The sequence below is a fragment of the Hibiscus syriacus genome, unplaced genomic scaffold (assembly GCF_006381635.1).
Source record: "Hibiscus syriacus cultivar Baekdansim isolate YM2019G1 unplaced genomic scaffold, ASM638163v2 tig00112231_pilon, whole genome shotgun sequence".
In the NCBI taxonomy this organism is placed as follows: domain Eukaryota; kingdom Viridiplantae; phylum Streptophyta; class Magnoliopsida; order Malvales; family Malvaceae; genus Hibiscus; species Hibiscus syriacus.
Window position 1 is genome coordinate 2,810,726 of NW_024063276.1, and position 288,358 is coordinate 3,099,083.

Sequence of the window (288,358 nt, forward strand, 5' to 3'; positions counted from 1 at the left end):
TTTCAGTTTGTTAGACATTTTGCCTTTTTTTTTGCATGTTTCGTTTTAATCCCTAGGTCGAAATTTTCATGTTTGTAATTTTGTTCCTTTATTTTATGTGCATTTAATTTAAGTCCTACGTTTGTTTAGGAATTTATTTCAATTTCAATACATGGAATGTGATGGTTTATATTTTAGAACTTAATTTGTACTCAATTTATGATTTTAACTTTAACGTTTTATGCTCATTCCTTTTAAGTCCTTATGTTTGTTTGTAAGGGCATTATTATTTATTTGTGTATTTATCTAGATATAGGTTTTTTTGGAATCATTTTGTATTTTTGCATATTATCCTCACCTGCATAACTTGACCTAATCACCTAATTGGATTAATGGTAATACCCTTTTAATTTAAAATTGTCGGAATGAGTTCTCTTAACTCACTAGAAAGTTGTTTTCGACGATTTTAAATTACAAGTGTATCCCATCAGTGTCACCAAAAATTTTGATTACTCACCTTAAAATTTGGGAACGAAAGAAAAAGAAATATTCGATTATTTAAGTTTTTTGAGAAAAGATCGTTAGAACTCACCTAAAGATCTGGTTTCAATATATTTAAATAATCGAATATTCTTTATCTTTCTAATGGCTTGGTAATTGTAATTTAACCTATTTCGTAGCTTTTGAATATTTTAAAATTCACATTGTTGTCGTTTTAAGGGATCAAAAATTAAATTAAAGTTGAACTCGTAAAATTTATTGCAATGACATTAATTAATCGACTAGGTACCGATTTAGGGTGCTGTGGGGGTGCTATCCTTCCGTACGCGTAACCGACTTTCGAACTCGAATTTTGGTAACGCATACATATATTTGTCGTTTTAATTAAAATTAATTTTTATTTAAAATGGAAAAAAGTTTTAGGTGCCCAATCACACCCTAATCAAATATTGGTGGCGACTCCTCGAATCGCATGTTTTTTTATTAAAGGAATTTCCAATTTTTTGAAACAAGAGGTTTTTTAAAATCGCATTGTTTTTAATTAAAAATCAAGCATAAATAGAATAATTAAAATTGACACGGTTTTCAAAATCTCGCCCCCACCCAGAAAAAATCGTTTTGACACCTTGGCGAATCTGCTTGAATTTTTTTAGAGAGTCAAGCCGATAGTCGATTAATTAATTGTCTTTGCAAATTAAAGTTATAAGTTCGTTCTAATTTGGTTTTTGATCCCTTGTTTATTTTAAATTTCTTGTTTGCATTTTAGTTTGTGAATTGGTTAACTAGTAAATAGTCGTACTAACGTTTCATTTAAATGTTTCAGTTTTCTGACCTTCAGTTTAGTCTGTTGTTTTTCTTGGATCGGGGCAAAGGATTATGAGTTTTCTCCATTTGTCGCTATAACCTGTCGATATTTAGAGCCTTCTAACTGTGTTATGTCCCGTTAAGTAGGGGTGAACACTACGCATACGTGATAAAAATTATTTTTCTCCGCATGAGCTTTAGTAAGTAACCTCTGGGGTACATGCCTTATGTTTACGAGCGAAACATTGAGTTTCCTCGCATAGACATAGGGAAATGTATCATCTCGAATTAAACTTGGCTCGTTTAAGCCTATAATGGGTGAGGGTCGAGGGTCTGGCAAGCCTAAGGGGGCACCAGCAAACGATAATTCGAGGACCTTTTTAGTGATACCAAAACTCTTCCATCTTATGTTGAATCTCTGTCTGCAGACACAAAGGGGAAACTCATTCTAACCTTTTCCTTGAATTTATTTTTGCAATAAGTATGAGAACTAGAAAAGCATGCGGTTAGGTTTTATATTTCCGTACGAAGTATGTGAATTAGATACCATGAGGTTAGGATTTTTTGTGAACAACAAAGAATAAGGGTAGATATCATGTCGGGTAGGATCTACTAAAGCATGATTGGGTAGCTAGCATGCGAGGGTAGGTTTTATTTGATGTTTATAATACTTAATTATCTTGTTGTTTATCTTATGTGTACTAACCCATTTTTGTTCAGTGTCTATCTTATTGTGATTTTATTGCATTTACATCTTCATGTCATTGAGGGGTGTTAATTCGCAAGTAATTGACTAATAAGAAGGCTGGCCATATTGAGGCAAGAAATTCTCATCCATGTAGTCAAAACGGGGAGATTCGAAGATGTTCGAACGACCCATGAAGAAGGACGTTCGATGAATGAAGAATTTGAAGCTGATTGGAGAATTCCTTTAATGGTCCAATGGCCAAGATGTTCACTCAAGAGATGGATACAATCATACCAAGGATGGGAAGACCCTTCATAAAGACATGAAGACCAATTCGCATTGGAGGTAAGAATGGATATTTCAAGATTCAATTTAAGGACATCCGACGTCATCAAAGGGGATAAAATACGCTGACAACTTTGGGGTGCAATATTAGATTCCATGAAGAGTACAACTCAAGAAATGAAGAGAAAAATCACATTTATATTTTGACTACATGGTGTACTTATTGAATTCTTGTCGTCTAAATGAAGGTTGTTCTATAAGTGGTCACTTTCAGAATTAACACTTCGTGCATTTGCATTTGCATTCTTATTTTTGCATTAACTTATTAATTTATTTATTTTGCTATTGTTGCTTTTTGTCATTTTGTTATCCTATTTGTACTAACTTGTTTTTATGTTGTTTTTCTCTTTGTGTGCATTGCATGATCATGACATAATCAAAAGGTGTCGATTTGTGAGTGGTCAGTATAGTAAACGGTTTTCATTATGGACAATGGGTTTCGTGATCAAACAAGCTATAACACAACTGAGAAATGGCATCCTAAGAAAGATTCAAGAATAGTGGAAATATCTACACCCAAAGATCGCATGGTTGAGGAAGAGAAAAAGGAGATAAGAGAGATAAAAGAGCAGATGTTCAGGATGATGGATAAGATATATGCTTTGTCCAAAGGAAGTGGTACTTTTACAACAGGAAAGAAAGAGCTCGATGAAAGTAACCTTGAGGTGGCAAATATGCAATAGACTACTTTAGAGCCTGTTGATTCTAACCAGTATGAGAAGCCATGCACAATCATTGTTCGTATCAACAAGCTGTTTGGAAACGCCAAAGAAATAGTGGAAACTGTAGAAATTCAAAAGGATGAAAAGAAGCCATGCATTCAGAACTCAGTGATATTTGATAGTCTACTCCCAACAGCGTCAAGAGAAATAAACCTGAAGACTCCAGTTCAATCCAATCAGAGAGGTGGCTTTCGTTTTGATTCTATCCCTATATCATATAAGGAGTTATTTGATAAGCTTTCAGAGGCCCGAGGGGCCCCACATTATATGAAGCGTTTGCAGCCTCCGTATCCAAATTGGTATGACGTCAATGTTATTTGTGAATATCATGTTGGGGTTCAAGGACATTCCATTGAGAATTACACCGCCTTTAAACATCGAGTCCAACATCTTTTGGATCATGAAGTTTTAGAGTTCAAAATGAAAGGTTGATCGGGTTTGTTGACTGATTGTTCTGTTAAGGTGGAGCCATGTGGGATGTTTTTCAAAGGATCAGTCAAGCCTTTAAATTTGCTGGTATAAGAAATGTCCCAGAGGAGTGGATAATAGGGATCGCTAAACTGAAGAATGATGTTGAACAGTGGAGAAAGAATTGCAAGGTGCATGAAGGCCGAGCGGAGAAGTTTTATCATGATCAATAGATGACAGAGAAAAGGCGCAATACAACTATCAATGATTTGGGTAGATGTCAAGTTCAAAATCAGACGTTGAACAGGTCCATTGCTAATATGGAAATTTCATATCAACGCCACAAGCGGGAGACTGACGCTGAGCTAGAAGCCACTAGAGCCAAGAACAAGAAGTTGAGGAAGATGGTGGATGATTGTAGTGATCTTATGCAAGAGTTTCATAACCGTAATGACTTTCTTACAAGGAAGATTCAACAATAGTGTCTACAGCTTCGAGAGTTGGCACTCAAGATAGAGAAAAGGGACAATGTCATGAAAAAAGCTATGACCTAAGCAATCAGTGTGGCTCATAAATGGGTTGATTTAGCTGGCTTTACAAGAAAATTGAAGCAAATTGACAATTCAACACCCGAGCATGAGTGGAAGTTAAATTGTCTTTTGGATGAGATAGAAAGGTTAGGGGCGAAAGCTGTCCATTATTTGTAAAAGTTTGTTTAATGTACCGAAACCTTTGTGTTCAATGAAAGTTGTTTTAAGATGGTCACTCTGAATGACACCATTTGTATTTGCATTTAGCATTTGCATTTGCATTGCATGTATTTATTTAAGCATTTTATATGGATTAATTATAAAAACATGGAAATAATGGAGGTTATGTGACAGTAATAACAAGATCATTCATTCATACCGCTCCTCAATGTTATAAACAAACAAATGGAAACAATGGAGCAATCTAATAAGGAATCGCAAGATCAGTTACAAGAGCAGTTGGTCGAGTTACAACAAGGTACGAGGAATCAAGCATCTGGTTCTCTACAAGGTGCATCGAATCAAATGATCCAGGTGTTGCCACCACGAGCTGTTGGTAAAGAGAAAATGGATGATAAAGGAAATCAATGTCATCATACTAATGCATCAAAAGTAATAATCTTCCCCGGAGCATCTAACTCAAACCCAAGGATGAGCCTTATCAATTATGAGCAATTTGAAGATGAATTCAAGTGGTTGAATGAAGCCATTAAAGATATGAAGGTTGTTAATGCCTCTCACAAGGAGTTATAAGCTAGGGAATTCAGTTTGGTCCCTGATTTAGTCATCCCACATGAATTTAGGGTGCCAAATTTTGAAAAATATAATGGCACTAGTTGCCCCCTAATTCATCTGAAAATGTTTTACAGAAAGATGGAAGTGTACTTAAATGATGATAATTTGCTAATTCATTTCTTCCATGATAGTATTGCTGGCCCATATGTGGTATGGTACAATCATTTGAACAGAGAGGATATCAAGACATGGGTTAACCTAGTTGATGCTTTTCTGGGGCAATATCGATATGATAAAGGCTTAGCCCCAAAACATCATGACCTTCAGAGGATAAGGATGAGAGCTACTGAGAGCTTTAAAGAACATGGCCTAAGATGGAGAGAAGTGGTAGCACAAGTTCAACCTCCTTTGCTAGAAGAAGAAATATCATGTATGTTTCACGATTCTCTCCCAGCTCTTTTCTTTGAGTTAACGCTGGGAAATTTGATGAATGGATTTAAGGATCTTATGATGGCTGGAGAGTTAATTGAAGATGCAATCAGCAGAGAAAACTTGAAAGTCACTTCCAGAGGTCCAACTGATCAAAAGGAAAAGGTTGATGAGGTAAATAAATGTCACATCCAGAGCTCCCGCAATCGCAAAAGCAAAGGGGTAGCAAATTACTTGAGTCGTCCAAAGAAATTCCCAAGATCAAAAAATACTTTAAAAGTGTTTCAAACTTCTATCTCGGATCTGTATCCCCATTTGGTTAAAGGTCAATACCTCACACTGAGGCCAGTGAAAGTGCAATCAGACCCTTCTGCTCACAGCTATGATCAAGATAGTGCCTGTGATCTTCACTTAGGGGCATTGGGGCATTCTACGGGGAATTGTAGGCTGCTATTGAAGGAGATAGAGATGCTTGTGGAAAATGGGATGTTGACACAAGAATTGGTGAAACAGTGGATGACGAGCTCGAGTGGAGCGTCAAAGAATATAATGTAGCATCCGTTTTGGTCAGGTGTTGCTACATTAGATGAGTAATGGGGCATCCTAATTAGGAAGAATTCATTTCATGAAATTTTATGACATTTACAACATCTTGTTTGAACATGTTTTTTTTAACTTTCTCATCAGTTTTTGGAATGATATTTAAATGAATTCATGTTACTCTAAAGATTGTGAGCATTGAATCAAATTTACAACTTGAAATTGTTTGAATATCAACTGAATCAAAAACTCTTTAAATGATTAGAGTTATAAATCTTTGATAAAATGACAAGGTTGAAACCCGATAAAGCAAGGACCTTAACCTTACCCCCAGAAAATGCAATCGAACACCATACCTTTCTATTGCAGGGACCAATATAGTCTTCTTCTATCATAAGGGGATGAACAATAGGCTTGGTATTCAGGTATGCACAAGAGCGGACAACATGGGGCATCTCTTGAGTATGATGTTACAAAACTGACTAGACCACACTTTTGTTGATGACGTTCAATGATGATTATGATCTTTACAGATGGAATAATCAATTAGGTGAATCTAGTTTAGGTTAGTTGCTTGGAAATTGAACTCTAACGATGAGATTTTATGACTTTCAACAACACCTAGATTATGACAGGTTTTTCTTGACAAGCTTAAGAAATTGGATATGTACACCCAAATTATAATATTATATGTATACAATAAAGGTAGAGATGTCCCTCTAGAGTAATTGGTTAAACGCCCCGTCTTTATGGATATAATTCAGCTAGCCTGATAAAAGTGATTATAGTATATGTATACAATAAAGTTGAGATATTCTGCTAAGGCAATTGGTTATAGAGGAAACTTGAAAGCCCTGGCTTTATGAATAAATTATATTCAAACCATGACCTTGATCGGGTACTCGATAATTCAGTGTATGCTCCAATGAGATTCTCAAGTCAAAGACTTTGTGATGAGATGAACACTTCAGCTAGTCCGATAAAGGCAAATTACAATAAAGCTGATTCCAGCTAGCCAGAAAATGGCAAATTAAATCATGTTTATCTAAATAATGAGTTGCGGTAAAGATGGACTAAGGGAGTTGAGGAATACCTGTTATAGTCAATTTCACAAGAGCACTCAGGAATTTCGTTTTTAGATCGATATTTTTGCATTGCCTTGGTTAGAGAAGTCTACGAAGCTTGAACAAATGGAAGATTTTAGAGAACTGAAGTAGAAGTGTTCTAGAAAGCCTAGGAATTGATTATGCTAGTTGCGTCATTTTGTCCGCATCCGATTAAAATACCAAGCCAAGAAAGAAGGGCACGTTGCGATGTTCACAATGATCAAGAAAGAAATGACATTTTGGTGGTCAAAACCTTATAAGATAGTAAGCCAACCTGAAGCTAACCCCTCAATTTTGACACTTGTCAAAGAGCTATAACTCTAAAAACATTAAAGAGCTATTGATTCTTTTTATATTCTATGAATTCATGTTTATGATTTGATTCGATTGTGAGCCTGAATTAAGAGACAACGTTTTATAAAATTCTTTCATTCTTTGATCCCTAAAATAAGAAAAAGGGGAAAAACATTTTCAAACAGGATAGTTTCAAATGTGAAAGGTCCTTGAAGCTGGTAAGGCTCATTGTGCCTCTAGTGGAGAAGAAGAGTAAGCAATGGCAGAACATGAAACATTCCACCATTTTGAAGCAGATGGTCTAAGAGATCAGAATGGATGAAGAATAAGAACTTGTAACAGTTCTTTGTGACGTTATCAGTAACCCATCAAGAAAAAGATGATCTCACTATTCAAAAGGGACACATATTACATCTTGTATAAAATGCAAGACATTTTGTTAGAAGAATTGATCACTCCTTAAGTATTTATAACAATGTAAAGAGACACCCTCAAACTACTTGACAATACTACTGTGTAGTGACATCATAATGAGAATATTCAAGTTAGTATATGTTGGACACGAAACCATGGGTACCCACTTTGGGGCATGACTGAACCCACATCATTTTGAGATGACAAGATTCAGACCAAGAGGGAATTGAGAATGAGCCTTACAATGTGAAGTGTTTGGCCATTTTGAAGGCCCTTACCAGTATAAGATAATGTTGGGGCATGATTGAACCCACATCATGTGGAGATGATAAGATTCAAACCAATAGGGCATTGAGAATGAGCCATACAATTTGAGGTGTTGGGGCATTAGTGAAGGCTTGTTTCAGCTAGAGGTATTAATGTGGGGCATCTTTGGAAGCCTATGAAAACCTCTGGAATGATCATTGAATGGAACAAATAGTTACAATGGGATAGAAATATATAAAGAGTTAAAATAGTGAATCAATGACAATATGGTTTACTGTATATGATCATTTTGTCCATCATCAGTTGCATTACTCTAGTGATTTCGTATGCATTAATGTTGGCGAGCCAAAACATTCCACTTTAATTTCTACTAAGTTTTGGTATCCTTGTAATACCATACAAAAACCCTAAAAGCTATGCGAAGAGCTTCTCCAGTTGAAAGATATGGGCAAAGCCACATGAAAAGATGAATGTGTTGTCAAATGTTTTACGAACCAGTGAGTATGGTGGTGAATCAGTATTGCGATCATGTGTTGTTTCTATTACCCAAGGTGAAGGTTATTTTCTACAACCCAAAAAAAGGAGAAGTGATGAAGATTTCTTTCCACGGAAAGGATAATGGGATTTTAAACAGCAAGAAACTAGTGGAACCAACTAAGGTTGAATGATGGGCTGTTGATAAACCTCTCGACATGATATGGTATCGATGAGCCTTGTTTAATATCTGATTAGATGTGGTGACATGAAAAATGGGGATAAATCCTCCTTGTGATATGTTGTAAGAGTCAAATCAGAATAGACACAACACCCCCTTTGATCTTTATGGAGTTTGGCCTAGTCATATACATAGTCTCCAAAAATAAGGTAACACAGTCATATTTCTGACTGTAGCAAGAAGTTGAAAACACTTTCTCTGAAATGAAGAAAGAAAACAAAGACGACAAGAAGACAGAAGAAGATTAGATGGATATTCAAAAATGCAAGTTGGAAATTATGAGTTGCTCCATGGATATATGAGTAGACTTTGGGAAGAAGTGGTCAAGTAGAAGAAGACTGAGTTTGCCACTTTGAAGTCAATTGAAGATTGAGTCGACATTTATGCATTCATGAGAACATCATTTGCATAAAAGAAAATGCATTACACTGATACATTTAATTGCATTCGTGTTTCATGCATGATTTGACAGATCTTCCAGTGAAAAGAGAATATACAGAATATTAAAATCCTGAAGATTGAAAGGAGTATTTTAAACCTTAAACGCAAGAAATCACGTTTAAAGAGGAATACCCTGAAAACTAAGGAGGTATAATCCACATAAGAAGTATTACTTTGAAGTAAGGGCCATCAGAAATAGGAGAAAAAGCAAAGATTCTCGTGTATTAAGAAGTGAATATTTTAAGCCTTCACCGAAGAGCAGTGAAGCAAATTCATCCCAAGCCTTCACCAAAGAATAATGAAGCAAATCCATCTGTAAGTCTTTAGAACAAGATGATAAGTCCGTCGGGCCATCCATAAGACCTTCGGATAGGATGTTTTGACATGAATTTTTAAAAAAAATGAAGTAATGCTTTAAGATAATGAAATCTTTGAAAACTAAGAAGGCGATTTCTAAAATTTTGCATTTGGTAAGTCCTTTGGGCCATCAATAAGACTTTCGATCATGATGCTTAAATCCTTTGGGTCATTTGTAAGCCTTTAGAGCAAGATGATAAGTACTTTGGGCCATCCATAAGACATTCAGGTAGGATGTTTTCACATCAATTTGAGAAAATCAGAAAGTGATGTTTTAAGAAAATGAAATTTTTAAAAATTAAGAAGGCGATTCCCAAACTTTCGTGCTTAGTAAGTCTTTCAGGCCATCAGTAAGTCTTTTGAGCATGCTGATTAAATCCATCGGGTAATTTGTAAGCCTTCACATAAGAGTAGTGAAGCAAACTCATCAGAAAATGTCATCAGTAAGTCTTTCGATCATGATGATTAAATCCTTCGGGTAATTTGTAAGCTTTCACAGAAGAGTAGTGAAGCAAACTCATCACTAAGTGCCATCAGTAAGATTTTCGAGCATAATGATGAAGTCCTTTGGTACATCAGTAAGTCTTTCGAGCATGATGATTAAATCCTTCGGGTAATTTGTAAGCCTTCACATAAGAGTAGTGAAGCAAACTCATCAGTAAGTGCCATCAGTAAGTCTTTCGAGCATGATGATGAAGTCCTTTGGTCCATCAGTAAGACTTTCGAGCATGATGATTAAATCCTTCGAGTAAATTGTAAGCCTTCACGGAAGAGTAATGAAGCAAATCCATTAGTAAGTGCCATCAGTAAGTCTTTCGAGCATGATAATGAAATCCTTTGGGCCATCAGTAAGTCTTTCTAGCATGATGATTAAATCTTTTGGGTAATTTCTAAGTCTTTCGAGCAAAATAATAAATCCTTCGGGTCATTCATAAGACCTTCGGGTAGGATGTTTTCATACCAAGATGATAAGTCATCCAGGAATTTTAAGCCTTATAAGAAGAGTGTTGGAGCAAACCATCGGATCATCAGATGTGGAAGGAAATCAAAGATTCTCGGGTACGAAGAAGCGGAGCAATCGATTAAAAGGGTTTTGTGCACGTGAGATGGAGGCGAAAGTCAACAGAATACTGAAGAAGGGAAAAAGACGCTGCGGTCAGACAAAATTAGGTCATTGTTTGTCTTTTATACATTCTTGTGTTCACAATAATGACCAAAGAGGGGCAACTGTAATACCCTAATTTTGTTCGGGCCTTTTAAATCCATTTGAAGATAATCAAGAATTAATTTGAAGATATTTGTGCTTGATGAGAAATTAATTCGAATGACATGTGGGCATTGATGAATGATGAATGGAATCTTGCATTTGGGTTAATATGAAAATTGAGCAACTTTAGGTGCTTAATTGGATTGTAACCATATATTTTGGAATTCTAGATATAAATCGAAATTGAAGTTCAATCCAAATTTAAGTGTCTAAAGTCCATTTACATCTTTGAAGTCCAATTACAAGCCAAATTAATTGCAAGCTCAAGATTCTGGCCCAACAAATGAAGCCCAACAGTAATTAAATCCAATCCCGACCCAGACTCAATTTTGACAGCTAGCTCCCATGTGAAGCTCCAACACCTGAACACCCCAAGTGAAGGCCTTGTTCTATTCCACGTCACTCAGTCACCAGCTGTACAGACTTCTAGTACCCCACGTCAAGCACGACGACCGAGCAGCTCGGTTCCCCGTCACCCACGCCCTGCTCGTGCATGCCCGATAGCGCTCCAGCATCCAACGCCCATGCTCCATGAGCACACCACTCCAGAGCACCGAGATAGTGCGCAACTCTCCAAAGGCCGAGCTATTGTCACCCACCAAGAAAGACCCACACTTAGTGCCATAGTGGTCCACCATCGAGCTCCCCATGTGAAGCACTACAACACCCACGTGAAGACCACCCATGCTGCCCATGCTTCCTACGTGGATCACTCCAACTTAGTACTCCGACATCACTCACCCCAAAACTCGGCCACCCATGCTATCCATGCCCCTCGTGAAGACCCCATGCCCTGCAAAATACAAAACATTAGTATATTCAACACATTAAGTGGGGAAAGCATATTATGGGGATAATAAAAAAACATTAACAAATTCATCATCAGTTCCCAACGGCACCCACCTGCGCCATTCGACCACTCACCAAAGCCACTACCGTCGTCCATACTCACTGTGCTCGAGCCTATAACCAAGAATTTGTTTTTGTTTTCAAGAGGAGGGGACACGAGTGATAAGGAGGAAGGAAAAACTAGCTAAAAAAGGAAGGATTACATTCGAAAAAAGCTCATCAACATAGGGGGTTCATCAACAACCATTGGAAAAGAGGGTAGGGAACGAGATAACATGAAATGAAGATCAACCATTAGCAAGCAGCAATGAAAAAGAGGGGGTCTCTCAGTTTTTCAACAGTAAAGGGGGGAGAACATTCATCAAGAGAAAAAAGAATAGAGAGGTTGGTAATGGGTCTTCCCTATTTAGATTTTTTGTTTGGAACAAAGTAATCGATGTAAGGGTTCCTACGCATTTTTGAAAAGAAAACAATAAGGAAATATTCATTTTTCATAAGGTATTTTGTTTCGTTTTTTATATTCAAATTGTCTTGCATGTAAATTTATGTGAGTAGAAATAATAGAAATAGAGAGATAAGGAAGCGTTTACCTTAAAAGATGAGTGTTTAAAGACCCTTAGCTTGTGAACTATTGAGAAGCGGTGATCACTGGTTTTGTGGGTTTTCTCGGTGAAAAAGAAAGGAATGTGAGAAGAGAGAGGCGAAGAAGATGAGAACAGCACCCTTGAGAGAGAGGAAACTTGGAATTATGGTTTAGTTTTTGCCCTATATATTACATATATTAGAAGAGTAAAACGGCGTCGTGTAGAACCTGAGTCTGTGATAGGTTTAATTACGTAAAGGCTCCCTTTAATTTTAAATAATTATGGTTTGGTCCTTGATTTGAAGTTCTGTAATATTTTGATATGGTTCTTAAGTTTTATGCGCATTTCATTTCGGTCCCCAGTAAATTTGTTATTTATATTGTTTCAAGTATTTGATCTTCAAAGTTTGCATGTTTATATTTCTATTTATTTATTTTACCCAAATTTAATTTTAGTCCTGAATTAGTAGTGTATTCAGTTTCAGTTTGTTTAGACATTTTGCTTTTTTTTTTTGCATGTTTCATTTTAATCACTAGGTCGAAATTTCATGTTTGTAATTTTGTTCCTTTATTTTATGTGCATTTAATTTAAGTCCTACGTATGTTTAGGAATTTATTTCAATTTCAGTACATGGAATATGATGGTTTATATTTTAGAACTTAATTTGTGCTCAATTTATGATTTTAACTTTAACGTGTTATGCTCATTCCTTTTAAGTCCTTATGTTTGTTTGTCAGGGCATTATTATTTATTTGTTTATTTATCTAGATATAGGTTTTTTTTGGAATCATTTTGTATTTTTGCATATTATCCTCACCTGCATAACTTGACCTAATCACATAATTGGATTAAGGGTAATACCCTTTTAATTTAAAATTGCCGGAATGACTTCTCTTAACTCACTAGAAAACTGTTTTCAACGATTTTAAATTACAAGTGTATCTCATCAGTGTCACCAAAAATTTTGATTACTCACCTTAAAATTTGGGAATGAAAGAAAAGGAAATATTCGATTATTTAAATTTTTTGAGAAAATATTGTTAGAACTCACCTAAAGATCTGGTCTCAATATATTTAAATAATCGAATATTGTTTATCTTTCTAATGGCTTGGTAATTGTAATTTAACCTCTTTCGTAGCTTTTGAATATTTTAAAATTCACATTGTTGTCGTTTTAAGGGATCAAAAATTAAATTAAAGTTAAACTCGTAAAATTCATTGCAAATACATTAATTAATCGACTAGGTACCGATTTAGGGCGCTATGGGGGTGTTAATCCTTCCCCACGCGTAACCGACTCCCGAACTCGAATTTTGGTAACGCATACATCTATTTGGCATTTTAATTAAAATTAATTTTTATTTAAAATGGCAAAACATTTTTAGGTTCCCAATCACACCCTAATCAAATATTGGTGGCGACTCCTCGAACCATATGTTTTTTTATTAAAGGAATTTCCAATTTTTCGAAACGAGAGGTTTTTTAAAATCGTATTGTTTTTAAATAAAAATCAACCATAAATAGAATAATTAAAATTGACGCGATTTTCAAAATCTCGCCCCCACCAAAAAAAATTCGTTTCGACACATCCATTAAAGACATGTATCGTACTAAATGTTAGTATATTTCCTAACATGTATACTTTAATAATACTTAAAAGTACTATTATTTCAATTTCTATAACAATTTCAACCTATTATATAGTTCCAGACTCAATAATATTGGTGCCACTACCATGGTATCGATACTTCTATATTATGGTATCGATACACCCTTCTAGTATCGAAACCATTTCTACATTCTGTAATTCATGGTATCGACACCTTTCTTTTAGTATCAATACTTCTATACTATGGTACTGATACTCCCTTTCAGTCAATACCATTTCAAAATTCTAGAATTCTCTGGTATCGATACCTTTCTCTTGGAATCGATTGCATCAGTATCGATATTGTTCATCAAAATTCTTCAAATTTAAACCTGTAATATCGGTACTGTTCTTCTACTATCGATACCCTTACCCAGATTTACCATTTTTCAGCCCAATTTTTACTAACTTTTCCTTTAAATCTCTTACTTTTACTTCCAACAATACTATTAAACTCTTCTTTACTTAACCCAATTGATATTCCTTCATTTAGCCTCTTATAACTTCTAAAATCTCCAAGGAACATCTCAACCTAAGAATCATCCTCTTTTCCTAACATGTTTTTAATCACATCTCAAGCTTCTAATCTCTTATTTACTTCTTTGACAAGTCAAATATACTCATAAACCTTAATAAAAACCCATATATCAACATTTCATTCAAAAAACCATTTCCTTAAATTTCATATAAAACATCCACTTCTTAGTTTTACTCTTCTTAAACCCTTCCTTAAGCTTACACATCACTTAATGTTACAAGAGCAAACCAAAATCGGAAGGAAAAACTAGTTAAATGAAGTTTACCTTTTGCTATGGAAGAGAGCACAACCCACGGGAGGAAGAAGAAAATGAGTAACTTAACTTAATTTTTTAACTTTCCCCTTTTCTTACATCCCTAATAAAAGAAAAGACTAAATGACCAAAATGCCCTTTCAATAATCCATTTCTTACTAATTGGTCTTACTCAATCATTCCTGATACTTTAACATTTATCAAATTAAATCCTCAAAATTTTAAATTCTTTCAAAATAGTTATTAACCTACCATTTGGGGTATTATAATTTTCCCCATTCAGAAATACCCGTCCTTGAATTTAAAGAAATACCTGAACTGAAGATGTGGAAACTGCAGTCTCATATCTTCCTTTCTTTCCCAAGTAGCCTCTTCAACCTTATGATTCTTCCAGAGCACTTTAACTACATGAATCTTCTTGTTACGTAACTCATTATTTTCTCTAACCCATATACTAATTGGTTCTTCCTCATAAGTTAAATCTGATCGGATCTCTATCTCGTATGGCATGATGATATGAGATGGATCTTATATGTACATTCTAAGCATTGATACATGGAAAACATTGTGGATCTTGTCCATATCCGGAGGCAATGCTAATTGATAAGCTATGGGTCTGACCCTTTTCAAGATCTCATAAGGTCCAATGAATCTCGGACCAAATTTTCCTTTTTTTCCAAATCGCAATACATTCTTCCAATGTGATACGTTGAGAAATACTTTGACTCCCACTTGAAATTCGATTTCTTTTCTTTTCAAATCAGCATAAGATTTCTGTCGATCGGATGCTATCTTTAAATTATCCTGAATAGTTTTTACTTTCTCCTCCATTTCTTTCATCAAATCTGGGAAAATTAGATTTCGATCTTTAAGTTCAAACGAATTTAATGTTGTTCGGCATTTCCTTCCATACATAGATTCATACAGGGCCATCTTAATACTTGATTGGTAACTGTTGTTATAAGCAAATTCAGCTAAAGGAAAATATCTTTCCCATGATCCTATAAATTCCATTACACATGTCCTTAGTATATCCTCTAGTATCTGAATGGTTCGTTCTGACTGCCCATCTATCTGCGGATGAAAAGCTATGTTGAAATTTAATCGAGTACCAATGCCTCATAAAAATACTTCCAGAATCTTGAAGTAAACCTTGGGTATCGATCGGACACTATTGATATAGGCACTCCATGCAATCTAACTATCTCTTTTATGTACAACTCTGCATACTTATCCATTGAGTAATCTACTCGAACTGGAATAAAATGAGATGTCTTGGTCAATCGATCTACAATTACCCACATGGAGTCCTTTTTACCTAGTGAAAAAGGTAGCCATGAAACAATATCCATTGTAACTCGTTACCATTTCCACTCAGGAATGGATATCGATTGAAGAAATCCGGAAGGCACCTGATGTTTATACTTCACTTGCTGACATTTCAAACATTTTGCAACAAACTCCAATATAGCTCTTTTCATACTAGAACACCAATAACGACTCTTTAAATCGTAATACATCTTATTCCTGCCTGGATACATTGTCTAAGGACTATAGTGTACCTCGTAAAGAATATATTTCTTCAATTTCTCATTATCGGGAATACAAAGTCTTCCCTGATAATATAAACATCTATCAGCCCTAATTTCGGAGTCTTTGGTTTCTTCTTTTTCTACTTGTGCCATCCTTGCCAAACAATTCTCATATTGACCTTGCTTCTCTTTGACCCGATCCAAAAGCATCAGCTTTAATTTAAGTTCATCAATCAAGGTATCATCTTCCTTTAAAGACAGATGCGCATCTAAAGCCTATAAAGCTGCAAAAGTCTTTCAACTGAGTGCATCAGCTACCACATTAACTTTTCCTGGATGGTAATCAATGATCAAATCATAATCTTTTAAAAGCTCAATCCATCTTCTCTGACTCAAATTCAGCTCTTTCTGAGTTAGCAAATACTTTAGACTCTTGTGATCAGTGTAAACATGGCAACACTCACCGTACATATAATGACGCCAAAATTTCAAAGCAAACACTACCACTGCCAATTCCAAGTCATGTGTTGGGTAATTTCTCTTGTGATTCTTTAGCTGTCTTGAGGCATAAGCCATAACTTTTCCATCTTGAATTAGCACACACCCCAATCCATTATGGGATGCATCGTTGAAAACTACATAATCTTTACCTGACTCATGTTGTACAAGCACAAAGGCCTCTTTACTATTCTCTTGAGCCTTTCAAAACTTTTTTGACATTTCTAAATCTAAATAAAAGGTACATCCTTTCATAACAACTTAGTTAGCGGAAATGCTAACATTGAAAAGTTCTTCATGAACCATCTATAATAACCAACAAGCCCCAAGAAACTCCAGACTTCAGAAGTATTCTTTGGGGTTTACCAATCCAAAATAGCTCGAATCTTTTTAGGATCTACTCTGACGCCTTCTGTGGAGACTATATGGCCAAGGAAATAAATCTCACATAACCAAAATTCTCACTTAGACAATTTGGCATACAACTTTTTCTCTCGAACTATCTGAAGAACCACCCGAAGATGGTCAACATGTTCCTCTATTGACTTGGAATATACCAAAATATCGTCTATGAATACCACCACAAATTGATCCAAGTAAGGTTGGAATACTCAGTTCATCAAGTCCATAAATGATGCAAGAGCATTAGTCAGTCCAAATGTCATTACCACGAGCTCATAGTATCTGTACCGAGTCTGAAAAGTTGTCATGGAAATATCCACTTTTTCGATCTTTAATTGGTGGTACCCCGACCACAAATCTATATTAGAAAACACCATTACACCTTTCAGTTGATCAAATAAATCATCAATCTTCAGAAGAGGGTACTTGTTCTTTATCGTTACTTTATTCGATTTACGATAATCAATACATAACCGCATAGACCCATCCTTCTTTTTCAGAAATAGAACCGGTGCTCCCTAAGGAGAAACACTGGGTCTGATAAATCCCTTATCAAGTAACTCTTGCAACTGGGCTTTTAATTCTCTTAACTCTGTTGAAGAATTCGATACGGAGCCATAGAAACAGGTTCGGTACCCGGGTCAACCTCAATCCTGAATTCTACTTCACGATATGGAGGTAATCCCCGTAACTCCTCAGGAAAAACATCTAGAAATTCCCTAATCGTGGAAATATCATTTACTCTAAATTTCGATATTCGAGTGTCTATCACATTGGATAGAAAAGCTATACATCCTTTTGATATCATTTTTCTTGCAGTCATGGCTGATATCACATTTGATGGTGATTTTACTTTTTTGTCGATCGCTATGATTTTTGAGCCTTCTGCATCTTTTAGAAACAACTATTTCTTGTGATAATCGACTCATCCATAATGTGAAGACAACTAATCCATGCCCAAAATGATTTCAAATTCATCGAAGGGTAACTCCATCAAGTTTTCCTGGAACATAATCCCTTGGATCTTTATAGGGCATTTTCTACATACCCGAGTTACTTTCTGTTGAGTTAATCGATCGATGGACTCGGCCAAGAGGGGGGTGAATTGGCAATAAATGTTTTGGTGGAAGCTTTTGCAGAAAATTGAAAGTAATTGCACAACAATTTACAGTGGTTAGACTTTATCAACCAAAGTCTACGTCCACTACTTTAGCTATCCACACTAAGGATTTTCCAACAAATTCACTAATTTATTCTTTCTTTTGAGGCCAAAGAGATAACCTTACAATTCCCTCAAGAATATACCCTAATTCTTGACACTCTTTTCTCAAAGAGAAGATTACAAATTTGCAAACTTACAAGAAAAACCTCACAAGGCAAATATGTTTGCACAATTCTAGAACAAAGAAAGAACACTCAAGAATAAATACAATTGAGCACAATTAGTGTTCTTGAAAGCAAAATGAATATTGAATGAAAAATAGACTTAAAATGGTCAAACTTGAGGTTTGATGCTTTCTCTTTGATTCTCTCTTGATTCTAGTTGCTTGATGTTTCTTGTTATTGATCAATGGCTTCTAAGCATGTTTAAATACACCTTGAATTACTTCTGAACGTTGGGAATCATTAATGAATTTATTGGAGCCGTTTAAGTGTGAAAACAATTAATATTTCTGCTTGGAGCATGGGGGGAATTGGTACCCCCTCATGGGGAATCGGTTCCCTAAGTGTAAAATTCAAATATTTCGACAGTTGATCAGGGGGAATCGGTACCCCCTTGGGGGGAAATCGGTTCCCTCCGAGCATACTAGAATTTCTCGGACCCAAACCATTCAGGGGGAATCGATACCCCATTGGGGGGGAATCGGTTCCCTCTGAGCAATCTGGAATTTTTGGTTTTGAAATGGTTCGAAATATTTTGTAAAATCATTTTGAAATTATTTTACGATTAAAACTTAATTTTACACTTGAGTAAGGATTAAAAATGACATTTGAAAGATTTGAAGTAATATTTTGATATTCGAATAATTATATCGAATATACTTAGAAAATCTTTTTGGAAAATCTTAAAATTCATTTAACTTAATTTGTTATATCGAAATATCAAAATGTTTTCAACAATCTCCCCCTTTTTGATATAACAAAACATTTTAGTAATTTTAAGATTTTATTTTGAAATCAAGTTTCAAGTTTGAAATTACTCCCCTTACTCTAACACTACTTCTCTTTAAAAACGCTTTTAACATTTCTCCCCCTTTTTGTTAAATCAAAAAGACTCATAAAAGATTTGAAACAAGGTTTTGAAATCATTTAGCCAATTGATTATATATATATATCTTAAGCTGCTAAGATCACAACCAAGAGAAACGTTAGCCATTAGTTTCATAATCGATATTCATAAACAATGTGACATGGCAAAATTGGTCATATAGTTAACATGATGTAAATGATGCAATAATGAATAAATTTAACCACACCAAATATATAGAAATATAAGTTTAAACCATCCATAAATCCAAACAAATTCAAAGTCAATCAATCCACAAATTCAAACATTCCAAAATATTCAAAATGTTAAAACAATAAGCTTTAAGTTCAAAGTACTAAAGCATAACACAGAATCAAGCATCCGTAGGAGGATCGGGAGGAGGAAAATGAGCTCGCATAGCGGCCATCTCATGTGAGAGTGCATCAATGCGTTCACTCATAGAAGCGTTGTTTGTGCGCATCTCCCAGAGAATTTCCAATTGTTGAGCTCCCATTGTGGATAAATGAGATTCTATGGAAGTGAAGCGAGAATCCATGGAAGCATATCGAAAATCGAATGTCTCCATAAAGGATCGAAAGTATGGAGGCATTTGATCCTCTGGCTGTGCTTGTTCATCTGCTCGTGCTTGCTCCTCGTGCTGTTCTGGTTCATCGTCAGAGTCGTCAACTTCATACGGTTGCTCACCGGTACGAACCCAAAGACCAGTTTCTTCATTGATCTTCCATCCCGATTTAGTTAAAGAGAAGATTTATTTGGTTTTTGAGGGGAAAGGAAGCATCAAGACCAACTCTAAGCCCAGTCTTCTTAAACAGATTACTAAGAATACAACCGTAAACTAAAAAAGAACACAATTTCTTATTGGGAACAAGATTTACGGTTTCGACAAGTTCAGCAAAAATAATCTTGGAAGGTTAATTTTGTGATTATTTTGGACACAATGAAGCCAAAATAGATCTAAGGTACAAAGAGTAGAGTAACGGCCCCCGGATGGTCGAAACCACCAAGAGATCATTAGGTGAAGAAAACAGTCATGAAGGTTTAGAACACTTGCACTATCCTTTCGTTTATACTGAGATCCTACCGTAAGTTTTTCATTGTCTAACCCTTCATTTTCTAATCCTAATGATTTGGCAATTGATTCCGAGTCAATATGAAAGAATCATCCTAGAAGATAGGATCGTATCCCTATGGTTAAGGTTTTCTCTCAGTTTTTAATGCAAACAGCATTAGAGTAGAAGATACGAACAAGTTGATGGTAGACAATGGGTTCAAGCTCAAAGAGTTTGTCAAATTTCCACTCATGAAGAGTAGGAAGATGACGAAAATTAATGTCTAACATGGCTTGAAGAGATGGGATGCGTTCTTCCCGAATTTTGTAGGACTCAAAGTATTGACAAAACCTATAGTAGAGATTTTGTTTACGACTGGGTTCATTAAAACAAGAATTGAGAATGGTCATGTTTGGATCATCGGGATTAGGAATAGGAATTTGTGGGATAGATGGAGGATTTGGAGGTGAGTTTGGAGGTTGGTTAGAATGACTAGAGGAGGCCCTAGAACGTTTATGAGACATGGTTTAAGATAATCAGAATGGAAAGAAAACCTGCATTTTTAAAAACATGTGTATGCAAAATAATCAATCCCAAAACTCAATTGAGTCCTCAATATTTCAAGGTTCTGTAAACCAATCCTAATGGGCAAAGTTTTTGAAAAACTTATTGAAAAATAAGGTTTTGAAAATCAATATATGTATAGTTTTCATAACAACAACGTAATTAAATCAAAACACAATAATTTGAAAAACAATTTTTTTTATTTCAAAAATTTCAAAGAATTTTGGAAAATTCTTGTGTTTTTGATGAAATTAGTTGTAAAATATAGTTTCTAATCACTAAACAATCAATGCTCGATCTAAAGTTCAACCTAGAACTAATTAAAACTAGTTCTAAAATCAAAAATTGATTAAATAAAGGTTTTAGAAAAATACCTTGAAGAATTTCAGATTTGAGTGAGATTAGATGAAGTTTGCACGTTTTTGATGATTCCAACAGGTTTAGGAGATGATATTCGAAGAGAATTCCGATTAAAAATGATGTTTTGATGAAATATGGAGACAAGGTGAGTGTAGAGAGAAGAAACGGTGTGAAGAGAATATTTGAGGGTTTGAGGTTTTAGGTGTTATGCCCGTGTTAAAAACCAGAACCCCAGAGGGGTATCGATTCCCCTACAGGGGGAATCGGTTCCCCTTTAAAGGGGGAATCGGTTCCCCTTCAAGGGGGGTATCGATTCCCTCTGCACTAAAATACTAAAATTTGATTTTTAAATAATCAAAATGCTAAATTAATTTTCTCTAGTGGTATTGGCAACTCATATATTGAAAATTAATCATGTTCAATCAATTAAATTTATCATTAAAAATTATTTAAACATAAAGTTAATTTTCACCAAAAATCATAAACTCCACCTAAATAAAAGCAATATATGTAGAAAAGAAATTACTATTATATGCATTTTTCATTTATTCTTAAAAGTGCTAAAATTATTTTAAACACTAAGTGAAAATAGGTTGGTCAAACCTAATTCTCTCCTAAGTGTCCAAAATCTTTCCTTGTCTAAAGGCTTTGTAAAGATATCCGCTAATTGATGCAAAGTATCAACAAATTCTAGAACTACATCTTCCTTAGTGACATGGTCCCTAATGAAGTGATGTCTTATTTCAATGTGCTTAGTTCTAGAGTGTTGGATGGGATTTTTAGTGAGACAAATAGCACTAGTATTGTCACACTTGATAGGAATAGTACCTACTTCAATTCCATAATCAAAAAGTTGTTGTTTCATCCATAAAACTTGTGCACAACAACTACCGACTGAAATGTATTCCGCTTCAGTGGTAGATAATGCAACACAATTTTGTTTCTTTGAAAACCAAGAAATCAACATATTTCCAAGGAATTGGCAAGTACCGGAGGTGCTTTTCCTATTTAATTTGCATCCTCCATATTCCGCATCAGAAAAGGCATGCAAGCTAAAGCTAGAGTCTCTAGGATACCAAAGTCCTAAACTATGAGTGTCCTTAAGGTATCTAAAGATTCTCTTAACAGCTAGTAAATGTGATTCCTTAGGGAATGATTGAAATCTAGCACATAAGCAAACACTAAACATAATGTCCGGTCTACTTGTAGTTAGATAAAGTAAAGATCCAATCATTGACCTATATAATTTAACATCTACACATTTACCTCCTTCATCTAAGACAAGCTTTGTTGAAAACTCATTAGAGTGTCATGAGGCTTGCCATTTTCCAGTCCAAATTTCTTGAGCATATATTTGACGTACTTAGCTTGATTGATGAAAATGCCATCTTTTCTTTGCTTGATTTGGAGTCCCAAGAAAAATGAGAGCTCCCCCGTCATGCTCATTTCGAATTCGCTTTGCATTAGCTTAGAAAATTTTTGGCAAAGAACATCATTAGTAGGACCAAATATTATATCATCAACATAAATTTGAACTACTAATAAATCTTTACCTTTATTCTTTAAAAACAATGTAGTGTCAACCTTCCCTTTTGAAAAACCTTTTTCAATTAAAAAGTTTGACAATCTTTCATACCAAGCTCTAGGAGCTTGTTTTAAACCATAAAGTTCTTTTGTCAATTTAAGAACATGATCCGAAAATTTTGAATCTTCAAAACCTGAAGGTTGTTCCACGTACACTTCTTCTTTTATAAAACCATTTAAAATGCACTTTTAACATCCATTTGATATAATTTAAATTCATGAAAACATGCAAATGCTAATAACATTCTAATTGCTTCCATCCTAGCTACGGGAGCGTATGTTTCATCATAGTCTATGCCCTCTTCTTGAGTATACCCTTGAGCAACAAGTCTAGCCTTGTTTCTCACTATATTACCACTCTCATCAAGCTTATTCCTAAATACCCATCTAGAACCTACAGTAGATTTATTACTAGGCCTTTCAACTAATGTCCATACTTTACTTCTCTCAAATTGATTTAACTCTTCTTGCATAGCCATAATCCAATGTTCATAATTTAATGTTTCTTTAATATTCTTAGGCTCTATGCATGAGATAAATCCAACACAATTACAAATATTTCTAAGAGAAGATCGAGTTGTTACCCCTTTGGATGGATCACCTATAATCTCACCATCCTTGACATAGTTGTATTCCCTTGGATAAGATACTTCCCTTTCTTCAATGGTTGGATTCTCGAGAGGATCATGAGTTTTCTCATCTTTTGTTTCTTCCTTTGATGATGATTCTCCAACGTCATGTCTAACGTCATTTGCTTGTACAATACCTACATCATCATTAACACAAGAATCCTTCCTCGGAAGGATATTATCATCGAAAACAACATGTATAGACTCTTATACAACTAAAGTTCTTTTATTAAATACTCGATAAGCTTTAGAATTTAAGGAATAACCCAGAAAAATTCCTTCACCACTTTTAGCATCAAATTTGCCAAGGTTTTCTTTACCGTTGTTTAAAACAAAACATTTACATCCAAAAGGATGAAAATAGCTAATGTTAGGCTTTTTTTTTTTGAAAATTTCATATGGAGTTTTTTTAAAATTGGCCTAATCATTACTCGATTTACAACATAACAAGTGGTATTGTGGCTTCTGCCCAAAAATATTTTGGCAAATTATTTTCACAAAGCATGGTTCTAGCCATTTCTTATAAAGTTCGATTTTTCCTCTCAACAACTCCATTTTGTTGAGGGGTTCTAGGTGCTGAAAAATTATGGCTAATACCATTAGAATTACAAAACTCATTAAATCCAAGATTTTCAAATTCAGTGCCATGATCACTTCTAACACTAGTGATAGAGTAACCTTTTTCGTTTTGGATTACTTTTGAAAATGTGATGAAATTTTCTAATGCTTCATCTTTAGTACTTAAGAATAGAACCCAAGTATATCTAGAATAGTCATCTACCAAGACAAATGCATATTGTTTTCCACCCAAGCTAGTAGTCCTAGTTGGCCCAAAAAGATCTATATGGATCAATTGTAATACTCTACTAGTTGACACATCATTAATGGATTTAAAAGAAACTCACTTTTGTTTTCCTTTAGCACAAGCATCACAGATTTTATCATTATCAAAAGGTTCTTTGGGGACCTCTGCGATTGCAGTTTTTAAAATCTTTTCTAACAAAGTTGGATTTTGAATTTTCTCCTTTTTCAAAACGTTTTGTTCCAACTTTATCAAAAGAAGTTTTAAGATCATCAATCTTCTTTTGATGATCATCATGAACTTTTGAAAGTAAGTTATGCAAATCAGTATTTTTTTTCAAAATCAATAATTTTGATTTGTAATTCTTTGATCTTACTTTCAAGCTCATTGTTGGTCTTGGATATAAGAATATTTTCGTTTTTCAATTTTGAAATATCATTTTTGTATTTTGAAAATAGAGTCTTATAATCCGAAGCCAACCCATTATAATCCTCTAATAACTCATCAAAAGATAATTCATCCAAATCGAATGAGTTAGAGGTTACCTTAGAATCTTCCCCGATAGCCATCAAGCACAAGTTTGCAACTTCTTGTTCCTCTTCATCAGAACTTTCTTCATCGCTCCATGTAGCTATATGAGCCTTGTGCTTCTTTTTGAATTGACCCTTTTTCTTCAATTATGGGCAATCATATTTGACATGCCCTGGCTTTTTGTATTCATTACAAATGATCGGGTCTTTCTCCTTCGATTCAGTTTTGAAGCCTTCATGACGTTTGAATTTTCTTCCTCAGTTGGGCATCATCAACTTTCTGAATCGTTTGGCAAATAATGCAATTTCCTCATCATCATCATCGTCATTCGAATCACTCTCATCTTTTGTGGATTTGAGAGCAACTCCAATGTTTTTCTTATTCTCCTTATCCTTTAGTGTCTCGTCAATCTTATCGAGGTCCACTTCATCTTCAAACATCATTTCATGAGTGAGAAGGGAACCGATTAGTTCTTCAAGAGTTAAGGACGTTAGGACCTTAGACTCGATGATTGCCATCTTCTTTGATTGCCACGATTTTGAAAGGGAGTAGACTAACTTCCTCACAAGCTTTTCATTTGAAATGATCTCTCCATATGATTTGAGACCATTGACAATCGTTGAAAATCTAGCAGTCATAACTTTGATATCTTCATTTGGTTTCATCCTGAAATTTTCATAGCTATGCGTTAGAATACTAATTTTAGATTTCTTTACCTCATCGGTACCTTCATGAGTGACTTGAAGTTTGTCCCATATTTCTTTGACGGTTGTAAAAGATGAAACTCTTCCGTATTCATCTGGTCCAAGAGCACAAAATATGATATGGATAGATTTGGAGTTCAGTTGGAACATTCTTGTCTCTCCTTCACTCCACAATATTGGATGAGTGAGAGGCTTGATGTATCCTTCTTCTACGGAATTCCATGTTCCCATGTCACTTGCTTGAATGAAGTACATCATCCTATTTTTCCAATAGGCATAATTAGCCCCATTGAAGAAAAGAGGCTTGTTGACGGGCATCGAATTGAGACCGGAGTCAAAGTTTGAAGTATAGGCTATTGATGACTTTGATTATCGATGTAACTCTTCCTGAATCGACTCAAGAGGCGATTAAACCTTCAAATGAGTTAGGCTCTGATGCCAATTGTTGAGTTAATCAATCGATTGAATCGGCCAAGAGGGGGTGAATTGGCAATAAAACTTTTGGTGGAAGCTTTTGCAGAAAATTGAAAGTAATTGCACAGCGATTTACAGTGGTTCGACTTTATCAACCAAAGTCTACCTCCACTACCTTAGCTATCCACACTAAGGATTTTCCAACAAATTCACTAATTTGTTCTTTCTTTTGAGGCCAAAGAGATAACCTTACAATTCCCTCAAGAATATACCCCAATTCTTGAGAACACTCTTTTCTCAAAGAGAATATTACAAATTTACAAACGTACAAGAAAAACCTCACAAGGCAAATATGTTTGCACAAATCTAGAACAAAGAAAGAACACTCAAGAACAAATAAAATTGAGCACAATAAGTGTTCTTGAAAGTAAAATGAATATTGAATGAAAAATAGACTTGAAATGCTCAAACTTGAGGTTTGATGCTTTCTCTTTGATTCTCTCTTAATTCTAGTTGTTTAATGTTTCTTGTTTTTGATCAATGGCTTCTAAGCTTGTTTAAATACACCTTGAATCACTTCTGAATGTTGGGGATCAATTAATGAAGTTATTGGAGTCGTTTAAGTGTGAAAATAATTAATATTTATGCTTGGAGCGTGGGGGGAATCGGTACCCCCTCATGGGGAATCGGTTTCCTAAGTGTAAAATTCAAATATCTCGACCGTTGATCATGGGGGAATCGGTACCCCCTTGGGGGGAATCGGTTCCCTACAAGCATACTGGAATATCTTAGAGCCAAACCATTCAGGGGGAATCGGTACCCCATTGGGGGGGAATCGGTTCCTTCTGAGCAATCTGGAATTTTTGGCTTTGAAATGGTTCGAAATATTTTGTAAAATCGTTTTGAAATTATTTTAAGATTAAAACTTAATTTTACACTTGAATAAGGATTAAAAATGACATTTGAAAGATTTGAAGTAATATTTTGATATTCGAATAATTATATCGAATATACTTAGAAAATATTTTTGGAAAATCTTAAAATTCATTTAACTTAATTTGTTATATCGAAATATCAAAATGTTTTCAACACTTTCACACTGTGATCCATAGTTTTACCGCTATCATCTCACTAACAATTGGTTCTAAAGGAATTCCTCAGGCTCTAAGCAACTTTTTACTAATGTATGAGTGCATAGAACGAGGGTCAACTAAAACAATTACAGGAACATCAAAAAGATAGAAAGTACCTGTTATGATTTCGGGGTCATTTCGATCCTCATTGGTCTTAATGTTGTAAATTCTAGTGACTCCCGAGTCTCTTATCTCTGCATTGAATCGAATTGTCCCCTAGATCTACCTCTTCCTTTGCTTCTATTAGACACTGCCACCGATCTTTCAGATTACGCCGAATTATCCCCAGATTTCTTAGGACAGTTTTGGTAAAAGTGACCAGTCTCACCACATTGGAAACAAGCTCCACTGAGAAGTCTGCATACTCCATGGTGCAATTTACCACATGATTGATATGGAGTCCTTTCTCCAGATGCTCTACCCAAGCTAGCAACAAAAGATTGGGATTGTCTATTTTTCTGTGAAGCTGTCGCATAACTATCTCTATCAGTATATCTGGAACTCGAGCCCTTGCCTCTCTTAACATGATGGGGAGTTGAAGGTATTCCTACTCTTTTCCCCATCTGTAAACTTTGCTCCGCAGCTAAAGTCTCCTCTTGGGCTCTTTCAATAGCCTTGGCTTGGTTTATGACTTCTTACAAACTTGGCAAGTTCAAGGCCAACATCATATCTTTCAACTTTGGCCTTAAACCCTCTATAAACCAATCACGTTGTGTTTTATCATTTGGATCTACTTCAGTAGCAAAACGGCTCAACTTTTTATACTCAGCCTCAAAATCATGTATGACTCAATCACCTTACTTCAAATTAAGGAACTTTAACAGCATTGCCCGCCTGAACCTCTCACCCACATACTTGTTCTTGAATTCTTCAAGAAGAATTTCCAGGTCACTTGCTTCAGTGGTGTATACATCGTAATATTTGACCACCATACTTCAGTTGATCCTCTAAGTAAAGATACAACTCCACCTAACTTTTCAAAGTCTGAGCAATGAAGACTTTCGAGCATTATTATAACATCAAGACATAAGTCAGCCTCCATAGGACCCTCACCCTCTTCTCCTCAGAACTCTGGAGCTCCCAAGCTCTTCAGCTCTTTTGGGATCAACATCCTCGATGCTGGAGGAGTAGGGGAGGTTGAAATAGATTCAGTATGGTGTAAAGAGCTTGCATAAAAGTTCCAAACTCAGGCACCAGAATCCCCTGATGTGCAGGCGCACTAGCATTTTCAGATGGAATCGGTTGTGCACTATTAGCTTTGTAACTTTCGCTACCAGTTCCTTCTCTCATCTCTTGTTCCCCCACTCTTCGCGAGTTCAAAGATTATGACATCTATTAAGACATACATAATAATAACACTACAATTAGTAAGGAGTGTCATCAATCATTGTAATGACACCATAAATGTAACACCAATCTCCCGTATCCCTTTTCGTACGCGAGATAAAGATCACATCACTTTTAAAATATTTCCTCATTTAAAAACCCTTAAAATTTCGTTTCCAAATTTCTTAAAACATAATATTTGTTTTATGTACATCAAAACATTATTTGAAATCTGTTATGAGGTTCTACTTAAGTACAATTCAGAGCATTTTTTGTACTTTAATTACATGCCAACTAAGTTTTTCAAAATAGCCCAGATTGTCCTATTGTTACTGACGAGTCAACCTTAAGTAATGATAATTGTTGCTACTGTTGCACTTCTTACTCGACTAATCTCTGCCTTCACCTACGCGTAAAATCAACACACGTTAAATATTTACTTAGTGAGACATAATATTGTAAAGAAACATTAATGTATACATAAGTATATCATGATTTCTTAGTTTCGAACTAATTCACAACATCCATAAGGATTAGATAAGTCCTTATTATCTAAACAAAATTTCTTTCATGTTATCATCATAAATATTCTTAGTATGTCCAACAAACCTTTCTTTATGTACATTTTCCCATTATTTTTTAATAAGTATTCATTATTTTCATTTATGGCATCCTTTCATGCCTTTAATTCACAATTGTGCATTTCATTTATGGCATCCTTTCATGCCTTTAATGCATCGTTATGCATTTCCTTTATGGCATCCTTTCATACCTTTAATGCATCGTTATACATTTCATTTATGGCATCCTTCCATGCCTTTAATGCATCGTTATGCATTTCATTTATGGCATCCTTTCATGCCTTTAATGCACCGTTATGCATTTCATTTATGTCATCATTCCATGCCTTTAATGCATCATTATGCATTTCATTTCTGGCATCTTTTCATGCCTTTAATGCACCATTATGCATTTCATTTTTGGCATCCTTTCATGCCTTTAATGCACCGTTATGCATTTCATTTATGTAATGTAAATATATTAAATACCATAAAACATACATTAAATTAAAACATTTTAATTTGAATCATTGCAAGTCTTTTTCATCTCAATAAATACAATAAATGTACTTACCTGATAATTCTCACTAATAAGATGTAATGATGTCGGCTACTCAGTAACTTTACTTTTGCTCTTTTTCTTACTAGATTCAGGAGCTTGGTTATGAAATACACAAACATCCATTAAAGACATGTACCATATCAAATGTTAGTATATCCTCTAACATTTATTCTTTAATAATACTCAAAAGTACTATTATCTTAATTTCTATAACAATTTCAACTTATCTTATAGTTCCAGACTCAATAGTATCAGTACCCCTACCATGGTATCGATACTTCTATACTATGGTATCGATATGCCTTTCTAGTATCGATACCATTTCTACATTCTGTAATTCATGGTATCAATATCTTTCTCTTACTATCGATACTTCTATATTATGGTACCGATACTCCTTTTCAGTATCAATACCATTTCAAAATTCTAGAATTCTCTGGTATCGATACCTTTCTCTTAGAATTGATTGCATCAATATCGATATTGTTCATCAAAATTCATCAAATTTAAACTTGTAGTATCGGTATTGTTCTTTCAGTATCGATACCCTTACCCAGATTTACCATTTTTCATCCCGATTTTTACTAAATTTTCCTTTAAATCTCTTACTTTTACTTCCAACAATACTATTAAACTCTTCTTTACTTAATCCAACTAATATTCCTTCATTTAGCCTCTTATAACTTCTAAAATCTCCAAGAAACATCTCAACCCAAGAATCATATCACTTTTCCTAACATGTTTTTAATCACATCTCAAGCTTCGAATCTCTTATTTACTTCTTTGACAAGTCAAATATACTCATAAACCTCAATAAAAACTCATATATCAACATTTCATTCAAAAACCCATTTCCTTAAATCTCATATAAAACATCCACCTCTTAGTTTTACTCTTCTTAAACCCTTCCTTAAACTTACACATCACTTAATGTTACAAGAGCAAACCAGAATCGGAAGGAAAAACTAGTTAAATGAAGTTTACCTTTTTCTATGGAGGAGAGCACAACCCACGGGAAAAAGAAGAAGAAGAGTAAGTAACTTAACTTAACTTTTTAACTTTCCCATTTTCTTACATCCCTAATTAAAGAAATGACTAAAGGACCAAAATGCCCTTTCAATCATCCATTTTTTACTAATTGGTCTTACTCAATCATTCCTGATACTTTAATATTTATCAAATTAAATCCTCAAAATTTTAAATTCATTCAAAATATCCATTGACCTATCATTTGGGGTATTACAATGTGTATCGCGCATGGTCGATCTAAATTAACAAGTCATTTTATGTTGAATCGTACACTTCAATGTGTTATACATATGATATAAGAGCTACTAACTCGTTTGTTAATCCTTCATCTACCACGCGACGACCTCTGGATGGAAGAAGGGGTGTTTAATTGCCACCAGAAGTAATCAACCGAGCAATGTCTTTGCCGGAAGAAATGGTCGGCCGAGAATATAGCTTGCTTTTAGTTTCTTTCTTTAATTTTTCCCAGGCTTTAGGCATTTCGCCTTCTTCACCATTCTCTGTTCCAATATTTTCCAAACCATTTCTTCCTTCATTGTCACCAGAATCTTCCATTTTCCAAGTTTCAATCCATATTTACCGGCAATTTCCTTTGTCTCGTTTCTCAAAATTCAATAGCCTTTTGAATGCTATACTTCACTTTTATTTTTGTTACGATAATGTCACATTTCGAATTGATAAGATTCAAGCCGGACTCATGATTTTATATTACACGTAAATTTTTGAAATTTTAACAAAATGAAGATTTTATATAATTTTAAGAGCAAAAATATATATTTAATAGTAAATACATAAAAAAACTAGAATATGTGATAATTTTAAATTTTTAAGAGGTGACTACCTTACCTATCCTCCTCGATCCATCACTGTTTAGATAAATTCTTTATTTGTAATCTTAAAATGTCGAATGTAATATATAAGTATAATAATAAAATGTTCAATGTAATGCATGTATAATAATAAAAATGATTTAATTTGTACCAAAAATAAAAAATTATTTAATATATAATTATTTAATTATATATAGATTTTTTAATTTAACCTTATATATTTAAAAATAAATGTACTCATTTATTTTTATATTAGATTAATATATATATATATATATATATATATATATATATATATATATATTCAATATTAATCATAAAATAATATTATATTAGTGATCATAGTAGTAATTTATAAAAATTATATAAATTTTTCTATTTAATTATACAAAATAAAAACCTGTATTATATTACATATTTAAAATTTCATATAAAAGTTTGGATAAATTATACTAGTAACCACCTAATTATAGCCCATTTTCATTTCGACCATCATTTTTTGAAATTTTATCAATTGGTTCACTCAACTATTTAAATGCATTCAACTAAACCACCTACCAACTACCATTAGTATTTGATGGAAGTCAACGTGTCAATTAATAAAATTAGTATAATTACACATTTTATCACTCTTACTATATATTCTACTGAAAATTAAAAGCATTGGAAGAAGGGAACATTTGAATCGTACATGGGTTGTGTGGCCTAGAGAGGAGAGACTCAACCACTATGATAAGGTTAATTATTTACTTTGAAATGTACTACATGTGGTACATAATTTGTATCTTAGTATAGTTTTAAATTATTAATATTATATATATTTTAACTTAAATTCACATCTTAATAAAATTGAATATATATTTTATTCATATCTTAACTAATGGAAAAAAATATTTTAGTTTTTTCTAAACTTAAAAAATATATATTTTATTTTTACCGTAACTAAATTTTTTAAATTTTATTCTTATAATACGATAAAATAAAGATAAAAATATTTTTATAATAAAATAAAAATAAAATATATTTCCTAAATTAAAATAAGAATAAAATATGTATTTGTAAATTAAAATGAAATATATAATTTGAAGTTAACATAAGAATAAATAATATTTAATAATTTAAGGCAAGAATATAATATATTTAATAATTTAATTTAAGAATATAATATATGTAAAAAGTTAAGATAAAAATAAAATATACTTTTAAAAGTTAAAATAATAACAATATATATTTTTTAAGTTAAGGTAGGAATAAAATATATTTTATAAGTTAAGATAAGATTAGAATATATTTTTTTAACTAAGTTAAGAATAAAATATATTTAATAATTTAAGGAAAAATAAATATATTTTTTAATATTAAGATATGATTTTAATTTAAGATATATATAATATTAAGAATTTAAGATTATATTAAGAAACAAGATACATACAATATATTGTCCATTTAAAAAAAAATCAACTTCGCCTTGTGGTTGAGCTCCTATTTTCTCCCCCAAGGGATTCTTTTGTGAGTCATCCTGTAACCGGTGGAAACTAAAATATTAAATTAAAGTAAATTTAATACTCTAATTGAATGGTGTCATGTGTTATAATACTTTGTAGAGTGACACATGGCACCATCCGATTGGAGGATTAAATTTATTTTAATTAATTAAAATTAAGATCAAATTGATAGAATATATAAATAAGAGTGACTAAATATGTAATTATATCAGTTTTATTAACTGTCGCATCAAGTTAAATATTAATGAAAAGTGACTTAATTAAATTTATTTAAATAATTGAGTGATTCAGTTGACAAAACTTTACAAATAATGATAAAAGTAAAAAGTAACTATAGTTAACTGACTGGTATATAGTTTACCCTAAACTTAAGATATATCCCTCCTTTAATTTTCTTCCGTGACGTGGGTGAGAATGTGGAGGATATTTGAATCACGTGTTTCAAGAAGCACACGTCCTTTTCTTATTTAATTTTTTTTTAATTATCATGAAAATAAATTTGCAAATTACTAATATGCCAGTTTTTAGTCTTAATGGATCTTTTAGTTCTTATTCTATCGTTTATTTCACTTTATCCCTAAAATCACATTCGTACATGGTTCAATCCAATTTTTGTAACCAAGGTGCTTAATGAGTTGAGGAGCTCATGAGCAGCTCGAATTGGACTCGGGTTTACTCGACTCGATACTTTAACGAGTTGAACCGAGCAAAGTCTAACTCGATTCAATAAATTCGAATAGTGTCACAACAACATCATGAACTATCAGATCAACATTGTAGATCATCATGTAAGCTTTGTGAATTGTTATGTAAGCGATGTGACGGTTTGATTATGTTGGTGAAATGATTAAATATATTTTTTCTTATTTTAACGACCACATTTAGAGTAATTGTTTTCAAGAGATACACTATTTGTTTTTCAAAAGTTGAGGACCATAAATAATAGTATATATATTAATGACATTTTGTGTGTTTTTGTTTACAACTATATTTTTTGTGTATTTTATAAATTTAATTGATGTATAATATGTATTAACATTATATTCTTATTATAAACTAAAATAATTTTGTATTTTTAACTTATCAAATTTTTTTCTTTGTACTTGCATAACTCACGTGTTAAAAGTCTGTAATTTAATTGTTTAATAACTATTTATTCATTTCTATTTTATAAAATAGATGCTAAATATATTTTCACTATTTTATTTTTGAATTCAAAATTTCATTTATATTAACTAAACATGATTTCTAATTTTTAAAAAACTAAAAAAATAAAAATTATTTTTAAAAATAAAAATAGAAAATAAAAACAAAAATATATAGGCTATTTTCGTTTTCATTCTCTTAGAAAATATAAAACGTTGAAGAAAATGTGTTTGCTTATAAATTTAGAAAATGATATTTGAAAAAAAGAAACAAAAATAAGTGAAAATATAAAAAAACATAAAAAAAAAGTTTTTTCAACATTTTCATTAAAATTGTTTTGAAAATTATTGAAGAATCGGGTAAATAAAATGAAAAGAACACAATAATTTTTAACGAGGTTCAGCAAAGTGCTTACGTCCTCGGTGCCCTGGGCGACGCTAGATTTGTCATTCAATATCTCATAGGTTTTGGTTACATCTCCTTTATAATAAGAAAACCTCGTACATCCTAACAATAATTTAAAAAAAAAATAGGAAACACAAGGTCTAGGTTTTTAGCTTAACTTAAATATGTTCAAATCCTTCTAACAATAATTTGTTGACTTAACGGTATCAAAAATCCTCAAAGTTTTATAAAATATAATGTGGTCCCTAAATTTTTTTTATAATCAATATGGTACTTAAATTGAATTTTTAATTAATTTTACTTTGTATTTTTATATTTAATATATTGAATATATTAATAACTTTTTATGTTTATATTTTAAATTTTAATAATTTCTTAATTTTTTAAAAAATCAAAAACTCCTTAAACTTTTTAAAAAAGTCATTTTGATACTTGCACTTAGCAAAAAAAAATCAATTAAGTCAATCTATCACATCATTGTCTATTGTGTACTATCATAACAACATCGTGGATTGTCAAATCAATATGATATATTACCATAAAAGCTTTGTGAACTACCATGTAAGCGTCATAACATAAATGTTTGATTTCATTGATCAAAAGGTTAGATTATTTTTTCTCATATTAAGGGCCGTATTTAGTGCCAACAACAATTCACTGACTACATTAGGTTTTTAAGTTTTAGGGCCTTAAATATTACTAAACATTTTTTCATTTTAATGACGTTTCTGTGTGTTTTGTTGACAATAATATTTTTTTTTTGTATTTTTTAACTTAACTGATGTACAATATACATTAACATTATATTCTTATTGTAAACTAAAATAATTTTTATTCATAAAATTTCTTATCAATTTTATCATTTTATATGTGTATAACTCACGTGTTCAATTTATGTAATAAAACTTTTTAATAATTATATTTTAATTTAATTATTTAATAACTACTCGTTCATCTCTATTTTAAAAAATTAGATACCAAATATATTTTCATTATTTTTATTTTTGAATTAAACTTTTATTTATATTAACCAAACATGTTTTCTAATTTTTAAGAAATTGTAAATGAAAACTATTTTCTAAAAATAAAAATAAAAAATATTTTCTAAAATCAAGCGGAACTAAATTCAGACAAAACTTCAAAAATAATGATAAAAATAAAAAGTAGCTATAGTTAAGTGACTGGTATATAGTTTACCCTAAAATTTTAAGATTTATCCATCCATTAATTTTCTTCCGTGACGTAGGTAAGAATGTGGAGGAAATTTGAATCACATGTTTCGGGAAACACACGTCTTTCTCTTATTTAATTTTTTTTAGTAGTTATTTTAAAAATATTGTTTCATTAAAAAATTAATAATTTACAAATATATAATAAAAACATGATGAATAACTATTCTATTAATTTATAGTATTAGTAGATTTTACCTATAGTTAAAAAAATAGGATAAAATTTTCAGTGAACTTAACAAGCAATAAGCTGAGCAACGGGTTTAATGAGCAACGAGCTTAACGAGCACGAGTCGAGCAATAAGTGTTTTTAGCGAGCATGAATCGAGCAAAATTTTAACGAGCTTAACGAATAACGAGTCGAGTCGAGCAACAAATGTTTTAATTAGCACGAATCGAGCACTGCTCAACTCGTGATAGATTCTCTCTATAAGCATCCCTATTTGTAACAGTACTAGAAATTTGATATTTAATGGCTATTAGAATATGCCTCATGACACTTCATCAAAATTTAAACAAATTCTAAAAAAATAAAAATAATATTTTAAAAACAATAAAGTTTAGGAAATTATATAATATTTGAATATAAATTCTAAAAAAATTTGAAAGTAAAATAAAAAAACATTATATAATTACTAAAAAATATTTAATTTTAAAATTAATAAATTCAAAAACAAATATATAAATTATAAAGAACTTAATAATTTTAAAAAATATTTTTCCAAAAATAAAAATTTCTAAATAAAATTAGGTGGTCAATGGTTGACAAACATTGGCCAACAGCAAGTCAACATCGGTCAAAATTATATATATATATATATATATTTAAAATATTTAAGATTTTTTTTTTATAAATTTTAAATTTTATTCTAATCTTATTTATATGAGAGAGAAAGAAGGACTATTGGAGAAGGAAGGGGAGTGTTCAAGGGACATACACATGATTTTACGTTAGGGGATGAACTTCTAAACTTTTAGGAAATGACGAACTTATAAAATTCTAGATGATGAAAATAAATTTTTAATAGAAAATAGATAAAAAAAATATAAAATTTATTACAATTTTAAATTTTCAAAGAAGGTATATGCCCATCCCCCTCGATCCACTCTTGAAGTGTTCCTAATGGGTCTATAACTCATGACCTAAAGAAATATGAGGAAATAAAGATAGATATATTGACAATCAAAAAATTAAGAATAATGTTAATATGGCATTTTTAATTATTTTTCAATAATAGTGTGACATTATCTTATGATGATATGTCAACATTGCCGCTAATCTTTTAAAGACGAGTGACCAAAACAGAACCAAAATGTAACATTGAGTATGATTTAAAATAAATAAAAATTGAGTGGTCAAAAGAGAAACTAAATAATTAATGGATGACTGAATAAATAATTTACCCTTTTTTGGGCTCGAGGGCCATGGCCTACTGACCTGTTTAGTTTTGAAAGGTCTGGCCACTTTGAAGTATCGCATCATACCCTCTCTGATGTCCCCCCATGAAAATAATAGTTAAAACGTGAAATAATTACTCAAAAACATAAAAAAAATATTTTCAATATTTTCATTAAAATTATTTTGAAAATTTAAAAAATAAGAAATACATGGTCTAAGTTTTTAACTTAACTTAAATATGTTCAAATTCTTCTAACAAAATTAATTAATTAAGCCACCATACCCTTGCACTTAGCTAAAAAATTAATTAAGTCAGTCTACTACATCATTGCCCATTGTGTACTATCACAATAACATCGTGAACTGTACCATAAAAACTTTGAGAACTATCATGTAAGCGTCATTACGATCAATGTTTAATTTCTTTCTCAAAATGTTAGATTAGTTTTTTCTCAGATTAAGGGTCGCATTTAGTGTCAAAAACAATTCACATACTACATTAGTTTTTTAAGTTTTAGGGCCTTAAATATCACTAAACATTTTGTTCATTTTAATGACGTTTTTGCATGTCTTGCTGGCAATAATATTTTTTGTGTAATTTTTTTAATTTAACTGATGCACAATATGAATTAACATTATATTCTTATTGTAAACTAAAATAATTTTTATTCATAAAATTTCTTATCAATTTTGTTACTTTATATTTGTATAACTCTAATGTTCAATTTATGTAATGAAACTTTCTAATAATTATATTTTAATTTAATTATTTAATAACTACTGTTTCATCTTTATTTTTAAAAATTAGATACCAAATATATTTTCATTATTTTTATTTTTGAATTCAACTTTTTATTTATATTAACCAAACATGTTTTATAATTTTCAAGAAATTGTAAATGAAGCAAAAACATATTATATATATCTTAAGTTAAATTCACATTTTATTAAAATTAAAAATAAATTTTATTCTTAACTTAACTAAAGAAAAAAATATTTTAGTTTTTTATAAACTTAAAAAATATATACTTTATTTTTACCTTAACTAAAATTTTTAAATATATTCTTATAATACGATAAAATAAAGATAAAAAAATATTTTTATAATTAAGATAAAAATAAAATGTATTTCCTAAATTAAAATAAGAATAAAATATGTATTTTTAAATTAAAAGAAAATATATAATTTGAAGTTAAGATAAGAATAAATAATATTTAATAATTTAAGGAAAGAATATAATATATTTAATAATTTAAATTAAGAATGTAATATATGTAAAAAGGTCAGATAAAATAAAATATATTTTTAAAAGTTAAAATAATAATAAAATATTTTTTTTGAGTTAAGGTAGGAATAAAATATATTTTATAAGCTAAGATAAGATTAAAATATATTTTTAACTAAGATAAGAATAAAATATATTTAATAAGTTAAGGAAAAATACACATATTTTTTAGTATTAAGATATGATTTTAAGTTAAGATATATATAACATTAGGAATTTAAGATTATATTAAGAAACAAGATATATATGATATATAGTCCATTTTAAACAAAAAAAATCAACTTGGCCTAGTTGTTGAGCTCCTCTTTTCTCCCCCAAGGGATTCTTGTTTGAGTCATCATGTAACTTGTGGAAACTAAAATATATTAAATTAAAGTAAATTTAATACTCCAATCGAATGGTGGCACGTGTTATAACACTTTGCACAGTGACACATGGCACATCTGATTGGATGATTAAATCTATTCTAATTTATTAAAATTAGAACCAAATTGATATAATTGTAGACACCAATTTTCGTCCATTTTTTTATATATATATTATATAGTTTGAAATCATTTTGAAAATTATATAATATATGGTTTTTATAAAATATTTTGAAAATAAATAATATATAGTTTTTGAATTTTTTCTAAATATATATAATATATAGCTTTTAAAAACATTTTTGAAAAACATATATATTATATAATTTTGAAAATTAGTTTCTAAATATATATTATATAGTTTTGAAAATTAGTTTTGAAAATTATTTTTTTAAAATATATGTTATATAGTTTTGAAAAGTAGTTTTTAAAATATATATATTATATAGTTTGAAATCATTTTGAAAATTATATAATATATGGTTTTTATAAAATATTTTGAAAATATATATAATATATAAGTTTTTAAAACAATTTTTGAAATATATATAATTTTGAAAATTATTTTTAACATATATATATAATTTTAAAAAATATTTTTTTATTATTAATTATTATTATTTATTATTATTTATTTTATTTTATTTATTACTTATTTTTATTTTTTTTCTTTTCTCATTTTGTCCCAGGTCCAGTCCAATAGTCCAGATAACGGGCCTGAACCAGCCCAAACAGATTAGGGTTTCCTGCTTAAGGGAACCACACAATCAGCGCCGCAAAGAGGGAATCAAAGGGTCTGGTGCAAAACGGCCGGCGAAAATCCCGGGACTGACCCATCCCGGGATAGCCGGTATCACAAACGACATGCACGGGGAAACCGGAACGACTCCCTCATTTCAGGGCCAACAACCACCCCACCGGGGCTATAAAAGCCCCCGATGAGACATAAACGAAGAAACCCCCGAGGAACATTGCCAGAACATCGAAAGCCATAGCCATAGTAAACCAAGAACGAACCAAGAGAAACACAATACCCACGACGAACATCACAACACCACAACATCAACACAGCATCAACAGTACCAAAACACACGAAAACAGAACCAAACAGACATCAGTAAGCAAACCACAATAGAAGCAGTAAACAACCAAAAGCCAAGCAAAATAAGGAGCAAGCACCGGGTAGACGAAGGGCCTCGCCGGAAAAGGTAAAAGTTGAATGGGTTTTCCTTAGATCTACGCGATTTGGGTTTGGTTACGGTGATTCGGGGCTCGGATCTGACCTAAGGGTAACAAGGGGAACATTTTGGTGGTTTTGGGTTCTTTCCGGCCGCCGGCAGTGGCGGCCGGAGCGACTGAGCGACGACGGTTGACCATCGGCGGTGGCGGCCGAACCTTGGCCGGGTTAGAGAGAGGCGAGAGAACAGATGGTTCTCTCTTTGGGTAGAGAATGAAGAAAATGAAACGAAATTAAGTTGGGTTGTATATATATATAGCAGGGACCATTATGCAAATAGGAGATTCTTTAATTCTCTCCGCAGTCCCTGGTAGTTTAAATCGCATTTCAATCTGGCCATCACTTGTAATTTCGTCTCTGGATTCTCAATTCATTCAAATTGGTCACCTTTTACACTTTTTATATTTTGTGAATTAACCCCCCTAATTTTGTTTATTTTTTATTGCAGTTCACTTTTAAAATTCATTTCAGTCCATAGGTTTCAAGCTCATTCGATTTGATCCTTTTTTTTGTGTTATTTTTATCTTATTTCGTATTATTTTATTTTTATTCAATTTGATCCTTTTTTATTTTCATTTATCCTTTGTTTTCATTTATTCTACTTTTGCTTTTTTTTTAAACTCATTTTTTTGTTCTCTTTAATCTTTATTTATTTATTCTCTTTCTTTGACTTTTTATTTTTATTTATATATATATATATATATATATATTTGACTTTTTTTGTTTCCATTTGTTTTCTTATTTATTTAACATTTATTTATCATTATTGTTTTTATTTATTTATTTTTTACTAACATTTTTGACTTTGTAGATAAATTTTCAACCGATCAAAGGTAAGCAATTCGAATCGAGTAATTTAAATTTTAATTTAAATTTTTAATTCTTCGCAATCAAGACAAGCGGCAAATTAATTGGTACCGAAAGGGCTGTTCAAGGGTGCTAATCCTTCCTTGATCATAACCGACTCCCGAACCCGACACGTCTCTGGTACAACGCAGATCAGGTAAGAAATAGGGTATCCGATCAACCCATTTGTTTTAAAATAAATGATCGGTGGCGACTCCCAATCCACATTTTTCCTAAGTCGAAGCCCAATTCCGGGGCCCAACCCGAAAGACGGTTCCGACAGCTTGGCGACTCCGCTGGGGACAGGTAAGTGAGTCAGGCCAGAATTAATTTTCGGTTGTCTTTTTATGCGAAAATGGTAAATTTAAATTTTAATTTATTTATTCGATTCGAATTAGTTACCTTTGATTATTTTTTCAAATAAATAGTTGTACTGACATTTTTTTTTCAATGGTTTCAGATTTTTTAAAAGTTTCCATCTCTAGCTCTAAACCCGAGCTCCGAACCTATTTTAAGTGGGGGTGAAAGCGACGCATTCGTGTGAATTTATTCACCGCATATGCCTAGCAAGTAGCCTTCGGGATTCATATACCTTATGTCTTCGTGTGAATTTATTCACCGTGCGGGCATAAGGGAATGTGTCCTCTCGAGTTTAACTTAGTCCATATGAGCTTGTAATAGGCTTAGGACTAAGGGTCTGGTAAGCCCGAGGGGGCACCGGCAAGGAGAACTCGAGTACCGTTTTTTAGAACCTAAACCGAGAGAGTGCAGGGAATTAGAGCCCACCCCAAAACCTCATTCTAAACCTTAGGTTGTTTGATTTCCTACTTTATTTTCTGCTCAAAGCATGAGAACTAGACAAATATGCAGTTAGGATTTGTTTGAAATTAGCATGCGGGATAGAGATCATGTCCGGGTAAGAATTAAAGCATGTGGGGTAGATATCATGTGGGGTAGGATTTTTTTTCATTTTTATTATTGTTTTGATTTACCTCACTAACTCTTTTTATTTTTTGTTTTCTTTTATTATGTTTTCATCATTCGCATCATTTAAAACGAGGTGTTGATCCACCAAAAATGTGTTTGTTAAACATGAATAATCAGCATTAATGGACAAAAGGGGAGATGAAAATGCAGAGGACAGTCTACAAGGCGACTATGTGTCACCTTCAATCCAGAGGACATGGTGCCCGCAATTGAAGAGTATATCATTATTATAAAGGACTCAATGAACCGGGTCTACATCAAGCACAATGAAAGTCCATCTTTGAAGAACTGACTGGCAGAAGTTGTAGGGGCAAGATGAAGACCACTGATCTTAGGAGTCACTTCAAAGACGACAATGGCAAAACGATAGCTGGAGCTGGATACCATTGCTGATGAATTCAAGAAGCAAGCTTTGGATAGTTTCTCTCGCTCCAATGGCATTTTCGTTAAAAACAAGCTCGACATAGAGTGAAAGCTGGAGATGCAGTCCTTCGAGACCCCTTTTGGGGTAAGCAACCCATCACCTGCACAAGTTTAGCCATAGGAGCCGGAATAGTTCTACAAGATATTCAACCAGTGAAAAAGACGAGTCAACTGGTCAGAAGCTGTGCAGGATTTGTGCCATCAAAAAAGTTTTTGTCTCTTCAGACGTAACACTTTTGTCACCAATAAGGGTTATTCAGAATAACAGTCACATTTTTTGAATCAATGCCTCGGAAATTTCATGCATCATATATTTAGACATTTTGCATTTTTTATTTTATTTTCTAACATAAACATATCTCAAAGGGGGAGTAAATACTTGATACACCGCCTCAAGCATTGGACACACCCCATCCGCATAACACTCGCTTGAAGAAGAAGAGGATGGAAGCCAGAATTACACAAATCGAAGAGAATATGTTAAAACTACAGAAAGAGCTAGAGGACAAGATAAACCAGAACAGTCGAAATACTCTAGAAACAATCACAAAGAACCAAGAGTCCTTGGTTGATCAGATCGTTGCCAAGTTAATTGGCCTACAACAGACCAGTGTGCCTGGGGCAGGTTCATCGGAAGGGGTAACTATACAACCTACCCCACAAGTGGTTATCTCACCTGAAATCTTACCAGAACTTCGAGGGGACTCATTTGCTGCAAAAGCAAAGCCCTCGTCCTCTGTATTTAACCCTAAGAACAATCCGGGTTATTACCATGTACCGGATTTGGACGAAGAGGAAAAAGCGAGGAAGATGGAGGAAAAAATCAAACAATTGGAGGACCAAATGAATATAGTCAAAGGAGACCGTGACTACCATGAAATCGATGCAGCGGAACTTAGTCTAGTCCCGGACTTGGTTCTTCCCCCGAAATTTAAGTCCCCGGAGTTCAAGAAGTTTGACGGAAACAGTTGTCCATCCGCTCACATCACCATGTTCTGCCAAAAGATGACAGGATATGGAGGAAACGACCAACTCCTGATCCACTGCTTTCAGGATAGTTTGTCGGGATCAACCATTCGGTGGTACAACCAGCTAAGCCGATCAAATATCAAGACCTGGAAGGACCTGGCCAAGTCATTTCTGGAACAATACAAGCATATCAATGACATAAGGCCAGATCGAGTTATGCTACAAAGCATGGAAAAGAAGCATAACGAGAGTTTCAGGCAGTACGCACAAAAATGGAGGGATTTGGCTGTGCAAGTTCATCCACCGTTAGATGAAAAGGAAACCCGAAAGCTCTTCGTGCAGACCCTGAAGGCTCCATACTTCGGGCACCTGGTTGCGATCACATCAGGAAGCTTTTCAGACTTGGTTATGGCCGGAGAAATGATTGAGTCAGCCATAAAGCAAGGCAAAATTAAGGATGGGGAAGCCAGTAAGAAGCCTCCTATGAGGGAGAGGGATGGAGAGGTTAACAACATCAAACATTTCAGCAAAGGTGTTACAATCTCCAGCCCAAAATCAACTGCAGCTGTACCGTTAGGTACTTCTAAACAAGATTCCAGGAGGGAAAAGGAACATTTCGACCCTATTCCCATGACCTACAAAGAGCTTTATCAGTAACTTCTTGACACCCATGTAGTGTCACCATATCCAGTAGAACCCATGAAGCCCCCATACCCCAAGTGGTATGATGAGAATGCGTATTGTGAATATCACGGCGGAGTCCCAGGGCACACAATTGAGAACTGTTACGCATTCAAGAGGGTCGTACAAAAGATGCGTAACCAGAACTGGATCGACTTCAACAACTTGGGGGCATCCAAGTGAGGGAGATCATTTGAATAAATTTATGTTACTTTAATGATGTTAAGCAACGAATCACATTTGCAAACTTACAATTCTTTGAATATCATCTGAATTAAGAAACTCCGTAAACGATTCAAAGTTACAGACCTTTGACGGAGTAACATGATTTAAAACAAAGGACTTTGACCTCATCCAGAATATACACTCAAACGCCATATCCTGCTCTTGCAATGAACCAATATAACCTTTTTCTTTCACAAGGTGCGGACAACGTGGGGCATCATTTGCATATGACATTACTATGTTTTTTATTTAAGACGTTCAATGACGATGATGATCTTTACAAATGAAAGAGTCGAGTAGGTGAATCCAGTTTAGGTCAGTTGCTTGAAAATTGAACTATAAAGATGAGATTCCTTGACTTTCAAAAACACCTAGACTATGACAGGTTCTTCTTGACAATCTTAAGAGATTAAATCCGTAAAAACTGAGCTATTCCGCTAAGGCAATTGGTCATAGAGGAAACTTGAAAGCCCTGGCCTTATGAGTAGATTACGTTCAAACCATGACATTTCTCGGACACTTGGCAATTCGGTGTTTGCTCCACTGCTCTTGTCAGGATGAAGACTCTGTGAGGAGATGAACCCTTCAGTTAACTTGATAAGAGTGATTATAATATTAAGTTGTCCCTCTAAGGCAATTGGTTAAATGCCCCGGCTTTATGGATTCAGCTAGCCAGATAATGACAAGTTAAATCAAATTTATCTAAACAAGAAATTTTCGGTAAAACGGACTAAGGGAGTTAAGGAACACCTGTTATAGTCAACTACACACGAGCACTCAAGAATTTCATTTTTAGACCGATGTTTTTGCACTGCCTTTGTTAGAGAAGCCTACAAAGCTTGAACAAATAGAAGATTTCAGAGGACTGAAATAAAAGGTCTAGTAAGTGATCATGCTAGTTGTGTCATTTTGTCCGCACCCAATTGAAGTGCCAAAGCATGTTGCGATATTTCAAAAAAAATGACATTTTTTACCAAAACCTTATAAAGGAGGCCAAGCTAAAGCCAACCCATCCATTTGACACTGGTCAAAGAGCTGTAACTCTGAAAACGTTAAAAGAGCTATTGATTCCTTTGATATTCTTTGAACTCACGTTTATAATTTGATTCAATTGCAGCATTTTTATCATTTTCTCTCCTGAAACAAGAAAAATGAGAAAAACATTTTCAAACAGAACAATCTCAGATATGAAATGTCTGTAAAGCCCAAGCTCGAGAAGCAAATGGGGCACGATCGATTCCAAGGACCAGATTGGCAGACAAAGCACGAGACTCCATCCAAGGAATAACACATAATTCATTCATGTTGCATGCATCTTAGACATACTTAGGTGCATCACATTCATCATTTTAGCATACATAATTTTGCAGCTTTCAGAGTCAAGCTTCGACTTCAGGATGAAGGTTACTCGACTTGCAAGCACCTTTAAAGAACGATGGTGTAACTCAGCAGCAAGAAGCTACACCTCAACCGACTTTACATAACTACAGATCTCAGAACCAATTTCAGATGGGTTCGAGAACCAATTTAGATCAAATCTAGTTCGGTTCAAACTCACCAGGAGCAACATGTTTTCAGTTAACACTTTCAAGCCAGATTTCAATTCCACGACGGAATATATCCGGCTGTCAGAATTTATCAGTAGGTTTTCCCAGACCAGCTTAGGGGAACCACCAGAAGAATCATGACCGTTTTCGACCCGTAAAGGGAAGCCATTTTTAAACAAACTATTTGCAGCTTAGCTCAAGGCCAGAAGGGCTACCTGCCACCAAGACCTTCGAGTTCGACTACGCTCAGCTCCAAGGCACATCATTTGCAGAATAGCTTAAGTCAAGAAGGGCTATCTGCCGAAGACCCTTAAGTTCGATTACACTCAGCTTCAAGGGCATAACATTTACAGCATAACTCAAGGCTAGAAGGGTTATATGTTAGCAAAGACCTTTGAGTTCGACTACGCTCAGCTCCAAGGCACATCATTTGCAGAATAGCTTAAGTTAAGAAGGGCTATCTGCCAAAGAGCCCCGAGTTCGATTACACTCAGCTTCAAGGGCACATCATTTACAGCATAGCTCAAGGCTAGAAGGGTTATCTGTGACCAAAAGACCCTCGAGTGCGACTACGCTCAGCTCCAAGGCACATCATTTGCAGCATAGCTTAAGTCGAGAAGGGCTATCTGCCAAAGACCCCCAAGTTCGATTACACTCAGCTTCGAGGGCACATCATTTGCAGCATAACTTAAGTCGAGAAGGGTTATCTGCCAACCAAAGACCTTTGAGTTCGATTACACTCAGCTCCAAGGCACATCATTTACAGCATAGCTTAAGTCGAGAAGGGCTATCTGCCAAAGACCCCCGAGTTCGATTACACTCAACTTCGAGGTCATATCATTTACAACATAGCTCAAGGAAAGAAGGGCTATTTGTCGATAAAATTGTCGAGTTCGACTCTATTCAGCTCAACGATACCTCAATCACACTACTGTCCGGCTCCAATCAAGGTTTTCAAAGTCAATAAGAACACCTGGGTTAACCGTGCCTTAGTGACAAAAAAAAATCGCTTTCCGACAGCATAGCTTAAGTCGAGAAAAGCCATCTGTCGACAAAGACCTTTCGAGTTCGATTTCGTTCAGCTCGAAGGACTATCTACCACATGATTTGGTCAATGAATTGCTTCCCATTCGAATTTTTAGCCAAGATCTTTAAACCAAGAAGATAACCAAGGTTGACTATGTTTGGGCAACGAGAAGTCGCATCTCGATTTAAATTTCGAACTACGGTTTCAATTCCATATCATTTCGAGATGGACTTGACTTCGCGACGAAGGAGCCATCCACAGCTCAAATTCGACAGGGAGTTATTCCTAATTCAAATCAATTCTCAACTCTATCGAATGAAAATTTGTGTCCTTTTTGTCTTTGCCCTATTTTTCGTTCCACGAAAAAGGACAAAGAGGGGCAGCTGTAGACACCAATTTTCGTCCATTTTTTTATATATATATTATATAGTTTGAAATCATTTTGAAAATTATATAATATATGGTTTTTATAAAATATTTTGAAAATATATAATATATAGTTTTTGAATTTTTTCTAAATATATATAATATATAGCTTTTAAAAACATTTTTGAAAAACATATATATTATATAATTTTGAAAATTAGTTTCTAAATATATATTATATAGTTTTGAAAATTAGTTTTGAAAATTAGTTTTGAAAATTATTTTTTTAAAATATATGTTATATAGTTTTGAAAATTAGTTTTTAAGATATATATATTATATTGTTTGAAATCATTTTGAAAATTATATAATATATGGTTTTTATAAAATATTTTGAAAATATATATAATATATAAGTTTTTAAAACAATTTTTGAAAATATATATTATATAATTTTGAAAATTATTTTTTAACATATATATTATATAATTTTAAAAAATATTTTTTTATTATATTAATTATTATTATTATTTATTATTATTTATTTTGTTTTATTTATTACTTATTTTTATTTTTTTTCTTTTCTCATTTTGTCCCAGGTCCAGTCCAATAGTCCAGATAACGGGCCTGAACCAGCCCAAACAGATTAGGGTTTCCTGCTTAAGGGAACCATACAGTCAGCGCCGCAAAGAGGGAATCAAAGGGTCTGGTGCAAAACGGCCGGCGGAAATCCCGGGACTGACCCATCCCGGGATAGTCGGTATCACAAACGACATGCACGGGGAAACCAGAACGACCCCCTCATTTCAGGGCCAACAACCACCCCACCGGGGCTATAAAAGCCCCCGGTGAGACATAAACGAAGAAACCCCCGGGGAACATTGCCAGAACATCGAAAGCCATAGCCACAGTAAACCAAGAACGAACCAAGAGAAACACAATACCCACGACGAACATCACAACACCACAACATCAACACAGCATCAACAGTACCAAAACACACGAAAACAGAACCAAACAGACATCAGTAAGCAAACCACAATAGAAGCAGTAAACAACCAAAAGCCAAGCAAAATAAGGAGCAAGCACCGGGTAGACGAAGGGCCTCGTCGGAAAAGGTAAAAGTTGAATGGGTTTTCCTTAGATCTACGCGATTTGGGTTTGGTTACGGTGATTCGGGGCTCGGATCTGACCTAAGGGTAACAAGGGGAACATTTTGGTGGTTTTGGGTTCTTTCCGGCCGCCGGCAGTGGCGGCCGAAGCGACGGAGCGACGACGGTTGACCATCGGCGGTGGCGGCCGAACCTTGGCCGGGTTAGAGAGAGGCGAGAGAACAGATGGTTCTCTCTTTGGGTAGAGAATGAAGAAAATGAAACGAAATTAAGCTGGGTTGTATATATATATAGCAGGGACCATTATGCAAATAGGAGATTCTTTAATTCTCTCCGCAGTCCCTGGTAGTTTAAATCGCATTTCAATCTGGCCATCACTTGTAATTTCGTCTCTGGATTCTCAATTCATTCAAATTGGTCACCTTTTACACTTTTTATATTTTGTGAATTAACCCCCCTAATTTTGTTTATTTTTTATTGCAGTTCACTTTTAAAATTCATTTCAGTCCATAGATTTCAAGCTCATTCGATTTGATCCCTTTTTTTTTGTGTTATTTTTATCTTATTTCGTATTATTTTATTTTTATTCAATTTGATCCTTTTTTATTTTCATTTATCCTTTGTTTTCATTTATTCTACTTTTGCTTTTTTTTTTAAACTCATTTTTTTGTTCTCTTTAATCTTTATTTATTTATTCTCTTTCTTTGACTTTTTATTTTTATATATATATATATATATATATATATATATATATTGACTTTTTTTGTTTCCATTTGTTTTCTTATTTATTTAACATTTATTTATCATTATTGTTTTTATTTATTTATTTTTTACTAACATTTTTGACTTTGTAGATAAATTTTCAACCGATCAAAGGTAAGCAATTCGAATCGAGTAATTTAAATTTAAATTTTAATTTTTAATTCTTCGCAATCAAGACAACCGGCAAATTAATTGGTACCGAAAGGGCTGTTCAAGGGTGCTAATCCTTCCTTGATCGTAACCGACTCCCGAACCCGACACGTCTCTGGTACAACGCAGATCAGGTAAGAAATAGGGTATCCGATCAACCCATTTGTTTTAAAATAAATGATCGGTGGCGACTCCCAATCCACATTTTTCCTAAGTCGAAGCCCAATTCTGGGGCCCAACCCGAAAGACGTTTCCGACAATAATATATAAATAAGAGTGACTAAATGTGTAAATATACTAGTTTTATTAACTATCACATCAGGTTAAATATTAATGGCAAGTGACTTAATTAAATTTATTTAAATAGTTGAGTGATTCAGTTGACAAAACTTCAAAAATAATGATAAAAATAAAAAGTAGCTATATTTAAGTGACTGGTATATAGTTTATCCTAAAAATTTAAGATATATCCCTCCTTTAATTTTCTTCCGTGACGTAGGTGAGAATGTGGAGGAAATTTGAATAACATGTTTCGGGAAGCACACGTCTTTTTCTTATTTAATTTTTTTAATTATCATGAAAATAAATTTGCAAATTACTAATATGCCAGTTTTTAGTCTTAATGCATGTCTTAGTTCTTATTCTATCGTTTATTTCACTTTAGTCTTTTGAGTTCCTTGTGTATTAAATTGGTCCTTATGTTTTCTTTTATTTTAACTTGATCCCTAAAATCACATTTGTACATGGTTCAATCCAATATTTGTAACCAGGGGTGCTTAATGAGTTGAGCAGTTCAAACTCAACTCGGTCGAAGCTCGACTCAAACTCGACTCGAAACCTTAACGAGCTGAGTCGAGCAAAGTCTAACTCGACTCAATAAGTTCGCGTACATCGTAACATCATGAACTATCACATCAACATTGTAGATATCATGTAAGCATTGTGAACTATTGTGTAAGCGTTGTGACGGTTTGATTGTGTTGGTGAAAGTATTAAATATATTTTTTTCTTAGTTTAACAGTCACATTTAGTGTAAATTTTTTTCAAGGGATACACTATTTTTTTTCAAAAGTTGAGGACCTTAAATAATACTATATATATTAATGACATTTTGTGTGTTTTTGTTTACAACTATATTTTATGTGTATTTTATAAATTTAATTGATGTACAATATGCATTAATATTATATTCTTATTATAAACTAAAATAATTTTGTATTTTGAGTTTATCAAATTTCTTTTTCTTTGTACTTGCATAACTCACATGTTAAAAGTTTGTACTTTAATTGTTTAATAACTGTTTATTCATTTCTATTTTAAAAAATAGATACCAAATATATTTTCACTATTTTATTTTTGAATTCAAAATTTCATTTATATTAACTAAACATGATTTCTAATTTTTAAAAAACTGAAAAAAAAGAAAAAAAAATATATGCTATTTTCATTCATTCTCTTAGAAAATATAAAACGTTGAAGTAAATGTGTTTGGCTATAAATTTAGAAAATGATATTTGAAAAATAAAATAAAAATAAGTGAAAATATGAAAACATAAAAAATTATTTTAAATAGTTTCATTAAAATTGTTTTGAAAATTTAAAAAAAATAGGAAACGCGAGGTTTAGGTTTTTAACTTAAATATCTTCAAATCCTTATAACAATAATTTTTTGACTTAACAGTATTAAAAATTCTCAAAGTTTTATAAAAAATAACGTGGTCCCTTAATTTTTTATAATCAATATGGTACTTAAATTGAATTTTTAATAATTTTACTTTGTATTTTTATATTTAATATATTAATAATTTTTTATGTTTGTATTTTAAATTTTAATAATTTCTTAATTTTTTAATATTTAAAACACCTGAAACTTTTTAAAAAAGTCAATTTGACAGTTGCACATAGCCAAAAAATATTTAAGTCAATCTATCACATCATTGTCTATTGTGTACTATTACAACAACATCGTGAACTATCAAATCAATATGATATATTACCATAAAAGCTTTGTGAACTACCATGTAAGCGTCATGACGATAAATGTTTGATTTTGTTGATCAAAATGTTAGATTAGTTTTTTTTCAGATTAAGGGGCGCGTTTAGTGCCAAAAACAATTCACGGACTACATTAGTTTTTTAAGTTTTAGGACCTTAAATATCACTAAACATTTTTTTTCATTTTAATGACTTTTTTCTGTGTCAGTTTGACAATAATATTTTTTGTGTATTTTTTTAATTTCGCTAATGTACAATGTCCATTAGCATTATATTCTTATTGTAAACTAAAATAATTTTTATTCATGAAATTTCTTATCAATTTTGTTATTTTATATTTGTATAACTCCCATGTTCAATTTATGTAATGAAAATTTTTAATAATTATTTTTTAATTTAATTATTTAATAACTACTCGTTCATATCTATTTTAAAAAATCAGATACCAAATATATTTTCACTATTTTTATTTTTGAATTCAACTTTTTATTTATATTAACCAAACATGTTTTCTAATTTTCAAGAAATTGTAAATGAAAACTATTTTCTAAAAATAAAAATAAAAAATATTTTCTAGAATCAAGCATACCCTAAATTCTGACAAATTAAAGTAGAAAGCTAAACTTCTCAAGTTTTTTATGTTTATGGATGAAACCCCTTATTAAAGGGTCTTTGTTCAAATCATATGAAGGAAGTCATTGATATGTAAAATTCTTATTTTGGCCCTTAATATATACCTTTTTTTTTATCACTTTGACACTTTAACTTTTTTGTCTCACTTATTCAAAAATAAGTTAATGTAAGATTGATCATTGTAGATAGGAGAAATTGATTGTGATGGCTTTTGGTGGTTCACCTTTTCTGAATTGGGCAGAGAGTTGTGATCAATGATTTTTGTACACGAAGCAGGGAATAAATAATCTGAAGAAAATGAGGAACAATGAGATAAGTTTAGAGATAGAGAAAAATGTAGTCATCTCTTTAATTTTATATGGTGGTTTCTGTATGAACTCTTATTACTAGTGTCAGACCTAGGGTGATGATGGCTATTTATAGGTCGACAGGTGAATAGACCTTTCCACTACCTAATGATGGGATTGATAAAGATTAGGTCAAGAGTATATAGTTGTTCAGAGGATACATAACTTTAGAGGTCTTTATAGACGAAGGTGTAATACCCTAATTTTTTCCTATAGCTTAAACTGGATTGAAGGCCATTAAGACAAATTTAAAGTCAAGGGAATTAGGGGCGTTGGAAAGTTTTAGTGTCAGAGCGAGCAGTTAAAAGGTCGAAATTGATTAAGCTTGTAGTGGTTATAACATTTTAGATCCTTAGGGTTTGACTTGGAGAGAGCATAAATATTGAAGTTTGGGATCATTAGGTTTTAGATTTTGACAATCTTGATTACCATTGATGGTGGTTGAAGTGAAAGGCGAAACCGTCGAACATCGTTAGTGATTGTTAGTAGGCTCGATCGAATAAAAAATAAAGAGGAAAAGAGAACTGATGACATTTTGGTTCATTTGGGAGTCACCCCAACTTTCTCGCTCGAAGTCTATCGGGGTCGGGGGAAATGAAATATATAATTTTAAGTTAAAGATAAGAATAAATAATATTTAATAATTTAAGTTAAGAATATAATATATTTAATAATTTAAATTAATAATATAATATATGTAAAAAGTTAAGATAAAAATGAATTATAGTTTTAAAAGTTAAGATGAGAATAAAATATATATTTTTAAGTTATGTAGGAATAAAATATATTTTATAAGTTAAAATAAGATTAAAATATATTTTTTAACTAAGATAAGAAAAAAATATATTTAATATGTTAAGAAAAATAAATATATTTTTAAATATTAATATATGATTTTAAAAAGTGACTCCTAATTGCTATGTGATTTGTGGTTTATGCATAAATGTGCATTTATTGAGCTAATAGAATTAGTGAATAAATTGAAAATGCCTAGATTTGTGTTCTGAACAGTAAGTTTAGCAAATCACCATAAATTCCACAGAAATGATTAGGGGATGATTTTTATACCGTTGGATTTGTATATCAATCAAGTTTTATTTAGAACAAACTAAAACTGATTTCAAAATATATACAAAAAGGATATGAATTTTTAATCGGGGATAGGTCAGAAAACAGGGCAATAAATTATGCTCAAAACATCTTTTGTAAGTCAACTTTGAAAATTTACTATAAATTTTACAAATGGAAGTAGAAGAACTGCCTTATATGTTTGGAATTTTATTTGAGTATAGATTCGAGTGGTATAAACAAAATAATTTTTAAGTGTGTATATTAATAAAGAATAATATTTCTTTGAAGGTAGTGCAAACTGTCAGAATATGAAATTGTGATAAAAATTGGGGTCGAACCAAATTGAAAGCGAATGATTAAGTTGAAGCTTAATGGGGCTTATATTTACTTGTTTATGAATTCAATGTGAGTGCAAGGCATCCATAACATTATACATTTAAGTTTTATACATCATCGGGTAGAACTTGCGATAATATCTACGTTGGCATAATATTTATGTCTTTTATCATATATTTGACGTATTCAAACTATGTCAAAAGTTGAGTATAAAATGGATTGACCTCTGATTATTATATATGAAGTTTATTATGCATAAATATATGATTTATTTCTGGTATGAACTGCCAATGCCAAATTATATGAATATATACTGTCATGGATGAAATAAAATAGACTGTATGCCTAAGTAAGTCATTGAAGGACAGGGTGTAGTTGGCATACCATAGAGTCCAACAGTTGCTTGTTTAATTCATCAATATAGTGTGCAAGGACACTTTGTGCAAGTTTAATTAAGTACTACAATGTGCAAGTACACTTAGTACAATGGTGGGCATGACCTTATGTGCAAGTACTTCGGTGCATATATAACTCAAATACCCAGGGTCTTCATAGGTTTACGTTTGGGATATGGTTTATTGGATAATAAATGATAAACATGTGAATAAGCTTATGAGCTTATGGAATAAATGAAACGTATATTGGTAAGAAATTTTATATATGGTTTATATCATGCTGATATATGGTAACATAGTTGTAATGCAGGTAAAGTGATCATAATGCATTGAATATTGTTACTCATTTCATTTATGTGTTGCATTTCTTTGAATATTTCTATGATTGCCTCACTAAGTGTATACTTAGCGTATGATGATTTTCACACGTAGCTAAAACAATGTGAGAGGAGTAAGGAGTTGAGTTTGGCATCAATCACCGAGGAATATTTTCATATAACACTGATGACATCCTATCGTGTTTTAAAGTTTCTAACTAACATGTATACAAGTAAGAAATGTTTGCAAAATACAAGAATGAGTAGTATTAAATATTAAGTAATTGGATTTTAAATAATATGGGTTTTAGATAGTTTTATTTATGATATGAAAAAGAATAAAACTTTCTACTTTCTAGTTGATGGCTGAAATCGAATTTCAAATAGAGTTCATAATATTATTATATTTTGATTTTACATGAAAACTTATTTTATAATAAAAGTTAAGAATGGTAAACTTTTGAAAGAAACAAAATTTTACCAATTTTCAAATGTAGTTTTTCTCCTAATATTTTTTGACATCTTTGACTCGTGTTCGGAGTTGGATACGGGAAAAGAGTGTTATAATTTAAGGGATCATTTCATAACTTTTAATGGTTAGTGGATCCAACAAAACAATACCCTATAATCAAAGAACCATTTATGTACTTTACCCTTAAAATTTATGTATTTAAACTCGATTGAACTCATAAAAATTTTGGAAAGTGTTTCCAAATACATCAATTGCTTTTGAAAAGATTTCAATGACAAAGTTTAATTATAAAACTGAAATGAAAGTATTTGAATCGCCAAAAATGGGGGATATCAATGTCTCGGCCTGCAGGATGCAGGTTGTAAGCATATATTATTGCACATAAAATATTAAATGTTGAATTGACCCCTTGTATGTTGAATGGTACGTTTAAAAGTCATACATACGATACAATATCGGATAATTATAAATTTGATAATTGTATTTTATCCTCTCCTATTTTACTAGTTTTACAATTTTTTTAATATCTTATTGAACTTAATACATTAGTTTTTTATCCCTCGGCCATTAAATAGTTAACGACATTAAAATGGGTAGTTATATTGATGCAAAATGATGTCATTTCGTTAATTTTTTTAAAACGACTTCATTTTTAATGTCGTTAAAAATTTAACGACGAAGCGACCAAAATAGGAGAGAGTAAAATTCAATAAATGAAAAGCTCAATGTATTACGTTCAGTAAGAAATTGAAAAATTTTAAAGTTCAGTGAAAAAAAATAGGAGAGAAAATAGAGTTCAATGATGAAATTTGTAATTTAGCCTATAATATCATTTGGTTCCTTTTGGTATGGTATATATATATATAGGGTTAGGGAACAAAGGGAAAAAAAGAGCTTGCTGAAGTTTTCAAGTGAAGCAATGACTATTGGATTTTGGTCGTCCATGCGCGACACATACTGCATTTTATGCGTAGAGTTCTTGCATGTGTGTATCGCGCATGGCCGATCTAAATTAACAAGTCATTTTATGTTGAATCGTACACTTCTCTGCGTTATACATATGATAAGAGCTACTAACTCATCTGTTAATTCTGTCTGCCAGGCGACAACCTCTAGAAGGAAGAAGGGGTGTCTAATTGCCACCAGAAGTGGTTGGCCAAGCAATGTCTTTGCCGGAAGAAATAGTCGGCCAAGCAGGTTGCTTGCTTTATGTCTCTATTGGAATATTAGGATAACAGAAGAATGTAAACTTGTATATTGATTCTTAGAAAGGTACATACTGATTACAAGGCTGATACTCATTATATACAGCTGCTCTTAACTGCTAATACAACCACCTTAACTGCACAACTAACCTGCTAACAACCTTAGTTGCCATAACAACCATAACAACTTCTGCTTCAGGAAGCTTCTAACAATACTGCTAACGTGTACACTGCATTCATGCTAACAGTCTCTTTCTTTAATTTTTACCTGGCTTTAGGCATTTCACCTATTTCACCGTTCTCTGTTCCAAGATTTCCCAAACCATTTATTCCTTCCTCATCATCAACCAGAACCTTCCATTTTCCAAATTTCAATCCAGATTTACCTTCAATTTCCTTTGTCTCGTTTCTCAAAATTCAATAGCGTGTTGAATACTATACTTCGCTTTTATTTTTCTTACGAGAATATCACATTTCGTACTGATAATATACAAGTCGAACTCATGATTTTATATTACACGTAAATTTTTGAATTTTTTTTAAAAAAATGAAGATTTTATATAATTTTAAGAGCAAAAATGTATATTTAATAGTAAATACATAGAAAAAAAATCTAGAATATGTGATAATTTTAAAATTTTAAGGGGTGACCACCTTACCTATCCTCCTAGATCCATCACTGTTTAGATAAATTCTTTATTTGTAATCTTAAAATGTCGAATGTAATATATAATTATAATAATAAAATGTTCAATGTAATACATGTATAATAATAAAAATGATTTAATTTGTACCAAAAAATAATTATATATATATATATATAGATTTAATTATATATAGATTTTTTAATTTAATCTTATATATTTAAAAAAATTTACTCATTTATTTTTATATTAGATTAATATAAATATTTATATTTTCAATATTAATTATAAAATAATATTATATTAGTGATTATAGTAGTAATTTATAAAAATTATATAAATTTTTATATATTTAATTATACAAAATAAAAACATGTATTATATTACATATTTAAAAATTAAAAATTTTGGATAAATTATACCAGTAACCACCTAACTATAGCCCCTTTTCATTTTGACCATCGTTTTTTTTGAAATTTTATCAATTGGTTCACTCAACTATTTAAATGCATTCAAATAAGCTACATACCGACTATCATTAGTATTTGATAGAAGTCAACGTATCAATTAATAAAATTAATATAATTATACATTTTTTCGCTTTTACTATTTATTCTACTGAAAATTAAAAGTATTGGAAGAAGGGAACATTTGAATCGTACATGTGTTGTATGGCTTAAAGAGGAGAGACTCAACCACTATGATAAGGCTAATTATTTACTCTGAAATGTACTACATGTGGTACATAATTTGAGTGGCTTAGGAAATTATATAATATTTAAATATAAATTCTAAAAAAATGTTAAAGTAAAATAAAAAAAATTATATAATTACTAAAAAAATTTATTCACCTACAGTCAAAAAATTTAAGAATAATGTTAATATCACATTTTTAATTATTTTTCAATCATAGTGTGACATTATATTATGATGATATGTCGACATTGCCGCTAATCTTTTAAAGAAGAATGACCAAAAAAGAACCAAAATATAACATTGAGTATGATCTAAAATAAATAAAAATTGAGTGGTCAAAACAGAAACTAAATAATTTATGGGTGACTGATGATCTAAAATAAATAAAAATTGAGTGGTCAAAACATAAACTAAATTATTTATGGGTGACTGAATAAATAATTTACCCTTTTTTGGCAAGGGAGCCATGGTCACTCACATGTTTAGTATTGAAAGGTCTGGCCATCGTGTCAATAGTTAAAACGTGAAATAATTACTCAAAAACAAAATATAAAACGTGAAATAAATGTATGACATTATATACACTAATTAAATGATACTATATATATATATTAATGACATTTTGTGTGTTTTTGTTTACAATTATATTTTTTTGTGTATTTTCTAAATTTAATTGATGTTGAATGGAACGTTTAAAAGTCATACATATAATACAATATCAGATAATTATAAATTTGATAATTAAATTTTATCCTCACTTATTTTACTAGTTTTATAATATTTTTAATATCTTATTGAACTTAATACATTAGTTTTTTGATCGCTCGACCATTAAATAGTTAACGACATTAAAATGGGCAGTTATATAAATGTAAAACGACGACATTTCGTTAATTTTTTTAAAATGACTTCGTTTTTAATGTCGTTAACTATTTATCGACGAAGTAATCAAAATATGAGAGAAAGTAAAATTAACTTTTTATTAATAATAATTATATATATAGAGAGAGATTAAATCTAGGAAAAGTATATTAATTGGACTAATATAATTTTTAACATAACTCATACATATTTTTTATTTAAGGTAAATTAACTATTTGGTCACCACACATTTTAATTAATTTATATTCTGGCCACTTAACTATTTTTTTTCAAAATCATAGTCAACTTTACGATTATATTATATTTTAATCACCTATAGTCAAAAAATTTAAGAATAATGTTAATATCACATTTTTAATTATTTTTCAATCATATTGTGACATTATCTTATGATGATATGTCAACATTGCTGCTAATCTTTTAAAGACGAGTGACCAAAACAGAACCAAAATGTAACATTGAGTATGATTTAAAATAAATAAAAATTGAGTGGTCAAAACAAAAACTAATAATTAATGGGTGACTGAATAAATAATTTACTCTTTTTTGGGAAAGGGGGCCATGGCCTACTCACATGTTTAGTATTTAAAGGTCTGGCCACTTTGAAGTCTGGCCATTGTGCCCTCTCTTATGTCCCCCATCGTACCCTCTCTTATGTCCCCCATGAAAATAATAGTTAGAACGTGAAATAATTACTCAAAATTTTTTTTCTTTGTATTTGCATAACTCACATGTTAAAAATTTGTAATTTAATTTTTTAATTACTATTTATTCATTTATATTTTAAAGAATAGATGCCAAATATATTTTCATTATTTTATTTTTGAATTCAAAAATTCATTTATATTAACTAAACATGATTTCTAATTTTTAAAAAAACTGAAAAATAAATATTATTTTCTGAAAATAAAAATAGAAAATAAAAACAAAAAATATAGGCTATTTTCGTTTTCATTCTCTTAGAAAATAGAAAACGTTGAAGAAAATGTGTTTGGTTGTAAATTTAGAAAATGATATTTGAAAAATAAAACAAAAATAAATGAAAATATGTAAACATAAAAAAATATTTTCAGTATTTTCATTAAAATTGTTTTGAAAATTTAAAAAAATAGGAAACACAAGGTCTTGATTTTTAACTTAAATATGTTCAAACCCTTGTAACAATAATTTTTTTTGACTTAACGATAAAAAAAATCCTCAAAGTTCTATTAAAAAATAATATGGTCTCCAAATTTTTTATAATTAATATGGCACTTTAAATTGAATTTTTAATAATTGAATTTTTTATTTTATATATATATATTTAATATATTGAATATATTAGTATTTTTTATGTTTATATTTTAAATTTTAATAATTTTTTAATTTTTTAAAAATTAAAAACTCCAGAAACTTTTAAAAATAGCCAATTTGACCCTTGCACTTAACCAAAAAATTAATTAAGTTAGTGTATCACATCATTGTCCATTTTGTACTATCACAACAATATCGTGGACTGTCAAATCAATATGATATATTACCATAAAACCTTAGTGAACTACCATGTAAGCGTCATGACGATCAATGTTTGATTTCGTTGATCAAAAGGTTAGATTAGTTTTTTCTCAGATTAAGGGTTGCGTTTAGTGCCGAAAACAATTCACATATTACATTAGTTTTTTAAGTTTTAGGGCCTTAAATATAACTAAACATTTTTTTTTCATTTTAATGACATTTTTGCTTGTCTTGCTGATAGTAATAATTTTTATGTATTTTTTTAATTTAACTGATGTCCAATATGAATTAACATTATATTCTTATTGTAAACAAAAATAATTTTTATTCATAAAATTTCTTACCAAATATATTTTCACTATTTTTATTTTTGAATTCAACTTTTTATTTATATTAACCAAACATGTTTTCTAATTTTCAAGAAATTGTAAATGAAAACTATTTTCTAAAAATAAAAGAAAATATTTTCTAGAATCAATCAGACCCTAAATTCTAACAAATTAAAGTAGAAAGCTAAACTTCTCAACTTTTCTAAAGTTTATGGATGAAACCCCTTATTAAAGGGTCTTTGTTCAACAATCATAGGAAGGAAGTCATTGATATGTAAAATTCTTATTATGGCCCTTAATCTATGCCCATTTTATCACTTTGGCACTTTAACTTTTTTGTCTCACTTATTAAAAAATAAGTTAATGTAAGATTGATCATTGTAGATAGGAGAAATTGATTGTGATGGATGCTTCTATACGAACTCTTAGTACTGGTGTCAGACCTAGGGTGATGATGGTTATTTATAGGTCGACAAGGTAAATAGACCTTGCCACCACCTAATGATGGGATTAATAAAGATTAGGTCATGAGTATATAGTTGTTCAGAGGATACGTAACTTCAGAGGTCTTTATAGACGGAGGTGTATTACCCTAATTTTTTCTTATAGTTTAAACTGGGTTGAAGGCCATTGAAGACGAATTTGAAGTAAAGGGCATTAGGGGCATTGGAAAGTTTTAGTGTCAGAGCGAGCAATTAAAGGGTCGAAACCCATTAAGCTTGTAGGGGTTATCGTATTTTAGATCTTTAGGGTTCGGTTTGGAGAGAGCATAAATATTGAAGTTTGGGATCATTAGGTTTTAGATTTTGACAATTCTGATTACTATAGATGGTGGTTGAAGTGAAAGACGAAACCGTCGAACATCGTTAGTGATTGTTAGTAGGCTCAATCGAAGAAGAAATAAAGAGGAAAAGAGAACTAATGACGTTTTGGTTCATTTGGAAGTCATTTAACACCTAAAACCCATATCATATACCTATACAGATTATAGACATCACATGATTTTCTAAAAACATTTTCCCAATTCCAAATGTGATTTACAAAATTCTTTTCTCAAATTGGTAATTGATAATATAAAAATATTATCTCAAGTAAAACTATCATATGATATTCAAAACATATATATGTATATTAAAAATATATACTCAAAATAATAATATTGTTTCATATTATCCATATTTAAAATAGCATAAAATGATTCAGTTTATGCATTACAAACCAGTTTCAAAATAGTTAAATAGAGCAACTAGGACATTGATAAGTCCATGCCACTAACTAAGTCAAAATTACATCATAGGATGTCTTACTGATATTGTAGTATATTCCTTGATGCTTGGAGTTCTCTGTACACTTTTCTTTACTCTTGGCTTTTTACCTACGCGTAAAAATCATCACATGCTAAGTATATACTTAGTGAGTCAATTTAAAACAATAAATAGTGCAATACAACTCATGCTTGAAATTTAATGTCATAGTCAAAATGCCATAAGATCACATTACCTCAATGCCCCATATTTTACCATGATCAAAATAATATAACATTAATATCATTTTTATCGATAACTATAGCCCACAAGTAAACCTATGAAGACCCTGGGTATTCAAGTAATATTTGCACCGTAGTGCTACACATAAGGTCGTGCCCAGCATAATACACATAAGGTCGTGCCCATCATATACACTTAGTGTCCTTACACACTATAGTGCTAATATAAACCTACAACTGCTATACCCTATGACATGCCAACTATACCCTATCCTTCAACGACATATAGTCTAATTCATTCATCCATGGTATCATATGACCATATATTTAACATTAGGGTAGTTCATACCCAAAATAACATCCATGGTAAAATATCACATTATCCATGATCCATGCACTATAATTTCACACCGTGACATATCAATGTTATATCGAAGCTATAAAAATGACATAATAAAATGCTGATATAAACAAGGTCAACTTGTTGTAAGTCTTCCTGATGATGTATAAAACATCTATGTACAATTTCATGCATGTATCGAACTCACCTTGACACTTTATATATCCAAAAGATGTGCCTCACTATAATCAAACTAAACTTTTTTAATACTTGACTTGCCTCGATCACAAATCAATCACGATCTGTACAAATCACAAATTCATAACAATATATATGTTAGTATTGTACTAACATAAACACATACCCAAAACAATCCATAATATACTTGAAACTCATTTTCTACCAAAAATACTCAACACTTAATAATTCCTTTTAACATTGATACTAACTTTTCCAATTTTTCACAAAATGGTCCTTCACCATTTTATCACTTAAATTTTTAATACTAAAAATTCCAGCACTTAAATTATTACCATTCAAGTTCTTTTACAAAGGTACAATTATATTTAGGCACCCTCAACTATGCGAATATTGCACTTAAATCACTTACCTTTTCAAACTTCCAAAATAGTCATATTTCTCATCTAAACACTCATTTAAATTCCAAAACAGTAATTTCAACCATAGTACATCAACTATTAAACAATTATACAACCATTCACAACTTTTCTAAAATTGCCAAATTGGTCCCCCAACTTTTTAAAAATTATAGAATGATCCCCAAATTTGTATAAGGCTTGTAGAATACTTCCTACATCATTTCTATCCCTTATATAATTTTTCCATAATTTTTCTCCGAATGCTTTAAACATAGAAACTAAGTTTTCATGATTTTTCTTGATTTTATTCGATTCAAGCATGAAATCAACCTTACAACATCTCCAAAATCAAAACCTTAATAAACTCTCATCATAACACAAATTTCTATAATTTCTTTATTTGACTGAAAATTATAGAATCATTTCTAGGAAGTTTGAACATGTTTTAATCATAAATCAAGCTTGAAAATTAATCTACAACCACAAAACATCAATATTCATCATCAATTTCATGAACTCTAGCATCAACATAAACCCTAAGATTTGGGATTTTTAAAATCAAGCAAGTTGAGCAAGCATAATTGGTACCAAAAGATAGCATTTTTCGAGTAGATCACTTTCCTATTTCACGGCATAACTTGAAATCCAAAGGAAATGGCTTAAAAATTGAAAACAAATATTTTTCGTTATCTTAAGCTAACTCACGACAATGGAGAAGATAATGAACACTTTTGGCATGAAACTTTAGATTATTTTCATTCTTAGCTACCTTTAATTTACCTTTAATGAATATTAAATTCATTAAATTAGGAAATTACCAATTTACCATTAATGAAACTTCATAATCACCATTAACCCAAGACACCTTAATCTTATTGATCGCTTGTAAATGTATATGATAAGGCAAGCAATTCTGTGCAAGTATACATAATCGAATCAAGTAATATAGGGTAAGTGAGTTATCGTCTCCTCAGGGTTTGGTCGAAAGTTTTTAAGCTTTACTACAACCAGAACTAGTTGTCACAAACTAATTCCTACTATCTTGTCAATCTAGGAAACTATTATTAATAAAACAAGAAATTACTATAAGAGATGATTGTAGAAAAGTTTGGTCGAGACAAAATAAATACGCAAACTATCGAAATAAACAAAATAAGGAAAAACGTTGATTCAAATATACTAAAAACAACCTCACTTATTCAGACTTATCATAGAGCACTCATGCTAATTTTTTTATTAACAATTAATTATTATAAGTCCATAATGAATTGTTATGACCTACTTAAACTTCCCGACAACATTACTAAGTATTCTTAGATGGTTACTATGGCAATACTTCTCAGCGTGAACTACAACCCTTGGTTTGTCAGACTGTTGTTGTAGCAATACCTCTCAGCGTAAACTATAGTAGTTGTCTATCCTACTTTAGCGTCTATCCCTTTTAGTTGATTGAAACCCACTCCTTATCTCTAAGGTAGACAAGTTAGAACATCACCATCCTAGATACATTCTATTGTTCACGTAGATCTATCTTAATTCTCTTGAATCTAAGAATCAATATCTAGAAAAAAGGCAATCTCTCAATGCTCTTATATTGCCAAGACATGTTTCACCAAAACCCCAGGCAATCTCTCGAAGCTTTTACAATGTCAAGGTAAAATATTCAAACAATGAACAAAAAAGTCATGAGCAGAATCATAATTCATCATTCATAAAGCATAAAATAATTGTTTAGGCAAAAAAAAGATTAACACCAAGTAAAACAGTGCATGATGCTATCAAAAAGTCATCCAAGTATCATCGTTTTTATACAACCCCAATACGTAAAGAAATTAAGAACAAAGGAAGAACAACTTCCAAAATTGGGGGCTCTGTCGTGACAATTCTGATCAACACCGCGCCTGTCTTGGCGATCAGCCTCTCTCGAGACTTGACCGCCGCTCTGCTACAGTCTGGCTATGGAGGACACCAAGGAAGGTCGATTGGTAAATGGTGGGGAAGCACTGCAGTTGCTTGCTCACACTTTCAGTAATGCTCTTTTAACTTCCTCGCTTTCTTTCTTTGGCGGCTATGGCTGGGTATTTATAGAGGTAAATCTACTAGGGTTTCGCATAAGTAAAGATTCCCTAGATACCCGTTATATCTTGTCCAGGCTAAAAAAGGAAAGGCGGCTGGGGTTGTCAGAATCTTGAGGGCTTCCTTGCACTTGAAGGAATTCGTACAACTGGCATGTGACATAGGTGATTTCGTCATACCCGCTTCAGACTTTCCAGATAAACCTTGCCTTGGCGAGATAAATATTCTCATCACATTCTTTAACTTCTCTATTCCATTGGCCCTTAAAAATTACATTGTCGTGACTGAAATGTTCTTCCTCAGTAAATTTCCTCCACATACACAATCCACACAAACCCTTTCTCCTCAACAACATCAGTCAAACCAAATAATTTTTGCCGATGCAAAACTTATCCACCACAAACAAATATAACCTAAATGCAACTGAAATATTGTGCATACTTTGTTTAGACGAGCAATAAAAGACTAGAAATTGAGTCTTTTTATGGAGTTATCACACCCTAAACTTATGTTATTGCTTGTCCTCAAGCAATGTATGATAGTTGTCATGGCAAAGCAATTTTAAGAAAATCATGTGGTTTGAGATTTCAACCCTTAATAAAAAGTTGGCCTCAACATGTTTGACTGTCATATTAGTCAAGTACCTTCCCTAGTCAAGATTCCTTGCTATTGTGTGTGTGTGATTGTAATGTCTATGCATTAAAGTAATTAGAAAACTTAAAGTAAGTGCTTCTGGTTTGTCAAGGCATCAAATTATTTGTCAGGCTTAGTATTTACTCATAGTTATTTATCAACCCTTTTTTTTGGGAGTCAGCTCATCACACCAACCCTCCTACACTCTAGGTGAAAGGGAGCATACCTTCCACCCTAACCTAGTCGGGTAGAGTCATCCTGTGACTACTTTCATTCACTCATATGTATCGTCAACTCTTAGTTTTTTTTATGGAGTTTTCTGATTATGCCCTTGCATAGAGCAGTGTCCCTTTTATTCTTCAAGTTTTAAATACTAGGGAGTTCAACATTAACCTTAAATTTTTCGATGTCTCGACAAGAAACAAGTTCTTTCTTATAAATTTTACTGATTACCTTAAGCAGAGACAACCTACAATCATGTTTGTAAATATTCAAGGAATCAGGCCTAGGGTTGGTTCTCTTCTTTAGACAGTCTTTACAATAATTCTGGCCTAGGCAATCCAATTATGCATTCATCATTGGGCATCCTTAATCTATTCCAAACAATAAACATAACATGTTTATATCATGACTGTAGACACCCGTTTTGACTGGGATATAATAATAATAATTATTATATTATTAATACGGTTTATTTTTATTTCTTACAGGCTTTACAACCTGGCCCAATTGAAGTTCAAAACCTAAAGACACAATTACATTTGACCCAACAAGCTAAACCTGACCCAGACCTGCCTGTAACCTAACCCGGATCCGGTTGCAGCTCCCACGTGTTGCTGTCATCCACGAGCAAACCAAATCTCAGCCACAGAGCACCAAACCAATAGCTTCCAGCTTCCACTGAGCCACCATGGGTCATCACTATATATGTCAACAACAACATATTCACAAGATCAAACAAAATCTACCTAAATCCCACAAGAAATAAAAAATGAAACCTAATCATCCACTAAAGAAACATCAATGGAAGGACCACTACAAGCAACCATAAAAGATCACTACATGCAACCATAAAAGATCACTTAGAATATTAGAACAAGGGGGGCCTGGTCAGAAGAAAAATAGTTTGGGGGAACATTCGGTGAGAACCATAAATTATCAGGAGAGATCTCGGTCATGAGAAAAAACAACAAACACGGGGATTGATTATTAGAGTAGAGGAGCAAGAAAAGAAAAAAAAAGAAATGAGGGAACATGGTTCATTGATAACAGGAAAGGGAAATATACTGTAAAAAGGGGTTTCAGATTTTCTCCATCTTTGTTTCGGAAAGCTGTACATCATGGAGTTTATTTCCTGATTTTTCTCTATAACAAAAGCAAAGCAAATAATAACCAAAGATCAGAATACTAAGCAATTTTATTGAGGTATTTTTTTTAAAAAAAAATCCATTTTCGATTGTTGATGTGTGTGGTGTGTGTGATCTGTTTTGAAATAAATAGAAAAATAAATAGGAAAGAGGGTGTTTTGTGTTTACCTTTTCACCATTGGAGCCAAACGGTGACCATGTGCATTTCTTTGGTTTCCTAGCCGAGGAAATGGAATGAAGGAGGAGGCAGACAATTGGGAAGGAATAGAGAGATGAGTCCATGGGGTTTACTTTCAATCTAGGTTAGGCTTAATGTTTAAAATAATATAAATATTAATTCATTAAAATGGTGCTGTGAGTGGAGAGAAGAGTGATGTGGAAGGGGTACACTTTAATTGGTTTAGTTATTAGGTTTAATTTAATATTCATATTTTTTTATCTTTTTAATGAAATGGTGTAGTTTAGTTGTGTGCGTGAGTTTAGTTTAAGTTTTGTTAAATTTATGTTTCATATTAAATATTTTGGGTAAATTAAGTTATAGTCCCCAAACTTGAACACCCTTTTGTAAATTAGGCACTTTCAGGATTGCTTTCTAATTTAGTCTTATGTACTTGTTTTGATTTCGTTATTTTCTCAGTTTTATATTATAATGTTTTGGGTTAATTAGTTTCAGGTCATCTTGTTTTCATTATAATTCATTTTAGTCTCTAATTGTTATTTTGTGCGTCTACAATTTTGTCTTGTTATTTTTATGCGTATTTAATTTTAGTCATGAATGTATTGTATTGTTGTTGTTTTAGACATTTAACGATTAAATTCTTGCATGTTACGTTTTGGTCTTAAACTATGGGTTTATATTAATGTAATACATGGAATGTGATTATTTTCGTTCTATGACTTGATTTTTGTTTAATTTATGAACTTAGCCTTAGATTTTTTTGCTTATGTATTTCAGTCATATATTTTTAGGATGATAATCGTAATGTATTAATACGAAGTTTAGTGTTTTTGATTAAATAAGTTTTATCTATGTTTTAATAAATTTTAATTATATTAAGTAAAATTATAAGAATTAATTAATGTGTCATATATGTATATATTAGTAGGTGCGTATATTTTTTTAAAGAGAAAATAACCTCAGTGACCAAAAATCTTAGATAATATACGATTTTGACCAACTTTTTTGGATTTGCGAAAATGACCAACAAAATCGCAATGCGATCTGTAATTCGCATTGCGATCTCCACTATCGCAAATTCACGTTGCATTTCGCATTGCGATAGTTGAGAATCGCGTTGCGTTTTTCCATTTCGCGTTGCGATAGTTGGAGATCGCGTTGCAATTTTCCATTTCGCGTTGCGATAGTTGAAATCGCAACGCGATCTCCATCATCGCAAATTCGCGTTGCATTTCGCGTTGCGATAGTTTAAAATCGCGTTGTGATTTTCCATTTCGCGTTGCGATAGTTGAAAATCGCGTTGCGATTTTCCATTTCGCGTTGCGATAGTCTACAGTTGTCGTTGCGATTTTCCAAATTTGTTGAAAAAAAGATTTTGTTTCTTAAGAATTTTCTCTAAAAAGATAGTATACGCGCGGACGTGTCAAAGACACGTATGACCACGACCACGACCACGACCACGACCCGACCACGACCACGACCACGACCACGACCCGACCACGACCACGACCCGACCCGACCACGACCCGACCCGACCCGACCACGACCCGACCCGACCCGAGACGATACGGACGGCGGCGGCGGTGCGCGAGAGTCCCCCTTGTTCTCTATCACTCAACAAGGAAGTGGGAAAGCCAAGCCTTAAATACCATTCCCAATAGTGTTTCCAATACAATGTGGGATTGAGCATTACCAACACTTGTTTCCAATAAAATGTGATTATTCAGGAAACAATTAACAATCATGCACCTTAAAACAACTGAATCAACAACCAATTACATTAGTATTATACGATTAAATATGTCATAATTAAAAGTCAATCTACAATCAATCGCGATTATTGCAATTTTAAGCAAAACATTCAAAAATAATATCACTATTTAAGGCTCAATCCCACATAGTATTGGGAACAAGTGTTGGTAATGCTCAAATCCCACATAGTATTGGAAACACTATTGGGAATGGTATTTAAGGCTTGGCTTTCCCACTTCCTTGTTGAGTGATAGAGAACAAGGGGGACTCTCGCGCGCCGCCGTCGCCGTCCGTCTCGTCTCGTCTCGTCTCGTCTCGGGTCAGGTCGGGGTCGGGTCGTGGTCGTGGTCGTGGTAATACGTGTCTTCGACACGTCCGCGCGGATACTATCTTTTTAGAGAAAATTCTTAAGAAACAAAATCTTTTTTTTAACTATCACAACGAATTTGGAAAATCGCAATGACAACTGTAGACTATCGCAACGAATTTGGAAAATCGCAACGACAACTGTAGACTATCGCAACGCGAAATGGAAAATCGCAATGCGACTGTAGACTATCGCAACGCGAAATGGAAAATCGCGCACTATCGCAACGCGAAATGGAAAATCGCAACGCGATCTCCAACTATCGCAACGCGAAATGGAAAAACGCAACGCGATTTTCAACTATCGCAATGCGAAATGCAACGTGAATTTGCGATAGTGGAGATCGCAATGCGAATTAGAGATCGCATTGCGAATTTGTTGGTCATTTTCGCAAATCCAAAAAAAGTTGGTCAAAATCGTATATTATCTGAGATTTTTGGTCACTGAGGTTATTTTCTCTTTTTTTAAAATGTTTCTTTTAGGATCAAGCATTTATTCGAATATATATTTTTTAGCTGATTAACATGTACATATTATATTATTAAATGTTATTTTCAATTTTAAATAAATAATATTAATAATATATTTATGGTTGTTAATTGATTTAGCATGTATTGGTTGCCTGTTATTATAATTATAATAGGTTTATCTATTTTTTTTAATATGTAATTATATGTGCATATTAGACTTAAATGTTTATTCAAATGGATGACATTTTTTAATTAATATTTGCATGTTTACCTCACGTGCATAACTTGACTTATAAATACATAATTGGATTAAGGACAATACCCTTTTAACTTAAAATTGTATGAACGATTTATCTTAACTCATTAGAAAGTTGTTTTCGACGATTTTAAATTACAAGTGTATCCCATCAATGGTACATTAAAAAATGGTTCGTCATCTTAAAATTTGGGAATGAAAGAAAAAGAAATGTTCGGCTATTTAAATTTGTTGAGAAAAGATCGTTAGAACTCACCTAAAGATCTGGTCTCAATATTTTTAAATAATTGAATATTCTTTATCTTTCTAATGGCTTGGTAATTTTAACTTAAACATTTTCGGTGTTTTTGAATGTTATAAAATTTGCATTTTGTTGTTTTAAGGGATCATAAACCAAGTTAAATTTGAATTTGTAAATTTCATGACAAAGACAATTAATTAATCGACTAGGTACCGATTTAGGGTGTTGTGGGGGTGTTAATCCTTCCCCACGCGTAATCGACTCTCGAACTCATTTTCTAGTAACGCAAACCTCAATTTGTTGTTTTAATTAAAATTAATTTTTATTTAAAATGACAACGTTTTTTGGGTGCCCAGTCACAAACTAATCAAGGATTGGTGGCGACTCCTTGAACATATTTTTTTATTTAATAGGAATCCCAAAATTTTCAAAACGAGAGGATTTTTTTAAAATCACATTCACTTTTAATTTAAATCTAATCTAAAGAGAATAATTAAAAATTGGTGTGGTTTTTAAAATCTTATCCCGGAAAAAAAACCGTTTCGACAGCTTGGCGACTCCGCTGGAGACTTTTTTTAGAGAGAGTCAGGCTGATAGTTGATTAATTAATTGTCTTTGCAAACGAAATTTATAAGTTCGTTTTAATTTGGTTTTTGATCCCTTGTTTATTTTAAATATTTTGTTTGCATTTCAATTTACAATTTGATTAACAAATAAATAGTTGTACTAACGTGTGATTTACATGTTTCAATTTTCTGACCTTTATTTTAGTCTGTTGGTTTTTCTTGGATCAAGGCAAAGGATTATGAGTTTCCCCCACTGTCACTATAACCTTTCGATATTTAGAGCCTTCTAACTATGCTCTATCCCGTTAGGTAGGGGTGAACACTACACTTACGTGAGAAAAAATTACTTTTCTCCTCATTGGCTTTAGCAAGTAACCTTTGGGGTACATGCCTTATGTTTACGAGCGAAACATTGAGTTTCCTCGCATGGACATAGGGAAATGTATCCTCTCGAATTGAACTTGACCCGTTTAAGCCTATAATGGGTGAGGGTCGAGGGTCTGGCAAGCCCAAGGGGGCACCGACAAAGGATAATTTGAGGACCTTGTTAGTGATACCAAAACTCTGCCCGTCTTATGCTGAATCTCTGTCCGTAGACTCGAAGGGGAAACTCATTCTAACCTTTTCCTCAAATTTATTTATTTTTGCAAGAAGTATGTGAACTAGATATCATGTGGTTAGGTTTATTTTTTTGAAAAAGCATATGAATTAGATATCATTCGGTTAAGATTTTTATGAATAAAAAAGCAAGAGGGTAGATATCATATCGGGTAGGATCTACTAAAGCATGATTGGGTAGCTAGCATGTGAGGACATATTTTATTTGATGTTTATGATACTTAATATCTAGTTGTTTATCTTATGTGTACTAATCCATTTTTGTTCAGTATCTATTTTAATGTGATTTTATTGCTTTTGCATCTTCATGTCATCGAGGGGTGTTAATTCGCAAGTGATTGACTAATAAGAAGGCTGGCCATATTAAGGCAAGAAATTCTCATTCATGTAGTCAAAACTGGGAGATCCGAAGATGTTCGAACAATCCATGAAGAAGGACAATCGATGAATGAAGAATCTGAAGCTGATCAGAGAATTCTTTTAAAGGTGAAAAGGCCAAGATGCTGACTCAGAAGATAGATATAGACATACCAAAGACGAGAAGACCCTTCATAAAGACATGAAGATCAATTCGCATTGGAGGTGAGAATTGAGATTTCAAGATTCAATTTAAGGACATCCGGCTCATCGAAGGTGATAAGATAAAATACGCCGACAACTTTGGGGTGCAATATTAGATTCCATGAAGAGTACGACTCAAGGAAATGAAGAGATGAAGAATCACATTCATATTTTGACTACATGGTGTACTTATTGAATTCTTGTCGTCTAAATGAAGGTTGTTCTATAAGTGGTCACTTTCAGAGTTAACACCTCGTGCATTTGCATTTGCATTCTTATTTTTGCATTTTCTTATTAAGTTATTTATTTTGCTATTTTTGGTTTTTGGTACTAACTTGTTTTTATGTTGTTTTTTTCTCTGTCTGCATTGCATGATCATGACATAATCAAAAGGTGTCAATTTGTGAGTGGTCAGTATAGTATTAGGTTTTCATGATGAACTAGGAGTTTTGTGATCAAGCAGACTATAACACAACTAAGAAGTGGCATCCTCAGAAAACTTCGAGAATAGTGGAGAGATCTGCGCCCAAAGATTGTGTGGTTGAGGAAGAGCAAAAGGAAATAAGACAAATAAAAGAGCAAATGTCCAAGATGATGGATATGATAGATGCTTTGGCCAAAGGAAGTGAGACTTTTACAACAGGAAAGAAAGAGCTCGATGAAAGCAACCTTGAGGTGTCAAATATGCAAGAGACTACTTTGTCTAACCAAAATGAGAAGCCACACACAATCATTGTTCGTATCAACAAGCTGTTTGGAAACGCCAAAGAAATAGTGGCAACTATAGAAGTTCAGAAGGATGAAAAGAAGCCATGCAGTCATAACTCGTTGGTGCTTAATAATCTACTCCCGACATCAGGGACAATAAAACCGGAAACTCCAGTCCAACCAAAGTTGAGAGGTGGCTCTCATTTTGATTCTATCCTAATATCATATAAGAAGTTATATGATGCACTATTAGAAGCCCGAGAAGTAACCACACATTATGTGAAACCTCTGCAGCCTCCATATCCAAGTTGGTATGACGTCAACGTTCGTTGTGAATATCATGATGGAGTTCAAGGACATTCTATTGAGAATTATTCTACATTCAAACGACGAGTACAACTTCTTATAGATCATGGAGTATTGGAGTTTAAATTAAAAGGACAACCCAGTTTGGTAGCGAATTATCCTGTTGAGTCTGAACCAAAAGTGATCAAAGGTAAGGGTATTTGTGAAGACATTCAAGAGGAAGATTGTTTACCAAAGTACGAAGCTCAGATTTGTCATCTAAAAAAAGAAAATGATAAATTGAGTAGAGAGATGGAAGCCATGCGGGATGTTTTCCAAAGGATCAGTCAAGTCTTTAAATTTTCTGGTATAGGAAATATCCCAGAGGAGTGGATAACAGGGGTCACTAAACTGAAGAATAATGCTGAACAATGGAGAAAGAATTGCAAGGTGTACGAAGGTCGAGCTGAGAAGTTTTCTCATGATTTACAGATTGCATAAAGAATGCTCAATATAGCTGTTGATAATTTGGGAAAGTATCAAGCCGAAATCAGACGTTGAATTTGCCCTGGCCAATATGGAAATCTCATATCAATGCCACAAACAAGAGAATAATCAATAGTAGTGCCTACAGCTCCGAGAATCAGCACTCAAGATAGAGAAAAGGGACAACGTCATGAAAGAAGCTATGACCCAAGCAGGCATTTTGGCTCACAAATTAGTTGATTTAGCTGGATTTGCAAGAAAATTAAAGCATATTGACAACTCAACCCCCGAGCATGAGTGGAAGTTACTTTGGCTTTTGAATGAGATAGAAAAGTTAGGAGTGAAAGCCATTATTTATTTGTAAAGTTTGTTTGATGTACCGGGACCTTTGTGTTCAATGAAAATTGTTTTAAGATTGGTCACTCTGGAATGACACCTTTTGTATTTGCATTTAGCATTTGTATTTGCATTGAATGTATTTATTTAAGCATTTTATATGCATTAATTATGAAAACATGGAAATAACTTATGGGAGGTTATGTGATAGTAATAAAAAGATCATTCATTCATATTGTTCCTCATCATCATGAACAAACAAATGGAAGGAATGGAGCAATCTAATGAGAAATCACAAGATCAGTTGGTTAGATTACAACAAAGTATAAGGAATCAAACATCGGGTTCTCTGCAAGGCGCATTAAATTAAATGATCCAGGTGTTTGTTCCACGAGCTGTTGGTAAAGAGAAAATGGAGGATAAATGAAATCAATCACATCAGACTGATACGTCAAGAGTGATAATTTTCCCTGAAGTATCTAACTCAGACCTAGGAATGAGCCTCGTCAATTATGAGCAATTTGAAGACGAATTCAAGTGGTTGGAAGAAGCCATTAAAGATATGAAGGTCGTTAACGCCTCTCACAAGAAGTTAGAAGCCAGAGAACTCAGTTTGGTCCCTTATTTGGTCATCCCACATGAATTTAGGGTTCCTAACTTTGAAAAATATGATGGCACCAGTTGCCCCCTAATTCATCTGAAAATGTTTTGTAGAAAGATGGAAGGGTACTTGAATAATGATAATTTGTTAATTCATTTCTTCCATGATAGTCTTGTTGGTCTAGCTGTAGTATGGTATAATCAATTGAACAGAGAACAGATCAAGACATGGGTCAACCTAGCTGATTCTTTTCTGGAGCAATATCGATATGTTAAAGGCTCAGCCCCAAAACGTCATGACCTCCAAAGGATAAGGATGAAAGCTACTGAGAGCTTTAAAGAATTGCCCTAAGATGGAGAGGAGTGGCATCACAAGTTCAACCTCCTTTGTTAAAAGAAGAAATATCATGTATGTTTCATAATTCTCTTCCATCTCCTTTCTTTGAGTTAATGGTGGGAAATTCGACGAGGGGCTTCAAGGATCTTAAGATAGCTGGGGAATTAATTGAAGATGCAATCAGCAAAGGAAACTTGAAAGTCACTTCCAAAAGTCCAACTGATCAAAAGAAAAAGGCTGATGAGGTAAATGAATGCCACATCAAGAGCTCCTACAACCGTAAAAGAAAAGGGGCAGCAAGTTACTTGAGTCGTCCAAAGAAAGTACCAAGATCGAAAAATACTTTGAAAGTATTCCAAACTTCTATCTCGGGTCTGTATCTCCATTTGGTTAAAGGTCAATACCTCACACCGAGGCCAGTGAAAGTACAACTAGACCCTTCTACTCACAGCTATGATAAAGATAGTGTCTGTTATTTCCACTTGGGGGCATTGGGACATTCTACGGGGAATTGTAGGCCACTATTAAAGGAGATAGAGATGCTTGTGGAAAATAGGACGTTAACTCAAGAGTTGGTTGAACAATGGATGACGAACTCGAATGGGGTATCAGAACAAAATATGTAACATCTGATCGAATCAAATGTTATTGCATCATATGGGTAATAGGGGCATCCTAACTTTTCATAAATCATTTCATCCATCATGAAACTTTATGTCATCGACATCTTGTTTGAACATGTTTTTTTGTTCATTTCTCTGCCTTTTGTGTAATAAATAAATTTTTTGTTGCTTTTAAGGTTATGAGCATTGAATCAATTTTGCAATCTTGCAGTTCTTTGAATATCAACAGGATTAAAAACTCTTTATAATTATAGTTTCACATCTTTGACAAATTATCAAGATTGAAAACTGGTAAAACAATGACCTTGACCTGACTTCAGATGAATTATACCCAAACATTGTACCCTTCTACAAATATGTGATAGCCTTCTCCAGTGCAAGGAATTAGATAAAAGGCTTGCCATTTACATATAGGAGCGTACAACATGTGGCACCTTTTGTATGACTTTGCGAAATTGTCTAGATTACTTTCTATTGATGACATTCGATGATGAAATCTTCACAATTAGGTAAAGTCAGTTGCTTGGGAATTGAACTCTAACGATGAGATTTTCTGATTTCCACCAAACCACCTAGACCATAACAGGTTCTTCTTAAGAGTTATATATCCATGTTATATTATTATATATACAATAAAGCTTGAGTTGTCCCTCTAGAGAAATTGGTTAATAGCCCCGACTTTATGGATAATATTCAGCTAGCTTATTATACTATTATAGTCAATAAAGCTGAGCTATTCCGCTAAGGCAATTGGTTATAGAGGAAACTCGAAAGCCCTGGCTTTATGAATAGATTATATTCAAACCATGACCTTGATCGGGTACCTAGCAATTCGGTGTATGCTCCACTGTGATTGTCAAGTCAAAGACTTTGTGATGAGATAAACCCTTCAGCTGGCCCGATAAAGGCAGATTACAATAAAGCTGATCTCAGCTAGCCAGATAATGGAAAATTAAATCAATAAGAAGTTTCAGTAATGTTGGACTAAGGGAATTAAGGAACACCTGTTACAGTGAACTACACACGAGCACACAAAAATTCCATTTTTAGATCGATATTTTTGCATTGCTTTGGTTAAAGGTAAGATTTCAGAGAAGTGAAATAGAGGTATTCTAGAAGGTCTAGTAATTGGCTATGCTAGTTGCATCATTTTGTCCACATCTGGTTAAAATACCAAGTCAAGAAAGTGAGGTATATGGAAAGGTTCACAAAGAGTGAGAGATGAGTGACATCTTCGATAGATGTAACCATAGAAAATAGGAAAGCCAACTTGAAAAATTTACCCATAAATTTTGATACTTGTCAAATAACTATAACTTTAAAACATTAAAGAGTTGTAAATTCTTTTGATATTCTTTAAACTCATACTTATGATTTGATTCTATTGTGAGCCTGAATTAAGAGACAATGTTTTATAAAATTATTTCATTCTTTGATACCTAAAATAAGAGAAAGGGGAAAAACATTTTCAAACAGGATAGTTTCATACGTGAAAGGTCCTTGAAGCTGGTGAGGCTCATTGTGCCTCTATTGGAGAAGAAGAATAAGCAATGTCAGAACATGAAGCATTCCACAATCTTGAAGCAGATGGTTTAAGAGATCAGAGTGGATGAAGAATATGAACTTGTAACATTTCTTTGTGACGTTGTCAATAACCTTTCAAGAAGAAGATGACCTCATTATTCAGAAGGGGCACATATTACATCTTGTATACAATACAAGACATTTTGTTAAGAGAATTGATCACTTCTTAAGTGTTTATGACAATGTGAAGAAGCACCCTCAAACTACTTGACAACACTACTGTATAGTGACACCAGATTGGGACCATTCAAGATTAAGATATTTTGGGCACGAAGAAACTCATGAGTGCCCACTTTGGGGCATGACCAGAAACCCAGATCATGTTGGGATGATAAGATTCAGACTAAGAAGATATTGAGAATGAGTCTCACAGCTTGAAGTGTCAGGGGAAGACCGTGAATTTGAGCTGAGCTTACCTTGTAAAGCAAACCAACCGAGCATCAATCAATGGTAGAATCCTGAAAGAACAACTAAAAAAGTGTAATTGAGCCAATGATGGAAATGGGGCAATACAGTCGTATTTTTTACTATAGCAAGAAGTCAAGAGAAAAAACACTTCATTCAAAATGAAGACAGAAAACCAAGACCACAAGATGATTGGGCAGATCTTCAGAAGTTGTAAGCTGCTACATTGATATCTGAGTAAACCCTGAGAAGAACGATCAAGAGGAAAGAGGCTTGGTTCCTCACTTTAGAGTCAAATGAAAACTAAATTAGCATTTATACATGCATGAGAACATCATTTGCATAAAAATGCAATGCATTACATTCACATTTTACACATAAACATTTGGTTTTTACATATCTTCCAAGGAAAAAAGGATTCATGGTATTAAAAAAACAAACAAGTGGAAGCCAGAATTTAAACCTCAAATACAGGAAATCATATTTAAGGATGCAGAACCTGAATAACAGGGTGGGACCAATCCACAGAGGAAACATTATTTTGAAGTGGGGCATGTTGCTCAACCATTAAGCCGTTTTATAAGTTAAAAAATGAGAAAGGTTTGTCATTCAAAAATCGAAATTTGAAATTTTTGAAAAGTAAGAAAGGTTTCTTACCTAGTAAACTATTTCCAAAATTTATAAATCCTTTGGGTCATCAGTAAGTCTTTCGAGTATGATGCTTAAATCTTTCAGGTCATCAGTAAGTCTTCCGAGCATGATGCTTAAATCCTTCCGGTCATCAGTAAGTCTTCCGAGCATGATGCTTAAATCCTTCGGGTCATCCATAAGACCTTCGGGCAAGAGGTTTTCACATGAGAAAGGTTTCTCATTTAAATCTAAATTTGAAATTTTTGAAAAGTAAGAAAGGTTTCTTACCTAATAAACTATTTCCAAAATTTATAAATCCTTTGGGTCACCAGTAAGTCTTCTGATCATGATGCTTAAATACTTTAAGTCATCAGTAAGTCTTCCGAGCATGATGCTTAAATCCTTCGGGTCATCCATAAGACCTTCGGGCAGGATGTTTTCACATGAGAAAGGTTTCTCATTTAAATCTAAAATTGAAATTTTTGAAAAGTAAGAAAGGTTTCTTACCTAGTAAACTATTTCCAAAATTTATAAGTCATTCGGGCCATCAATAAGTCTTTCGAGCAAGATGATAAGTCCTCCGGGCCATCCATAAGACCTTCGGGCATGATGTTTTCACATGTCTATCAAAATATGAGAAATATTTCTCATATAAATCTAAAATTTTTGAAAAGTAAGAAAGGTTTCTTACCTAGTAAATATTTCCAAAATTTATAAGTCCTCTGAGCCATCATAAGCCTTCACGGAAGAGTAGTGAAACAAATCCATCTTAAGCCTTCACCAAAGAGTAGTGAAGCAAATTAGTCTAAAGCCTTTACTGAATAGTAGTGAAGCAAATCCATCATAAGCCTTCACCGAATAGTAGTGAAGCAAATCCATCAGTAAGTCTTTCGAGCATGATGATTAAGTCCTCCGGGCCATCTAAAGCCTTCACTGAAGATTAGTAAAGCAAATCCATCATAAGCCTTCACCGAAGAGTAGTGAAGCAAATCCATCAGTAAGTCTTCCAAGCATGACGATTAAGTCCTCTAGGCCATCTTAAGCCTTCACCAAACATTAGTGAAGCAAATCAATCTAAAGCCTTCACTAAAGAGTAGTGAAGCAAATCAATCTTAAGCCTTCACCGAAGAGTAGTGAAGCAAATCCATCAGTAAGCCTTTCGATCATGATGATTAAGTCCTCTGGGCCATCTTAAGCCTTCACCGAAGAGTAGTGAAGCAAATCTATCTTAAGCCTTCACCAAAAAGTAGTGAAGCAAATAAATCTTAAGCATTCACAGAAGAGTAGTGAAGCAAATCGATCTCGAGTCTGACTTCCCTAGCAGAAAGGGTGGAGCGGATCCCATATCAAAATTTTAAAGCAATGAGATAGAACTAGATGAAAACGCTTTGTCTTTTTATCTTTGCCCTATTCTTGTTAACACAAGAATGAGCAAAGAGGGGTAACTGTAGACACCCGTTTTTTCTGGATATAATAATTATTATTATAATATTATTAATATTATTAATGTTGTTTATTTTTATTTCTTGTAGGCTTTACAACCTGACCCAATCGGAGTTCAAAACCCGAAGACCTAATTACATTTGACCCAACAAGCTAAACCCGACCCAGACCTGCCTGCAACCCGACCCGGATCCGGTTGCAGCTCTTACGTGTTGCTGTCATCCACGAGCAAACCAAATCTCAGCCACAGAACACCAAGCCGACAGCTTCCAGCTTCCACTGAGCCACCATGGGTCGTCACTACATATGTCAACAACAACATCTTCACAAGATTATACAAAATCTACCTAAATCCCACAAGCAATAAAAAAAATGAAACCTAATCATCCACTAAAGAAACATCAATGGAAGGACCACTACAAGCAACCATAAAAGATCACTTAGAGTATTCAAACAGGGGGGCTTGGTCAGAAGAAAAATAGTTTGGGGGAACATTCGATGAGAACCAGAAATTATCAGGAGAGATCTCGGTCATGAGAAAAAATAACAAACACGGGGATTGATTATTACAGTAGAGGAGCAAGCAAAGAAAAAAAAAGAAACGAGGGAACAAGGGTCATTGACAACAGGAGAGGGAAACATATTGTAAAAAGGGGTTTTATATTTTCTCCATCTTTGTTTCGGAAAGTTGTACATCAAGGAGTTTATTTCCTGATTTTTCTCTGTAACGAAAGTAAAACAAATAATAACCAAAGATCAGAATACTAAGCAATTTTCTTGAGGTATTTTTTTTAAATAAAATCCATTTTCGATTGTTGATGTGTGTGTGATCTGTTTTGAAATAAATAACAAACTAAATAGGAAAGAGGGTGTTTTGTGTTTACCTTTTCACCGTTGGTGCCAAACGGTGACCATGTGCATTTCTTTGGTTTTCTAGCCGCGGAAATGGAATGAAAGAGGAGGCAGAGAATTGGGAAGGAATAGAGAGATGCGTCCATGGGGTTTACTTTCAATCTAGGTTAGGCTTAATGTTTAAAATAATATAAATATTAATTCATTAAAATGGTGCTGTGAGTGGAGAGAAGAGTGATGTGGCAGGGGTACACTTTAATTGGTTTAGTTATTAGGTTTAATTTAATATTCATGTTTTTTTTTTATTTTTTTTGATGAAATGGTGTAGTTTAGTTGTGTGCGTGAGTTTAGTTTAAGTCTTTTCAAATTTATATTTCATATTAAGTATTTTGGGTAAATTAAGTTATAGTCCCCAAACTTGAACACCCTTTTGTAAATTAAGCACTTTCAGGATTGCTTTCTAATTTAGTCTTATGTACTTGTTTTGATTTCATTATTTTCTCAGTTTTATATTATAATGTTTTGGGTTAATTAGTTTCAGGTCATCTTGTTTTCATTATAATTCATTTTAGTCTCTAATTGTTAGTTTGTGTGTTTACAATTTTGTCTTGTTATTTTTATGTGTATTTAATTTTAGTCATGAGTGTATTGTATTTAGACATTTAACGTTTAAATTCTTGCATTTGGTTTGTATCATTTAACATTGGTGTGGCTTAACTGGAAGCCCTCGTTTTGCGTCATCCCGAAAAAAAACCGTTTCGACAATGGCAACCAAAAGTTTCAACCAAATATCATCTATTTCTATTTAACTAAGTATGTTATAGTACATCCCCCAAACTTGAGGGATGCATTGTCCTCAATGCATGAAAAACTAAACTAAATGTATTTATATGCAAATGCTAAAAAAATAAAGATGCGATCTTACTATGGTGGTGTGGCTTAACTGGAAGCCCTCGTTTTGTGTCATTTAGGAGGAGTGGACTCTCTGATCCTGAATCTACTGCTGTTATTGTAGAGGGTGATGGTTGAAGGACATGGCATGTTGTTCGCTTGATGCGTCTCTTGGTGCTCGGGGCTCGTGATGGTGTAGATTGTTCTTCGGTTGGAGTGGGTTTTGCAGGAACTTGAGGTTGGCTTTGAGTTATTTAAGGGACTGGCGTTGCTTGACGGATGGGGGACTATACTGGAGCGTGCTCGGGTTGAGTCGGAGCTAGATTGAAATCTTTATCGGTGAAGAAGTTGGGTGGAATCTCTTGAGTGCTTTCAGAGGTTGAGAAGGAGGAGGAGCTGAGGAATTCATCTGTGTCGCCAAGGCCTTCCTCTGGTATGGGTGAGACATGAGTGGCCAGTGCTGGAACGTCCGTGGGTACTTCTGGGGGAACATTCGATGTTGAAGCTTGGAATGTGCTGCCGCTAGCAGTGTGCTTCAGAATGACTTCGGGGAAAGGCGACATATTATCTTTTGTGATCGGGAGAAACTACTTGAAAAGGCGTTGAGCTAAGAGTCATGTGCCTTGACATACCCAAAGAAGATCTCTATGTGATTCTCTAGGCGCTCGATCTTCTCACGTGTTTCTCGCGTGTACGTGACCACAGCTGCCATCCTAGTCCTAAAACAAATTTTGCTCCTCTCTCCAAACCTTCATTCTACACATTGTCATCAAAACTCATCAATTCTGTTACTTTTTTTTAGTGACTCCCTCATTGGATTTGATGAAATCCTCAAAAGGTACCTCGAGGACCATCTTTTTCCGGTACAGAGTAGTTATCAAGTTAGGAAATAAGAGATTACCCCGCTTTCTTTTGGCACATTCATGGATTTACTGAAAGATGAGTTCTCTAACATTGATTTTTCTCCCGTATATCATCGAGTGTAAAAGCATCAGTCTTTTCACGAGCACGATCGTGTTATGAGACGTTGGCATAAGTTTTCCCTTGAGAAAATGATTCCACAATTTTACAACCGCCTTAAGGGCTCGTCGAATGACATCCATGACCTTCGGTCTGAATGGCTCTTCGTCCTCTGATGGAAAAACGAAACCGTCTTCCAAATACAATTGGTGTTTTTAGAGGTTCTTGAAGTGTGCCTTGGCTTCGGCTGTCTGAAAATGCTCAAAGCTTGGTATTGTAGCTGGGCTTTTCTTCGATCTGGCCATGATACTTGTTTGGTACAGTGAGTTAAGCGGTGGCAATGGGGGAAATTTTGTTGAAGGAATTTTTTTCTTGAAGTAGAGAGAGAGTGAAGCACGATAATGAAAATGGAGTTGAAAGCGGTATTTTGAATACTGTGTAATAAGCCCATAGTGCTTCATCTAACTTTGGCGACCAATTCTTTCGACTTGGGTTGACCACTTTCTCAAGGATCTGTTTGATTTCCCGAGTAGAGATTTCGGCTTGTCCATTAGTCTGAGGGTGATATGCCATAGCTATTCGCTGTCGCACTTTATATCGTTTTAATGCCTTGGCAATTAATTTGTTATCAAAATGTGAGCCTTCATCATTAATAATAGCTCGTGGTGTTCCAAAACATGTGAATATAATCTTGTGAAAAAACTTGACCACAATCTTGGAATTATTTTTAGGTGTTGCAATGGCTTCAGCCCACTTGGATACATAATCTACTGCCTAGAGGATGTACAGATCTCCAAAAAATGGGGGAAAGGGTCCCATGAAATCTATTCCCCATACGTCGAAAAGTTCAACCTCCAGAATGTTTTGCCAGGGTATCTCATGTCTTTGTGATATGTTCACTGTTCGTTGGTATCTATCACATGATTTGTAGAATTCATGCACATCTTTGAACAAGGTTGGCCAATAGAATCTCGATTGAAGAACATTCACTGTTGTTCTCATGTCGCCAAAATGTCCTCCATACTGTGTCGAGTGATATTGAAGTAGAATTTCTTTGTGTTCTTCTTCTGGGATGTATCTTCAGATTATTTGGTTTCCACATTGCTTGAATAGGAAAGGTTCATCCCAGTAGTAGTGTTTTACATCATGTCGAAACTTTTTCGGCTTTGGATAGTTAAATCAGGAGGAATAATACCACTAAGAAGAAAGTTAACTATGTCAGCATACCACAACATAGCCGTGACAAATAAAATTTTCTCATTAGGGAAATCCTCTTGAATTTTTGTTATGTCATGACAATCAATTTTTTTATCTAGTCTAGACAAATGATATGTTACTTCATTTTCTGTACCCTTTCTATCCTTGATCTCTAAATCGAACTCTTGTAGTAATAATATCCATCTGATTAGCCTAGGCTTTGCATCTTTTTTATTGATCAAATATTTAATGGCAGAATGATCTGTATGCATAATTACTTTAGTGCCTATGAGATATGACCTAAACTTATCGAATACAAATAGTATTACTAAAAGTTCTTTTTCAATGGTGGTATAGTTTACCTGTGCATCATTAAGAGTACAACTAGCATAATATATACATGGAAGATTTTACTTTTCTGTTGTCCTAGCACTGCCTCGATTGCGTAATCCCTAGCATCACACATGAGCTCGAAAGGTTCGTTCCAGTCAGTTGGCACAAAGATTGGTGTTGCTGAAAGGTTTTTCTTCAAATCTGTAAAAGCATTCAAACAATCGTTAGTAAACACAAATGGTTGATTTTGTTGAAGTAAAAGACACAATGGTTTTGAGATTTGAGAAAAATCTTTTATGAACCGCCTGTAAAAGCCTGCATGTCCAAGGAAAGTGCGTACACCTCTCACGTTAGTGGGTGGAGATAGGTTTGCGATTACTTCCATCTTGGCTTTATCAACTTCGATGCCTTGACAATAAATTTATGACACAACACTATCCTGTCGGTTACCATAAAATATCATTTCTCCCAATTTAGTACTAGGTTAACTTCTTTACATCGTTTCAGTACTTTGGCTAAATTGTCGAGACATCGATTGAAATCATCACCTGAGACCGATAAATCATCCATAAATATTTCCATGCACTCTTCCACCACATCTGAAAAGATGGCCATCATGCATATTTGAAAGGTAGCTGGAGCGTTACACAACCCAAACGGCATTCATCTAAATGCATAGGTACCATATGGACATGTGAAAGTAGTCTTCTCTTGATCCTCCGGTGCTATGGCTATTTGATTATATCCTGAATATCCATCAAGGAAGAAATAAAATGCTTTTCCCGCTAGCCTATCGAGTATTTGGTCAATAAAAAGGAGTGGAAAATGGTATTTCTTTGTGACTTTATTGAGCTTTTTGTAATCCATACACATGCGCCAGCTCGTGACTATTCTAGTAGTGAGGAGCTCATCTTGTTCGCTTTTAACCACGGTCACACCACCCTTCTTTGGCACACACTACACCAGACTAACCCATGAACTATCGGATATAGGATAAATCACTCCCGCGTCCAACAATTTTATGATTTCCTTCACGACTACCTTTTTCATGATCAGGTTGAGTCTTCTTTATGGTTCCACCAAAGTACTATGGCTATCTTCCAAATTGATCTTGTGCATTCATATGGTAGAGCTGATTCCCTTCTAGTATACCATTGTCCATCAGAGAGCCTTTTTTTCATGTGACAAAACATTTAACAAACTATTATCCTGTTTGGAGGTTAGATTAGAAAAAATTATCACTGATAAGGTTTCATTACTACCTAGGTAGTCATATTTCAAATGTGATGGCAAGGTTTTAAGTTTCAATTTAGGTGTATATTATAAAGATGATTATGGAGAGTTAACTTCATTAAAATCTAAGGGTTCAAATTCCGTACCTGATCTAGTATTAAAGAGACTAGATTGTTCCTTTGACTTTTCTTCATACTCTGCCTTGGTGTCATTTGTAGGGAACCCATTGTGTGATTTATTCAGACTGCTGTTGTCAGGGCCATAATTCTCATAATCATTTTCTGAAAATAATTCTCTTGGGCCATAGTTTTCTTGTTTGTGCGTCATGATTAGTGAGTCGTGGCATAAAGCATTGTATTCGTCTAGCTTTAGAAATTCATTATGGCCAAGAATTATCTTTTCTTCCTCTTCTATTGAGTCCAATTCTCTAATGCATTGGCATTATTCTGAGTCATCCACATATTTCATGGAGTTGAATACATTGATTGTGATGCTTTGCTCTTTTACTCGCATTGTGAATTCTCCCCTTTCGCAATATATTAGGATTCTTCCAGTGGCTAAAAAGGGTTATCCTAGGATGATAGGTGCATTTTCATCGACTTCACAGTCCAAGATGAGGAAATCGACTGGAAATACGAATTTGTTCACCTTTACTATGACGTCTTCTATTCTGCCCTCAGGCCGTACATAAGATCGATCAGCCAACAGTAGGGTAACTTTGGTTAGACAAGCATGATACTGCTCTAGTTTCATAAATATGGAATTTGGTTTCAAGTTTACACTTGATCCTAAATCAACGAGAGCTCGTCCTACAAAGTTATTACCAATTGAACATGGTATTATAAAACTGCCAGGATCTTTTTGTTTTGGTAGGAGTTTGCTTACTACAGAATAAATTTCTGTTGTTGTGGCAACATTTTCTACCTTCCACTTCTTTGTAACGATGTCTTTTAGAAACTTGGCATAAGAAGGCATTTGTTTGATTACTTCAAGTAAGGTAACGTTGATATACAACTGGTCCAGAACATCAACAAATTTCTTGAACTAGATATCATCATTATGATTCTTTAACCATTGAGGGAATGGTGGTGGAGGTCTCACATTATCTGATATTGGTGCTGAGGAATCTATGGCCTTGGCCATGAATTTCCCATTATCTGGATGATGTTTTTCTAAGCCTTCATCATTTTCCTTTTGTTCGGGCGATTCATCATGTTCCTCATATTCAGTCGATCATCTGGTTGTATTGTGCCTTGGCGAGAATTGTTCAGCTGTTCTCCCCCAAACTTGTCATTTTGGTTAACCTGTGTTCCACTTCTTAGTGTAAATACACTGAATTGCTCATTTCCATGATGCTTAGTGATTTCAATATCACTAGGGAGATTTCCTTATGGGCGAGAATGCAATGCTGTGGCAATTTGACCCACTTGGTTCTCCAACGCTCTTAGGGATGAACTATGGCTTTGCAAAAGTACAGTTTGACTTTGCAACAAATTTCCTTGATTTTTTATTGTTGAAGAATACTCGTGCATCAAGGTTTTTGTTGAAGCTATGAAATCTTTTGTCGAGGCTATAAATTCCTGTAATGAAACCTTCAAGGAGTTAGTATTGGAATTAGTATAGGAGGAAGAAACTATACATTTATTATTTTGTTAGGGCAACTGATGATCCTGATTCTAGAAATGTTGATGGTCTGAATTGCTCTGTTGTGGTTTATTGTAGTTTTCTACTTGATTGTTATGGTTTCCTTTATTAACCCATGAAAAATTCGGACGTTATCTCTAGCCAGGATTGTATGTATTTGAATAGGGGTTATTGTTTCTTCGGTTGTAGTTGCCCACAAAATTGGTGAACTCATGGTTTCCTGGACATTCACTCTCATGATGGTTGCCGTAATAGAATATACATGCTTTATTGGTTGCCTTGACTTCTCTTACCTCATTAGGACGCTACAAATATTTCAATATATGAGTTATGGCAGAAAGTTGAGCAGATACTGAATCCTTACCCTCTAATTCATATGCTCCATATGCTTTTCTGTCGGTTCCTAATCTTGCATTCGGGAATTGATAGTCATTATTTGCTATCCTATCAATGATATCAAAGGCTTCCTCGGGTGATTTGTCAAGTAACGTGCCATTTGCTGAGCCATCTAACATCATTCGAGTTGGTGCATTAACTCCGTTGTAAAACATCACTACTTGAGTCCAGTCATGAAATCCATGGTTGACACATTTGCGGAGTAAACTTTTATACCTATCCCAACATTTATACATTGATTCATCGTCTCCTTGGCAAAAACTTGCAATATAATTGCGAAGCTGTGTATTCATATTGGGTGGATTGTATCGAAGTAGGAAACTCTTGCATAAATATGCCCACGATTCCATTGAGCCTGAAAGAACTCCACTGAGCCAAGATCTTGCTCTATCGCGTAGGGAATACGGGAAAAACTTTAGTTTAGGCACATCTTCATGCACTCATTGTTGTCGGAATGAATCGCATACTTCAAGGAAGGCACGAATATCCTGTCTACCATCCTCATTAGGTGAACCATCAAATTGACCGATAGAATTTAATATGTTAAACATCACCCGTTTAATCTCAAAATGAGTTTCTTGTATTTCAGGTGCCACGATTCTTGGATTGAGATCATCAAGAATTGGATTCAAATGATCTCGTATTGCTCATGGTCTTTCAACTTGAAGATTAATTGCTACATCAGGATCTTCTTGATCTCCCATGTTGTTGTCTTGTAATTGTAGATGGTTTATATACTCTTTGGTTTGATGGTTACGTCGCTTTTGTCTAAACGACTGTTCGATTTCAGGGTCGAATGGTTTCAATGGTTTACCAGTAGATCTCAGGGTCATGCAATAATAAAAACCCACAAAAGAAAATAATAAAATACGTTAGACGAAGTAAATATAAGTTGATAAGAAAAACTTGTTATGGCAAAAAATAAATATTTCGTCAGTTGCCAATCCCCGGCAACGATGCAAAAAACTTGATCGCTTGTAAATGTATATGCTAAGGCAAGCAATTCTGTGCAAGTATACACAATCGAATAAAGTAATATAGGGTAAGTGAGTTATAGTCTCCTCATGGATTGGTCTAAAGTTTTTAAACTTCACCACAACCAGAACTAGTTGTCACAAACTAACTCCTACTATCTTGTCAATCTAGGAAACTATTATTAATAAAACAAGAAATTACTATAAAAATGATTATGGAAAAGTTTGGCAAGACAAAATAAATATGCAAACTATCAAAATAAACAAAACAAGGGCAAGCGTTGATTCAAATATACACAAAACAACCTCACATATTCAGACTTATCACGGAGCACTCATGCTAATCTTTTGTATTAACAAGCAATTATTCTAAGTCTAGAATGAATTGTTATGACCTACTTAAATTGCCCGGCAATATTACTAAGTATTCTTAGATGGTTGCTATGGCAATACGTCTCAACGTGAACTACAACCCTTGGTTTTCCAAACTGTTGTTGTAACAATACCTCTCAGCATAACCTATAGTATTGTCTATCTTACTTTAGCGTCTATCCCTTTCAGTCGATTGAAACTCACTCCTTATCCTTAAGGTAGACAAGTTAGAACATCACCATCCCGTATCTATTCCATTGTTCACGTAAATCTATCTTAATTATCTCAAATCTAAGAATCAATATCTAGACAAAAGGCAATCTCTCAATGCTCTTACATTGCCAAGACATGTTTCACCAAGACCCCAGACAATCTCTCGAAGCTCTTACAGTGTCAAGGTAAAATATTCAAATAATGAACAAAATAGTCATGAGCAGAATCATAATTCATCATTCATAAAGTAGAAAATAATTGTTTAGGAAAAACAAAGATTAACACCAAGTAAGACAATGTATGTTTCTATCAAAAAGTCATCCAAGTATCATTGTTTTAATACAACCCCAATACGTAAAGAAATTAAGAACAAAGGAAGAACGACTCCCAAAATGGGGGGCTCTATCGTGACAATTCTGATCAACACCGTGCCTACCTTGGCGATCAGCCTCTCTCGAGACCTGACCGTCGCTCTGCTACAGTCTGGCTATAGAGGACACCAGGGAAGGTCGGTTGGTAAACGGTGGGGAAGTATTGCAGTTGCTTGTCGCACTTTCAATAATGCTCTTTTAACTTCCTCACCTTCTTTCTTTGGCGGCTATGGCTGGGTATTTATAGAGGGAAATCTCCTAGGGTTTTGAATAAGTGAAGATTCCCTAGATACCCGTTATGTCTTGTCCATGCTAGAAAAGGAAATGCGGCCGACGGTTGTCAGAATCTTAAGGGCTTGCTTGCACGTGAAGGAATACGTACAGCTGGCATGTGACATAGGCGATTTCATCATATCCGCTTCAGATTTTCCAGATAAACCTTTCCTTGGCGAGATAAATATGCTCATCACATTCTTTAACTTCTCTATTCCACCAGCCCTTACAAATTACGTTGTCGCGACTGAAATGTTTTTTCTCAGTAAATTTCGTACACATACACAATCCACACAAACCCTTTCTCCTCAGCAACATCAGTCAAACCAAATAATTTTTGCCGAAGTAAAACATATCCACCACAAACAAATATAACCTAAATGCAACTAAAATGTTGTGCATACTTTGTTTAGAATAGCAATAACTAAAATGAAAATACTAGAAATTGAGTCTTTTTATGTTGTTATCACTGATCATATTCCAAAATAATACACCCAACCTTATCATCTCCCATAAGTCAAAGATGAACAAATAAGATCTTAGTTTACAGATTTGCCCTTGCCTTTTTCCAAAAACCACAATCTTGCCACTTTAATCCAACGCTACAAATTAAACATGGAATTAAACCCTTAAATCTCAAGATTTATATTATTTTCAAACATTTAAAAATGTGAAAATAATATTTTCAGGTCTAATGTATCATCTTTTAGATTTTCCAGAATTTTTTATTCAATCCGATTTATCGAATATTTCCTCAACTTTCTTGCATTATAACTTTTATTACAAAACTCATATTAACATTATGATTCCCACAGAAATGTTATTCTTATGATAAACTATTTATTTACAGGGCCAATTTGTAATTTTTTAAATTACCATTTTAGTCCCTAAACTTTTTTAAAGTTTATACTTTGGTCACCAAACTTTAAAAATTTGTAATTTGGTCACTCACTAAATCCATTTATGGAATAAAATTATTTTTGGGAAAATTATCACTTAGGTCCTTTTCCTAATTTTCTACTTTGACCAATAAACTTTTAAAATTTTCATTTTGTTCACTATCTATATTTTGGGGTATTACAACTCACCCCTTAAATAAAATTCCTCAATTTTTAAGACTTTATGCTTTTGCCAAAGCACTTTAACTAGAGGAGTCATCTTGCTACGCAGTTCTTTGATTTCTCGAGCCAAAATATGTATTGGTTCTTCTTCATAAGTCAAATCTGGTCGGATCTCAATTTCCTCCGATGAAATAACATGTGAAGGATCCGATCGATACTTTCTAAGGATCGACACATGAAAAACATTGTGTATTTTTTCCACTCCGAAAGTAATGCTAACTGATAAACCATCGATCCAACTTTTTTTAAGATCTTATAAGGTCCAATGAATCTTGGACTTAGTTTTTCTTTGCACCCAAAACGCAAAATCTTTTTCCAAGGTGATACTTTAAGAAAAACTTTATCTCCTTCATGAAATTCACTCTCTTTTCGCTTCAAGTCTACATAAGACTTCTACCGATCAGATGTCATCTTGAGATTATCTTTACTTTATCCTTAACCTCATTCAATAAATCTAAGGCAACAAGATTTCGATCTTTTAACTTGAACCAATTTAATGGTGTTTGACATTTTCTCCCATATAGAGCTTTATACAGAGCCATCTTGATGTTTGATTGATAGATGTTGTTGTAGGCAAATACTCTTCCCATGATCCCTTGAACTTAATCATACATGCCATCAACATATCTTCTAATATCTAAATAGTACGTTCTGACTGACCATTTGTCTGTGGATGAAAGGCCATACTGAAATTCAATCGAGTACCCAAAGCTTTATGCAAAGAATTATAAAATCTTGAAGTAAACCTTGGGTCCCTGTCAGATATGATTGATATTGGCACTCCATGTAACCAAACTATCTCCTTGATATACAACTCTGGATATTTATCCAAGGCGTAGTCCATTTACACCGGAATGAAATGTGTCGATTTAGTTAACCGGTCAACTATCACTAAAGGGAATGCTTCTTATTTGATGTCAAAGGTAGCTATATAACAAAATACATGGTAACTATTTCCCATTTCAACTCTGGAATAGAAATCGGTTGCAACAATCCCTAAGGCACTTGATGCTCAGCTTTCACTTGTTAACACGTCAGACATGTAGCAACAAACTCAGAAATGGCTCTTTTCATACCCGGCCCCAAAATCGACTCTTTACATCCTGATACATTTTACTCCTGCCTGGATGCATAGTCAGTGGACTATAATGTGCCTCAGAAAGAATATCTTTCTTCATCTCATTAACATGTGAAATGCATATTCTTCCTAAGTAATATAGACAACCATCAGACTTGACTTCAAAGTCTTTGGTCTCACCTTTTTCCACCAGTGAAATCTTTTCCAAACATCTGCCCTCTTTCCTTTGTAGCTCTATTATCCGATCTTGAAGCATCATCTTTATATTTAATTCAGCTACCTATATAAATTATCTATATAAAAGAAATAATTAAATTAGAATTCTAATTTAATTATTTCTTTCACTTTTTATTAAAAATTAGAATTTTATTAAAAAATTCTATTTAAATTTATGTAATTTAGAATTTTCTATTTATAATTGTTCCTGAAGTCGAAAACGTTCCATTTGTTCCTGAATAGCGCTTCTTTCAACAACAGTCACACATCAATAGCTCGCAAAGTTGCAAAAGTTTTCCGAATAAGTGAATATGCTACAACATTAGCCTTCCCTGGCTAATAATCAATGATCAAATCATAGTCCTTTATGAGTTCTATCCATCTCCTTTGTCTCAAGTTTTAGCTCTTTTTGAGTCAACATGTACTTCAAACTCTTCATGAGTGGGATAATTCCTCTCGCGAGTCTTTAATTATTGAGAAGCATAGGCTACCACCTTACCTTCTTGAATAAGTACATAACCCACACCATTATGAGATGCATCATTATACACCACATACTCTCTGTCAGATTTTAGTTGTACCAGAATTGGTATTTTTGTTAAAATCTTCTTTAGAGCTTCAAAACTCTATTGAAATCCTTTCTCAAGAGCTTGGTCAAAGGAAAAGCAACCATCAAGAAGTTTTTAACAAACCTTCGATAATAACCAGCAAGTCCCAAAAAAAACTTCGGACCTCTGTAACATTCCTTGGAGGTTTCCACTCCACTATTGATTGAACTTTCTTAGGATCAACTCTTATGCATTCTGTTGAGACAATATGACCAAGGAAAGTAACTTATGACAACCAAACTCACACTTTGACAATTTGGCATATATATTTTTCTCTTAAATATCTCGAGCACAGTACAGAGATAAGCATCATGCTCTATCTTTTGTCTTTGAGTATACCAGAATATCATCAATAAATAAAACCACAAACTAATCCAAGTAAAGTTGAAATACTCATTTAATCAAATCCTCGATCTAGCAGTTCTTGCTATTGAACCTTTAGTCTCTTAACTCAGTTTCATCCATTTGATATTAAACCATATAAACAGAATAAAAGCCCTAAAAACCATAATATCTTGAATTTCACCTCTCAATCTGGAGGTAACACAAGTAATTAATCTAAAAAGACATCTGAAAATTTTTGAGTTGTGGGAACATCATACGATCTTACTTCATATACTTGAGTATCTATCACCTTATTGCAAAGACAACCAATCCTTGCTCAATATGATCTAAAACTCATTAAATGATAATCCCATAAGATTCATTAGGAACATAAGCTCCTGAATAATTATCGAACATTTTCTATTTGTCCGACTAACATATTCATCATGATCCATAGGTCTTCCGCCATAATAACACTTGTTATCCAGTCGAATTAAATATCTCTACTTTAGAATTCCTTAATTCATTCTTAAGATAATCTGTATAACATTTCTATAACCATAGAATTTATGCTCAAACAGTTGAAACATTTTCCTTCTCAAATAAAAGTCTAAATGTCCACATCGTTCAATAAGAAAACTTGACAATTTGTAGCAATAACTTCATAGTAGTTAATGCTAAAATCACACTATCAAGCAGTTTACTCTTTTTCCTCTCGCTAAAAACTTGAAACTTTTCAAGTTCTTAAGAATCAATCTCAATCTAAACAATAATTCATTGTAGCATGGAATGGGTAGACAATCCATTTTCACAAATTTACCTTTGCAAGGTAACTCTATCAAATCCATAAAACTTAATATCTATTCTCATTCAAACTCATAATCATTCGATTCACTAATAATTCAACTTTCTTTAAACTTTTAGCGAACAACATATTTATCGCTTACTTATTTCCTCTTACTCAAATTAACAATGCTTTAAACAATTTAATGCTTAACTTAAATATTTCTCATTTATTTAAGCTTACTTGAAGGAACCTCAGAGTCACCACTATATTTAGAAACTCCTCTAAAACTTCGTTGAAAGCTGGGGCATTTATTCCACAAAATGGAGGAAAATCCCTAACAGCTTAAACTTTACTAGTACATGATACTGAAGTCATGTCAGATTCTTTTGGGTCGATTTTGTTCTCGACCTTCTTTTCAACATTATCAACTTTATTAACTTTGTCTTTAGTTTCCGACATCTGAACATATTTAAAATCATCTTACATTAGTAAAGAGTAACTTTACTCCCTAATAAGCATCATCATAGTATATATACAACTATCAGTAAACTTTTGACATCCTAGTGGCATGTATACATTCTGACTTAATATAAACTCTTTCCATGTCCAGAAACGACTAAACCGATAGCTCTGATATCAAATAAATGTAACACCTAAAACCCGTATAATATACCTATACAAATTATAGATGTCACATGATTTTCTAAAAACATTTTCCTAATTCCAAAGGTGATTTACAAAATTCTTTTCTCAAATTGGTAATTGATAATATAAAAATATTATCTCAAGTAAAACTATCATATGATATTCAAAACATATATATGTATATTAAATACATAAACACAAAATAATAATATTGTTTCATATTATCCATATTTAAAATAGCATAAAACGATTGAGTTTATCCATTACAAACCAGTTTATTTAATAACTACTGTTTCATCTCTATTTTTAAAAATTAGATACCAAATATATTTTCATTATTTTTATTTTTGAATTCAACTTTTTATTTATATTAACCAAACATGTTTTATAATTTTCAAGAAATTGTAACTAAAGCAAAAACATATTATATATATCTTAACTTAAATTCACATTTTAATAAAATTGAAAATAAATTTTATTCTTATCTTAACTAAAGAAAAAAAATATTTTAGTTTTTTTTCTAAACTTAAAAAATATATATTTTATTTTTATCTTAACTAAAATTTTTAAATATATTCTTATAATACGATAAAATAAGGATAAAAATATTTTTATAATTAAGATAAAAATAAAATATATTTCCTAAATTAAAATAAGAATAAAATATGTATTTTTAAATTAAAATAAAATATATAATTTGAAGTTAAGATAAGAATAAATAATATTTAATAATTTAAGGAAAGAATATAATATATTTAATAATTTAAATTAAGAATGTAATATATGTAAAAAGGTAAGATAAAATAAAATATATTTTTAAAATTAAAATAATAGTAAAATATTTTTTTAAGTTAAGGTAGGAATAAAATATATTTTATAAGCTAAGATAAGATTAAAATATATTTTTAACTAAGATAAGAATAAAATATATTTAATAAGTTCATGAAAAATAAACATATTTTTAGTATAAAGATATGATTTTAAGTTAAGATATATATAATATTAGAAATTTAAGATTATATTAAGAAACAAGATATATATAATAATATATAGTCCATTTTAAACAAAAAATAAATCAACTTCGCCTAGTTGTTGAGCTCCTCTTTTCTCCCCCAAGGGATTCTTGTTTGAGTCATCATGTAACTTGTGGAAACTAAAATATATTAAATTAAAGTAAATTTAATACTCCAATCGCATGGTGGACACTTTGCATAGTGACACATGTCACCATATGATTGGATGATTAAATTTATTCTAATTTATTAAAATTAGAACCAAATTGATAGAATATATAAATAAGAGTGACTAAATGTGTAAATATACTAGTTTTATTAACTATCACATCAGGTTAAATATTAATGATAATTGACTTAATTAAATTTATTTAAATAGTTGAGTGATTCAGTTGACAAAACGTCAAAAATAATGATAAAAATAAAAAGTAGCTATAGTTTACCCTAAAATTTTAAGATATATCCCTCCTTTAATTTTCTTCCGTGACGTAGGTGAGAATGTGGAGGAAATTTAAATCACATGTTTCGGGAAGCACACGTCTTTTTCTTATTTAATTTTTTTAATTATCATGAAAATAAATTTGCAAATTACTAATATGTCAGTTTTTAATCTTAATGCATATCTTAGTTCTTATTCTATCGTTTATTTCACTTTAGTCTTTTGAGTTCCTTGTGTATTAAATTGGTCCTTATGTTTTCTTTTATTTTAACTTGATCCCTAAAATCACATTTGTACATGGTTCAATCCAATTTTTGTAACCAGGGGTGCTTAATGAGTTGAGCAGCTCGAACTCGACTCAGTCGAAACTCGGTAAAAGCTCGACTCAAACTCAAACTCGACTTGAGACCTTAACGAACTGAGTCGAGCAAAGTCTAACTCGACTCAATAAGGTCGCGTACTATCACAACATCATGAACTATCACAACATCATGAACTATCACATCAACATTGTAAATAATCATGTAAGCTTTGTGAACTATTGTGTAAGCGTTGTGACGGTTTGATTATGTTGGTGAAAGGATTAAATATATTTTTCCTAGTTTAACAGTCACATTTAGTGTAATTGTTTTTCAAGGGATGCACTATTTTTTTTCAAAAGTTGAGGACCTTAAATAATACTATATATATTAATGACATTTTGTGTGTTTTTGTTTACAACTATATTTTATGTGTATTTTCTAAATTTAATTGATGTAGAATATGCATTAACATTATATTCTTATTATAAACTAAAATAATTTTGTATTTTGAGCTTATCAAATTTCTTTTTCTTTGTACTTGCATAACTCACATGTTAAAAGTCTGTACTTTAATTGTTTAATAACTGTTTATTCATTTCTATTTTAAAAAATAGATGCCAAAAATATTTTCACTATTTTATTTTTGAATTCAAAATTTCATTTATATTAACTAAATATGATTTCTAATTTTTAAAAAACTGAAAAATAAAAATTATTTTCTGAAAAATAGAAAATAAAAACAAAAAATATATGCTATTTTCGTTCATTCTCTTAGAAAATATAAAACGTTGAAGTAAATGTGTTTTGTTATAAATTTAGAAAATGATATTTGAAAAATAAAATAAAAATAAGTAAAAATATGAAAACATAAAAAATTATTTTCAGTAGTTTCATTAAAATTGTTTTGAAAATTTAAAAAAAAAAATAGGAAACACGAGGTTTAGGTTTTTAACTTAAATTAAATATGTTCAAATCCTTCTAACAATAATTTTTTGACTTAACAGTATAAAAAATCCTCAAAGTTTTATAAAAAATAACGTGGTCCCTTAATTTTTTATTAATACTTTTTATGTTTATATTTTAAAGTTTAATAATTTCTTAATTTTTTAAATATTTAAAACAATTGAAATTTTTTAAAAAAAAGTCAGTTTGACACTTGCACTTAGCCAAAAAAAATATTTACGTCAATCTATCACATCATTGTCCATTGTGTACTATCACAACAACTTCGTGAACTATCAAATCAATATGATAGATTACCATAAAAGCTTTGTGAACTACTATGTAAGTGTCATGACGATAAATGTTTGATTTCGTTGATCAAAAGGTTAGATTAGTTTTTTTCTTAGATTAAGGGGCGCGTTTAGTGCCAAAAACAATTCATGGGCTACATTAGATTTTTAAGTTTTAGGGCCTTAAATATCACTAAACATTTTTTTCATTTTAATGACTTTTTCCTGTGTCTGTTTGACAATAATATTTTTTGTGTATTTTTTTAATTTAACTAATGTACAATGTGCATTAGCATTATATTCTTATTGTAAACTAAAATAATTTTTATTCATGAAATTTCTTATCAATTTTGTTATTTTATATTTGTATAACTCACATGTTCAATTTATGTAATGAAACTTTTTAATAACTATTTTTTAATTTAATTATTTAATAACTACTTGTTCATATATATTTTAAAAAATCAGATACCAAATATATTTTCACTATTTTTATTTTTGAATTCAACTTTTTATTTATATTAACCAAACATGTTTTCTAATTTTCAAGAAATTGTAAATGAAAACTATTTTCTAAAAATAAAAATAAAAAATATTTTCTAGAATCAAACAGTCCCTAAATTCTGACAAATTAAAGTAGAAAGCTAAACTTCTTATGTTTTTTATGTTTATGGATGAAACCCCTTATTAAAGGGTCTTTGTTCAACAATCATAGGAAGGAAGTCATTGATATGTAAAATTCATATTTTGGCCCTTAATATATACATGTTTTATCACTTTGGCACTTTAACTTTTTTGTTTCACTTATTCAAAAATAAGTTAATGTAAGATTGATCATTGTAGATAGGAGAAATTGATTGTGATGGCTTTTGGTGGTTCACATTTTCTGAATTGGGCAGAGAGTTGTGATCAATGATTTTTGTACACGAAGCAGGTAATAAATAATCTGAAGAAAATGAGGACCAATGAGATAAGTTCAGAGATAGAGAAATATGTAGTCCTCTCTTTAATTTTATATGGTGGTTTCTATATGAACTCTTATTACTGGTGTCAGACCTAGGGTGATGATGGCTATTTATAGGTCGACAGGTGAATAAACCTTGCCACCACCTAATGATGGGATTGATAAAGATTAGGTCAAGAGTATGTAGTTGTTCAGAGGATACATAACTTTAGAGGTCTTTATCGACGGAGGTGTAATACCCTAATTTTTTCCTATAGCTTAAACTGGGTTGAAGGCCATTAAGACTAATTTGAAGTCAGTGTCAGAGCGAGCAGTTAAAAGGTCTAAACCGATTAAGCTTGTAGGGGTTATCACATTTTAGATCTTTAGGGTTCGACTTGGAGAGAGCATAAATATTGAAGTTTGGGATCATTAGGTTTTAGATTTTGACAATCCTGATTACCATTGATGGTGGTTGAAGATAAAGGCGAAACCGTCGAACATTGTTAGTGATTGTTAGTAGGCTCGATCGAATAAAAAATAAAGAGAAAAAGAGAACTGATGACATTTTGGTTCATTTGGGAGTCACCTCGACTTTCTTGCTCGAAGTCTATCGGGGTCGGGGGAAATGAAATATATAATTTGAAGTTAAAGATAAGAATAAATAATTTTTAATAATTTAAGTTAAGAATATAATATATTTAATAATTTAAATTAATAATATAATATATGTAAAAAGTTAAGATAAAAACGAATTATAGTTTTAAAAGTTAAGATGATAATAAAATATATATTTTTAAGTTATGTAGGAATAAAATATATTTTATAAGTTAAAATAAGATTAAAATATATTTTTTAACTAAGATAAGAATAAAATATATTTAATATGTTAAGAAAAATAAATATATTTTTTAATATTAAGATATGATTTTAAGAAGTGACTCTGAATTGTTATGTGATTTGTGGTTTATTCATAAATGTGCATTTATTGAGCTAATAGAATTTGTGAATAAATTGAAAATGCCTAGATTTGTGTTCTGAACAGTAAGTTTAGGAAATCACCATAAATTCCACAGAAATGATTAGGGGATGATTTTTATACCGTTGGATTTGTATATCAATCTAGTTTTATTTAGACCAAACTAAAACTGATTTCAAAATATATACAAAAAGGATATGAATTTTTAATCGGGGATAGGTCAGAAAATAGGGCAGTAAATTATGCTCAAAACATCTTTTGTAAGTCAACTTTGAAAATTTACTATAAATTTTACAAATGGAAGTAGAAGAACTGCCTAACATGGTTGGATTTTTATTTGAGTATAGATTCCAGTGGTATAAACAAAATAATTTTTAAGTGTGTATATTAATAAAAAATAATATTTCTTTGAAGGTAGTGCAAACTGTCATAATATGAAATTGTGATAAAAAATCGGGGTCGAACCAAATTGAAAGCGAATGATTAAGTTGAAGCTTAGTGGGGCTTATATTTACTTGTTTATGATTTCAAAGTGAGTGCAAGGCATCCATAACATTATACATATAAGTTTTATACATCATCGGGTAGGACTTGCGATAATATCTACGTTGGCATGATATTTATGTCATTTATCATATATTTTACGTATTAAAACTATGTCAAAAGTTAAGTATAAAATGCATTGACCTCTGGTTATTATATATGAAGTTTATTATGCATAAATATATGTTGTTATTTCTGGTATGAAATGCCCAATGCCAAATTATATGAATATATATTGTCATGGATGAAATAAAATAGACTGTATGCCTAAGTAAGTCATTGAAGGACAGGGTGTAGTTGGCATACCATAGAGTCCAACAGCTGCTTGTTTAATTCATCACTATAATGTGCAAGGACACTTTTTGCAAGTTTAATTAAGTACTACAATGTGCAAGTACACTTAGTACAATGGTGGGCATGACCTTATGTGCAAGTACTTCGGTGCATATATAACTCAAATACCCAGGGTCTTCATATGTTTACGTTTGGGATATGGTTTATTGGTTAATAAATGATAAACATGTGAATAAGCTTATGAGCTTATGGAATAAATGAAACATATATTGGTAAGAAATTTTATATCTGGTTTATATCATATTGATATATGGTAACATAGTTGTAATGTAGGTAAAGTGATCATAATGCATTGAATATTGTTACTCATTTCATTTATGTGTTGCATTGCTTTGAATATTTCTATGATTGCCTCACTAAGTGTATACTTATCGTGTGATGATTTTCACACGTAACTAAAACAATGTGAGAGGAGTAAGGAGCTGAGTTTGGCATAAATCACCGAGGAATATTTTCAGATAACACTGATGACATCCTATCGTGTTCTAAAGTTTCTAGATAACATGTATACAAGTAAGAAATATATGCAAAATACAAGAATGAGTAGTATTAAATATTAAGTAATTGGATTTTAAATAATATGGGTTTTAGATAGTTTTATTTATGATATGAAAAAGAATAGAACTTTCTAGTTGATGCTTGAAATCGAAATTCAAATAGAGTTCATAATATTATTATATTTTGATTTTATATGAAAACTTATTTTATAATAAAAGTTAAGAATGGTAAACTTTTGAAAGAAACAAAATTTTACCAATTTTCAAATGTAGATTGTCTTCTAATATTTTTTGACATCTTTGACTCGTGTTCGGAGTTGGATACGGAAAAGAGTGTTACAATTTAAGGGATCATTTCATAACTTTTAATGGTCAGTGGACCCAACAAAATAATACCCTATAATCAAAGAACCATTTATGTATTTTACCCTTAAAATTTAGGTATTTAAACACGATTGAACTCATAATCTTTAAGATGTTGTCAATATCATCTGAATTAACACTTAATCGACTAAAATTGGAAATTTTGGAAAGTGTTTCCAAATACATCAGTTGCTTTTGAAAGGATTTCAATGACAAAGTTTAATTATAAAACTGAAATGAAAGTATTTGAATCGACAAAAATGGGGGATATCAATGTCTCGGCCTGCAGGATGCAGGTTGTAAGCATTTATTATTGCACATGAAATATTAAATGTTGAATTGACCCCTTGGATGTTGAATGGCACGTTTAAAAGTCATACATACAATACAATATGGGATAATTATAAATTTGATAATTGCATTTTATCATCTCCTATTTCACTAGTTTTAAAATTTTTTTTAATATCTAATTGAACTTAATACATTAGTTTTTTTTGTCGTTCGGCCATTAAATAGTTAATGACATTAAAATGGACAGTTATATTGATGCAAAACGATGACATTTCGTTGATATTTTTAAAACGACTTCGTTTTTAATGTCGTTAACTATTTAACGACGAAGCGACCAAAATAGGAGAGAAAGTAAAATTCAATAAACAAAAAACTCAATGTATTAAGTTCGATAAGAAATTGAAAAATTTTAAAGTTCAGTGAAAAATATAGGAGAGAAAATAGAGTTCAATGATAAAATTTGTAATTTAGCCTATAATATCATTTGGTTCCTTTTGGTATGGTCTATATATATAGGGTTAGGGAACAAAGGGAAAAAAAGAGCTTGCTGAAGTTTTCAAGTGAAGCAATGACTGTTGGATTTTGGTCGTCCTTGCGCGACACATACTGTATTTTATGCGTAGAGTTCTTGCATGTGTGTATCGCGCATGGCCGATCTAAATTAACAAATCATTTTATGTTGAATCGTACACTTCTCTGCGTTATACATATGATAAGAGCTACTAACTCATCTGTTAATTCTGTCTGCCAGGCGACAACCTCTAGAAGGAAGAAGGGGTGTCTAATTGCCACCAGAAGTGGCCGGCCAAGCAATGTATTTGCCGGAAGAAATGGTCGGCCGAGCAGGTTGCTTGCTTTATGGCTCTTTCTTTAATTTTTCCCAGGCTTTAGTCATTTCACCTTTTTCACCGTTCTCTGTTCCAAGATTTCCCAGGCTTTAGTCATTTCACCTTCCATTTTCCAAATTTCAATCCAGATTTTCCTGCAATTTCCTTTGTCTCGTTTCTCAAAATTCAATAGCGTGTTGAATACTATACTTCGCTTTTATTTTTCTTACGAGAATTTCACATTTCGTACCGATAAGATACAAGTCGAACTCATGATTTTATATTACACGTAAATTTTTTAAATTTAAAAAAAAATGAAGATTTTATATAATTTTAAGAGAAAAAATATATATTTAATAGTAAATACATAGAAAAAAATCTAGAATATGTGATAATTTTAAAATTTTAAAAGGTGACTACCTTACCTATCCTCCTCGATCCATCATTGTTTAGATAAATTCTTTATTTGTAATCTTAAAATGTCGAATGTAATATATAATTATAATAATAAAATGTTCAATCTAATACATGTGTAATAATAAAAATGATTTAATTTGTACCAAAAAATAAAAAAAATAATTATATATATATATATATATATATATAGATTTAATTATATATAGATTTTTTAATTTAATCTTATATATTTTTTAAAAAAATAAATGTACTCATTTATTTTTATATTAGATTAATATAAATATTTATATTTTCAATATTAATTATAAAATAATATTATATTAATGATTATAGTAGTAACTTATAAAAATTATAATTTTTTATATATTTAATTATACAAAATAAAAACATGTATTATATTACATATTTAAAAATTAAAAATTTTGGATAAATTATACCAGTAATCACCTAACTATAGCCCCTTTTCATTTCGACCATCATTTTTTTTTATTTTATCAATTGGTTCACTCAACTATTTAAATACATTCAAATAAGCTACATACCAACTATCATTAATATTTGGTAGAAGTCAACGTATCAATTAATAAAATTAATATAATTATACATTTTATCGCTCTTACTATTTATTCTACTGAAAATTAAAAGTATTGGAAGAAGGGAACATTTGAATCGTACATGTGTTGTATGGCTTAAAGAGGAGAGACTCAACCACTATGATAAGGCTAATTATTTACTCTGAAATGTACTACATGTGGTACATAATTTATGTGGCTTAGGAAATTTATAATATTTAAATATAAATTCTAAATTTTTTTTAAAGTAAAATAAAAAACATTATATAATTACTAAAAAATTATTTAATTTTAAAATTCAAAAATGATTATATAAATTATAAAGAACAAAAAAAAATTAAAAATTTTTTCCAAAAAAATAAAAATTTCTAAATAAAATTAGGTGGTCAATGGTAGACAAACATTGGCCAACAACAGGTTAACATCGATCAAAATTATATATATATATATATATATATATTTAAGAATTTTTTTTATAAATTCTAAATTTTATTTTAACCTTATTTACATGAGAGAGAAAGGAAGACTATGGGAGAAGGAAGGGTAGTGGTCAAGGGACATACACATGATTTTACGTTAGAGGATAAACTTCTAAAATTTTAAGAAATGACGAACTTATAAAATTTTAGGAGATGAAAACAAATTTTTAATAGAAAATAGATAAAAAAATATAAAATTTATTGTAATTTTCAAAGATGGTAACTGCCTATCCCCTCGATCCACCCTTGAAGTGTTCCTAATGAGTCTATAACTCATGACCTAAAGAAATATGAGAAAATAAAGATCGACATATTGACTAACCGTCTAAATATTCTTACTTAAATATTTAACAACTTTTATACTATAACTTTTAAAAATTGAGATATATTTAAATTTTCCATACACGTGAACACTATCTGTCATATTCTTATGAATTAGAAGTGTTACGTGACATATCCTAATGAAAACATATTAACCATTTTCTTAGCTCAATTGGTAATGTTAAATCATAATCTGGACAAAAATAAGAGCCAAAGTGGAAAAAATATAGTTTGTTGTTTTGAGGAAGGTGGTTCGCAGTCTGTCTTGTTTATTACTAAGGGCGAATCAAGAAAAAATTTATAGATTGGGTCAACATAAACATAATCATTTTTTCATCTAAAATAATTCATATATAATTTTAATTTAAAAATATATATATATATATATATATATATATATATATATTAAATCTAGAAAAAGTATATTAATTGGACTAATATAATTTTTTAACATAACTCATACATATTTTTTATTTAAGGTAAATTAACTATTTGGTCACCGCACATATTACTTAATTTATATTTTGGCCACTTAACTATTATTTGTTTTTCAAAATCATAGTCAACTTTACGATTTGATTCTATTTTAATCACATATCGTCAAAAATTAAGAATAATGTTAATATGCCAATTTTAATTTTTTTTCAATCATAGTGTGACGTTATCTTATGATGATATATCAGCATTGCCACTAATCTTTTATAGTAGAATGACCAAAACAGAACCAAAATGTAACATTGAGTATGATTTAAAATAAATAAAAATTGAGTGGTCAAAATAGAAATTAAATAATTAATGGGTGACTGAATAAATAATTTACCCTTTTTTGGCAAGGGGGGCATGGTCTACTCACATGTTTAGTATTGAAAGGTGTGGCCATCGTGTCAATAGTTAAAACGTGAAATAATTACTCAAAAACAAAATATAAAACGTGAAATAAATGTATGACATTATATACACTAATATATTTTTTGTTTACAATTATATTTTTTGTGTGTTTTTGTTTACAATTATATTTTTTGTGTATTTTCTAAATTTAATGGATGTACAATATACATTAATATTATATTCTTATTATAAACTAAAATACTTTTATATTTTGAACTTATCAAATTTCTTTTTCTTTATATTTACATAACTCACATGTTAAAAGTCTGTAATTTAATTATTTAATAACTATTTATTCATTTCTATTTTAGAAAATAGATGTCAAATATATTTTCACTATTTTAATTTTGAATTGACATTAAATGTTGAATTGACCCCTTGGATGTTGAATGGCACGTTTAAAAGTCATACATATATCCTCACTTATTTCACTAGTTTTAAAATATTTTTAATATCTTATTGAACTTAATATATTAGTTTTTTGATCGCTCGGTCATTAAATAGTTAACGACATTAACATGAGCAGTTATATAGATGCAAAACGACGACATTTCGTTAAAGTTTTTAAAATAACTTCATTTTTAATGTCATTAACTATTTAACGATGAAGTAACCAAAATATGAGAGAAAGTAAAATTAACTTTTTATTAATAATAATTATATATATAGAGAGGGAGAAATTAAATCTAGAAAAAGTATATTAATTAGACTAGTATAATTTTTTAACATAACTCATACATATTTTTATTTAAGGTAAATCAACTATATGGTCACCGCACATTTTAATTAATTTATTTTATGGCCACTTAACTATTTTTTTTTCAAAATAATAGTCAACTTTACGATTTGATTATATTTTAATCACCTACAGTCAAAAAATTTAAGAATAATGTTAATATCACATTTTTAATTATTTTAAATCATATTGTGACAGTATCTTATGATGATATTTTTTAAAAAATAGTTACGATTTAAATTTTGAAAAATTGGGTGATTTTGGATTAATTTGAATTAAATTGAAAAGAGTCGCCATCAACCTTTGGGTTAGGTAGGTCGAATACCTAAAAACGTCTTTTAAAAATAATTTTAAGAAAAATCATTTTTTAAAGACAAAAGTTAGTCTGCGTTTACGAAAGATTTGATTAAAACGGGTTCAGGGGTCGGTTACGCGTGGGGAATGATTAACACCCCCACAGCGCCCAAAATTGGTACTGTGTCACTTACACGTTGTCGTAATAGTGGAAATTCTGAATTGAATATAAGATTAAATTATGATTTATTTATTGAAATTTAATTAATTGCTTCGAACTAGTAATTTAAAGAAAATCTTTTAACTCGATAAAAAATCTTGAAATTTGGTATCCTCCATCGGGAAAACTATTTAAACTATTTCTCATTCGTAAAAAAATATTTCTCCTTAGTGATAAAACATGAATCAAATATAAATTGAAAATTGACGTTTTGCATAAAAAATAAAAACAAATTAATAGAACTTCATTGACTCATTCACATAAAAATATTTAATTAATAAAATAATATATGAAAAATTACCATGCAATATGACATCTTTATACAAAAATTATATACATATTTTATAACTATATATTATAACTTATACATATATATTAATGTGTAATGAACCAATATGACTTAAAATAAAAACATACCACATCAAACTACAAATTAAAAAAAAACTATACAAATTAAAATATTGATTAAATATATTTACTATTTTAAATACAAACCAGACAATAATTAAAGTGAAAATTCCATAATTATACTATAAAATGAAACTGACACAAAACAAAACACCATTGTAAGGGACTAACATCAAAATAAACCCTAAATATGCATAGGACTAAAAAGAAACATGCAGAAAATTAAAAGTTAAATGTCTAAAACAGCCATAATTAAATATAATGATACACTAGACTAAAATTGAATACGGGAAAAATATGGAGACACAATCGGAACACGGAAACAATGATTTAAGGATCAAAACGCATGAAATTGAAAATTTGGATGGCCCATAAAATGAATAACCCATACGTGAATAGTCAAACTCCCCTAGACTAAACACTGCCGTTTATAGAGAATTAATATATATATTATTTTAGGTTAAAATTAACCCTAGGCTCACTTGTAAACAACCCATTGCTGCACGTTTCTTCTACTCTCTCCTTTCCTCTTCCTTTGGTTCGACCAAGACCTTCTTCCTCACCATTCAACGTCGCCAGCTGGCCACTATTTGGCGGTGGCCATTCTTGCTCAGACCACCACGAATAAGTCCTAAACCCGAGCTAGTGAACCCAATTTTGGATCTAAAGCCCCTTGAAACTTACATGTAGACCTTGATTTTGGTCCTTTAAAGAGTGATCAACTGATGAGAGCCTTTGTCGAAAAGGTAAGCCTTTTGGTTCTTTTTCCTTGATTTTAGTTTTTGGTTGATTAAAAAAACTTTTTCTGTTCGTTTGAGGTTTTTAATGGCTAAGGATGTTTTTTTTAATCTCTTGAATGGTGATTGCTCAAGGGAAGCCGATGCTCACTAACACTCGGCTAACCACCAAATAATAGTTGCAACGCGAATGAAAATAATAATAAAAAACAGACCCAAGCAAGGTAATGTAACTAACTCATCATCTCTATATCTTTACTTGCTTATAAATAAAAATATTTGAAGGATACTGGAAATTAAGTAACTGAAATGAAGCAAACCTTTTAAAATTTTATTGATTTGCTATTTGCTTACATAAATACGAGAAGATGGCCTTATGTATTTCTAGTTGATATTTCCCATTGTTGACAGAATCCTTCTCTGTTCGAATCGTTGAATTCCCCTTCGAATCGCTTTTTTTTCTACTCGAATGATTGTTGATAACTTCCTCCCCCCACTGTTTGAATGTTCCTCCAGAGTCCTCTCTCCCTTTTCTTTTTTTTGCTCGATTCCTCTTCGATTTTATTGTTGAAATCTTCGCGAATCTCCTTGGATGCATCTGCATTTTCTTTGCGTTTGGTATGATATTGATGGGTTAGGTGAAATCATTAATTTTGCTTGACTTTGGTGCATTTGATTTGATGAGTTCGATTGAAATTTCCCAAGCTGTTGGCGAGGATAAGATCTTGTCGTTGACACAAAGGCTAATTGGAGTTGGCGGTGTGGGTAGTGAGTGTATATTCTGGACTTATAATTGTCACTTGTTGGCCTACATAAAATATAAATAAAATGATATTAGTAATAATAATAATAATAATAATAATAATAATCATACTATAGTATATAATAATAAATATAATATATATTTTAAACCCAATCAAAAAATGGGTGTCTACAGCTGTCCCTCTTTGCACATTCTTGTGTTAACAAGAATAGGGAAAAGATGAAAAAAGACAACCAGTTTTTTGTCCATTCTTCCTTCGTCATTGGATTGAAAAAGTTCTTCTCATTATGAACTTCTTCTCTCTCGTGGATGAGTTCTTCTCATTATAAACTCTTCACTGAAAATGTTGAGTCACCAATTTCTGTGGTGGACTTGAAAGGAACAAGTTCTTTTCATTATGCACTTTCTCCTTTAAGACGAGTTCTTCTTATTATGAACTCTTTTGGAAATGTCAATCCATCTAACGAGGCGTCGCTGTTTCGAAATGTCGTGAATCGAGTGATAGGTCAAACAAGCTCTTCTCATTATGAACTTATTCTCTCTCTTTCAGATGAGTTCTTCTCATTATGAACTCTCCATTGAAAATAATGATGTGAAGTTGAACAAGTTCTTCTCATTATGAACTTCTTCTTCCTCATTGGATGAGTTCTTCTCATTATGAACTCACTATTGGAAATGTTGATCCATCTCTTTCTGTGATGGACTTGAAAGGAACAAGTTCTTCTCATTATGAACTTTCTTCTTTAGGACGAGTTCTTCTCATTATGAACTCTTTTGAAAATGTCAATCCCTCAAGCGAGGTGTCACTGATTCGAAATACCATGAATCAAGTGATAGGTCGAACAAGCTCTTCTCATTATGAACTTTTTCTCCCTCGTTGGATGAGTTCTTCTCATTATGAACTCTCCATTGGAAATGTTGATCCATCTCATTCTGTGATGGACTTGAAAGGAACAAGTTCTTCTCATTATGAACTTTCTCCTTTAGGACGAGTTCTTCTCATTATGAACTCTTTTAAAAATGTCAATCCCTCAAATGAGGTGTCACTGATTCGAAATACCGTGAATCGAGTGATAGGTCGAACAAGCTCTTCTCATTATGAACTTCTTCTCCCTCTGTCGGATGAGTTATTCTCATTATGAACTCTCCATTGAAATTGTTGATCTCTCAAGCGAGGTGTTACTGATTCGAAATGCCGTGAATTGAGTGATAGGTCAAACAAGCTCTTCTCATTTTAAACTTGTTCTCCCTCTGTCGGATGAGTTCTTCTCATTATGAACTCTCCATTGGAAATGTTGGTTCACCTCTTTCTGCGGTGAATCTTTATTGTTATTGACTCTCTCTGAATTTTTGTCAAAACATTCAAAGCATTTCAATGAATATGAATGAATGAGCATGCTCCTATTTATAGATGCTTATTGATGTATGCATGATGTCATTTTAATATTATGAACTTTGTGGCCCTGTAAATCTTCATTTTAAATGCGTCATTTGTCCTTTCGTTTGTATTCCACATTTTGCTTGGGCTATTTTATGCAAATTCTCATTTCTCTTGTTCCCATGCAAATCCTTTTCTTTTTCCTTTTGAACTGCTCATCTTTGTCAGCATATCAAAATATCAGTGTTTTCAATGTGCTTTCTTTTCTCAACTCACATGCATTTTCTTTGGCCATGTCATACCCTAATCTTTTCGATCATTAGGGTTAGAATCTCTAATATAGAAGTATTAATTCAGAGTAAAACCAAAAATCTTTTATTTTTTAATGCCATGTCAATCTACTTATAAGAAGAATGAATAAAATTGGAACTTGAAATAACAAACTTCGAATTTACTGACAAGAAATTGAATTTACAAAGTTATGGCAATCACATGAATAATGGAAATTTAAAACCATAAGTCAAATGTCCTTATGAATCATTAGCACGAATGTTCCTGAATCAATCCATTTGATATAACTATTGAGTTGAGCTTTTGTCTGGAGGACTTCGAGAATTGCCAAAATGTCTATAAATGTGAAACTTCTCTCAAAATATCAAACCCTCAAGAAGATTTAGTTATCTGATGCCTAATCTCAAAATGCCTTTGAGCCGCCTTTTCAGGTTTTCAACTCAAAGTCTTCCTTTGGTTTCAAGATGTCATTTGCGGATTTTCATCTCAAACCCTTCTTTTTATCTTTTCATTTTTTTCTTTTCTTTTTTTCATTTTTTTTCATTTTTTTTCATCTTTTTATTTGTTCATTTTTTTCTTCAAGCATAGTAATTCTTGACAGAGTATGAGTTTACTGGATTTCTCAATTTTTCTCCATCCATCTCTGCCAAGATCAACGCTCCCCCAGAGAAGGCCTTATTGACAACATATGGACCTTCCCAATTAGGCATCAATTTTCCTCGAAAATCTTTATGAATTGGCAGGATCTTTTTTAGCACTAGATCACCCTCTCGAAATTCTCTTGGATGAACTTTCTTATCATGAGCTCTCATCATCTGTTTCTGATACATCTGACCATGGCAAATAGCTTTTAATCTCTTTTCTTCAATGAGATTCAATTGGTCAAACCGAGCCTGAACCCATTCAGCTTCATCCAACTTCACCTCTTTTAAAATTCGAAGTGATGGGATTTCTACTTCTACTGGCAAGACTGCCTCCATCCCGTAGACTAAAAGAGAAAGGCGTGGCCCCTGTCGAAGTTCGCACTGTAGTTCGATATGAATACAAGGCAAAAGGTAATTTGTCAAGCCAATCTCTGTAAGTATCAGTGGTCTTTGTGATGATCATTTTAATATTTTTATATGCTGCTTCCACTGCTCCATTCATCATTGGACGATAGGTCACTGAATTAGAATGTTTTATCTTAAACTGAGTACAAAGTTCTACCATCATCTTATTATTCAGATTGGTGGCATTATCTGTGACAATTCTTTCTGGCAACCCATACCGACAAATTATCTCTCTCTTTATGAATTTGCAAACTGTAGATCTCGTGATATTTAAATATGAAGCAGTCTCAACCCACTTAGTAAAATAATTAATTGCCACAAATATGAAGCGATGTTCATTCGATGCCTTTGGTGTAATTGCCCCAATGACATCCATGCCCCACATAGAAAACGACCATGGTGCGATCATCACTTGCAAAGGTGACAGAAATGTATGGATCTTATCTCCATAGATTTGACATTTGTGATATTTTTGTGCATAATTAACATAATCTGAATACATAGTTGCCCAATAGTATCCATATCTCATGATCTTCCTGGCCATAGAAAGCCCATTTGCATGTGTTCCACATATCTCTTCATGCACTTCTTCAAGTATACATTTTGCTTCTCGGGCATCCACACATCTCATCAAAACTTGGTCACTACCTTTTTTGTATAGAACTTCCCCATCTAATACATATCCGACATCCATTCTCCTTATTGTCTTTTTATCGATCTCAGACGCACATTGTGGGTAAGTTTGATGCTTGATGTATTGTAAAATGTCATAATACCATGGATGACCATCTTCCTCTTCTTCGATATTTTAACAGTGTGCCGGGATTTTATATATTTGCATTTTAATTGGCATCATGTTAGCTCTTCTATTTACTTGGAACATTGCAGCAAGTGTTGCCAAAGCATCTTCCATTTGATTATCTTCTCGAGGGAGATAATTGAAAGTGACATCTTCAATTTTTTTTACCAATTCAAGGATCAATCTTTGGTATTCCACTAACTTTGGATCCTTTGTCTCCCATTCTCCTCGCAATTGATACACCACTAATGAGGAGTCTCCATATACTTAGAGCACTTTGATTTTTCTTTCTACAGCTGTTCTTAACCCCATAGCACAAGCCTCATACTCTGCCATATTGTTGGTGCAAAAGAACTCCAATCTGCTTGTAAAAGGATAATACACATTTTTCGGGGAAATCAGTACTGCTATAATTCCTTGTCCTAAAGCATTAGATGCCCCATCAAAATACAACCTTCAGGATTTATCATCTGAAATTGTTTACTCCCTGGTTGTAATGCACATCAGATCCTCGTCTGGAAAATTAAAGTTCAAGGACTCATAATCATCTAAGGCACGCTTGCAAGGAAATCTGCTATGGCACTCCCTTTGACTGCGTTTTAGTTCACATATACAATGTCAAATTCTGATAACAACATCTGCCATCTAGCCAATCTACCAGTTAAAGCCGGTGATTCCATTTAATATTTCAAAAGGTCGAGCTTAGATATCAACCAAGTAGTGTGATATAACATGTATTGCCTGAGCCTTTGAGTAACCCATACCAAAGCACAACATAGATTTTGAATTGGCGGGTATCGAATTTCGTAATCGGTAAACTTTTTGCTTAGATAATAGATAGCTCTCTCTTTCTTTCCAGATTCATCATGCTGCCCTAACACATATTCCATTGAATTCTCAAATACCGTTAGATAAAGGATCAATGGTCTACCAGGGATTGGTGACACCAGAATTGGAGTATTAGACAAATATTCCTTGATTATCTCCAAAGCCTTTTGGCACTCATCATTCTAAACTTCAGGGTTGTTCTTTCGAAGTAATTCGAAAACTAGGTCATATTTTTCAGTTAATTGTGAAATGAATCGAGATATATAATTTAATCTTCCTAGAAAACCTCGAACTTCTTTCTGTGTACGAGGTGGGGGAAGATCTTGAATGGCCTTTACTTTATCTGGATCGATCTCAATTCCTTTTTGACTAACTACGAAACCTAAGAGTTTCCCTGACTTTACCCCGAAAGTGCATTTACTTGGATTGAGTTTCAATTGATACTTCCTCAACCTTTGGAAAAGCTTCCTCAAGTTTTGAATGTGCTCACCTTCAGTCCTGGATTTGGCAATCATATCATCCACATACACTTCAATCTCTTTGTGCATCATGTCGTGGAAAAGAGTCACCATAGCTCTTTGATAAGTTGCCCCAGCATTTTTCAAGCCGAATGGCATCACTTTATAGCAAAATATGCCCCACATAGTCACAAATGTAGTTTTTTCCATGTCTTTAATGTTCATTTTTATTTGGTTATACCCTGAGAAGCCATCCATAAAAGAAAACCATGAATTACCAGTAGTGTTATCCACTAAAGTATCTATATGAAGTAATGGAAAATTATCTTTTAGGCTTCTCTATTGAGATCTCTGTAATCCACACACATGCGAACTTTCCCATTTTTCTTTGGCACAGGAACTATTTTAGCGACCCATTTTGGATACTTTGCCGCTTGAAGCATCAATATGTTTCATCACTTCCTCTTTAATTTTTAACAGTATTTCTGGCTTCATTCTTCTGAACTTTTGCTGAACTGGCTTACACTCAGGCTTTATCGGAAGCTTGTGCACTACTATATCTGTACTCAGCCCTGTCATATCTTGGTAAGACCACGTAAAGATGTCCTTGAATTCTCGAAGAAGATCTATCAAGTCTTGTCTTATCTCAACAGAAAGTATGATGCCAATTTTTACTTCTCTCTTGTCATCATCAGTTCCCAAGTTTATAACCTCAGTTTCTTCCTGGTGATGTAAGATTTGTTTGTCCTCATTTTCTACCAGTCTTAGTAGTTCGTTAGGAACATCACCTTCTACCTCATCATGACACTTATTGTTTTCTTCCGGACATATGGGCTACTTAAAGTTTATCTTAGTATTAAATTCAGAAACATTCATGCTATTGATATTATGACACCTGCAAAGGGAAAAAATGAATCGAATATATATTTGGAATGAGACCAAAATTTATGAAATGAATGTAAAGAATAAAAAATGAAAATGAAAATAATGATGGTCATTTAATAAACAAAAGACTGTCTTTTATTGAAAGCAAGTAGAGTTAACGTAGCTGCCCTTACAAAAATTCCTTAATACTTGCGGGCACAAGTATAAGGATTAGTAATGGGTATTACTCTGAATTAATCTTAAAAACTATAGGGAGATCCTCTGCAGTCTAATTTTTTAGTGTTTCCCTTGGGAAGCAAGGACGGATTCCTGCCAAATATCTTTATGCTTTATCGTCTCCAGTTATCATATTAATCGCCAAACCCTCCATAGTATCATTGAACAAGTCTCTGTCTTTCATCTGCTCTTCTTCATCAATTGCTCTGGCTAACTGTTGCTCAATATCAAACATTCCTTCAAACTTGAACGAGCTCTTCAGGGGAGGGAAAGACATATGCTCCCACGGAATGTCCTCTCATTTCAGTATAGCTTTTCTTATTTCACCTCTCTTTTTCAATTCTTTCTTTCTTTGCTGAAAATCAGGCTTAAACCCCAGCCCGAAGCGATTGCTCTTTATCATGAAAAATTTGGGATATAAAGTCCCTTGTAAGCATTTACCAAGACCCCTTCCTATCTTTGCTCCTTTTCCTAGAGTCTCTCGTACAGTCATCCTAGTACAATCAGATAAACTCAGGCGAGGAATCTTTTTTCCTTCAGCAATAAAAGTAGCGTTGACAAATTCTAAGGCTATGAAAGAACATTCTAGAGCATTCTCATTAATCTCAATATATGGGGCGTTAGTCGTCACAGAAGCAATAATCTCTTCCTCTTCCTCTGACACTAATTTCAATTTTTGGTGTAAGGACGAAGAGACTGCCCCTGCAGAATGAATCCATGGCCTCCTAAGCAAGCAATTATATAAGGGGTTGATATCTATCACCATAAAATAAATATTGTAGACAGTTGGTCCAATCAACAATGGTACCTCTATTTTTCCAAGCACATCCTGTTGAGTTCCATCAAAGGCTCTAACAATGTTTTGGTAGGCCCTTATATGTGAACTGTCCACCGGTAATCTTCCTAATATGGCCATAGGCATAACATTGAGTGCCGACCCATTGTCAATCAAAACCCCTGGTAAGACATGACCATGGCAGTGAGTTATGATATTGAGGGCTTTTACTGATCCCATTCCACCATTAGGAATTTCATCATCAGTGAAAGTTATGTAGTTGTCAACAGCTATGTGCCCTACAATTCGATCTAACTTGTTCACTGGTACTCTTAACAAAGCATTCCGATGTGCCACTGAATTCATTAACAAATCTATAATTGACATCCGTGCTTGTTGCCTGTGTAGCTGCTCAACTACACTATACTCACTATGTTTTAAAAACTTTAAGAATTCTTGAGCATGTGTTTCTGTTACCAGCTCATTAATCATTGGTGGGGGTTCATCGTTAAATATCTTTTACGGTACCAGCATAGTTTTTCCTTTTTCTTTCACTTTGTCCATTTCTTTCGACATCTCGAGAGAATAACACCACCAACTTCTTGTGAAGTACCCGACTTCTTCATTCACTATTTCAGTCATCAAGTTGCCTACTGGTGTTTCACCTTCAACTACCTTTATTTTCTCTAGCAAACCAGATTCCCTTATTAATGAAACATTGGCAGTATAATTCCAAGGTACCTTGAGGGTGTCTTTAAATGGAAATGGTAAAGGAGTTGTAATTACAACTTTTGGCGTTGACGACCCAAAATTCATTGCTGATGGTTTCACAGCGATAACTACTGGCTTGTTTGTTATGTGAACGGGCTCAGAATTTTTTGTAGTGAAGACATATTCTTCTCTTTTTTCGTTATCTTCCTCAAAGAACTCTACCTCCTTATTATCCATCAATCTTTGTAGTAACCCCCTAAATTCAGGGCAAAGCTGAATTTCGTGTCCTTCTTCTTGGTGATATTCACAATAGTGTCTACCCTCATTGGTCTTTGGCCTAGGATCTTGTCGAATCATGTCAGCCTGATAGAGTTGTTGGAATACCCAACTGAAGGGAGATTTGATTTCATGAACATCTGTCTTTGTCTTCCTCCTATTCTCCTCATGAATTACGTTTACCCCTTTACCTCCATGATTCGGTAATGGGTGTGTAGATACATCTGGTGAGTCAAACTGTAATCCTCCTATGTTAATCAGATTTTGCACTATCTTTTGAAGGCAAAACAATTCTCAATAGAGTGACCAACAATTCCGTCATGGTAATCACAATGTGCATTTGCGTCATACCAATGAGGGTACGGTGGTTGAAGAGGAGTCAAACGGTAGGGGCGTACGACATCTTCCTTTACTAACGAGGCGTATATCTCTAAATAAGGTACATGTAGTGGTGTAAAGGACACCTTCTCTCTCTCCTTGCGAGGTCCCCTGGAGTCATTTCTGGTGTTGTTCATGTTATTTCTCTCGGCCCTTGATTGGGTTATTGTGACACTATTTGCAGTATTCTTGTGGTAGACACCTGTATTACTAACTTCATTTTCCTTTTTCCGGTACACAGGTCTTTTAGAGCTAGACCCTTCAGCTACTTCAATCTTACCACTTTTTATAGCATTATCTATGAGCTCACTAGAGATAATCAAATCAGCAAAGTTTTTTTGTGGCATTTCCAAGCAAATGCCCCAAGTATGGAGCTTTAAAAGTGTTGAAAAAAATTACAGTAGCTTCTTTTTTGAGTAAAGAGGGTTGGACCTATGCAGCAACATCACGCCACCTTTGGGCATATTGTGGGAAAGCCTCATTACTTCTTTTTTCCATATTCTGAAGAGTTCACCGATCAGGAGTTATATCTGTAACATGGCGATAATGTTCTAGGAATGCTTTTGCCAAGTCATTCCATGATTTGATGTGAGCCCTAGTTAATTGGTTATACCACTTGGAGGCAGAACCTGTCAGACTGTGTTGAAAATAATGAATCAACAGTTTTTCATCATTCACATGGCCAACCATCCTTTAGCAAAACATGGTAATATGAGATGAAGGGAAAGTGGTCCCATTGAATTTTTTGAATTCAGGAACCTTGAATTTCATAGGGATGGTCAAATCTGGGACCAAACTTAGCTTTCTGGCATCAGACCCATAGAATGGTTCAATAACTTCTACCAATTTTACCCTTTCTTCCAATTTCTTCAACTGTTGAGTTATTTGTTCATTGGCTTTTTCATTCTCGGCTAACTCACTCAGATCTGGAGTTAGGTGCTCGGTATTAAATTCCCCTAGCCTTACACCTAAAACAGGCTGATAAATGTTTGGGAATATGGATCCCATATGGTGCTGTTGATTCTCATTGCTGACATATGTATGAGTTCGGGCTTCTTGAGGTACCAAAGGGTGAGCAGAGATGTGTATAGGTGTGAAACCAGGAGGAGGACAAGATTCTGGTATAAACCCTAGTTGGTGCTGGGGTCAGAAGTAAGCCCCGCATGATGTGATGGATCTTGCTCGGATGACGCTAATTGGTCATCCACAATCCTTCCACCTGTAGTATGTTTCTTAAACATTTCTTCCATTCTTTGTAGTAGATCGGTTTGCGAATTTGTTATCACTACTTCCATCTTATTTAATCTCTCTCTCATTTCTTCTTGAGCTTGTTTTTGTTCTTGTTCTAGTTAGATCATTCTTGCTTCCATTTTCTTAGTTGTATTCCGAGTACCGTACGGGTGTGAAGTGAATGCTAGAATAACTACAATGATTGGAAATTATATTTTATATTATTTTTGGTATTTTAATGAATGCATGCAAAATAGTTTAAAATAAAATTCAAATGCATGATGTAAGAATATATTATGCAAAGATGAAAATGCAAATGCAAAATGTATCGATTTCCAAAAGTAACTATTCTTAGAAAAGTTTCATTCTTACAAAAGAGCTTTCATCTTTACAAGAAAGATCAATTCTACAAATACGGTTTGGCTCTGTTGTTTAATTCCATGATTTCATTCATGATCCTAACGACCTTCTCCCCATACTCAGATGATAAACTAGTACAAAACAGAATAATTTCAGCCCTGTTGGCTAGTTCTTGTGTATAATGGGCCACCTCGCTCAGTTGTGCTATTGCTTCACCCATCATGCGTTCACGTTCCTCAACCAACATCCGATGGTATTCATATGTTTCTTTCCATCCCTCCTTAATTTGAGTAATTTCCCTTTTGAGATTGGTAATGTGTACTCGACAGCATTGAAACTCACTTTCTAGTCCCTTAACTTGCTCTCTTAAAGAGTTATTCTCCTCATGGGTAAGCCTTAAGTTTATCTATTCAGGTGGCACTTGCATTTGAAGTAAGGACTCCTCAAGATTTGAGATATGATCTCTTAGCTCACCATTCATAGCTCGAGACTGATTCAACTCCTCTTCATAATGGGTCTGTAAATCTTCCATTTCTTCTGTTAATTGCTCCACTCTCATACTCTTTGTATGGAATCTTTGCATCCAAGACCTAATTTCAGCCTATTTTCTTTCGAGAATTCGGTTCCATCCCTGTCTCTCAGTCCACATTTCCTTTTTCTTTTATTCTTTTTCTTTCTCTAATTCCTGAATCTTCTGATCTTTGGCCTCGAGTTCCTCTAGTATATTATTCATCTCAGCTTCCAAACCACTGACTTGATGTTTTTCTGCTTCCCACTCCTTCAATACCTCTTCATTCTCATTCTTCAATTTCTCGACTCTACGACTTTCAATCTTAAGCTGCTTAGTCACTTTTATTTTCTCATCTTTATATTTGTCCCGTAATTTCTTCTCGGCTTGAATTCTCCTAAGTTGGCATTTGTTTTCAGCCTCCAGACTTTGAACTCATTGCCTCTCAATTACCAACTCTTTAGCCCATTGATGTGATGTCTTGCTAGACCCAGATTTATTTTCCTTTTGTAGATTGTGGTATTCCCTTTTTAAATCAGCCAGCTCGAGATCGACTTTCTCTTTATCTTTCTTCAACAAATCATATTATTTAACATGGAGACCCCTATCAAGATCTATCATGAACTTTTCTTGTCTTGCTTCTTCCATTTATTTGTCCCATTTTTTCCTTTCAGCTTCAAACTCAACAGTAATATTCTCAACCTGTGAAGGTACCACATTGATAAGTTCTTCCCAATGGATATCTCCTCCTGGATATGGCAAAGGGACATTTTCATTCGTCCTTGTAAATCTCCAAGCCTCATAGTTGGGTGTATACATAACATCTCCAGACACAACTCTTGTTCTAAAGGTTCTTTTCTAGGCTAGAGATAGATTTCGTGCTTTCTTCTTGTAATGGTCTCTACGATAAGTAATTTTAGATTCCTTCAAGCCGCTTATTACTGGAACAAATTATTGAGCTCTATATTGTCTGAGAACCATTAATGGGGCATAGCTGACTCCTCCCTATAATCCCAACAAAGGGACATGGTCAAGATCCCCACATCTAAATAAAATATCGGTATATCCAAGCCAGGGAACACACCAAGCAATATCTCGGTCTTGTAAATTACTGAAAGTTGTTATCCATTTCTTCCTTGGTAACCCTTCTGACCACTCTTTGCTCAAAAATTCTTTCAAAGGCGAGTACATCGTAGAAAAATGATGGTTTGATGCCTTGTCTTCTTTCCAGAAGTGACTGCGAATCCATACAGTGAGTAATTGAGCACATCCTACAAATCGACCCCGTTCTAATCTTTGACAATTATTTAGGGATCGGAAAGTTTCTGCCAAAACTGCTGATGCTGGATTTATACCCTTCTCCAATGTGTCAAAGAAATATGCAACATCACTCTTCACATGGAACAAAGTCTTTGGAAATATTACTAGACCATATATGGCAAGAGCAAATATGTCCAATCTTTTATCTTCATCTATATGCTCGAGTATCACCTTCTTGAGACAATGCCAAGGAAAACATTTGCTTTCTCCTTTTTGTTGAATGTGTTGTACTATCCAATTTTCACCTGGTCTGGAATAAACTTTTTCCACCTGGATGTTTTCAAAATTAAATAGAGTTGTATACTCCTCGATCGTTGGAGTCACATCCTGCTTGTTAAAAGTAAAACAACTGTACGCAAGATTCCAGAATCGGACCAGAGCCTTGAGCAATGATTCATCCATCTTTACATAAAGAAGTTGCGATACGTCACCATATTTCTTGAAACACCTCTCTTTGGTGGATGTTCTCCAACTTTCCCAAATCTCTGTCAATTCTCGTAAATCGTTCTGCTTGAGATTAGCATTGACATACGTGGATAGCTGCGATACATAACCTTCAGGCAAACTATCTCCTTTTACTTTTTGCATTTCCTCCGACCATGCTCGTACAGCTGGATTAAGTTCTTCCTTGTTATGAATACTTTTTTCATTGCAATGATCGCTCTTTTAATCTGATGATTACTTGGTTAATCAACACCTTTCTTTTATTCATGATGATTATGCAAAAATGCCAATGCAAGCAAACAAAATAAATTAGAATTACAAACAAAAGAGGAAAAAATGAATTAGTAATAGCAAGATAATCAATAGAATTAAAAGATACTATCTACAAATAAATATAACACCTACCCAATCATGATATCTACCCGAGCATGCTTTAAATATATAATAATCATACCCGAACATGCTTTCTACCCCAAAAATGTTTATTTCAAGAAATGATCCTAACCGCATGATATCTAGTTCGCATGCTTTTATTTGAAAAGAAAATTTAAAGAAAAAAGAAAGATTCTAAAACACTTCTCCTTTGTGTACACTTAATTTGGGTACTTATTGACGGTCAGAGGTTCGGTATATCTATACCTAGGGTAACAGTTCTACGATTCAATATATGCATGGTTTTGGCTTTAACGGGAAAAAGGTACTCGAATTGTCCTTAATGTTGGTGCCCCCTTGGGCTACCAAACCCTCAATCCTAGCCCATTACAGGCTCGTACAGATCGAGTTCAATTCGAGAGGATACATTTCCTTATGTCCATGCGGAGAAACAATTTATTTCACTTATACATAAGGTATATGAACCCCAAAGATTACTTGCTAAAACCCATACGGAGAAACATATTATCTCACGTAGGTTAAGCTTTCATCTCAACTTAAAAGGGACAAAGCTCGTAAGTGATCTTATGGTATGCAAATGCCGGTGATGTTTGTGAGGAGGAACATTCATCCCTTTGACTCAAAAGGAAAACGAAACTACTCAACAAAACTTAGGACAAATCTGAAAACAAAGATAAAAATGTTAGTAAGACAATAATAAAATGAAGCAATTAAAAACTTCAATAAAAGGATCATAAGTTAACTAAAGACTCGAACTCATAATTTCTACCAAACGACAATGTGTAAGCGAGTTACATACTGACTCTCTAAAAATGTCCCCAGCAGAGTCGCCAAGCTGTCGTAACCGTTTTTTTCGGGACAATCGATCGTTTAATTGTTTTAAAAAAATAGTTACGATTTAAATTTTGGAAAATTGGGTGATTTTGGATTAATTTGAATTAAATTGAAAAGAGTCGCCATCAACCTTTGGGTTAGGTAGGTCGAATACCTAAAAACGTCTTTTAAAAACAATTTTAAGAAAAATCATTTTTTAAAGACAAGCTAGTCTGTGTTTACGAAAGATTTGATTAAAACTGGTTCGGGAGTCGGTTACGCGTGGGGAAGAATTAGCACCCCTACAGCGCCCAAAATTGGTACTGTGTCACTTACACGTTGTCGTAATAGTGGAAATTCTGAATTGAATATAAGATTAAATTATGATTTATTTATTGAAATTTAATTAATTGCTTCGAACTAGTAATTTAAAGAAAATCTTTTAACTCGATAAAAAATCTTGAAATTTGATATCCTCCGTCGGGAAAACTATTTAAACTATTTCTCATTCGTAAAAAAATATTTCTCCTTAGTGATAAAACACGAATCAAATATAAATTGAAAATTGATGTTTTGTATAAAAAATAAAAACAAATTAATAGAACTACATTGACTCATTCCTATAAAAATATTTAATTAATAAAATAATAAATGAAAAATTACCATGCAATATGACATCTTTATACAAAAATTATATACATATTTTATAACTATATATTATAACTTATACATATATATTAATGTGTAATGAACCAATATGACTTAAAATAAAAACATACCACATCAAACTACAATTTTTTTAAAAAAAAACTATACAAATTAAAATATTGATTAAATATCTTTACTATTTTAAATACAAACCAGACAATAATTAAAGTAAAAATTCCATAATTATACTATAAAATGAAACTGACACAAAACAAAACACCATTGTAAGGGACTAACATCAAAATAAACCTTAAATATGCATAGGACTAAAAAGAAAAATGCAGAAAATTAAAAGTTAAATGTCTAAAACAACCATAATTAAATATAATGATACACCAGACTGAAATTGAATATGGGAAAAATATGGAGACATAATCGGAACATGAAAACAATGATTTAAGGTTCAAAACGCATGAAATTAAAAATTTGGATGGCCCATAAAATGAATAACTCATACGTGAATAGTCAAACTCCCCTAGACTAAACATTGCCATTTTTAGAGAATTAATATATATGTTATTTTAGGTTAAAATTAACCCTCGGCTCACTTGTAAACAACCCATTGCTGCACGTTTCTTCTACTCTCTCCTTTCCTCTTCCTCTGATTCGACCAAGACCTTCTTCCTCACCATTCAATGCCGCCGACTGGCCACCATTTGGCCGTGGCCATTCTCGCTCAGACCACCACGAATAAGTCCTAAACCCGAGCTAGTGAAGCCAATTTTGGATCTAAAGCCCCTTGAAACTTACATGCAGACCTTGATTTTGGTTCTTTAAAGAGTGATCAACCGATGAGAGCCTCTGTCGAAAAGGTAAGCCTTTTGGTTCTTTTTCCTTTATTTTAGTTTTTGGATGATTAAAGAAAACTTTTTATGTTCGTTTGAGGTTTCTAATGGCTAAGGATGTTTTTTAAATCTCTCGAATGGTGATTGATCAAGGGAACCCGATGCTCACTAACACTCGGCTAACCACTAAATAATAGCTACAACGAGAATGAAAATAAAAAAACAGACCCAAGCAAGGTAATGTAACTAACTCATCGTCTCTATATCTTTACTTGCTTAGAAATAAAAATATTTGAAGGATACTGGAAATTAAGTAACTGAAATGAAGAAAACCTTTTAAAATTTTATTGATTTGCTATTTTCTTACATAAATACGAGAAGATGGCCTTATGTATTTCTAGTTGATATTTCCCGTTGTTGACGGAATCCTTCTCTTTTATAATCGTTGAATTCCCATTCGAATCGCTCTTTTTTCTGCTCGAATGATTGCTGATAACTTCCTCCCCCCACTGTTCGAATGTTCCTCCAAAGTCCTCTCTCCCTTTTCTTTTTTTTTCTCGATTCCTCTTCGATTTTATTATTGAAATCTTCACCGAATCTCCTTGGATGCATCTGCATTTTCTTTGCGTTTGGTATGATTTTGATGAGTTTGGTGAAATCATTAATTTTGCTTGACTTTGGTGCATGTGATTTGATGAGTTCGATTGAAATGGCCCGAGCTATTGGTGAGGATAAGATCTTGTCTTTGACACAAAGGCTAATTAGAGTTGGCGGTGTGGGCAGTGAGTGTATATTCTGTACTTATAATTGTCACTTGTTGGCCTGCATAAAATATAAATAAAATGATATTAGTAATATAATAATAATAATAATCATACTATAGTATATAATAATAAATATAATATATATTTTAATCCCAATAAAAAAATGGGTGTCTACAATATGTAAACATTGCCGCTAATCTTTTAAAAATGAGTGACCAAAACAGAATCAAAATGTAACATTGAGTATGATTTAAAATAAATAAAAATTAAGTGGTCAAAACAAAAACTAAATTATTAATAGGTGACTGAATAAATAATTTAGTCTTTTTTGGGAAGGGGGCCATGGCCTACTCACAAGTTTAGTATTGAAAGGTCTGGCCACTTTGAAGTATGGACATCGTACCCTCTCTTATGTCCCCCATCGTACCCTCTCTTATGTCCCCCCATGAAAATAATAGTTAGAACGTGAAATAATTACTCAAATTTCTTTTTCTTTGTATTTGCATAACTCACATGTTAAAAATTTGTAATTTAATTGTTTAATAACTATTTATTCATTTCTATTTTAAAGAATAGATGCCAAATAAATTTTCACTATTTTTTTTTTGAATTCAAAAATTCATTTATATTAACTAAACATAATTTCTAATTTTTAAAAAACTGAAAAATAAATATTATTTTTTGAAAATAAAAATAGAAACTAAAAACAAAAAAATATAGGATATTTTTCGTTTTCATTCTCTTAGAAAATAGAAAATGTTGAAGAAAATGTGCCTGGTTATAAATTTAGAAAATGATATTTTAAAAATAAAACAAAAATAAATGAAAATATGTAAACATTAAAAAATATTTTCAGTATTTTCATTAAAATTGTTTTGAAAATTAAAAAAAAAAAAAGGAAATACAAGGTCTAGGTTTTTAACTTAAAAATGTTCAAATCCTTATAACAATAATTTTTTTGACTTAACAATATAAAAAATCCTCAAAGTTTTATAAAAAAATAATGTGGTCCCCAAATTTTTTATAATTAATATGGTACTTTAAATTGAATTTTTAATAATTGAATTATTTTATTATATATATATATTTAATATATTGAATATATTAGTATTTTTTATGTTTATATTTTATATTTTAATAATTTAATAATTTTTAAAAAATTAAAAACTCCTTAAACTTTAAAAAAAAGTCAGTTTGACCCTTGCACTTAACCAAAAAATTAATTTAGTCTATCACATCATTGTCCATTTTGTACTATCACGACAATATCGTGGACTGTCAAATCAATATAATATATTACTATAAAACCTTAGTGAACTACCATGTAAGCGTCATGACGATCAATGTTTAATTTTGTTGATCAAAAGGTTAGATTAGTTTTTTCTCATAAGGGCCGCTTTTAGTGGGAGACAAACATTGTCCAGCAACCGGTTAACATCGATAAAAACTATATATATATATATATATATATATATATATATTTAAGATTTTTTTTATAAATTTTAAATTTTATTTTAATCTTATTTACATGAGAGAGATAGGAAGACAATGGGAGAAGGAAGGGTAGTGGTCAAGGGACATACACATGATTTTACTTTAGAGGGTAAACTTTTAAAATTTTAGGAAATGACGAACTTATAAAATTATAGGCGATGAAAACAAATTTTTAATAGAAAATAGATAAAAAATATAAAATTTATTGTAATTTCAAATTTTCAAAGAAGGTAATTGTCTATCCCCTCGATCCACCCTTGAAGTGTTTCTAATGAGTCTATAACTCATGACCTAAAGAAACATGAGGAAATAAAGATCGACATATTGACTAACCGACTAAATATTCTTACTTAAATATTTAACAACTTTTATACTATAACTTTTAAAAATTGAGATATATTTAAATTTTCCATACACGTGAACACCATCTGTCATATTCTTATGAATTAGAAGTGTTACGTGACATATCCTAATGAAAACATATTAACCATTTTCTTAGCTCAATTGGTAATGTTAAATCATAATCTGGACAAAAATAAGAGCCAAAGTGGAAAAAAAATATAGTTTGTTGTTTTGAGGAAGGTGGTTCGCAGTCTGTCTTGTTTATTACTAAGGGCGAATTAAGAAAATTTTTATAGATTGGGTCAACATAAACATAATCAATTTTTCATCTAAAATAATTCAAATATAATTTTAATTTAAAAATATAATATATATATATATAGATTAAATCTAGAAAAAGTATATTAATTGGACTAATATAATTTTTTAACATAACTCATACATATTTTTTATTTAAGGTAAATTAACAATTTGGTCACCGCACATATTACTTAATTTATATTTTGGCCACTTAACTGTTATTTTTTTTTTCAAAATCATAGTCAACTTTACGATTTGATTCTATTTTAATAACATACCGTCAAAAAATTAAGAATAATGTTAATATGACATTTTAATTTTTTTCAATCATAGTGTGACATTATCTTATGATGATATGTCAACATTGCCGCTAATCTTTTAAAGAAGAATGACCAAAACAGAACCAAAATGTAACATTGAGTATGATTTAAAATAAATAAAAATTAAGTGGTCAAAACAGAAACTAAATAATTAATGGGCAGAAACTAAATAATTAATGGGTGACTGAATAAATAATTTACCATTTTTTGGCAAGGGGGCCATGGTCTTTTAACACCCCAATTTAGGGACTAAATTTTAGGAATTTTAAAGTTATAAATTTAATTTGATATTTTGGAAGAAATTGAGGATTAAATTATAAAATCGTAAAGGTTGTAGTCCATTTTAATAAGTGCAGGAAGTTCAGTGACTAAACTCATGGTTTACCAATTTTTTATGGGATGAATTATAACCCTTTTCCTTGCGTTTCTACATAATATTTTCTCATTTTTCCTCTTCCGTCAACCCTCCTTTTAACTCCGATCTACTCATCGTCCGACCTCCGATCGACGAACCGAAACCACCATCTTGTTCGTTGTCGACCGAAGAACAAAACCTCTCAAACCTTTCGTTATGAATTGTCATCATTCGTCGTTAATTTCAGTTCGAAGTATCGTCGGTTTTAACTCGATTTCAGTTGGTTTTTCGTCAATTCACGATGATGATCCGACCATCCGTTTTTGACACCTCCTGCACCATCGTGTTCCTTGCATCATTCCGAGTCCATTGGTGTCCTCCGTTTCTCCATCGTCGCTGGCACGTGGAGGGGTGAGAAAGTCAAAGTTTTCGATGTTTTAGAATCGAGCTCTCCTCCGTTCAAAATTGTGAACCGAGCTTGGTAAGTGTCTCAAAATGCCTTAAAATAATTTTTAGGAATTTTTCTGGGAATTTTCCGACACCATATCACTGTTCACGCGCCGCACCCGCCGCCATTGCGCGTAAGGGGTGTTAATTTTGTAATTAATTCCTGTTACGGTGATATTGTGTAAAATTCAGGTGTTAGTTTTGTAAATATTTGTAGAAGGTGGCTAATTTTGTAATTAATTTCTGTTAGGGTGATATTTGTGTAAAACCGTCAATTGTTGACCGTTGACCAGAACTTTGACCGGCGTTGAACGACCTTTGACTTTGACCGGGTATACCTATCCTGACGTTTTTGGACGTTCTGAGTCCGATTCCGCAGTTTGTTTTTCAAAATTCGGACACGAAGGCCTCGAAATTGCCAGTCAAACCCGTTTACTTTGGCTTTTACCGAAAAGTAAAAATTTTCAAAAAGTTATATTTTATGTTTAGACGTTCGGAATCTATTTTGGGGTCCGTTTCACCAAACTCAAACCCAATAAGCTATTTTTGACTGATTTATCACCCGATTCGATTTTTTTTCAGAATTAAGCTACGTTGTTTTATGTAATTTATGTTTATATGGATCCGAGGAAATATTGGAAGTTGAATTAAAGATCAAAGGTGTTCAAATGGAATTTATATGGTCGATTAGTATGGCACAAAAATCGAGATAATACTTTACTACCTCTTTATGCTTTATGGAACATGTGAATATTGATAAATGCATGATTAAGATAATGTTGGTCTCATTTGTGTAGTTAATTAATTTCTACACTCTATCTGAATAAGGTAAAAAGGTTCAGTAATTGATTATGGTTCATATGACTTTTATAAGAAATTGAGGGATTGTTAGAATTAAATTACAAGTTATGTGCTTAGTGATAAAGAAATCAACCTGGATCTGTAACTTATAATTTATTTCATCAAAGGTTAAATGTTAAAAGTACTTGGATGAGAAATTATGAGAATACTCTGGTAGTATAAAATTACAAAAATACCCTTAAGTTATAAAAAGACAAGATTTGACTATGGAAGTTGGGTAAGAGGTTCTTAAAGACATATTGATCTGATGAAACTACTGATGTGCATAAGAAATGCTAGTTTTGCTTAGAAAATATAGATAATCGGTTTTTAACCCAAGAGGATTTGGGCAAGAATCTAGGAGTCTGTTTAGGAATCATTTCAAGATCTGAGAATGTTCGGGAAAGCAATTAACCATAGGATCTCTAAATTCTATTATTTTCGTTAAGAGTTAATACCGAAATTATCTGGTTAAAAATTACGAAAATGTCCTTAAGAGGTAAAATAGTCCGAGTTGACCCTGAATAAGAAAGTACTTTGAGGATTCGTAGTCAACTCGATTAAGTATGGATTTAATTGTTAAGATCCTGTATTTGTACAAAAAAATTCATGATATTTCGTTTGTAAAATCTGAGAAGGCACTTGACCCGAAAATATCCGAGTTATGAGTAAAAACTTGAAGAATAATTTATCGTGGGTGTTCTTTTGATAGAAATGCTTGAAATGACTGAAATAACTGATAAGTTTGAATTCGATAATAATATCAGACGTAAGGAAATGATTGTAATACACTGGATCAGTAAAATGACCATAATACCCCTGGAATAAAAATGACTCAAGAATATCACCAAGCCCAAGAATGAATGAACATCCTCAAGCTTTAAAATGAATGGAAAAAACATTGAGCATCAAAATGACCAAAATACCCTTATGACCTAGACTAAGTAGATGTCTTGGATTAATTAAGGAATCCAAATAAACATGGGTGTGGTACTGATCTTAAAAGATATGGATCACATATTAAGCCGAGCAATCAATGCTAGTGTTATATCAGTACCAGAATGGCATAGATGTCATTTGAATGCATGTTCGACTTCTCAAGTTTGATTCGATGATAATTTTGGAAGTATTCAGCTCAGCTCAATTCTAGATCGTATTTTGTACTAAGAAGGGGATATTCGTTAGACAAATCAACCATGAAGACCAAATTGAATAAAACAAGAGTACAATATGTATCCAAAATTGAAAAACGTACGAATTGCTCTGGAAAACCCCGAAGTAACTATAATGGACTTGACTGCTAAATGAATTAAGTAACCTCAAGGACTAAGGATTAAGTATGTGTTTTGGATGAGTCTGGAAACGTTAATGAATATACATGATGTAATGTTCTTATGGATCATGAACTACAAATCAAGCACGTCCTTAAGATGATATAGTGAAAGCGTGAACATGAAATTAAGAGCATTGGAATATTTGTTAGTCTCCTTAAGATCTGTTCAGTGATGACTCAGAAGATGATCTATGGATAATAATATTTAGTATTAAAGAGTAAATACCCTGGAAGGTTAATGAATTGACAAGTTGATAAGTATTGTTTCTGGGAGCTATTCATATGGAGTTGTTCGATAAACTGATTAATCGACATAGATTATAAAGGTCCTGAACCTTCATTTCTTCCCTATCAGCTCAAGTCTCATTCTGAATAACTGATCTGCTACTTGACCTGGATTTTTATATGATACTTGACCTGAATTATGATATGCTACTTGATCTAAATTATGTTTTGATTTTTGATATATATATCCGTTACGAACGGAACATGTTTTATTTGGGGGTAATGTTGGAGGAAGTATACCTAGAGGCTCCTCGGCTGTGTGCACAGAGCCTTGCTAGACTTGATGGTAGGTGTATGGTTCTGGGGAACCAACACATTTTGGACTTGACGGATGGGTGTAGTGTTCATGTTTTTAAAACATGTTACATAAACCGATTTTACTGAAATATTTTATCTATATATTTTCACTGGTTTTACGGGAACACACTCGATAACCTTCCGGGGTTGCTTGCAGAGTATGGTACATGTGATTAGGGGACATGTAGTTGTATTTTGTTTTATATACGAGTCTGAAAATTTGTTTTATTTTTAAATAGTGAAAAATCAGTTTATAATTTTACATATTTTAAGAAAAGTTTTAAATTTTCCACTATTTTTACAGTGGGTCGCTCCGGTGGCCCTAATGTGACACATCAGATCGGATCGGGTTACCCTTATCGACCTGAGGGGTTACAGGTCTACTCATATGTTTAATATTGAAAGGTCTGGCCTCGTGCCAATAGTTAAAACGTGAAATAATTACTCAAAACAAAATATAAAACGTGAAATAAATGTATGGCATTATATACACTAATCAAATGATACTAGCAGTTAAAGAATTTATTGTTATCTTTTAAGGTCTTGGGTTCAAGTATTAAATGAAACTATTTTTTTCAAAAGTTGAGGACCTTAAATAATACTATATATATATATATATATATATATATATATATATATATATATATATATATATATATATATGACATTTTGTGTGTTTTTGTTTACAATTATATTTTTTGTGTATTTTCTAAATTTAATTGATGTACAATATACACTAACATTATATTCTTATTATAAATTAAAATACTTTTATATTTTGAACTTATCAAATTTCTTTTTCTTTATATTTACATAACTCACATTTTAAAAGTCTGTAATTTAATTGTTTAATAACTATTTATTCATTTCTATTTTATAAAGTAGATGCCAAATATAATTTCACTATTTTATTTTTGAATTCAAAATTTCATTTATATTTTCACTTTTTCGATGTCTCGACCTGCAGGATATAGGTTGTAAGCATATATTATTGTACATAAAACATTAAATGTTGAATTGACCCCTTGGATGTTGAATGACACGTTTAAAAGTCATACATATAATACAATATTGGATAATTATAAATTTGATAATTGAACTTTATCATCACTTATTTCACTAGTTTTACAATATTTTTAATAACTTATTGAACTTAATACATTAGTTTTTTGATCGCTCGGCCATTAAATAGTTAACGACATTAAAATGGGCAGTTATATAGATGCAAAACGATGACATTTCGTTAAATTTTTTAAAATGACTTCGTTTTTAATGTCGTTAATTATTTAACGACGAAGTATCCAAAATATGATAGAAAATAAAATTAACTTTTTATTAATAATAATTATATATATATATATAGAGAGAGAGATTAAATCTAGAAAAAGTATATTAATTGGACTAATATAATTTTTTTAACATAACTCATACATATTTTTTTATTTAAGGTAAATTAACTATTTGGTCACCGCACATTTTAATTAATTTATATTCTGGCCACTTAGCTATTTTTTTTAAATAATAGTAAACTTTACGATTTGATTATATTTTAATCACCTACAGTAAAAAAATTTAAGAATAATGTTAATATCACATTTTTAATTATTTTTTCAATCATATTGTGACATTATCTTATGATGATATATCAACATTGCCGCTAATCTTTTAAAGACGAGTGACCAAAACAGAACCAAAATGTAACTTTGAGTATGATTTAAAATAAATAAAAATTGAGTGGTGAAAACAAAAACTAAATAATTAATGGGTGACTGAATAAATAATTTACTCTTTTTTGGGCAAGGGGGTCATGGCCTACTCACATGTTTAGTATTGAAAGGTCTGGCCACTTTGAAGTATGGCCATTGTGCCCCCTCTTATGTCCCCTATCGTACCCTCTCTTATGTCCCCCCCATGAAAATAATAGTTAGAACTTGAAATAATTACTCAAATTTCTTCTTCTTTGTATTTGTATAACTCACATGTTAAAAATTTGTAATTTAATTGTTTAATAACTATTTATTCATTTAGAATAAAAAAAATTATTTTCAAGGGTAGCACACGTTTTTGCTTTTTCTCTCGGTGCATGTTAGCAGGACTAACAACGATTGAAAGCAGGCTATCCTTCTTCTCTTTCGATCTTCGATTGTTTGATTCTTGCTCAATTTCTGGTTGATTCTTTGGGGGTTTTGTTGGGCAATGTCTGCTGGTATGGCCACAGACTGGAGAAGTTTATTTGCGGCAGGTAACGAGCAAGAATTGGACTTTTTTCCCCCGTCGGAGGCTGCGGGTTTGCTCGTGGTGAAACCTCCAAGAGACGTGTTCGAGGAGGGTATTTTGGAATGGAGGCATGCTCTGGTTGGATAGTTCATTGGCTCAACCCCTAACTTTGGCTTGTTGCATAAAACAGTTGATCTGATGTGGGGAAAAGCCGCTCCGGTGAAGGTGAGCCTCGTCGGATCCAACCTTTTTATTTTCTCTTTCGATAATTCCTTGGCCAGGGACTGGGTTTTAGAAAATGGTCCCTGGCATGTACATCATAAGCCCCTCTTCCTCAGGAAATGGGAACCGAATTTGAAGGAGCTGCACTTTGATTTGGATCGTATGCCAATTTGGATTCAACTCTTTAATGTTCCTTTGGAATTATTTTCGAAGAAGGGACTCAGCTACATTGCTAGTGCTATCGGTAAGCCCTTACACATGGACTCTATTACTGCTTCTAGAGCGAGACTTGAGTATGCTAGGGTCTGTGTTGAAATTTCTATTGGCTCGAAAATTCCAGATTTTTTTGATGTGCTTCTTTATGATGAGTCTGTAGTGAGAATTAAGGTTTTTATACCTTGGCTTCCTGCCTCGTGTGTTGAATGTATGAAATTTGGGAATTCAATGAAATTATGTCCTTTGGGGAAGAAGAAGGAACAGGTATGGAAGGCAAAAGCTCCTCCTCAGGAAATTAAGCAGTGTGTTGTTGACAACAGTCTAGTTAGATTGGAGGTGATGAGTGATGGTGTTGAAACAATACCAGCCCAGGAGAAAATTGTTAATACAAGCCCAGCTGAGATTGTGGTGAAATGCTCTGGGTTATGTACTGAGTCTTTGAATTTTTCTGAACAGTCTATTCCTAATAATGGTACACTAGTGGAAGTGATGTGTGCAGGGAAGGTCCATACTAATTCTAGCAGAGATAATATGGCGGGTTTAAATGCTCATGTGGGGAATTCAGGAAGTAATCCCCCTATTAAACGTGGTCGAGGTAGACCAGCGAAAGAACCTAAAGCTGCTTTAGGAGCTTCAAAAAACAAGTTTGAGGTTCTTACCTCAATTGATCCTGAAAATTTGCTGCCTGCTGATGATGGTAAGAAGCAGAGAGCAGCTTCTTTAGGAGTGTCTAAACTTGTTCAGGACTTAAAGTTGAAGAAAAAAGAACAGCTTGATAAAGTGAAGAAAATGTAGGACAGGGGTGGTACCTCTTCCTCTCCCATTATTTCATGTTAGTTAGTTTTTGGAATATCCGAGGATTTAATAATCCTCATAAACAGAGGAAAGTCATTAATTGGGCTACTAGCTATCATATAAGCATCCTCTATCTGCTGGAAACTCGTGTTAAGGAAATTAACTCTGCTGACATTCTAAACCGGAGTTTTAGTGACTGGGACTCCTATTGCAACTACAATCACGCAGTCAATGGTCGTATTTGGGTTCTTTAGCATAAATACCTGGCTTGTTCTATCATCTCTGCGTATGATCAGAGTGTTTCGATTAAGGGCTCTTTTGAGGGACAAAGCTTTTGTGTCACTGCAGTGTATGGATTGAATGATGGTAATGCTCGGAGACACCTATGGAACCAATTAATCTCCCTGGATATTATCAATCTTCCATGGCTGATTGGGGGCGATTTTAATATCATTTTAAACCCTGAGGAGAGCTCGAGTAGCATCAATGCTTCTACTCTAGCTGATATCTCGGACTTTCGGAGCTGTGTGGAAAACCTAGGGGTTTTTGACCACCCGTTCACTGGTCCCTTACTTACCTGGTCAAACAAGCAGCAGGATTCGTATTTAGCTCGCAAGCTGGACCGAGTCCTGGTGAACTCTACTTGGATTGATGCTTTTCCTGAATCCGATGTGGAGTTCCTCGCCCCGGGGGATTCTGACCACTGTCCTGCTGTAGTGTGGCTCCGGAAAGTAGCCCCTGTGACTAGGCCTAAACTGTTTCGGTTCTTTAATTTTTGGGCTCTGCACCCGGACTTTTTAGCCATCGTTAGGGATTCTTGGCAGGTTCCAATGGAGGGTAATCCTGCCCAAGTACTTTTTCAAAAGCTCAAACGGTTAAAATGTCCTCTCAGATATCTCAATAAAAGCCACTTCAATGACATCTCCAATCAGGTGAAACTGAAAAGAGAGGAGCTGATGCGTTTTCAACTTGCAAATCTTTCTGCTGGCAGTATTGTCAATGATGAAATACAAGCTGAAAGGGAGCTTCATTCCCTTGAAGAAGCTGAGATGCTTTTTTATAAGCAAAAGGCTAAAGCCAGTTGGATAAATAAGGGTGATCAAGGTACTCGCTTCTTTCATTCGGTGGTGGCTATCAAAAGGAAAAGTAGTACGATAAGGGCTCTTTTTGATCAATCTGGTACTAGGCTCGACACTTTCGATGATATGGCAAATGAGGTGATCAAATTCTTTCAGTATCAGCTGGGTACGACCGATGAAAATGTAAAGGGCTGTAGCACAGCTACAATTAAAGATCTCCTCAATTACTCCCTTCCCCTGGGTGCTGACACTATTCTATGTCGTGATGTTTCTGACGTGGAGATTCGGGAAGCCTTATGGGGACAGGGAAACGACAAGTCCCCTGGACTTGACGGTTATAATCCCTTTTTTTATAAGGTTGCTTGTCCCATTATTGGAGTTGATTTCACAACTGCTGTTAGGTATTGCTTCGACAACTCTTTCATTCTTCCTGATTTTAACTCCGCAGCTGTTGTCCTTGTTCCCAAAGTGCCAAATCCTAGCTTAGTCAAAGATTTCAGGCCTATTTCTTGTTGCACTGTGATTTATAAGACCATCACCAGGATCTTGGTTAAGCGCTTGTCTGCTGTGTTCCCCGACATGGTAACCAAAAACCAAACTGCTTTCACTAAAGGGAGAAGCATTGTTGACAACACCCTCCTTGTCCAAGAGATTGTCAGGGGTTATAATAGGAAAAATATTTCCCCTAGATGCACGTTGAAGATAGACCTCCAGAAGGCTTTCGACTCCCTTGATTGGAACTTCATTTTGGTTACTATTAAGGCGTTGGGCTTGCCTGAGAAATTTATTGGTTGGATTGGGGCATACTTCACTAAATCGAGCTACTCGATCATGTTCAATGACAGTCTCGTTGGCTATTTCAGAGGTGGCCGTGGTGTTAGACAAGGCGACCCTCTTTCGCCTTACCTCTTTGTTCTCGCTATGAACGTTTTATTGAATTTGTTGAATGTGGCAGCTCTTAGAGGCATTTTTAAGTTTCACCCCAAATGCAAAAGGATAGGCTTGACTCATATTTTCTTTGCCGACGATCTCCTCATTTTCTGCAAAGTCTCCATTGATTCTATCATTGGTGTGCAAACTGTCTTGGATGTCTTCTATTCTTTCTCTGGGCTCAAATTAAATATCAATAAATGCGAGATGTTTGTTGCTGGGATGTCAGCTGATCAATGTAGAGATCTAAGTGTGAACACAGGGTTTAAAGTAGGAAAGCTCCCTGTGCGATACTTAGGTATCCCGCTGGTTACAAAGAAGCTTACTATAGCTGATTGTCAGCCTCTTCTTGATAAAATAAGGGCACGGTTGAACCTTTGGGCTAACAGGCATTTTGCCGGTAGGCTCCAACTTATACGTGTTGTTCTTTTCAGTTTAACTAACTATTGGTGTAGGCAGATTATGGTTCCTGCTGCGGTGATCAAGAGGGTGGAGCAGTTGTGCTCTCGCTTCTTTTGGAAGGGAGCTGATCTGCCTGCGAAGGGAGCTCGGGTGAGTTGGAAACAAATATGCCTTCTAAAGTCTGAAGGGGGTCTTGGGGTCATTGATATCCTTGGCTGGAACAAAGCTTGTTTCGTTAAGCTTATCAGGAACTTGTTGGCAGAGGAGGGTTCCCTATGGGTAGCTTGGATTCGTTCCTATATTATTAAAAGCTCGGACTTTTGGCAGATGAACTTACCTTCTAATGCTAGCTGGTACTTCAGGAGATTGCTGAAGTTGAGACTTGCTGCTCATCATTTATTTGTTAATCGGGGCAAAGAAATTAGCACAAGGCAGATTTGGGAGGCCATTTGCCCTGAGGCACCAAAGGTTGTGTGGCATCATCTAGTTTGGTTTGCTGGACGTATCCCTAAGTACTCTATTATTCTTTGGATGGCAATCCTGGATAGACTTCATACCAGGATTAGGCTGTTGCGAATGGGACTTGCCATAGATAATGATAAGTGCTTGTTATGTAACTTGGAGTCTGAGACACATAACCACTTATTCTTTGAGTGTGACTACGCGGGGAATCTCTGGAAGGCCATTCTGCAGCTCTGTGGTGTTAATCGTCGAGCTTCTCACTGGGATGACGAGCTTACTTGGGCCACTCACTGTTTTAAAGGCAAATCCCTCATCACGCGAGTGCTTAAACTTGCTTTGTCGAGCCATGTGTACTGGATATGGAAGGAGAGAAATGATAGGTTGTTTGGGGGAGTCCCTAGACCGTGGTCTACTATCCTTGAGGATGTAAAAGCTGTCGTACGAATTAGGTTGCGTGGTTGCTCTATCAACGTAGCAGATCCGAGGAACGCTGCTCTCTGAGCTAGCTGGAACATTGAATGATATCTTGAAGCGCTTCCCCCTCTGTTGATCACCTTGTACTGGTTTTTGGTTATCTGTTGCTAGGGGCTTTTGTTTTTTAAAACATTTTGTTTCTTTGTAAAGTACTGGTTCATATGTAGCAGTCTTCTGCTTCTCTTGGGTAATAAATACAGATTATCCAAAAAAAACTATTTATTCATTTCTATTTTAAAGAATAGATGCCAAATATATTTCACTATTTTATTTTTGAATTCAAAAATTCATTTATATTAACTAAACATGATTTCTAATTTTAAAAAAAACTGAAAAATAAATATTATTTTCTGAAAATAAAAATAGAAAACAAAAATAAAAAAATAGGCTATTTTCGTTTTCATTCTCTTAGAAAATAGAAAACATTGAAGAAAATGTGTTTGGTTGTAAATTTATAAAATTATATTTGAAAAATAAAACAAAAATAAATGAAAATATGTAACATAAAAAAATATTTTATGTATTTTCATTAAAATTGTTTTGAAAATTTAAAAAAATAAGAAACACAAGGTCTAGGTTTTTAACTTAAATATGTTCAAATCCTTGTAACAATAATTTTTTTGACTTAACGATATAAAAAATCCTCAAATTTTATAAAAAAAATAATGTGGTCCCCAAATATTTTATAATTAATATGGTAATTTAAATTGAATTTTTAATAATTGAATTTTTTATTTTATATATATATTAATATATTAGTATTTTTTATGTTTATATTTTAAATTTTAATAATTTATTAATTTTTTAAAAATTAAAAACTCCTGAAACTTTTAAAAAAAAGCCAGTTTGACCCTTGCACTTAACCAAAAAATTAATTAAGTTAGTCTATCACATCATTGTCCATTTTTTACTATTACAACAACATCGTGGACTGTCAAATCAATATGATATATTACCATAAAACCTTAGTGAACTACAATGTAAGCATCATGACGATCAATGTTTGATTTCATTGATCAAAAGGTTAGATTAGTTTTTTCTCAGACTAAGGGCCGCGTTTAGTGCCGAAAATAATTCACATACTACATTAGGTTTTTTAAGTTTTAGGGCCTTAAATATAACTAAACATTTTTTTCATTTTAATGACATTTTTGCTTGTCTTGCTGATAGTAATAATTTTTATGTATTTTTTTTAATTTAACTGATGTCCAATATGAATTAACATTATATTCTTATTGTAAACTAAAATAATTTTTATTCATAAAATCTCTTATCAATTTTGTTATTTTATATTTGTATAACTCACATGTTCAATTTATGTAATGAAACTTTTTAATAATTATATTATAATTAATTTATTTAATAACTATTCGTTCATCTCTATTTTTAAAAATTAGATACCAAATATATTTTCACTATTTTTATTTTTGAATTCAACTTTTTATTTATATTAACCAAACATGTTTTCTAATTTTCAAGAAATTGTAAATGAAAACTATTTTCTAAAAATAAAAGAAAATATTTTCTAGAATCAAACGGACCCTAAATTCTGACAAATTAAAGTAAAAAGCTAAACTTCTCAACTTTTCTAAAGTTTATGGATGAAACCCCTTATTAAAGGGTCTTTGCTCAACAATCATAGGAATGAAGTCATTGATATGTAAAATTCTTATTATGGCCCTTAATCTATGCCCGTTTTATCACTTTTGCACTTTAACTTTTTTGTCTCACTTATTCAAAAATAAGTTAATGTAAGATTGATCATTGTAGATAGGAGAAATTGATTGTGGTGGCTTTTGGTGGTTTACTTCTTCTGAATTTGGCAGAGAGTTGTGATCAATGTTTTTTGTAAACGAAGCAGGGAATAAATAATCTGAAGAAAATGAGGAATAATGAGATAAGTTCAGAGATAGAGAAAAACATAGTCATCTCTTTAATTTTGTATGGTGGCTTCTATACGAACTCTTAGTACTGTTGTCAGACCTAGGGTGATGATGGTTATTTATAGGTCGACAAGGTGAATAGACCTTGCCACCACCTAATGATGGGATTGATAAAGATTAGGTCATGAGTATTTAGTTGTTCAGAGGATACGTAACTTCAGAGGTCTTTATAGACGGAGGTGTGTTGAGTTAATCGATTAACGGAATCGGCCAAGAGGGGGGTGAATTGGCAATAAAAATTTTGGTGGAAGCTTTTGCAGAAAATTGAAAAATAATTACATAGCGATTTAGAGTGGTTCGACTTTCTCAATCAAAGTCTACGTCCACTACCTTAGCTATCCACATTAAGGATTTTCCACAAATTCACTAATTTGTCTTTCTTTTGAGGACAAAGAGTAACCTTACAAACCCTCAAGAATTATACCCCAAATTCTTGAGAACACTCTCTCCCAAAGAGAACAATACAAATTTTGCAAACTTACAAGGAAATCCTCACAAGGTAGATTGTTTGCACAATTCTAGAACAAAGAAAAGAACACTAAAAAATGAATACAATTGAGCACAATAAGTGTTCTTGAAAGCAAAATGAATATTGAATGAAAAATAGACTTGAAATGCTCAAACTTGAGGTTTGATGCTTTCTATTTGATTCTCTCTTGATTCTAGTTGCTTGATATTTCTTGTTATTGATCAATGGCTTCTAAGCTTGCTTAAATACACCTTGAATCACTTCTAAACGTTAGGGATGATTAGAGAATATAATATAGCCGTTTTAGTGTGAAAACAATTAATGAAACAACTTGGAGCGTGTTGGGAATTGGTACCCCCTATGGGTAATCGGTTCCCTAAGTGTAAAATTCAAATATTTTGACCGTTACACAGGGGGAATCGCTTCCCTCTGAGCATACTAGAATTATCGGAGCCAAACCATTAAGGGGGGAATCAGTACCCCCTTGGGGGGGGGGGTAATCGGTTCCCTCTGAGCAATCTGGAATTTTTGGCTTTGAAATGGTTCAAAATACTTTGTTAAATTATTTTGAAATTGTTTTAAGATTAAAACTTAATTTTACACTTGATTAAGGATTAAAAATGATTTTTGAAATATTTAGATTAATGTTTTGATATTCGAATAATTATATCGAATATACTTAGAAAAACTTTATTGCACAATCTTAAAATTCATTTAACTTAATTTGTTATATCGAAATATCAAAATGTTTTCAACAATCTCCCCCTTTTTGATATAACAAAACATTTTAGTAATTTTAAGATTTTGAAATCAAAAACCGACGTTTTTGAAAATTACTCCCCCTTACTTTAACATTTACACCTCTTTTAAAACATTTAACACATTTTACACTTCTCCCCCTTTTTGTTAAATCAAAAAGACATTTGTAAAGAATTTAAACAAGGTTTTGAAATCATTTAGCCAATTGAATATAGTTTAAGCTGCTAAGATCACAATCAAGAGAAATGTTAGCCATTAGTTTCATAATCAATATTCATAATTAATGTGACATGGCAAAATTGGTCATATTGTTAAAATGATGTAAATGATGCAATAAATTTAACTAAGCCAAATATATAAGCTCAAACGTCCAAACAAATCCAAAGTCTAACAATCCTCAAAATCAAACATTCCAAAATATTCAAAATGTTCAAGCAATAATCTTTCAGTTTAAAGTTTTAAAACTAACCATAGAATCAAACATCCGGATCGGGAGGAGGAAAACGAGCTCGCATAGCGGCCATTTCGTGAGCGAGTTCATTAATACGCGCGTTGGTTGCTTCGTTGTTTGCACGCATCTCCCGAAGAATTTCTAATTGTTGAGCTCCCATTGTGGATAAATGGGACTCTATAGAAGTAAAGCGCGAATCCATGGTAGCATATCGGAAATCGAATGTCTCCATAAAGGATTGAAAATATGGAGGCATTTGATGCGTTTGTTGTGCTTGCTCCTCTGGCTGCTCAGGCTCATCTTCGGCTTCATCGATGTCTCACAATAATTGTTGAAGCTCGGGATCATCGTCAGCTTCTGGTTGAGCTCGTGAAGAACTAGCTCCCGGAGTATGTTCAGACGATCGAATCCATTCACCGGTTTTCTTATCTTTTATCCATCCCTCTCTCGTTAAGGAAAGAAGATTAATTTGTTTCTTTAGAGGAAATGAGGCATCGAGACCAACTCTAAGCCCGGCTTTAGAAAATAGGTTACTCAAAATGCAACCATAAACTAGAGATGAACAGAGTTTCTTGTTAGGAACAAGGTTTACGGTTTCAACAATTTCAGTAAAAATGATCTGAGGTAGGTTTATTTTAATACTGTTTTCAAAACAATGTAACCACCAAAGATCTAAGGTTCTAAGAGTAGAATAATGACCTTCGGATGGTCGAAACCACCAAGAAATCATTAGATGAAGAAAACGTTCATGAAGGTCTAAGACACTTGCATTATCCCTTTTTTTATAACGAGATCCTAAGATTTTTTTTTTCATTTGAAATACCATCATTATCTAATCCGAATGCATTGACTATGTAAGCCGAGTCAATATATAAGAATTGAACTAGGAGGTAGGAACGAATTCCTATGGTTTCGGTTTCAGTTTGGTTTTTAACACAAACGACATTAGAATATAAAATACGAACAAGTTGATGGTAGACAATGGGTTCAAGATCAAAAAGTTTGTCAAATTTCCACTCTTGTAAAAGAGGAAGATATTTAAAATTAATATCTAACATAGCTTGACGAGAAGGAATACATTCTTCTCTAATTTTGTAAGAATCGAAATATTGATAATACCAAAAACGATGATTCCTAGGACCAGGATGATTGAAGCATGAATTTTGGATAGTCAAATTAGGATCAATGGGATTAGGATTAGGAATTGGATTTTCAGGAATAGGATGAGGATTTGGAGGTAGATTTGGTTGACGGTTTGAGTGACTAGATGATGACCTAGCACGTTTAGGATTGGACATGGTTTTAGGAAATCAGAATAGAATGGATAACCTGATATTTAGAAAACACATGTATGCAATTCAATCAATCCCAAAACTCAATTGAGTCCTCAATATTTCAAGGTTCTCTAAATCAATCCTAATGGACAATGTTTTTGAAAGCTTTTGAAAAATACGATTTTTGAGAAACAATATATGTCTAGTTTTCATAACAACATAATTCAATCAAAACACGATAATTTGAAAAAACAAAAAATTTTTTATTTAAAATTTTAAATATTTTGGAAAATTCTTGTGTTTTTGATGAAATTAGTTGTAATATCTAGTTTCTAATCACTAAACAATCAATGCCCGATCTAAAGTTCAACCTAGAACTAATTAAAACTAGTTCTATGTTCATAAATTGATGAAATATAAGTTTTGGAAAAATACCTTGAAAGATTTCGGATTTGAGTGAGATTAGATGAAGTTTGCACGTTTTTTATGATTCCAACAGGTTTAGAAGATGATAGTTGAAGTTAATTCCGATTAAAACCGATGATTTGAGGCAAAAATAGAGATTTGAGAGTTTAGTGAGGAGAAAATGGCGGAAGGAAGAAGAAAAGAAGGTTTTGAGGATTTAAGGGTTCTACCCATATTAAAATCCAGAACCCAAGGGGGGTATCGATTCCCCTGTGGGGGGAATCGGTTCCCTCATGGGGTTATCGATTCCCTCTACACCAAAGTGCTAAAATCCGATTTTAAACACATAAAATGCTAAATTAATTTTCTCTAGTGGTATTGGCAACTCATATATTGAAAATTAATCATGTTCAAATAATCAAATTATTCTTTAAACGATATTTGAACATAAAATTAATTTTTCATCAAGAATCATAAACTCCCCCTAACTAATAGCAATGAATGCAATTAAAAATTAGCATTTTTCATTTAGTCTTAAAAGTTCTAAAATTATTTTAAACACTAAGTGAAGATAGGTTGGTTAAACCTAATTCTCTCCTAAGTGTCCAAAATCTTTCTTTGTCTAAAGGTTTTGTAAAGATATCCGCTAATTGGTGCAAAGTATCAACAAATTCTAGAACTACATCTTCCTTAGTGACATGGTCTCTAATGAAGTGATGTCTTATTTCAATGTGCTTAGTTCTAGAGTGTTGGATGGGATTTTTAGTGAGACAAATAGCACTAGTATTGTCACACTTGATAGGAATGGTACCAACTTCAATTCCATAATCAAAAAGTTGTTGTTTCATCCATAAAACTTGTGCACAACAACTACCAACTGAAATGTATTCGGCTTCAGTGGTAGATAATGCAACACAATTTTGTTTCTTTGAAAACCAAGAAATCAGCATATTTCCAAGGAATTGGCAAGTACCGGAGGTGCTTTTCCTATCTAATTTGCATCCTCCATAATCCGCATCAGGAAAAGCATGCAAGCTAAAGCTAGAGTCTCTAGGATACTAAAGTCCTAAACTAGGAGTGTACTTAAGGTATCTAAAGATTCTCTGAACAACTAGTAAATGTGATTCCTTAGGGCATGATTGAAATCTAGCACATAAGCAAACACTAAACATAATGTACGGTCTACTTGTAGTTAGATAAAGTAGAGATCCAATTATTGACCTATATAATTTAACATCTACACATTTACCTCCTTCATCTAAGTCAAGCTTTGTTGAAGAGCTCATTGGAGTGTCATGAGGTTTACCATTTTCCAGTCCAAACTTCTTGAGCATATCTTTGATGTACTTTGCTTGATTGATGAAGATGCCATCTTTTCTTTGCTTGATTTGGAGTCCCAAGAAAAATGAGAGCTCCCCCATCATGCTCATTTCGAATTCACTTTGCATTAGCTTGGAAAATTCTTGGCAAATAACATCATTAGTAGAACCAAATATTATATCATCAACATAAATTTGAACTACTAATAAATCTTTACCTTTATGCTTTAAAAACAATGTAGTGTCAACCTTCCCTTTTGAAAAAGCTTTTTCAATTAAAAAATTTGACAATCTTTCATACCGAGCTCTTGGAGCTTGTTTTAAACCATAAAGTTCTTTTATCAATTAAAGAACATGATCCGGAAATTTTGAATCTTTAAAACCTTGAGGTTGTTCCACATACACTTCTTCTTTTATAAAACCATTTAAAAATGCACTTTTAACATCCATTTGATATAATTTAAATTCATGAAAACATGCAAATGCTAGTAACATTCTAATTGCTTCCATCCTAGCTACGGGAGCATATGTTTCATCATAGTATATGCGCTCTTCTTGAGTATACCCTTGAGCAACAAGTCTAGCCTTGTTTCTGACTATATTACCACTCTCATCAAGCTTATTCCTAAATACCCATCTAGTACCTACAGTAGATTTATTACTAGGCCTTTCAACTAATGTCCATACTTTACTTCTCTCAAATTGATTTAACTCTTCTTGCATAGCCATAATCCAATGTTCATCATTTAATGCTTCTTTAATATTCTTAGGCTCTATGCATGAGATAAATGCAACATAATTACAAATATTTCTAAGAGAAGATCGAGTTGTTACCCCTTTGGATAGATCACCTATAATTTCACTATCTTTGACATAGTTGTACTCTCTTTGATAAGATACTTCCCTTTCTTCAATGGTTGGATTCTTAAGAGGATCATGAGTTTCCTCATTTTTCATTTCTTCCTTTGATGATGGTTCTTCAATGTCATGTCTAACGTCATTTGTATTTATAACACCTACATCATCATTCACACAAGAATCCTTCCTCGGAAGGGGATTATCATCGAAAACAACATGTATAGACTCTTCTACAACTAAAGTTCTTTTATTAAATACTCGATAAGCTTTAAAATTTAAGGAATAACCCAGAAAAATTCCTTCATCACTTTTAGCATCAAACTTGCCAAGGTTCTCTTTACCGTTGTTTAAAACAAAACATTTACATCCAAAAGGATGAAAATATCTAATGTTAGGCTTTTTATTTTTGAAAATTTCATATGGAGTTTTCTTTAAAATTGGCCTAATCATTACTCGATTTGTAACATAACAAGCGGTATTTGTGGCTTCCGCCCAAAAATATTTAGGCAAATTATTTTCACAAAGCATGGTTATAGCCATTTATTCTAAAGTTCGATTTTCCTCTCAACAACTCCATTTTGTTGAGGGGTTCTAGGTGCTGAAAAATTATGGCTAATACCATTAGAATTACATAACTCAATAAATCCAAGATTTTCAAATTCAGTGCCATTATCACTCCTAACACTAGTTATAGAGTAACCTTTTTCATTTTGGATTATTTTTGAAAATGTGATGAAATGTTCTAATGCTTCATCTTTAGTACTTAAAAATAGAACCCAAGTATATCTAGAATATTCATCTACCAAGACAAATGCATATTGTTTTCCACCCAAGCTAGTAGTCCTAGTTGGCCCAAAAAGATATATATGGATCAATTGTAATACTCTACTAGTTGATACGTCATTAATGGATTTAAAAGAAACTCACTTTTGTTTTCCTTTAGCACAAGCATCACAGATTTTATCATTATCAAATTTAAGCTTAAGCAACCCTCGAACTAAATCACCTTGAATTAGCCGTTGCAAAACACTCATACTAGCATGTCCTAGTCTCCTATGCCATAACCAACTATCATGTTCATCCTTAGCAACTAGGCACAAATTAGTCATATCAATAGAATCTAAATGCACCATGTATATGTTTCCTATTCTATGACCAACAAGCATAATCCGATTAGATGCAATGTCAATGACTTTACAACCATTAATATCAAACATGACATTGAATCCCTTATCACAAAATTGACGAATACTCAATAGATTATGCTTTAATCCATTCACATATAAAACATTCTTAATTTGTATAGAAGAGGTATTACCAATAGTACCAATACCTTCAATGTGACCTTTTGAATCATCACCAAAAGTCACTTCTCCTCCATTTTTGGCGTTAAGCTTAATGAACCGGCTTTTGTCTCTGGTCATGTGTCTTGAGCATCCACTATCAAGGTACCATGAGTTTGAATTTGTTTCCCGTGCCTTGCAACAATGCTCCTTTTCCTACAAACATAGATTAATTTCTAATTTTTGGTACCCAAATTCTTTTAGGTCCATATTCATTAGTTTCCAAAATCCTAGTCCCCTTAGGTATCCATTTGTGTAGGATATCCTTATCTTTAGTAGTAATGAACTCCTTTGGAACCCATATACTTCTAACGATTTTTCCATTAGAGGTTCTTTGGGGACCTCTATGATTGTAGTTTTTAAAACTTTTTCTAACAAAGTTGGATTTTGAATTTTCTCCACTTTCAAAACGTTTTGTTCCAACTTTATCAAAAGACGCTTTAAGATCATCAATTTTCTTTTGATGATCATCATTGACCTATGAAAGTAAATTTTGCAAATCTAAATTTTTCTTTTCAAACTCTTCTAGTTTGATTTGCAAATCTTTGAGTTTACTTTCAAGATCGTTGTTGGTTTTGGATATGAGTTTATTTTCATTTTTCAATTTTGAAACATCATTTTTATATTTTAAAAACAATTTCTCATAATCTGAAGCCAACCCGTTATATTCCTCTAATAGCTCATCATAAGATAAATCATCAAAATCAGATGAGTTAGAGGTTACCTTAGAATCTTCCCCGAATGCCATCAAGCACAAGTTTGCTACTTCTTGTTCCTCTTCATCGGAACCTTATTCATCGCTCCATGTAGCCACATGAGCCTTATGCTTATTCTTTGATTGACCCTTCCTCTTTAATTGTGGGCAATCATATTTGACATGCCCTGGTTTTTTGCATTCATAGCAAATGATCGGGTCCTTTTCTTTTGGTTCATTTTTGAGGCCTTCATTTCGGTTGAATTTTCTTCCTCGGTAAGGTCTCATCATTTTTCTAAACCGTTTGGCAAACAATGCCATTTCCTCGTCATCTTCATCCAAATCACTCTCATTTTTTATGAATTTGAGAGCAACTCCAATGTTTTTCTTCTTCTCCTTCTCCTTTGGTGTCTCTTCAATCTTATCAAGGTCCACCTCATCTTCAAGCATCATTTCATGAGTGAGGAGTGAACCGATTAGCTCTTCAAGAGTTAAGGATGTTAGATCCTTAGACTCGATGATTGCCGTCTTCTTTGATTGCCACGATTTTGGGAGGGAGTAGACTAACTTCCTCATAAGCTTTTCATTTGAAATGATCTCTCCACATGATTTGAGACCATTGATAATCATTGAAAATCTATCCGTCATAGCTTTGATATCTTCATTTGGTTTCATCCTGAAATTTTCATAGATATGCGTTAGAATACTAATTTTAGATTTCTTTACCTCATCGGTACCTTCATGAGTGACTTGAAGTTTGTCCCATATTTCTTTGGCGGTTGTACAAGATGAAACTCTTCCGTATTCATCTGGTCCAAGAGCACAAAATATGATATGGATGGCTTTGGAGTTGAGCTGGAACATTTTTGTCTCTCCTTCACTCCATAATATTGGATGAGTGAGAGGCTTGAAGTATCCTTCTTCTATGACATTCCATGCTCCCATGTCACTTGCTTGAATGAAGTAAATCATTTTATTCTTCCAATAGGCATAGTTAGCCCCATTGAAGAAATGAGGCTTGTTGACGGGTAACGAATCGAGACCGGAGTCGAAGTTTGAAGCGGAGGCCATTGATGACTTTGATTATCGATATAACTCTTCCCGAATCGACTCAAGAGGCGATTAAACCTTCAAATGAATTAGGCTCTGATGCCAATTGTTGAGTTAATCGATTGATGGAATCGCCCAAGAGGGGGGTGAATTGGCAATAAAAATTTTGGTGGAAGCTTTTGCAGAAAATTGAAAATAATTGCACAACGATTTAGAGTGGTTCGACTTTCTCAATCAAAGTCTACGTCCACTACCTTAGCTATCCACACTAAGGATTTTCCACAAATTCACTAATTTTTCTTTCTTTTGAGGACAAAGAGTAACCTTACAAACCCTCAAGAATTATACCCCAAATTCTTGAGAACACTCTCTCCCAAAGAGAACAATATAAATTTTGCAAACTTACAAGGAAATCCTCACAAGATAGATTGTTTGCACAATTCTAGAACAAAGAAAAGAACACTAAAAAATGAATACAATTGAGCACAATAAGTGTCTTGAAAGAAAAATGAATATTGAATGAAAAATATACTTCAAATGCTCAAACTTGAGGTTTGATGCTTTCTCTTTGATTATCTATTGATTCTAGTTGCTTGATCTTTCTTGTTATTGATCAATGGCTTCTAAGCTTTCTTAAATACACCTTGAATCACTTCTGAACGTTGGGGATGATTAGAGAAGATAATATAGCCATTTTAGTGTGAAAATAATTAATGAAACAGCTTGGAGCGTGGGGGAAATCGGTACCCCCTATGGGGAATCAGTTCCCTAAGTGTAAAATTCAAATATTTCGACCGTTACACAGGGGGGAATCGGTACCCCCTGAGTGGAATCGGCTCCCTCCGAGCATACTGGAATTCTCGGAGCCAAACCATTAAGGGGGAATCGGTACCCCCTTGGGGGGGAATCGGTTCCCTCTGAGTAATTTGGAATTTTTGGCTTTGAAATGGTTCGAAATACTTTGTAAAATTATTTTGAAATTGTTTTAAGATTAGAACTTAATTTTACACTTGAGTAAGGATTAAAAATGATTTTTGAAAGATTTAGAGTAATATTTTGATATTCGAATAATTATATCGAATATACTTAGAAAACCTTTAATGTACAATCTTAAAATTCATTTAACTTAATTTGTTATATCGAAATATAAAAATATTTTCAACAAGGTGTAGTACACTAATTTTTTCTTATAGTTTAAACTGGGTTGAAAGCCATTGAAGACGAATTTGAAGTCAAGGAAATTAGGGGCATTGTAAAGTTTTAGTGTCAGAGCGAGCAGTTAAAAGGTCGAAACCCATTAAGCTTGTAAGGGTTATTATATTTTAGATCTTTAGGGTTTGGTTTGGAGAGAGCATAAATATTGAAGTTTGGGATAATTAGGTTTTAGATTTTGACAATTATGATTACCATTGATGGTGGTTGAAGTGAAAGACGAAGCCGTCGAACATCATTAGTGATTGTTAGTAGGCTCAATCGAAGAAGAAATAAAGAGAAAAAGAGAACTGATGACGTTTTGGTTCATTTGTAAGTCATGTAACACATAAAACCCATATAATATACCTATACAGATTATAGACGTCACATGATTTTCTAAAAAACAATTTCCCAATTCCAAAGGTGATTTACAAAATTCTTTTCTCAAATTGGTAATTGATAATATAAAATATTATCTCAAGTAAACTATCATATGATATTCAAAATATATATATGCATATTAAAAACATATACTCAAAATAATAATATGGTTTTATATTATCCATATTTAAAATAGCATAAAATGATTCAGTTTATCCATTACAAACCAGTTTCAAAATAGTTAAATAGAGCAACTAGGACATTGATAGGTACATGCCACTAACTAAGTCAAAATTACATCATAGGATGTCTTACTGATATTGTAGTATATTCCTTGATGCTTGGAGTTCTCCGTACACTTTACTCTACTCTTGGCTTTTTACGTACGCGTAAAAATCATCACATGCTAAGTATATACTTAGTGAGTCAATTTAAAACAATAAATAGTGCAATACAACTCATGCATGAAATTTAATGTCATAGTCAAAATGCCACAAGATCATATTACCTGCATGTCCCATATTTTACCATGATCAAAATATTATAACATTAATATCATTTTTATTGATAACTATAGCTCACAAGTAAACCTATGAAGACCATGGGTATTCAAGTAATATCTTCACCGTAGTGCTACACATAAGGTTGTGCCCACCATAATACACATGAGGTCGTGCCCATCATATACACTTAGTGTCCTTACACACTATAGTGCTAATATAAACCTGCAACTGCTATACTCTATGACATGCCAACTATACCCTGTCCTTCAACGACTTACTTGGGCATATAGTATAATTCATTCATCCATGGTATTATATGACCATATATTTAACATTAGGGTAGTTCATACCCAAAATAACATCCATGGTAAAATATCACATTATCCATGATCCATGCACTATAATTTCACACTGTGACATATCAATATCATATCGAAGCTATAAAAATGACATAATATAATACTGATATAAACAAGGTCGACTTGTTGCAAGTCTTCCTGATGATGTATAAAACATCTATGTACAATGTCATGCATGTATCACACTCACCTTGACACTTTATATATCCAAAAGATATGCCTCACTATAATCAAAATAAACTTTTTAATACTTGACTTGCCTCGATCACAAATCAATCACGATCTGTACAAATCACAAATTCATAACAATACATATGTTAGCATTGTACTAACATAAACACCTACCCAAAACAATCCATAATATACTTGAAACTCATTTTCTACCAAAATACTTGACACTTAATAATTCATTTTAACATTGGTACCAACTTTTCCATTTTTTATCAAAATGGTCTTTCACCATTTTATCACTTAAATTTTTAATGCTAAAATTTCCAACACTGAAATTATTACCATTCAAGTGCTTTTACAAAGGTACAATTACATTTAAGTACCCTCAACTATGCGAATATTGCACTTAAATCACTTACCTTTTCAAACTTCCAAAACAATCATATTTCTCATCTAAACACTCATTTAAATTCCAAAACAGTAATTTCCATCATAGTACATAAACTATTAAATAATTATAAAACCATTAAGAACTTTTCCAAAATTGCCAAATTGGTCCCCCAACTTTTCAAAAATTATAGAATGATCCCTAAATTTTTATAAGGCTTGTAGAATACTTCCTACATCATTTTCATCCCTTATATAATTTTTCCATAATTTTTCTCACTCAACCAACCCATGGTCGAATGCTTTAAACATAGAAACTAAGTTTTCATGATTTTTCTTGATTTTTATTCGATTCAAGCATGAAATCAACTTCCAATCAACCTTACAACATCTCCAAAATCAAAACATTAATAAACTCTCATCATAACACAAATTTCAATAATTTCTTCATTTGACCGAAAATTATAGAATCATTTATAGGAAGTTTGAACATGTTTTAATCATAAATCAAGCTTGAAAATGAATCTACAACCACAAAAACATTAATATTTATCATCGATTTCATGAACTCTAGCATGAACATAAAACCTAAGATTTGGGATCTTTAAAATCAAGCAAGTTGAGCAAGCATAATTGGTACCGAAAGATAGTATTTTTGACTAGATCACTTTCCTATTTCACGGCATAACTTGAAATCTAAAGGAAATGGCTTAAAAATGGAAAACAAATATTTTTCGTTATCTTAAGCTAAATCACGACAATGGAGAAGATGATGAACACTTTTGGCATGAAACTTTTGATTATTTTCGTTCTTATCTACCTTTAATTTACCTTTAATGAATATTAAATTCATTAAATTTGCAAATTACCAATTTACCCTTAATGAAACTTCATAATCACCATTAACCCAAGACACCTTAACCTTATTGATCGATTGTAAATGTATATGCTAAGGCAAGTAATTCTACGCAAGTATACACAATCGAATCAAGTAATATAGGGTAAGTGAGTTATCGTCTCCTCAAGGATTGGTCGAAAGTTTTTAAGCTTTACTACAACCAGAACTAGTTGTCACAAACTAATTCTTACTATCGTGTTAATCTAGGAAACTATTATTAATAAAACAAGAAATTACTATAAGAGATGATTGTAGAAAACTTTGGTCGAGACAAAATAAATATGCAAACTATTGAAATAAACAAAACAAGGACAAGCGTTGATTCAAATATACTAAAAACAACCTCACTTATTCAGACTTATCATAGAGCACTCATGCTAATTTTTTTATTAACAATAATTATTCTAAGTCCATAATGAATTGTTATGACCTACTTAAACTTCCCGAAAGGATTACTAAGTATTTTTAGACGGTTACTATGGCAATACTTCTCAGCGTGAACTACAACCTTTGGTTTGTCATACTGTTGTTGTAGCAATACCTCTCAGCGTAAACTATAGTAGTTGTCTATCCTACTTTAGTGTCTATCCCTTTTAGTTGATTGAAACCCTCTCCTTATCTCTAAGGTAGACAAGTTAGAACATCACCATCCTAGATACATTATATTGTTCACGTAGATCTATCTTAATTCTCTTGAATCTAAGAATCAATATCTAGAAAAAGACAATCTCTCAATGCTCTTATATTGCCAAGACATGTTTCACCAAGTCCCAGGAAATATCTCGAAGCACTTACAATGTCAAGGTAAAATATTCAAACAATGAACAAAACAGTCATGAGCATAATCATAATTCATCATTCATAAAGCAGGAAATAATTGTTTAGGCAAAACAAAGATTAACACCAAGTAAGACAGTGCATGGTGCTATCAAAAAGTCATCCAAGTATCATCGTTTTTATACAACCCGAATACATAAAGAAATAAGAACAAAGAAAGAATGACTCCCAAAATCGGGGGCGCTGTCATGACAATTCTAATCAGCACCACGCCTGCCTTGGCGATCAACATCTCTCGAGACCTGATTTCCACTCTGCTAGAGTCTGGCTATGGAGGACACCAAGGAAGGTCGGTTGGTAAATAGTGGGGAAGCACTACAGTTTCTTGCTCACACTTTTAGTAATGCTCTTTTAACTTCCTCACTTTCTTTATTTGGCGGCTATGGCTGGGTATTTATAAAGGGAAATCTACTAGGGTTTCGCATAAGTGAAGATTCCCTAGATACCCGTTATGTCTTGTCCAAGCTAAAAAAAGAAAGGCGGCTGTCAGAATCTTGAGGGCTTCCTTGCATGTGAAGAAAGTCGTACAACTGGTATGTGACATAGGCGATTTCTTCATATCCACTTCAGACTTTCCAGATAAACCTTGCCTTGGCAAGATAAATCTATTCATCACATTCTTTAACTTCTCTATTCCACTGGCCCTTACAAATTATGTTGTCGTGACTGAAATGTTCTTCCTGAGTAAATTTCCTACACATACACAATTTACACAAACCCTTTCTCCTCAGCAGTATCAGTCAAACTAAATAATTTTTGCCGAAGCAAAACTTATCCACCATAAACAACTATAACCTAAATGCAACTAAAATATTGTGCATACTTTGTTTAGACGAGCAATAACTTAAGTGAAAAGACTAGAAATTGAGTCTTTTTATTGAGTTATCACACCCCAAACTTAAGTTATTTCTTGCCCTCAAGCAATGTACGATAGTTGTCATGGCAAAACAATGTTAAGAAAATCATGTGGTTTGATATTTCAGCCCTTAATAAAAAGTTGGCCTCAACATGTTTGAATGTCATATCAGTCAAGTACCTTCCCTAGTTAAGATTCCTTGCTATTGTGTCTGCGTGATTGTAATCAGTCTATGCATTTAAGTAATTAGAAAACTTAAAGTAAGTGCTTCTAGTTTATCAAGACATCAAATTATTTGTCAGGCTTAGTATCTACTCCTAGTTATTTATCAACCTTTTTTTTGGGAGTCAGCTCATCACACCAACCCTCCCACACTCTAGGTAAAACCGAGCATACCTTCCACCCCCAAGCTAGTTGGGTAGAGTCATCCTATGACTACTTTCATTTACTCATATGCCTCGACAACTCTTAGTTTTTTATGGAGTTTTCTGATTATGCCCTTGTATAGAGGAGTGTCCCTTTTATTCTTCTAGTTTTAAATACCAGGGAGTTCAACCTTAACCTTAAATTTTTTGATGTCTCGGCAAGCAGAAAGTTCTTCTTACAAATTTTACTGATTACCTTAAGCAGATACAACATACAATCATGTTTGTAAATATTCAAAGAATCAGGCTTAGGGTTGGTTTTCTCCTTTAGACAGTCTTTACAATATTTCTGCCTAGGCAATCCAATTATGCATTCATCATTGGGTATCCTTAATCTATTCCAAACAATAAACTTAATATGCTTATATCATGACAACCAAAAGTTTCAACCAAATATCATCTATTTCTATTTAACAAAGTATGTTACAATACCTCCCCAAACTTGAGGGATGCATTGTCCTCAATGCATGAAAAACTAAACTGCATGTATCTATATGCAAATGCTAAAAAAAATTAAGATGCGATCTTACTATGGTGGTGTGGCTTAACTGGAAGCCCTCATTCGTCGTCATTTAGGAGGAGGGGACTCTTTGATCCTAAATCTACTGCTGCTATAATCGAGGATGATGGTTGAAGGACACGGTATATAGTTTGCTTGATACGTCTCTTGGTGCTCGGGGATCGTGATGGTGTAGATTGTTCTTCGGTTGGAGTGGGTTTTGTAGGAACTTGAGGTTGGCTTTGAGTTGTTTCAGGGACTGGTGTTGCTTGACGGATGGGGGATTGTACTTGAGCGTGCTCGAGTTGAGTTGGGGCTGGAGTGAAATATTCATCGGTGAATAAGTTGGGTGGAATCTCTTCTGTGCTTTCAGAGGTTATGAAGGAGGAGGAGCTAAAGAATTCATCTGTGTCGTCGTGGCCTTCCTCTGGTATGGGCGATACATGAGTGGCCAGTGGTGGAACGTTTGTGGGTTCTTCTGGGGGAACATTCGATGTCGAGGCTTGGAATGTGATGCCGCCAGCAGTGTGCTTCAGAATGACATCGAGGAAAGGCAACATATTATCTTTTGTGATCGGGAGCAACTCCTTGAAAAAGGTGTTGACTTGAGAGTCATGTGCCTTGATATACCCAAAGAAGATCTCCATGTGATTCTCTAGGCGCTCGATCTTCTCATGCATTTCTCTTGTGTATGTGACCACTGCTGCCATCCTAGTCGCAAAACAGATTTTGCTCCTCTTTCCAATCCTTCAAGCAGGACATTTCCATCAAAACTCATCAATTTTGGTACTTTCTTTTTGGTGATTCCCTCCTTGGATTTGATCAAATCCTCAAAAGGTACATTGAGGACCTTCTTTTTCCGGCACAGAGCAGTTATCAAGTTAGGAAATAAGAGATTACCCACTTTCTTTTGGCGCATTCATGGATTTACTCAAAGATGAGTTATCCATATTGATTTTTCTCCCGTATATCATCGAGTGTAAAAGCATCAGTCTTTTCATGAGAACGGTCGTGTTATGAGAGTTTGGCATAAGTTTGCCCTTGAGAAAATGATTCCACAATTTTACAACCGACTTAAGGGCTCGTCGAATGACATCCATGACCTCCGGTCTGAATGGCTCTTCGTCCTCTGATGGAAAAACGAAACCTTCTTCCAAATATAATTGTCGTTTTTAGAGGTTCTTAAAGCGTGCCTCGGCTTCGCATGTCTAAAAATGCTCAAAACATAGTATTGGGGCTAGGTTTTTCTTCGATCTGTCCATAATACTTGTTTGGTATAGTGAGTTAAGTGGTGGCGATGAGGGAAATTTTGTTGAAGGAATTTTTTTTCTTGAAGTAGAGAGAGAGTGAAGCACGATGATGATGATGGAGTTGAGAGTGGTTTTTTTTGGAAAGTTAATGGGTGGTTTCTTTAGGGAAATTCGGTCAAAATAAGAGGGCAACAAATTTTGTATTGATTACTTGATATCTAATTGGATGTAAAGTGGGGGAAAATACTCTCCCTCTTTAAATCTGCCGCCCAAATTTTCCTTGTCCTAGGGTTTCTCTTCCTTTTATGCGTGAACTCTCTCCCCATGTTGCCACATGTACTTTGCATGCCTACAATAAAAAAGTAAGTTGAAATAAAGTAAAATGGATAATGGGTGCATAAAATAACTTAATTTATTTACGTACAAAATTCATATTTTCGTTGCCTAGGCAACGGATTTTGTTCAAGTAAGTAATGCAAACTCTTGGGCATCATATGCTGTTGATGCTAGTTTGTCTCGCATGACTGGTGCTCCTTTGTATTCCTTTAGTCTCTACCCATTCACCTTGAAAATGGATCCATCATCTCGGTTCTTGATTTCTATTTCTCCATTTTTATGAACTTGATGTACGATGAACAGTCTCGACCATCGTGATTTTAGTTTGCCTGGGAATAATTTGAGTCGCGAATTATAGAGCAGTACTTGTTGTCCAGAATAAAATTGCCTAGAAAATATTTTTCTGTCATGCCATCATTTTGTTTTCTCTTTGCATAGGTGAGCATTTTCGTAGGTGTGTGCTCTAAATTCATCTATTTCATTCAGTTCCAAGAGTTTTCTTTCTCCAACAAGCTGAGCATCCATGTTTAACTTCGTGATGGCCCAATAGGCTTTATGTTCAAGTTCTTTAGGCAAATGACATTCTTTACCATAGAAAGTTTGAACAGGGACATTCCTAGCGTGTCTTGAATGTTGTGCAATAAGCCCATAGTGCTTCATCTGACTTTGGTGACCAGTCCTTTCGACTTGGGCTGACCACTTTCTTAAGGATCTGTTTGATTTCTCGATTAGAGACTTCGGATTGTCCATTAGTCTGAGGGTGATATGCCACAGCTATCCACTGTCGTACTCCATATCGTTTTAATGCCTTAGCAATTAATTTGTTATCAAAATGTAAGCCTTCATCACTAATGATAGCTCATGGTGTTCCAAAACGTGTGAATATAATCTTGTGAAAAAACTTGAGCACATTCTTGGAATCATTTTTAGGTGTTGCAATGGCTTCAACCATCTTGGATACATAATCTACCGCCAAGAGGATGTACATATTTCTAAAAGATGGGTGAAAGGGTCCCATCAAATCTATTCCCCATACGTCGAAAAGTTCAACCTCCAGAATATTTTGTCAGGTCATCTCATGTCTTTATGATATATTCCCTGTTCGTTGGTATCTATCACATGATTTGTAGAATTCATGCTCATCTTTGAACAAGGTTGGCCAATAGAATCCTGATTGAAGAACTTTCACTGCTGTTATCATGCAGTCAAAATGTCCTCCATACTGTGACGAGCGACATTGAAGTAGAATTTTTTTGTGTTCTTCTCCTGGGATGCATCTTCAGATTATTTGGTTTCCACATTGCTTGAATAGGAATGGTTCATCCCAGTAGTAGTGTTGCATATCATGTCGAAACTTTTTCAGCCTTGGCTAGTTAAATCAGGAGGAGAAATACCACTAACAAGAAAGTTAACTATGTCAGTATACCACAATACAGCCGTGACAAATAAAATTTTCTCATTACGCAAATCCTCTTGAATTTTTGTTATGTCATGACAATCAATTTTTTATCTAGTCTAGACAAATGATCTGCTACTTCATTTTTTGTACCCTTTCTATCATTGATCTCTAAATCGAACTCTTGTAGTAATAATATCCATCTGATTAGCCTAAGTTTTGTATCTTTTTTATTGATCAAATATTTAATGGCAGAATGATCTGTATGCACAATTACTTTAGTGCCTATGAGATATGACCTAAACTTATCGAATGCAAATACTATTGCTAAAAGTTCTTTTTCAGTGGTGGTATAGTTTACTTATGCATCATTAAGAGTACGATTAGCATAATAGATAACATGGAAGATTTTACTTTTTCGTTGTCCTAGCATTGCCTCGATCGCGTAATCACTAGCATCGCACATGAGCTCGAAAGGTTCGTTCCAGTCAGCTGGCACAATGATTGGTGCTGTTGAAAGTTTTTTCTTCAAATCTATAAAAGCATTCAAACAATCATTAGTAAACACAAATGGTTGATTTTGTTGAAGTAAAAGACACAAGGGTTTTGAGTTTTAAAAAAAATCTTTTATGAACCGCCTGTAGAAGCCTGCATATCCAAGGCAATTGCGTACGCCTCTCACGTTGGTGGGTGAAGGTAGGTTTGTGATTAGTTCCAGCTTGGCTTTATCAACTTCGATGCCTTGACAATAAATTTATGACACAACACTATTCCCTCGGTTACCATAAAATGTCATTTCTCCCAATTTAGTACTAGGTTGACTTCTTAACATAATTTTAGTACTTTGGCTAAATTGTCGAGACATCGGTTGAAATCATCACTTGAGACGGATAAATCATCCATAAATATTTCCATGCACTCTTACACCATATCTGAAAAGATGGCCATCATGCATATTTGAAAGGTAGCTGGAGCGTTACACAACCCAAAAGGCATTCGTCTAAATGCATAGGTACCATATGGACATGTGAAAGTAATCTTCTCTTGATCCTCCGGTGCTATGGCTATTTGATTATATCTTGAATATCAATCAAGGAAGCAATAAAATGCTTTTCCCGCTAGCCTATCGAGTATTTGGTTAATAAAAGGGAGTAGAAAATGTTATTTCTTTGTGACTTTATTGAGCTTCTTGTAATCCATACATATGCACCAGCTTGTGACTGTTATAGTAGTGAGGAGCTCATCATGTTCGCTTTTAACCACGGTCACACCACCCTTCTTTGGCATACACTACACCAGACTAACCCATCAACTGTCAGATATAGGATAAATCACTCCCGCGTCCAACAATTTTATGATTTTCTTCATGACTACCTTTTTTATGATCGGATTGAGTCTTCTTTGTGGTTCTACCGAAGTACTAAGGCTATCTTCCAAATTGATCTTGTGCATACATATGGTAGGGTTGATTCCCTTCTAGTATGCCATTGTTCATCCGAGAGCCTTTTTTTGATGTGACAAAACATTTAATAAACTATAATCCTGTTCGGAGGTTAGATTGACAAAAATTATCACTGGTAGGGTTTCATTACTACCTAGGTAGGCATATTTTAAATGTGATGGCAAGGTTTTAAGTTCCAATTTAGGTGTATGCTATAAAGATGATTATGGAGAGATAACTTCATTAAAATCTAAGGGTTCAAATTTCGTACCTGATCTAGTATTAAGGAGACTAGATTATTCCTTTGACTTTTCTTCATACTCTGCCTTGGTTTCATTTGTAGGGAACCCATTGTGTGCTTTATTCAGACTGTTGTTGTTAGGGCAATAATTCTCAAAATCGTTTTCTGAAAATAATTCTCCTGGGCCATAGTTTTCTTGTTTGTGCATCGTGGTTAGTGAGTCGTATCATAAAGCATTATATTCGTCTAGCTTTATAAATTCATCGTGGCCAAGTATTGTCTTTTCTTCCTCTTCTATTGAGTCCAATTCTCTAATGCATTGGCATTATTCTGAGTCATCCATATATTTCATGGAGTTGAATACATTGATTGTGACGCTTTGCTCTCCTACTCGCATTGTGAATTCTCCCCTTTCTCAATCTATTAGGAATCTTCCAGTGGCTAAAAAGGGTCGTCCCAGGATGATAGGTGCATTTTCATCGGCTTCACAGTCCAAGATGAGGAAATCAACTGGAAATACGAATTTTTCCACCTTTACTATGACGTCTTCTATTTTGCCCTCAGGCCGTACATAAGAGCGATCAGCCAACTGTAGGATAACTTTGGTTAGACAAGCATGATACTGCTCTAGTTTCATAAATATGGACTTTGGTATCAAGTTTACACTTGATCCTAAATCAACGAGAGCTCGTCCTACAAAGTTATTACCAATTGAACATGGTATTATAAAACTATCAGGATCTTTTTGTTTTGGTGGGAGTTTGCTTACTACAAAATAGATTTTTGTTGTTGTGGCAACATTTTCTACCTTCCTCTTCTTTGTAATGATTTCTTTTAGAAACTTGGCATAGGAAGGCATTTGTTCGATGGCTTCAAGTAAGGTCACGTTCATATACAACTGGTCCAAAACATCAAAATATTTCTTGAACTGGATATTATCATTATGCTTCTTTAATCATTGAGGGAATGGTGGTGGAGGTATCACATTATCTGCTATTGGTGCTGAGGAATCTCTAGCCTTGGCTATGAATTTCCCATTATCTGGATAATGTTTTTCTGAGCCTTCATCATTTTCCTTTTCTTCAGGTGATTCATCATGTTCCTCATCTTCAGTCGATCACCTGGTTGTGTTGTGCCTTGGTGAGAATTGTTCAACTGTTCTCCCCCAAACTTGTCATTTTGGTTAACCTGTATTCCACTCGTTAGTGTAAGTACACTGCATTGCTCATTTCCATGATGCTTAGTGATTTTAGTATCATTAGGGAGATTTCCTTATGGGCGAGAATACAATGTCGTGGTAATTTGACCCACTTGGTTCTCCAACGCTCTTAGGGATGAACCATGGCTTTGTAAAAGTGCAACTTGGCTTTGCAACAAATTTCCTTATTTTTTATTGTTGAAGAATACTCGTGCATCAAGGTTTTTATTGAAGCTATGAAATATTTTGCCGAGACCATAAATTCCTGCAATGAAACCTCCAAGGAGTTAGTATTGGAATTAGTATTAGAGGAAGAAACTATACCTTTATTGTTTTGCCAGGGCAGCTGATGATCCTGATTTTGGAAATGTAGATGGTCTAAGTTGCTCTGTTGTGGCTTATTTTAGTTTTATACTTGATTGTTATGGTTTCCTTGATTATCCCATGAAAAATTTGGATGTTGTCTCTAGCCAGGATTGTATGTATTTGAATAGGGGTTATTGTTGCTTCGGTTGTAGTTGCCCACAAAATTAGTGGACTCATGGTTTTCTGGACATTCACTCTCATGATGGTTGCCGTGATAGAATATACATGTGTTATTGGTTGCCTTGACTTCTCTTACCTCATTAGGACGATGCAAAGTTTTCAACATATGAGCTATGGCAGAAAGTTGAGCAGATACTGAATCCTTACCCTCTGATTCATATGCTCCAGATGCTTTTCTGTCGATTCCTAATCTTGTATTCGGCAATTAATAGTCATTATTTGCTATCATATGGAGGATATCAAAGGCTTCCTCGGGTGATTTATCAAGTAAGGTGTCATTTGTTGAGCCATCTAACATCATTCAAGTTGGTGCATTAACTCCGTTGTAAAACATCACTACTTGAGTCCAATCATGAAATCCATGGGTGACACATTTGTAGAGTAAACTTTTATACCTATCCCAACATTTGTACATTGATTCATCATCTCCTTGGAAAAACCTTGCAATATAATTGCGAAGCTGTGTATTCATATCGGGTGGATTGTATCGAAGTAGGAAACTCTTCTATAAATCTGCCCACGATTCCATTGAACCTGAAGGAACTCCACTGAGCCAAGCTCTTGCTCTATTACGTGGGGAATAAGGGAAAAGCTTTAGTTTAGGTACATCTTCATGCACTCCTTTTTGTCGGAATAAATCACATATTTCAAGGAAGGCACGAATATGCTGTATAGCATCCTCATTAGGTGAACCACCAAATTGACCGATATAATTTAACATGTTAAACATCACCCGTTTAAGCTCAAAATAAGTTGCTTGTATTTCTGGTGCCACGATGCCTGGATTGAGATCATTAAGAATTGGATTTAAATGATCTCGTATTTCTCGTGGTCTTGCAACTTCAAGATTAATTGCTGCATCAGGATCTTCTTGATCTCCCATGTTGTTGCCATGTAATCGTAGATGGTTTATATACTCTCTGGTTTGTTGTGTTATAAGGTGACAAGAAAAACTTGTTATGGCGAAAAATAAATTTTTTTTCAGTTGTCAATCCCCGGCAACGATGCCAAAAACTTGATCGCTTCTAAATGTATATGCTAAGGCAATTAAATCTGTGCAAGTATACACAATCAAATAAAGTAATATAGGGTAAGTGAGTTATCGTCTCCTCAGGGATTGGTCGAAAGTTTTTAAGCTTCATCACAACCAGAACTAGTTGTCACAAACTAATTCCTACTATATTGTCAATCTAGGATACTATTATTAATAAAACAAGAAATTACTATAAAATATAATTACGAAACAGTTTGGTCGAGACAAAATAAATATGCAAACTATCAAAATAAACAAAACAAGGACAAGCGTTGATTCAAATATACTCAAAACAACCTCACATATTCAGACTTATCACGGAGCACTCATGCTAATCTTTTGTATTAACAAGAAATTATTCTAAGTCTATAATGAATTGTTATGACCTACTTAAACTGCCCGACAATATTACTAAGTATTCTTAGATGGTTATTATGGCAATACTTCTCAACGTGAACTAAAACCCTTGGTTTACCAGACTGTTGTTGTAGCAATACCTCTCAGCGTAACCTATAGTGTTATCTATCTTACTTTAGCGTCTATCCCTTTTAGTCGATTGAAACTCGCTCCTTATCTCTAAGGTAGACAAGTTAAAACATCACCATCCCAGATCTATTCCATTGTTCACGTAGATCTATCTTAATACTCTCAAATCTAAGAATCAATATATAGACAAAAGGCAATCTCTCAATGCTCTTACATTGCCAAGACATGTTTCACCAAGACCCCAGACAATCTCTCGAAGCTCTTACAGTGTCTAGGTAAAATATTCAAACAATGAACAAAATAGTCATGAGCAGAATCATAATTCATCATTCATAAAGCATAAATAATTGTTTAGGCAAAACAAAAATTAACACCAAGTAAGACAATGCATGGTGCTATCAAAAAGTCATCTAAGTATCATCGTTTTAATACAACCCCAATACGTAAAGAAATTAAGAACAAAGGAAGAACAACTCCCAAAACGAGGGGCTCTATCGTGACAATTCTGATCAACACCGTGCCTACCTTGGCGATCAGCCTCTCTCGAGACTTGACCGTCTCTCTGCTACAGTCTGGCTATGGAGGACATCAAGGAAGGTCGGTTGGTAAACGGTGGAGAAGGACTGCAGTTGCTTGTCACACTTTCAATAATGCTCTTTTAACTTCCTCACCTTCTTTCTTTGGTGGTTATGGATGGGTATTTATAGAGGGAAATCTACTAGGGTTTCACATAAGTGAAGATTCCCTAGATACCCGTTATGTCTTGTCCAGGCTAAAAAAGGAAATACGGCTGGCTGTTGTCACAATCTTGAGAGCTAGCTTGCACGTAAAAGAAGTCGTACACCTGGCATGTGACATAGGCGATTTCATCATATCCTCTTCAGAATTTCCACATAAACCTTGCCTTGGCGAGATAAATCTGCTCATCACATTCTTTAACTTCTCTATTCAATCGACCCTTGTCTTTTTCCAAAAATCATAATCTTGCCACTTTAATCCAACGATCCAAATTAAACATGAAATTAAACCCTTAAATCTTAAGATTTATATTATTTTCCAACATTTAAAAATTTGAAAATAATATATTCAGGTCTAATGTGTCATTTTTCAGATTTTCCTAAATTTTTTATTCGATCCGATTTATCGAATTTTCCTCAACTTTCTTGCATTATAACTTTTATTACAAAACTCGAATTAACATTATGATTCCCACAGAAACGCTATTCTTAAGATAAACTATTTATTTACAAGGCCAATTTGTACTTTTTTAAAAAATTGCCAATTTGGTCCTAACTTTTCCAAAGTTTATACTTTAGTCACCAAACTTTAAAAAATTTTAATTTGGTCACTCACTAAATCCATTTACGGAATAAATTTTTTTTTTAGAAAATTACCACTTAGGTCCTTAAATTTTTCCCAATTTTCTACTTTAACCATTAAACTTTCAAAATTTTCATTTTGGTCTCTATCTAAATTTTGGGGTATTACAACTCACCCCTTAAATAAAATTCCTCCTTGATTTTTAAGACTTTATGTTTTTGCCAAAGCAATTTAACCATAGGAGTCGTCTTGCTACGTAGTTGTTTGATTTCTCGACCCAAAATCTATATTGGTTCTTCTTCATAAGTCAAATCTGGTTTGATCTCAATTTCCTCCGATGAAATGACATGTGAAGTATTTGATCTATTCTTTCTAAGGATCGACACATGAAAAACATTGTGTATTTTTTCAACTCTGAAAGTAATGCTAACTGATAAAACATCGATCCAACTCTTTTTAAGATCTCATAAGGTCCAATGAATCCTGGACATAGTTTTCCTTTGCACCCAAAATGCAAAATCTTTTTCCAAGGTGATACTTTAAGAAAAACTTTATCTTCTTCATGAAATTCACTCTCTTTTCGCTTCAAGTCTGCATAAGACTTCTACCGATCAGATGTCATCTTGAGATTATCTTTACTTTATCCTCAACATCTTTCAATAAATCTAGGCCAACAAGATTTCGATCTTTTAACTCGAACCAATTTAATGGTGTTCGTCATTTTCTCCCATATAGAGCTTTATACAGAGCCATCTTGATGCTTGATTGATAGATGTTGTTGTAGGCAAATTTTCCTAAAGGCAAATACTCTTCCCATGATCCCTTGAACTTAATCACACAAGCCCTCAGCATATCCTCTAATATCTAAATAGTACACTCTGACTGACCATTTGTCTATGGATGAAAGGTCGTACTGAAATTCAATCGAGTACCCAAAGCTTTATGCAAAAAATTACAAAATCTTAAAGTAAACCTAGGGTTCCTGTCGGATATGATTGATACTGACACTCCATGTAACCGAACTATCTCCTTGATATACAACTCTGCATATTTATCCAAGGCGTAGTCCATTCGCACCGGAATGAAATGTGTCGATTTACTTAACCAGTCAACTATCGCTAAAGGGAATACTTCTTATTTGATGTCAAAGGTAACCATGTAACAAAATACATGGTAACTCTTTCCCACTTCCACTCTGGATAGATCATTTACTCATGCCTGGATCAGTAGTCAGACTACTATGTGCCTGATGAATAGTCAGTAGACTATAATGTGCCTCAGAAAGAATATATTTCTTCATCTCATTAACAAGTGAACTGCAGATTCTTCCTAAGTAATATAGACAACCATCAAACTTGACTTCAAAGTCTTTAGTCTCACCTTTTTCCACCAGTGAAATCTTTTCCAAGCATCTTCCCTCTTTCCTTTGTAGCTCTATTATCCGATCTAGAAACATCATCTTTATCTGTAATTCAACTATCTATACAATTAGATAATTAAATTAGAATTCTAATTTAATTATTTCTTTTCAATTTTTATTAAAAATTAGATTTTTATTAAAAAAATCTATTTAAATTTAAGTAATTTAGAATTTTCTATTTATAATTGTTCCCGAAGTTGAAAACGTTCCATTTCTTCCTAAATAACGCTTCTTTCAACAACAGTCGCACATCCATAGCTCGCAAAGTTGCAAAAGTTTTCTGACTAAGTGCATATGCTACAACATTAGCCTTCTCTGGCTAATAATCAATGATCAAAATATAGTCCTTTACGAGTTCTATCCATCTCCTTTGTCTCAAGTTTTAGCTCTTTTTGAGTCAACAGGTACTTCAAACTCTTCGTGAGTGGGATAATTCCTCTCTCGAGTCTTTAATTGTTAAGAAGCATAAGCTACCACCTTATATTCTTGAATAAGTACACAACCCACACCATTATGAGTTATACACCACATACACTTTGTCAGATTTTAGTTGTACCAGAATTGGTATTTCTGTTAAAATCTTCTTTAGAGCTTCAAAACTCTATTGACATCCTTTCTCAAGAGCTTGTTCAAAGGAAAAGCAACCATCAAGAAGTTTTTCACAAACCTTCGATAATAACCAGCAAGTCCCAAAAAAAAACTTCTAACCTCTGTAACATTCTTTGGAGATTTCCACTCCACTATTGATTGAACTTTCTTAGGATCAACTCTTATGCATTATGTTGAGACAACATGACCAAGGAAAGCAACTTCTGACAACCAAAACTCACACTTTGACATATATCTTTTTCTCTTAAATATCTCGAGCACAGTATAGAGATAAGCATCATGCTCTATCTTTTGTCTTTGAGTATACCAGAATATCATCAATAAATACAACCACAAACTAATCCAAGTAAAGTTGAAATACTCATTTAATCAAATCCTCGATCTAGCAGCTCTTGCTATTGAACCTTTATTCTCTTAACTCAATTTTATCCATTTGATATTAAACCATATAAACATAATAAAATCCCTAAGAACCATAATATCTTGAATTTCACCTCTCGATCTGGAGGTAACACAAATAATTAATCTAAAAAGACATCTGAAATTTTTATAGTTGTGGGAACATCATACGATCTTACTTCATATACTTGAGTATCTATCACCATATTGCAAAGACAACTAATCCTTGCTCAATATGATCTAAAACTCGTTAAATGATAATCTCATAAGATTCATTAGGAACATAAATCTCCTGAATCATTATCGAACATTTTCTATTTGTCCGACTAACACATGCATCATGATTCATAGGTCTTCTGCCATTATAACACTTGTTATCCAACCGAATTAAATGTCTCTACTTTAGAATTTGTTAATTCATTATTAAGATAACATGTATAACATTTCTATAACCATAAAATTTGTTCTCATGCAGTTGAAACATTTTCCTTCTCAAATAAAAGTCTAAATGTCCACGTCGTTCAATAAGAAAACTTGACAATTTGTAGCAATAACTTCATAGAAGTTAATGCTAAAATCACACTATCAAGCAGTTTACTCTTTTTCCTATCGCTACAAACTTGAAACTTTTCAAGTTCTTAAGAATCAATCTCAATCTAAATCTAAACAATAATTCATTGTAGCATGGAATGGGTAGACAATCCATTTTCGCAAATTTACCTTTGCAAGGTAACTCTATCAAGTCCATAAAACTTAATATCTATTCTCAATCAAACTCATAATCATTCGATTCACTAATAATTCAACTTTCTTTAAACTTTTAGCGAACAACATGTTTACCGCTTACTTATTTCCTCTTACTCAAATCAACAATGCTTTAAACAATTTAATGCTTAACTTAAATATTTCTCACTTATTTAAGCTTACCTGAAGGAACCTCAGAGTCATCACTAGATTTAGAAATCTCATCTAAAATTTCGTTGAAAGATGGAGCATTTCTTCCATAAAATGGAGGAAAATCCCTAACAACTTCAACTTTACTAGTACGTGATATTGAAGTCATGTCAGATTCTTTTAGGTCGATTTCGTTCTCGACCTTCTTTTCAACATTATCAAACTTTCTTAACTTTGTCTTTAGTTTCTGACATTTGAACATAGTTAAAATCATCTTACATTAGTAAAGTGTAACTTTACTCCCTAATAAACATCATCACAGTATGTATACAACTATTAGAAAACTTTTGACATCCTAGTGGCATGTATACATTCTGACTTAATATAAACTCTTTCCATGTCCAGGAACGGCTAAACCGACAGCTCTGATATCAAATAAATGTATCACCTAAAACCCGTATAATATACCTATACTGATTATAGATGTCACATTATTTTCTAAAAACATTTTCCTAATTCCAAAGGTGATTTACAAAATTCTTTTCTCAAATTGGTAATTGATAATATAAAAATATTATCTCAAGTAAAACTATCATATGATATTCAAAACATATATATGTATATTAAATACATAAACACAAAATAATAATATTGTTTCATATTATCCATATTTAAAATAGCATAAAACGATTTAGTTTATCCATTACAAAACCAGTTTCAAAATAGTTAAATAGAGCAACTAGGACATTGATAAGTACATACCCCTAACTAAGTCAAAATTACATCATAGGATGTCTTATTAATATTGTAGTATATTTCTTGATGCTTGAAGTGCTATGTACTCTTTACTCTACTCTTGGTTTTTTACATACGTGTGAAAATCATCACACGCTAAGTATATACTTAGTGAGTCAATTTAAAATAATAAATAGTGCAATGCAACTCATGCATGAAATTTAATGTCATAGTCAAAATTTCAAAATATCACATTACCTGAATGTCCCATATTTTACCATGATCAAAATAATATAACATGAATATATTATCATTCTTATCGATCACTATAGCCCACAAGTAAACCTATGAAGACCCTAGGTATTCAAGTAATATGTGCACTGTAGTGCTACACATAAGGACGTGCCCAACATAATACACATAAGGTCATGCCCACCATATTCACTTGGTATCCTTACACACTATAGTGCTAATATAAACCTGTAGCTGCTATACTTTATGGCATGCCAACTATACCCTGTCCATCAACGACTTACTTGGGCATATAGTCTAATTCATTCATCCATGGTATCATATGGCCATATATTTAACATTAGGACAGTTCATACCCAAAATAACATCCATGGTAAAATATCACATTATCCATGATCCATGCACTATAATTTCATTCCGTGACATATCAATGTCATATCGAAGTTATAAAAATGACATAATATCATGCTGATATAAACAAGGTCGACTTTTCGCAAGTCTTCCTGATGATGTATAAAACATCTATGTACAATGTCATGCATGTATTGCACTCACCTTAACACTTTATATATCCAAAAGATGTGCCTCACTATAATCAAAATAAACCCTTTTACACTTGACTTGCCTTGATCACAAATTAATCACGATCTGTACAAATCACAAATTCATAACAATACATATGTTAGTATTGTACTAACATAAACAAATCCCCAAAACAAAATCCATAATATACTTGAAACTCATTTTCTACCAAAATACTTAACACTTAATAATTCCTTTTAACATTGACACCAACTTTTCCAATTTTTCACAAAATGGGCCTTCACCATTTTATCACTTAAAATTTTAATACCAAAAATTCTAGAACTGAAATTATTACTATTCAAGTGTTTTTACAAAGGTACAATTACATTTAAGAACCCCCCCAACTATGTGAATATTGCACTTAAATCACATCTATTTTCAAACTTTCAAAATAGTCATATTTCACATCTAAACACTCATTTAAATTCCAAAACAGTAATTTCCAGCATAGTACATAAACTATTAAACAATTATACAACCATTCATAACTTTTCCAAAATTACCAAATTAGTCCCCCCAATTTTCAAAAATTACAGAATGGTCCCCAAATTTTTCTAAGGCTTGTAGAATACTTCCTAAATCATTTCCAGCCCTGATATAATTTTTCCATATTTTTTCTCACTTAACCAACCCATGGTCGAATCCTTTAAACATATAAACTAAGTTTTCATGATTTTTCTTGATTTTGATTCGATTCAAGCATGAAATCAACCTTACAACATCTTCAAAATCAAAACCTTAATAAACTCTCATCAAATAAAGTTCTATAATTTCTTCATTTGACCGAAAAGTATAGAATTATTTCTAGGAAGTTTGAACATGTTTTAATCATAAATCAAGCTTGAAAATGAATCTGCAACCTCAAAAACATCAATATTCATCATCAATTTCATGAACTCTAGCATGAACATAAACACTAAGATTTGGGATCTTTAAAATCAAGAAAGTTGAGCAAGCATAATTGATACCAAAAGATAGCGTTTTTCGATTATATCACTTTCCTATTTCACGGCATAACTTGAAATCCAAAGGAAATGGCTTAAAAATGAAAAACAAATATTTTTCCTTACCTTAAGCTAACTCACGACAATGGAGAAGATGATGAACAATTTTTACATGAAACTTTAGATTATTTTCATGCTTATCTACCTTTAATTTACCTTTAATAAATATTAAATTTATTAAATTAGGAAATTACCAATTTACCCTTAATAAAACTTCATAATCACCATTAACCCAAGACACCTCAACCTTAACATCTTCCAAAATAAGACACCTCAACCTTATCATCTCCCATAAGTCAAAGATGAACAAATAAGATCTTAGTTTACCGATTTACCTTTGTCTTTTCCAAAAATCACAATCTTGCCACTTTAATCCAACAATCCAAATTAAATTTGGAATTAAACCCTTAAATATCAAGATTTATATTATTTTCCAATATTTAAAAATGTGAAAAATAATATTTTCAGGTCTAATGTATTATCTTTCAGATTTTCCTGAATTTTCTATTCGTTTGGATTTATCAAATTTTTCCTCAACTTCCTTGCTTTATAACTTTGATTACAAAACTCGTATTAACATTTTGATTCCCACTAAAACATTATTCTTGAGATAAACTATTTATTTACATGGCCAATTTGTAACTTTTTAAAATTATCATTTTGGTCCCTAAACTTTTCCAAAGTTTATAATTTGGTCACCAAACTTTAAAAATTTATATTTTGGTCATTCACTAAATCCATTTATTGAATAAAATCCTTTTTGAGAAAATTACCACTTAGATCCTTAAACTTTCCTAATTTTCTACTTTGACTAATAAACTTTCAAAATTTTCATTTTAGTCACTATAATTTTGGGGTATTACAAGTCACCTCGACTTTTTTGCTCGAAGTCTAATGGGGTCGGGGGAAATGAAATATATAATTTGAAGATAAAGATAAGAATAAATAATATTTAATAATTTAAGCTAAGAATATAATATATTTAATAATTTAAATTAATAATATAATATATGTAAAAAGTTAAGATACAAATGAAATATAGTTTTAAAAGTTAAGATAATAATAAAATATATTTTTAAGTTATGTTGGAATAAAATATAGTTTACAAGCTAAGATTAAAATATATTTTAACTAAGATAAGAATAAAATATATTTACTATGTTAAGAAAAATAAATATATTTTTTAATATTAAGATATGATTTTAAGAAGTGGCACCTAATTGCTATTAGATTTGTGGTTTATGCATAAAGGTGCATTTATTGAGCTAATAGAATTAGTGAATAAATTGAAAATGCCTAGATTTGTGTTTTGAACAATAAGTTTAAAAGTTACCATAAATTTCACATAAATGATTAGGGGATGATTTTTATACCGTTGGATTCATATAACAATATAGTTTTATTTAGAACAAACTAAAATTGATTTCAAAATATATACAAAAAATATATGAATTTTTAGTCGGGGATAGGTCAGAAAATGGGGCAACAAATTTTGCTCAAAACATCTTCTGTAAGTCAACTTTGAAAATTTACTATAAATTTTACAAATGGAAGTAGAAGAACTGCCTTATATGGTTGGATTTTTATTTGAGTCTAGATTCCAGTGGTATAAACAAAATAATTTTTAAGTGTGTATATTAATAAAGAATAATAATTCTTTGAAGGTAGTGCAAACTGTTAGAATATGAAATTGGTATCGAACCAAATTGAAAGCAAAGGATTAACTTGAAGCTTAGTGAGGCTTATATTTACTTGTTTATAATTTCAAAGTGAGTGCAAGGCATCCATAACATTATACATATAAGTTTTATACATCATCGGGTAGGACTTGCTATAATGTCTACGTTGGCATGATATTTATGTCATTTATCATATATTTAACGTATTCAATATATGTCAAAAGTTGAGTATAAAATGCATTGACCACTGGTTATTATATATGAAGTTTATTATGCATAAATATATGATGTTATTTCGAGTATGAACTGCCCAATGCCAAATTATATGAATAGATATTGCTATGGATGAAATAAAATAGATTGTATGCCTAAGTAAGTCATTGAAGGACAGGGTGTAGTTGGCATGCCATAGAGTTCAGTAGTTGCATGTTTAATTCAACACTATAGTGTGCAAGTTCGATTCAGTACTACATTGTGCAAGACACTAAGTACATTGATTGGCATGACCTTATGTGCAAGTACTTCAGTGCATATATAACTCGAATATCCAGGGTCTTCATAGGTTTAAGTTTGGGCTATGGTTTATTGGTTAATAAATGATAAACATGTGAATAAGCTTATGAGCTTTTGGAATAAATGAAAAGTATATTGGCAAGAAATTTTATATCCGGTTTATATCATGCTGATATATGGGTAACATGGTTGTAATGCAGGTAAAGTGATCATAATACATTGAATATTGTTACTCATTTCATTTATGTGTTGCATTGCTTTGAATATTTCTATGATTGCCTCACTAAGTGTATACTTAGCGTGTGATTATTTTTACACTTAGGTAAAATAATGCGAGAGGAGTAAGGAGCTGAGTTTTACACAATTAAGAAATGTCTGCAAAATATAAGTATGGGTAGTAATAAATATTAAGTAATTGGATTTTAGGTCATATTGGTTTTTAGATAGTTTTATTTATGATATGAAAAAGAATAGAACTGTCTAGTTGATGCCTTAAACCAAATTTCAAATAGAGTTCAAAATATTATTATATTTTGATTTTATATGAAAAATTATTTTACAATAAAAGTTAAGAATAGTAAACTTTTGAAAGAAACAAAATTTTACCAGTTTTCAACTATAGATTGTCTCATAATATTTTGTATATCTTTGACTTGTGTTTGGGTTGGATATAGGAAAAGAGTGCTATAATTTAAGGGAACATTTCATAACTTTTAATGGTCAGTGGAATCAACATAACAATACCCTATAATCAGAGAGCCATTTATGTACTTTACCCTTAAAATTTATGTATTTAAACAAGATTGAACTCATAATCATTAAGATGTTGTCAATATCATATGAATTAACACTTAATCGACTAAAAAGGGAAATTTTAAAAATTGTTTCCAAATACATCAATTGCTTTTGAAAGGATTTCAATGACAAAGTTTAATTATAAAACTGAAATGAAAGTATTTGAATCGATAAAAATGGGGGATATCAATTTCTTGGCCTGCAGGATGCAGGTTGTAAGCATATATTATTGCACATAAAATATTAAATGTTGAATTGACCCCTTGGATGTTGAATGGCACGTTTAAAAGTCATACATACAATACAATATCTGATAATTATAAATTTGATAATTGAACTTTATCCTCTCATATTTCACTAATTTTACAATCTTTTTAATATCTTATTGAACTTCATACATTAGTTTTTTGGTCGCTCGGCCATTAAATAGTTAACGACATTAAAATGGACAGTTATATAGATGCAAAACGACAACATTTCGTTATTTTTTTAGAACGACTTCGTTTTTAAAATCATTAACTATTTAACAATGAAGTGACCAAAATAGGAGAGAAAGTAAAATTCAATAAACAAAAAACTCAATGTATTAAGTTCAGTAAGAAATTGAAAAATTTTAAAGTTCAGTGAGAAAAATAGGAGAGAAAATAGAGTTCAATGATGAAATTTGTAATTTACCCTATAATATCATTTCGTTCCTTTGGTATAGGTATATATATAGGTAGGGGTTGGGAACAAAGGGGAAAAAATAAGAGCTTGCTGAAGTTTTCAAGTGAAGTAACGACTGTTGGATTTTGGTCGTCCATGCACGACGCATATTGTATTTTATGCGTAGAGTTCTTGTATGTGTGTATCGCATGGCCTATCTAAATTAACAAGTCATTTTATGTTAAATCGTACACTTCCATGCGTTATTCATATGATATAAGAGCTACTAACTCATCTGTTAATCCTTTGTCTGCCATGCGACGACCTATGGAAGGAAGAAGGGGTGTCTAATTGCCACCAGAAGTGGCCGACCGAGCAATGTCTTTGCCGGAAGAAATGGTCAGCCGAGCAGGTTGCTTGCTTTATGTTTATTTCTTTATTTTTTCCCAGGCTTTAGGCATTTCACCTTTTTCACCGTTCTCTGTTCCAAAGTTTCCCAAACCATTTCTTCCTTCCACGTCACTGGAATCTTCCATTTCCAAGTTTCAATCCATATTTTCTTGCAATTTCCTTTGCCTCGTTTCTCAAAATTCAATAGCCTGTTGAATGCTATAATTTTCTTTTATTTTTGTTACGATATTGTCACACTGATAAGATACAAGCTGGAATCATGATTTTATATTACACGTAAATTTTTGAAATTTTAAAAAATGAAGATTTTATATAATTTTAAGAGAAAAAACATCTATTTAATAGTAAATACATAGAAAAATATATAATATGTGATAATTTTTAAGGGATGACTACCTTACCTATCCTCATTGGTCCATCACTGTTTAGATAAAATTCTTTATTTGTAATCTTAAAATGTCGAATATAATATATAAGTATAATAATAAAATGTTCAATGTAATACATGTATAATAATAAAAATGATTTAATTTGTACCAAAAAAATTTAATATATATAGATTTAATTATATATAGACTTTTTAATTTAATCTTATATATTTAAAAAAATAAATGCACTCATTTATTTTTATATTAGATTAATATAAATATTTATATTTTCAATATTAATCATAAAAAATATTATATTAGCGATTATAGTAGTAATTTATAAAAATCATATAAAATTTTATATATTTAATTATACAAAATAAAAACCTCTATTATATTACATATTTAAAAATTCATATAAAATTTTGGATAAATTATACCCGTAACCACCTAATTATAGCCCATTTTTATTTCGACCATCATTTTTTGAAATTTTATCAATTGGTTCACTCAACTATTTAAATGCATTCAACTAAACTACCTACCGGCTACCATTAGTATTTAATGGAAGTCAACGTGTCAATTAATAAAATTAGTACAATTACACATTTTGTCACTCTTACTATATATTCTACTGAAAATTAAAAGCATTGGAAGAAGGGAACATTTGAATCGTACATGGGTTGTGTGGCTTAGAGGGGAGAGACTCAACCACTATGATAAGGCTAATTATTTACTTTGAAATGTACTACATGTGGTACATAATTTGTATCTTAGTATAATTTTAAATTATTAATATTATATATATCTTAACTTAAATTCACATCTTAATAAAATTGAATATATATTTTAATCTTATCTTAACTAAAGCAAAAAAATATTTTAGTTTTTTCGAAACTTAAAAAATATATATTTTATTTTTACCTTAACTAATTTTTTTAAATTTTATTCTTATAATACGATAAAATAAAGATAAAAAATATTTTTATAATTAAGATAAAAATAAAATATATTTCCCATGTTAAATTAAGAATAAAATATTTATTTTTAAATTAAAATGAAATATATAATTTGAAGTTACGATAAGAATAAATAATATTTCATAATTTAAGGCAAGAATATAATATATTTAATAATTTAAATTAAGAATATAATATATGTAAAAAGTTAAGATAAAAATAAAATATATTTTTAAAAGTTAAGATAATAATAAAATATTTTTTTTAAGTTAAGGTAGGAATAAAATATATTTTATAAGCTAAGATAAGATTAAAATATATTAAGATTAAAATATATTTTTAACTAAGATAAGAATAAAATATATTTTTTTAACTAAGTTAAGGAAAAATAAATATATTTTTTAATATTAAGATATGATTTTAAGTTAAGATATATATAATATTAAGAATTTAAGATTATATTAATAATATATATACAATATATAGTCCATTTCAAAAAAAAAAAATCAACTTCGCCTAGTGATTGAGCTCTTCTTTTCTCCCCCAAGGGATTCTTGTTTGAGTCATCCTGTAACCGGTGGAAACTAAAATATTAAATTAAAGTAAATTTAATACTTCAATCGAATGGTGGCAAGTGTTATAACATTTTGCACAGTGACACATGGCACCATCTAATTGGAGGATTAAATTTATTATAATTTATTAAAATTAGGACCAAATTGATAGAATATATAAATAAGATTGACTAAATGTATAATTATACCAGTTTTATTAACTGTCGCATCAGGTTAAATATTAATGGCAAGTGACTTAATTAAATTTATTTAAATAGTTGAGTGACCTAATTGACAAAACTTCAAAAATAATGATAAAAATAAAAAGTAGCTATAGTGAAGTGACTGGTATATAGTTTACCCTAAAATTTTAAGATTTATCCCTCCTTTAATTTTCTTCCGTGACGTAGGTGAGAATTTAGAGGAAATTTGAATCACATGTTTTGGGAAACACACGTATTTTTCTTATTTAAGTTTATTAATTATCATGAAAATAAATTTGCAAATTACTAATATGCCAGTTTTTTGTCTTAATGCATCTTTTAGTTCTTATTCTATCGTTTATTTCACTTTAGTCTTTTGAGTTCCTTTTGTATTAAATTGGTCCTTATGTTTTCTTTTATTTTGACTTGATCCCTAAAATCACGTTAAAGAAAATGTGTTTGGTTGAAGAAAATGTGTTTGGTTGTAAATTTAGAAAATGATATTTGAAAAACAAAACAAAAATAAGTGAAGATATGAAAACATAAAAAATATTTACAATATTTTCCTTAAAATTGTTTTAAATTTTTTAAAAAATATGAAACACAAAGTCTAGGTTTTTATCTTACCTTAAATATGTTCAAATCCTTCTAACAATAATTGTTTGACTTAACGGTGTCAAAAATCCTCAAAGTTTTATTAAAATTAATGTGGTCCCTAATTATTTTTATAATTAATATGGTACTTAAATTGAATTTTTAATAATTTAAAATTTTTTTATTTTATATATTGAATATATTAATAATTTTTTATATTTATATCTTAAATTTTAATAATTTCTTAATTTTCAAAAAAATTAAAAACTCCTGAAACTTTTTAAAAAAGTCAATTTGACCCTAAATTTCTCATCAATTTTGTTATTTTATATTTGTATAACTCACATGTTCAATTTATGTAATGAAACTTTTTAATAATTATATTTTAATTTAATTATTTAATAACTACTCGTTCATCTCTATTTTTTAAAATTAGATACTAAATATATTTTCACTATTGTTATTTTTGAATTCAACTTTTTATTTATATTAACCAAATATGTTTTCTAATTTTCAAGAAATTGGAAATGAAAACTATTTTCAAAAAATAAAAATAAAAACTATTTTCTAGAATCAAACGGACAAATCAAATACAATATCAGTACCATTTCTACTTTCTAGAATCCATGGTATCTATACTTTTCTCTTAGTATCGATACTCATATACTATAGTACTGATACTCCATTACGGTATCGATATCATTTATGCATTCTAGAATCAAAGGTATTGATACCTTCATCATAGTATCGATACCCACATCAGCATCGATACTAATTGATTTAGTATCGATATTGTTCATATGATTTTCTCAAATTTAAGCCTATAGTATCGGTACTGTTCTTCCAGTACCAATACCCTTATCTAGATTTTCCATTTTTAGCCCGATTTTTACCCAAATTTGGTCAAATTCCCTTATTTTTACCTCCATCAATACTATTAAACTCTTCTTTACTTATCCTAACTAACTTTCCTTCATTTAGCTTCTCATAACATCTAAAATCTCCAACCAAGAATCATACCACTTTTTCTAACATGTTTTTAATCTTATCCAATGCTTTTAATCTCTTATTTACTTCTTTGACAAGTCAAATATACTAGTAAACATCAATAAAAACTCATATTCTAACATATCATTCAAAAATCCATTTTCTTCAATCTCAAATATTTTATCCATCTCCTAGTTTTAATCTTATTTAACCATTCCTTAAGCTTACATATCACTTAAGGTTGCAAGAACCAACCAAAATCGAAAGTAAAAACTAGTTAGATGAAGCTTACATTTAGTTGTGGAGGAGAACACGTGAACACAGGAAAGAAGAAGAAGAAGAAAAGATAGCTAAGGTATTATTACTCTCCCCTTTCCCCTTACTTTAATACCCTAGTTCAAAATGAATTTTTTATATTTATTTCCCTTTAAAGGACCAAAATACCCCTTTTCATTCTTCCATTCTTAGAAATTGGTCTTAACCAAAATTTCTAAATCTTTTTAATAAAGACACTGGCTTGGTATTTGGGGTATTATAATTCTCCCCTTAAGAAAATTCGTCCTCGAATTTATAAGTACCTGGAACGAAGAGGTGCGGAAAATGCTTCCTCATGTCCTCCTCTCTTTCCCAAGTAGCTTCTTCCATCTTATGATTCTGCTAGAGCACTTTAACTAAAAGAATCTTCTTGTTACGCAACTCCTTGTTTTCTCTAGCTAAGATCCGCACTGGTTCTTCTTCATAAGTTAAATCTGATCGGATATTTATTTCCTCTAGTGTGATAATGTGGGATGGATCTAATCGGTACCTTCTGAGCATCGACACGTGACAGACATTGTGGATCTTGTCCATATCAGGAGGCAAAGTTAGCTGATATCCTACTGGTCCGACCTTTTTCAATATCTCATAAGGTCTAATAAATCTCGGACTCAGCTTCCCTTTACGTCCAAACCGTAATACTTTCTTCCAAGGCGACACTTTTAGAAACACCTTATCTCCAACTTAAAATTCAATTACTTTTATTTTCAAATCGGCATAAGACTTTCACTTTCTCTAACTTTCACTTTCTCTTCCATTTCTTTCACTAAATCTGGGCCAAGTAGATCTCTATATTTGAGTTCAAACCAATTTAACGGTGTTCGACACTTTCTCCCAAACAAAACTTCATATGGGGCCATCTTAATACTCGATTGGTAACTATTGTTATAAGGAAATTCCGCTAAAGGCAAATACCTTTCCCATGATCCTGTAAATTCAATCACACATGCCTTTAGCATATCCTCTAATATCTGAATAGTTCATTTTGATTGCCCATCTGTCTATAGATGAAAAACTGCGTTGAAGTTTATTTGGAATACCCAATGCCTCATGAAAAGACTTCTAGAATCTTGAAGTAAACCTTGGGTCTCGATCGGACACTATCAATATAGACACTCCATGCAGTCTAACTATCTCTTTTATATACAACTCTGCAAACTTATCCATCGAGTATTCTACTCGAACTAGGATAAAATGAGCCGTCTTGGTAAATCTGTCCACAATTACCCATATCGAGTCTTTTTTACCTGGAGATAATGGTAGCCCCGAAACAAAATTCATTGTAACTCGCTCTCACTTCCACTCAAGAATGGATATCGGTTGTAGCAATCCAGAAGGCACTTGATGTTCAACTTTCACTTGCTAGCATGTCAAACATTTTACAACAAACTCTGATATAGCTCTTTTCATACCAGGCCACCAATAACAGCTCTTTAAATCCTGATCATCTTATTCCTGCCTGGAAACATCGTCAAAGGGTTATAGTGTGCCTTGTAAAGAATATCTTTCTTCAATTCATCATTATCGGGAATGCAAAGTCTTCCATGATAATATAAATATCAATTAACCCTTATTTCGAAGTCTTTGAAATCATCTTTATTGACTTGCGCCATTCTCACCAAGTATTTCTCATCTCGACCATGTATATTTTTTACCCGAACCAAAAGTATCGGTTTTAACTTAAGTTCAGCAATCAAGACACCATCTTCCTTTAAAGATATGCGTATCCAAAGCCTGTAACGCTAGAAAATTCTTTCGATTGAGTGCATCAGCTACCAAATTAGCTTTTACTATATGATACTCGATGATCAAATCATAATCTTTTAAAAGCTCTATCCATCTTCTCTGTCTCAAATTCAACTCTTTTTTAGTCAACAAGTGTTTTAGATTCTTGTGATATGTGTAAGCATGGTAACGCTCACCGTATAGATAATGACACCAAATTTTCAAAGTAAACATAACCGCCACCAATTCCAAGTCATGTGTCGGGTAATTTCTCTTATGATTCTTCAACTGTCTTGAGGCATAAGCCACAATTTTCCCTTCTTGCATCAGTACACATCCCAGTCCATTATGAGGTGCATAACTGAAAATGACATAGTCCTTACCTGACTCAGGTTGTACAAGCACTGGGGCCTCTATTATTATTCTCTTTAGCATTTCAAAACTTTCTTGGAATTTTTCCATCCAACCAAAAGGCACGTCCTTTCGCAACAACTTAGTTAGCGAAAAAGCTAACATTGAGAAGTTCTTCACGAACCGTCTATAATAACCAACAAGCCCCAAGAAACTCTGCAAAGACTATATGACCAAGGAAAGTAATCTCAGCTAACCAAAATTCGCATTTGGACAATTTCACATACAACTTCTTTTCACGAAGTATCCGAAAAACCACTTGAAGATGAGCATCATGTTTCTCTCTTGACTTGGAATATACCAAAATATCATCTATAAATACCACCACGAATTAATCCAAGTAAGGTTAAAATACTATGTTCATCAAGTTCATAAATGATGCAAGAGAATTAGTCAATCCAAATAACATTACCATGAATTCGTAGTGTCCGTATCGAGTCCGAAAAGTTATCTTTGAAATATTATCATTTTTTATATTTAATTAATGGTACCCCGACCTCAGGTCTATCTTAGAGAACAATGTTGCGCCTTTCAGTTGATCAAATAGATTATCAATCCTCGGAAGAAGATACTTGTTCTTTATCATTACTTTATTTAACTGACGATAGTCAATACATAACCGCATAGACCCGTCCTTTTTTCACAAATAGCACAGGAGTTCCACAAGGAGAAACACTGGGTATGATAAATCCCTTATCAAGTAGCTCTTGCAACTGGGCTTTTAATTCTCTTAACTCTGTTGGATACAATCGATACAGAGCCATAGAAACTGGTTTGGTACTTGGGTAAACCTCAATCCTAAATTTCACCTCACGATCTGGAGGTAAACCCGGTAATTCCTCTGGAAAAACATCTAGAAACTCCTTAACTGTTGGGATATCGTTTAATATCACTTCTGACATTTGAGTCTCTATTACATTAGCTAGAAAATCCATGCATTCCTTTTATATCATTTTCTTTGCAGTCATGGTCGTTATCACATTGGATGGTGATTTTGCTTTTTCTCCAATCACTACTATTTTAGATCCTTTCGCATCCCTAAAAATAATCACTTCGTGTGAAAATCCATCCATCCATGACGTGGAGACAACCAATCAATGCCCAAAATGATTTCAAGATCATCGAAGGGCAACTCCATCAAGTTTGTCGGAAACACAACCCCTTGAATTTTAATCAGACATTTCCTACATACCCGAGTTAGCCTTGTGCTATGACCCATTGGGTTTACCACTATCATTTCACTAAAAATTGGTTCTAAAGGAATTCCTCTAGTTCTAACTAACTTTGTACTAATGTAATAGTGTGTGGAACCAGGGTCAACTAGAACAAATACAAGCTCATTAAAAAAATTGAATGTACATGTTATGATCTTTGGATCATCCCGATCCTCGTGAGTCTTAATGTTATAAATTCGAGCCACTCCTTGAGTCTCTTATCGTTGGCTAGACTTAGATTGACCACCAGATCTTGATTCAATCAGTATTGATATCGAATAGGCAGTATCGATACCATGGTAAGGTATCGATACCAAGCAACATCGAATCTAATATTGGTATCGATACCGGAAGGGGGTATTGGTACCATAGTATGGTAGTATTGATACCATGATAAGGGTATCGATACCAGGCAACATCGAACCTAATATTGGTATCGATACCGTAAGGGGGTATCGGTACCATAGTATAGAAGTATCGGTACCAGGGTAGTAGTATCGATACTTTAGAGCCAAAAATGTTAAAAATATGCTGATATTGATATAAAAAGTTAATAATATATCCTTTTGAATATGATTTAAGTATAATGGTTAGGAAATATACTAACATTGGGTATGTTACATGTTTTAATGGATGATTGAGTAGATCGGAACCAAGCTCCTGAGATAAGCAAAACTAAGGGCAAAGGCAAAGTACCAGAGTAATCAACCTTACATTTTGGGTACTTAGCGAGGAAATTCAGGTGAGTACATTTATTGTATGCAATAAATACAATTAGAATGTTTAAATTTTAAAGTATGTTTTACAGTAGTTACTAAGTTTTATTTAATGTATGGAAACAATTTTATGAATGAGTTCTAGAGTATGAACTGCTCTAGAACAAATGATTAAAACAATAATGCATATGGGTACATTATTGGCATGAAATGATGCCTTAGCTGAAATACATATGGGCTCATTATCGAGATAAAAGAATAATGCATATGGGTGAATTATTGGCATGAAAGGATGCCTTAGCTGAAATGCATATGGGTGTATTATCGGCATAAAAGAATAATGCATATGGGTGCATTATTGGCATGAAAGGATGCCAAAGATGAAATGCATATGAGTGCATTATCAACATAAAAGTATACTATAGTTAAAAAGGTATAATGGTGTACGATAAATGTTAATGGACATTGTTAATGAAAATAAGGAATAACGACTAATGATTATACCAATTTCAAATGTAATATAGTTTAATTAAAAAGGATTGAGAATCCTTAAAGAATATACAATTCAATGTGAATCAAATAATATGACATACTTATGTGAACATAAAAGTTTCTTTACAATATTGTATTTCACTAAGTTTTTACTTAACGTGTGTTACTTTCACGCGTAGGTAAAAACGAAGACTAATCCAATAAGGAGTGCAGTTGTATCAGAAGATATCATCCATTAAGGTTGACTCACTAGTAACATTAGGACAACAATACTCATTTTGGAACTTTGTTTGGCATGTAATTAAATTTAACAAAATATTATGTAATATAACTTAATGAGTACTGCTTATTATGTTAACTTATGTGGAGATAAGTTTTGCAAAAAAATTATAAAGTTTTCTTTAATATGAGTATACAAATATAAAGTGATGTGACAATTATATTCTTATGCGGAAACATATATGGTATATCGGTATTACAATAGTCCCCAGTAGAGTTGCCAAGGTATCGCCATCGATATTTGATTATAAAATCAAATTTAAAACAATTATGACTTTATTTTGATAAAATTAAGATTTTTAATAAATTTGGTTTAATTTGAATTAGAGTCTCCATCGACCTTTGGGTTAGATAGGTCGAATGCCTAAAAAATACCATTTAAAACAATTTTAAGAAATATTATTTTAAAGATAAAAACTAGTCTGCGTGTAATAAATATTCATTTTTAAAGAGAGTAGATTATGCGTGGGGGAAGGATAAGCACCCCAACTGGGCCATAATTGTTATCCTCATTTATATGTTCTCCATTGCAGTTGATTTTCACAGTTTGAATTCAAAATTTAAATTACGATCCTTTTATTTCGACCAAAAATGAGTGAATTTCCTTTTTTTAAAATATTTGACTCAATAAAAATGATATATTTCACTCAGATTCATTTAAGAATGATGTCCCTTACTACGTGAATTAACAGAAATTAAAATCCAGTTATGTTGGATGTAATTTTGTTAACCCACGATACGAGACAACATTGCCTTGGAATATTCTTTGAAATCTATGATATAGATGCTTGATTTATGAATAAAACAGTAATAAATAGTATGTACATGATGGATGAAATATTAAATATAATCTGACAAATAAATAATAAATAATAAATGTTAAAATATAATTTTTATTCGAATAACCCTTGGAAAGAGCACTTTGGGTGTTTGAAGGTCTTTCATAGGTTATCGAACAATTCTCAAAAGAAATATGGTTAATAAGACATGCAAAAACATTATTTGTAAAAAAATGTATATATTTATATTAAAATAAAGAAAACCATTTCTAATAGATTTTTACACGAAAATATCATATACGTATATAATACTAAATTGAAAATAATAATAAATAAACAAGGACTAAAATACACATTTACCACCAAAAATAAAAATCTAATCACAACCAATAGAGATGATAAGGACTAACCATGAAAATAATCCAATCATCATATGTGATAATATTAAAACCATACTCAACATAAGCAAGGATCAAATTATAAATATTAATAAACCAATCGATATGAAACGTAAATAACTTGTATTTCAGGCAATGGTCAAAACAAAAATGACGTACAACTTTGAGGACTGCTCGTACGAATAAACCAAAAGTTTACAATCAACAAATAAAAACGTCTCAAACATAAAGACTATAGCATGAATATTAAGAAAACAAGGGGGCTCCAAACATAATAAACCATTTCATTTCAGGATCAAAAAAGAGAGTTACAAAGAACGAATAACCTAAATTGTTATTTATCCCTAAATTCTAAAAAAACACGGTTGATGCTAGGGTGAAACGATGCCATTTTACACAAGGTATTTAAACCCAAGATCAAGGCTTAATCTCCAAAGTATACCAACTCCATTTTTTCAAAGAGAATAGCGAGAGAGAGAGAGAGAGAGAGAGAGAGTGAGAGAGAGTTTGCAATACTCTTCAACTTCCCCTCGCCGGGAAGGATGGCCACTGTTCACCGTTGGCATTTCACGGGCGGTCACGGTGGTCGAAGGGATTAAAACACTCTAAAATGCTACTATCTTCTTCTTTAACTCGAATTCGAGGCCCCTTTAACCTAAGACCCACCCTAGAAACCTAGATCTATAACAATACCTTTTGAAATCTTTCGAAAACCATTGACTCTTTGGCTTCCCGACAAGCTTCGAACATGGTGAGTACTTCTTTCTTCTGCTTTATTATTTTCTTTTTTTCTAATCCAGTTGCTCTATTTTTTCTTCTGGATCTCTCTCCTCCCTTTTTTATCTTCTCTTTTTTTTAGATCCCTTTCCCTATTTTTCCCGAAACTACTCCTCTATTTGGTTGTTGTTCGGTTCCTCCTCCTCAGTTTTTTCTCTCCCTTACGGTATCATTTTGTGTTGTTGTTTCATGTCGTTTTGGCAAATTTTGGGTCCAATATTTGATGAAAATAGTGACCCTCAATCCTAGGGAATGATTCCCCTAATATTAGCACTTAATGTTCTAGATTTCTTCATGGTTTTTTCTAAATTTTTTATTGGGTTTTTATTTGATTTTTTGACATATCTTTATTTTTACACTATTTTAATTGATTTTTCGTCAATGTTTCATTGACTTGTTGATGATTTTCTTGTCAGGTATGGTCTAAAATTGCAGAGTCAGAGTGACGTGGGCGAACGGTGGAAGCGACAACGACGGTGATAGGCATGGGTCGGTTAGGGTTAAGGATGAAACCCTAATCTAGATAGCATCTAGACCATTAGATCTATTTAGAGCCAACAGTGTTAACATGTGGCAGCTGGGAGACGGTTACACAAACCCTAATGACTCTTCATTAGAATCGTTGGATCAAGCATAAATCTAATGGTTTACAAAATACGAAGGTGCTAGAATATGTGAAAACCCTAATTTGTTTGGGTTTGATACACATGAGATTTACTTGTTGGGTATGTTGGATCACTTGTAAATTGGATCTTGTTTGGGTCTTGTTTTATAACTTAGGCTAGTATTATTGGGCCAGTTTTTAATTTGGGCCTATAAAATAAATAAATAAATAAATAAATATTAGTAGTAATGGAAATAATAATAATAGTAATAAATAAAAATAATAAAATGATTATGACTATAACAAAAATGGGTGTCTACAAAGGTTGTATTGTCTCTAGGGAGGTCCCAGAAAATTTCCAACAGCGTTGACTTCTGCAGTAATGTCTTCTTGAAACATCAGACAACAATTCATGGGATGTTTGATGAGTTTCTAAATTTATTATCATTTTATTATTAATTACTCCTTAGTTTGTCAGTTTATGTTGCTAAGTTGGGTGATTTCTGTTATTTTCTTTACATGACATTGGATTTCAAAAACTACGCTAAAAATGACGAATTATGCAAGTTTTTATTTTTCTGGAATCATGGTTGTACAAGTGGACATGACTTGGGGAATGACTTCGCTTACGTGGCGACGATTCAACATTTTTTAGAAGGTCCAAACATCATTTCAGTTAAAGTAGAAGACTCAACCGCAGATCTAGACGTGAATTTAGGATTTATCTTTATTTTTCAGGATTTATTTCGATCAATTAAGGGAATTATCTTTTTTTAATTTATTTTGATTATCTTTTGTGATTTTTAGGAATTATCTTTTCAATTTATTAGGAGTTATCTTTTAGTATTTTTTAGGGTTTTTAGGACTATAAATACCCCTTGGGTTAAGCCTCAAATCATTATTGACATCTCGAATTCTCTTGTTTTTCTTTGCTCTTATTTTATAAAAGTTTTTTTCTTTTCTGTTTCGTTTTCACTTTTAAGCTTCTATTTTATTTTTCTTCTAAAATGCCAGGTATGATTTCTATCATACTTAGCTAAGTTTTTCATAGCCAAAGGCTGAATCGATGACTCAATTCCGATTATGAGAATTGAGAAGCACGTAATACACTTCAGGTTACCTTCTAAGTTTCCTATAATCAAGGGTTGGTAATCGACCATCCTTTTAAGATTAAAAACATTTTCTTTTCAAAAAAGAGCTCGTTGAATTGATAGTGTTTTCGGTTGATAGTTGGGAGGAAGGATCAACTTGTAGCAGATTTGACTTCCTGGGAACACATTTAACGGCAGTCCGCTACTGGAAATTACGATCGAATTTGATTCTCAGCGAGACACTATCTGAGTCAGGTTTTTCCAAAACTTTTAAATCAAGATGGCGCTAATAACGATTGTCGCGATTAGTCTCCAAAAAGGCTTGCAATCAAAGATTGTATTAGATTTTCAATTCAATTGAGAGAGAAACAAATTATAGGGGTTGGGCCCTATAGACTGTAATCGATATGATTCTGAAGTGAAATCTATTTCGATAATCGACGAAATTTGAGGTAAAGCGAAAGATGAAGATTGATTTTTACAATTAGAATTTTAATTCAACTCTACTTCCTTTCAATTTTATTTTCTTTAAATTTTAATCGAAGTAAAACTCCATTTTATTTTCATTGCAGATCACACCTAGTCTAGAAGCAAGAATCAATTCATCGACAATTCCATATTCCCTGTAGATCGACCCTTACTCTCTCTATATTATTCTTTATTTGATTTTTATTTTAAGATTAAGGCATATTTTATTCTACAAAGTCTAGTTGTAGTCATTTTATCTGAAATGAGAAATTGGACAATATGAGCTAATTTATCATTTTTATTTTCTAATAAAATTGTACTTATCTCATGTACCCGTTGAGTGGGTTCACTCGCAGAGCCAAATTGTTGAGAGTTATCAGCTATAGTTAAATTTTGATTTCTAGCTCCGTTTAGAGTCATATTAACAAGTTCTCATCCACTAGTTGCATCAGTGATCTTCATCCCCAAAAGAAGTAATCCTGTTGAAAACATTTTGATATTTTGATATAACAAATTAAGTTAAATGAATTTTAAGATTTTCCAAATGATTTTCTAAGTATATTCAATATAACTATTCGAATATCAAAACATTATTCCAAATCTTTCAAAAATCATTTTTAATCCTTACTCAAGTGTAAAATTAAGTTTTAATCTTAAAACAATTTCAAAATAATTTTACAAAGTATTTCCAACCATTTCAAAGCCAAAAATTCCATATTGCTCAGAGGGAGCCGATTCCCCCTGAATGGTTTGGCTCCGAGAATTCCAGTGTGCTCGGAGGGAACCGATTCCCCCCGGGGGTACCAATTCCCCCCTTGTATAACGGTCGAAATATTTGAATTTTACACTTAGGGAACCGACTCCCTATAGGGGGTACCGATTCCCCCCACGCTCCAAGCTGTTTTATTAATTGTTTTCACACTAAAACGGCTATATGATCTTCACTAATCATCCCCAACATTCAGAAGTGATTCAAGGTGTATTTAAACAAGTTCTGAAGCCTTTGATCAATAAGAAATCATAGAGAAACAAGAGAGAAAGCATCAAACACCAAGTTTGTGCAAATCAAGGCAATTTTCCTTTCAATATTCATTTTGCTTTCAAAGAACACCATTTGTGCTCATTTGTAATTATTTATGAGTGTTCTTTTCTTGTTCTAGAATTGTGCAAACATCTTACTTTGTGAGGTTTTCCTTGTAAGTTTGCAAATTTGTGTATTTCTCTTTGAAAAAGAGTGTGCTCAAGAATTTCGGGTATAATTCTTGAGGGAGCTGTAAGTTTATTCTTTGTCCTCAAAAGAAAGAACAAATTAGTGAATTTGTTGGAAAATCCTTAGTGTGGATAGCTAAGGTAGTGGACGTAGACTTTGGTTGATAAAGTTGAACCACTTTAAATCACTGTGCAATTACTTTCAATTTTCTGCAAAAGCTTCCACCAAAATTTTAATTGCCAATTCACCCCCCTCTTGGCCGATTTTGTCAATCGATTAACTCAACTATTGGCATCAGAGCCTAACTTATTTGAAGGTTTAATTGCCTATTGAGTCGATTCGGGAAGAGTTATATCGATAATCAAAGTCATCAATGGCCTCCACTTCAAACTTCGACTTCGGTCTCTATTCGATGCCCGTCAACAAGCCTCCTTTCTTCAATGGAGCTAACTATGCCTATTGGAAGAATAGAATGATGTACTTAATTCAAGCAAGTGACATGGGAGCATGGAATGTCGTAGTAGAAGGATACATCAAGCCTCTCACTCATCAAAGATTGTGGAGTGAAGGAGAGACAAAAATGTTCCAGCTCAACTCCAAAGCCATCCATATCATTTTTTGTGCTCTCGGACCAGATGAATACGGAAGAGTTTCATCGTGTACAACCACCAAAGAAATATGGGACAAACTTCAAGTCACTTATTAAGGTACCGATGAGGTAAAGAAATCTAAAATTAGTATTCTAACGCATAGCTATGAAAATTTCAGAATGAAACCAAATGAAGATATCAAAGCTATAACGGATAGATTTTCAACGATTGTCAGTGGTCTCAAGTCATATAGAGAGATCATTTCAAATGAAAAGCTTGTGAGGAAGTTAGTCTACTTCCTCCCAAAATCGTGGCAATCAAAGAAGACGGCAATCATCGAGTCTAAGGACTTAACGTCCTTAACTCTTGAAGAGCTAATTGGGTCACTCCTCACTCATAAAATGATGCTTGAAGATGAGGAGGACCTTGATAAGATTGAAGAGACACCAAAGGAGAAGGAGAAGGAAAAGAAGAAAAACATTGGAGCTGCTCTCAAATCCACAAAAGATGAGAGTGATTCGAATGAAGATGACGATGACAAGGAAATGGCATTGTTTGCCAAATGGTTCAGAAAAATGATGAGACCTTACCGAGGAAGAAAATTCAAATGAAATGAAGGCCTAAAAAATGAACCAAAAGAGAAGGACTCAATCATTTGCTATGAATGCAAAAAACCGGGGCATGTCAAATATGATTGCACATAATTGAAGAGAAAGGGTCAATCAAAGAATAAGCACAAGGCTCATGTGGCTACATGGAGCGACGAAGAAGGTTCCGATGAAGAGGAACAAGAAGTAGCAAACTTATGCTTGATGGCATTCGGGGAAGATTCTAAGGTAACCTCTAACTCATTTGATTTTGATGATTTATCCTATGATGAGCTATTAGAGGAATATAATGGGTTGGCTTCGGATTATGAGAAATTGTTTTTAAAATATAAAAATGATGTTTTAAAATTGAAAAATGAAAATAAGGTCATATCCAAAACCAACAACGATCTTGAAAGTAAGATCAAAGATTTGCAAATCAAACTAGAAGAGTTTGAAAAGAAAAATTTAGATTTGCAAAATTTACTTTCAAAGGTCAATGATGATCATCAAAAGAAAATTGATGATCTTAAAGCTTCTTTTGATAAAGTTGGAACAAAACATTTTGAAAGTGGAGAAAGTTCTAAATCCAACTTTGTTAGAAAAAGTTTTAAAAACTACAATCATAGAGGTCCCCAAATAACTTCTAATGTAAAAATCGTTAGAAGTATATAGGTTCCTAAAGATATCTAAGGGGACTAGAATTTTGGATATCTAAGGGGACTAGAATTTTGGAAACTAATGAATATGGACCGAAAAGAATTTGGGTACCAAAAATTAGAAATTAATCTTTGTTTGTAGGAAAAAAAGCATTGCTACAAGGCACGGGAAACAAATTCAAACCCATGGTACCTTGATAGTGGATGCTCAAGACACATGACCGGAGACAAAAACCGGTTCAATAAGCTTAACGCCAAAAATGGAGGAGAAGTGAGTTTTGGTGATGATTCAAAAGGTCACATTGAAGGTATTAGTACTATTGGTAATACCTCTTCCATACAAATTAAGAATGTTTTATATGTGAATGGATTAAAGCATAATCTATTAAGTATTAGTCAAATTTGTGATAAGGGATTCAATGTCATGTTTGATATTAATGGTTGTAAAGTCATTGACATTGCATCTAATCAGATTATGCTTGTTGGTCATAGAATAGGAAACATATACATGGTGCATTTAGATTCTATTGATATGACTAATTTGTGCCTAGTTGCTAAGGATGAACATGATAGTTGGTTATGGCATAGGAGACTAGGACATGCTAGTATGAGTGTTTTGCAACGGCTAATTCAAGGTGATTTAGTTCAAGGGTTGCCTAAGCTTAAATTTGATAATGATAAAATCTGTGATGCTTGTGCTAAAGGAAAACAAAAGCGAATTTCTTTTAAATCCATTAATGACATATCAACTAGTAGAGTATTACAATTGATCCATATAGATCTTTTTGGGCCAACTAGGACTACTAGCTTGGGTGTAAAACAATATGCATTTGTCTTGGTAGATGACTATTTTAGATATACTTGGGTTCTATTTTTAAGTACTAAAGATGAAGCATTAGAACAATTCATCACGTTTTCAAAAGTAATCCAAAATGAAAAAGGTTACTCTATAACTAGTTTAGGAGTGATCATGGAACTGAATTTGAAAATCTTGGATTTACTGAATTTTGTAACTCTAACGGTATTAGTCATAATTTTTCAGCACCTAGAACCCCTCAACAAAATGGAGTTGTTGAGAGGAAAAATCGAACTTTAGAAGAAATGGCTAGAACCATGCTTTGTGAAAATAATTTGCCAAAATATTTTTGGGCGGAAGCCACGAATACCGCTTGTTATGTTATAAATCGAGTAATGATTAGGCCAATTTTAAAGAAAACTCTATATGAAATTTTCAAAAATAAAAAGCCTAACATTAGCTATTTTCATCTTTTTGGATGTAAATATTTTGTTTTAAACAACGGTAAAGAGAACCTTGGCAAATTTGATGCTAAAAGTGATAAAGGAATCTTTCTGGGTTATTCCTTAAATTCTAAAGCTTATCAAGTATTTAATAAAAGAACATTAGTTGTAGAAGAGTCTATACATGTTGTTTTCGATGATAATCCCCTTCCGAGGAAGGATTCTTGTGTGAATGATGATGTAGGTGTTATAAATACAAATGACGTTAGACATGACGTTGGAGAACCATCATCAAAGGAAGAAACAAAAAATGAGGAAACTAATGATCCTTTTGAGAATCCAACCATTGAAGAAAGGGAAGTATCTTATCCAAGAGAGTACAACTATGTCAAGGATGGTGAAATTATAGGTGATCCATCCAAAGGGGTAACAACTCGATCTTCTCTTAGAAATATTTGTAATTATGTTACATTTATCTCATGCATAGAGCCTAAGAATATTAAAGAAGCATTAAATGATGAACATTGGATTATGGCTATGCAAGATGAGTTAAATCAATTTGAGAGAAGTAAAGTATGGACATTAGTTGAAAGGCCTAGTAATAAATCTACTGTAGGTACTAGATGGGTATTTAGGAATAAGCTTGATGAGAGTGGAATATAGTGAGAAACAAGGCTATACTTGTTGCTCAAGGGTATACTCAATAAGAGGGCATAGACTATGATGAAACATATGCTCCCGTAGCTAGGATGGAAGCAATTAGAATGTTATTAGCATTTGCATGTTTTCATGAATTTAAATTATATCAAATGGATATTAAAAGTGCATTTTTAAATGGGTTTATAAAGGAAGAAGTGTATGTGGAACAACCTCCAGGTTTTGAAGATTCAAAATTTCTGGACCATGTTCTTAAATTGACAAAAGCTCTTTATGGTTTAAATCAAGCTCCTAGAGCTTGGTATGAAAGATTGTCAAATTTTTTAATTGAAAAAGGTTTTTCAAAAGGGATGGTTGACACTACATTGTTTTTAAAGCATAAAGGTAAAGATTTATTAGTAGTTCAAATTTATGTTGATGATATAATATTTGGTTCTACTAATGATGTTATTTGCCAAGAATTTTCTAAGCTAATGCAAAGTGAGTTTGAGATGAGCATGATGGGGGAGCTCCCATTTTTCTTGGGACTCCAAATCAAGCAAAGAAAAGAGGGTATCTTCATCAATCAAGCTAAGTACGTCAAAGATATACTCAAGAAGTTTGGACTGGAAAATGGGAAACCTGATGACACTTCAATGAGCTCTTCAATAAAGCTTGACTTAGATGAATGAGGTAAATGTGTAGATATTAAATTATATAGGTCAATGATTGGATCTCTACTTTATCTAACTGCAAGTAGACCGGACATTATGTTTAGTGTTTGCTTATGTGCTAGATTTCAATCATGCCCTAAGGAATCACATTTACTAGATGTTAAGAGAATCTTTAGATACCTTAAAGACACTCCTAGTTTAGGACTTTGGTATCCTAGAGACTCTAGCTTTAGCTTGCATGCTTTTTCTGATGCGGATTATGGAGGATGCAAATTAGATAGGAAAAGCACCTCCGGTACTTGCCAATTCCTTGGAAATATGTTGATTTCTTGGTTTTCAAAGAAACAAAATTGTGTTGCATTATCTACTACTGAAGCTGAATACATTTCAGCTGGTAGTTGTTGTGCACAAGTTTTATTGATGAAACAACAACTTTTTGATTATGGAATTGAAGTTGGTACTATTCCTATCAAGTGTGACAATACTAGTGCTATTTGTCTCACTAAAAATCTCATCCAACACTCTAGAACTAAGCACATTGAAATAAGACATCACTTTATTAGAGACCATGTCACTAAGGAAGATGTAGTTCTAGAATTTGTTGATACTTTGCACCAATTAGTGGATATCTTTACAAAACCTTTAGACAATGAAAGATTTTGGACACTTAGGAGAGAATTAGGTTTGACCAACCTATCTTCACTTAGTTTTTAAAATAATTTTAGCACTTTTAATAATAAATAAAAAATGCTTATAATAGTAATTTTTGATTGCATTCATTGCTATTAGTTAGGGGGAGTTTATGATTCTTGATGAAAAATTAATTTTATGTTCAAATATCATTTAAAGATTAATTTAATTGTTTGAACATGATTAATTTTCAATATATGAGTTTCCAATACCACTAGAGGAAATTAATTTAGCATTTTCGGTGTTTAAAATCGGATTTTAGCATTTTGGTGCAGAGGGAATCGATTCCCCATGAGGGAATCGATTCCCCCTTTGAAGGGGAACCGATTCCCCCCACAGGGGAATCGATACCCCCCTGGGGTACTGGTTATAACACGGGTAAAACCTCAAAAATCCTCAAAACCCTCTTCTTTTCTCTTTGCCGCCTATCACCCTCTACACTCTCAAATCTCCATCTTTGCCTTAAATCAACGTTTTTAATCGGAATTCACTTCAAATATCATCTTCTAAACCTGTTGGAATCATCAAAAACGTGCAAACTTCATCTAATCTCACTCAAATCCGAAATCCTTCAAGGTATTTTTCAAAAACTTCTATTTCATCAATTTATGAACATAGAACTAGTTTTAATTAGTTCTAGGATGAACTTTAGATCGGGCATTGATTGTTTAGTGATTAGAAACTAGATATCACAACTAATTTCATCAAAAACACAAGAATTTTCCAAAAATTTTTAAATTTTCGAAATAAAAAAAATGTTGATTTTCAAATTATTGTGTTTTGATTGAATTATGTTTTTGTTATGAAAACTATACATTTATTGTTTCTCAAAACCGTATTTTTCAAAAGTTTTCAAAAACATTGCCCATTAGGATTGATTTAGAGAACCTTGAAATATTGAGGACTCAATTGAGTTTTGGGATTGATTGAATTGCATACATGTGTTTTCTAAATTGCAGGTTATCCATTATATTCTGATTTCCTAAACCATGTCCAATCCTAAACGTGCTAGGTCATCATCTAGTCGCTCACACTGTCAACCAAATCCACCTCCAAATCCTCAAAATCCAATTCCTAATCCTAATCCCATTGATCCTAATTTGACTATCCAAAATTCGTGCTTCAATCATCCTGGTCCTAGAAATCATCGTTTTTGGTATTATCAATATTTCGACTCTTACAAAATCCGGGAAGAATGTATTCCTTCTCGTCAAGCTATGTTAGATATTAATTTTAAATATCTTCCTCTTTTACAAGAGTGGAAATTTGACAAACTTTTTGATCTTGAACCCATTGTCTACCATCAACTTGTTCGTATTTTCTATTCTAATGCCGTTTGTGTTAAAAACCAAACTGAAACCGAAACCATAGGAATTCGTTCCTACCTCCTAGGAAAATTCTTATATATTGACTCGGCTTACATAGCCAATACATTTGGATTAGATAACGATGGTATTTCAAATGAAAAACAAATCTTAGGATCTCGTTATAAAAGAAGGGATAGTGCAAGTGTCTTAGACCTTCATGAACGTTTTCTTAATCTAATGATTTCTTGGTGGTTTCGACCATCCAGAGGTCGTTATTCTACTCTTAGAGTCTTAGATCTTTGGTGGTTACATTATTTCGAAAACACTATTAAAATAAACCTACCTCAGATTATTTTTGCTGAAATTGTTGAAACCGTAAATCTTGTTCCTAACAAGAAACTATGTTCATCTCTAGTTTACGGTTGCATTTTGAGTAATCTGTTTTCCAAAGCTGGGCTTAGAGTCGGTCTATTTTCCATTTTTCCCCTTAAGAAACAAATTAATCTTCTTTCCTTAAGGAGAGCGGGATGGATAAAGGATAAGGAAACCGGTGAATGGGTTCGATCTTATGCAAATACTCCGGGAGCTAGTTCTTCACGAGCTCCACCAGAAGCTGATGACAATCCCGAGCTTGAGCAATTAATGCGAGACATCGATGAAGCCGAAGATGAGCCTGAGCAGCAGCCCGAGGAGCAAGCACAACAAACACATCAAATGCCTCCATATTTTTAATCCTTTATGGAGACATTCGATTTCCGATATGCTACCATGGATTCGCGCTTTACTTCTATAGAGTCTCATTTATCCACAATGGGAGCTCAACAATTAGAAATTCTTTGGGAGTTGCGTGCAAACAACGAAGTAACCAACGCGCGTATTAATGAACTCACTCACGAAATGGCCGCTATGCGAGTTCGTTTTCCTCCTCCTGATCCGGATATGTGATTCTGTGCTTAGCTTTAAAACTTTGAACTAAACGATTATTGCTTCAACTTTTTGGATCGTTTGATTTTGTGACTTTGGATTTGTTTGGATGTTTGAATTTGTGGATTGATTGATTTTGAATTTGTTTGGATTTATGGATGATGTGAACTTATTTGGTGTGATTTATTCATTATTGCATCATTTACATAATTTTAGCAATATGACCAATTTTGCCATACCACATTAATTATGAATATTGATTATGGAACTAATGGCTAACGTGTCTCTTTCTTGTGATCTTAGCAGCTTAAACTATATATAATCAATTGGCTAAATAATTTCAAAACCTTGTTTAAATTCTTTAAAATGTCTTTTTGATTTAACAAAAAGGGGGAGAAGTGTTAAATGTGTTTTAAATGATAAATGGGAGAAGTGTTAAAGTAAGGGGGAGTAATTTCAAAACTTGATTTCAAAATCTTAAAATTACTAAAATGTTTTGTTATATCAAAAAGGGGGAGATTGTTGAAAACATTTTGATATTTTGATATAACAAATTAAGTTAAATGAATTTTAAGATTTTCCAAATGATTTTCTAAGTATATTCGATATAACTATTCGAATATCAAAACATTACTCCAAATCTTTCAAAAATCATTTTTAATCCTTACTCAAGTGTAAAATTAAGTTTTAATCTTAAAACAATTTCAAAATAATTTTACAAAGTATTTCGAACCATTTCAAAGCCAAAAATTCCAGATTGCTCAGAGAGAACCGATTCCCCCCCAAGGGGGTACCGATTCCCCCGTGAATGGTTTAGCTCTGAGAATTCCAGTATGCTCGGAGGGAACCGATTCCCCCAGGGGGTACTGATTCCCCCATTGTATAACGGTCGAAATATTTGAATTTTACACTTAGGGAACCGATTCCCCATAGGGGGTACCGATTCCCCCCACGCTCCAAGTTGTTTTATTAATTGTTTTCACACTAAAACGGCTATATGATCTTCACTAATCATCCCTAACGTTCAGAAGTGATTCAAGGTGTATTTAAACAAGTTCTGAAGCCTTTGATCAATAAGAAATCATACAGAAACAAGAGAGAAAGCATCAAACACCAAGTTTGTGCAAATCAAGCCAATTTTCCTTTCAATATTCATTTTGCTTTCAAAGAACACCATTTGTGCTCATTTGTAATTATTTGTGAGTGTTCTTTTCTTGTTCTAGAATTGTGCAAACATCTTACCTTGTGAGGTTTTCCTTGTAAGTTTGCAAATTTGTGTATTTCTCTTTGAAAAAGAGTGTGCTCAAGAATTTGGGGTATAATTCTTGAGGGAGCTATAAGGTTACTCTTTGTCCTCAAAAGAAAGAAAAAATTAATGAATTTGTTGGAAACTCCTTAGTGTGGATAGCTAAGGTAGTGGACGTAGACTTTGGTTGATAAAGTCGAACCACTTTAAATCGATGTGCAATTACTTTCAATTTTCTGCAAAAACTTCCACCAAAATTTTAATTGCCAATTCACCCCCTCTTGGCCGATTTCGTCAATCGATTAACTCAACAAATCCTTTGTAAAAGTATTGAAGAATTGTTTTCTCTGACAGTCCATGTTATGGGCAACTAGCGTAAAGTTTCTTAAATTGTTCCCAATAATCATACATCGATTCTCCATTTATTTGTTGTACTCGTAATATTTTCCTTCTTAATTTATCACTTTTGCTACAGGGAATAACCTATTAAGAAAAAAATGAGTCATATCAGCCCATGTATTAATGGAATTATAAGGTAAATAAAATAACCAATATTTATCTGAGTCAGCTAAAGAAAAAGGAAAAGAACAGAGTATAATTTGACCAACAGATATTCTCTGTGGTTTCATGCTAAAATAAACCAAATGAAACTCGATAAGATGCTTCAAAACTTTCGTTGGGTAATCCATGGTAAGTAGGTAGAAGATTGATCAAATCTGTTTTCAGCTCAAACGGTGTCTCTCTGTGAGGGAATGTGATGCATAATGGTTGTTGTTCAATAGCTGCCGCAACTAATTATCGGATTGTTTGTTTAGCCATTGAAATTAGGTTTTAAAAGTCTTCTTCAGATTAGGTTATGGATCCGATACGAATTGTTGTTTTTCTTTGTTCTTCTTTTTTTGTCACCTTTCTCGTAGTGTACGTGTGCGTAATCTTCGGGCTAATCCTTTGATCTCTGGTATCCAATCTATTAGTTTGCTTGGGTTTTTCCTAGTCATAGATCAAAACAAAAATTAATCATTAATTTTTTCATGATCTCCCGACAATGGAACCAATTTGACAAGACTCGTAATTGTCAAATAAATAAGTCTTTTTCTCATATAAGTAGCCAAAAATGCAAAATTGGGAAGAAGGAGTTAGTTCACAGGGATTTAGAAAGTTCTAATATTAATCTGAGTTGATCTTTAACCAAGAAATCTATAAAACAAAAGAATTAAAAAAGAAGAGGGTTTTGAATAATCAAGTAAATAAAAAAAATAAATGAAAATAATGAAATCAATAAAAATAAGAAAAGTAAATTGTAGAAAATCAATGTTAATAAATAGACTCCAGTTTCACTTTGATCCATCCGTCTCGATCACTGAAATAGATTTTACTTGGAAAACTTGCCGGTTATAGTCTACAAGGTACAACCCTTGTTACTTGATCTTCTCTCTAGTGAACTAATTTCCAAAGCCAATCCTTGAAATTTAGCCCTTGTTTGGATTAATATAGACTATCAATGTTAACGCCAGTGCTAGTTTGGAAATGGAAAAAGCCCATGCTCAGATTATTGTGTCTCGACGTGAATCGAACCCGATCTTAATTTCCCTTAAGGGGCCGCAATTAAGTTTGTTCTTAGGGATTTGAACTTGCTATAAGCCGATTCTCCTCCCAACTGTAGATAAAAATTTTGATCAATCCAACGTTGCGTTTTGGATTGAAAGTGTTGAGATGTTTGAAGGAAAATTGATTGCCTCCCCTTGTCTGCCTAAAATAAAGAAATAAATATGAAGATATGAAGCGCTTCTACAATTCTCACGAGAATGGATCGAATCTTCGCTTAGCCGTCAGCTAAAGAAAAGTTTAGTCAAGGATGGTGGAGATCATGCTTGGCGTGTAGAAAGAAAGAAGATGAGGAAGAAAAATATTTTTATTAAACTGAAAACCTAAAACAAAAGAAAAGCCAGAACCAGTATGATACTTAATTCTAAACTTGTACATCTCTCAAGCTTCACCCCCCAGAGGGTATTTATAGCTGAGCTAACCTAATGAAAATAAAGTACTAACTCTTAAGGAAATAAAAAAAACTTAATTCCTAATTAATAGTAAACTAAAAAGCCTAATAATAAATAATTAAAATCTCAATTGAAGTTCTAAGAGAACAAGAATCATAATTATATAAATAATAAAATCTAAGATGTTTATATTTTATTAAAACTTATAATTCCTAAAGAATTATGGTTCGCCTTTCTTTTCTCGTTTGATCTTGCTGACTAGAATATTTATTTATAGTTTGTGTTTGGACTGATCTTCTAATCAGAGTTGGCGTCAACTTCTCCCAAAAAAATAGGAAAATATGTTTAATTCGTCTTTTAGTTGTTGTTTCTTAGAAAATAGAGTCCTGAATAAATTCGAACATAAAAAACCCAAATTCGCACTACAAAAAGGAGATAACACGGATTAATTAATAACAAATTATTAACCAAATAGAAAACTCATCAGCTATTCGCATTTATCGTAAAATTTCGACTGTTTTCAGTATCTCTTTCTCCGCTCAAGATATGATCTGTTTCCATTTGTATTCGCATGGGTGTTATTGTTCTGGTTTTTGTTGTTACCGGCATAGCTATTTGCATTCTTTGGACTAACATCTAGAGGCCATAACGGTCTCCTCTACTGTTGTTTCGTTCGATATTATCTTCTTTAGGTAGATCTTCTTCCTTGGATTCTTGGTTTCCTGAATTTGGTTGTGGGACTTTCTTATTTTCTTTCTGAGACTTGTCGATGATTTTACTGGTACATTGTTTCGTCTTGTGACCTACCATACCGCAATAAAATCAGACTTTATGTGTGCCCCCCATATTCAATGTTGAAAGTCTACCCTTATCTTCGAGAGCAGAGGTTTGTTTAAATTCACTTCTACACACATTCTTGCAAATTTTCCCCTGATTGTCCAAGTTGTACATAGTAAACTTTTAAGGGAGTGCTAACCATTTTTCCAATATTTATCAAAATAACTTCATCAAAATATTCTATCGGGAGACCCGAGATGTGGATCCATACCGAAGTGGACGAGATGTCTTACTGTTCCACGAAAAAGTTTGGCTTCCATTTTTGTACCGTTAGGTAATAGTCCATTATCTTCCAATGTTCCTCTGTCAAGACTCTGATCCTATCCTTCATGCTTTGAAATTTATGGTTTAGAAACCCTTACCTAAGTTGATGCAGTCAAATTTGCTCTCCAGTTTCCAAATCGAGGTAATTTTACTGATTAGAATCTGTAAGAAACTGTTTTCTCCCAAAACTTGTTAGAAAAAATGGTTAATTCGAGATAATAATAATAATAATAATAATAATAATAATAATAAATATTATTATATAATCGAACGAAGCAAAATAAATAAAGCTTAAAGTAGAGGCAATAAATTGGTTTACTCATATTTAGACAATGAATCGGATGAGTAGAGTATGATAAACCGAAGAAGGATTTTTGTTGAGGCATGTATGAACAGTTTCCTTAAGACATATTCGTCCTCTCTTCATGCTTTGAGTAACGGTGGACGTCGGTCTCCCAACACAGAACAACAAACGATCACAACAGTAAGCACAACCGTAGTGATCAGTCGAACACAATCTTGTCTTTCTCTATCATCGGAAAGAACAAATTTGAAAGAAATTTTCTAAGTGATTTCCTAATTCACCTTTGTGAATGTGTCTCAAAGTTGTTTCTAAGATTGTACCTCAACTAACCTATATATAGGGGAGAGGAAATTAATCAAAAGGTTATGACCTTTTGATGAATAAATTTGTTGAAAAGCTAATAGGTATAATTGAATTGATGCAATTTAATACCAAATATTAAGTTTGTTAACCAAATGACCTAACTTATTATTAAAAGACATCGATTTTATTCAATTATTTATTAATTTTTCCAACATTCCCCCACATCAATGGAATTGATGATTTCAAACACTGACTCGATTTTGTGATAGATTTTACGTTCGATATTTGCATAGGATAGGTAGGTGTCCCCCTTTGAACATTCCCTTGTGAAAATATGTTTACCTTACTGGTTGTCCAGTAGACGTGATGTCCTTGAACTGTCCTGCCGTTGATGTAAGCGATGACATACCTCGCACAAATATCTCACTGACAAGAATTTGGTTCTCATGGTTATGTCCATATAGCCGTAGACATCTCCTGGTTCTACAAGAGTTTAGAGAACTATGCCCTAATAGTCTCTTTGAAGCGGGCTCACTTCACTCTCGCATAGGTGACTTATGTTGTTCAGCTCACCAAAACACATAGTGGTAATTAAAAGCATTTCTTAACCTTTTCCACAATTTACTCACTGTTTTCATCATAGGAATGGACTTGGGGATAAGAACCCCACAGTGACCTCATAAGGTCTATGCAAGTAGGTTGTCCCATTAAACTTAGATATTGGGATCTCTAATCAACTAAGTTGGGTTTTCCTTCACATATCGCCTTAAATATTAATGGGATTTAGTCACATTTCTTTCGATGTTTATCAACTTGATCTCGATACAACTCATTCTTTAGCGGATCCACAATGTTATCTTTTGATCTTACAAAATCAATATAGATAACTCTATTTGAGATCAATTTTTAATGATATTATGTCAACGACTTATGTATCTCGACTTACCATTATACTTATACAAGGAAACCCCACACTTTGATGTAGGGTTAGGAAAATTTTCTACATTTCCATAACTCATATGGTGTCTCACCTATTTTCTTGTAAGTTAACTTATTTGCTAATAAAATAGCTTCCTCCACATGTTCTGTAACAATTAAGAATATGGCCAAATATCATTCATAATTCTTTAGCAATCTTATGGACACTATACACTTCATATAGTGTATCTAACAATACATTCAAGATGTAATTCTGACATAGAAATTTAGAATGCTGTCAAGCTTTAATATCAACAATGTTTATCTCATCCTCTCTATGAATAGGAGGATCATCCTATATTTTCCATATTCAACATGATTAAATATAACATCTTATGTCTCTATGTCTTGAAATTCTATCCATGACTTTCACATGCTTCTCGTTGTGGATCATAACCACTGATATCGTTGAATTTTATTCAAAGTCTGAATAGGAATCAACATTTCAAATCACAAGTTAGGTGAATCAGTGGGGTTACCATTGTTTCATTTAAAACACGTAACCAAAATTTGTAAATATTCCAACAATAAATTGAAAATTAATTCAATTTATTTTACCATTTGTTTCTGTTAAACAAAAAAATTTAATTAGAAATTAAAATTCTAAAACAAAATTTGTAACAATGTTATTACCTCCAAACGATTTCTGTTAGCAACAGTAAATCAAATAAATTTTGTTAAACAACAGGATTAAAATCCTCAAACAAAACTTATAGGCCCGATTTTTGTTCACATACATATCATAATTCTTTTAGGTACCTTATTTATCACAACAAATTTTAGTCAAAACTAAAATCCAACAATTATGTAATTTATGTTAAACGGAGAGAATTTATTAAAATTAAAATCCCGAAACAGAAATTCATAATCAACAATATTTTTGTTGAATTCGATAAACGTCAGGATTTAGTAAAATAAAATCTGAAACAAAACCAACTTTTGTTGGACAACGAGATTAAAACCCAAAACAGAACACTTTCTGTTGAACGATGAGACTTTAATAAATTAATTCTTGAAACAGAAATAATTTCTGTTGAATGGTGGGAATTTAATAAACTAAAATTTGAACATAAGTACAATATTTAACACAAAATATTACTGAAAATGAAATATTGAAGGTATCATTTACCGATTAATTTCTTAATTGTAGTCATTTGAACCAACATGTGGGTTCAAAGTGCGCCCCCGTAAGTCAAGAATTCATAAGCTACATATTTGAATTTCTTTATCAACATTGTGTCTTCCTTATCACACTTATCACATGGTAATTCTACATCAAAAACAAGCAGACAAATTAACATAGAAATGCCTCATCACGCATAAAGGTTAGTGGGAACCCAATATTGTGCCCAACTTGCTTTGAACACGTCAAACAACTTTTGGAATTAATTGAAAACTTTACTTTGGAACGGGTTCCTCATTTTGATGGTTTTCCAATGATGCTTCATTAGTACATAATTAGGATTAAACTCAAAGAATATATTTCCTCTCGGATTAAAAAAATTAAGAAAGAATGTCTTAAGATTGTTAGAAAAAATGGTTAATCTGAGATAATAATAATAATATAATAATAATAATAATAATAATAATAATAATAATAATAATAATAATAATAATAATAATAATAATAATAATAATAATAATAATAATAATAATAAATATTATTATATAATCAAACATAGCTAAATTTAAAGTAGAGACAAGAAATTGGTTTACTCATATTTAGACAATGAATCGGATGAGTAGAGTATGATAAACTGAAGGAGTTTTGTTGAGGCCTGTACGAACAGTTTCCTTAAGATAGATTCGTCCTCTCCTTGGTGCTTTGAGTAGCGTTGGACGTCGGTCTCCCATGACACAGAAACAAAGGATCACAATAGTAAGCACAACAGTAGTGATCAGTCGAGCACAACTGTAGTGATCAGTCGAACACAATCTTGCCTTTCTCTATCACCAGAAAGAACAAATTTAAAAGAAATTTTCTAAGTGATTTCCTAGTTCAACTTTGTGAATTGTGTCTCAAAGTTGTTTTTAAGATTGTGCCTCAACTAAACTATATATAGGGGAGTGGAAATTAATCAAAAGGTTATGACTTTTTGATGAAGAGATTTGTTGAAAAGCTAATAGGTATAATTGAATTGATGCAAGTTTATACCAAATAATAAGTTTGTTGACCAAACGACATAACTTATTATTAAAAGATATCAATTTTATTCAATTATTTATTAATTTTTCCAACAATCCCCCACATGTATGGAATTGATGATTTCAAACACTGACTCGATATGGTGATAGATTTTACGTTCAATATTTTCATAGGATAGGTAGGCGCCCCCCTTTGAACCTTCCCTTGTGAAAATATGTTTACTTTACTGGTTGTCCAGTAGATGTGATGTCTTTGAACAATCCTGCCATTGATGTTAGCGATGACATACCTCACATAATTATCACACTGACAAGAATTTGGTTCTCATGGTTATGTCCATATAGTCGTAGATATCTCCTGTTTCTACAAGTGTTTAGAGAACTATGCCCCAATAGCTTCTTTGAAGTGGCTCCACTTCACTCTCACATAGGTGACTTATGTTGTTCTCCTCAGCAAAACACATAGTGGTTATTAAAAGCATTGCTTAACCTTTTCCACATTTTAGTCATTGTTTTCATCATTGGAATGGACTTGGGGATAAGACCCCCATAGTGACCTCACAAGGTCTATGCAAGTAGGTTGTCCCATTGATCATAGATCTTGGGATCTCCAGTCAACTAGGTTGGGTTTTCCTTCACATAGCGCTTAAAATATTAATGGGCTTTAGTCACATTCCTTTCAATGTTTATCAACTTGATCTCGATTCAACTCATTGTTTAGCGGATCCACAATGCTATCTTTTGATCTCACAAAATCAATATAGATAACTCTAATTGATATCAATTGTTTAATGATATTATGTCGACGAGTATGTGTCTCGACTTACCATTATACTTATACAAGGCAACCCCACACATTGATGTAGTTGTAGGAAAATTTTCTACATTTCCATAACTCTTATGGTGTCTCACCTATTTTCTTGTAAGTTAACTTATTTGCCAATAAAATAGCTTCTTCCACATGTTTTGTAACAACTCAAAATATGGCCAAATATTATTCATAATTCTTTAGCAATTTTATGGACACTATACGCTTCATATAGTGTATCTGACAATACATTCAAGATGTAATTCCGACATAGAAATTTAGAATGCAGTCAAGCTTTAATGACAACAATGTCTATCTCATCCTCTCTATGAATAGGAGGATCATCCTATATTTGGTCATATTCAACATGATTAAATATAACATCTTAGGTCTCTGTGTCTTGAAATTCTATGCATGACTTTCGTATGCTTCTCATTGTGGATCACAACCACTGATATCGTTGAATTTTATTCAAAGTTTGAATAGGAATCAACATTTCAAATCACGAGTTAGGTGAATCACTGGGGTTACCATTGTTTCGTTTAAACACACATAATCAAAATTTGTAAATATTTGAACAATAAATTGAAAATTAATTCAATTTATTTTACCATTTGTTTATGTTAAACAACAAAATTTAATAAAAATTAAAATTCTAAAACAAGATTTGTAACAATGTTGTTACCTCCAAAAGATTTCTGTTAGCAACAGTAAATCAAATAAATTTTATTAAACAACAGGATTAAAATCCTGAAACAAAAATTATAGGCCCGATTTTTGTTCAAAGACATATCATAATTCCTTTTGGTACCTTATTTATCACAACAAATTTTAGTCAAAACTAAAATCCAACAATTAAGTAATTTCTGTTAAACGGAGAGAATTTATTAAAATTAAAATCCCGAAACAAAAATTCATAATCAACAATATTTTTGTTGAATTCGATAAACGTCAGGATTTCGTAAAACTAAAATCCGAAACAAAACCAACTTCTGTTGGACAACGAGATTAAAACCCAAAACAGAACCACTTTCTGTTGAACGATGAGAATTTAGTAAATTAATTCTTGAAACAGAACTAATTTTTGTTGAATGGTGGGAATTTAAGAAACTAAAATATGAACATAAGCACAATATTTAACGCAATATATTACTGAAAATGAAATACTGAAGATATCATTTACCAATTAATTTCTTAATCGTAGTCATTTGAACCTACAAGTGGCTTCAAAGTGCGCCCCCGTAAGTCAAGAATTCATAAGCTACATATTTGAATTTATTTATCAACATTGTGCCTTCCTTATCACGCTTATCACATGGTAATTCTACATCAAAAACTTGCAGACAAATTAACATAGAAAGGCCTCATCACACATAAAGGTTAGTGGGAACCCAATATTGTGTCCAATTTGCTTTGAACATGTCAAACAACTTTTGGAATCAATTGAAAACTTTACTTTGGCACGGGTTCCTTATTTTGGTGGTTTTCCAATGATGCTTCATTAGTGCATAGTTAGGATTAAACTCAAAGAATCGATTTCCTCTCGGATTAAAAAATTAAGAAAGAATTTTTCTTAAGATTGTTAGAAAAATGGTTAATCCGAGATAAAAATAACAATAATAAATATTATTATATAATCGAACAAAGAAAAATAAATAAAACTTAAAGTATAGGCAAGAAATTGATTTACTCATATTTAGACAATGAATCGGATGAGTAGAGTATGATAAACCGAAGAAGGATTTTTGTTGAGGCATGTATGAACAGTTTCCTTAAGACATATTCGTCCTCTCTTCATGCTTTGAGTAACGGTGGACGTCGGTCTCCCAACACAGAACAACAAACGATCACAACAGTAAGCACAACCGTAGTGATCAGTCGAACACAATCTTGTCTTTCTCTATCATCGGAAAGAACAAATTTGAAAGAAATTTTCTAAGTGATTTCCTAATTCACCTTTGTGAATGTGTCTCAAAGTTGTTTCTAAGATTGTACCTCAACTAACCTATATATAGGGGAGAGGAAATTAATCAAAAGGTTATGACCTTTTGATGAATAAATTTGTTGAAAAGCTAATAGGTATAATTGAATTGATGCAATTTAATACCAAATATTAAGTTTGTTAACCAAATGACATAACTTAATATTAAAATAGATCAATTTTATTCAATTATTTATTAATTTTTCGAACATGATAATCAGCGGGGCTTTCCTCCATGGTTTTCGTATTTTTTCATTCATTTTTTGTCAATCTTGATTGTAGGAATACTGTTATCTTCCATCTTTTATTCGGCCTCCAACTCATAGTCTTCTTCTTATATATACATAAGTATATATGCTTAAGTATACGTGCATGCTATATTATGTATTATAATTATTTCAATTTGTGCCTTGCATGTTGTTTAATTTATTTAAATTATAGTTTGTACTTTTATGTTTGTTCAATTTAATCCTTAAAATCATATTATAATATCCAAAACCATATATATTTTTGTTCCCAACTTTTGAAATGAATGCAATTCATTTTATTTTTTATATTAATTTGATCTTTACATTTTACAATTATTTCTATTTGATCCATGTGTGTTGTTTAATTTTATTAAAATTTTAATTTGTAATTTCATATTTGTTCAATTCAATCCTTAAAATTTTATTTGTATTTGACATTGACCTATACTTATTTATATTTTTGTAATTTACTTCAAACCCTATAAATCACATAATAAACTTCATTTTGACTTTTTTAGTCCATTTTATATTAATTTTAACTTTACATTTTATGATTATTTCGATTTGATCCCTTTATCTATGTGTGTTGTTTAATTTATTTAAATTTCAGTTTGTAATTGCATGTTTTTTCAATTTAGTCTTTAAAATTAGATTTTTATCAAAATTGCCCCATAATTATTTATATTTTTGTAATTTTTCCAAATCGTATACAATTACAAATTACAATTCGGCGTTCATTAAAGACGAAAAATTAATTAACCCAAAAATGATCCGACCTAAAGTCATCCATACCCAATAAGATTCAATTTGAATTTTGTATGTCAATGATGTGACTTGATATAAACGATATCCGACCTGAAGTCTATCTAAACTTGAATTAACATGCTATTTAATTGGTTCAAACCTGAATCGTTTTGAATTGAACTGACATCGATCTAAACTGAAATTAACCAACTTGAACACAAACTAAATTTGATTTAAAATCAACTCAGACCTGACCTGATCTGAATCGAACCATTAAATTGACCTGACCTAACTTGATCCGACTGAAACCTGAACGATTATTTGATTTCTCATCCCGTGAAGCAGCGTAAGTCATTCGTTTTTCCCACCAAGTGTTCTTATCGACCAAAATAACTTCTTTCAAAGCCATAACTCCATATTGCAACAGCTGCACAAAAACAAACCAAATTATCTTTGTATTGCCCTTCCCCTTGGAAGTAAAATTCCAAGAGTGTTAAGACATTTCGAGCGCTCAACCAAGACACGTTCCACTACCTACAAAAATCTCAGGTGGCAGCTTACGGTTCCAAATTTTATCGAAATTAAAATGTGGATCTTCAACACATCAACACAGATAATTTTTTCACTGAAAACAAATCCATGTGTTCTCATGGATTCATATTATTCGATTTGGGGATCCCAATTTTATCCTTGATGTAATGATTCTAGATTAAACTTCATGTGTAGTTGAATCTTCGCGCAGTAGGATATCAATATACTATTCTTCAAAATGGCTCTTTCAATGCACTTCCAGACATCAATATACTAATTTCAAATTATGATTCTATTCCCATACATCTAATCTTACAAGACAAAAACTTATTGTTAACACCCACCCTCCACACTACATCTTTTACAACTCCTGAGAGACATAATCGGATTCTTCTAATGAAGCTAATTCCAGAATTACGCCTTCTTCTGAACTGTCACTCCCTAATATAGGGGCCAAATTATAAGTTTCAGAAACTTATAGTCAGTTTTAGAAGTGCAGGAAAATTTCCAGATTTTACTAATTTTTATTACACATGAAAAATAAACCCCTATCGATAACCCCAAATTATCAACCCAAAATCAAAATCGCTAACCCCTAATTTCCTCCCTAACCCCCAATTTCCTCCCCACCGACCCATATATACCTCCTTGATCTGTCGCCGTCCGACCACCCCAGCTCAAACCACTCCTACCGTTAGATTCACCATCGAACGGTGATCAAAACCCAACCCGTATTCGGTTGTGAATCGCCGTCATTCATCGTAAAACTTGTCGAGAAGTTTCGTCGAAACTACCCCACGCGCCTAAGTTATTTCACGATTCCGACCACCTCGGTTGTCATCTCACCTCACCATCATTATTAATGCATTCCTCTATCGTTTTGATCAAAAACCCGACCCATGGGTTGTCGTACCATCGTCGTTTTCACCGTCCGTCGTGGGTAAGCTCATATTTTGTGTTTTCGGTGATTTTAGAGAATTTTATGCTGATTGTTGGGTTGATAATTGGTTAATTCAAATATGTATAAGATCGGGAAAGAATCGGCCGGTCGAAACAGCCCCCAGAGTCGCTGCACGCGCCATCTCCTGCATGTGGGCGTTGTTTGTCATCCAGGGGAGTTTGATGACCAAGCCGCCTGACCTAACCAACCGAGCCGTTAGATCGAGTCGAGTTGACTAAGCTGACCCGCGTTGATCATTGACCGGCCATTGAATTTTTTTTGAGAACACCTATCCTAATGTTTTTTGACGTCTTGAGTCCATTTTTTAGGTCTGTTTTGCTAAATTCAAACCCAATAAGTTGTTTTCACTGATTAATATTACGATTCGATATGTTTTTCGCAATTAAGTTTAGTTTCTAACGTAAATTCGTTTGGAATGTATCCGAGGAATTATTAGACGTTGAATTCAAGTTCGAGAGTGATTGAATGAAGATTAAATGTTCGATTAGTGGATCATGGAAATCGAGGTAATACTCTACTAGCTTTTATATGCTTTCCGGAACACATTGATAATTGGTAAATGTGTGGATGGAAATAATTGGTCCATGAGACGTAGTTAATTATCATTGGACTCAAATTAAATTTGGATTAAAGACGGAACACTGTAAAAGACTCAGACGACTCGTAAAAGAAATTGCTTGCCCGATCGGAAAGAATTCTAAGTTTAGTAATTTAATTAGTAATCAATCAATCTCAGGACTCCTAAATTTTGATTAATCTCGATAAAGGTTAAATGTAGGAAATATTGGAGAATAAATTACCAAAAATAGCAATATGGGGTAAAATTACGAAAATACCTTTGTATTGTAAAATGACCAAGACTTCCCTAGTGGTGAAATTAACCTCTAGTGATCAAATGAACAAAGTACCCAGAATTCTAAATGAACTAGACTACTTTCAAGCTTAAGTTATTGGAAGTAATGCCACTAACAAAATTTAATGAAATTACGATAATACCCTTAAAGTGTAAAAAGGAATATGGATGACTATGATAATGGAGATGACCTAAGAACTTGTTATGATCCATTGGAATCTTGGAATCACCAATTAAACTCATGATTTATTTAGAATGCCCTAAAGTGTAATATGATTCAAAACACACCCAAGCCCTAGAATAACTAATATCCTCAGCTCTCAAATGAACAAATCAACTTTGTATACCAATATGATTATATTATATGACCAAGTTAAACGGAATGGAAGTACAATATGTATTCAAATTTCAGAAACGATAGAATTACTCCAGAAACTCTAAAGTGACCGGGATAGACTTGACTACTAAATGACCTAAGTACCCTGATGACCTTAAGTTAAGTGAATAACTTGGATAAGTCTAGAAACACTGATGATTTTATATGTTGTATCATCCATAAGGGTTTGGAAGCAAAAATCAAGCACGTCAACATTTCCTAATAACGTGCAATGCCGAATTAGAATAAAGACCATTGGAATACATGTTCGTCTCTCTAAGATCCATTTTGTGATTATTCTGAAGATGATCAATTCAACAATAATTCTCAAAGAACCTAATGCCAAAAATGTCTATGATTTCCTGGATAATGAAATTACTCCTGTCATATATGAAAACACGAGTAAATATGATGCAAAGGATTTTAAATAGCCTTTCTGATTACATAGTGCCTCCAAAAAAATATCTGAGTACTATATGATCCTGATAAATCAAGTTCTGAATAACTGATGAATCTGTCAACCATCAAACCCTTTTATGGGGATCTCATTTCTGAATTTAATCAGTTTACAGAAGTTTCATGACTCTCTATCTAATAAATACCAATCACCTTCGAATAATATCTGGAACCTTAGGTGTGTTCCCTGATTATCATGGATGTTTTCTTTGATTTTAAACGTATGACTCTATTATCTAGAATACAGATTGACCTCTGATTTCAGCACTGGATTGTGATTTCTATTTTGATCTCCCATCTCTGCTCAGATTATTGATATCTATATTTTACTGACTGAAATTATTTTTATACGGGGTACTCTGGGACTCTGGTATGATTGAAGACACTGGTAGGTCCATTCGCTGATGATAATTCCTTGTATAGGTTCAGCACCGACTGGTAATTCCTTATGGACCTAAGGCGACTCTTGGGTGAGCTCCTGGGCCTAACGGGCCTAGTGGTAAGACCTTGTGGACCTAAGGCACTCCCTTAGGGATGACACCACTTCTATGTACTTTTGGGTAAGACCTTATGGACCTAAGGGCATTCCCCTCAGGTGGGCACCTATGCTTCGGTTAGGGTAAGACCATATGGACTCAAGGTACTCCCTTAGGTTGGCTCCTATGCCTTTTTGGGCCTAGGGTAAGTCCTTATGGATGTAGTTATGGGGAACTGCTCATGGCTTTAGGTTGGAGGGTTTTACTATAGTTTTTAAAAATATGTTTTAAAATGTTACTATTTTAAAAATGATATCTATATTTTCACTGATTTATAGGAACACAATAGACAACCTATTCTGATATCTTGAACCCCGTCATATGAAACATTTCCTCTAAACTGAAAGCTTACTATCTCGTACTGTCTGAGATATCAGTGGGACCTCATCTCAGCATAAAAATATGTAGATGTCCGAATCAATAAGGAAACATATGCTTATATGTTATTTGCATGTTCTTCAGCATCATCTGGTAGTTCTGTATTACTGAACTTTCCAAAGCTCACTCTGTTACTCACCTTTTCAGGTTAAAAGGATTGAACCAGTGCAACTATAGTCATCGATATGAGAGTTACACCAGTGTTGCTTGCATATAGGTTGTATTTTGTTTTTATATCTGAGTGTGGAATCTATTTTATTTTTGAATATTGTAAAATGTTATTGTTGTGTTTATAATTTTTTTTATGATTTTACATGTTTTAACAAACTTTTTAATTTTTCTGAGATTTTTATTGTGGGTCTCTCCGGTGGCCCTAATGTGACACCTCGGATTGGATCGGGCCACCCACATCGGTATGTGGGTTACACCTTGAATCTGAATCCCCAGTTCTTTGTCGAGCTCCAAAATTTATCAACTTCTTTAGTCGGAGCGTTCCATTTAGCTTGCATATCCGAGTTTGAAGAGATCTTCCATCCAGTTATGTGGACTCCAACACGTTCTTTTGAATCTTTTATTTTTATTTACACGTTTGCTCTTTTTCTTTCCCGATTTTGTCAAAGTTCTATCTTGAATCTCCACAATCATTTTATTAATAGAAAAGCAAAGAGGTTGTTTTAGTATATGATGTATCATCTCCTTGATAAAGTGAAGAAGAGATTCAACCCACTTGTTTCTTTTACAAATCGTATCTTTTCCCAATACATGACATGTCTTCTCGATCTTGTAATCGTATTATGTGTGCTTGTGCATCCAGACCTAGTCACCAAATAAAATTAAAACTAATTACTATTAATCTCCGATAATGGTACTAAAATTTGATGTGTGTTAAAATTAGGATGTAAATGAGATGAGATAGATCGTGAGCTATTCGAATTTGACTCGATCAAAATTCGGTCAACACTCTAATCGAATGGACTCAACTCGAGTTCTTAACGAGCCGAAACGAACTACTTGATACATGACTCGAAAATATGTGAGCAACTTGAAAAAACTATATATTCAAATTTTAATTTCTTTTAAATTAAGGCTTCGTGTGGGAATGTTTCTCCAAACGAGCTTCTCTAACGCAAAACAACCATTCTTCCAGCCATGGGTAGAACTTCGTGGTTTCAAAAAACTCAAAACCGTTAACTGTTATATTTAACATGTTAATTAACCGAACCACTAAAAATGGTGGTTAACTGTTAAGGTTAAGGGTTACAAATTTTGATAAACGGTTAACCATTATTATATTTTTAATTTATTATATTTTTACATAAATAACTTAATATAAGTTTCTATTATTTATAATTTATATATATTTTTAATAAAACTTGTATACAAATAACATAATATATATTTTATTATTATTTTTTATTTTTTATTTCTTTGAAAATATAGAAACATACTTACACCAATATAATTATATGTTTATTATTAGATACAAAGATATTAAGAGATATACATATTTTTATTGGTGTAAGTATATGTTAAGTGCTTTATTTTTTTTATTTTATTTACTTATACCGTTGTATGTATTAAGTGGTACACTTTTTTTATTTTATTTACTTACACCGATGTAGTATGTGTTAAGTGTTACACTTTTTTGTTTTATTCACTTATACTGGTGTAAATACGTGTTAAGTGCTACACTTGTTTATTTTATTCACTTACATCGGTATAATTATGTGTTAAGTGTTACATTTTTTTGTAGTATAAATTATGAAAAAAATTGACAAATAATTGTAATATGGTTAACCTGTAACCGAACCATTAATAATGGTTAACCATTAGCGGTTAACCGTTTCTTAATGGTTAGGTTACAGTTAGAAAAATCTCATAACCATTATAATGGTTAACCGACCGTTTAAGCTAAACGGTACGGTTAACCGTCCATGAACATCCCTACTTCGAAGGGGTCAAGGGGAGCCTTAGCCTCTGACAATTATTTTTTAATATTAATTAATATTAAAAAATATATACACTTTTAAAAAAATAAAGAAAAATTTATCAGGCACCTTCAATTAAAAAAAATATTTATGGGAAATAAAATATATTTTAACCTGTTATAATAGATTTCTAGTTTCATCACTGCTTCCAACTTCTTGATTTGAGTCAATAATTACTTTTCAAAACCGAATCATTAGCTGAAAATAAATTGTTTGGGAATACTTCTGCGTTTCTAACGAAATTTTGGCTAAACTCACTTCCATAAGCATTCTCAAACGGTCCCTAATTTATTAAAAATATTAACATTTATATGTTATTTTTTTAAAAATATAAAATAAGATTTTCATGTACTTAAATTTCAGGTTCGAGCTTATACCAAGCTCAAGTTTGAGTTTTAATTGAACTAAGTCTGAAAATGTTTTAAGTTCAAGTTTTTCGAGCTCGAGTCAAACTTTAATATTTATTTCGAGTTTGATTCGAGTCGAACTAAATAATATTCAAACTTGACTCTACTTGTTTACCGCACTAATCAAAATCATTAAAAAAGTAATATCATATGCCTTAAAGAAAAACAAATTCAATAGTAAAGGAAAGTAGAATTGAATTCACACATACTGGAATTATTAAAACTGGAAGTATTGATCAACAAGGTTTTTCTTGGCTAGTTTCGTGTCCAATAATTTGGCTTAAATCTGAAAGAAATAAAGGTCTAATGTAATTTTTTTCCATAATATTATGGGTAAATTACGTATTTAGTACCTAAACTATCAGTTTTGGTCCGTTTTAGTACCTAAACTTTAAATTTTTTCAAAATCATACTTAGTTTTTGTTTCGTTTTAGTACCCCATTCAAAATGTAACGCTAAATTTTGAAAAAAAAATGAAAGTGTAGGTACTAAAACGGATCGAAACAGATACTAAACACGTTAATTTTTTAATAAAGAGTATAAAAAATGAAACAAAAACTAAATGTTAGGTATGATTTTGAATTTTTTTTTGAAATTTTAGATACTAAAATGAAAAAACCTGATAGTTTAAGTATTAAATGCATAGTTTATCCTAATATTATTTTTGCCTATATTATATTTTTCGTCAATTTAACTTTTAACATTTCATTTTTTTTTATTAAAATGACTTGTTTTATATGAAAATATTTAATTAATTAATAATTAATATTTTTAATGATGTAGTATTTTGACATGTAGTTAATTATTGGTATGGTATATGTAATGTGTGCTAAAATATTGGTGTGATATATGTCTCATAAACTTAATTATTGACTGACGTGACATATGCTACATGTATTAATATGATAATGTGTCATATATGATACGTGCTTGAGTGATGATATATATATATATATATATATATATATATATATATATATATATATATATATATATATATATATATATATATATATATATATATATATATATATATATCATGTGTGCTTAAATATTGACTTGAAAATATCACACCATCAATTAAGTAAATTCGAGAATGTTATTTCAACAACAAGAGTTGATCTTCAGTTTTCATCCACAAATGATCATTTTGACCAAAACTAAAACATTAAGGTTAAAGTGTTTAAAATACATATCAAATTGATCATTCAAAAAATATTAAGAATAATTTTTGTCATTATTTAAAAATTAAATAACAAATTTAAATTGATTAAAAATAATTAAAAATAATTAAAATAATTAAAAAACGAAATTTAATTTAATTTAACCAATAATAAGGAATATCTAACCTCATATAAAATGTCAGTTTTGCCGTTGGGGTGGATCGCTAACTACATACATATTATTCGTCAAAAAATAATTCTTTACAACAAATCACCTTACTTGCCAGCCTACTATTTGCCAGTATTCAGAGAATTAACCAAACCGGTAGTAATCATGCTTAAAATCTATAGAACTATCAAATTAAAAAGGATTAAGGGTTATTTTTTCCTTGTAATATACTTTCTATCATTTTTGCTCTTATAATATTTTCGCATTAATTTCACCCTCAAAATTATTCAATTGCATAAATATTTAAACTATTTACTATTGTTTAGGATTTTAAATTAGGGTTTAGGTGTTAAGGTTTAGGTTTAGGGTTTAAGATTTAGAATTTTAAGTTATTGTTTAAGATTTATGATTTAGGGTTTAGGATGATACAATTAAATAATTTTGAGGGTTAAATTGATGCAAAAATATCATATGAGAGAAAATGATAAAATGTGTCTATTATAGGGATAAAAATAACCCTTAAACCAATTAAAAATAAATAGATTATGCACATTATCAAGATTATTCACTTGTGAGTCGGAAAACTTTATAACAATAAAATGTCGCTCTCATGCGCTCGCGGCCCTCCCACGTTTGTAGGGTATCAAGGTTACCGAATACGGTCTCCGTCCTTTGGTACAGGTTATGTTGCTTGGTTTTCTACCACGGATTGTTGGACGCTGATTCTGTGTCTCCGTTCACTGGTTATTTTTTCCCAATATACTCTGCGATGGTATGGAGTTTCTTTTGGTTTGGTCCCTTTTTCTTTACGATCACTTTTTGTTTCTGATTTTTGGGGGTCAAAATTGTTGTATATAGTTTCAGACACCATGCATGAGGGGCTTTAGCAGGCTCCCCCTCTCTGTGGTCGAGTATATTAGTTTGCGCTTATTTTTCCCATGTTTTGGGACACGTCTTTTGTCGCTTTCTAACGGTTGCATGGCACGTGCAAACGGTTATTCATTTTGAAGGTATGATTCTCCAGCCGGTCGTGTTATATGATTTGGTATTATTATGTTGTATAATCTCTCTCCCTCCATTTTTGGTTATCTCCTTCCAGTATATTATGAATGGATAAAGAAGTTCATAGTTTGATAGCTCGACTTACTTTCAAAGAGGATGATGTAACATCTCAAATCTCGAGTTAAGTGTTTGGGCAAACAACTATGAAGGCTTTGATTAAATCCATTAGCTTATAGGAAGCCTTAGTCTAAGATTGAGTTGATTTGGGCTTAGTTGGAGCCTAGATGAAGCTAAAAAGGGTGACCTTGATTTGATCTTGAAAGTTGAGGGACTAAGGGAGCTACTACACCAATTTTATTTTTAAAGGTTGAAATCCTATTAATTGGGATGATATCACTCTGAAACTCTTTTCCTTTTTTATTTTTCGTGCCTTTGTCTTCTTCCTTTCTTCTACATTTCCTTCTTCCTCCCTAAAAGTTGAAAAAAGGTTGAAACTTTATAGTCTTGCAAGCCCAATCCAAAAATACCAAGGTAAGGGTTGATATATCTTCATCATTAGCTTCCATTCAAGCCTTTAAATTTAAGTTTTGGCCATATTTACCATAAGTGGGGGGTTAGTAGGTGTAGATGCTCGATTTGTCCGAGGATTGCATTTATATGTATAAATTATTAGTTAGTGATATAACTTAATAATATTACTATAAAATATATACATATATAAGATAAAATACATTTTAATTATTACAGGCCCAAAAACCAAAAAAAAAAAAGAAGGGAACTCTACAATTAGGCCTGAACAAGCCAGCCCAGATCCGGATGTAGCCCAATAGTTCAGGGTTTGGGAAACCCTAATTTTCCCTTTCTGTCCAACCGTCGCTTGATCTGGACCGTCAAATCTGGGATCACTCTACGGTCCAGATATGGATCAATTAGGGTTCTTACCATAATGTTACACCAATCGCCGCCGCCGCCAACACATCATAGCCGTTGGATTGTTGAGGATCCGATCAGCGATTCAACGGCCCAGATTCACCCGAAGAGATCAGATCGTTCAATGCACGCGCGCCTTTCCAGATGCTTCACTCGCCCGTTCTTGGTCTCTGTGCCACGCCATCCGACCACATCAAAGCGAAATCGTAAGAAATCCAAGGAATTAAATGCCCCGACCGGTCAGCTTTACCAGCGCCAAACCCATCGACGAACCCCCTCTGCCCCGTCAGAATCGTAAGCAGAGAAGTAGGAACAACACAACAAAAGCATCAGATTATTATCAGTAATTAGAAGAGGAAAAAAAAGGCCAAAAGAAAAAAAAATTATTTTATGAACCTTGTAATCGGGTATATAACCCGACAAAAATATTTAAAAATTTCCATCGTTTTCAAATTGAAAAAAGAAACAGAACTCAGATTCAAAGCAATACTACGGACTTTCAAAGGTATCTCTACCTTCTGCTTGCTTTTTTACTTTGATTCCTCAGTTATTTTCGAAGTAACATAGCAAAATAAAAGGAAATGGATCGTTTTTTTTTCTTACCTTAGTTATAAACCCTTCATCGGAGAAATGAAAAGAGACCTCTTCTAGGAGATTGGGTCCACCGAGAGTCTAAAGGTGGGTTGGGGCTTTTCGGCTGCTAGGAGTCTTTGCTTGTTTTAAAAAGGGTACTTGGGTTAAGGTTTTAAACAAAAGTGTAGCCTTTGGTCATTCTAGCTCGGTTTTGGTTAGATCGGCCACCGGTGGTGGTGGTAGAGTGGCGGCGTTATCTAGGAAGTGTTTTGGGTTTCGGCCAAATGGAAGTTTGGTGAGAGGGCTATAGGTTTTTTTTGTTTCCTTAAGCTTCGGTTTAGTGTTTAGGCTAGGAAAAGGGATGTAAGGCTGGTCAGAGGAGGAGTTGGCCACCGATCTACGGTGGCCGACTATTTTTAGACCCTTGGAAGGTCATCGGTCGAGAAGAAGAGGATAGGAGTTGAGGGTGAGTAAAGAGAGAAGAGATGAAATGAATGAGGCTAGGGTTTTGAATGTTGCCTGAAATGGTAAAAAATGTAGTATTTTTAGTCGAACGTTAGGGACAAATCATTTAGTAGTCCTCCAATTGTTACTGCTTATTCACATAATAGTCACCTGTAGTGACCATTTTAGAACTTGTTTTTTATTTGTCCCGGTTTCTTTATTTTCCATATATGTATCCCAGTTTTAAATTTTTGGGTTATCTATGTTTAAATCCCTGAATGTTTAGCGGTTATTTACGTTTTAATCACCAGTGAGTGACTGTTTACTTTGTTATTCAAGTTTGATAATCTGATTTAGTGATTTAACCATTTGTATGTTAATACACTTCAAAAAATGAAATATTGTGTTTTGGTCCTCCTTATGTTACCATGTATATACATTTAGGTCACTGTTAATTTCTCAAGTTGTATTCTATATTTCAGTAAATATTTAATTTAGTCCCCATTCTATTGTTTTTGTTTAATTTAGTCCTTGAAGTTTGTTGTTAGATTAGATTTAGTCCTTAAATTAATTATATTATTGATTAACCTTTTAGTGAATAGTTAAAGTTTTACCATGGGTTGTTAGTCTTAATTAGAATTGTACTTTTGATTTTTGGCATGCTTAATGTTAAAAATATACTTTTGATTTTTGGCATGCTTAATGTTAAAAATATTATAGTCGATCGTAAATATCTTTGGGGGAATATTATTTTGTGAAGGGAATATTTCCAGCTTACTACCTATGTGTTTGTTTATAAAAAATAGGGTTACAAGAAATCCATAAAGAAAGTGCCTTAACTAACAAGGAGTGTGTTTTTCTTAAGATTTTTCATACGAAATAATACCCTTTTCAAAACTTTTATAGGATCATAATTCAAATGTATATTCAAATTTGCCAATTTTAATATTTTGATGACACATAATTGCTTAGGTATCGATTTCAGGCGTTGTGGGGGTGTTAATCCTTCCCCACACGTAATCGACTCCCGAACCCTCTTCATAACAAATTTCTGGTTAAACGTAGATCAATTTGTATCTTTTAAAATTATTTCTCTTAAACTTATTTTAAAATATATTTTAGGTCTTCGACCTACCTAACCTAAAGGTCGATAGTGACTCCGAAAATATTTATTCGTTTTATTTGAAACGCAAACCTTTTCCAAAATTAAGTTGGATCGATCCCCGCAAAAGCCCTAAAAAGCTTAAGGACAGTTTCGACAGCTTGGAAACTCCGTTGGGACAATAGAGAGTCGGGCTCTAATCGATTATACGACATCTTTTTAGTTGAAAATGGTAAATTTGAATGATATTTAAATTTTGATCCTCATGTTTTGGTTGCATCGCATTGTATATCTTTTATTTATTAGTTGTATTAACGTGTGATTTGCATGTTTCATATTTCTGACTTTTTTTTTTAGTCTTTTGGTTTTTTTGGATCGAGGCGAAGAATTTTTAGTTTCCCTCAATCACGTCGGAATCATTCGAATATTTAGAGCCTTCTAGCTGTGCTCTGTCCCATTAGGTAAGGATGAACGCTTCACTTATGTGAGAAAATTTATTTTTCTCTGTATGGGCTTTAGTAAGTAACCTATGAGGTACATATGCCTTGTGTTTACGAGTGAAACATTGAGTTTCCTCGCATGGACATGGGGAAATGCATCCTCTCGAATTGAACTCGACCCATTTAAGCCTATAATGGGTGAGGATAGAGGGTCTGGCAGGCCCAAGGGGGTACTAATAGAGGACAATTCAAAGACCCTGTTAGTAATACTAAAACAATGCTTGTTTTGAATCTCTGTCTACTATTCTTCAAAAGTCACAAAAGGGAAACTCGCTATAACATTTTCCTTAAATTTATTTAATTATTTTGCAAAAGCATGAGAATTAGAATAGTATGCAGTTAGGTTCATTTTTTTGGAACAAGCATGCGAACTAGATGTCACGAGGTTAGGGTTTATATGTTGAACAAAACATGGTGGTAGAAAACGTGTCTGGGTAGGAATGCTATAAAAACATGTTAGGGTAGATACCAGTTGGGTAGGATCTTTTCCTTTTGAAAATATTTCTTCTGCTTTTTGGTTAAATGGTACTAAAAACTTCTTTTGTTTTATCTTATTTTTATGTCTTATGATTGCATTTCTATTTTCACATCATAACCAAACAAGGTGTTAATTCACAAGTATTGATCAAATCAAAAGGCTTTCATATCGATATAAGAGTTCCATAGCTAGATAGTCAAATCCGGAAGGGTAATGACTCATAAACAAAGTTGAGCGACGAGAGAAGAGCTCAAATTCGATCGAAGACTCATGTTAAATGAACAAAGATCGAGATGGCATCAAATAGCCAGATAATAGTTGAGTTAAGAGAACTTTCAGGAGATATCAAGGTCGTTTTCCACTTGGAGAATCCCACGGAAATGGAAATCTAGAGATCCAACAATCACGATAAGTAAATTAAAACTAACAAAGGTGGGTTAACACTTTGAGGAATCCAACAACGACTACAAAGACAACATCAAATCATGAGAAATACCTAGATTGAGAAAATGAAGCTTGTTTGTCTAGTGTAAGGAATATTATGGTCTGATGAAGGTTGTTCTATGGTGATCGCTTTTGGAGTTAACACCTTATGCATTTGCATTTTCATTTGCATTATGGTTTTGTATTAATTTATTTTGAACAAAGATCGAGATGGCATCAAATAGCCAGATAATAGTTGAGTTAAGAGAACTTTCAGGAGATATCAAGGTCGTTTTCCACTTGGAGAATCCCACGGAAATGGAAATCTAGAGATCCAACAATCACGATAAGTAAATTAAAACTAACAAAGGTGGGTTAACACTTTGAGGAATCCAACAACGACTACAAAGACAACATCAAATCATGAGAAATACCTAGATTGAGAAAATGAAGCTTGTTTGTCTAGTGTAAGGAATACTTATGGTCTGATGAAGGTTGTTCTATGGTGATCGCTTTTGGAGTTAACACCTTATGCATTTGCATTTTCATTTGCATTATGGTTTTGTATTAATTTATTTTGATTTCTTTTATAGTAATTCTTGTCATTTTGTACTAATGTGTGTTTTTATGTTTTCACTTGCATCACATGATCATGACCTAATCAAAAGGTGTGAATTTGTGAGCGGTCATTAAAGTAAAAGGTTTTCATGATGGACAAAGGGTTTTATGGTCAAGAAAACTACAACACAGTTAGAGAATGGCATCTTGAGGAGACTCCAAGGATAGTGGAGAGCTATGCACCCAAATATCGTATAGTTGACGAAGAGCAAGAGGAAATAAGAGAGATGAAATAGAAAATGTCCAAGATGATGGCTCGAAGAGTTTCTCTGCTAAGGGAAAAGAGACTTCTGCAAGAGTAATGAAATAGCTCGATAAAAACGATCTTTCGACATCAAATACACAAGGGACAACTTTAGAACAAGCCAATCATAGCCAATCTGAGAAATCACACACAGTCACCATCTGTATCATCATCAAGTTGTCTGGAGACCCTAAGGAAATTTTGACAACTGTAAAAGTTTAGAAAGATGAAAAGAATCCCCACAGTCAGAACTCGTGGTCATTTGAGAGTCTTCTCCCAAAGTCAGGAAAAATAAACCTGAAGACTCCAGTTCAATCCAAGTCAAGAGGAGTTTAAGGACTTCCATTGAGAATTGCATCGCCTTCAAGCATCGAGTACAATACCTTTTAGATCATGGAGTTCGAGATGAAAGCTTGACCTAGTTTGGTAATTGATTGCCAGTTAAGATGGAGCTAAAAGCGTTCGAAGGTAAGGATATTAGTGGGGGCATCCAGGAAGAAGAAATTTTGTCAAGGTACGAAGCTTAAGTATGTCCCTTAAGGAGTGGATAATAGGGGTCACTGAACTGAAAAACGATGTTGAACAGTGGAGAAAGAATAGCAAGATGCATGAAGGTCAAGCCAACAAGTCCTTCTATGTTTTACAGGTTGTAGAAAGAAGACGTAATACATCCATGGATGATTTTGAAAAATGCCAAGTCGAGAATCAGATGTTGGATATGTCCATAGTCATCATGAAAGCTTCATACTAGCGTCACCAGCGTGAGAATGATGTCGAGCTAGAAGCCACTATAGAGCTAAGAACAAGACATTGATAAGGATTATAGATGTTTCATAACCACAAAGACTTTCTTACAAATGATAATGAATAATATTGACAAGAACTCAGAGAATTGACATATAATATGGAGGGAAAAAACGACATCATGAAAGAAATTATGATCCAAACAAACAACGCGGCTAACAAATTAGTTGATTTAGCTAGCTTTGCAAGAGAATTGAAGCAGATTGAGAACTCAGAACCTGAACATGAGTGAGAGTTAATTTGGCTCTTGAGAGAGATAAAGAATATAGGAGTTAAAGCTATCCTTTATACTTAAAGTTTGTTTGACATACCAAAACCCTTGTGTTCAATGAAAATTGTTTTAAGATGGTCACTCTAGAATAACACCTCTTGCATTTGTATTGCACATTTTGCATTCACATTTTTGTATTTTCATAGGAACATTTTTGCATCTTTACATTCACATCTATACATCATATATTACATATTATACATTGCATCTTAATATGTATTAATCATTGATCTTGGTAGTACCTTGCGGAGAATCTTGTTCAAGAAATATTGAAGGTAAATTAAGGCCACCCCATTCATTCCTAGAGAAGATTTATGAGCTAGATATAAAGTTTGGGTCAAGCCACTAAAAATTATAGGGCGACGAAGAGCAAGTTACGGAATTTAATCATTTAGGGGCTTGGTTTTTATGAGCAAGTGGGGCATTAGATTATGACAACCCTAAAAATATAGTCGAGGACCCACTTGTCTAATAAATAATGGGGCATTCTAATTAGGAAGATATCGTTTCATCCCTCGTGAGGTTTTATTCCATTTGCAGCATCTTGTTTAAACTTGTTTTTTGTTCTTTCTCAGCTTTTTGTAAGGATATTTAAATAAATTTGTTCTACTTTAAAGATGGTGAGCATTAAATCAAATTTGTAATATTACAGTTCTTCGAATATCAATTTAATTAAAGACTTTAAATGATTAGAGTTATTAATCTTTGACAAAGTGACAAGACTGAACCTTGATAAAACAAGGACCCTCAACCTTACCCCAGAAGATATACCCGAACACCATACCCTTTTCTTGTAGGGACCAATATACCCTTCTCCTCTCATAAGGAAACGAACAAGAGGCTTGTTATTCAAGTATGCATAGGAGCGAACAAAATGGGGTAACTCTTGTGTATGACATTGCAAAACTGACTAAACTACACTTCTGTTATGGACATTCAGTGATGATCCTAATCTTCACAAATAGAATGGTGGAGTGGATGAACACATAGACTATAACATGTTCTTGATGAGCTTAAGAAATTCTAAATCTGAATACTCCAAAGGTTAATAAATTGTTATTATTATAGATTATACAATAAAGATGAGCTATTCCACTAAAGCAATTGGTTATAGAGGAAACTCAAAAGCCCATGTTTTATAAATAGATTGTATTCAAACCATGACATTGCTAGGGTACTCGGCAGTTCAATTTTTCCTCCACTGCAATTGTGAAGTCGAAGACTTTGTGATAAGATTAACCCTTCAGTTAGCCCAATAAAGGCAATTACAATAAAGTTGAATTCAGCTAGCCAAACAATGGAAAATTAAATCAAATTTATATAATGAGGAGTTTAAGTAAAATAGACTAAGGGAGATGAGGAACACCTGTTATAGTCAACCTTACACAAGCGCTCAGGAATTTTATATTTAGACTGATGTTTCTATATTACATATGCTAATGAAGTCTGCGAAGCTTGAACAAATGGAAGATTTCAGAGAATTAAAATAGAAGTGTTATAGAAAGTCTATTAATTGAATATGCTAGTTGCAACATTTTGTCCATATCCAGTTAAAATACCAAGACAGGAAAGAGGGGCATGTTGTAATGTTCACAAAGACCAAGAAAGAAAATACATCTTTGATGACTAAAACCTTAGAAAATAGGAAATCCAACCTATCAATTTTGACACTTGTCAAAGATCTATAACTTTGAAAATATTAAAAGAGTTGTTGATTCCTTTAATATTCTATGAATTCATGTTAATTATTTACTTCAATTGTGAAACCTAGAAAAGGAAAATATTTTTTATTTTTTATTTTTTTTCAAAATTCTTTTTCAAATTTTGAAAATAAAATAAAGAATAAAAACATTTTCGAACAAGACAATCTCTTTGGAGTAAATCGTGGTAGTTGACACATATCTCTCAAACACAAAGTTAATGCTTTGAATTATTGTTGGAGCAAGAAGTGATAAATGTTGGGGCACTTTTGAACGCTCGTATCATCTAGAAGTAATAAATGTTGGGACATTTTAAAGGCCCGTAACAACAAGAAATAATAAATGTTGGGACATTTTTAAAGACCCATATCATACGAGAATACAAGATCATTGATTGGAGCAGACATTTATTGAGACATAAGGGTGCGAAGAATGAAAATGGTGAAATGGGGACAGTGGAGCTTACCATATATGATTATTTTATCCATCATACAGTCGTATTATTATGGTGATTTCATGTGCATTAATATTGACGAGCCGAAGCGTCCCACTTATATTCCCGCTGAGCTTTGGTGTCCTTGTAATGCTATACAAAAGCTCTGAACACCATACAAAGAGCTTCTCTGGTTGATAAATCTAGGCAAAGGTCACAAGAAAGGATGAATGAGTTGTCGAATGTTTTACGAACCAGTGACTTGGCACTGAACCAATGTTGCGATCATGTGGTGTTTCCATAAATTTCATTTTTTTACCCAAAGTAAAGGTTTTCCCCGAGGCTAAAAGTGAGGAATGGTCAAGATTTATTTTCGTAGAATGGGTTGTGGAATTTTAACAACAAGAAACTAGTGGAGTCAACTATGATTGAACGATGGGCTATTGTTAAAACCTCTCAACATGATATGATACAAATAGCCTTGTTCGAGATCCGATTAAATGTAGAGGCATGAAATAAATTACGATATACCTTCCCACTTATGTGTTTCAATATTCAAATTAGAACAGATGTTGCTCTCCCATTGATCTTTGCCGAGTTTGGTATAGTTACATCCACAGTCTCCAAAGATGGTAGATCATCTTTTCAAAGATGAAATCTCTATTGGATTTCTACACAAGTTCAGTCAAGAAAACCAATCTTATCAGAGGCAAAATTTGTTGGGGTTAAGAAGAAATTGACACAACTCAAGAATTTCAAGAGTGCTCGTTGATGCAAATGAAAAATGAATACGACTTAATCAGGAAGAGAATAAAGATCGCTCTTGCAACCATCTCTACCACAAAACAAGAAAACATGCATTATACATGATACATGATTTGTGTCATTGCATCGTATATACATGATACATGATTTGTGTCATTGCATCGTACATACATGATAAATTTTGATCTTCCTCATAATAATGTATGTAAAACATGTTTTGAGAAATTTTTGTCTATCTTAAGGTGTTTCCCTAGAAACTTAAATCGTGGCTTTGTTAGAACATGTCTCCTAAGAAACTCAATAGTGTCTTAATAAAATATATTTTCCCTTGAAGCTTCAACTTGACTTCCTCGTGAAAAGAAGTCAATATTTGTTATTCCTGACTCCCTTGTGAAGAGAAACCAATCATTGACTTCCTCATGAAGAGAACTCAATCTTTGTTATTCCTAAAGAGGAGTCAATCCTTGGCTTCCTCTTGAAGGCAAGTTAATTTTTGTTATTCCTGACTCCCTCGTAAAGAGGAACCAATCCTTGACTTTCTCGTGAAGAGAAGTCGATCTTTGTTATTCCTAAAGAGGAGTCAATCCTTGACTTCCTCGTGAAGAGAAGTCAATCTTTTTTTTCCTGACTTGTAAAGAGGAACCAATCCTTGACTTCCTCGTGAAGAGAAGTTAATCTTTATAATTCCTAAAGATGAGTCAATCATTGACTTCCTTGTGAAGAAAAGTCAATCTTTGTTATTCTTGACTCCCTCGTGAAGTGGAACCAATCTTTGAATTCCTCGTGAAGAGAAGTCAATCTTTGTTATTCATAAAGAGGAGTCAATCCATGACTTCCTCATGAAGAGAGGTCAATCTTTGTTATTCCTGACTCCCTCATGAAGAGGAACCAATCCTTAACTTCCTCGTGAAGAGAATTCAATCTTTTCTATTCCTAAAGAGGAGTCAATTCTTGACTTTCTCGTGAAGAGGAGTCAATCTTTCAGTGTTTCCTTCTTTGACTTTCTCGCGAAGAGAATTTAATCTTTCAATATTGTCATTCTTGACTTTCTCATGAAGTGGAGTCAATCTTTTAGTGTTGCATTTATTGACTTTCTCAGAAAGAGGAGTCAATCTTTCAGTGTTGTGATTCTTGACTTTCTCAGAAAGAGAAGTCGATCTTTTACTGATGTCACTTTTAACTTGACTTTCTCACAAAGAGAGGAGTCAACCTAGAACCACCGACCTTGTCTTCCATAAGATTCTGAAAATTAACTGTGTATATTTTGGGTCATTTCGGAGAAAGTTATAATGTTGTCTTTCTCAAAGACCTTTTCACTTTCTCAAAAGATTAATGATAAATGGATTGTATCACTGCATTCATTATTCAGATACGTTGCACCTTCAAAATAAATATTTTACAGGTTTTTCAAGAAAACTACAGATTTATGACAAGCATGAGTTATCAACCAATCCAAAGTCCCAAGAAGAGGGATATTCAAATGACAATTGAACCAAAGAAGATTCACATATCCAGTTGCTACAAGATAAGTTCCTACAAAATATATTGATTCTCATAAATTCTCTCAAATTCTAAAACTTTAGAGTATAAGATTTTAAATTTTCAAGCATACACTAATGATTGGTAATGTTTGATTTTCAAGATTGATATTTGAAACAAGTAGATACCGATTCAGTTCCTCCTAGACAATGGTGGAGTGAATCAAAAGATATCTCGAGTCTTATCTCCCTAAAAGAATAGTAGAGTGGACCCGTTTTCCAAAGATTTTTTTAGTCTTATCTCCCTGAAAGAATAGAGGAGCAAACCCGTTTTCCAAATATTTTTCTAGTCTTATCTCCCTAAAATAATAGAGGAGCAGACCCGTTTTCCAAATATGTTTTGAGTCTTATATCCCTGAAACAATAATGGAGCAGACTCTTCTTCCAAAATAGATCTGACTACCCGAAAAAGAGGAACAAATCAAGTTTGATCTCAACTGAAAGAAGAGTGGAGCAGACCTGTCTTCCAAAATGGATCTGACTACCCAAAAAAGAGGAACAAATCAAGTCAGATCTCCACTGAAAAAAGAGTGGAGTAGACCCGTCTTCTAAAATAGATCTGACTACCCAAAACAGAGGAACTGATCAAGTCTGATCTCCCATGAGGATGCAGTGGAGCAGACTAGTCTTTTGAAAAGCCTTATAATATGACAAATATGATCATCCTTTAATCTTTGCTCATTGTTTGCTCTATTCTCGTTATGAGACAATGAGCAATGAGGTAACAAGAAAAGAGCAAACAGGGGTAGCTGTAGATGCTCGATTTGTTTTAGGATTGCATTTATATGTATAAATTATTAGTTTGTAATATATATTAATAATATTACTATAAAATATATACATATACAAGATAAAATACATTTTAATGTTAAACCAACCGCTTGATCAGGACTATCAGATCTAGGATCATTCTACGGTCTAGATATGAACCAATTAGGGTTCTTACCTTAATGTTAAACCAACCGCCGCCACTAACACAACACATCTGTTAGATCCGATCAACGATCCAACGAACCAGATTCGCCCGAAGGCATCAACCATTTAGATTTACACGTACATCACACGCGTTCCTTTCTAGATGCTTCACGTGCCCGTGCTTGGTCCCTGTTCCACACCGTCTGACCATATCAAAGAGAAATCGTAAGAAATTAGGGGCATTAAATACCTCGACCGATCAGCTTTACCGGTGCCAAACCCACCGATCAACCCCCTTTACCTCATCAGACTCGCAAGCAGAGAAGTGGGAATAACGCAACAAAATCATCATATTATTATTAGTAACCAGAAGAAGAAAAAACAAGGGCAAAAATAAAATAAAAATTATTTTATGATCCCTGTAATCGGGTATATAACCCGACGAAAATATAAAAAAATTCTATTGGTTTTCAAATATAAAAAAAACAGAACTCATATTCAAAGCAAAACTACGGTCTTTCAAAGGCATCTCTACCTTTTGCATGCCATTTTACTTTGGTTCCTCAGTTATTTTCGAAGTAACATAGCAAAATAAAAGGCAATGGACCGTTTTTTCTTACCTTAGTTATAAACATTTCGTCGGAAAAGTGACCTCTTCTAGGAGTTTGGGGTCACCGAGAGTCTAAAGGTGGGGCTTTTCGGCTGCTAGGAGTCTTTTATTTTTTTTAAAAGGGTACTTGGGTTAAGGGTTTAGACAAAGGTGTAACCTTTGGTCGTTCTAGGTCGGTTTTGGTTAGATCGGTCACAGGTGGTGGTGGCTTAGTGGGAGACGTTATCTAGGAAACGTTTTGGGTTTCAGCTGAATTGAAGTTAGGTGATAGGGTTATAGGTTTTTTGTTTCTATAAGCTTTGATTTAGTGTTTAGGCTAGGAAAAGGGATGTAAGGCTGGTCAGAGGAGGAGTTAGCCACTGATCTACGGTGGCCGACCATTTTTAGACCCTTGGAAGGTCATTCGGTCGAGAAGAAGAGGAGAGGAGTTGAGGGTGAGTAAAGAGAGAATAGATGAAATAAACGAGTCTAGGGTTTTGAATGTTACCTGAAAGGTAAAAATGTAGTATTTATAGTCGAACGTTGGGGGCAAATCTTTTAGTAGTCCCCCAATTGTTACCGCTTATTCATATAATAGTCACCTGTAGTGACCATTTTAGAACTTGTTTTTTTATTTGTCTCGGTTTCTTTATTTTCAATATATGTATCCTAACTATAAATTTTTTGATTATTTATGTATAAATCCCTTAATATTTAACGGTTATTTATCTTTTAATAACCAGTGAGTGACTGTTTGCTTTGTTATTCAAGTTTGATAATATGCTTTAGTGATTTAACCATTTGTATGTTAATACAGTTCAACAAATGGAATATTGTGTTTTGGTCCTCCTAATGTTAGCGTGTATTTACATTTAGGTCTATTAATTTCTCGAGTTGTATGTTATATTTCAATAAATATTTAATTTAGTCCCCATTATATTTTTTGTTTATTTAATTTAGTCCTTGAAGTTTGTTGTTAGATTAGATTTATTTCTTAAATTAATTATTTTATTGATTAACCTTTTAGTGAATAGTTAAAGTTTTACCATGGGTTGTTAGTTTTAATTAGAATTGTATTTTTGATTTTGGCATGCTTAATGTTAAAAATATTAGACCCGATCGTAAATATCTTTAGGGGAATATTATTTTGTGAAGGGAACCCATGAATACACGCCTTAACTAACTAGAAGTGTGTTTTCGAGGGTTACCTATACTATATAATATTCCTTTTGGCATACGAACATTTCCAGTATACTACCTATGTGTTTGTTTATAAAAAATAGGGTAACAACCTTTTGTATGGAAATCCATAAAGAACGTGCCTTAACTGACAAGGAGTGTGTTTTTCTTAGGATTGTTCGTACGAAATAATACCCTTTTCAAAACTTTTATAGGATCATAATTTAAATTTATATTCAATTTTTCCAATTTCAATATTTTGATGACGTATAATCGCTTAGATACCTATTTCGGGTGTTGTGGGGGTGTTAATCCTTCTCACACTTAATCGACTTCCGAACCTTCTTCAAAACAAATTTCTGGTTAAATACGGATAAATTTGTATATTTTGAAATTATTTCTCTTAAAATTATTTTAAAAGACATTTTTAGGTCCTCGACCTACCTAACCCAAATGTCGATGACGACTCCAAAAATATTTATTCATTTTATTTTAATCCCAAACCTTTTCCAAAATTAAGTTGGATCGATCCCCACAAAAGCCCTGAAAAGCTTAAGGATGGTTCTGAGAATAGGGTTTAGGAAACTATAAGTTCTCAACTTGTTTTTTGTGAGTTTAAATTCTAAGAAGTATTCTTAGCTTTATTCTAGGTTCATAAATAAGTTAGTAACTCATTTTTCCTTGTTATGATTAGTGATAGAGATTAGAGAAAGCTTCAAGGCAAAAGGCAAATAGAAGTTGGTTCTTGGTTGAGCTGAAGACAATTTTCAGTAGTCTGGAACTAAGGTAACACATTTCTAACTTATCTATGTCAATTATAGCCATTAAGTATGCATTGTTGGTTAGTTGAGTTCATGAAACATGTACGGCCATTTCATGGTAGATTTCAATTATGGTGTTATTCAGCATGAAAAATGATTCCTTGTATCCCCTAATAACTCACATAAGCCTTATTAAATGCTTAATGGCCTTAGGATGGAAAATGGGTAGTGTTAGGGTACATTTTAATGCTAAAAAATAGCATTTCTGGGTTTGAGTATCAGTATTGTATGAACAGTATCGATATTGTTCTTCTTGTAGTCTAAAACAAAAGATTTTTTGGGCTGGGAGAACTGATACTCATTCATGTGGTATGGATACTATTCAACAAGTATCGATACTATCATAGCAATTCAGATTCCAGTAGCCAATTTTGGTATCGATACTCATGGGAGTATCAATACTGAATGAAGAGTATTGATACTCTCAGTAAGGCTATTGATACTATGTTATTTTTGAAAACATCGAAACAAAATTTAGTATCAATACCTGGGGTAGTATCGATGCCCCAATGTAGGAGTACCGATACTACCTAGTTATCTTAGAATCTAGTAGGCAGTTTTGGTATCGGTACCAAGCATGAGTATCGATACTCAAAGGTTTATATCGGTACCCTCGTCCTAAATTTGGTAGGAAGCCCATTTCAAATTCAAGTGGTCGGGTAGGGGATCAAAGTCATCAGAACTTTATAAATAAGACTACAAGTGAGAAAAACAAAAATAAATATAAGTACAACTAGAAATGGTGTAAATTAGGATGACATAAAACTAGTCTTTATATGATGCTCCAAAACAACCAGGATACTCAAGCTACTTTAATAGTTGACGATAATTTGTTTGTTAGAAATATCTGAATATATCTTAGCTAGTACTAAGGCACTTCAGTTGCCGACTAGGCGTAGATGCCCCAAGACTCAGGATTAAGTTGGTCTACTGCATGCTTCCGATGCAAAAAAAATTTGGATCTCACTCCGATACCCGAGGGTATCAAGTAGGCTAGGGCGTTGTCCTGAGATACAGAAAATTCCTCCGACCACACCACTAGACCTACCTCAACACATTTTTTAATGCTTTTGTATGCCCATGTCCCCACTTGCGAGCATGTACATGAAATGAATGCATGCAATATAGAATAATTATTTGTATGGCAATGAGCTGGTGAACTTAGTGTTTGGAATTTGTTTCTATGCGTAGGTTAGTAGAGGGATCGACGAGGAGCCTATCGCGCAGTTATATTCTAGATCAGTTGCAGTCGAGAGTACGTTTTGAGTTTTTTAAAGGGCATATATTGTCATAGACCCTTGTATTATTTCAAGTCGTAAATTCAAAATTTATATATTTTAGAGACTTACCTTTGGGAGCTCTCCGTATTTTGTAAACTTAAATGTTATGCTTTATTTTATAACTCTAATGAATGATTTTCATATTATATTTGCAAATGTTTTTAAAGAAAATTTTTGTGTTAATCACTTCGGATGTCCCGTGAAATGCCTTAGTCCTACTATCATCCGGTTGAATCAGATTAAGGTGTTACAAATAAAGTTGGGGATATCCTCCTTCATGGTTCTACACAATCTTGCTTCGGTCACAACTCTGAAATTTACCTTGATCGAACATCTTTTCACTCAGGCATCTATTGATACAGAGGAAGTTCTTAGAGTTTTCTGTAGTATTTAGGGTGCAGCATGACTAGCCCATATTTATGCATTTAGTACTGCCATTTTCTATTGAACTTTACTAATGTGGAAGCAAACTGTTTATTCTTGATCGTTGCCCTGGTCCTTTAATGGCGATTTACTGGCGCTGATTGAATATGATCCACAACAGAGTTTGTCAAACTACGATTTTTCAAGCCTCTCTATTGTGGTCAAGGTGTATGATGTTCCTCTTGGATATATGACTACCACTATGGGTACTCAAATTGGGGCTCAGTTTGGTTCTTTGTTATCTATTGATCTGTGATCGGGGGCTGGTTGTATGGGGTCTTATCTTTGATTATGGGAGGTTATTGATATTACATGTCTATTACTATATTACATAGCGAATAGTAGTCGTCCGAATGAGAATCCTCGTCTATGTTTACTGACATATGAATGACTCTCTAACTTTTGCTATCAGTGTGGCATCATCAGAAATATTCTCACATATTAACGCGGCTACTTCTTCGGAGTCTTTGGATCAGTTTGGTGATTGGCTTTGGGTACCTTCACCAATGGGATAGTTGGCCCAATCATGGCCTCAACAAGGCATAGTTTCATTGGAGGTAGACACTTCTTCCCCTACCTTAGAGAATCATCCTACCCAGTCCACTGTTCGGGTTGATCTCATTCCTTACTCTGACAATCTTATTGACACTGAGATTATTGATGGTGATTTTAAATTTAAGTTTACGGATTTGTGTGGGCTTAGTGATCGTCATTGACATCCAACAAGTTGGTCCTTATTAGATTCTTTGTACTCTCATTCCTCTCTTCTTGGTTAGTAGGAGGTGATTTTAATAAGATTTTTATGGATTCAGAGATGGCCAGAGGATGACGCTGATTAAGATTAAATATGGTGGCTTTCCTCGTAATAGTTTGTGGGATATTCGACCAAGTCGGGTTGGTTTACTTGATTTCGAGGTGGATCTACTTCAACAAGAATATGTGAACGTCTAGACAGGTTTGCGGGCTTTACTATTTGGCTATCTATGCTTTCTAGATGCTCAGTGGTTAGTGAATTTGTGGCATCTTCTGATCATTGCTATGTTATGATTGAAACGGCTCCGTTACCAACTTCTACTAATCCTAGATGAGATGATTATTTTCACTTTGAGAATTGCTAAAAGGATGAACCAACATTTGTGCATCATACTCAAGAAGCTTGGTTTGCCACGTTGGGATCTACTCTTTCTAAGTTCCACTTACCAGGGGAGAATTTGCATGCATGGCAATGTAATCCACGTACAAAGGACCAACATGGGATAACTTCACTTTGCCATAGAATCAATAATATTTTTCATCATCCAATGAATGATATTAAGCTCATGGAACTGAGTCAATTACGTGAAGATTTGATGCATCGACTAGCTAGTGAGAAGATTTTTTGGTGCAGCATTTGAGGGTTCATTGGCTGACCTAGGGTAACTCGAACACGACTTATTTCCACGCTCGATGTTTTGGTAGAAGAAGAAAAAATACTATCCGCGGTATCTACTGAGCGGATGGCACGCGGGTTGACGATATGGACTCTATTTTTTCCGTGAATCATAGTCTCTTTCAGGCATGTTATCACAAATCCTCTTCAACCACCACTCCTAAAAATATAAATGTTGTTCATCTGGTGATTTCTGAGGATCTGACTACTTAATACAAGGCGCACAAAGCCTTTATGCAGATCCACCCTATAAAGCACCTGGGATCGATGGCTTACTAGGTAGCTTTTTGACTAGTGTATGTTTTGTGCTCCATTTTATGCTTAAATTTTCCTTATTTGTTCATTATTATTGTTGATTTGGGAGTTTTACATGATTTCTGTGTAGGGTAATGACTTTTAGAAAATGTGCTTAAAAGGCCTAAAAACTTATCTTTTTGTTCTAGAATCAAGGCTGGAACAGTGGGCATGAAATGTTGACGTGGCAGTGAGCCATTAACTTCTAGAAGGTCCAGTCAACAGTGTCCAGTCAACAGTGTCCAGTCAGCAATACTAGAAGATGGATGGACGGCTAGAGTATTTCAAGCATTTTAAATTCAAGTTCAGGAATTATGTTTTTAGGATTTTAAGTATAAATAATTATCTTTTGTATTTTTAGCTCATTTCTAGGGTTTTTGGAAGCTATAATTACCCACCTTGGGTAAAGGTTCAAACACATCTCGAATTATCTTGTTCTTCTCTTCCTTTAAGTTTTATAAAATTTATTTCTTTTTCTTTTTCTTTTTCTTTTGTTTCTTTACTTTTACTTTAAAGTTTTTATTTCTAAAATGCTAAGTATGATTTTTGTCATGCTTAACTAAATTTATTTTAAGCCGAGGATTAAAATGATGATTAAACTCCAATGTGAGAATTGAAAAAGTAATTGAATAACTTCGGAAATCTCTCTCGATTTCTTGTGCTTATTTTAAAAAAAATCAAAATGATTTCTAAACCAAAGATTGGCGTTGTTTGGGATGTTGTTACGATTAAATGTTTGGGAGGAACGATCGGCTAATTGAAAGAACATTCGACTTTCTTGGAATACACTTAACAAATTGATTGCTAGGGGGAAATTGAGATCGAAATCTATATTATTGAAGCAACATAATCCTAGTTGGTCCTTTACGAACTTAATTTGTTCTTGGACAACAACAATTGATGTTGATTAGATTAATTTCCAAAGTCGAAATCAAAGTTTACACTTGGGTATTCGGCATACAAAGCATAGTCACAAATATTGATCCTTGTAGACAAGTAACCAACATGAATCCTGAAGTAAAAAACCATTTTCGATGATCCGAGCAAACTGAGTCAAAATGATAGCCCAAGGTTTATTTATAATATTGAATTCACTTCTTTTAAATATTCTTCTTAATCTTCTTTACTTTTTAATCTTCTTATTTTCTTGTTTTTATTTTATTTTACTCTCTTCATCTACAAACCCCCATCATCACTCAAGAATTACTCTATCCACTTCTTGGCTTAAAGATTAAAATAAGCATAAATCAGGGAGTTTCCTTAGTCTCTGTGGGATTGGCCCTTACTTCTCCTGTAACAACCCGAATATTTACAAAATAGTATTTAATTGAAAATGGAGGTTAATTGTGAAAATTGGCAAAACTTTGGGGACTAAATTGAAAGATTTTAAAACTTGGAGCTTGTTTTAGAGCTAAAGAAAATTTAGGGACTAAGCCCTGAATTTACCCAAAAAAAGTTAGGTAAGTTTGGGATTATATGTTATATACGTGTGGTTTCTGTTTCAAAAACTGAAAACCACACTCCCAAATTCCCTTCCCCCTACGCTTGTTTCCGGCTTAGATCCCGACGCCGTCCGAATTCCGATCGTCGTTTTGAAACCACCGTTGTGTTCATCATCGAGCGAGAAACAAACCCTTCAAATTAATTGAAGCGGAACGCTGCCAAATGTCGGAATTTCCAGTCAAAGTCTCGACGTTTTATTTAGCTTGATCGCCGGAAAAATCTCAAATTCATCACCGATCGTTGCTCCGTTTAAGACACCTCCTGCACCATCGAGTTCCTTGTGTCGTTGCGAGTCCATCGGTGTCAACCTTGTTCGCTGTCGACAGCGGCGCGTGAGGAGGTGGAGCAGTCAAAGATTCGGCCGAGTTGAAATTCGAGCTCTCCGTCGTTCAAAAATTTGAACCGATCGTTGTAAGTATCTCGAAATCGCTCAAAATAATTTTTGGAAATTTTTCCGCAATTTTTTAGATCCTCGGAGGAGGTCTCACATGCCACACGCGCCGCCGCAGGGAGAGTGAGCAGCTGGAAAACTGGTTTGACCGGTCTGACCCGACCCGACCGACCCGACCCGACCGTTGACCGTTGACTGTGACCGTTGACCTCCTTTGACCAAAACTTAAAATGGCTTTGACCGACCATTAAATGACCGTTAATATTTTCCGAGTATACCTATTCTGATAGTTTTCGACGTCCCGAATCCATTTCCGAAGTCCGTTTCGTCAAATTCGAACCCGAAGGCCTCCAAATCGACGGTCAAAGTGGTTGACTTTGACTTTGACTTTGACCAAGAATTTAAATTTTCAAAAAGTCATACTTTATGTTTTTCGACGTCCTGATTCCGATTCCGTAATCCGTTTGACCAAATTTAGACTCGAAATCCTCCAAATTGATAGTCAAACCTTGAAAATACTTATATACTTAAGAATTGTAGCTTTGAACAATAAAGTAAGATTTGGGGCTGATAAATTATTATTGTTTAAAGGTACAAGAGATTCTCCGGATCGTTCGACAGCTCGACACAGATCTTCTAGATCAGTTAAACCATGTGTGCCAGTATTCACCCGTAAGACCCGTAAATTTTATGATTTTAGAGATTTATTTATGTTACCCATAAGTAATATAGGGTTATTATAAAATAGGTTCGAAAACTGTAGCAGCTAGTGAAACCAGCAATCAGTAGATCTACTATTTGAACCTATTATCGAGGTGTGTTCCCTAATTATTACTGAACTGTTTTATTGGTTTTAATATGAGGTACACTGAGTTCTTTGGTTACTATTTTATTGATGCACCAATTTAATGTGATGATTTATGGAATTTGTGACACGGTGCAATTGAACTTTTGGATTGAATTACAATAGTATAGCTCTGATCAAACTAATAAACAGAATGGGCCTAATGTGACTCTTGGGGCCCCAAGATACATTAGGTTGGCTTCCCTTGCTGTGTGCTTAGGGTAAGCTATATGGACTTGGACTTACGGGCCTAAGGATACAAGCTCTAAAGCTTATCCTTAGGTTGGCTTTCTTTTTACTGTGTGCTTAAAGTAAGCTATATGGAAAATAGTTTTGGTAACTACTGATGGTGTACAAGAAAAGGGTTTAAACTATAATTTTCAAAAGTTAAACTCTATTATGAATTTATGAGATTTACTGGACTATGATTTGTTTGATGTACCTATTGTGATTTTAAGGTAATATTGGGACACACTGAGCCTAGCTCACCTTTCAAAAATGTTTTTCCCCTTTCAGATACTGTTGGTTAGATATCTCGGTTCGAGCACTTGGAGGATCAACATATCTCTTGAAGTATATCTGATTATAATGTTTTATCTTGCTAGTTGACTTTATTTTGGTGACATGGACCTTATTTTAAAGTATCGTATTTTAGGATGATGACACTTTTACTATTACTGTTCGGTTTATTTTGATTTTGATTTTAAAGACATGTTTTAAATTAATTTATTACTTATTGGTATTATATTTACAAGTTGGGTTTTGATAGTATAATATCATGTCATTTATAATATGATTTTACAATGATTGAATAACGGTTTCATAAAATGTCTTTAAGAATCATGTATGTGATCCACTAGACTTAGTTGAAACGCATAGGTCGGGTCTAGGGGGTTACATTTATTGGTATCAGAGCTTTTGGTTTTTAACCCTCGGACCGTGTATGAGTCCATATTGAAAATACGGTTTTGAAATATTTTACAAAACAAGTTACAAAGGCCATGTCACAAAATTATTAAGATTTTTAAATTGTGTTCGAGACTCCAAGTGCTTATCTAACCCTAAGTTTTATCTTCTGTAGTAAACTTGAGATCCATCAAAATGAGTGCTAGACGTGGTCGTCGAACTAGCCGTGGACGAGGTCGAGTGGCTAGATTTGCAGATCCGATTGATGAGATACAGGTAGATCCCCAACCTCCGATAGGTGATCATGCTACTACGACCCCAACGAATCTACCTCATGCCGCTGGTATTGGCATGACTACACCGATCATAGGAGCGACCGATATTGAGTCAGAGTCTACCGGAGTTACTTTGGATGAGAATTTTGGTAGACAATTTCTGCAGTTGATACAGGGAGCAGTCAGAGCTACTGGTGTTGTATCAGAGGTTCCTATTTCGCAGACTTTGATTGCCAATGGAGTTAGAACTTTTGGGGGACAGATTGGTGGAGCTCCTACTGAAGCTGAGGATTGGCTCCAGGATACAGAGAGACGCATGGATCAGTTGGGTTTAGACTCAACTAAGAGATATCAGGGTGCTGTGGCGATGTTAGATGGCAATGCCTACACTTGGTGGGAGTCAGTGACCAGTAGTGTTCCTACCGATCGTTTGACCTGAAATTTCTTTAAGGATCGCTTTCGGAGTCATTTTCTGGGAGAGCGCTACTTAGCTAAGAGACGTCAGTAGTTTCAAGACTTGGTTCAGGGAGACATGACTGTTTCTGAGTATGAGATTGAGTTCTTGAAGTTGCTGAAGTATGGATTCAGTATGGTACCTACTAAGAGAGATAGATGTCGTAAATTTGCTCTTGGACTCAGATACGAGCTGTGTAGGAAAGTTGTAACCCATCAGGATGAGATATTTGATGTGCTGGTGGGCAGAGCCAAAGATGCTGAAGAGGTGGAGGTTTTAGCTTCTGGTAGAGAGCATGTTGAACAGGAACGATCTAAGAAATTTCCAGGCCCGATGGAGTCATCAGCACAGTCCGGGAAAAGGACTTGTACTTCAGTCCCTCAGAGAAGCAATACACGTTTCAGGCCTGCAGCATCCTCACCGTTAGTTGGCAGTCGAGGCGGTTCCTCGTCGTATTATCATGGGTTCCTCTGTGAGTTTTGTGGTAAACAACACACAAGAAAGTGTCGTAAGAAGATGGGTCTTTGCTATCAGTAGTGGTCATTTTCGGAGGGATTGTCCTCAGCTAGCTTCGTTTGAGCAGACCGCTACTCAGACTCCTGTGCGTTCTCATACTACAGTATAGACTCCAATTAGAGATCGTAGCCAAGTAAAGGCTCGTGGTTCAGCGTCCAGGACTGACAGTAGAGCCCAACCTCAGCAAAATAGAGGGCCAACAATTTATGAGGTTAGACAGCCAGCTTTGGTTTATGCCATTAGACATCGGGATGACAGAGATGAGCCTGAGGTTATTGCAGGTACATTTACTATTTATTTTATCCCATACTTTGCATTGTTGGACAATGGCTCCACTCACTCCTATGTATCGAGCTCGGTATCTCGAAACCTTCAGATTTCGATCGAGAACATTGAAAATACTGTTACAGCTACGAGTCCAGTAGGACAAGCAGTATTAGTGAATAAAGTATTTTGGCGTTGTCCTCTCGAGGTTCAGGGAGAAATTTTTCTCGCTGATCTTATGGAACTTCCTTTAGAGGAGTTCGATCTAATTCTTGGGATGGATTGGTTGAATAAACACAAGGTAAATCTGGATTGCAAATACAAGCGGGCTATTCTAAAGACTTCAGATGGTCGGACTGTTGTGTTAATTGGTGAACGGCGTGGCTATCTCTCCAATATAGTTTCAGCGATGGAAATTTATCGTATGATCCGGAAGGGGTATGAGACTTTCATTGCTTGTATTTTGAACACTAAAGGCTCAATGTCCATGATCGAAGAGATCCATACAGTTAGCGAGTTTCCTGATGTCTTTCCAGAGGAGTTGCCTGGTTTACCTCCTGATAGAGAGGTAGAGTTCGAGATAGAGACTTATCCGGGATCTGCACCTATTTCTATGGCACCTTATCGCATGGCTCCAAGAGAACGTAAGGAGTTGAAGGTCCAATTGCAAGAATTATTTGATCGAGGATTTATTCGGCATAGTACTTCACCATGGGGAGCTCTAGTTCTATTCGTGAAAAAGAATGATGGGTCGCTAAGATTATGTATTGACTATCGGAAGTTGAATCAGATGAGGGTCAAGACTAAACATCCACTACCCAGGATTGATGACTTATTTGATCAGTTGTGAGGAGCTACTGTATTCTCTAAGATTGATCTTCGTTCGGGGTATTATCAATTGAAAGTTAAAGGATCTGATGTTGCAAAGACGGCCATTCGCACTAGATATGGTCATTATGAATTCTTAGTGATGCCTTTTGGTTTGATGAATGCTCCTGCAGCTTTCATGGATTTGATGAATCGGGTGTTCCGACCATATTTGGATAAATTTGTGGTGGTCTTTATTGATGATATTCTGATCTATTCTCGTACTGAGGCAGAGCATGACGAGCATTTGAAGATCGTTCTACGGACTTTGAGAAAGCATCGTCTATATGCCAAACTAAGCAAGTGTGAATTTTGGCTTAAAGAAGTGTCATTTCTGGGGCATATTATTTATGCGCGAGGTATTCAACCGATCCAAGCAAGATTGAGGCTATTGTGAATTGGAAACGACCCAAGAATATCTCTGAAATTCGCAGTTTCTTGGGTTTGGCTGGTTATTATCGACATTTTGTTGAGGGCTTCTCGATCATTGCTTCTCCTTTAACAAAGTTGTTAAGGAAGAATGTGTCGTTTGACTGGGGTGAGGCACAACAGGAGAGCTTTGAGAAATTAAAGGCGGTATTGACTCAAGAACCAGTGTTGATTCAACCAGAGTCCGGGAAGGATTTTTCAGTGTATAGTGATGCGTCACACTCAGGACTCGGCTGTGTTCTAATGCAGGAAGGTAAGGTAGTGGCTTATGCATCCCGTCAGCTGCGACCGCATGAGTGTAATTATCCTACTCATGATTTGGAGTTAGCAGCTGTGATTTTTGCCTTGAAGATTTGGAGACACTATCTTTATGGAGAGAAGTGTTATATTTTCACAGATCATAAGAGTTTAAAGTATCTTCTGACCCAGAAGGAGCTTAATTTGAGACAGCGACGCTGGCTAGAGCTTCTAAAGGATTATGATTGCGTGATTGATTATCACCCTGGTAAAGCTAATATTGTAGCGGATGCTTTGAGTCGAAAGCCTGTAACAGAGTTGAGATCTTTAATGGCCAGGATGAATTTATATGACGATGGCACTCTGTTAGCAGAATTACAAGTTAAGCCGACCTTGGTTGATGAGATCAAAGCTAAGCAGCCCCTTGATAGCTCCTTGCTTTCCATCTTTGAGCAAATAGAGCAAGGGACAAGCTCAGATTACGCCCTTGACCAGGATGAAGTTTTATGCTTCAAAGGTCGGTATTGTGTGCCTGATGATGATGAGTTGAGGCAGACTATCCTTACAGAGCCTCATAGCAGTCCATATGCTATGCACCCCGGTGGAGATAAGATGTATCGGAATTTGAGAGAGAGGTATCATTGGGTCGGCATGAAGAAGGACATCTCAAATTTTGTGGCGAGGTGTTTGACTTGTCAGCAAGTTAAGGCGGAACATCAACATCCATCAGGTTTGTTACAACCTATCAAGATTCCTGAATGGAAATGGGAGCGTATTACTATGGATTTTTTTACTGGTTTACCTATGACTCCTTCGAAAAAGGACTCAATTTGGGTGATTGTAGACAGACTTACAAAGTCAGCTCACTTCATTCCTGTACGGGTAAATTATACGTTGGACAAGTTGGCGAGGTTGTATATTTCAGAGATTGTTAGATTGCATGGTGTTCAGTTATCTATCATTTCAGATCGAGATCCGAGATTTACTTCGAGATTTTGGAAGGCGCTTCATACGGCTTTGGGTACGAGATTGGATTATAGTACCTCCTTTCAACCACAAACTGATGGTCAATCTAAGAGAGTAATTCAGATTCTGGAGGATATGTTACGGGGTTGTGTAATTTATTTTCATGGTAGCTGGGAGAACTTTTTGCCTTTGGCTGAATTCGCTTATAATAACAGTTACCAGACCAGCATTCGTATGGCACCCTATGAAGTACTCTATGGGCGTAGGTGTCGCACCCCGATTTGTTAGACTGAGTTGTGTGATAGGAAGACTTTGGGACCTGAGTTAGTGCGGGAGACGGAAGACACAGTCAGATTGATCCGTGACCGTCTGAAAGAGGCATTTGATAGGCAGAAATCTTATGCAAATCAAATGAGGAAAGATATACAGTTTGACGTTGAAGATTAGGTTTTTCTCAAGGTATCTCCATGGAAGAAAGTATTGAGATTTGGACGTAAGGGTAAACTGAGTCCGCGATTTATTGGGCCGTATCGTATTTTGAAGAAAGTTGGATATGTTGCTTATCAGCTTGAGTTGCCTTCCCATCTTAGTCGTATTCATGATGTTTTTCATGTGTCTATGTTAAGGCGATACCGTCCAGATCCAGATCACATCATTCAAGTTGATGAGGTCGAGCTGAGACCTGATTTGTCATATGAGGAGGAGCCCATCCAGATCTTAGAAAGAGATGAGCGAGTTCTTCGGAATAGGCGTATTCCAATGGTCAAAGTTCAATGGAGTAACCGAGGCCCCTCAGAAGCTACTTGGGAGACATTGGAGTCAATGGAGGCTCAGTTTCCTCAACTATTCTTATAAGGTAAATTTCGAGGATGAAATTTCTTGTAGAGGGGGAGAATTGTAACAACCCGAATATTTACAAAATAGTATTTAATTGAAATTGGAGGTTAATTGTGAAAATTAGCGAAACTTTGGGGACTAAATTGAAAGATTTTAAAACTTGGAGCTTGTTTTAGAGCTAAAGAAAATTTAGGGACTAAGCCCTAAATTTACCCAAAAAAAGTTAGGTAAGTTTGGGGTTATATGTTATATACGTGTGGTTTCTGTTTCAAAAACAGAAAACCACACTCCCAAATTCCCTTCCCCCTACGTCGGTTTCCGACTTAGATCCTGACACCGTCTGAATTTCGATCGTCGTTTTGAAATCACCGTTGTGTTCATCATCGAGCGAGAAACAAACCCTTCAAATTAATTGAAGCGAAACGCTACCCAACGTCGGGAATTTCCAGTCAAAGTCTCGACGTTTTATTTAGCTTGATCTCCGGGAAAATCTCAAATTCATCACCGATCGTTGCTCCGTTTACGACACCTCCGGCACCATCATGTTCCTTGTGTCGTTGCGAGTCCGCCGGTGTCAACCTTGTTCGCCGTCGACGGCGGCGCGTGAGGAGGTGGAGCAGTCAAAGATTTGGCCGAGTTAAAATTCGTGCTCTCCGCCGTTCAAAAATTTGAATCGATCGTTGTATCTCGAAATCGCTCAAAATAATTTTTGGAAATTTCTTCTTAATTTTTAGACCCCCAGAGGAGGTCTCACACGCCACTCACGCCGCCGCAGGGAGAGTGAGCAGCTGAAAAACCGGTTTGACCGGTTTCGACCGCTTCGAACCGGTCTGACCCGTAAATTTTATGATTTTAGAGATTTATTTATGTTACCCATAAGTAATATAGGGTTATTATAAAATAGGTTTGAAAACTGTAGCAGAGCATGGTAAAACCATCAATCAGTAGATCTACTATTTGAACCTATTATCGAGGTGTGTTCCCTAATTATTACTGAACTGTTTTATTGGTTTTAATATGAGGTACACTGAGTTCTTTGGTTACTGTTTTATTGATGCACCAATTTAATGTGATGATTTATGGAATTTGTGACACGGTGCAATTGAACTTTTGGATTGAATTACAATAGTATAGCTCTGATCAAGCTAATAAACAGAATGGGCCTAATGTGACTCTTGGGGCCCCAAGATACATTAGGTTGGCTTCCCTTGCTGTGTGCTTAGGGTAAGCTATATGGACTTGGACTTACGGGCCTAAGGATACAAGCTCTAAAGCTTATCCTTAAGTTGGCTTTCTTTTTGCTGTGTGCTTAAAGTAAGCTATATGGAAAATAGTTTTGGGAACTACTGATGGTGTACAAGAAAAGGGTTTAAACTATGATTTTCAAAAGTTAAACTCTTTTATGAATTTATGAGATTTATTGGACTATGATTTGTTTGATGTACCTATTGTGATTTTAAGGTAATATTGGGACACACTGAGCCTAGCTCACCTTTCGAAAATGTTTTTCCCCTTTGAGATAATGTTGGTTAGATATCTCGGTTCGAGCACTTGGAGGATCAACATATCTCTTGAAGTATATATGATTGTAATGTTTTATCTTGCTAGTTGAATTTATTTTGGTGACATGGACCTTATTTTAAAGTATCGTATTTTAGGATGGTGACACTTTTACTATTACTGTTCGGTTTATTGTGATTTTGATTTTGAAGACCTGTTTTAAATTAATTTATTACTTATTGGTATTATATTTACAAGTTGGGTTTTGATAGTATAATATCATGTCATTTATAATGTGATTTTACAATGATTGAATAACGGTTTCAGAAAATGTCTTTAAGAATCATGTATGTGATCCACTAGACTTAGTCGAAACGCATAGGCCGGGTCTAGGGGGTTACATCTCCTTCACCTTGTTTAATTTCCTTCAAATATTATTTTAGAATAAAAGAATTATTTGAACGCAAAAAATGAATCATGTCAAATTGGTGTCGTTATCTGGGACTAACAGCAAGTTAATGATTTATTTCTTTTTTTTATAATTTATGTCCAAGAGAAACCCGAGAGAATTACTAGATTTTGACTTGGAGATCGAAGTACGAGCCTGAAGAATCCACGTACAAACGTTTTGAGAGAAAAGAAAAAGTCTATAAGAACAAGAGAAGAGTTTAGGAAGAGATCCAGATTTAGAGACAGATTATGAAGTTGATGCATATAGTGAGACAAATTATGAAGATTAGATCCCATGGCAGAAGAACAAGTGATCCGAAAGCTAGCTACAGCTCCTAGCACTCAGATGTCGTTGTGTATAGCCTTTCCTCAAGGCGGGACTCTGTTCCAATTAAATATAAGACTGGTTCATCTACTTCCAATTTTTCGCAGTCTTCCCAATGAAAATCCGTACAAACACTTGACATAATTTCAAATTGTTTGCTCTATCATGAAACCACATGGAGTTACCGAGGACCAAATAAACCTTAGAGCTTTCCCTTTTCCTTAGTCTATTCGGCTAAGGAATGACTATTTTACTTAACTCGAAATTTAGTTAATTCATGGGCTAATATGAGTCAAAATTTTCTTGATAGATACTTCCATTAAAGAAAGCGAGTTACGAAGGAGCATTTTTCAATCCAATAAAACCACGAAGAAAATCTCTATGATTATTGGGAGCGCTTTAGAAAAAGCTTTGCGTAAGTTGTCCACAACACGGATTAACCGAGCAAACGCTTCTTTAATATTTTTATGAAGGCTTCTTCCCATGGAAGTAAAGATGATCGACGCCGCTAGTGGAAGAGCTCTCGTAAACATGAATCCAACAACAAAGAGGGAATTAATTTCGATAATGGAATCTACATCTCAATAATTTTCAAGTGAACCCAACCAACGGGTTCACGAGATAAGTACATTTTCCATTGAAAATAAATTAGATAAATTAATTGAAGTGGTTAATTCACTTGTTGTAGGGAAATCCGGAGTATCAAGAACCTGTGGGATCTACACGATATCGGATAATCTGATGGACTATTGCCCGATGTTGCAAAAAGTAGGTGACACACAAGTCAACCCTATAGTAAGATTTCTAGGACCTCCCCAAAAAACCGTACAATTGATATAGAAGCACATACAACTTGGGATGGTGAAACCATCCTAATTTTAATTATGCATAAAACACGAAGCCGACATTTCAGCCAATGTCACCTCCACAACAACAAATGCAAAAGACATCATTGGAGGCGATGATGGAGAAGTTGGCAATTTCCCAGGAAAATTGGTTACTTCATAGGAAAAAATCCAAATCCGAATTAAAGCGTATTTTCACAAGTTAGATAAGCAAGTGATCTAACTGGCTCAAACCGTGGGGAGATTAAATTTGTATGGAAGACTACCCAAACGGAGTTAAATCCGAGAAAGAATATTAGTGCTATTACCTTCTGAAGTGGAACTATTATTACGCCTAAAGACCCAAACGAGAATACCGCAAAATCCAAAAAGAATAAGGAAATGACATATTCCAACATTCAATGTACATCTTCATCGTCTACTCCTCCTTCTTCTTCTCCCCAAGAAATCGATCCTCCTCCTTCCTCCCTATCCATGAAATTACACCACCCTTTCCATCGAGATTGATGAGGCATGACAAAAGAGCCGAAGAAAAAGAGATCATACAAGTATTCCTAAAAGTACAAGTTAACATACCCCTTATTGATGTAATCTGACAAGTCCCGTGGTATGCTCGATTTTAAAGGAACTTTGTACTACTAAGAGGAGGTTGATAAGTCACGAAAACGTAAATTTGGGAGAACATGGTTCTTCAGTTTTGACCTAAAAACTTCCATCAAAGAATAAAGATCAAGGTATGTACATACCTTTTAAAATAGGTAATGTTTCAATTAAACGTGCAATGTGAAATTTAGGAGCTTCATTAATGTTATGTCACTTTCTGTTTATAAAATGATTACTAACCAATATTTGAAGGAAACAAGAGTGACAATCTAATTAGCGGATCACTCTGTTATCTACCCTGAGGGAGTGCTTAAAAATGTCTTAGTGAAGGTCAATGTTCTCATCGTTCCTTCTGATTTCTATGTCATCGATATTGAAAATGATAGGGTGAATACTTGTTCCGAAGTACTTCTAGGATGACCCTTCCTAAGCACTACGCATACAAAGATTGATGTGAGAAGCGGTATATTAACAATGGAGTTTGATGGTAAGATCATTGAATTTGACGTTATAAAGCTATGAAATACCCAGATCAAGTTGAAAAAATTAATTTTGTCAATATTTTAGATCATTTAATTGATGAGTTCATTGAAACTAATTTTACTTATGGAGCACTTGAAATATGCCTTTCTAAGTAAAACTAAGACCTTACCGGTAATCATCTCATATAAGTTATCTGAAAAAGAATAAGAAGCATTGGTAAAGGTGTTGTGAACACACAAATAAGTCATAGGATGGACTATTGGCAACATTATGGGACTTAGTCCCTTGACTTGCATGCACAAGATCAAGATTGAAGAATGAGCAAAGCTGTCACGAGAAGGACAACGTCAATTAAATCCACCAATGATGGAAGTGATAAAGAAATAATTCAGAAACTTCTTGATGCTGATGTGATCTATCCAATTTTAGATAGTAATTGGGTAAGTCTGATTCACGTAGTTCCCAAGAAAATGGGAGTTACATTGATCAAAAATTAAGAAGGGGAGTTAGTGCCGACAAGAGTTCAGAACGAATGGCGAGTCTGTATTGATTAGAGGAAGTTAAACTCTCTCACTAGAAATGACCATTTTCCTCTTCCCTTTATAGATCAGATGATTGAGAGATTAGCCGAGAAAACTCATTATTGTTATCTTGATGGCTTTTCACGGTTTTTTCCAAATCTCGGTGGTACCGAAAGATCAAGAAAAAATTACTTTTACCTATCCATTCAGCACTATTACATATCGTCATATGCCCTTTGTCCTTTCTAACACACTGGCTATTTTCCAAAGATGTTTGCTTAGAATCTTTTCCAATTGTGTGGAAAAGGGTATCGAAGTCTTTATTGATGACTTCACAATTTATGGTAATTCTTTTGGTGAGTGCATTGAAAATTTAACGAATGTGCTTAAAAGATGCTTATAATTTAATCTTGTCTTAAACTATGAAAAATGTCATTTTATCGTTGATAAGGAATTAATTCTAGGACATATTGTTTCATCTGATGGTATTGTCATTGATAAAGCTAAAACAAATATTATACACTCACTACATTACCCTACGACTATGAGGGAGGTTCTTTCTTTTCTTGTCTATGCAGGTTTCTACTTGAGATACATCAAAGGTTTCTCAAAATTGGCACGGCTGATGTGTGAATTACTATAGAAAGATGAAGTCTTTGACGTTAGTCTCGAGTGCAAAGAGTCATTCGGTGTACTTAAAAAAAACTAATCACAACACCAATCGTCAAAGCAAAAAAATTGGGATTACAATTTAAAGCTTATGTGTTACGTATCGAGCACGAGCGTTGGAGCCTTTCTTGGGGAAAGAATTGGCAAGGAACCACATGTTATTTCCTACACTTCACGAACTTTGGATCCATCTCAGAGAAATTACTCCACAACAGAAAAAGAATTACTTTCTATTGTTTTTGCTTTAGATAAGTTTAGATCTTATTTATTGGGAACTATTGTTTTCTCTGAACATTTAACTCTAAAGTACCTGATGAGAAAAACAGAGGCGAAACCAAGGCTTATCCGATGGATCCTACTGTTACAGGAATTTAACATGGAAATAAAGAACAAGAAGGGATACAAGAACCTAGTTGCAGACCATTTGAGTTGTATTCCATTTTCTTAATCAATCCACCACATCGAGAAGAATTTTCAAAGGATCATCTGATGTTGGCGACAAAATCAATTCCTTGGTATGTGGACATGGTAAATTATCTAGCCACAGGTAAACTACCATTAGGTTTACCTAAATATGAAATTAATCAATTAAAGAGAGAATCCATATTTTATGTTTGGGATGATCCCTACTTGTGAAAAAATGCTCGAATAAAGTAATTAGGCGATGCATTGTTGAGGAATAGGTAGGTTTTATACTTAATTTATGTTACTCTTATTCGTGTGGTGGTCACTTTGGACCAAAGTGTCCTGCCTGTAAAATTTTGGAGTGTGATTTCTTTTGGCCTACGATATTCCGTGATACTTATTTATTTTGTAAATAATATGAGAAGTGTCAACATGCAAGGAATTTAAGCCAAAGAAATGAATTGCCTCAAAATCTAATTTATGTCTATGAGACTTTTGATGTGTAGGGTCTCAATTACATGGTTCATTTTACTTCATCATTTGGAAATGTTTATATCATATTTACTGTTTATTATGTTTCTAAATGGGTAGAAGTTAAGGCTACCCAAAATAAAAATGCCATGACCGCTACTAATTTTTCTGAAAAATTTTATCTTTTCCAGGTTTGGCACACAACGAGCGATAATATACAATCAACGAACCCATTTCATCAACAAGGTGATTGATGCCCTCATGAAAAAGTTCAGAGTAACTCAACATATTGCCAATGCTTACCATCTATAGACGAACAAAGAGGCTAAAGTGTCGAACTTTGAGATTAAAATGATTCTAAAAAAATCTTGAAGTTGGATCAGAAGGATTAGAGCCTGAAGCTTTCAAACGAATTATGGGCATATCAAAATGCATATAAGGGTCCTATTGAGATGTCTCCATGTCGACTCATTTTCGGTAAGCCATGCCATTTGCTAGTTGAGTGGGAACATCGAGCCTACCCACCACATTCCCCCCCCCCTAAATCGCAACATTATCCAATTTGTTTCTTTTAGCCTCCCAACTTCTCCTATCACTTTCAAACTTCTTCCTTATCATCTTTTGATTAAACAAAATTATCTCCCCATTATTTTATCCTTTGTCCAAATTTAAACTACCTTTATCACCAAACTTTCTTCTTCCTATTTCACACTTGAACCAAAAGAGAAAAAAGTAATCCATCTTCTCCTTGCCTAAGACGTACGTCGTTCCTTTCCCAAGACTAAAGAACTACAACCGCCCTACCTCCTCTACAACCGCTCTACCTCCTCTCCACCGTCGATTATCACCGTCGTTATTTTCCTAACTCTGATTAGTTTTATTTACCTTTTCCATAATTCTTTCATTTAATCTCTTGATTTCCATCATGGTGCGAACTAGAAGCCAAATCGGTAACCCAACATGACCACCGGTCACTCTCGGTGGATGTCGTTGGCGCTTCACTGTATCACTCACGGTGAAGGTGTCGAGCGGTTCGGATTCACTCCTTCTGCTCGACGAGGTGGGTGTCGTACGCCACAGCCACGTGCGTGTTCTTGCACACTAGAATTGATCTACTTGCATGAACCATCTACCTCCGCCACTGCCGAGTACTCCTTAATCGATTTCCTTATACTGCCACAAAACTCAACTGCGACCAGTCTATCAAGATCACGGCTGAACCATGCTTCATCATCGGCTACCCAAACTTTCAACACATCACATTTGGGTTCTCACTCTCAGTCAAAGCTAGATGTTGCTCTATCATTTGTCGCCTACTCGGCCACTCCCGAGCAACCCGAGGTAAACTCTAACCGGTTGATATTGAATCTCTGATGATGTGGCCCCTAATCGAGCCCGACATCGTCACAAGTTCCTAAGTATTCTTCATTGTCTCGACAATTTTTTGGGCAGCCCATGCTTTAAACTTTACCGTAAATTCGGATGAAACTGACGAATAAGGCGATGATGATTTTAATCATTTCAATGATAGAAACTTACGCGACCAAACTTATTCAATTCTGGATGAAGAGATGTTGGAAGGACACCTCGATTTTGATGATGCCGAGGCATGGCACTTGGATAGCATCTGTCACAGATGATTTCAGGTTTACAAATATATCCCATCTTGAATCTTGAAACTTTACAATTAAGTGGCGCTTTGTTGCACTATTTTGATGCAATTGGTTGGACACCTTATTCTCATATTAGATGTGATACATATTAGGAGCTGGTATTTGAGTTTTATGCCACTTTCTTTTCCACAGAGTTGTATCGTTACTTTGCGATTAATAGGACAACACTTTAGAATGACGTTGAATGTTTTTAACTTTTCTATGAGGTTCATGACGTATGTCATGAACCATGGTTATCTAACGTCTTTACGTTAGATTTTGAAGGATTTCAATACCGATATCACCTACACGACACTCACCGGCTTGGAGGGAGTTCAATTCGATTCTCGCACAACAAAGGCGTGGGACATCCATGACCCAACTCTCCGTTACATTCAATGATTCCTAGCATACAACTACTCTGGATGTAATGATACAACGTCTTGTTTAAGTAAGGTCGAACTATTCTTTTTGGGATGTATGCAAACGGGAATGAAGGTAAATTTTGGATATTGGTTTGTGTGCACCTTTGATAAGGTTGTGTGATCCAATCGTCTCTTAATTATCGACCCTTATATTACGTATCTAGCTTCTCTTTTGTTTCCATTAATATTCGATACTGTGAATTTTACTTACGCTTTTCCTATGGATGCATTAGATTCTAGATGCTTGGACACAATGGACCTTCTCACCGGAAATCAAGCTGCCCCACATATTGTACCTCCCGACACCATTACGCCTCACCATGAGCGAGTTTTCTTAAGGAGGATCGAGTCACCACCAGCACCGGCAACAAGCGCACAACCAGATCTGCGAGAGGAAATGTAAGGCGTACAAAGCCACCTCGCTTCCATGGAGATCAATCTCACCGAGATCCTTTTTCCACCTTCACTTGGGCTCATCTCGACGTAGCCGTGGCCGCGACAGTTACTAGATTGGGGAGTATTTCTTTTCCCTCTTTTTTTCCTTCATTTTGAATTTCATTTTAAGACAAAACGATTTAAGTGAGGGGGAGGGATAATGTTCAATTTCACCTCACTTGTTGATGGGTGGAATTGAGTAATTTTGATGTTGATATGTTGGGATTGTTTGTTGCCTATTATTTTGTTCAGTTGATTGTTTTAATTTTTTTGATGAATTTTTAATTTTGCTTTAAATTGAGAGTTGGATGCATGATGGTTAGTTGGCATAGCTAGTGAATTATTCATGAACTTTTTTACAATCCATAGTTATTGGTTGAATTGATGCTAGACTTGATACATTGAGCCTATTCTTGTGAGCCTTGAGCCTTATGAGCATATATTTTTCATTCTTGCTCTTTGTTTCTTTGTGTATGTCGAACTAGTTTTAGCATTCTAGAACTTTTGGTGTAATACTAGTTTAGACTACATGCATGAATTTGATGTGTTTAAATGATAAAGGCACTAGGATTTACCTTTTCACTACCCAAAAATGCATACCCTTTTGTTTAACCCTTAGTGTACCAAGTTTGAGCCGATTTTCCCTTTTCTTTTCACTTCATCAAATTAAACCCAAAACCTTTTTTTTATTGAAACTTATCTTTTCATACACTTTCCGAGATCATCTATATCATCCTGGTTCCAAGAAAAAGATGAAAAACTAGTTTCAAAAAAAGAAAAAAAGAAAAAAGCAGAAAACAAAAAAAAAACAATGTATTGTTCACTATTTCGAACAAAAAAACATACCCTTTGTTCGAATGAAAAAAAAGGAATGAAAAATTGGTTGTTTCAATTGTATTCCATCTATTATTTTTTATTGTTCCATTTTTTTACCTTCATATTAATTGTGGATTGTTCCTAATATTTTGATCTCTTGTTTTGGCACTTTAAACCTTTCTTTTCACCTTTTTCCCTACCCATGCCTTAGCCACATTGCAACCCATATTAAAGACTTCTTGACTTTTGCATCTTATTCAATTTAAAGTGGTGAAGAATGGATTTAATCACAAGCTTATGATAATGCTTTGATTGAGTGTTTCTTTATCCTTAAACACTTTGAGCAGAATGAGAGAATCTTTTGTGAGGGTATTGAGTCTTGCATCATGGGATTAATGAGTCGTTGGAATGTCTTGTATTGCCTTAACTTATTTCCTAGCTTTTCCACTTGCTTGATTGTTTTCTAGTTTCAAATAATTGCTTTGATTATTGGTTCATTGGAAGATTAATGCATGATGTGAAATAGAGAATGACAACTTATAATTTTGACATGTTGATTGAGAAATGCTTGAGGACAAGAATTAGGCAAGTGAGGCGGAATTTGACTCGTTTTTGTTTTGTGATACATTTTATGCTTAAATGTTCCTTGTTTATTCATTATTATTGTTGATTTGGGCTCGAAAACTGCACTTTTTATTATGGAATCAAGGTTGTAACAGTGGTCATGAAATGCTGACGTGGCTATGAGTCAGCAACTTCTAGAAGGTCCAGTCAGCAGCGTTCAGTCAATAATTCTAGAAGGTGGACGGATGGCTAGAGCATTTCAAGCATTTTGCATTCAAGTTTTTGAATTATGTTTTTAGGATTTTAAGTTTAAATAATTATTTTTTGTATTTTTAGCTCATTTCTAGGTTTTTGGAAGCTATAAACACCCACTTTGGGTAAAGCTTCAAACACATCTCGAATTAGCATGTTCTTCTCTTCCTTTAAGTTTTATAAAATTTATTTCTTCTCTTCCTCTAAGTTTTCAACTTCAACGTGAGAATTGAAAAAGTAATTAAATAACTTCGAAAATCTTTCTCGATTTCTTGCGTTTATTTTCAAAAAAAAATCAAATTGATTTCTCAACCAAAGATTGATGTTGGTTAGGATGTTATTGCGATTAAACGTGTGAGAGGAAGGATCAACTTATTGAAAGCACATTTGACTTCCTGGGAACACACTTGGCAAGTTGATTGCTAAGGGGGAATTGAGATCGAAATATGTTATTATTGAAACAATATAATCTGAGTCGGTCTTTTATGAACTTAATTGGTTCTTGGTCTACAACAATTGATGTTGATTAGATTAATTTCCAAAGATGAAATCAAAGGTTGTACTTGGGTATTCGGTATACAAAGCATAGTCACAATGATTGATCCTTGTAAACAAGTAACCGACGTGAATCCCAAAGTAAAAAACCATTTTCAATGATCAGATGAAACTGAGTCAAAGAGATAGCCCAAGGCTGATTTACCATATTGAATTCACTTCTTTTAAATCTTCTTCTTAATCTTTTTTTACTTTTTAATATTTCTATTTCCTTATTTTTATTTTATTTTACTCTCTTTATCTACAAGCCCCCATCATCACTCAAAAATTACTTCATCCACTTCTTGGCTCAAAGATTAAATCAAGCATAAATCAGGGAGTTTTCTTAGTCTCTGTGGGATCAACCCTTACTTCTCCTTTTCTATGTTTAATTTCCTTTAAATATTATATGAGAAGAAATAAATTATTTTTGACACGAAAAATGATGTGTGTCACTTTTACAGAATATTTTGGCTGATTGTTGGAGAAGTTGTGTTGCAGCTTTGCTTGGATTTGTTGGAAGGTAGGGTAAACATGTCGGGTGTCAACACCACAGTTCTAGTTCTTATTTCGAAGACCAAGAAACATGATAATCTTTGACAGTTCTGACTGATTGTGCTTTGTACTATAATCTACAAGGTGATCTCCAAAGTCTTGGTTAATCGTCTTCGACTGATCCACTCCACTTATATTGATAAACATAAGGTTACTTTTCTTCTTGATAGACTCATTTCAGACAATGTTTTGATTGCCCATGAAATGATACATTATTTGAAAACATCACGTCCGGGAACTAGTCGTGGTGTCGCTTTGAAATTGGACATTGAGAAAGCCTATAACCGAGTGGAATGGTCATTTCTCCAAGCTATAATGCTCCATTTTGGTTTTAATTCAAATTGGATTGCTCTTTTCAGTCTTGCATCACCTCGGTTACGTATTGTGCACGGGTTAATGGATGTCTAACATAGTGTTTTTGACTTGTGTGTGGCCTTCGTCAAGGGGACCCATTGTCTCCATTCATGTTTTTATTATGCTCCTAAGACCTCTCTTCAGTCCTGTATAATGAGCAGTAAACTGACCGAATTTGTGGATTACAGGTATGCCGTACAGCCCCTCGAATCACCCATTTGTTATACGCAGACGACAGCCTCTTATTTCTTCGCAATTCGGCCAATGAAGGGTTGTTCTTGAAAGTTGTGTAAATGCTTCTTGGCAATTTGTTAAGTATAATAAATCCATGCTATATTTTGGAGCTCATACACACCACTCGGTTCGTGCCGATCTTGGATCTTGGTGTCATTCTCGGGGTACAGATAATTAATGATCCTAGCATCTACTTAGGTTCACCTTTGCTCATAGGCCAGAACAAAACAACATCCTTTAGTTTTATCTAGATAAGTTGGTTACATGGTTCAGGGGCTGGATAAAGAATTTGCTTTCATACAGGGTCGAGCAGTTTACATTCAATCGGTGGGACAAGCTCTTACGGTGTATCTTATGGGTTGTTACCTACTTCTAGATAGTATCATTAACGACATGGAGTTTATCATTCGCTCGTATTAGTGGGAAAGAAGTCCTACTGATCGTGGTTGGCCAGTGGTCACATGGGATAAGATTTGTCAATCTAAACGCCTTGGGGACTCAGTTTCCGAGATTTACGATAATTTAACATGGCCTTATTGGGAAAATAGATTTTAAGGTTCATCCACTACCCACAGAGCCTTATACCTTGTCTTTTACCTAACAGTTATTTCCCAAGCGATAATATCTTTAAGGCTCGATTGGGTATAAGACCCATGTTTTCTTAGTAAGTTATCTACAAGGCGTTGCAAGCATTCCGAGCGGGGTATTTTTGAAGAGTCGGATTAAATATTCAGGTACATGTATGATTCTTTAAGGGGGAGGCTCTTATTTGATTCAATTTTTGTCAAATTATGTTGGTAATGGGGTAGCTCCCATTTTTTGTGGAGAATTTATGATACCGAACGAGCCAAGATGAGACGTTTCAAGAGTACATACTATCTTTAATCGGATTGATGCAGAGTCGATCCTGAGTCGTCTTATTGCACTAGTGTTTATTCTGTGCGTTCAGGGTACTCTTATCTTATGTGGGTTCATTGATCATTTCTTCCATCCCGCCTCTCTGTTCCTTCAAAGATTCGGTTGTTTTGGTGGCGATTGGTAAAAGATGCTCTTCCAGTTGGCTGGAGTCTTCAATTGGCAGGATTATCGGATGGTTTGTACCCTTTATGTCATACAACTGATGAAACTTGTCTTCATGCTCTCCGTGACTGCCGTGTCACTATTCATGTCTTACATTCAGCAGGTTTTCATGCTCCGGCAATTTTCAGTCCATGGGACTCCTCGGGTGCATGGTTAACGTCTCTTCTATCGATTCTAACTTCTGATGTGTTTCGTCTGTTACTAGCTGTGCTATATCATTTATGGAACCAATGGAATGTTCTTCTTCATGAGGATCGAATGTTTCTTGGGTGGCAAGTTTTTTTAGCTAGTAAGGCTTTGTTCACTTCGTTTGATGCTGCCAGAGGTTTATCAACACCCAACAGTGTTAGGAAATAAACGAGTAATTTCCCTATAACCATATTAGTGAAAATATGAAATAAAAGCGGAAAAATAATACCCGAAATCGATAACAGAGTTCGGCCAATTATGCCTACGTCTCCAGACTGCTGCAGATCTTTTACTAAAGAGAGAAAAATTTATAGGTGTTTACAAAACACTCACAGCTCACAAGAAAAACTATTTAAACTCTTTAGTATTGGGAGAAAGAAATGATTTGGGATGATTTTGAAGCTAAATCAGTTAGGGTATTTATAGTTGAAGTTAAGGACTAATCTTATAAATACCCTAAAGTATAGGGACTAAAGTTATAATTATCCCATGCTAACAAATTCAACAAAATTAAATGCACTAAATTCGGTGCCCAATCTACCGAATTTGGTGCCCCCTTTTTGTCCTTCAACAATCTCCCACTTAAAGACTGATTTTAATCTGTCTTCACACCTTAATCAATGCAGCAGCATTTATGGTCTTTTTACTCTAGCATGTCAACTGAAGCTGAACACTACTTCAGTTTGTCCGTAGTCACCATCTTTGTTAACATGTCTGCCGGATTTTGAGCTCCACTAATCTTTTCAAGTTTCAAAAGCCCATCTTCCAGGATATTGCAATTATATGTGCTTCGTCCTGAAATGAAAAGATGAATTCTTCGCTATATGGATAGCACTTAGACTGTCACAATACAAGACATTGTTTTCTTGTTTCTTGCCTAACTCTTCCAAGAAAATTTGGAGCCAAACCATCTCCTTGATGGCTTCCGTAACAGCGACATATTCTGCTTTGGTTGTGGAGAGAGTAACTATCTTCTGTAGTTGAGAAACCCAACTCAATGCGGTACCTCCTAAAGTATAGACATACCTTGTAGTGCTTCTTCTGATGTCAACATTTTGGGCTAAGTCAGCATCTATATAGCCTGTTAGTATTGTATCTCTACCTTTGAAACAAAATGCCTTGTTTGTGGTACCCCGCAGATATCTGAGGATCCATTTGACTGCTTCCTAGTGTACCTTGCCCGGATTATTCATGTACCTGCTAACAACTCCCACTCCTTGAGCAATATCTAGTCTAGTACAAACCATGGCATATATCAGACTTCCAATTGATGAGGCATACGACACATTCACTATGTGTGCACATTATTCCTCCGTCTTTGGTGATAGTTCTTTGAATAGTCTAAAATTAACACCTGAAGATGTACTTACTGGTTTAGCATCTTGCATGTTGAACCTGGAGAGTACTTTGTTGATGTACTCATCCTGCGATAACATCAAAGTCTCCGACATTGTGTCTCTCTTGATCCTTATCCCAAGAATCTGGTTTGCAGCGCCTAGATCTTTCATTGCAAACTACTTCGATAATTTTTCTTCAATTTTATAATCTCTTGCATGTGTGAGCCTGCAACGAGCATGTCATCAATGTACAACAATAAAATAATGAAGTTGTTGTCGAACTTCTTGATGTAGTAACAATGATCTTCTTAGCATCTGATAAAACCACTGTGATCGCTTGTAAATGTATATGCTAAGGCAAGCAAATCTGTGCAAGTATACATAATCGATGCAAGTAATATAGTAGTGAGTGAGTTTCGTCTCCACAGGGATTGGATGAGAAATAAATTTTCACCACAACTAGAACTAATGTCACAAGATAAGTCCTACTACGTATTATCCTAAGAACTAATATTAATGAATTAATAAGAATGATCCAATGATTTAAAAAAAGTTTAGTTGAGGCAAAGTAAATATGCAAACTGGTAAAACAAAACAAAACAAGTATTGGTCTAAATATAATGCAAACAACCTCACATATTCAGACGTGTCACAGAGCACCGGTGCTAAACCATTGTCCTAACAACCATTATTTTAAGCCCATAATGAATTATTATGACTCACTAAAGCTGCCCGACAGGATTACTAGGTATTCTTACACTGTTACTATAGTGATACCTCTCGACGTTAACTATAGACGTTGTCTTAACCTACTCTAGCATTTATCCCTTTTAGTTGTTTGAAACTCACTCCTTATCTCTAAGGTAGACAAGTTTGAACTTCACCATCCTAGATTCATTCATTTTCTTACGTTGATCTATCTTAATTCTCTCGAACCTAAGAATCACTATCTAGACAAAAGGCTATCTCTCGATGCTCTTATATTCCCAAGACTTGTTTTACCAAAACCCAAGGTTATCTCTCGATGCTCTTACAGTGTTAAGGCAAAATATTTAAACAATAAGCAAAACATTCATTAACGAAACATAATTCATCATTCATAAACATAAAAATATTATTCAGACAAAACACAGTTAACACCAAGTAAAGCATTCATGGTGCTATCAAAGATCATCCAAAATCTAACATTTAGTACAACCCCAAAATAAATAAGAGTTAAGAATAAAGGAAGAACGACTCCCAAAACTAGGGGCTTTGTCGCGACAATCCTGATCAGCATCGCGCCTGCCTTGGTGATCACCCTCTCTCGAGGCCTGATCACCGCTCTGCTATCGTCTTGCTATGGAGGACACCAAGGAAGGTTGGTGGGTCGACTGTGAGAAAGCATTGCAGTTGCTTGCTCACGCCTTAGGTTAAGCTCTTTCTTCTTCTTCTTTCTCTTCTTTGGTGGTTATAGGTGGCTATTTATAAGGAAAAATCCCTTAAGGTTTTGCATGCTTTTTGGGAGTTTCCTTTTATTAGCCGTTATTAATTGCCCAGATAAAAAAGGAAAGGTGGCTGGCGGCTGTCAGAATAATCAAGGCTTGCTTGCACATGAAGTAGGTCATTCAGCTGGCGTGTGACATAGGTGGTTTCGCCACACTGCTTCAGACTTTCTCAGATAAATCTTGCCTCGGCGAGATAAATATGCTCCTCACGTTCTCATCTGTTCCACTGGCCTTTGCAACTTTTCATCATCACGACTGAAATGTTCTTCCTCTGTAGGATTCCTACACAAACACAACTCAAACAACCCTTTCTCCTCAGCAGCATCAGTCAAACTAAATAAATCTTGCCTAAGCAAAATTTATCCACCACAAGCTAATATAACCTATATGCAACTAAAAATGTAGTGCATACTTTGTCTAGACGAGCAATAACTTAAGTGAAAAGACTAGAAATTAGCTCTTTTTGCGGAGTTATCACACCCCCAAACTTAAGCTATTTCTTGTCCTCAAGCAATGAATAATAGCGAGAATAAAATTAAAATTGTCATGGCATAGCAGTCGTATCAGTATCAGTTAAGTTCCTTCCCTAGTCAAGACCATTTGTTATTGTGTGTGTGTGATTGTAATCGGTCTACGCATAAAGGTAATTCAAAAATTTAAAATAAGAACTTCTAGGTTGTCAAGGCAACAAATTTACTCATCAGGCTTAATTTATTCTCCTAGTTATTTATCAACTTTTATTCTCTTTATTCACACATTTTTTTATATAGGGGAGTCAGCTCATCACACCTACCGTTCCACACTCTAGGTGAAACGGAGCATACCTTCCACCCCCAAGCTAGTCGGGTAGAGTCATCATATGACTACTTTCATTCACTCATATGCCTTGGCTACTCTTAATTTTTTTTGAAGTTTTTCTATTTCATGCCTTTTCACTGAGGAGTGTCCCTTTGTATTTTCGAGTTTTTCAAGTTTTTAAACACTAGAGAGTTTTCAATTTACCCTTAGAATATTTTTGAAGTCTCGGTAAATAGAAAGTTCTTTCCTAAAAATTTTACATATTACCTAGAGAAAAGACAACCTACAATCATGTTTGTAAAATTCAAAGAATCAAGTCTAGGGTCGGTTCTCTTCTTTAGACAGTCTTATCAATAATTCTGGCCTAGGCAATCAAAATATGCATTCATCATTGGGTATCCCTAATTCATTCCTAACAATAATCTCAATCTGTTTATGTCATGACAACCAAAATTTTCAACCAATTATCATCAACTGCTTTTTTAGTAAAGTATGGCAAAATATGGTACAACACCTCCCCCAAACTTGAGGGATGTATTATCCTCAATGCCTGAAAACTAAACTATATGATTCTATATGCAGATGTGCAAACTAAAAAAATGAAAACTAAAAAAAACTTACTGTGGTGGAGTGGCTTGACTGGACGTCCTTGTTCGGCGTCGTTTTGGAGGAGAGGGACTCTCTGATCCCGAGTCTACTGTTGTTGGTTGAGAAGGAGATGGCTAAAGTATACGGCCTGCGGTTATCTTGTAGCGCTTCTTGCTGGATGAGGCTCGTGTTGGAGTGGATTGCTCGGTCGCAGGAGTTGGTTATACTGGGACTGGTGGTGTACTAGGGACTGTTATTGGGAATGGTGAGGCTGATCGAACCGGTGAGGGAATAGTATCATGCTCGGGCAGCTTCGGTGCTGGTGTGAAATCTTCGTCGGTGAAGAATTAGAGTGGAGAATCATTACTGCTCTCGGTGGTAGAGAAAGATGAGGAGCTGAGGAATTCTTTAATGTCGTCGTGGCCTTCTTCTGGTACGGGTGAGACATGGGTTGCCAATGGTGGCACATCGATGCGCACTTATGGTGAAACGTCTGGAGGGACATATGATGTCAAGGCATGGAATGTACTACCGCCCGCCTTGTAATGAAGAAGGATGCTGGGGAAGGTGGGCAGTCTGATCAATGTGGTCAGGAGCAACTCCTTAATAAATGCGTTGAGGTTCATGTCCCTTGCCTTGACATACTCGAAGTAAATTTCCATGTGGTCCTCTAGGCGTCTGATCTTTTCACGCGTTTCCTGAGTGTGCGTGACCACAGCAGCCATTCTAGCCGCGGCCACCGATTTTACTCCCCGCTCCAAACCTTCCTTTGGGTCGTCATCATTGAAACTCAAAAACTCGGGGACCTTTTTCTTTGTAATACCTCCTTAGGTTTGATGAAATATTTCAATGGTTCCTCGGGCACCTTTTTCTTCCTGTAAAGCACGATTATAAGGTTCAGAAACAGTAGGTTACCCTGATTCCTCTTGGCACAGTCATGGATCTGCGCGAAGATGATTTCACCCACATCAATCTTCCGCCCATATATGATCAAGTGCAAGAGCATCAGTCTCTTTACGAGGAAAGTGGTATTGTGGGACGTTAGCATCAGTTTGCCTTTGAGAAAATGGTTCCACAACTTCACGTGTGGTTATAGTGCTCGACGATATACTCTTTTCCTTGTTGGAGCACTTCCTTCAAATTTGGCCCACCCGACGCAGAGATCTTCCAGAACTCCATCGTACGTTTCCTGATCTGCCTCGGCCATGAATCGTTTGTGACTGTTTTTCTCCTTCACTTTCCCCAACTTAAAGTATTTGTTAAGTGCAGAGGGGGAGAAGCGAATGAGTTTTCCTCGAACATATACTGTGTGGTTGGAGGGGTCTTCAAGGTGGGCATAGAATTCCCATACCATCATCGGTGCTACAGCTTTTGGATTGCAAGCAAACTTTTCCCATTTAATTTTCTTTATCACATCCATCACCTCTGGTCCAAACGGTTCCTCGTCGTCGGCTGGAAAGATGAAACGGTCTTCTAAATAGACTTGACGTTTCTAAAAGGATTTGAAGCATGCTTCTTCTTCAGCAATGTTGAAGCGTTCAAAACTCTCTGTTCAGGTTCTTATCATGGTGTTTGGCTGAAATTTGTGGTGGCAATGGGGAAAGATTTGTTGAGAGAAAGAATATATTTTTCTGTTTATAGAAATAAAGGGAAACACGATGATGAAGAAGAGGGTGGGTAGTTTTTCTTAGGAAAGTGATGGGTGGTTTTGGGGTATTTTTGTCTTTGCACGGTGGGGAAAAGATTTCTCATTAAATGAGAAATATATGATTAGACATAAAGGGGGAGAAAAGATTTATTTCCCTCATTATTCTGCCACCAAAACCTTGTACCTAGTTCATCCTTTTTCTTTTCCATGCATGCTTCAACTCCCCATGCTGCCACGTCTTCCGAGCTTGCATGCATAAAAAAATTAAAATTAAATGGATAATGAAAGCTGAAAATAACTTTACTTATTTATGTACAGAATTCAGATTTTTGTTGCCTATGCAACGAATATTTGCTCAATTAAGTAAAGTAGATTCTTGGGCATCATGTGCCAACAATACCAATTTGTCGCGCATAACTGGGGCTCTTTTGTACTCCTTGAGTCTCTTCCCGTTCACCTTGAAGATAGAACCATCGTTTTGGTTTTGGATTTCAATAGCTCCACTGTCATGGACTTGGTGAAAGATAAACGGTCCTAACCATCACGATTTTAGCTTGCCTGTGAATAGCTTAAGGCGTGAATTATAGAGCAGTACTTGTTGTCGAGAATAAAATTGTCTTGGCAATATTTTTCTCTCATGTCATCGTTTTGTTTTCTCCTTGTAAAGGCGGGTATTATTGTATGCGTGTGCTCTGAATTCATCCATTTCGTTCAGTTCCAAGAGTCTTCTTTCTCCAGCAAGCTGAGCGTCCATGTTTATCTTTTTTATGGCCCAGTAGGCTTTATGTTCAAGTTCGACCGGTAGATGACATTCTTTTCCATGGACCAGCTTGAACAGGGACATTCCCAATGATGTCTTGAATGTTGTGCGATAAGCCCATAGTGCTTCATCTAGCTTTGGTGACCAGTCCTTTCTACTTGGGTTGACCACTTTTTTAAGGATCTACTTGATTTCCTAGTTAGATACTTTAGCTTGTCCATTCATCTGAGGGTCATATGCCATAGCGATCTTATAGCTTACTCCATATCTTTTCAATGCCTTGGCAATCAATTTATTGTCAAAATGTGTGCCTTCATCGCTAATGATAGGTCGTGGTGTTCCAAAGCGGGTGAATATATTTTTGTGCAAAAATTTTAACACCGTCTTAGAATCATTCTTAGGTGTTGTGATGGCTTCAACCCATTTTGATACATAATCTACTGCGATGAGAATGTACAAATCTTCGTATAATGTGGGAAAGGGTCTCATGAAATATATTCCCTATACGTCGAAGAGTTCAATTTCCAGAATATTTTCCACGGCATCTCATGCCATTTTTAGATATTTCCTGTTCGTTGGCATCTATCACATGACTTGTAGAATTCATGTGCATCTTTGAATAGGGTTGGCCAGTAAAATCCAGACTGAAGCACTTTTGCTGCTGTTCTCATCCCACCAAAATGTCCTTCATATGGTGATGAGTGGCATTAGTGTAGAATATCTTGCTGCTCTTCTTCTGGAATGCATCTTCGGATTATTTGGTCTCCGCATTGCTTGAATAGAAACGGTTCATCCCAGTAGTAATGTCGCACATCATGTCAAAACTTCCGTCTGCGCTGGCTAGATAAATTAAGAGGAACAATACCATTAATAAGAAAATTAACAATGTCAGTATACCACGACGTAATCGTGACAAATAATATTTTCTCATCGGGGAAATCCTCTTTAATTTTTGTGATGTCAGGACAATCAAGTTTATTATCTAGCCTAGACAAATGGTCTGCCACTTGATTTTCTATACCTTTTCTGTCCTTGATCTCTAAATCAAATTCTTACAATAGTAATATCCATCGAATTAGTCTAGGCTTTGCATCTTTTTTATTAATCAGATATTTAATGGCAGAGTGATCTGTATGCATAATTACCTTAGTGCCTATTAGGTATGGCCTAAACTTATCGAATGCGAATATTACTGCTAAGAGTTCTTTTTCAGTAGTGGTATAGTTTACTTGTGTATCATTAAGGGTTCGGCTTGCATAATATATGACATGAAAGATTTTACTTTTTTGTTGCCCTAGCACTGCTCTGACCGCATAGTCACTAGCGTCACACGTGAGTTTAAATGGTTCATTCCAATCTGGTGGGACAACGATTGGTGTTGTCGAAAGCTTTTTCTTCAAATCTTTGAAAGCATTCAAACAATCATTAGTAAATTCAAATGGATGATTTTGTTAAAGCAAAAGACATAAGGGTTTAGAGATTTGAGAAAAATCTTTTATGAACCGCCTGTAGAAGCCTGCATGTCCAAGGAAACTGCGTACACCTCGCAAGTTGGTGGGTGGGGGAAGATTTACGATTGCATCCACCTTGGCTTTATCGACTTCAATGCCTTGGCAAGAAATTTTGTGACCTATTACTATTCCTTCAATAACCATAAAATGGCATTTCTCCCAATTTAGCACCAGGTTGGCTTCTTCACATCTTTTCAACACGTTATATAAATTGTCGAGACAACAGTCAAAATCATCACCCAAGACAGAGAAATCTTCCATAAATATTTCCATGCATTCTTCCACCATATCTGAAAAGATTGCCATCATGCATTTTTGGAATGTAGCCGGAGCGTTACACAGTGCAAATGGCATTCGTCGAAATGCATATATACCATACGGGCACATGAAAGTTATTTTTTCTTGGTCATCGGGTTCTATGGTATTTTGGTTATATCCCGAGTATCCATCGAGAAAGTAGTAAAATGCTTTTCCCACTAATCTATCCAACATTTGATCGATAAAAGGAAGGGGAAAATGATCCTTCTTTGTGGCTTTGATGAGCCTCCTCTAGTCTATGCATATGCGCCATCCCATGATTGTTCTAGTGGTGAGGAGCTCATCATGTTCGCTTTTAATCACGATCACAACGCCTTTCTTTGGCACACACTGCACTAGGCTCACCCGTGAGCTATTGGATATAGGATAAATTACTCTCGCATCCACCCATTTTATTATTTCCTTCATGACTACCATCTTCATGATTGGGTTGAGCCGTCTTTGAGGTTCCACTGAAGTGTTGTGGCTATCTTCGAGATTGATTTTGTGCATGCATATGGTCGGACTGATTCCCTTCAAATCTTCCATCGTCAATCCTATAGCTTTCCTGTGCTGTGACAAGACATTCAACAAACTATTCTCCTGTTCGGAGGTTAGGTTGGCAGAAATTATCACTAGTAGGGTTTTATCAGTTCCTAGATAAGCATACTTCAAATGTGATGGCAAAGTTTTAAGTTTCAATTTCGAGGCATGTTGTGAAGTTGACTCTTGAGACTTAACTTTATCATAATCTAAGGGTTCAAATTTCATACCTGATCTGTTATGAAGAAGTCTCGATTGATCCCTTGTCTTTGTTTCGTATCTTGCATTAACCTCAATTTCAGGGCGTTCAGTGTTCAAATTTCCATTGTCAGGGCCATGATTGTCAGAATCGCCTTCTAAAAATAATTCGTCTGGGCCAAAGTTTTCTACTCCATGCATCTTGGTTGTAGGTTCTTGGTACAAAGTGTTGTACTCATCGAGCCTTAGGGATTCACCTCGTCCAAGGATTGTCTTTTCTTCAATTTCAGTAATGTATTGGCATTCCTCTGAATTGCCCACGTATTTCATGGAGTTGAATGCACTGATCGTGATGCATTGCTCGCCTACTCTCATGGTAAATTCTCCTTTTTCACAATCTATGAGGATTCTCCTGGTGGCTAAGAAGGGACGTCCCAGAATGATTGGTGCATTTTCATCAGCTTCGTAATCCAGGATAAGAAAATCGACTGGAAATACAAATTTGTCTACCTTCACTAAGACATCTTCTATTCTACTGTCGGGTCGCACATAAGACCGATCAGCCAGTTGTAGGATGACTGAGGTGGGTTGGGCATGATATCCCTCGAGTTTCATAAATATGGATTTTGTTATCAAGTTTACACTTGATCCCAAATCAACAAGAGATCGCCCTATGAAGTCATTACTAATGTAACATGGTATTATAAAGCTTCCAGGATCTTTTTGCTTTGGTGGGAGTTTGCTTACTGCAGAACAGATTTCTGTTACTGTGGCGACACGTTCTATTTTTCATTTCTTTGTAACTATGTCCTTATGAAACTTGGAATAGGAAGGAATTTGCTCGATTGCTTCCAATAAGGGCACATTAATACACAATTGATCTAGAACATCAACAAATTTTTTTAATTGGATATCATCATCATGTTTCTTCAACCGTTGAGGGAACGGTGGTGGAGGCCTCACATCGACTGTTGATGGGCTGAGAAATCGCTGGCCTTGACCATGAATTTCTTACTATCTTGTTGATGTTTTTTTTCTGAGCCTTCACTTCTTTCCTTTTCTTCGGTAAATTCTTCTCGTCCAACATCATCATATTGATCATCGGTAGTGTTACACCTTGGTGAGAATTGTTCAGGTGTTCTCCCCCAAACTTGTCATCTTGGTTGACTTGTTTTCCATTCCTCAGTGTGAGTACATTGCATTGTTCCTTCCCAAGATGCTTAGTGACTTTAGTATCACTAGGGAGATTTCCATGTGGGCGAGAATGTAATGTCGTAGTAATTTGTCCCACTTGATTCTCTAGCACTTTGAGAGATGAACTATGGCTTTGCAAAAGTGTTGTTTGGCATTGTAACAAATTTCCTTGATATTTAATTGTTGTTGAATGTTCATGCATCAAGGTCTTCGTGGAAGCCATGAAATCTTTTGTCGAGGCCATGAATTCCTACAATGATAACTCCAACGAGTTAGTATTCAGATTATTATTAGAGGAATAAGCTATACCTTTATTATTTTGCCAGGGCTGCTGATGGTGTTGATTCTGAAAATGCAGATGATCAAGATTATTTTGATGTGGCCTATAATTTGTAGCTTGATTGATGATGCTTCCTTGATTATTCCATGAAAAATTTGGGTGTTGTCTCCAACCAGGATTATAAGTGTTCGAATAAGGGTTATTATTGTTCCGATTGTAGTTCCCCACAAAATTGGTTTACTCATGGTTTTATGGACATTCACTCTCATGATGGTTGTCATGACAGAATAGGCACACATTATTGGTTGCCTTGAATTCTCTTACCTCATTAGGACGTTGCAAATTCTTCAACATATTGATTATGGTCAAAAGTTGAGCTTCTACCGAATCTTTACCCTCTAATTCATATGCTCCTGATGTTTTTCTACCAGCTCCTAATCTTGCCCTAGGAAATTGGTAATCATTATTTGCAATCTTGTCGAGGATGTCAAAAGCTTCCTCGGGTGATTTGTCTAGTAAAGTGCCATTTGCTGAGGCATCGAACATCATTCGAGTTGGTGTATTGACTCAATTATAAAACCTCACTACTTATGTCCAATTGTGAAATCCATGGTTAACACATTTGCGAAGTAGACTTTTATACCTATCCCAACATTCGTACATTGATTCATCATCTCCTTGGCGAAAACTAGCAATGTCGTTTCGAAGCTGTGTATTCATATTGGGTGAATTATATCGAAGTAGAAAACTCTTGCATAAATCTACCCACGAGTTCATTGAACCGGAATGCACTCCGCTGAGCCAAGCTCTTGCTCTATCGCGTAAGGAATAAGGAAAAAACTTCAGTTTAAGCACATCTTCATGTACTACTTGTTGTCGAAATGAATCGCATACTTCAAGGAAAACATGAACATGCTGCCTAGCATCCTCATTGGGTGTACCACCAAATTGTCCAATAGAATTCAACATATTGAACATCATCGGTTTAAGTTCGAAATGAGTGGCTTGTATTTTAGGTGCCACTATGCCTGGATTGAGATCGTCGAGAATCGGGTTTAAAAGATCTAGTATCGCTCTTGGTCTTGCAGCTTGGATATTGTTTACTCCATCGGGTCCTAACTCTCCCATGTTATCTTGCATTTGAAATTGATTTAATTGTTCTCTAGTTCTTTGGGCATGCAACCTTTGTCTGAGTGATTACTCAATTTCAGGGTCGAATGGCTCCAAAGGCTTATCAGAAGATCTCAAGGTCATGCAATAATAAAAACCTATAAAAGAAAACAATAAACTACATTAGACTAAGTAAATATAAAGTGACAAAATGAACTTGTTATGGCTAAAAATTTTCGTCAGTTGTCAATCCCCGGCAACTACGGCAAAAACTTGATCGCTTGTAAATGTATATGCTAAGGTAAGCAAATTTGTACAAGTATACACAATCGATGCAAGTAATATAGTTGTGAGTGAGTATCGTCTCCACAGGGATTGGATGAGAAATAAATTTTCACCACAACTAGAACTAATGTCACAAGCTAAGTCCTACTAAGTATTATCCTAAGAACTAATATTAATGAATTAAGAAGAATGATCCAATGATTTCAGAAAAGTTTAGTTGAGGCAAAGTAAATATGCAAACTGTTAAAACAAAACAAAACAAGTATTGGTCTAAATATAATGCAAATAACCTCACATATTCAGACGTGTCACAGAGCACTGATGCTAAACCATTGTCTTGACAATAATTATTTTAAGCCCATAATGAATTATTATGACTCACTAAAGTTGCCCGACATGTTTACTAGGTATTCTTATACGGTTGCTATGGCGATACCTCTTGGCGTTAACTATAGACGTTGTCTTAACCTACTCTAGCATTTATCCCTTTTAGTCGTTTGAAACTCACTCCTTATCTCTAAGGTAGGCAAGTTAGAACTTCACTATCCCGGATTCATTCCTTTGCTTACGTTGATCTATCTTAATTCTCTCGAACCTAAGAATCACTATCTAGACAAATGGCTATCTCTCGATGCTCTTATATTGCCAAGACTTGTTTTACCAAAACCCAAGGCTATCTCTCGATGCTCTTACAGTGTTAAGGCAAAATATTTAAACAATAAGCAAAACAGTCATTAACGTAATATAATTCATTATTCATAAACATAAAAATATTGTTCAGGCAAAACACAGTTTAACACCAAGTAAAGCATTCATGGTGCTATCAAAGATCATCCAAAATTTAAAATTTAGTACAACCCCAAATAAAATAAGAGTTAAGAACAAAGGAAGAACGACTCCCAAAATCGGGGGCTCTGTCATGACAATCCTGATCAGCACCGCGCCTGCCTTGGTGATCATCCTCTCTCGAGGCCTAATCAGCGCTCTGCTATCGCCTGGCTATGGAGGACACCAAGGAAGGTTGGTGGGTCAACGGTGGGAAAGCACTGTAGTTGCTTGCTCACGCCTTAGGTAAAGATATTTTTCTTCTTCCTCCTTTCCTTTGGTAGTTACGGTTGGCTATTTATAAGGAAAATACCTTAAGGTTTTGCATGCTTTTTGGGAGTTTCCTTTTATTAGCCGTTATTAATTGCCCAGATAAAAAAGGAAAGACGGCTGGCGGCTGCCAGATTAATCAAGGCTTGCTTGCACATGAAGTAGGTCATCCAGCTGGCGTGTAACATAGGCGGTTTCGCCATACTATTTCAGACTTTCTCAGATAAATCTTACCTCGGCGAGATAAATTTGCTCCTCACGTTCTCATATGTTTCACTGGCCTTTGCAACTTTTCATTGTCACGACTGAAATGTTCTTTCTCTGTAGGATTCTTGCACAAACACAACTCAAACAACCCTTTCTCCTCAGCAACATCAGTCAAACTAAATAAAGCTTGCCTAAGCAAAATTTATCCATCACAAGCTAAATATAACCTATATGCAACTAAAAATGCAGTGCATACTTTGTCTAGACGAGCAATAACTTAAGTGAAAAGACTAGAAATTAGGTTTTTTTACGGAGTTATCACACTGCTACTCATGAAACTATCAAAATTCTTGTACTATTGTCTAGGAGCTTGTTTTAAACCAAACAAGCTCTTCTTCAACCTGAATACCATATTTTTCTTATCTGCCTGTATGAAGCCTTATGACTGCCTCATATAGATTTCTTCCTCTAAATCACTATGAAGGAAAGTTATCTTCACATCTAACTGCTCAAGATGTAGATTCTCTGCAGCTACATTTTTCAACACCAGTCTGATTGTAGACAGTTTCACGACTGGAGAGAAAATTTCATTTAGTCAATACCTTCTTTTTGCTAAAATCCTTTGACAACCAATCTTGTTTTGTAGTGTTTTTTCCATTGTGCTCTTTTTTGATCCTGTACACCCACTTGTTATGGAGCGCTTTCTTGCCTGGTGGTAATTCAGCTAATTCTTACGTCTGATTTAACATAAGCGAGTCCATCTCATCTTTCATGGAAGAATCCCACTTGACTGAATCCTCTACCTCCACTGCTTCATCATAGCACTCTGGTTCATCATTGTCAGTCAGAAACAAGTAGTGCAAAGAACGCGGATAACGCTGAGTTGGTTTAGGAATTCTGGAGGAGCGTCTCAGTTCTGGTGTGCCTGGTTCTTGTTAAATTTCTTCAGAACTGATCTGAACATCATTTCTATAAGTCTCCTCAAACTCAACAAATTCCTTTATTTCAGCTTCGGTATTGGAGCTACTTGATTCTATGGTTGACCTGTCTTTGTACATCACATTCTCATTGAAAATGACATCTTTGCTTCTGATGATCTTCCAATTTTCATAGTCCCAAAACCGGTAACCGAACTCATCACCATCATAACCAATAAAGACACATTTGTTGGATTTGGCATCAAGTTTACTTCTCTCAATAGAATTTATGTGTACATAAGAAATACAACCAAACACTCTTAAGTATGAAAGGTTTATTTCTTTCTTGCTCCAAAATCCTCTGATATTCCACCATCCAAGGAAACTGAGGGCCCACGGTTGATCAGGTAAGTTGCAGTGTTGATAGCTTCAGCCCATAGAAATTTGGGCAAGACGACATGTTTCCTTATACTTCGAGCACGTTCATTCAGAGTTTTATTCATGCGCTCTGCTATGTCATTCTGTTGCGGTGTCATGGGAACTGTTGTCTCCATATTGATCCCATTGTTTGCACAGAAATCTCTGAATCTACTATTTCTGTACTTTCCTCCATTATCGACCTCAACCGCTTGACTTTCAAATAGTCTCATTTTCCACCATGGCCTTCCATTTTTTGAAGGTATCAAAGACTTCTAATTTCTTCTTCAGAAAATAAACCCACACCTTCTTTGTAGAATCATCGATGAAGGTGACATAATATAGTGAGCCTGCAAGAGATAGAACTGGAGATGGTCCCATACATCAGTATGAACCAATTGTAACTTTTCATCCTTGGGTGTCTTGCCAATCTTTGCAAAACTGACTTTCTTTTGTTTGCCAAAGATGCAATCCTCACATAGTCTTACATCTATATTCTTTAAATCTGGCAGCTTCTCTTTTGAAAAAAGTGTCTTCATCCCTTTCTCGCTCATATGGCCAAGCCTTTGGTGCCATAGGTTTGATTTTCCATCAGCATCTTCTACTGTAATGATATTCTCCAAGTTTGAGGTTACATAGAGAGTACTAGTTTTCTTACCACGAGCAATGACGAGTGCTCCTTTGGTAATTTTCCATTCACATCCTGAAAAGGTTGTACTATATCTTTCTCCATCAAGCTGTCCTACAGAAATTAAATTTCTTTTGAGGTCAGGAATATGTCTTACTCCTTTCAGCTTCCAGATGGTCTGGTTTGGCAACATTAATCAGATGTCTCCTTTTCCGACGATCTTCAAGGTTTCATCATCAGCTAGATTAACCTTCCCAAAATCACCACTGACATAGTTCTTCATGATTTCTTGGCATGAGGTGGAGTGGAAATATGTCCCTGAATCCAAGATCCATGATTCAATCGGACTGTTAACGCTTAGAATCATGGCATCACTTATCTCCTCTGTCATGTTTGCAGATTCTTGTGCGCTGTATCTTTCTTCGATGCTCGACAATCTCTTTTAAAGTGACCCTTCTTGCCACAATTATAATAGTTAAAATCTTTCTTTCCCGTTCTTGATTTTCCCTTTCTATATTTTGATTTGCCACGATTTGGATTTTTTCCTGAAGTTCTCCCTCTAGACTCCGTGTGCAAGGCTGAGGAGCTTGATGCTTCACCCGATTCTCTCCGTCGAATTTCTTCGCTCAATACCATATCCCGAATATCGTCGAATTTTAATTTATTGTTTCTCGACGAGCTGTTGACTGCTGTAACAGTAGCATTCAAACTATCTGATAGAGATGATAAGAGAATTAAAGCTCGAACTTCATCATCGAATTCAATTTCCACGGAACTCAACTGGGTTGTGATTGTGTTGAGTTCAATTAGGTGTTGAGCCACTGACTCCCCTTCCGTCATCCGCAAATTGAATAATCGCCTCATCAAGTGAACTTTGTTTGAGGCCGATGGCTTCTCAAACATACTAGAGAGAGCTGCCATAAGACCCGTCGTGGTCTTTTCCTTTGCTATGTTGAAAGCAACATTGCGGGATAACGTCAGTCGGATAACTCCAAGGGCTTGTCTGCCGAGAAGAGCCCAGTCTTCATTCTTCATGCCCTCTGGTTGCTTTCCTGAGAGAAGTTGATATAGATTTTTCTGGTTCCAAAAGACAAAGTCTGCACCATCGAACTTTTCAATTTTCACATTCCTCTCGTCTGTAGATATCGCTCCCACTCGAATCTGGCTTCTTTTGGATCATTTCTGACAATTCTTGCAAACCATCGTGTATTAGAACAGCTCCGTCGACAAACTCGTATCGCCGACCAAATTTTATTATTCATGAAATTTACTATTCACGTGAATAGTAATCTCACAGAAAAACTGACCAAATTAACCACCAAAAGCTCTGATATCAGTTGTTGGGAAATAAACGAGTAATTTTCCTATAACTAGATTAGTGAGAATGCGAAATAAAAGCGGAAAAATAATACTCGAAATTGATAATGGAGTTCGGAAAATATGGCTACGTCTCCAAACTGCTGCAGATCTTTTACTAAAGATAGAAATTTATAGGTATTTATAAAACACTCACAACTCACAAGAAAAACTCTCTAAACTCTTTAGTATTTGGAGAAAAAAATGATTTGGGATGATTTTGAAGATAAATCGGTTAGGGTATTTATAGTTGAAGCTTAAGGACTAATATTTTAAATATCCTAAAATACAGGGACTAATGTTACAATTATCCCATGCCAACAAAATTAAATACACCGAATTTGGTACTCAATCCACCGAATTCGGTGCCCCTTTTGACCTTCAACAAACAGGTCCGTCTCGGATGCACCAGCAGATAAATGAAGTAAGCCAGGTAATTCCACTCAAGATTAACGTGGATGCAGCTTGTTTAATGAAGTCTAGCAGATCGGCATTTGGCGTAGTTGCTAGATATCATATGGATTGGTGGTTACTAGCCATGCTTCGCCTTATTCAGGACCTTGCGATGTTGGCGTTGTTGAAGTTGCTGCCATTCGAGCTGGGATTCATATGGCAATTGATCTTCAAGTTACGAACATGATTATTGAAAGTGATGCTTTGAACGTTGTTCACCAACTGAACCATATCCAACTTGACTTGTCCATCGTTGGTTTCCACTTAACAACAGGTCGTAGTATACTGCGTGGTCATCCCTACATACGGATTCATGGCATACGTCAAACCGCTAATTCGGCTGCTCATCGTTTAGCTTAGTTTGATTTGTCTTTATCTTCGCCTTTGTTTTTATCTTATGATTTCCCTGCTTCTATTTCTGATGTACTAGCGTTTGATGTCATTCAAGGTTAATGCTATCAAACTTCGATAATCGAAGGATGTTTTATTTCAAACAGTGTTTTGAAAACCGGATCAGCCGGTTCAATCGGGAACCGCTGTCTTGTCCGGTGCATTCTACCCCGGTTCAACCGGTTCTAGTGAACCGCAAGGAACCGTTCGAACTAGCTTTGAACCACTCGAACCGGACCGGACCGTGAACCGGTTCAACCTAAATTTTTTTGATTTTTTATTAAATATTTTTGATATTTTTATTTAATTTTTAAATAATTATGATGTCGTCCGGTTCTTACGACCGGTCTGACCGGTTCGACCAGTGAACAGGTAGCATAACCGGTTCGTTGACCGCTGAAAACCATGATTTCAAAAAAAAAATCCTGAGCTACACGTAAGGGTAGCTTCAAGGGAGTGTTATCTTACAGCTATTATGTATTTAGTTTCATGTCCTTTAACGAAGCCCGAAACATCCTAGATTCTCACCTCGGATATGGAATCGCTCCATTCGTTGTTTTGCTAATGGTACGGTTCACACTTTGACTTAGTTTGTCTCTTCCAATCCTCGACTGTGTACTTTACTTATGATTATCACTCGTGTATCATTGTAACTGACGCTATTTTCGATTAATGACAATACGTCTTTAAAAAAAAGTTTCACATGTCCTAGTTCAAGATGGACCTCCAATCAATCGCCAATTTTTTTTCAACTTTATGTAAGGTGTTTCCTTGGTGAAAGTTTTATTGGGCTGCCGCATCTGTTAACATCATATGGTAAGAGTGGTTAAAATATTTACAGTATGTTTTCTTAGGGAAAACCAGTAAATGTCACAGATTTCAAGATTTATCTTTTGAAATTTGTTTGTGTCGCAATTTTAGCATCTATTTCCTTTTTATGATAAGGAGACCCACATTTTGTATTATGATAATGGCACCCAACATTTTGTATTATGATAATGGCACCCAACATTTTGAAACCTTAGTACTTTTTTAGTTGTGTAAGCAACTCATATTAAATGCACTGCAAGTTCCACAGCTCTCTATTATGGCCATTTAATGTACATTTACTTCTCATTTATTCTTAAAACGCTCCCTTTCTTGAACTTGTCAGGCATGCGAACTCATAAAGCGACCTAAATAGTAATAAAGATTGTTGTTTTTCTTAAAAGTTTTGAGTTCGATTGAATAGTTAATTTTACCGGATGTATGTGCACTATTAATTGTTAAAAATGATTCTAAACAAATAATATTTAAGAATCACCTCAAGCGATTAAGAAAAATTCACCATGCAGGCATGCTCCACGAACATCATTGAAGGACATGTAATTAGGGTTTCTTTTGCCAGTAGAATAGGTGGAAATTGAAGCAAAATAAATCTTATTTAACAATAAGAAAACATAAACGTAACATATAGTCCGGAAACAGTATCTATCCAAATGAAAGATGTAGCATTATAGATGGTGAAATACTAGGAACATAAAATCTAAGTAGCACAAACTAGTGGATAAAATGCTTCAAGAAAAGGTATTTGCTTAGGTCCTGGGCTTGAGGTGGCCTTCATTGGCGAGCTTGAAGAGACGAGCCTGAGCTTTAGCAGCACTGTTTGAACCAAGTGCCGAGACAAAACTCTCCCTCACTTGCTGAGTCGATAATGGGAACTTATGGTTCACCATGGAGTTGAGAAATGAGGCGGTTCCTTCCTAGTAAAGCGCCCCGAGTCCGTCGGTACGTGTGTTTGACAGTGCTTGGGGCAGGCTCATGGTGGCTCCGAAACCGGGAGCGCTGGTCACACCAAATGCACTGCCTAAAGTGCCCCACCAACCAAGCAGACCCCATATCAGCGTGGGGTGACTCCTCCAGAAACTGAATGTAACAAATATGAGTTGTTAGTATCATAAGTACCGGTGCATTATCGGAATAGCGGTCATTATATAGCCTATATATAGTGATAGTGGTGTCGTTTAAAACCATTATTAAATGATTACGATACTCGCAATCACCGCAATAGTGTCCGCTATGTCTATAATCATGATAAACGTAACACAACCGCAACTGCAATTTAAATTGATTGTTCATAAAAACATGATGATAAAAGCAACATTTGGAAGTGATCACAATGACTTACTCACATGTACCACCTATTGGTGGAGTTGGAGCAGGAAAGAACGGAGGTGTGGGATTGCTTGGAGTTCCTGGATCAATAGTGGGAGTTGGTGGACTGCTACCTCCATAAGTCGGCGGAGTTCCACCGCCATACGATGGAGGAGTTCCACCGCCGTACGATGGCGGACTTCCACCACCATACGATGGCGGATTTCCGTTTGAAGGAGTAAGTGAAGGTGACGATGGAGTCGACCGCTCTTGCGTTGGTGTTCCATGTGAACCTGCACTCGAATCAATTAGAACACAACAAAATTGAAACATCAGACAACATGCATGAACTATATATACCAGAGGGAGGAGTTCCTGCATGAGGATCTGGAGATGGATAGTAGTTCTTCTGCTCTCCTAAGCCAGTGGAGGTCACAGAAACGACGCAGTTTTGGAAGAGCAAACCAGCAACCAAAACCCATATCGAACAAACCTGAATTTTTCTTTCCCTTGCCATTGTAAGACAAGTTCTTCAACTGCAAAGAATGGAAGAAGGTTGAGAAGAATGTGGAGCTGATCGATCACTATAAAGCCCCAACGAGGTGAAGTAAATGGAAACAGGTGAAGCTGCATGAGGTTAGTTGATGACAGCAGGTGCATTTACATGTATTAATTTTCAACTTCTGAATTGTTGAAACAATGCTGAGCTTCAAATGATCTTGGACACATCATCTCCAATGAAGAGAGATAATTGCATTGGAACCATCTTTACATATTACACCAAACGTAGATCAATATAGGTTGGCATTTGCATGAGATTACTATTTGCTTAAATATAGGATCTTTGTCTTTCCCTGCGTCCTTCTTATGCTCTTCTGGATTTGATAGTAACAATTTTGAAAAATACTACCCTTATAATTACTCTAAACTATATAAAAAAAAACTGATAATATATTGATTTTCAAAATGTCATAATTACAATAGAAGGATACTTAAAAAAAACTAACACAAATGGGTCTAAAACGATATATTAAATATTCTTATAGTTTGATTCAAATTCAGTCCAACTCGAATTGATTAGAGAAAGTAAGAAACTCAATTTAATTGAAACTAGGAAGTGTATTCTATTTTATACTGAACGAGAATATAAAATATAGTTTGAGTAGATTTCTTACTATGCAAGTTTCATTTGTAATAAAGTAACTATCACCATAAATAGATATTAGGAATTAGAATTAGATGTCAAGTAGATCGTATCATCAAGTTCAAGTAAGGATTGGTAGTTTCAAAGGAGGGAGACAATAACTTATCTTCAAATACGGGTTTATCTTATGACATGCGAAAATTTTAAACGTTTTTTCGAGTCATTTTATAGGTGGTAATCCGTGTTTTCAGTTCTCGAGATTTTTATTTCCCTATTTGTGTTGTACATGTCAAGTTATTTTGCAAATCCTCTTGTATTTTCTATTTTCAAAATTAGTAAAAATTCTCCTCTCTGACCTTTCCTTTTTTCGAGTAGATTGTTTTCATAAAATTTATGTGTATGTTTTATTGTGCAATCGTTATAATTGCTGTTATATTTTTAATAAATACGTCAAAATTTATATTTAGAGCCATAAATTTTCATTTAATACAATGAAGGGTTGCTGGTAAAGCTTTAAGTTTCCCAATGCTCTTACTGTGGTCTGCTTCATCTTGGGTATTATTTCCCTGATGAAGACCTTGTTGTTGGGCTCTTAGTTCTATGGTTAGCCTGTGACTTTGCAATGGAAAACGCTAAGTGATAATCTCTTGCTTAGAGAATTCAAAGGCAAATTGTTGAAGCATCACACTTGTACAACCTGTCACTACCCCATTGAAAGAAAATGAGAACATGATGAAATGTAAATTTTGCAGAGCATTGAGACAGCTTCATGAGGTTGAAATGGAGAAAAGGGTTCTGCAAATGGAGAAACGGATCTTAATTGGCTATGGCGGGGAGGTAGGTGTAGATTATTTACAAGAGAAAATGAAACACACGGCAATGGTGGTGCAATTTGGAGGCCTATACTTAAACATGGTGTCAGAAAAGAGAAGAGGGATGCAGAAAAATGAATTATGGAATTGATGGATAATTTCGAGAGAAAAGAAGAGTTGAATATTGCTCCTAGAAGTGGTGGGTGATGGCATTCATTATGATGAGTTCTTAGTGGGTAAATTTCTTGGAGAGAGAAGGCAATTATCTCTCCGGAAACCCCTTCAAGATATGGCTATCAAGCCTATTGGTGACACTGATTTGAATATGGGTTAGTTTTTTCATGTTGTGACTTTAGTAATTTAATTTTTTATTCGAATATTTATATCAACAAGGTGTGTAGGTATTATTAATGATTAAGAAAAATTTTAAACAAATATTACCATATAATAATCCCAAATTATTTTTAAAAAAAAAGTTTTCTCACATTACAGATCTAAAAAGAAATTATAGCATGGACCTTGGTGGCTTGTTCTTTGAATTTGTTGATTTCCATGATATGCCATCAGAATTTAAATTTCAATGATAAGAGGAAAAGGGTAGATAATTCATATACCATTTTTTTATTTTTCCAAAGATGAGGATCTTTGATTTTCTTTTTGAATAATATAGAATAATTATAAAATAATATTAAAAATAATATATGGACAATAGACTTTATAGATGCATTTGTTCAAATTCGTAATTTTTAGGGACAATAGTGTACTCTTTCATTACCGATTTTAGTCATTGAATTTGAGGAATAGAAAATTTTAAAGAATTCAATGATATATTATGGATGTGGGAGTGGATAAGAAAAGACCACGAAAGAATGTTGATTATTCTTCTTGGTTGATCGATGAGGTGCATAGGAGTGGAGCGACACCTATTTTGAATATTACTTCTAATTCCAAAAACTAATATTGATCGATCTCTCTCATGGGGAAAGTTCTGTTGTGAGGCATTTAAAATAAGACTAAAAAAATGGTGTGATCGGTAAAAAAGGTAACATGTTAAAAGCGGAATACAAAATGTTATAATTTTGAACTTGAAAAGTTATCAATTGGAGTAATACAACATGTTAACCTAAAATGTTAAGTATGGTAAGAAAATGAGTTATTAGTGGTAAATGTCATGAATATTATTAACATAAAAAGTTAACCTAAAATGTTATGAACGGTAATAAAATTAGTTATAAACAGTAAATGTCATGAATTTTATTAACATTTTAGGTTGCGCCTAAAATGTTATCAGAGGTTAAGTTGATGGGGCCTTAAACTTTCCCATGATAATAAAATAAGTTAATAGTTGAAAATGTTATATATATTTATAATAAATACAATTGCACTCAAGATTGTCATGATTAACTAAGAAAGTAGGTTGCGATCTAAAATGTTAATATTTTTATTAATAAAATGAGTTGCGCCTAAAATGTTATCAGAGTTTAAACTCATTGAATTTTAGATTTTCTTGCATAACAAAATAAGTTAAAAATGTTATGAATATCTATAATAAATTCGGTTGACCCAAGAATGTCATGGTTCACTAAGAAATTAGGTTGTAATATGATATATTAATATTTTTAATAATAAAATAGGTTGCGCCTAAAATATTAACAAAATAAGTTAAAAGCTAAAAATGTTATGAATATCTATAATAAATCTGGTTGCGCCCAAGAATATCATGGTTCACTAAGAAACTAGATTGTAATTTAGAACATTAATATTTTAATTAATAACATAGGTTATGCCTAAAATATTACTTTACCTTTGAACAAAATAAGTTAAAGGTAAAATTTTTATTAATATCTAAAATAAATCAAGTTGCGCCTAAAAATGTCACAGTTCACTAAGAAATTAAGTTGCGATTTGGAACATTAATATTTTTATTAATTAAGTGGGTTACACCTAAAGTATTACTTTAGCTTTAAACAAAATATGTTAAAAGCTAAAAAAGTTATGAATATCTATAACAAATCTAGTTGCGTCCAAGAATGTTATCGGTGAAGAAGTATCAATATTAATTCAGACTGAATTGAGAGAAAAAAAAATTAAGAAAGCATCTCAGAATTTTAAATATCGATACTTAATATATGATGATCGATACTTTTAAATATTGAAAAAGTTAAAGATAAGATCGAAAGTTAAAACATTGATACTTATTTGGTAATGATCGTTACTTCTAAATATTGTAAACGTTGATAAAAGATTGAAATTTAAAATATCGATACCTATGAGATGATGATTGATACTTTTATAGATAAAGTTGATGAAGATGATCGATAGATAAAATATCGATACATATATTATGAGGTATGATACTCTTTCATTTATATCTATACTTAAGCTCTGGTATTTGTGGAAAAGATTGATACTTTGCAACATTATCATTTTCCATGTTTTTAAAAATTCGAAAGTGTTAATATTTGTGGAAAAGTACCAATATTTATTATGAGTGAATCGAGACAAAATAATTAAGAAAGCAATTCAAAATATAAAAATATCGACACTAAATATATGTTAATTGATACTTTGTAACATAAATTCAATATATCGATACCTATGTACTAATGATCAACAATTACTCTTGATTCTTGTGTACAATATGTAGCCTGAGCATGATCTAAGGAGAAACAAAAAAAATGAGGAGTGGAGGAGTACCATTTGTCATATCAGCGTCACAAGTGAGAAAATTTTGTCTGAACTAAACCCCATGAAGTTATGAATCACAAGGATAACAACTGCAAGGCAAAAAGCTCATAAGATGGATAAGATTGAAAAGGACCTATGGCTTATGAAGGTATCGCATAACTTCTAACATTGATATTGGCATAATTATCTATAATTTTTGTTCCAGGTTTCGTGCCAGCAGAAGATGATCTCTTTATAAGTAGGACATCGCATTCAACATTAGGATCGAGTTTAACCTCACCCACCAGCAAAATCCTTGGACTCAAAAGTTTCCTACATGCCACCAGAAGAGGATGTCTTATGGAATACATACTCTTAGGGATCATAAAAAAAAAAAGAGAAAATAGAGAAAATGTATAACAGAACTCTCAAGGAAGTCCTATATAAGGAGGGATAGATGAACTTAACTTATAAGGTTACCCAGGAAATCGGTATAACCTTATAAATTATCCGGTTAATATAACAAAAAGGAACAGCTTATAATGTAACCCAGGAAACATGTTTTGTATTACTTTCTCATAATATACACAGTTTCAGCATATAACTTAAACAGTTAACATAACAACAAGGCATAACTGGTAATGTTACTCATGCAAGCGAATTTTGAATAATTTATAATAATACAAGAAAGCAGTTCGAAAGTTTAAATATAGTTACTTAAAGCATGATGATCGATACTTTTAAATAATGTAAAAGTTAAAAATAAGATCGAATGTTAAAATGTGGATACTTATATGTGAAGTTCGATACTTTGGATTTAAAAATATTTTCGATATATATAATATTGAAACAGTTCATCATCATAAGGATCAATACTTTGGGTTAAAAAATATTGATGAGATTAGTTCAAAATTTAAAATATCGATACTTCTAGTATCAGTTTCAATACTTTAGTTTGTAAATTTTGTAAAATTTAGTTCGAAAATTTGTATGCAAATATGATTGATTGAGATAAATGTTGAAGTTACTTCAAAGACTTTAGTAGGGAAAGAGTCACATGCATTACAATTGAAGCTGACTTGAGTTCACGGGAAAGAAAGAAAAAGCGATAAAGTCATAAGAAATGGAATCTTTCATGTGTTCCTCGGAAGAAATGAATCTTTATTGTGTATGAAATAGAATGAAATATTCATTGTGTAAGCCACATGTATTGTGTAGATAAATGCAATAAAAATTGATTTTAACTCCACATATATTTCCAAAAATTTTCATTGTGTATTTACAGTATTGTTTGCGTATGAGCTTAAATCTTATTGTTGTCAATAGCAAGAATTTCGGCGACGGTGTATTGTGACGAAAAATATTTCGAAATTTCGTTTGAAGAAGACATTAGATTGTTCAATTTGATAAATCACGTGTCAAACAAGGTTGGTGAAGAAGGAAATACAAAATTGATGTCACTAAATATAGGTTCCCCATAGGTCTGGTTGAACAAGATTCAATAATGGGATATTTGAACAATAATGCATCAATTCGTAAAATGATTGAGACGTACAAAACGAATTCGGTAAGCCATGTTGATTTGTTAACTGATTATTACATATTGTTGAAGTTCAAATCTAAAGTTAGAAGAATATGCATCTAGAAAAATAGAAGCGGGACCTACAGCATTAGAATTATTTGTTTATAGGAGAAAATAAGAGAAAAAAACAATGGCTTATTCTTCTAACTATGAATATTGATTATATTTATCCAAATATCATGCAGATCTTTACAAAATGTGAAATCATTTTTATTTTTGCACTTGTCCTGGTCCAAGAAAGAGTCAAACAAAGAGTTAAACACCAATATTTTTGTAAGATGGTAAAGAAATAGTTGAGAGACGTATGCATCTTACCCATTGAATAGAAATCAATCAGATAAACCATGTAGTTTGTCAAATGCACAGTCAATGCTATGCCTGAAATTTGTTACAATTAGTACCATAAACATATGATTATAAATTATTTGAATAACTTAATAGTGATTACGTCGACTTGGAAGACCAAATGACAACAACAAAATTATCCAAACAAAATTGAATAAATTGTGATACACCTGGTCTCATTATAACATCTACAACATTAGAAAAAAAGTAAGTTAAAATAGTAAGTTGAGGGTTTTAAATCATTTATAGAAATTAAAAGTATTTCATACTTTTAGGCTTATTTGAAAAATAAGCAAGGAATCTATTGACATAAAAATGAGGAGTTTTATTTGCGGTGGTGTTTGCAACTATCATTCAAGGAAAAACTAGGCGTGAATTAGCTTCCAACGTGTATCTAGATGACATGGCATCCATTGGGTAGCCTAGAGATGAACTAGCTTCAAGGTAAGCTATATGAGTGTCTTGGTAGCTAACTAGGTGAGGCTCACCGTCCTCTGTTAAAAGGCAGTATGCAATATTTCCTTCTATAACATAATCTGAGTGCCAATTGGGACGTCTTCTCACACGATCTGATTGACGAGTTGTTGGAACTTCATAACTCTCTGGTCCTAATGTACCCACAAAGGCAAGGCCGCTGCTCGTTCAGCTTGCTGCAACAGGTGATCGACGGAGTCGTCGGAGACAGGAAGGGTAAAGCGCACCCTAGGGGACGCGCCTTCGGACTACCGTGCGCTCCACTAAACGTGCCTTCCACGTGGGCACTGACTTCGACGTAGGCGCTTCCCACCAAATGTGCCTCAGGGCGATGATGCTCCACTCAACGCTCGTGTTTGCACTCGGTAATATAAATTGGCTTTTTCAATTCCCCTTCTGATCTCACACACTCGATTAGCCTTTTTCCACTCGTTCCTCTCTTTAAAACTCTTTGAAGGAAGAAGAAGGTCCTCGAGGAGTCCTAAGAAGATTTCATCAAATCCAAGGAGGGCAATGCTAAGAAGAAAGCTCCTAAGCTAATGAGTTTTGATGATAATGCTCCAGGTGAGGGATTAAAACAAGGTATAAAATTTGTAGTCGCAGTAAGAATGGCTGATGTGGTCACCAATACTCTAGAGACAAGGGAGCGTTATTATAACAAAATAAAAAAAAATTAAAAATAAGTATTAATATTAGAAGTTACAACATAAAGTATTCAATACCTAACTCTTTTCGCATTGTTGAGTGAATTTCTGACGCATGTTGAACATTTCGCAATGAATCCCGTTACGCATTAACCATATAGCATCTAGTATTACACCATTTTCCTCGTTCAAATGCCCCAATTGAGAATCAAAATGTTCTCAAAAATGAACCATGTACTCTATCAGTGATGATAGAGTAATGTTCTATTCAAGCGTAACGTCTTCCACTTATTCATCGTTGTCCATCACATCCATAGTTTTGTTATGTTGTGCCGCTTCAATGGCAACTTTCTTATCACCTTTTGCAGTCCAACCCTTTTTTTTATAAATTTGTATCCATATTTATGAGCAGAATCGGCTAATGAAGTAGTAATTGGGGTCACTTTTCGTCACCAAATTAGATAGATTAAGGAAAATGAGTCTTGAGATGTTTGGAGCAATTTTTTATCTATACTTCTCTAACCACCAAAAATCAACATCTTGAATTTCCGATTTTTTCCACCGAAAAGCCAAATAAACCAAGAGAGATGAAGATGAAACAATATGGCTTCCAAATCTAGATTAATGGGTTATCCCTGTCCACACGTCTAATATCTCTAAATCATTTTCATTGATACTCCTTTCATCTTTAAGACCTAAATCAGTAGCTATAAAATCCGGAGATATATATAGAGCCTTTCCCATTACATAAGTACTAATTCCTACAATATTATCTCTATTGGGTGAATGCTCTAATGATGCATTCCCAAAGAAAAATCGAACAAGGTTGGGTTAGTATTTAGGCTCTACACTAAGAAACTCAAGCTAACCCCACATTGTAATGGTTTCTTTGAAACCAAATTTATAATTAGGATTGAGCATGAATTTCATGTCCATAACACTTTCCACATGAATTTTTCTTCTTGTGAAATGGTTCGCAAATTTCTCTTTCAGCGTTTTGGAGTCATTTAAGGGACAATGTCATGTATGTGTTGCAGCAAAATGATAGTGTATAATATCATGTTGAATGTATACCTGAAATTTTGATACACAATGAAAAGCTTTAACATAAACCATAAACCTTAGACCATAGTTTAAGTTAGCAAATGGGAAAGGTTGTTGAATGTATACTTGGAATTATTCTCAAAATCCTTGCATGTATGGGTTGAGTTGACGGTAAGATTTTGTAGAAACTTAAACGGTGTAATTTTTAGTGGGTGAATTCTTGTAGTGAAGATATATGAGGGAAGACGAAAAGTATCGATAAAATGAAAACCAACAATTTAAATCGTTTTGAAATTATCGATATTTAGGGACTTAATATAGATACATATTTTAAAAACAATATAAAATAAATACCAATTACGTTACAAGACAAATCATATGTCCCTTCATTTTAAATCGTTTTTATATTATAAATCATGCTAAGTTTTTTTCTAGTCCTCCCTTTCAACCACCGACACAAGTCCCTTCATTTTTCAACCCCAAAACTGCTACAACTTCCTAAATCCCCAAATCAAATGAATATCCATTGAACCTAATTATAGAGTTTTCTACAATCAAAATTCTTTATCAACTCACGACACAACTCCCTACAAATTTGTCGTGTCATTATTTCAATCAAAGGGTCAAATCTTGTTTCTCTAACAACATTTTCTTTTTTCTTTCCCTTCAACTCCTTGATCAATTCATACAATCTCATCAAACTACACATTGTCGAGACTTCCTATATTTTTTATAAAAAAATGTTATGTTATGTTATATAGAACCTTTAACAAAAAAATTACAAGTTCAACTACTTAATTAACCGTGAAAGTCTAAGGAAAAAAATTCTTTTCTTGTAAACTCCTATATGCTTTATATTATTATTTTTTATTCTTTGAAAATTTTATATAAGGTTATTTCTTCTCTTCAGTCATCAACTTCAATTTCACAGATGTTTCTTTTCTCACCTACAATTAATGTTTCTTTATAAATAATGTATTATATTTATAATACTCCTTCGGAATAACTATCATCTTTTACATTAACATTCTCAATTCAATTTACATTTTGAACCAGTCTTTCTATTTCCATCTCCCTTCAGCTGATCATATTCACTCAAACTTTAAACATTTCAAATTTATCATCAATATAAACTTCTTCAATACTTTTAATCAATAACCATTCAAACAAGTATTAGACAGATACATGGTTACTTACTAAAAGTGCATATACGCGAGCATTGGTTGCTTCTGCGTTCCTTTTGTCTCAATAACCTTTTGATTCTTGAAGTCATTTTCCCGAACCATAATTGATATATCATTCATTTTTTTCCTCCCACAATTTTTCTCCAGTGATGCCATTTTCTTCTTCCTTTTCATTTATTACAATATACATTTCAGCATATACATTTCATTATTGCTATGTTTATTTTATCCAATATATAATTGCACTGCTTATGATAATAACCAATTGTAGCAATATTGTTTTTCCCATAACTAATTATTATAGTAACTGATTATGTAAAAAGGAATAGTTTTTCCATTTCATTACAATTTCAGTTACAATCTATTATGTTATCTACGACCCAATCTTTTCCATTCAACCTATAATGTTATATTCTACTTGTTTTACTAACTCCAACCTATAATGTTAGACTAACTCCAACCTATAATGTTAGACAACCAAATATTTTCCATTCATTCAACCTATAACTTGATTCCATCCATAACATTACATTTTTTCCCTAAAAACTAAACTGTAAACTCAAAATCATTAATTGAAAAAACTACAAACTAGGTTTAACGAACATACATTTTTGTTCTTCAAATTGCGATTTTTCTTTTGTTCACACCCTTTCTCTGCAGTATCATTATCTATAGTTCAAATGGAAAATAGATTTCAGAGAAGAAAAACTTTTTTTCATATTTGATAATATGGTATTTCCCTAATCTAGTTATGTTATCTATAATTACTTGATACCTTTTCCTATGTATCAATATTTGTGGAAAAGTTTGATACTTTTGCAGCCTTCTCATTTTCTTTATTTTTTTAAAATTAAAAAAATAGATATTTGGGGAAAACGTATTAATATAAATGGTTTAGTGTCGTAACCGTTTTTCGCCCGAAGGGAAAAGACCGATATCGACTTGGGGGGTTTCTCTTTGAAAATCGTTTCAAAAGGTGAGGAGTCGCCACCAATCATTTAAGGTGAGATTGGAACACCATAAAAACCGGGTGATTTTAATAAATATTTTTATTTTAATAAAATACGAGTTTTGAGGTCTGCAAAATCCAGAAATCAGGTTCGGGAGTCGGTTACGCGTGGGGAAGGATTAGCACCCCCACAAGCGCCCAAAAATTGGTACCTAGTTGATTACCCTATATTTAAAATCGGAAATTTTGAGTTCGATCTTTATTTAATTTAAAAATCATTAAGGATGTAGAGTTTGAAAAGGTATTCGTTTATTGAGACCGATAGCATTCGCCCCGAGCGTAAATGCGGGAGATCAGCTATTCGTCTAATAACCGAACATTGCTCATTTTTAGAAACATGATGTGGTTTAAAAAGGATGTTGACTTATTTGGGGAATTACCAGTAGTCCCCCTGAGCACGATCGCGGAGGATACTATTAATTCCTAAATAAGTGAACAGTGCCTTAGATTGTAAAAACAACGCAATCAAATAAAATTTTATTTGTCCTAATTAAACTAAAGTAATCAAGGCCTTTTTCTAACTTAAAATGTCAAATTGAAAATTAGGAACATAGGGACTCAAATCTAAAATGTAAGTTCTAGTATTAATACTTAATGTTATATATTAAAATAGATTAAATATTCACGTATTAGAAAATTTCTTTCGATAATTATAAAATGATCGAATATTACTCTTAGTCAATTTATTTCAAATCGAGTTAAGTGATATTAATGAAGATTATACTATCATGTAAAAAATGACTAACTATATGCAAACAAAACAAAAATTGATTTGTACCAATACTAAATTATCAACTAAATATATATATATATATATATATATTAATAAATTGATGTTTAATAAAAATAATAATATGCATAAATCATATATATATATATATGAGTAAATTAAAAAATTATAATATATACAAAAAGTGTTACGCATATATGCTATAATAGTATACATAATATGGATAATAAAATAGATATACATTTACCTACTATATATAACCTATATATATATAATATACTTAAATAAATATGTTTACAAATATATTATATACTATATGTTTACAAAGTAAAAGACATATAATATATTATGGGAATTACCATACTTTTAATATACAATATAAAAGTAAAGTAAACATACATAATATATATATAAAACACAACAACCACGTGAGTTAGTCAACAAATATATTACATAATTAAAAGAATCTACTTTAAACATAAGCACAATGATCCTAACTAAAAAAGCAACCTTATCACTAAAGTTAACGGGATCCGATGATAAATATAGGGATTAAAGTAAAATTTTTTTAAAGTAGTAGGCCAAAAACACAAACAATGCAAAATTCAATTTAACAAACCAAATTGACTAAAAGAAACATGCAAAAACTTGAAGACCAAATGTGTAAATTAAAAAAAAATCTTAGCATCCGGGACTAAAATCAAATGTGCATAAAATAAAGACCAAATTATAAACTTAAAAAAACTCGAATTGAGGACTAACATGAAATACGCGTCAACTAGGAGCCATAACAGAAACTTTAGAAACTTTAAGACCAAAACACAATAATTTAAGATCAGAGGACACACACATGATTTTTCCTTTTGCCAGGCGTGAGTTTCACTAAACCTAAACACTGCCATTTGGTTTGTAACTTTAGCTTAGCATTTAACTTAATAAAATAATATATACTAAACCCAATCCCAACTCACAGAACATGCGCCTCCTTCTCTCCACTCTCCCAATTCTTTCTCGGCCACACACAGAGCCGATTTCAACACCCATCAAAGAGCTTCTAAGCTCTTCACACTGGTCAAACAAGACCCAAACGAAAATAACATGAGTCATCGAGACCCACGGAATTCGCACGACTCAGGTAAATTAACCCAATCCTCTTTGTTTTAATATATTATTTTATATCGAAATCTTATTTTGCTTATAATTTTTCGTGTATGATTTCTTGCTGAAATGTGAAATTGTTAAACCACTAATGAGCCTATGATTCCACTGTTGGTTTCGATTTGAATAAAAGAAACAAACAAACAAAGAAAATGATATATATACCTTTAAAAAACTCCGTTCAGTATTCTATTCTTGATTGAAGTTGAATGATTACAATGGTTATGTCTTTCTTCAATGGAGGCTCAATCCTCTATTACAAATGATCTTTTTAGGTTTTCGTTCTCCTGTGAATTCCCCTGTTGAAAAACTGAACCCTCTTCTTATCCTTTTTTTTTCTTCCATTAATAATAATAATAATAATATATTTTTAGGACGAAAAAAATGAGTGTCAACAGCTGCCCCTCTTTGTCCTATTTTGTGTCAACAAGAATAGGGCAAAGACAAAGAGACAATGCGTTTTTTTGTCTGGTCAACTTCATGGTTTGAAATGATAAGGGATCTGTTTCGCTGTCATCAGGGAATATCAGATCTGGGGATGTTGATCCATTCCACTGTTCTTCAGGGAAATTGATCAGGGTAACTTGTTCCGCTGTCACTCAGGGAATATCAAACCTTGGAAAAAAATATGTTTCGTTTCTTCTGAAGGGAATATCAATCATGGAAAAGAGACCTGTTCCACTTACTCTGAAGGGAATATCAGATCTGGCAGACTTGTTCCACTTACTCTGAAGGGAATATCAAATCTTGGAGAAAGAGACTTGTTCCGCTTACTCTGAAGGGAATATCAGATCTTGGAGAATAGAGACTTGTTCCACTTACTCTGAGGGAATATCAATCTTGAGAAAGAGACCTGTTCCGCTTACTCTGAAGGGAATATCAGATATGGCAGACTTGTTCCACTTACTCTGAAGGGAATATCAAATCTTGGAGAAGAGAGACCTGTTTCACTTACTCTGAAGGGAATATCAATCTGGCAGACTTGTTCCACTTACTCTGAAGGGAATATCAATCTTGGAGAAGAGAGACCTGTTCCGCTTACTCTAAAAGGAATATCAGATCTTGGAGAATAGACTTGTTCTCTACTCTGAGGGGAATATCAAATCTTTGAGAAGAGACCTGTTCCGCTTACTCTGAAGGGAATATCAGATATGGCAGACTTGTTCCACTTACTCTGAAGGGAATATCAAATCTTGGAGAAGAGAGACCTGTTTCACTTACTCTGAAGGGAATATCAAATCTGGGAGAGTTGATCCATTGAATCGGATCGAACCTGAAAATTAAATTAACCTTTGTTAATATGTTTTTGAGGATTTGAAAACATAATATCTGAAAGTCTTGGGAGATAATTTTTGGAATAGATTTCTTTGCGGAAGCTTGTCTTGCCACGACCAAACATGGAAATTCGAATTGGTTATTTCTTTGTTGTGTCTTTACATCTTTGTCATTTCTTTTAAGAGAACCTGCAAGCACTCATTATTATGCATTTTATGTCATGATCCTGTTTATGCCTAAAATGTATGCAATGATGTAATTATTTTTGAGGGTATTTCTTTTCAAACGAGTATTTTCTTTTGTTAGTGGCCTTGTACTTCATTTCATTGGGCACGAAAAATCAACAGCAGTCCACCTCAATCGACAACCCTGGTTGAACATTCTTTGGTTGAGCCTGACTCTGATTCTCTTTACTCTTTGAACCCATGTGCTTCTCATGACCCGTTATTTAATTAGTGACAAAACCTCTTTGGTTATCCCACATTGTTGAGCAATCGCGTGTATTCCAAGGCTTTAACTTCTCGTGCTTGACATTATGTAAGCCTTATGCTAAACCATTTTCAGCTTCGGAATATTTGCATTTCCAAAACTTTTTGAACAATAATGCACAATGATCTCATATTTCCCGAGCTAATCTACATGTTTTTATTTTAATCAGGATGCTTGCAATGCGGTTAAAACATATTTTTATTTAAATAAAGAGTTTTTAGATAATACATGACAAACTTTTAACTGGAATAATCAAAGGAAACACAGTAGGCGTCATCAGACATCAATAGATGAATGCTTTTGAAATGGCACGCCGTAAAGGACCCGAGTGTAGCTTCTGTCAAGGGGATCTTGAGGATTATGGTAATGCGTGTGAAGTTCCCCCTATACTACCAAATTCCCGACTGTTGAATGCCATAAGCCAGTGTTGAATCTCATTTACTTCTGGTTACCCAACTAATCCAGCTCCACCATGCACGAATTCGAATTTACACAATTCTCAAGCCGCCCTTTACGAGTTTTCAACCTGAACCTTCTTTGGTTTCAAGACGCCCTTTATGGGTTTTCATCTTGAACCCTCCTTTTATTTTTCTAATTTTTTTTCTCTTTCTTTCATTTTTCATTTTTTGTCTTTTTCATTTTTTTCTCAAGCGAAATACTTCTTGACTACATCAGCATTCACAGGGTAGGTACTCTGGTCCATCCATCTCGGTGGAGGATCAAAGCTCCTCCAGAAAAGGCCCTCTTTACGACATAAGGTCCTTCCCAATTTGGCATCCATTTTCCTCGAAAGTCTTTCTGAATTGACAAAAATCTTTTTTAGCACCAAGTCTCCTTCTTGAAACTCTCGTGGACGAACCTTTTTATGTGCCCTTATCAACGTTTCTGGTACATTTGCCCATAACAGATAGCTTTTATCTTTTTTCCTCAATCAGTTCAACTGATCATACCTAGATTGCACCCATTCTGCTTCATAACTTAACCTCACGCACTCGTAGTGACGGAAATCTCGACCTCAATGGGTAACACAGCCTCCATGGCCATAAACTAAAGAAAACGGAGTGCCCCAGTGGACGCCCTTATTGAAGTTCGATAAAAACAGAGCGAATGGTAGCTTCTCATGCCAGTCTCTATAAGTCTCAGTCATTTTCTGTATGAGCCTCTTGATGTTCTTATTAGCTGCCTCTACCGCTCCATTCATCTTTGGGCGATAAGTTGTGGAATTATTATGTTTAATCTGGAACTGTTACATACTGACTCCATCATCTTA

General features: G+C 33.6%; 1 protein-coding gene and 1 pseudogene across 1 annotated transcript; one reads left to right on the forward strand and one right to left on the reverse strand.

Annotated features, from left to right (window-relative positions):
• The first annotated feature begins 246,481 nt into the window (after positions 1–246,481).
• On the forward strand, positions 246,482–248,570 carry LOC120176279. The gene is made up of 2 exons (XM_039182728.1): positions 246,482–247,150; positions 247,341–248,570. The coding sequence occupies exons 1-2, from the start codon at positions 246,770–246,772 to the stop codon at positions 247,374–247,376; spliced, it is 417 nt and encodes a 138-aa protein (XP_039038659.1). The 5' UTR covers positions 246,482–246,769; the 3' UTR covers positions 247,377–248,570.
• Positions 248,571–271,869: 23,299 nt separating this feature from the next.
• Positions 271,870–273,068, reverse strand: LOC120176271 (annotated as a pseudogene).
• Positions 273,069–288,358: the final 15,290 nt, after the last annotated feature.

What these genes read in the sequence shown, in the direction of transcription:
- LOC120176279 (XM_039182728.1), top strand. Translation starts at nt 246,770, where the DNA reads ATGACCACCGGTCACTCTCGGTGGATGTCGTTGGCGCTTCACTGTATC. An exon ending in CCACTCCCGAGCAACCCGAG is followed by an intron (nt 247,151 to 247,340) that starts GTAAACTCTAAC and finishes TTTCAATGATAG; the next exon opens with AAACTTACGCGACCAAACTT.